Below are 246,945 nucleotides of genomic sequence, written 5' to 3' on the forward strand. Positions count from 1 at the left end.
ACAACAGAATTCCTAAGTGCCAAGTGTGCTCAATGCTTTACCCACTGTCAGTCCAAGGCTTTTCTAAACCTCTAATTGCTGTAAACACAGATTTCCCCATTCATAAACACAGGACAAATTAGGACATTATTTTAGGACTGATATATATTAGTTAATCTTCCTAATGGATTCATACCTAAACATGTATTACACATTGTTGGTTATAATTAATAATGAATGATATAGCTTCATTTTATAATTAAAAATTTATTTATTCAATCTCTTAAAACACACTTATATGCTCAGATTAGGTAGAAAAGAAAATTAAATGAATTAGAAACCATGCTAGCAGTAATTACAGCAAATGTCTCTAAAAATCTCCAGTGAATTTTGTAGAGGAAGCATTTTAACAGGGTAGTGCAATTCAACAATGTATTAATGTGCGTGCCTATGGTTATGTAATAACAGGTTATGCCTATTGTTCATTAGTTATAGGAAAGGGCTCCTTAAGTGTAATTAGCCTAGATGGGAATTGACTGCACACTTCCAGAGGAGAATTACACCGTGGATAGTCAGTAACTCCTTTGCTTGGTTTTCATTTGTAAGATTACTGCAAGTACCAGAATATTTTCACCTATTCTAGTGGAAACAGGCATCTCCACCTGTGCACAAAAGATTACAAAATGACAGTATCTACCCTGGTTTTGCTTTCAAACTCCCTCTCTTTTCTGATGGCAGGCCTGATTAATAAAAAGGAAATACATATCGCACATTACACATGTGACAACAAAAGCATGTAAATTCAGCTGCCTGAGGGTGCAGAATGCACATATTAAACACAGAGGAAAATATAGAGTTGCTTACTGACATTAGATATTTATAGACTAACACCAAAGTCAGTGTTTGCTTAGTATAGACACTAAAACTTCTCCCCAAAACCCCACTGATTTCAGTGCAGAAGTGCCTGGGGAATCCCAGACAGGGATTGTGGACGAGATGCCGGGAAATTCAGCATTACTGAAATCATTGAAGCCACTTATTTAATTACCTGAATTTCAAATCTGTAGTCCTGACGCACATTTAATGGAAACAAAAATTCGTGTGAATTTCCTTTTTTTTCCCCCCTGCTTCTGGAAAATTCATGTTTTCAAAAAATCAGAAAGTAAGAAGTAGGTAGAACTGCTAATGATCTTTATACAGGTACCTTACGAAGTTTAGTGACCTAAGGACAAGAAACCTTAGAAATGCAGTCGGCAGCCCAGTGCATTTTGTTTGTGTGCTCCTTCCAGGACATCAGTGGGAAGTGGAATAGGTTTGCTTATTTTAATTGCAATGTCACACTGTCAACTGTAGCCGCCTAAAGGAACAAAGTCATTAGCTCTTAACAGCCAGACCTGCACTAGCCTGCCAGGTGGGTCTGGACCTAAACCTGAAAATCACTAACCACTGCCATGTGGGAGGCACTGGTTTTGCACAGCAGGGGCATTTTAATGCTCCAGTTTACACCCTCCCACAGATTTTTGATCTTAAACCTCCCAATATTGAGACACAATTAAACTCTCAGTGCAACATAGAGGCTTGGATCATTCCGCTTTCTATTATCGCTTGTCCTTGATGACGTAGCAAGTGGGGCTGTATGAATAAAGACACTGACACAAAGCATTTAATAGTCAGAAAAGGAGAAATCTTGCCCCACATGCCATTTCTTAGAGAAATAACAATTGAGATGTGTGTTGTCAGTCCTTGCTCTTGATGCTGCCATCCAAAAGGAGAGATTTCATGTGTAACAGCTGGAAGTAGCCCAACAGAAGAAACCAGAGGGTGGCATAGCCCAAAATGCTGGCAGTGAGGGACCCAAAGGTGTATAATTCATCTTGCAAGCCGGGATGCTTTCTCCCAGCTCTAAGCCTGTAAGGTAATAAAAATTGACCGTACTGGGATCACCCACGGCAAGTGAGGTCTCCATGCATGAGATGTAGAGCTGAATTAAGGACTACTGGTACTTTTTTTTGTTTTGTTTTGTTTCTTTTCCTAGGAATCATCATTCAGAAGAGCTTTTTTTTCATGCTGCAACCCAGAGGTTGTCAAACTGAGGTCATGTCTACTCTAAGGCATGAGTAAGGTCAAAGACAGACTTACAATGGTCATGACCGTAGCCATGGCTAGACAGGATGTCCCAACAATATGAATTGAATCACTCTGTGGAATATACTGAGAGCTGCTGTTGCTGTGAATGGTAATATTTTAAATAAAGCAGCAATAACTCCTTACCTAAACTGTACACATTGCTCAGTTTCCTGTTTTAGGAAGTAGATTTTTAGAAGCTTTCTGTATTAGCAATGAAACCTTGAAAAACATCTTAGTTCATACAATGCAGTAGAAGCAGCAGCTTATGATGACTTTGTTTTCTGCTACAAAATTGTTAATTGTAGTATTGTATTTTTCATGACACACAGGAACCATTTAATACATTGACACCAGAGTAAGTCAGTCAGACTTTTCCATTAACTATTCCAAAAACTAGGTTTCCTCTTTGGAGAGCCATCCTATTCCCACACTAAACTGTCTTCCTAGGCCAGAAAAATACGTATTTATCAGATTTGAACATGGGTAGACATTCCAGTGAAACAGAAATATTTGGAACTATTCAAGGGTGTTTCTGCATTTTCTGTTTACTGGGAAAGAAGGTCTGAGCACTTGAGTAGGAGGCATTTGGGTGGATGGCTGTTCTGAACATGTTGGACTCAGCTGTGCTCCCAGAGAGATGTCAGCTCCGCGGTGTGTGAAACCAGCTCCTCAGAACAACAAATAGAAGTTATGATTTTGCAAACGGGAACATCGTTCTGACACGACGCCTCTCCCCAGCACCATAAATGCACTGACAGATTGGCTGGGGGAAGAGAGAGACGGAGGTAATAAAGAGCTATACTGCTACCTTCTACAGGAAGGTACCATGGGATGCTCTCTAAGGATCTCCTCTTGGAAATGACCCAGCAGTCTCATCCTTAAGAAGAAAATGTCTTTTCACCTCCTTTCTCTCTGTTCTCAGGACACAATACAGATTAGGACATAAATCCTTTACAGCAGAAATTGTCATTTGCTAAATATTGTACTGCGCTCTGCACACAGAGGACCAAATGTAAAAGGCCTCGGGGTGCTTCTGAAAGGTGATCTCAAAGGAAATTAAATTCCCTGGCTACAGATGAACTTTTCTATAATGTTGTTCTGGTGCCTTACTCTCCATACATACTGTAAGTCCCTTTCGATATGGGGCTAGCAAAAATTACCCCACGTACAGCCCCAAATACAGGGATGGAGCATGTTATATTACCTCCTTTGACTTTCCCCTGCTTCCTAGAGCATTCTGATCATTCACACTCCTAAGGAATCACAAGCAGATCTTCCAAAACTCAAGACAACACAAAAGTCTGCCTTAATTCCAGTGCTGCTGTGGTATTCAGATGGAGTACTACAGCTGGGCTCTAGAAGACTTTGGTTCTCAGGAAGAAAGGAAAATATGGGAACAACTAAAATGTCCACAATTGTTTTTCTCCTATTGTGATGCTTACGCAGTATCAAAAAACATTCAATAGTGTTGGACTAAGAATGTATGTATCTATTAAATTTTTCTTTTAATTACATGAACTGGGAAGTTCCATTACTTTAATCTTCATCTACCTATATTTCAGGCCTCTTAAATGCAAGGTAAGTTTCCTGTTATGCAAGAAAGTAAGTTTACCAAACAGACTGGGATTTCCAGGCACTGCTCCACACTATAATTCACAGTGACTGAGTATTAATCATGATCAATAATCTATCATCCCTGTGGTTTAAGAAAAAAAAAAAAAACAAACTAGGGAATTATTGAGAAACTGCACTTTTTCTTAGCACACTTCATGTCATTGCACAACGGAACAATTGTATGGAATTCATTATTCTGCTGGTAACAATCTAGATTTCTTTAACATTGCACACAAACAGAAATCACTGCCATGTGATTCATGTGCCATGGCCTGTGCAAAATGAGTAGGTGGGTATAAGCCAATTCATAATGGATGTGTGCCCATATCACAAAAAACACCATTATAATTGGTACCCTTAGGAAAAATGCCAAGATCTGAGTGTAAACAGAACATTTTCTGTCCCAAGAGCTGCCTCTTCCATGGTCAGAGTTGAAGTAAAATAGAAAGAGCAATGCTGAACTGCATCTGTTGCCTCTGTAAAGGGCTTCAACCTCCTGAGGTATCAGCTGGAGTCTCAGATCCCCTCTAAAATTAAATAAAAATCACTGTTAAGTCACAAACATATTGTGCCTCTTTCCCCTCCTCCACTTCAATGACAACCCATTAAAGTAATTATGGAGGTTACATGAGTATAAAATGAGAGACTGCCATTGTCACTAATTTGTCCTCTTCCTGGGTGTAACCAGAAGGGAGCTGAGAAAAATCTATTGTCACTAAATAAAAAATGTCTATTCATCAATTCTCATCTGAAAACTAAGAAATCTACAAATCAGAAAATGCTGAAAGTCATGGACTTATCTCCTAGTGCTTTCCAGGGATGAGCCACTATTCTCCTTGCATTGAAGAAGGACTGTGGACTTCCAACAGGCAATTTCACAGGCTGCTAGAGTATCCTACTTACGAAATAAAAAGAAAAAAAGATATCTCACGGACTTTCTGTTGATGGCCTCCATGAGCATAGCAGTTTAAGTGACAAAGTAATATTGGAAAAGTCTGCTTCCTTATTAGAGAACCTTGTAACTGAAGTAGTCATTCACATGCTCATGCCACAGTATATTAAAATGACCATGGCACAAAGAAAGGAAAAAACCCACCTTATATAAGCACACAAGAAAATCAGCATCGATATCATTAAAATGCAGACTCAATTTCTATTGCCAGATTTGCCATGATTTCTACAAAATAAAAAATAATGCCAGAGAACAGTGAAGAAAACATTATTAGATCCACTGTATAAAAAGCATGAGTGATTCCATTAGCAAGCACAGCTGAGAAAAGACAGGATTTAAATCAAATCTAAATATGATAAGATTATACAGCCAAAGTGACATGTCCATTTTAGAAAACATACAGGACAGGGACAGAAGAAGGAAAATAAGTGCAGAATTTTGGTTTCATGCTGTAAAACATGTTTTATCATACACAGCATTTAAAAATCTGATGCAAGCATCCTGTTAGCTCTTCAATTTTGTACTGTAATTGTTCTAGCTAAGATGTGCAGTTAATTTACAGGGACACCCTTTGTTCATCTTTATTGCAGTATATTTGCATCATTCATTGTTTCAGAGTGTCAATGTGCCTTATCACCGTATATAGTCATCATACATACAAACTCTTCTGCTCAGAAAACAGCAAAGCTGCCCACAGAACCACAGTTCAGCTCCTAAAATTTTTGGAGTGTTGTAATGTGTCTTTGCACCACATGCAGGGTGAAGAAAAATGTGCTGATGGCTGATGTTAAATGGGACAGTCAATTGTTTAAAATAAGATGATCAGTTTTTCTAATTTGTTCTCTTTTGGAACAGGAGAGCTCACCTTGCATTTCATGAGATTTTTCATCAAAAATGTAGCTGGAAAAATCTTCTTCCAAGAAACTTCTTTTTGATAGTACAGCGTCGCACAAAGCCTAGTCTTTATAAATAGAGAGACAGGTAAAGGACTATGAAGCAGGAGACAGAGTAGCTTTGGATAATGTAACTGATCACAGTTGTTACTGGCTTGTGATCTCTGATTGTTCCCTGAAACAGCTTTCTCCTGTCAAGGTAATCTTTGTGATTTCTGCTGCACCAGAGGCAAATGAGCTGTGGTATGAAAGCAGGATGAGCACCAGCGGGTCTTTGCCCCAGCCGCTGTAGCTTTCTGCTTCCTCACGTGCTGCCCACTCCCGTCCTTATTTACATCCAGATGATCTCTCTGAAATGAGTTCCATTTGTAAGGCATTTCAACATAGTTCAAAATCAGGAGTGGGGAGGACATGCATGAACATTCCTCTTCTGAAGGATATAATCGAACATTAAACCATTTGAAACCCCTTGATTTTACTATGCATTTCAATTTTCCTATAACCTATAACCCATACACACCATAAAGTCAATGCTGAGAGAGGAAGCTGGAAAAATCCAGCTACCTTTCCAAATAGAAAGCAGAAGATATATTTTTAGCTACATTAAACCAACTGCATGCAGCTCTGCACACTTATGTAATTCCAACATAAAAATAATCCATAATATTCTAGAGGAACAAACCCCATTCTTAGTCATATAAATTTTCATATAAGTCCATCAAAACCCATTCCAAAAATGTCTCAGTCTCTCTGAGCACCAGAGTTGGAACAAAAGAGTGAGTCCTTTAAAGTGCTTTTGGAGCTTCCAGGGATGTTAAATCTAATTGCCCTTAGCATAACACCTATCCACAAAGGTTGAAGTAATGGAAAATGTATTTTACCTTTGTACAAGATATATTACACAAAGTTTATCATGGCACCGTAAAGTCAGATCTAACTTAGTTCCTGCAAATTTCAGGCAGAAAGAAATTAACCTTTGATGCTTCACTTTGACTAACCAGTCCAGAAAAATGTGTCTTCTCATTGCAAACATGCAATATATGACACAGAATGGTATGATATTATAAAATACCAATTTGTGCACTCGAGTATATATGTGTATTCATATTTATACTCATGGATATTTATAGCAATGCCTCTGTGTTCCAAGAAACAAGACATTATGGAGAGTGGGCAAAGATTAATTGTGATAGAAATCTTCTTAAGACAAAGCCAGAACCAGCATTATTTGTTAATACCTTTAGAAGCTGTATAATTATCAGTGATAAAGCTGAGCAGAAATTTTCCAGTAAAACGGCTGTTCATGACAGACTGATCATTTGCTAAAGCAGACCTTGCAGCATCACAGGCAAAGTAGCATCGGGAACTTCTTGTTTCCCTGGTGGGGTCCGCAGGGCTTTGGCAGCCCACAGAAAGATCAGCCTGGGTGCTTTCCTGGGACCAAGGAAGTCCTTGAGATTTAGGTCAACCATCTGTTCCATTTCATTAAAATATAAAATAAGAACTAGAACAGAAACTTTCATTATTTTCCAGAATGAGCTGTCTTTCACTATCCTTCTACATGAGTTCTTTCATATTCTTATGTCTATCCGAATCAGTATTTTTCCCCAAACTCCAGAATCTCTGGTGGAATAACAACCCCCGGCTTTGTTTGTAATGGCTCTGTCACAACCAGTGTTTTAGAGGTGTAGGAAGAGACTATGTCTGACCCAGAGAGCTCCTGATTTTAAAGATGAAAGAGGGAGAAGTATACGACCGTACAGTCTGTGAACAGGAAATCGGGACAAAGGAACCAAGAGTGGATTTTTTTCCTCTGAGAACTTTATTTCTCAGCTAGAAATCTGATCTGCAGTGAGGCAGCCAAGGGACAAGCCGTGTTTATAATGCAGCCAAGGACGCTGTTCCCTCGGTTCAGTCCCCTGACACACTCAACACTCCTAAGCTGCGTCTACTCTATAAAGGCCCAAGAAAACTTAAGCAGCCTAAAAAAAAAAAAAAAAGGAGAATTTGCAATGGAACGTCTTCTTAACCAGCATCATGGAAAAGTCACGCTGTTCTGCATATAGCCTTCAGGGTTGTGTCTCTAACACTTGAAATCCTGCCCAAGCCTGGCTTCGCTCGCACTAACAGGTACTCTGTGTGCTTCTGCATCTTTTCCTACAAGCAAATGTTGCAACTTTCCTATTGCGACAGCTGTAATAGGCATTCACTTTACTCTGTTTTTCCTTAACACTCCCGATTCCTTTTATATCTAGTTGGGAATGCACTCAAGCGCTAATGGCACTTGTTCAGCCATCCAGAGAAGGAACAGCGTCACCTTTCTAGCTATTTGTATTTCTTCATTTTGGAAATCTGAACTTTGCCAAGATCCAAATGCCTGATATTTAACTTAGATTCATTCTTCTGAAGGTCAGAAGGCACCATTTAAATTACCTGGCAAGACAAGATCGACATCTACTTGGAGAAAGGAGGTTTTAAATCAGTCATTCCTTCTTCTTATTTCTGTTTTGGGTAGTAAGAGGGTTCCAGGTGCCAGATAATTAAGTCATCACTGACAGATGACACAGGTGATAGACTTGCATCCATATGCTATCACTTCAAGTTTGGTAACCTCAAGGGATGTGGCTCCCGCTGCATGATAGTGATCTACAGCTGCTGGTGTTTGCTAATGGGTCAGCAAAGGCTCCTCCTGCCACCACCTGATGGAAAAGCCCTATGGGGCTGAGAAGTGTAGCTTTAAAGGCTTCAAATACACCATTTAATGGAAAAGAACCTGCCCTGGGGTTCCAGGCCACGAGCACTTTCTGCAGGTGGTCCTATGGGGTGGTTCAAAGCTTTGGGAACAGCATCAGTGCAGTCCTGCACAACGGCAAATAGTCTGAACCACCTTACAAGCCACTTCCAAATCTTTGAATCTCCATGTGAAAAATGGCTTGAATGTTATAGGAAGAAATGGCACTAATAAGCCCTATGAACCCCATTGTAAGGCAAAGCAAGGAGAGCTGCAGGGGAGCTAAGGGAGCGTGGTGACAGCCAAAAAATTCAGAAACTCCTTCGGCAAACAGGGAGAGAGACATACCACCACCCAGGCAGGTCTGACATGAGAGTTTTGAACAGGAGCCTTCAAAGTTTCATTACTAGGCTCCTTTTTGTAAGGCAGGGCACAGCAAATACTCCATTTAAGGCTTCTGTGGAGTAGAACCAGAAATATCCAGCCTTGCAAACATCCTCACCAGCCAAGCGCAGAGCCGAGACATGCAAAATGAGCGCCCGTCAGCTCAGTGCCAGCACAACAGAAGGCAGAAGTGCTTCAAGGAACTTGTGACAGGTTCTCTGGATGCACCAATTCAAGACGGGCCAATCCCTGCTCGAAATGTGCAAACTCTCACACTCCTTGGCATGACCGCGCAGCCAAAATGCACATTTTTTAAAAGATTCAGAGAAAACACAACCAAAGGGACAGGAACGCAGAAGAATTTGGCAATGGGAAGCAGATGCTTCCTAGGGAGGAGACAGGACTTAGTTCAAAAAAGGTTTAAGGGAAAACTTTATATATAGCAATGAAGTTGCTGAAGTCTATTTTATTGCAGAATATCTAACTTACAGGGAGGACTGTACTTTAAACAGTCGCACTTAAGGAAGCAACTCTGTGGAGATTCACTCAGAGGAGTGAGGCAACTTAAGTGGTACAAATATCAGAGCTCCGGCTGACCTACAGCAGCTGCTGCTGGCAGCCACTGCAGCCATCCATCACAACCCAGGTTACCCTGTTTTTGTCATTCACTGCTCTCTAGTCCCTCTGAAACCCAGAGGTGATGTACCAGGGATGACCAAAGTGAGAGGGTGAGCTGGTGGGAAGGGCTGAATGCGACAGAGAAGAGAAAGGATCAAAATGCATATAAGGCAAAGAAGCAAAAGTACAAAGACTCAATACAAACTCCAAAGTTGCTAGCAGGAAAGAGAAACATGATAATTAGTTTTGAGGAGGAAGGTGGTACAGTCCAGGCTTGTTCCTGGCTAGTGGGATACAGGATTTTTGTTGAACTTTGCCTGACAACTGTAATGAAGCTAAGCACTGAAACAGGAAAAAATGAAGGACAGGCTGACCTGTGAGGGATGAAGTTATCTCCAGAAAGAAAAATGGCAGGTTTTAAGGGAAAGGACACAGGAAAGGGTAGAAAGTCCTACAGGAGAAAGAAGAGAAAATACATCAATGTTCTCCTTAATTGCACTAAAAATGCAAAATTCAAAGCAATCTTACATTTGTTTCTTCTCATAGACAAGTATAAAATACATTATTCCAAATGGACCACAGTTACATCCTGAGTTGAGCCTTTGCTTCCTTCAGTTAAAAAAAAATAAGACACTTGTGGTTCTCTGGGCTTCAGTCCTTTTCATACTGGTGTTAATTTTATTTTTCAAGTTGAACAAAATCACTCCTCATTCACATCTTAGAGACTCCTCATAAAATTAGCCTGGGAAAGCAAGAAAATTGGACTAAAATTTTTGGACTTGCCTTGGCTTTTGAACACTCCTAAATAACCCATGTTTCCTTGGAAATACTCCTCCTTTGACCAAAGTAAACCTGCTCTATTTCCACTAAGTGTCATAAGATCGTACCTCCCTCCAGTGGGACCAGAGAGTTTCCTTCCTATAAAGCTGGGTTTAAAGGCCAGCTGCACTCCTGAGGCTTCAGTAACAGCCTGCAGTCTCCAGAACACTACATGCCAGAAACCAGCATCTATATGGGCTCACAAAGGCTGTAAAACTTCTTGTGCAGAGTGGAAAAAATAAAAAAAAAAAAGGCAGGGAGCTTTGCCAGACACTTTCTGCTTATTTGCACCTATGCCCAATGCTTTGCAGTCTTTTGCAGGGGGCATCAGAAAGTCACCCCACAGCAGCCCCGTGACGCAGGGACAGCTCTCGGACCAGGGCTGGGGCACAGCCCATGCTCCCAAGGAGCTGCAGTAGTTTTGAGATGTCTGCATAGAGATTAGTCTGCCTGATGTCCCTGGAGAGAAAACTTTCCTTTGAGGCACAACTTAGTTCCAGTCCTGCCACAGAAATCCATTTGCAACCCTGCTGACACACACGAGACGCCTGCCTCAGCTTCCCCCGCCAGAAAAAATGTTAGTATGTCTTGGGCACTGAAGGGGCATCCATTTCTGAATCACATACTTGGAAAAGTAAGAAGCGAAGAAACATGAAATAAAAGGACACAGGTCCTCTTTTTGAAGAGGACTTGAGCTTCTGCAGTGGTTTAGTGTTGCAGGGACTGATGAGACAGGCTCTTCTCTGCACCTACCAAGAATCTTTGGCTTCAGGAGAAGCAGCTTTTCCCAATCTGGCAAGTAGGAGGAGGGTGTAACAGGTAAGAAGAGAAATATTGACCAGGTAAATATTTTTCCTCCTTGCCCAAAAGCAACAAAGTTCAGAGAGAAAGTGAACCAAGGGGAGAGCTGACTTAGGCTGTGCCATTTGCTGCTTTGAAAGGAGCTGAGAGGAGCTGCATTCACCTGTTGCAAAGACACAAGAGGCAGTTTCAAGTGCAGTAGAGAAAAACCAGTGTTCTGATTGGGGTGGGTGATCAGGAGCATCCTGCACTGCATGTGGAGCAAGAGAGACAGTAAGGCACCAGCCAGGCACTGGTCAGAGGAAGAGCAATGAAGATAAACACTTTGCAGATTAATAGACTTTACCCCAGTTAGCCTTCCTCCTCTGTATTTTGTTTTCTTTGCAAGTGGTCTTTCCCCATGAGTTGGTCCTGGCAGCCTGGGGTGAAGCATAGAGTGCTTTTGCCTCAGGAGCCTTTCTCCTAGCAACAGGACAGTCCCAGCTCCTGGTGCTGTTGGAAGCTGTGGTGAAGTCTTTCATCATGAAAGAGAAATTTCTTCTATTGAGGGAGCATTCAAAAGCCACAAGGGGCCACACAGATATCCAAGAAGGCATAAGCCTGTTTGAGGAGCTTACAACATAGGAAGGAAGCAGCAGCACAAAAGGAACACCAAGAGAAGACACAGACAGAGGGATACTGGATGCTTTGGTGTTCAGGTAGCCAGTTGTTAACTCCTTACTTCAGTGTGGTTTTATTATTTCTCTATATAACCATTTGCTTAATCAGCTTCAAGTCTCCAACTGTTAGCTCCCCTTCCAACACAACAGAAATACTCAGTTCTGAATGGGAAACACAAAGCACAAAGGTACCTTCATATCTCTGATCAGCCACAACCTCCCCTCAGAAATCAGGCAAAAGCAGCTCCCAGACTGCTGCCCTCACAGGTCAACCTAAATCTCTCCTTTGCAGAGGACAGCTGATTTTGACTTGAACACTGCTGTGCCTCATCCTGCAAGCTGGCATCCCCGTGCTGAAGTGGGAGTCCCTGCTAACGGCTGCCAGGGGAGTACCTGGTCCTCTGCACCTGCAGGTGTTGCAGAGAATGCACGAGCATCCTGATGGCACAGGACTGATGCTCCAGCCACATGGTGACCAAAGGCAGATCCCTCCTCAGGCGCCTGCACTCATCCTTCCCACCACCTCCCTCTCGCTGTGCAGACACCACCACAGAATCTGCCCCAACAATAGAGATCTGGGACCGTCACTTCTGACATGAGGCTGACTTTTGTCAAAACCTATCATTAGGACTCTGTTTCCCCACTGTTTTGAACCTTCTTGCGCACAACATTGAAGCCTCAGATTTGTCAAAACATGCAAAGGTGCTGCCAGAGGCTGAGCAACTCATTTTAGTCCCTTTACAAAACCATTTTAAGGAAAGAAACAACATGTCAGGGCGATGCCAACAACTGACTGTACCAACAAGGAAAGATTTGACGTACTTTTCTATGCTGCAGTGACTGTTATAATAAAAGACAGCAGTGCATTAGTGAAAGATTTATGCTAGTATTTCAACAATGGAAAACATGAGCTTTGCTGTATTCTCATTCACACCGAGACAGGCAGTGAGGGCATGTCATGTAACACTATTTCCAGGAATGATGTTACAACTGAAGAAATGCTGATCTGCTGGTATGGTAAGACAATTCCTGGAAGCAGGACAGACCCTTGTATTATTACCATTGCAGAGGGAGGATTTGACTGTACAACCTCTTATCCCGAGCTGTTTGGGAGGGATGGCTTGCCTGCTTACGAAGGGTAGGAAGAAAAGGTGAGCCAGAAAGCCTGGGAGAGCTGCTGCGCCGCCACGGCCCCCTCTGAGCAGCAGCAGCTCCCTGGCACCGTCATAGGAGCCCTCCATGCCAGCAAGCACAAGTGCCAGCTAATTGAATTTGCTAATGATACATTCTCTCAAAACCCTTCGCCCTGCACCCACCATTTTGTGCTTGCAATTAAATTACAAGCAAAAACACATAAAAAGGGGGGGAAAAAAAAAAAAAGCCATGTGGTGTCATTTGACATTTAGATGTCAAAGTAACTGATTGACAGGGAAAAAATCAACAGTGAAAGGCCTGTTCCTGCCAAAGCCAGCGGGGAGGTTGCCAGCGGCATTGGGAAGAGCAGGATCGGGGCCCTTATGGGCCAACTGGATGAGACAACGTGGTGGGAGAGAGGACGTGCAAGCCCCGTGCCAGGTTATCCTGGCCCTGAGAGATGCGGGAAGAGGCAATCAGCCACCTCCGGGAGCATCTCGCTTCATCCCACATCCTCCAGCATGGGGGTTTGGGACCCATGGAGGGAGGAAAGGAGGAGACCCAGACACCTTTGTGGGAGGGTTGTTCTGTGCAGGGCCTGGGAAGATGCAGTTTTCCCACCTTGTCTGAGGTTTTGACATTTTGATGATTTTTTCCTGCCCCTTTTTAGGATAAAAAAAGGAGGGATTTAAAAATAAAATTAATTTCTGAGCTGAACATTGGGGGAAAAAAAGCAGAGTTAAAGCAAATCACTCATTTCGATAATTGTGAAATATTTTCTTAAATTTTTTACCTTACAGATTTTTTTATTGTTTTTAGCCTAAAGAATAAAGTAACGAAAATCTCCAAGCAAAAAATAAAAATTTTAAAATGTCAAAACCTGGACAGTTTTCATAATTTAAAAAAGATTTTTTACCCAAATCCTTTTCAAACCGAAGAGATTCACCACAACAAGCCCCATCCTGCAAAAAGCCTCAGCAACGGTAAATATGATGTTTTTCCAATGGGATTAGATGTTCACTCCCAGATTCCTGGCGAGCCGAAGAAGGGAGACCTGCCTTGGGGTCAGTGAGGTGGGAAGGAGCCGGGGCTCTGCACACGCGTGCACATCTGCACGCTCACACCCGCAGCCTCCATCAGCATCTGCGTGTGGTCCGGGAGTGCAAAGCACAGCTATGGCCACAAACCTCTGGTTTGAGCGAGGGAAAAGAGAGAAGAGAAGAAAAAAAGAAAAGGAAGGGACTTACGGTTTCATCTTTTCTCTTTCACGGACCTCACGTGGAGGTTGGGTAAATAAGGGAGGTTTTGGGTCACTGCAAGCAGCCTGGATCCACCCACATGGTGCTCGACTGCTGAAGAGGTGAGAAGGCACAAATTCCTATAAGAGGGGAAGAATATTAATAATAGAAAATTAAAAGCTTTCTCTCCCTCAAGCTCACTTACCCACTATATATCTATAACAAACAAGGTACATCAGTGAGCTTCCTTGCCTGCCTCCATCCCTGCCTGCAGCAGCATCTCCTGCAGATCCCACAGACCACCAGTGGCGTGGGTTTTGGTGGGCTTCAGCTCAGCCCCCCACAGACCAGCAGTGAGCAGACAGTGGGCACTGGGACCTGTGTGTGTTTTAATGGAATGGACAAGGTACGCACATGGAGTTAAAATAAAGCTTTGGGGCTTTTTTTCCTTCTCTCAGATGCAGGTGGGGCTATAAAACCCTGTTAGCATGAGTCAGAGAGCCAGACTTGGCAAAGCTTGGCTTGCCATTTTAAAAACAGAGCACTAATTAAATCAAGTAACAACAAGGAAAAAAAATATATCTTTTTTTCCAATAACTAATCCAGCCTGAAATGAATTAAAAATATTTTACCTGGACTGTATTCATGTACAGAATAAAGCAAAAAAACATGCCTTAAAAAAAAAAGGCTTGGCAAAAACCTAATGCAAATTGCTCTAGCATGAAAGTGCAGACTTTTTAAAGCAGTTTAGGTAGATTTAATCATGAAGCTGAAAGCCTCCTTCTTTGAGGAGAAGCCAAGTGAATAGTCCTCACTTGGGCATTCTTTGTAGGGGAGAGAGGGTGGGACTGTCAGAGTCATTCGGAATATCCCATTACAAACTGTTACTAACAGGTAAAAAGTGTATCCTTTATCTTCCAATCTATATTTTACATCCTGTTGTCGCTATAAGAGAAGCAGCAAGTAGGTTCATTAAGGCAATGCTATGGCAGATGTTCAGGCTTTGGGCTGGTCCTGTATCCCCTACAGAAAAATCTGCCCTTGCTCATAAGCCCTAGCTGGCCGATGCTCCTCTCTGCCCCAATACTGTCCCTGACACAGAGATGCTGAACCGGTCCTTGCAGCACATCTCATGGGCACAACCAACCTGAAAGAGTTTAATAGCCATTACAGGGATTTCATTCCCCCATGCTCCTGCTTCATGCAAACATTTCAGGAAAATGAGATCTATTTTGAACGTGCATCAATGCGGAAAAATGTTCATACTTCCAGTACTCTGCAGTTCCTTGGCACTATCCTTACAGATTTCCTTCCAGTTTTTTTTTTTCTTTTCTTAATCGTATGTTGTTTATTAAAAAAAAAAAAATGTATCTTAAGAAACGTTAGTATGAGTGAGACACAGAAAATTAGTGTGAAAAACACTCAGTAAAAATACTGGAATGTGATGGGAAGTAATCTATTTTTAAAAAGCAGCTAATTCCTTCTGAGCACGCCACACTTGCAGAATTAGTTAGCAACAGTCAAGCTTCACACAGGAGTCATGGGATAAACTTATACAGCTTGCATTGTGCAGGACATCTGATTGGCTTGTCATGGGATTCTCTTGCCTATAAAATTACTTGGGGCAAAACGATGCACAAATCCAGCTCACTGTACATGATAGTCATGCCATTAACTCCAACAGAAATCTGCTCGCCTGAATAAAACAAGAAAGACTTGTCGGGCAATTTCTATCAGCACAGTGAGCAGTAATAGATACAAAGCACACAGCCTGCAGTTATTCATTCTGTAGATTTATTTTTATTGGGAGCTATTTACAGAAGTATCTGCAGCTGCACATTTGCGGATGCTCAGGCCAGGCTGGACCACAGAGAATATACCCCAGGCGTGATCCCCAGTGCAGCAGAAACACACTGGCTCCCCCCGCATCTTCATCTGCTGCAGCCGGTGCGTGTGGTGTGCAGGTTTATACCTGCACCCAAATCTGCCATTAACTTCAGGGACAAATTTGGCTGCCAAATAAAAGTGATGTCTGATCCAGTCCCCTCGGTGGGTGGAGTACAGACCCTGTGCCATGGTGGGGTCTCTATAACCCTTCAAGCCTATGCATAAATCTCATTAATGGTCATTAAAATTCCCGGCTGGTGTTGGAAGGAAAATAGACATTGATTGGTATCCGGGGGAGTTCCAGGGGAGGGAGGAGGCAGCGGAACAGTGCAGCTCCTGATGTGGCTCCTGCTCCTCTCAGGAGCTCTTCTGTGGGTTTGGGTGCAGCTCACCAAAGCACAGGACCAACAACCACCACAGCTCCAATGCCAAGCTGCCAAGCTTGTCCCCATGCTGTGCCAAGCACCTCGCCTGTGTGAAGGTGGCTCCGTGATATTTCTGCAAGGAACAGGAAAGTCAAGGGTCAATGACTGAAAAAAACATGGGAAAAGCAGTGCCACCTGAGACTTTCCAAGTCTCCCTTGCATCTTTTCACTGAAGGCATCTTTGTTTTGGTTGTTTTATTCTTTTTTTTTTTTTTTTTTTTGAGAGTATACATTTAAATTACATGTAATAAGATAGTCATGTCAGATTTTGTTTACAGAAGTTTACTGTTCAAGTCAGTAGGGAAAATAAAAATCTATCGTCTGTGGCTTTTAAACAATAAGAACACAGATTTTTTTATTAGCACTTTATTTCCGTGCAGACAGGAACATCATTGACTATCACTGTTGTTTGCTGTTAAAGGCACAGATTCTACTACCTTTCCACACATAGAATATTCCCATGGCAATCAGTGGAAGTTTAGCATAAAGAGCAAAATATACTCCATCATGTTGTCTCTCTATATAGTAAATGCAAATTTCTTACCAACTATAAACTTGAAAATTTCTTGCAGTGCATTGCAACAGAAACCTATTCTCAGTGTGTAATTTGAATGTTCAGGATGTGTACATTCCCAGTGGAGAGCCATTTGTGTGTGTGTGTGTATGTATAGAAGAAATGAAATGTTAATGACTTCTCCATCTACATTTCTATACCTGTTAGCTTTTCCTACTAGTTTTCTTCTGCCCTTCAGAGTGCTAATTGTGCCTGTAAAAGTCCAGGAAATTTGTGTCATAAATAGTTTCTACCTATTATAGCCAATGAAACACATACTGAGACAAATATATGGGACTAAATCACAAGTTATTTCACTAAAGTCAATGGGGTTACTCTGCATTTTGATTTCGATTTGGCAAAGCATGTGGTCTAAAGCTGGTCTTGGAGCCAGGAATAAAATTAGGCGCATGCATACATACTTGTCTGGGGCTTTTTTTTTTTTTTAATTTATTCCATACAGGAAGCAGAATTTAGCTAAACCTATTTCATACAATTTCCTTGGGTTTGTCACTATAGATAATAGCTAGGAAAATAGCAGAAGTGTACCATAAATATGACACATTTGCCAGAGAATGGGCAAAGAGGAAATACTGATGCTGCACTTGAATCAGTAATAGTGCTGATTTTGATGGCCAGGTTATTGCCAACTGGTCATTAATTTTGCTCATAGGTTGGAAAATAATATGCTTTCCTATGTTAACTAATTAATTTTGTATATAGGAGAAAAAAAAATGCTTTGGGTGTGTTACCCTCTTTGGTGGATATATTCAATCCTTAAAGCTAAGTTGCTCTTTTTTTTCATGTGGAACAGAATTGTATGCATGTCTGTTTTTAAACAAGGGCACCTGCATTAAAAATGTCTATCCTCATTAGATCCATTTTCTCAATTAAATTCAAGTTTCTATGTCCAAAAGGCATAAATCTGGGTATCGATTTAGTCATAAAATAATGAAACTCCCAGCAGTCTTCTAAACCCATTTTACTTGGATGAGCGTATAAGCTTTTAAAATATCAAGTTATTCCAGTATTTAATACACATAACTGCTTCCAGAGGTCTGAAGGCAATAAGGCATATCTTCCCCACTCCATTTGAAGCGCTAAACTTAGAGCTAGCCAGTCCCTCACTACTGGTTTTAAGGCTTTTGACAATTTTATTCAGTGTGAGTTTGATACTTTCTCAACAGGGGCCTTATCCCCCGAAGCCAAAATCAATAACCTATCAAATCAAAGCTCTATAAAATACCAATGGGCTCTTGGTGTTTTGCTCCCATAAATACAATTCAGCTTAACTCTACACTTCAAAAACAAGCTGATTCTACATTTACTGGCCCGTTCCAACAAGTTAACTGTATTGTCAACATGTACTTCAAAAAATTCTCTTTTTAGGCAACAAACAATGATCTAATCCTTGTAAAGAATCAAAACCATTTCCACTTACTTGTATTCAAGGGACAACTCTGAGTATTTGTTTGTGGGGGTTTTTTGTTGTGTTTTGTTTGTGGTTTTTTGTTGTTTTTTTGTTTGTTTGTTTGGGGGGGTTGTTTGTTTTTGTTTGGGGGGTTTTTTGTTTGGTGGGGTTTTTTTCCAAACAGAACCATATTTTGCTGCACCAGTGCATGTGTTATCTTGTTCAAAGGAACGCTCAGATGATCAAGTATAACCTGCATGGAGATAGCAGGAATCTGGGTAAAGCATTTAAGTTTCCTGTGGTCCTATTTTTATGTTAAATTTGATTTCACAGTGCATAGATCAATGCTGGTAGACAAGCTTTAAGGTGCATTGGCCTCTTATTCGTCTGTCTACTCTCAGGGCAGTCTGAAAATACAAAAAGAATAGTAAATTGAAGCAATTTTTTTAAAGGCCGGTGTGTTTTATTTTAACCTTTTCCACTCCTCAAACACATGCTGAAGTTGCTGCTTGAAAAAACAAAATCTCACAGATGAGCATTTTATGAGTGAAGAAACCTCCCCTTCTGCTGCAAAGTTAAGTGTAACAGTGAGAGGAGTAACTTACCTTGTTAAATTAGAGAAAATTCCACATACGTTTTACCCCAGCTGGCAGAGTTTAGCAAACCAACCTGCCCTGTATAATATAACAAACATTCTTCTGATAACTGGGAGCAATGTTTCAAATGCAGTGGGTTTGGGAGGTGTTTGATCTGCTGATGCAAGCTGTGGTTCCTTTCCTTCCTTTCTTGTTTTTAGCACCAGAAAGCACAGTTCACTACTGTGTTATTCCAGGATTTGCACTGCTACATAACTAAAGCAAAGGACCCTTATTGCTCACTGTTTTCAAATTATTTTAGAAGAACTGAACCCTCAGGTTTCACTGAAATTGCACACACAGAAAACTCAAGTAACACCATGATGAGTTATCCTCCAAACACAAGTATTTTGATTATCAATCAATATGAAATACAATTGCTCCTAGCAGTTTCTTATATACAATCTTGAGTCTTGTTCAGCAGCAAGACTACTTTCTAAATATAGTCTTGAGGTCACTGTGTAAAAAATGTAAAGTGTGGGCACATTTCAAGTGCAGTTTTATATCATAAATCAAAATTAATGCCAAAAACTTTAATTCAAATTAGTGTGCTTTGGTTCTGCCGCTCTTCTCTCTGATTAATTTATCTCTAATAAATATTGAGAGGTACTTGTTGGGTTTTGTTTTGTTTTTTTCTGGATGGTCTTTATGTAGCTCCCCCAGAGTAAACATCACAGGAACTTATTTATGTATTGATCTCCCTGGCGTCCTCCAAAAAACCAGTTTTTTAGTACTACATTATTCCAGATGGGTCCTTATATTCTTGACTCTGTTCTACAAAATTAGTAAACACATTTTCTTTTATGTTAATAGAAAGGAAATGTTAGAGTGATTGTTTAGACCCAGTAATATCATCTGGAATAATCTCCTTCCACTGTTCATTTTGTCTCTGTAGCTAGCAAGGACGATGTCCAGATTTGGAGGGCTGAACAGCTGCCGAGCAAGACCACAACCTTTGTTTCATGACATCTCTTGTTTTGACCTCTGCTTTCTGGTCACTGGAGAGATGATTGACTAAGTGCACAGGGAAGTCCATTTTTAGTAGGGTGGACCGGAGCACGGCATGACAAACTGTGATGTCTGAGTTTTGCGTTACACCATCTGGCCTGCCATTTCCAGAGCCTCACATCAGAGTCCTGATGATGTATGTTTAAGCTTGGCACTATAATTTATCTCGTATCTTGTGTTTAAACAGATGCAAGCTGAATATAACAGAAAAGGAGACCTTGATGCAGGAGTCGCTGCACAAAGCGATGCTCCTGAGCTGTCTACAGACTCCAAGATTAAGTGTAAAATCTGACAGGGAGGATATGTATTAAAAATATGTGTTGACAGAATGATTTAACTAATATTTTAAAGGCAAAACATCAACTGAATTTCCATATCATTTATAATGTTAGTGAACAAGGTACTACAAAGCAGGCTATCCCCTTCTGTCACCATCATCTTATTCAGAACTTTATTTTACAGATCAAGAATGTTTTAATAAAAGGAAGCTCTGAGGCCTGATTTTCAGCTGCCATAAATCAACCCAGCTACATCGATAGCACTGGGGTATGCCACGTTAATGAAGCAACGCTGATTTACATCAGCTGAGGATCCGGTTCCTAATTCTAATATAAGTTCTTTTATACAGAGATAACTTGCTGTATTGCAAGGAATAGAAGACCTCGATGATTAAAATGAGCCCTTGAAATGCTGTGGGTGGGAACGCATGACTGCATGGTCTGAACATGATGTGTTTATCAGCTCAGGAAGAGGAGAGGAAAGGGACTTGCCCTGTGCCACGAGGCCGTGTGGTGGTGCTGGGTATAGGGTCCCCGCTGCCCCAGTCATGCTCAGCTCTTTTTTCCTTCATCTCACATTAAAATACGTCTCCTTCTGGATCTAGCTCACATAAATCAGTAAATCCAATGGATGAATTTTTCACACCAGCTTTGAATTCAGCCCCTGAAGCCTAATTAAGTTCACCAAACTGTAGAAATTCAACTAATTGCAATTCTTAAATTAGCAGTCGAGGTTTGCACTCCTAATCCACAGAAAGGAGACACAACCAGAAAGGAATACAGCCTTTTTCAGATACAAAACATCTTAAATAAGGAGTGAAAACTTCATTTCACTCAGAGCAAAGGGAGTCCTGAGCAACTGCATTGTATCTTGGACACCTGTGTCCCAACATCCAAAATAGAAAATATCCCAGGGCAAACAAGCTAATTCATGCAAGTCAACAGTAACTTCTGGGGGAGACACTGGAGGTGGGAAGGGGAAGAAAACACGATGAACTGAATAAAATAAGTAGATATGTGAACAGTTTGGGAAGATTGAACTGTACAAACCTAGATATTCAACCTTCTTAGTCCCTCAACATTGCTGTAAGTGACATCAGTGCTTCCAAAACATCCATGGGACAACCCGGTGCTGAAACTGGACTAGAAGCAGCCACAGTGCTGAGGGGTGCTGAGTGACATATACCCTGCAGCAGCTCCTGAGCAGACAACTTTCAACCCTTATTAAAATGTCAGCACTTTATTTTGTGAATGGAGAGATACTTTTATTGCATGCACAATTAGCCTTTCGTATTAGCAACTTCCTAGCAACTCTGTTTCTTAAAATAGGGACTTACAGTGCAAGCTTTTATCTTATATAATCCCTTAGAAAAAGATAACTCAGACACCTTTTGGGGGTTTTAAACATCAAACCTTCAGCTTGAGACCTGTCTTTATCAAAAGAACTAGCAGCTCTATCTAGGGTTTATGTTCTTTAGAGGAATTCCAAATTGCCTGTTTTTTATAGACTACCTACATAACAACCTCCTACAGTATTTAAATTTTTGTAATTTTCTACTCCTAATGTGATCTTCACATTTAAATGCACACAGAGTATTTTACATTTATCTATTTAATATCATAGTTATGTCTTTCTTTAAATGCCTGTTATTCAACAACTTATTAATAGTGAACTGTTTTTTTCTAACAGAAGCCATTTAAATTTAGTTAGTTTATGGTGATTTCTTGTAGCTTTTCAGCCAGCAGAAAAGCCTTAATAGCCTAGAAGACTGTGTTTATAAAATCTGTTTGGCTACTTAACCTCAGATGTATCATCATTATGGGAGGACTAAAGCATTTTTCCTGACTTTTCAGAGGTATTTCACTGTTATGTAGTAATAAATGTGACTCTTCTGAACAGTCTTGCTGTTTATTACCAATCCTTAAAAATCATTTTGGCATTAAAAAACAAATAAGTTATCCGCCAGAGTGTGTTTGAAGTCTTCTCAGGAAGCTGTCCCAAAGACAAAGGTTATGGCAGAGCTGTGCTTACCTTGGCTGTCATACTGCTATGCTGTCCCAATGCAACAGTGTCTCAGCCATCAGCTGCCGGACATCCCATCCATGGTGGCACAGAGCATCTCGACACCTGGGCTACACACGTGGGGTGAGCAGAATGAATGTGGCTCAAAGAAGTGTCATCTTGTTAGTGAAGAGCATCTGCCATCATCTGGGCAGGAAAAGACAAAGGAGGAGGAACCAAGTGTAGTGTCATTTAGCATCACACTCACCCCTGCAAACTTCTTACTGTGGACTTACATTTTGGTGCACAGGTAGGCCATAATCCAGAGTGAAGCCTTTGCACGTGCTTTAATTGAGGAGCAGAGATGTTCACAGGGTTTCAAGGATGTCCTTGGATGTTGCTCTGCATGGGGCCTCCAGAAGCACATGGCAATGAAATATATGGTTTCCTGCCAGGTTCTGGTATGCATGGAGAGGAAGAGATGAGGCCTGAGAGACAAAGGATCACCTGAAGTGTTGTTCATAATAACCTGCACAGGATCATCTATGGTAGCTTCAGTCAATGGTGTCATTGACTTCACCAGCATTGTTGACTCCAGAGGATCTCCTAGGCAGGAGGGAAGTGACCCATTCACTTTTGATGGGTACCTGAACATCATTACTCTGAAACAGGGTGAGCAGGAGGAAACAGAGAGTTCCACAAGGACAGGAATGACCCAGCTCCCCACATTCCTGTCGGGCCCACAAGATCAAGTGACGTATGAGAAATATTTGTTCATGGAGGCAGCCCTGAGTGCAGTGAGGGCCTCAAACCCAGAGCATCTCACCTACCTGCAGTCATCCTCCTTCCTGCAGGACCTGAGCCATTCCCGGGTTGTGCAGCTCCTAGCCTTCTCATTTGCCATGGGTACCTAACAGTGAAACTTCAAGGAGTCCTTTTCTTCCTTTTTATTTATCTACCAAGCGTGCTTTGCAAGGGCTAATTTATATTTGAGCAGCAGTGTGTATGAAGGTCTACACAAGGCAGCTCAGCCACCAGAAAAGTTAATATGTGCTTTGCATTTGCTGTCTCTAATTACAGAAGGAAAGAAGTGGAGGTACAGCTATGCCTGCCTCTGCATGAGCCACTTTGACTATTCCAAAGCTAATTAAATATGTCTCCTGTATATAAAATATATCATCTCCAGATAACAGCATACTGTTAAATTCTTCATCTTATTAAAAGCTTGCATTAATGCTTTTCCAACATAAATTTTAACTGTGGACAGGTACTATTTGAGGAGCCTGACAATAGGACTGACCTAGATTAGGCTGACAGTGCCAAAAGATATATCACCTCTAGCTGTCTGGGGGAGAAGAAGGATGAGGAATACATTCTCCGTTATTGCCTAATGCTGATGTGCCGGCATTATCTCCAGAAACCCGGTGTTGCTTCGCCTTCTGCTTTCTTGGTACGGTAGGCGGCTATACTGTGCCGAGGAACAATATTCTCTGCTTGCCGTCTCTTATTTCCCATCTTATAACTCAGCTGTAGGGAGATTTAATGGGGCATTGGATAATGATTTTAAAGCCATTGATAAGTCTCCCTATAGCTTATGAAGTTATGGGAAAAGTCACATAATTCCAGGTGGTTGGGTTTATGCAGTAAATTCTTCCAGGCATTTAGGCCAGGGCTGTCATCTGTATAGGACCAGAGAGAAGTCTGCCTGTACCAACACTCAAGCCTTTGAAAATTAAATGTTCTCTAAGGTTGCTTGGACTCTTCTGCTAGGCTTGAGCAAGCAAGGGGTGCCGATGACAGGTTTAGAAACCACAGGGAGTTTCACCACATAGGGAACATTTTGTTCTTTCAGTATATGTGCACAGAGCTGATAGAGATCTTTTCAAGGCATCCTTGTACAAAAGGGAGACAGCAAGTGGGTTCATAAAAACCCTTTACTGTCACACAACTACTAATGCAGAAAACAAAAAAGACTACTGAAGAGCAGCAATATTTCTTACATGCATTACTGAATATTCAAAAGATATGAAAATAGCCTTAAGAGTCTGAGAAAATAGAAAATTCCAAATATTAATAGGAACTTTGCCATTGATTTTAGCACAGAGCATGCGTTGACATTGTGAGATTGCTCAGTCTTAGACACTTGATTGACACAGTGATGGCTCATTCAGAGTGTATGCAAAGTCACTGCAAGTGTATTAGGCTTTTCTCTTGACTTCAGGTTTTTTATCTTTTTCCACTGACATCCCAAGGGCCATTGTATTGACAGAATAATACTTCTGTTGCAATGTTGGTGTATGAGAGACTTTCCTTTTTGGGAAGGGAGAAGGGATGACTCTTCCACTGTTGTCCTCCTGGGTGAGGAGCTCAAGACAGTGAATGAGGTGCAGCCACAGAAACTCCAGCCCATGAAAACCCTTTTGGAATAATTAGTGAGCTGCACATTCAAAAAATCTGTGAAAACCACTGGGAGCTCTCTCTACAAACCAACACCTCAGAAAATGGGACTTTATATGTATTCTGTTAGTGGGACGATAGGGCAAGAATCAATTTTGGAGCCACACCTATTTAAGAGTCGACTGAGGTGTTTCCCAGAGCTGACTCAAACCTCTTCAACAGGACAGAAAAAAAAACAACATTGCAGTCTCCCAAAACAGGACAAATCTATTTCCCAGGAGAAAGGTGCCTTTCGGCACGTTTCCACCTCACATACCCAGCGAGTCATCTGCTGTAGCACAGACCCATTCCTTCCCAGGCAGTGAGTTCATGGGCTCTGGCAGGGACTCCTGGAGTAAGATACCAATGCAGGAAAAGGTGGTCTATTCCAGAGAGAAAATAAACCTCCATAGCCACCTACTTGTGCTATAGAACTGGGTGAAAGGTAGAGAAAAAGAAGAAAAACTGATGGAGGGAAGGCCTCTCTAGGGGAAAAGTTATCCACTGAGCATTAGGACAATAAAGTAAAACTTACTGATCTAGAGATCCTATCTGATAAAAAGAAAATTTCATGCCGAAGCAAAATTGAGGACCGGAAATAAAATCAGCAAGAACTGATGGGTCTCAGGATCACTTCCTCAGCAGAAGTAAATGGCTATAACTGCACTGGATTTACTACCATACAAGAATATGTCAGGGATCTATCAAAAATGTTCTATAGAAACAGAAGTTTCCACCTCCTCAGAGATATGGACAAGAATCTCAGTTATCCTAAATCCCTCTCATGCTCTTCTAAATATATACCCATGATATGCCCTTTAAAGCATAAGAATGATCCAAGACAGATTTCATGTGAATGGAAATCTTATCCTGGATTTTTACAGGGAAAAGCATAATTTATCATCAAACTTTTTCCCAGCAGTTGCACTCACTGTGGAAATTCACTTCTTCATTTTGGAAGGTACATACAGAAATGTATCAAACTCAAGGAAGAAAAATGAAAACTGACAATAACCATCATAATCTGCTTGATCAGCTGGAACACAGAAATAAAAAATGCTACCTCTTAAAAGAGCAGTCTGAATTATCTTGATTTCTACATAGAAATAAGTGACAACAACTTCTAGATAGCATCACTTTCTATCCACATATTTAAACTTAAAAGTCAAGGTTGAGTGAAAAAATATTGCTGCCTTGAAAGATAAATACATTACTTATATTAGCTATAACAGGAATATGTGCTACTGCATAAATATTTAAATTCAGATTTGGAAACTATATATTTTGAAGAAACCAAGGCAAATAAATATTGGATTACAAATTCTTATTTACAATTTCCTTTAAAAAAAACTTTATGATTTCTTTTTCACTGAATGGGGTGGTATTAATTTGTCTATGGTGTATGAATGCTTCATTTGCACTCTGTTCTGCAAGCTAACGTTTCCTATTTCCTTTTAACTACATGAAAAGTGAAATCATTGCCCTTAAATATTTCCATTCAAATTTCCTAGATTAAATCACATACTTTTAAACCCGCTCAATGACCCAGACACTTTTCCTGCAGCATTCCAACCCAGCTAGTTGAGTGGGATGAAAAGCAATAGAGTTGCACTAATAGAGCAATGCTAGTTTGGAACAGATAACACAGAGATGCTGCACAGTAGGCAACTGAGAAAGCCTATTGCCAAAAGACACACCTGAAAGAAGGATCTTAGCAAACATTCAGAAAACAGTGTGGGAGAGACCATTGAACATAATTAGAGCAGAAAGGGCTTGAAATGTCTTGTATTTTAAGACATGCCAGGCTGCAAAGGACTTGAGCAAGGAGGAGTCATATCATTTGGCCTGCTCTTTCATTTTGACCTACTGTAAAGACTACTGCGTTTAGCTCCAGGACAGCTCTTACAGGTCATTCTTACCTACAAAATTAGGTCTCCATAGCTTAGGGTCTCAAGTGATCTGATGGTTTCTACACAAATTACCAAAGACCAGGTTCTTCACTTCTTGCTCAAGTAAGCTGCTCTTGGTCTCTGATGGTGCAGACTTTGAATCAGAAGATTTATGGCTATGTCAGGGCAAGAGTTGAGAAATGGTAAACCAGGATTAATAAAGGCAAGACTGAAAATTAACCTGGCAAGTGCCATGGTACCGAAACTTTAAAGTATGCCAATAATGTTTTTCTAAAGTTTAGATAGAATGTGTAGTCCAGACACACAGATTGCATGGAACAAAATGCTTAAGCAGGACTAATAGTAAAACAGTCAAGGAAGAAAATAATCTGGTCTTCCTATCCTGGAAATCTGTATCTGCAATTTTGTAGACAGGGTAATATCCCAGAGGTGGGAAAATCATATCAGTGAACTTGTAGAGTCTTGTCCACTACACTGGAACCCAGTTCATGGGGGATCCAAGACCTCCACGCAGGCACCTCAGAGACAGAGAGGAATGGTAAAATCCACCCTAGCACAGCTGATGGTACAAACTGCTCATTGCTCTAAATTTCAGAAAATGATCGCTGGTTTTAGTTCCTCTTTTTGGGTGGCTGCCCATGAGAATTGATTGCCAGAGAGCAAAGGCTCGGGCTCACTGTGAATCAGGAGCTAATAAAACATCCCAAGGGACAGGTGAAGACATGCCAATCGTTTTGGAAAGCACAGGCTTTTAGACACGACATGACTAGGAAAAAAAAACAACAAACTTTTGTTCACAACCAGTACAATGAAAATACATTATTTCAGGGGGACTGGAAGAAAATATGAATTTTTTGCAAAATCCCACTAGAAAATTATCTAATTTTTTAACACCTATAATGATGTCTCAGATATATCAGAACTGATGTTTTATTTTTCCCCTGGGAAAACCTAGTTATCCTTTATGTTCCTCTCCTTTTCATTCTACAATTGACTGTTGTGACAATGTAGTATAACTCTCGCCCATTACTGGACCGTCAAAGAAAAAGCCGTGTACAGTCAGCGCCTCAATCCAAAGGGAAACATAAATGACAAAGAAGTTTTAAGAAATCTTGGTATAAATTCAATTTTCACTAGTTTAAGCTACTTCACCACTCTTTGCAGCAAGCTTACCTCCACACTGACAACCCACTGCAATCACATGAAGCGTTGACATCGTGTCCATAACTGTAAAATGAATTTTGACAACACATCTGGCTCTCTGGGATGCACCACCCTGACCACGGGGTTTCCAAATCCTCCCCTTCTCAGGAAGTTTTTACACTAGTTCATTAACACTTAGCTTGAAGGGCAATTTGCTGCCCACCACTGTGGACAGCATTCTTAATAAATAATGCATACTGTGTAATGAGGACAATAAAGGTCAAGGTAAAAAATGTAAAACATTTTAATGGGATGTCTTGATGAAAGCTTCCCATCACCTTCTCTGAATACTTTACTAATGATCTTCTAGCTTGGAGAGGTTTTTTTTTTTTTCTTAGAAACAAGTTCATAATGCACTAATAATATGCTGCTAATTGTTGAAGTAGCAAAGTTCAGATGTGTTATTCCAGCTGTCCTCACAGAGTAAATGTGCTTACACCCCACACTGAAAGCTTCAGTAGGGTCTTCTTCAGGTCTGCTCTGCCTGGGACAACTTCATCCTCTCAGCACAAGTGTGAATTCCAGCTTTCAGGGGTGGAATATGGAATAATGAAGTGAAATAATAGCATTAACCAATACCTAATTAACACACAATCTATTTAATTTCTAGCTCCACCATTAGGTTACTATTAAAGTATATTTAGTTGGCCTGTATAAAACTGCATTATGGCAGATTTTCAGATTCAGGCTATTCACAGGCCATTTGCAATTTTCATTTCTCTTCTCTCTTTAATGTCATAGGCTTAACTCCATGAAGGTCTAGAGCAGGTTAGTGCAGAAGATTGACTATTACAGCCTAATAGATTTTTTTTCTTGGCCCTTCCGTAGCATGTATTAGAAACCTGCACAGATTCAGAGCAGCAATGTGTCTGTCTCCTCCTGACCTCCAAGAGAAAGGGAGAATCATTTTAGGCAAGAACAACTGGGATTTCAGACAGAGTGATATGTTTCTCTGTGAGGTACCAAAGTTTTTATTATATTTGGATACCCAGGCAGGTAAACAGGGCCAGTGTCTTAAACCCAGTGCCCATGGAAATACCAGAGTTCCATCCACTGTGGGAGGACTTTACATCAAGTGCAGCCCATTGATGCATGTTCCCTGTCAGTAAGGTTTGTGTCATGTGCATTCACAACTAAGCTATCCTGTCTGCACCAAGCCTGACTGTGGTCACAGATGTTATGGTCAGCAGCTGAGATCCTAGCGGGTCACAGTGCCCTGTTCTTCCCTGCCAGAGACCCTGCAGCAATGGTCCATATACTTCATTGCTAACTTTAGTAAATCATTCAAAATGCTGACTAGCCCATAATGTAAAGGACAGCTGTGATTTACTAAGTCTCTCAGGCTGGGCAGAGCAGAGCTTTCTGTGTTACCTCAAGCTAGAAAAGGATGAATTTTCAACAGACCTCCTCAGGATATCTTAATTTGTAGAAGTGTATTCAAAGCATGAAAGCAGATGGACAATATGTGAATTATGAACTAATTGGGGGAAGATGGAAATGAGAAGGTAAATTTCATTTACATTATCTCCCTTTTTACGCTTGCTAAGGTCTAAGGTAAAGGCTTGGTCTCTTTCTGGTCCATAAAATATGGATTGCTATTTTCAAACTACATCAACACTGCTAATAGCCATTCCCATTAGTCAGCCGTATAATAGCATTATGATGCTATGAAATATTGACACGATAAAACAATGTAAGCCAGAGGTTACTGACAGTGCACACTGATATTGACAAATAAATGCAGATTTTTTAATGCACTGCTTTTGCCGCCTTTCTACCTGGCTGACAGTATATAAAAAACATTTTTCAGATCCTTCACTCACTATGGCTAATGTCAGTTGACGGCAGAGGACCACTGAAGCTAATAGGATTATTCCCGCTGATGATTTCCAGTGTGGAAAAAAAATTTGGGAATTTGGCTAAAATGGGGCCAGCACTGAAGATTGTGTATCTCAGCCAGTGAAGTGTGAGGGAGTCAGATGGGGGTGGAGGTGCAAGAAATCAATCAAGGAGATGCAAACTTGCTGGACAATGCCCAGCTTTTTGGAAATGTGAGCACACAGAAATAATCAGGGGAGGACAAAGTGATAGACCTGGTTGTTTCAGCATCTTTCTTCCACCCACACACCTTCTCTGGAAGGGAGCTGCCCCATAGTGTATCTCCTTCACCAGCTAGTTGCAAAGTCATCTTTCTGCAGAACAAATATACATAAACATATAACCACCTGTCCCAAAGGAGTATTCTATTGGGCATTCTTAAATATTAAAATCATTTATAACTCCTGCTTAGTGCTTATTTTCCACCCTAAATCTTACTTGCAATACTTTTTATTTTGTTAGGTTTGGGCAAATTTAACGTAACATTTGATGATACCGAGAGGGAGAAGCCTATTTTTCCAGAAAAAAATGATTGGTCACCTACTAGAATATATTCCAGCAGCATTAAGTGAGAAATTATCTCTTTAACAGAAAACATATCCTCTCTACTAGAGGCTCCTATTCACTCATGTTTTCTTTACTTCTCATTTTTAATTATATTCATTTTCACTGTGTTACTCTTCTTCCCTAGCCAAAATGTATCCACACAAAATTTCAGACGTGGCCATCTCTATTTTCCAATGACTCCGGTGATGCCTCCTCTTTCGCAGCTCTATGTCCCACCAGAAACTGGGATAAAGACTCCTGCCAGGCAATGGTGCTTTGTTCACTGGTGTTTGCAGAGCAATTGGACATTTTCAGGTTCTAAGGTCCAGAGTCCCTGTCCTGCATGTGGTTCAGGCTTCCTCTGTACCCAAGAGGATACTAGCACAGTTCTGTGTTTCTCCTGGAGAACATGTCTGCTGAACTACTCTCCACCTCCCAGGAGTCCACCCTAGGACTGAGCTCTCCTTTTTATTCCTCCAACCCATCTGTTTTAATGATGACTCATTTCCACCGCACATAAATCACCAGCTCCCGCTCATTTTCTTGGAAGAATCTTTATTCTGTGGTACATACCTCCTTATCCATTCCTGTAACCAGCTGTCCTTCCTTTGATGGTTTCTAACAAGACTGCTACACAAAATCCCAAGACTGGACAAATCCCATTCTGTGGAAATGTGGTGATTTTGGCACCAGGGTATCCATCCCACTCCTGAGATGACAGGACCTGAGGAAGAGTCCAGAACAAGCATTGGCTTTGATGTTGTCTTCCCACACGCTCTGTCACCTCATGTTTGAGGCTGTACGTACCGCAGGAGGGTACAACAAGGGCAAACTGAGGAGAAATTGTCTGGTGAGGCTTGTTCCAGGAAGATGCATGTTTCTGTTCTCCATTATCTGCAGGAGTCAAGCAGAGGACGTGTCAGTGTGAGCTGATGGGTAGTGCTGAGCTAAGGGGAACACAGCCGTGCCTGAACAGCTCCTGTGTGCCTTTAACATCTCACACTTCACAGGCAAGGTCTGGGTAACACAGGAGATTTCACCACCAGATGCTGTAGCCGCTACCTGCAGACACAGACAAGGGAGTGGAGTAGCACTGGGTGAAGAACAAAAAGAGGGAAGGATGGGGTCACTGCTCACCTCCTGCATCCTGGCACTGCTGGGACAGTGAGGTCTCCCCTTGCTTCCCACCAATGTGAGATACATTATCTTGCTTAGGATATGAAGCATAGATTTTGGTTACGGAGGTGCACAGGTGTTCTGAACTGCTGTGCAATTAAACCAAAAACAAAACAGAGAAATAGGATCAATGAAGGAAACAATAAAAAATGAAAGGAGAAGACTGAGCTGAGGCAGACGGGAGATACACCTGCTCCCCAGCTATGACAATGAAGCTGTGAAGTGGGTCCCTTGGCTGTGCCCATATCACTGCCAACCCCACCTGCCAGATGGGAATCTCCCTCCAAACTGCAGAGTGTTGTTAATGGTTGGACTCGATCTTAAAGGTCTTTTCTAACCAAAATGATTCTATGATTCTATTATATTAATATGTTCTCCTGAGTTAGAAATTTACTCTGCTGATCTGACTCCTTACCAGAGCAATGTTTAACAGCTGTAGCAGAAAGCATTACAAGTTGTGCGCTACGTTGGTGAGCTGATAGGTGAAGCATGGGCAGTTAAAAATATAGTCAGAAATAAATTTTCAGCCACAATAGATAAGTGATATGCAAAGCAGTTCCTTGTTCTTACTATTTACCTTGGTTTAGAAGCTGATGGCAACCCTCCAAAGAAATTAGTTTAAACTGAACACTGAACTCAATTTAATTAGTTTTAAGGTATTGACACCATAGTAAGAACCATCAGACAAAACTTCAGTGCTTGATCAAACATACAGCTTTATCTGTGTCCGATGCGAGGCTTTACTGCCTAAACCTGAAAACTTCTTATCACTTAATGGCTTGGCTCGAAAGCAAGCTAATTTGGGATGGTAAGTGGATTGACTGACCAATTTGTGTTTTAAGACTAATCCACATGTGCTGTACTTCACAGTGCTCCTTGGTGAACTCCTCACCTTGTTCTGAAGCTTTCTGTATGAGCTATCTTCTGTGACAAGTGCAGGGAGATGCAGTGAAGAGTTAAAAGTGAATCTCCTGCCTCTTTGAACTGTTTTCTCAGTACTGCGTGTACACAGATACACTTTTGATGTGTTAACTAGAAAATCTGACTGAAAAAGAACAAAGCAGCTGTCACTGAAAGGAAGACACTGACGAAGAACCACACAGCCTTTTATTGAAGAACTGTCAAGATTGATCCTACAGCACTCAGTTTGTCTGTAGTATTTATCAAAGACCTAGATCAGATGAAGGAAATTAAAAAAAAAAAAATTCTATCCACTGGACATTTATAAATGGTATCTGAAAATGCATTACATTTAATACACCTATGAGAATGGGTTTTTAACAGTTCAGGGACTGGAATATAAGCTCACCAGTATTTTTCACAGGGCTTGGAAAATAATAATTTGTCATTGTTGAGCAAACCCATTTAATTGCCTGCAAAGTTTTAAGTAGCAAACTTGATTAAAAAACGTTCTGTGCAAATAAATAAATGAACTCACAGAAAGCTCAAAATCTCTTTCCTTTAAAGGAGAAGCAAAGCATGCAATTCATCCTTGTAAGTTCTGACTTTCATGTTAGAGTTGCACCATGCAAGGTCAAAACAAGATCAGGAGACAAGTGTGCCAGAACCTCCCCAAACATCTGGGTAGGATGCATATGTCCACATGAGCAGAGGGATTAAGGCATTTGCCGCAGGTCACACAAAGGAGGCCTTTGGACAGTCAAATCTGCAGCCCTAAGGGTTTCAATCCAATACTCTACCACAAGGCCAGCTGCTAATTGAACATCCTTGCTGGCCTAGGATGAAGCATGTGGTATGACAATGTGAACTAGGGTGATAAGTATTTCACAGGACTGGCAGTGACTGCCATTGAAATGATATTAAACGCCAAAAGCCACTCTGGATTAATGTCACAGGTCCTGGTCCTGTGCCGGGCTCTTCGAGGGGACACGGCAAAACCTGTGGTTACTGTGTGGTATCTCTTGCCAAATGCTGACAGTTTAATGATGAAGACTCTGGAGCTATCTCCGACACAGAGCCAACAAGACAAATTCTTCTCCATCAGCCTGTCTTCAAAAGTAATAAAAACACTGTTCTTTCTTCCAAAGAGGCAATTGTTGCACAAATAGCTCCGAAGTACTATGCAAGTGTTGATTAACATTCAAATCCTACTCACCTACACACACACACACATATGTCCTTTGGGACCGCAGGACGGTTTAGACTTTCTGTCAGCGATGGAAATGGAAGTTGCACTAAGCAGTTGTGGAAACCCATGTAAAAATATGTTTTGTGGCATTTCCCTTTCTGTAAAAGTACCAGTAAATCCTGGAAATGCTGGTGCACTATTCTGTACTCTGAGCCATTTCAGGCACTGCTTCTCATAGGCTATCAAAGTGGACGCCAACCTTTCTTTAGCCAAGGCTCACCTGAGAAAATCAGGAAGAACCCGTAACCTCACAGGATCCAGCTCTTTACACAACACTCACAAATTTTCACTCATGATGGTTAATACGTCCGAGCTATCAAGGCAGCCAATGTTTCCATCTCTCCTTCCAGTAGAGTAAAACCACATCCCTGAACAGGAACGGGCGTGTGACCAAGAAAGGCATATATATGGTACATCAAAGAACTGTCCATAGAGGGTTCATGCTCACTCTCTTTGCGCTGGCAAACAAGATGCTTGCTAGTAAGGTAGTCAGGCTTTCATAATTAATTCATGTGCTTACCGAAGAGCACAGCATGGGCCTGCCTTTCCCACAAGAAAAGGCCCTGGGAGATGTGGCGGTGGGTTAGGCAAAGCAGGGGTTAAGGAGTTGGATTGGGAATAGACGTGTGTCTCAGTTTGACAGTCATTCGCTAACTGGGGATGGGTGAACAGATGCTCTCCGAATGCTAATGTCACTCATGGTGTTCTACTTTGGGCAGACTTTCTCCACCAGCACAAGTCATCTGGGAAATGGCAGAGCTTGGAGGAGCTGGTGACCGTTCTCCTTGGGCATCGGGGCTCTGCCCAGCAAGAGCTCACTCCAGTGCACATGGCCAGGCTAAAATCCTTTGCTCAAATGTTATTTAAGTGCCTTAAAATAGCATTGCCCCTTTGTGATGGCCCTCACCAAGGGGTGGATTTCTACAAATCACCTGGGGATGGGGCCTTAGCCATTCAGCTAACCACGTACACTGTAAAAGACATTTAGCAAGTCCTTAGCCAGCATACCTTAGTCAATTTAGATACCAGTTCTGTATTCAGACCGGCTCCTACTCAAACTCCTACTTCTGAAGCACCTTTTGAAGCTGAAGGGTCTGTGCTATCAAAGCCAATGCATGATCCGGACCTCAAATAACAGGCTGCTTGGATTGAGGATGTATGCAAAGCCATGGGGATCTGTGACATTGTGTAACAATCATTAACAACAGTTGCTTAAATTGCACTTGGAAAAAATACATTTATATAAACTTTGAACAGAAGACCCATAACATTTAAATAACCTTGGAGCTGTCCATTACAAACAAAAGAGCAGAGCTCTTCCTTAGCTCTGCCCATGTAAACTTTCCCTGAAACTGATCAGTAATTTGCCTGGGCAATTCCAGAGATATGGGACTCTGGGTGTACAGGCAGAAGCTTCCTCACATAGGATGCTCTCAGTGGAGTAACACTGATTTACACCACTGAGAATCTGTCCCAGAGATTCTACTTTTTCTGAAAAACACTTCCCGCTGTGGCAGACATAACGCCATATCAAAGGCATGTGCTGTAATACACAATAAAGATATAGCTTTCATAATTTTCAATTACACTTCCTCTGCAATGATGTTAGTGAATCTCACCCAAAAGTAAATTATTCAGTGCAGATGATATAGAAATCGTTTGATGAGTGTCACTTTTCCATTTAAAGTTTTACCAAGATCTTCTTGGATAAGGAGTTCTTTTTTCACATGACACACTTCATATTTTGTTTCTGTCCCTCACCTTCATTCAGCAGCCTATTTCAACTTTTTAATATTTCTTTTTTAACTAAACATTGACTAGCCATTCAGATGGGTCTATTCAGGGGAAGTGCTCATTCTTCAGTCAGAATTACTGTTATATATGTTTTATTTAGTTTTAAGGACACTTTTTTTAAAAAAAAAATTTTGAGAACACTGAAATCTAGAGCCAAATACGAAACAGCAACCTTCTTTCAAGGCAGGCTTGGAGGGAGAAGTATCGTGGGCTGCACTGGGAATCCTTTTCTTTCATGTAAATAAGTAGTTCGTTTACAAGAGCTTTTTAAATGGAAAAACATATCCAATACACCAATACATTTCAACTCAATCATATGGTAAAATATAGAAAACTGAAAAGCTGAATTCCAGAATGTTTTTATCTTTCTTTTCATGAAGTTACAGACACATTGGAATCTAATTCAAAAAAAAAAATAAATAAATGTCCCCTTAACTTCACAGTTATTTTCTTCTTGCTGCATTTCAGATATGTGTGACAATTAATCATTTCATTTTCCATATACTTTTTCTCTTCTACCAAGCTATTCAGAATCCTGCCAGCATATGAAATCCTAGGTTTATTTTTATGTCACACAAGCTCCTACCTTTATGTCTGGATCACTGATACATTCCTTATCACCTCAGCCATACTGGTCAAGAAGCACCAGGTAACAGCACTGTAAGTGTTCTGTCAATTCTTCCTGTTTGGAAATGGGTGGGTAGCACCCAACTCCAGCCATAACTATTTTTGCAAGCACAGAAGCAAGGGAAGGAGCTGGAGGAAGAAAATGAGGTTTGCACATTTACAGAGTGTTTGACCAATACACAATGAAGCCTTTATACCATTATAGTAAGTCAGCAAAAAAAGCCCCATCTGTGTCTACTGGAGAGAGGATGGTGAAATTTCACTGACGAACACATATACCAAGACAGACCAAGAAGAGCTTTGAATAGGATAATCAGCAGTTTGTGTCCGAGACTAAAAGATGTAGCAGCAAAGGAGATAAAAAATGATGGAAGCCTGGATGAGAGAGATTTAACATGTGTTGATGTACAGGAAAGGCTGCATCAGCCACAAGGGGAGGCGAGATGACATTCTTCACTGTTTTCCTCCTTCTGCCTTAGAGTACTGCACCTGCCCACATTTCCCTAATTCTTAAAAAAGGCCTGGATCTATCTGCAGCTCCTGACAAGTGACACATACCTGTGCAAAACCCCAAGTTTGAGCATCTGTCACTGAACACATCAAAAGCATAGCAAAGTATACGAGTTTGTCCTGGCCTTTATCCTGCATTTGCCTTTTTTTTGGCACCTGTTAGGCAGCGTGACTCTGGTTCCAGCTTGTTGTAAATCAGCCCACAAGCAAAGGTCAAAGACAGTCTTTATCTCTTGCATCTTACATACTAGCAGTGTTTTTCTTGACACTCTAGAAAACATTCCTGAAAATAAAGGCTTCCCACCCATGCACAAACATGCAAATTTTTGCCCTCCGCTAGCAACAGAGACATGCAAACTCCATCAGAGAATAGGAAGTTTTCCAGTGGGAAGATACACCACTGCGTTACACTGCTGAGGACTGTAAGTCCCCATGGAGTTCGGCACCTGCAATTAATACAGTCTTCAGGAGAAGAAACCACAAAACTCAGTGAATTATAGTTCCAGTGTATAGACCAGAACCATTGTGTTATAGGCTAGTACACCGGTATTACTCAGAAGTGGCTCATAGGTGAGTGATAGAATAACCAAATCTATGGAAAACCCCTTATATGAAGACCTGGAAATGATTTTGGATTGTTTATGTTAAAGAAAAGGGTGTACAAGAGAAGCAGGTAACAGAGATCGACTAGGACCTTCTGGTCTCCCCAACTCAAAACATAAGAGGAACATTAAAAGATGAAAAATTTAAGCCTGAGAGTTACGATTTTTACAATTTGCTCAAGAAAGTCTTTAAAGCCTACAACACTGCAAGATTAAATAAGGGACTGGACATTTGTATAAATTTCACTATCCAGAGAAGTTCTAGCTCTGCTTAACAGCCGTCTGGTAAATACAATATATCATGATTTTAGACGTTCTTAGATTTTGAAGTGACAGACCAGTGTGGAAAGCAAAAAGCTCATATATCCTTACTGTTGGGTTTTACTTTAGAAATGTTAGAGTTGCCAGAATTTTGGGGCTCATGTGCCACCAAAAATCCATTGATGTTCCTACAGATTCCTATTCTAGCAATGGAGAACTGATAGACTTAACTAGTGTTGTCATCTAACACAGATCCATACATCAGCTACAGATCATATACCCTTGCCATATAACCAGATTGACAGCCCATGCTGGGAAAGCTGGTACAAACTTTGACTACTGCTGGCATGTTCCTTGTACAGACTTCAACTCAAATCTGCACAATACTCAAGGAAACAAGACCATGGCTCAAAAGACAACAGGACACCCCTTTTTTGCAAGCCGGCTTACCTCTCTAAGCCAGTGATCTATCAGGAACGTGATTCCTTCCTACCACAACCACTCATATCCGAAAGAAAATTTGTAATTCCTGTTCTTGATTTCCTTTCAACCTGTTTCTCTAAAACAATCTTCCCCTCAGGCAACGTGAGTCTCCAGCCTTTGTTTGGCTGAAGATGTAAATATTTGGGCACTCACAGATTTGATATATATATACATATTTGTTGGAACATTTACCACCTGCTATTCAAAGTTAAATCCATAGATTACAGAAAACAAGTTCCTTATCGCTTTTTGTCTAATGCAAAATTAAAGACAGCTGAAAGCCTACAAGCTTTCTCTTGCTTGTGAGTCAGTTGTAGCATAATTACCCCTCTAAGGCTTGAATAGCAGCAAGGAGACAGATCTTTGCAAAGGCCCATCATCCCAGCAAGAGCTCCAGGAGCTTCTCTGCTCCTGAGGACATTAAATCAGAGGTCATTATAGCAGAGGCCACTGACTAATGAAAACTCCTTGGCTGTACTGTGCATAAGCACTCATCTGCCAGTGATAAAGGCTCACTTGGCTCCTGAAGTGTTGAGACCCAGGGTCTCCACAGAATACGATGTGCCTCCTTCCAAGACCAAAGCAAGCAACACCGTCGTGATGTATTGTGCAGGGTTTTCCCAGCCCCATTCCCAAAACTGAAAGGGGATTTTAGAGGTCTGTGAGATCTTTACACAGCCAAACCCTTCATCTGTGTGAGGTCAGGTCTACCAAACCTGCATTGCTTTCCCAGCATGGCTTTTCTTCCGTAAGGTAATGAAGCAATACTAGGAACAAGGTCCACCACCTGACTATGGGCAGGTCTCTCCTTTCTCCAGGCATCTCAGAAACTTCTTCAGACTCAAAACCAGATGAAGCATCTGAATGCCTGGTTACTGTCATTTAAGTGAGGTTCTGCCAGGACTCAAAACCAACCAACCAACCAACCAAACAAGGAGATGAGTTTGCCAGGAGAATTGCCTTGTGTTCTCATGCTAATTGTTTTCACTAGGTTTTCAGATGGTGACCTGGGGTGGTATAAGCAGAGCACAGCAGACCATGCAGGAGCAAGATGTGTGTGGAGCATATACACTGGTACAGCAGAGCTGGTGCAGATAGTCGTGCAAACTGCAGCAATGCTTGGACCTCCATTATCAAACTGGGCTTGATTCTCAGTACTACATACAGGCCTCTTTAGGTTTATTTTTCTCTGTGAGCTTTAAAAATATGCTTGAATAAAAACTTCCATTCCTAAAAGAGAACAGGCATTTCAGAATTTCCCAGTCCCTTGTGACCACTCTCAGTAAACAGGTACCAGTGCAGTTTCAACTCCAAGCACAGGTTTCAGTCTCCAAGCACAAAACCAAACTGTTCATCTGGTAACTGCTTTTTGCACTTAATTGTCTATGTGCAAATATTTTTGAATAGCCAGCCATGACGTAGATGTAATGGTACACACAACGGCATAAGAAATATCCTCCAGTGAAGAAGGTTTGGAAATCTGAGAAGCAGATCCACTGGTGGCTGGTCATTACACTGACTGTTTGGATCTGACTGTTATAGGAAAGGTATGTCTCTGCTTCCTAATGAAAAGGATAGACAGATATTGAAGAAGAGCAAGTTGGACTTTAATTACTGTTTTTGATGTCTGATCTATAAGTCCCTAAGTTTTGTACAGGAGTAATATGGAAGCATCAGAAAATTCCACTGGGATATAGAGGAGGTCCAGTTTGCAAAAATATCCTCTTCATAAAGAAGCTCAATGCCCTCTTTTGCTTGGCAAACCATCATGAATTTATGATGCATTGCATTTGGAAGGCAACACGGTGCACAGCTGAGGCAAGTTACTGAAATGCAGGGAGAGTAAAAGCAAAATGTTCTGAGAGTGAGGGTGCATATGGGGATGTATTTGAAAAAAGTTATATATGTATAAATATACACACACATTTGCTAGAGAAAATGTATATGAATTTATAAAAAATCTAAACTTCTCACCAGTCAAAAGTTAGAAATGATGCAAAACGCATCTGCTTTGATAAGCCTGTTATAAATCTCACAGCTTGAAGCTTTTAACTGACCCTTTCCAGTTCATGAATATTTTAAGCGAGCCCAGTTTAATTTAAAACAACCTTGGATCAATATATGCATTTATTTTGGCATTGTCCAAATTTCAGGTCCTTGTATTATCAAAAATTGTATCATACATCTCCAGTTTCACTCCAAATCTAGGGTTCATTCAAGTCTCAAGCTCAAATTAGGGGTAAACCTACACGGACTGAAACCTAAAAAAGTCTGTATGGAACTTGGCCAAGCAAAACAATTTGGCTAACTATATTTAGAGCAATCCTGTGACATAAAGTCTCTCCTATTGCATGAAGCTGATGCTCAGAGAAGCACACAAATGCCCTGGAGAATAAATGGTTTCCAATATTACTTTGTGATGGTGTTCAGCACAGGATATCAGTAAGGAGACATTTCTCCATACCAAGGAAGTCCACGCTACCTAGCTTCAGAAAACCCACCTGCTTGTTCCCCAGAGTACTGGTGGAGAGAAGAGATGCCCACCCCACCAAGAACTGACACCTAGAGGGGGGCACCTTCCATGCAAAAATAGTTTCAACAACCCAAAATCGCTATTGTCCTGAACACATTTTTGAAGTCCTCTTGCCTCTTCTTCACCTGGGTGTGTAGAGAGACTTGTAGGCTGAGAACTGCAAGGCTGACAGATTATTATTTGAAGATTCTTGGGATCTTGGGGCACTTGTATGACTTTGCGAGACTTGCAAAAAGAAGGTATTTATAAGAATAACTCTGAACCTACTGTCCAGTTTAAATATTAATGGAATTAACAACTGTTCACTGTCCCACACATCAGTGTTCTCCACCTCTCATCTTCATGTCACTGAGAGGAATTTCTTAATAACTACGGTGAGAATTAAATCCTGCCTTCCTCTAAAAGTCGATGAGAGTTTTGCTTTGAGTCATAATTTATTATGTACTTATGTTTTTCCTTCCTGGTACTGTTCATTTTTTTAAAAAAAGTTCTCTTGAAAGACATTAGCATATATTCTACTGCACTAAATATGTTTTTAATTTATAAACCTTTCTTTCCATACATCTCCATCCACAGCAAAATACATTTGGTGCCACTAACATAACACACATCCTGTATTAATCCAAGCATCATGCTTCTATCACTGTTGAATTTTGTAGCAGCGACAGCCACCTGGCCATCATCCTCTCACCCGGTGTTGGGGCAGCAACCAGCGCCCTGCCTGCGGTCCCTTGGGTGCTCTGGGACACCCTTGCAAGCAGAACACCCTTCAGAGACTTCTCAACATTAATTTCTGTAAGAAGGACAACCTAAATCAGCTTCCAGGTTCTTTGGTAAAGAAAAAAAGCTATTGGTGATTTTAAATGCAACAAGTAACAGATACTAAGCTAAGACCGCATCACAGCTCCAACCTTTCTACCTAATCACACATGCTAGTGGTGATAAAAAGACAGAAACAAGGACAGGTTTTACACTTCAGATGCATTTGTGGGAGCTTATTCCGTGAATAGTTTGTCTGTACAAGCAATCTCTAAGGAAATACCTACATAAACATCCAGCCTGTGACTTCATTAAGATGCTCACTGACTCTATGGGAAGTCCATAATAATCTCTATAGAAAGAATGCGATCAATATGTTATTGAGAAGATAAGTCAGTGTCAATGTTAATGTTTAAATATTCATCTACTTATACCAACATCTTGTCTTTTACTGAAACAACAGGAATATTCAAAGATTAACTCTACATAAAAGACTCGGTAATTTTTTTCTCCAATTCCTTGTTTTTCTCTCGTCAGTGCTACGAACAGTTGTTAAGTAGAACAGGTTGGCATTTTTTCATCAAAACGTTACTTATTTGAAAAATGGGTCTTGGAACAAACTAAGACTTTTGCAGAAAATTTTCATTTGGGGAAATTTTTCAGCTTGTTGTCAAGAAAAGTGAAAACTGAAAAGAACTCATTTTCCAGGATACACAATAGTTCTGAATATATAATCAAAAGAGCTAAAAGAACCAGACGGTATTTGTTTTAATCCAAAGAATTTGAAGGGAGAGAATATAAAAGGACTCATATTAACTGCAAGCACATTTATGAGGAGCTTCAGAAGAGAGAAGATTTGCTTCTTCCTTTAAGACCACAAGACTAACTCAGGAAAGTACCAGAGGAGAGAAGGAGGGAGGACGACTTCCTAGGATAGCATTTGTGACCCACTCAAGCCATTTCTACCACTCAGAAGAGACTTCCCGACATTTCTGCATTTATTTCTGTTTAAAATCAGAAATAAAGAAAAAAAACAAACACCTTTTTGAAGAAGATTAAGGAGCATGTGAAGTCCTTAGGGAAAAGGACGCTGAAGTTCATTGAAGCTGTTTTTCTGCGTGGTACTAAGGGAGGCTCTAAACACAACCAAAATTTCTGCCACCAGAGGCAACAATTCCCTGCAAAAGGGGATAAAACTGATCTCCCAGACAATCGCACTGCCCTGAGAAATCCTGCTGAAGAGGATTAACATGGTTTCATGCAAGATGGTGAGTACAACTACCTGAGTGAGATATGGAAAATAATATATGGTAATGAACTCAGTCCCACAACTAATTCATCTCTTACAAGCACAGGCGTTGTGCACCATAGCAAAAGTAAAACAACACTTCCAACACCTTATTCATAGGTTAGCATTGAAGTAAAGCCTGCTACCATTTCTTAGGTGAGATTTGAACATCAGAATTGGATGAGTGGTATGACAATAAAAGAAGCAATGGAGACAAACCACACTGTCATTCAGAGAGGTGTGTAATGGAATAGCATAGTATTTGCCATTTTGCTATTTACCAAAAGCCTTGTTTTAATCGGGGCTGTAATTAAAGCCCTTAATCATTCTGAACAGTTTTAAATGAATGGCTTCTTTCATGCATTAGCATATCATTTATGCAACAAGTGTATATGTCAGGTAGAGTCCGTAGTCTGTCCGGACACAGTAAGTAGCCTATGGAAACACAAATCTATTTGTTGGTATATTAATACAAATCTGAAAATACTAGTTTACTCATTTAAGAAGCTGTTACAAACTGTCAAGCAAAAAAAAATATGTATCTCATGAATTAATGAGGCTTCCTAAAGACACAAACTGTGTCTGTACACAGCATGTTATGCTGGTGAAAGGGGAGCAAATAGAGCATGGCAGAAAGTGGTTGCAGCTGCAGTGTGGGGCTATGTCCCAAAGGACATCTTCCAGGGGAGGGCATATTGTCCTCATGTCCAAGCCAGTAAGGGCTGAATTAATTATCATTGAGCCCCAGTTTGGGAAAGGACTTAAACAAGAGAGGGAATGGGCTCTAAAGCCTTCCCTTATACCCGGATACATTTTTAGGCCATCCCAGGATTCAAGAACATATTCACCTATTCAAATGGGAAGGGACTGAGATGTGAGTTACTTGTACTCACCTGTGAACAAAAGTCCTCCTGTGCTTGCTACCACTGACAAAGTCCTGGTACCAGAAGCTTCATGGGTTGCAATGGAGTCATCTCCGGTGCAAGTAAATGAAGGCTGAACCCAGGCCTTGGCATTGAGAGGCATTTCTGGGCAACCTGTGTGTACTGGCAACGTACTCTGCTTGGTCCCTCTCCACTCTTCTCTATTTGCTTTGGTACAATGAGGTGACAGCAGCAGCACCGGCAGCAGAGCAGGTGAAAAGGGTCAGATAGGACAGGTGAGGAAGGGAGAGCTCTGGAGAAATAGGAAAGAGGTACTGAATGGAGAAAAGACATAGAATAGCTGAAAATCTAGCAGCAAACATTCACTATGATTTAGGAGTTTTGAAAAATGTCAACCTGTTCTTGTGAGAAGGCATATGCTGTGACTGCTTTGGGGTTCTCTGAGGAAGAGTAAGTATTTCCCTTTGCTGCTTTAAATAATTAAACAGTATGAAAATTAATATATAATCAGATTTATAATCACAATGTAAAACACATATGGTATTAGGCAAGGCTGGGAAAGATATCCAGTTTTCAATCCTCAGCTCCTTGCATTTTCCTTCCCAAAAACTGTTTAACTCCCTCTCTTGAAGATCATAAACCTCCTGTTACCAGGTGCTACTGCTCTCTTCTGCTCCTCCGTTAGCTGACCAGAAAGGTATCAAGAGCCTCCAAAGCTTCTTGCTCCCTAAGGGACTGAGAAATGCAAACTCTTTCAGCTGCCAATCCTTTCTACTACCTTGCTAGCCAAAGATGCAGTAATTTGCCACAAAAACTTTTACTCTAAGGAACTGCTGACTTCTTTAAGAAAATGTTCCAGAATGGGTTTTGCTGAACTTCCAGCAAAACAGACATGTTTCTGAGGAAGAACTGGTGGATTCACAGTGCTGTGGTGGACTCCACAGGGAAGCTCTAGCAGAGGGATGGCAGTCCTCAGCAGAGCACATCAGTGTCTGGGCCTCCCAAAGAGCCGAAAACTGTGAGGACTTGTGTCCTCATGGCACCTGGTAGGCCCAGTTTCCTCCACATACAGCAGAGAGCACCAAGAGCCACACGCCACAGTGCACAGTTTCTTCTCCTGCTTCCCATGGGAAATTTGACTGGTACCCACTGCATTTGCTCCAATTACATGCTGAAACAGGTAAGTAAAATGCACCTGTATGAAACACTTTACTGACCTGCTACCCTTGACTTTGCATACCTGCATACTTGAGACACCCATCTCCCAGATGCCATCCAGCATGAGGAATGTTATGTGTACACTTCAGGGTTGCAGCAAGTGCAATCAGCAGGTATTCCAGGTCACTGGTCTCAGGTCACTAGATGTCACCTGCAGCACCTATGACTTCGGAGGTATCACCTTAATGTGCTGGTCTTTCAGAGTGACCAATGATGGATGGATGAGATAAAGGTATAAAATCCCTCTTTTACTCTCAGAGGCCACAATAACATTCAGTCCTACTGCCATGTCAAGCTAAGTCTGCATTTTAATATATACATCGAGGAGACTGTGTTAAAAAAAAAAAAAATCTAATATTATGCTTTTGAATAGAGAATTTACCTAAGTAAATAATTATTTTTAAACCCAAGATTTAGGCAGCTTTAGTATTCCACATTATGCTAATGTTTGACAATTACTAAGTGTGGGTATCAGCCAGCATTTTTTTTTTAAGTTTAATTTAAAGCAATTTGACATGGAAAGGTTATTACTTTAGTTGCCAATAAAAGCTGTACTTTTAACATAAGTGTACACCAAGCCCTAGGGTATGTGACTATTATCTTTTCTGCAATTATGTGGTGTTCTACATAAATGTAAAAAAAAAAAAAAAAAAAAATCTTAGAAATATCAAAAGTACTAACTTAGCTACAATATAAAAGTTGAAGAGCAGAGCCGGGAAGCCCAGCTCCCGCAGACACAACACAGGTTGAGGTTTCCTCCTAGAGGTACCGCCGGGAACGGCGCCTCCGCCCGCGCCTCCGCCCGCCCTGCCCGCCGCCCCGCACCGCCGGGCTGGGGCTGGGCTGTCCCGAACGGCCTCAGCAAATACAGATGCTGCCATTTCGCAGCTTCACCCACACCGGTCCTCAGAAAGATGCCTCTTTTCTATTTTTCTTTTCCCCTCCAGGTCTTCCGTGCTAAGAAAGGAAAAAAGGTTTTCTTGCCATCCCCCTCGAGCTTCTGCTTTTCTCTTATAAGCGGAAATTGCAGCTTCCACTTGCTTCAGGGCTATTTTGCCAGAAGATACCCCATAGATGTGTTATCTGTGGCAGGGTGCAATCCTGCACCCGGTGAGGAGCCTCATGCCCAGGTAGCAGCCATGAGGCAGCAAGGCACAGATGTGTTTTGAGCAGAAATCAGCCTTTTCCCCCAGGAAATTACAAGTGAAACCATCAAGAGCCACAGTGATGTTGCTGTAGTCCCTGAACAGCTTAAGTCTTGGGTATAGGCATGTGGAAGAGAGAGGTGAAGGTCTGTCCTTAGGAGGACACAGGCCCGCTCACACATGCATGGGGAGAGGCATTTCGCCCCTGACCCCTCCTCTCCTTCAGGATTCCTTTCTTTGGCCACAGTGAGGATACCACACAAACCAAATGTTCTGTGAGGCTGTCTGCCCATGCAGGGGCTTGGTCCCAAGTGCTGTACTCCCTTGGGCTGCTTCATCCTGAGACCCTCCTGTATCATGGAGCGAGTACCAGTGACAACAGCCTCTTCTACCAGCCTCTCTGGGCCATCAAGGGGCAGAGCCAGATCTGCATGGGCACATGGCGGTGTCTCCAAAGAGGGTCCAAGCCCCACATCAGCCTGTGTGCAGGTAAACTGACTCTCTGCTCTGCCCGCTCAGCCCTTCAAAGGCAGAGCCTGGGGGCAAACAGATCAGAGCAAGACAAGCACTAGTCCAGACACTGAAGGCTGCTTGGTTAAGAAATAATTCTGATTTATTTTTTTTTAAGTCTGGGTTATTTTTTTTTTACTGTCTGGGTTTTGTTTTTAAAGTTAATTTGAAGCTTGTGAAAGTCAAGCATGACCCTTGCCGGCTGAAAATCTTCCCAAGAACGTTGGGCACCAGGGCAATGAACTTCAGCTTCCTGCAATGCTCTGCTAGCGCCTTTTGGAGCTAACCTGCAGCCATCTCCAGACAGGGAAAGGGTGTTCAGCCTTAACAACTTGCGCAGCTCTTTGTCTTTCTACTGAGAAAGCAAGAACATTGGTCATGGTTCCAGTGCCAACCACAGTTCATGTTTCAAATTAGCTGAAGTTTGTTATTTTACACTTTAGGTAGGAGCTGCAACAAACTGTTAACCAGCAGTCCAAGCGATCGTATACAAGCCCCTCTAGGATCCCTTGGAAGAGCTCCTGATGAGTTCACCAATGTTTGCACATTAACCTCTGGGTGAAAAGCCAGCCAGAGGGATGTGAGAACTCCACCGAGCCCTCCAGAGCATGACACAAAATGATGCAAGTGTGGGAGCTAGGAGAGAAAAGGTTTTGTGAGCCCAGAAAAATAATAAAATGTTTAAATCCTTAATTGTTTTTCTTGAAGATTTATCAAAAATTGAGCTCTCCTTAAGTCTGTGAGTTTGCAGCGCATTGTCAATAAATTAGATCATGCACACAAGGTAGGGATTTCAAGCCAAAAAGCTCTAGCCCTGAGTCGCTTAACAGCAACACTCCCCAGAAAAACGGCTAGAGATGAAACATGAGATATGTATTAATTATCAATGGTCTAATAGAAAATTTAATGAAGACAAGTATCTTCTTGCACTTTATCCACAATAATGATGATAGTACGTCAGCGGGATGCATACCTTACAATGTGGCAGCGAATGTCAAGTCTGAAACCATTATAGCAATTCACCACAATAATGGCTAGCCAATGTATGGACTTGTAGCACTTAATCAAAGTAATGACATTCATCCAAAATTATTTATGTTATGGTAACAAAGAGCTGCCAAATGCAAAACAAATGACATGAGGATTTGCAAGTGAATTCCTTCCCGTAAATTCTCCTTAGGTTATGCTTAAAGGCCCTCAGGATGGAAGTCTGTATAAATTCAGAGTGTTATCAAAACGGTGGTGTTATTGTGCCACGTTTTACTGCCTATAAGCAACGAACGCAGCAGTATTGCTGAAATTGCCTCTTCAGCCAACAGAACTGTACTGATACCATTTGAGCTGGCCCTGATTTACACCTGAGAGCTGTCTTTAGAATTTTACAGATGGAGAAAAAACTTTGGAAGGAGACCTTTGCTCATATCCACCTATCAAGGAAAACAAAGACCCAGTTGTATCAACACGTATACACGCATTTAACTTAAAGTATATGAGCAGTCCCCACTTACCTCAATGGGCTCTGGATTAGAGCCATTATAATTACCAAGCATGATTCTCTATTAAGTATAGTACTTTTCTTTCAGGGGCATTTATGTGGGTGTTTGTATAAAAACACTGTCAAAACCCAAGAACACCAGTAAATATAAAATGGCAACATTCAGGTTCAAATGCAATGAACTAATTTATTTTTTTAACACTACATCCAACTGTTTTTCACCACTCACAGATGTCACTGGAACAACTTGAATACAAAAATTCCTAAGAACAATACGCTACACAGACCAGCTAATATTGATAGCTTTAAAAATGCCCCCGTTAAACTAAATAATAGCCAAATCTCACTGCAGTAAATATGCCTTTATATCGTTAAATGCCAATTTAACAGAAATATGAATGCATAGTGAAAAACTTGAAAATGTTGAAAATGAAAGATTTCTTTTTTTTTTTTTTCTCTTTTTGCATTATACAAGTCTCCAAAGCAACAACCCAAAGAAGAAAACAATCATTTCATATTAGCTGGCCACTCAGCCACACAGGCCAAAACTGGGACTAAGCTAAACATTAATACACATTTTCCAAAGCAAACTACACCCGAGAGGGGAGGCTGCAGGATATCCTTTACCACAGGCTCTGGCCACCCTCAATGACCAGATTATGGCCTGTCATGTAGTCTGAGGCTTCAGAGGCCAAGTAGACGACTGCAGCCTGCAGGTCAGTGACCCGGGCCAGCCTCCCGGCGGGGATGTCCTCCAGCCAGCGCCCCACCAGCGGCTGCAGCTCCTTGGAGCGGATGAGCGGCGTGTCAACGATGCCCCTGCAATGAGCACATGCACCAAGAGTTTAGGATCGGGTTTTCCCCAAAAGGAAAGGCAGCACTTATAGGTTTTGTTGATGTTAATTCAGAAGGAAAAACCATGGAATAGCACAAAAGAGAGGCAGAAGTCAGACCTGTTCTGTCTCTCATTGACCTCATTAATGTTTATAAATATGTAAAGGGTGAGTGTCACAAGGATGGAGCCAGGCTCTTCTCAACAATCAATGACAGGACAAGGGGCAATGGATACAAACTGGAACACGGGAGGTTCCACTTAAATATGAGAAGAACCTTCTTCTCAGTGAGGGTGACAGACACTGGAACAGGCTGCCCAGGGAGGTTGTGGAGTCTCCTACTCTGGAGACATTTAAACCCACCTGGACACCTTCCTGTGTAACTTCATCTGGGTGTTCCTGCTCCAGCAGGGGGATTGGACTGGATGAACTTTTGAGGTCCCTTCCAATCCCTAACATTCTATGATTCTATGATCCTATGAAAACTTCAATAGCGCTTCTTCTGTACTGCCCTTTGCTGCCAATGGGCAGGCTTGGAGGTTTTCAGATTTTCTTTAAAATGAGTATGCAGATCACAATATCTTCTTAGCTAATAGCAATACGCCCTTACTTTAGGTTACTCATTGTAATAACTAGTTTAACTAGTTTGTTTTGTTTTGTTTTGTTTTGTTTTCTAAGAGAAAACAAGCATGGCTTTAGAACCAAAAGCTCCTTGGGTCTGGGTCTGTTGTAGCTCTTGGGAACTGTCATCCTTCTACTGATTTCTCATCACTTCGCAGCATAATGTCACACGTTTGTGTACAGCCCACCTTCGCAGATATCAAAAACCAGGAAAATCAAAAGTCAGTGCCCTTCCAGGCACCAGACCCTTTACACACAAAACAGGAGAGGCAAAGATAAGCACAGCACACTCCATGCGACTCTCCTTAAACCAGTAACCCAACAAAACACGCCGCATTTACCTGTCTTGCCTCTTTTACATTAATAAGTGACTACGCCATTATTTAAAACTCTGCTAAGTTCACTTTCTTCAGGTGCCCTAAAAATGAGTGACGATCCAGAAAGCACAATGCAGGGCAAACATTTGGCTGGCTTTTATGACTTTAGCTGCGACTGATTTGTCATACTCCTCCTTAACAACATATTTGTATTTTGTGAAATGTATAATTTTTTCAGCCCCTGAACAAATATATTTACATAACTGTGTCTAACGAGAAATTACATTTAACTTCTCAGAAATGACAATAACTAAAACCTGAACTGCCAATTCCACTTCATTAGTGTGGTAGAAATGCATTCCAAATGTTAATAAAAATTCCAACATGCTGATAAATTAGCGCTTCTAAGGAGCATGTGACACCTTGGTTAACATATTCAACCTCAATTATATTTCTCTTCAGCACCCTGTTATCTGGAACCTTTGCTGGCAATCAGAGGTGCTGTTTTTCAGCGGCCAATTTTCTAGATAATGTAGCTTATCAACACTGTGGGTAAACTTGCCAATGAAATCAGGCTGCACTGAACCACACACACGCTAATTGCATCTCTTTTTTATGCATATTTACAGACTGTCACTTCAAAGAAATCAGTGGCCCATTGAGGCAGCCAGTTAGCTGGAAGAATTGCCTCTTGCAAATGAAAATTAGCAAACAAGCTAGTGATAAATATGAAATGAACAAAGTATAAAAATACCCGTTTTGTTCTGAAACTTCATCGGCATCCCAATTTATACTTCCAAGGAAATAATTTTTTGAGACACATTGGATTCTGGGTATGAGACTTACCTTTTGTTTTAAATGAAGGCTGAAATTTGCTATTTACTCTGTTATGAAGTAGAACTAATTCAGACTTTCCCCCAAACATTTCTGTTTTCACTAATCGGTCAGGATTTAAATATCAGCTTTCTTTTTTATTGTATTTGTCAATAAACACCAGAGCAGTTCAGAAACACTGAGTGATGCACCTCGCTTAAAATCTGGCAACATAATAAAATCAAACACATTCCAGTATAGGACTGCGGATGGTTCACTTCTTTCCCCCAAGCACAACCCCTTTCTCTCCCCCCTCATTCTCCCAAACTCCTTGAGAACTGGTTTTCTTCAGAGAGAAACGTGCTTTGAGCAGCAGATGTGAAATATGTCAGACTCCTCTCCCTTACGTGCCTCTCACCGTGCTTACAAAACCATCAGCGTAATCATACTGGCTTTACACTATTAGAGACCAGAATAAGATCCATATGATTTTTAATTTTTTTTTCACTTACATATATGTTTTAACCCCAAGGTAATTCAGCTCAGGGAATACAACACATAGTCCTCCAGCACAAGAGTTTTTGCTAAAAAGAGGACATTTTTCAATGTGTTCTTAAAAGTGACCTTTGGTCTGACCACTGCAACCTGTAAATCACAGTGCTTTGCCTCTTGCTGGACTTTTCTTTAGGTTCACTTCAAGTAGCAAAAATTTAGATGTATAAAAAAACTTCATTAAAAATTTTTGTTATATAAATGAGAAAAAATATAGCGCAAAATTTAAAAGTTGCAAACACACATACTGATGGCACTATAAATATTAGGCATGTCATTGATACTACACATCTTCTGGGAAAGCTTTGATGCCAAGTTGGGCAATTTAATGTTGTCGAACCCTTTTAGGCAGATTTTAGTTGGCTTCTAACCAGTTCCAGGAAAGACAACTGCCAATGCATTAATTCCCTACCTCATCTCATATGCAGTGCTGAGCCTATCAGTACTTTCTGTTGCATGTCAATGTAATATCAAACTGCTGGTTCCTTAACATTAGACATGAGCATCAATATTTCATTATTGATACACAGGACAATTGAGACATTAAGGGGGAAAAAAAACAGCACACACACAACAAAAACACACAAAAACCCCCAACAATTGCTTAAAACAATTGCTTGAAACATTTCCACTTCAAGAGACACATTAGGAAAAATATCACTTACCAGATACTTAACTGGAATTGTTACGTGTGTTCAATCCCCAAATGAGAGCAAAAAAAAAAGATTCCATCTGTGTGTAACTTGATTTCTTTCAGATGAGTTATTAATTTGAATGAGTTAAGTACACTCCACTTAATCAGGAAGTGTTTAATCAAGAGATCCACTTAATTGGGACATCTCCCAAGGAATTAGATTTAAGTCCAAAGATACTTACTAGCAACAACTACTGCTTAATGGGGATAGTAATGCTGCTTAATTGGGACACCTTCAGGTGATGCTGGGGTGCTCCTTCTCCCGCCAGCTCTACTTCTCCTTCCTCCATGATGAGGTACACTCAAAAACTGCCGTGATCCTGCCATACCTGTTTTCTGTCTCCTCATACCCACTGGGCTAAAAACCTGGTATGGCACCTTACAGCTGCCTCCATACCATCCCAGGAGGCAAGGTAGACACATGGGATGAAGCCTCTGCCCATCACAGCCCAAACCTCCCTGATAAGCTGACACAGCTGTGGCTGTGGGTTGAGCTGAAGATCAACTTCTATCTGCCCATCCCAAAGGTCATCACATTATGGCATTTTATGCCTTGCAAATCAAGAAGGGAGATGCAATTAGCCCCCAAAATGGACGTTGATTCAGTGCAATGGCTGCAAAAATGAAGTGTTCCAATGCTGCACACGCCAAAAAACAGAGACCATCAAAAGTTGCCCGCTCCATCACACCCAACACACGTCACATGTGTGGGGACTAGGAAAGGGACTAAAACACGTTATGGGCAGCCAGGCATCAGCTTCCAGTCAGTGCTCTGTAAAGGTTCCTATTTGAAACCAGGTTCCCTCTGCAGCCTGACCCCACATCCTTTTCAGGAAGAGTCCAGCACCTTCTTAAATTTGCACAGCATCATCTGTGCAGCAGGGTACCAGGCAATTGCAGTAGATGGTGGCAGGAGGGGTGAGCACAGTTATCATGATACATAGAGACACTTGTTTCTGAATGAAGCAACAGGCAAAGTCAGCCAAAGCATCCAGGGAGTCTTGGCCACCTTTCCCTACAGGCATGAGGCTTGTCTGCCAGCAAGAGAAGCTTGAATCTTCAACTTTATAAATGCAATAAATTATCCTAAGGACTCTGCCATAACATTTTATGCATTGATAGCTTTTATGCATTGCTCTGCATAAGTTTTATGCACTCATTAAGAAATTAAGTTGGTAAAAAGTGACCAGATAGGAAGAGGGGAAAAAAGGCCAAAAGGCTTGCATGGTGAAATAATACTTAAGGCCAGACTGGAATGTTTAGAGCTTCAGCCAGAGGTATGCTGAGAGTGCCTTAAAGTAGAGTGGGAAGGGCAAAGGACCTACCGGCACACTTACGTATTTTATTTATGCAGAGACTATCTGGGGTACCATCCTGCCCTATATCTACCTCTGTGTTCCTCACACTTCTCAAAATCCTCTCATTGTTGGAGATGGCTACATGCTAGGTTGGACATCCATGCTCAGAAAGACTTGTGCATTTACTGTCCAGTGTTGGGTACTGAGCTCAAGTGGGTTGAAGATGCCCCTGTGCTTCAGTGAGTGACATCAAGAGACATGACAATGAGACCAGTGAGGTCCACGGATCCAAGCATGAGTCCGAACCTGCACTGAAACGCAGGTTCATATCTTCTAGACACTTAGGGATGATCAAAATACAGCCCTGTTTTGGCTTCATAAGTAAAAAATTCAAGTGTGTCTATTTTTTCCTCCATGCTCTGACGTTTCCAGAAACATAATTTCTTCAAATATGAGTGTATGTTTCCAACTTATACAAAACAATGAGTTTCGATCATTCAGTGGATATTTGTTAGATTTATGTAAACCCATACAAATGGGCAATCCCTCATCTAAGAGATTCCTCATCCATGATCACTGTGAAAGTGGCACTACTATCTCACCTCTGTTGGTACCAATTACCTGTGTGTTTTCAGATACAGATCCTGCTGAGCTTCCCTAATTCCCTTCATCTCCCCTGGCTCTCAAAAGCCAGTGTAAGTGCACTAGCACTAGTTGTGACAACATTATTGCAGAGCTGTTACCATTGGCATGGGGAAAATCCCACTACAAAGTAAAATGCTGTTTAAAGAATCTGTGGATCCCATAGAGCAAAGGCTGGAGTCACTGGTATAATTAGTAATAATCATAAGGAAGAGAGCTAGTGCAAGGAAGTGGAGAGCAGACCGACAGTAAAAACAGAGGCACTTGCCTCTCTGTGATTATTTTTTTTTTCACTCTACTTTGTGGATTAAAATATGTAATTTGTTTTTCCTAATTTGATGTACATTATATCTTCATTATTACAATTTAACTCCTGGGTTAAAATCCTGCCCTTCTTACTTACTCTGATTGACTTCAATGGTCTATGGAATTTGACCACTTCCAATTAATGCTGTCCACTTGGGTTTCTGCTTAGTACTATCATGCACTGTTAATTGTTTAATAAAATGACTGTGTTGGGCATGTGTGTGAGAAACAGGGAAAGAAAAAGTCTATGTGGCAAGAAGACTTTTCTTTGTGAATAAATACCATAAAATGAACCATACAGCTTTAAGTCTCTGAAAATAAGGAAAATATAATTTGTTATATATATATATATCCAAAAAATTACACCTGGCCTCCTGTGATTGTCAGACCTGAACAGTATCTCAATTACAGCAGTACAATGTGGCTTTTAAAGTGCCTATATATTTGTCTCAAGTAAAAAGGGGAAAGAAGTATTGTCTATTAAGTGTCAAAAGCCTTTTCTTTAACCACAGAAGGCTTGGACAGACTAAGGATATATTTCATCTGGAAGAGAAATGCTAAGAACTACCCTTCATGTTGTTGGAAAACCTATTATCAAATGCTAAAACCTCTTCTTAAATCCTTGAGTACATGCAGCAACAGAGCAGGCTTGGTTCTAAGTATTTAAACCTTTGTTAAGGAAAAGACAACATAAAAAGGGATGCAATCCACCTGCTAATTAGAAACTTTATTTGCTGAGATACTGTTCATTTGAGCTTTTTAGAACATTTCATTCTTTATACTTTCAAAATTAGACTACATTTTACTTACGGGGAAATGCAGTTGACTTTTACTCCTCTGTCAATCCACTCGGTTCCTAATGTCTGTGTTAATTTTACGACCCCAGCTTTCGAGACATTGTATGCCAACTGCTTCTGTGGGTGCGGGACTAGAAGGGATTCAGAAATAGAAAATCATTCATTCTTCACGTATTGAGATAGCTTAAACACAACATGGACAATTCCCTGTATTGAGATGAACTATTTGCCATTTGCCCTGGTACTAGGCAGGGAGAAACAGGAATTCAGCCAGCCACAGCACAAAAGAAAATCTGAATTTTGCCTTCTAATGTTTTTGCCTCAGCAGCTGGGCTACTGGAAAAAATAGAGAAAAAAATAAAGACCTTTTAAAGGTTCTATATTTGGACAAAACGAAAACCAATGTATTAAACATACATATGCAATGTTTGACTACTCTCGAGAAAGAGAAATAAACTTATACACACATGCACATTCATATATTATACACATATGTATGCTTATATACAAAATATTTGTACACTGTAATACTAATTAAAAACATTATAGCATTAGTATAATAATATAATATAATATAATATAATATAATATAATATAATATAATATAATATAATATAATATAATATAATATAATATAATATAATATAATATAATATAATATAATATAATATAATATAATATAATATAATATAATATAATATAATATAATATAATATAATATAGATAACATATTCTATCTAGCTTCTTGGAACAAATTATTCTCCTTAATTTTTAAATTATCCATAGTCTGAAGCAAGCACATCATATTATCTAATCAGTGTTTGTGCGGATGTGAGCACAGGTGCGTCCCAAAAATTCAGAACACCCACCACTTTCAAAATCTGAAGCTTTTGAAAATGTTTCAGAGATGTCATATGTCAATCAAAGAGGGAAAATGATCGGCTTGCTAATTACAATGTTCAAGTTTGTTAGTGCTATGTGCTTGAGTGGCTCTGCCCCTCCACCAGCTCTCACATTTGCAGTATTCCCTGGAAAGCTACTTAAGGACAAATCCCCAGTGAGTGTAAAGTGCTTTAAACCCACGGGAGTCACAGCAAGTCAGTCCAGCTGTTGGGATTTACACCCACAAAATGTCTTTCCTTGGGCTTTTCTGGCCATCACCATGACTTCATTAAATAAATCCAGTGCAAAGCACTGATCCATAATCAGCACCGTATCTGCACTGAGCATCACTGAGTTGCTGACTCTTCTGTGGAGGGAGAGTGGGGAGAATTGGTGCTAAATATCAGTAATCACAAAGGCAAGCATTTGTAGACTGTGGGGTTAGTTAAGGCTGAACTGCCGCTTTTGTGTAAGGTACGGCAGACAAACCCCACAGCATTTTGATAAAAGCACATAAGCAAAACTGGCACTTGGGATTAAATTGTTCTTAGTTTAGTTTAGTTTAGGTGCATCTCTTCTAGTTCACTATCATACATGGTATCCCAACATATGCACAATTCCTTCTATTGACTATTTGGTTTAAGTATGTCAATTTAAAGGGTGAAAAGAAGATGGTAACTAACTGAGTTATCTAAAGTCTGAAAGAGATTAAAACCCTGCTGCAAATTCCTGAGCATGTGAATAAGGACTTTTGCCTAGATCATAGATGTTTGTGAATAGATTTAAAGCACGGACATGATGGGATCAACAATCAGTGCTTCTTTGTTTCTGCATGTGCTGAAGGTTTGCTCAGAATTCAGAGGCTTTTTGCTTGCTATAAAGAGCATTTCGCACCATGGCCCCCCTCTGCCAGCACTTATTCTGCACTGATTTATTGTTTAATATGAAATAATTCGCATTTTGACCAGTAGAACTTCTTTGCCCTCTGCGTGTGCCTGTTGCCCCCCAGACGCAGTGTGCCATGTGGGCTCTTGAAAAGAGGTGGAACGTAATTTCTTGATTAATTGCCATGCATCAGCTCCAAGTTACATACAGCTTCGGTAGTTAACCTTGTAACCTCCCAAAAGCAGTTCTCTGCTAAACTTTCCAAACATGTCTGTTTGTGATAAATCATTTGGCATTGGCTAAGAGCAGAAGTTTTGGCACCAGCTCTGCACCTCTAGCACACGTGGATGAGAACAGCAAGTTGCTGCGATCCATCTGAAGCAGCTTTCTGATTTGGGGTGGGTGCTCAGGGTTTTCAAGAGTCCTTCCATGCAAATCCTTTTGTCTTCATAAGATTATCTGAGGAAGGTAATTCACAAGATGAAATTTATCCCTTCTGAGACACTCAGCTCCTTCCAATCAGAAGAGCTCAAGAAGAAGCCAACGGGTAATGCAAAGCTCTGGTACTGGGTGGGCTTTCTGCAGCTGAACACCCACATCCCTTCCCTTACCTCAGGTGGTCTCTTACAGGCAAAAGAGCAAATCTGCAGCCCTCTAAACTCACACAAAACAGGGTTAGGGCTTGTGAATAAAGCTATGCCTCCAGCAGTGTCACCAACAAAATCTGAATTTGTAAGGCTTCTGGGAAGCAGGCATACTCCCTCCTGTTTTGGATGAAGAAGATGGGAGGAAAGCAGATAAAAATGCTGCCAACCTCAGCTGCATTATATTTTAAATACCTGACACTATGTTTTTGCAACCTTGTTCGGTGCATAAGGCTTCCAGACTGACCTTGAAGCAGCTGTGTAATGTTAATGAGAGGTGCACAGAGATAGAGACAACCAGACCACTTACCACTAGGATATTCACTGTAAAAATACAGATCTGAGTTACACCTGTGCAAATCGCTGAGCCACAGCAGCCTTGTCTCCGCTGTTGAAGCATACGTCTGGAATAATTCCAGTGAAATACCAGAATCAAAATGCACATATGCAAAATGTATGCAGCTTATCTTCAATTAATTAAAACTGATTCTGAGCAGTATAACTGGAAAATCACAAACAAAAACCTCCCTATCCTGCTAAGAGTCTTCTCATTTTCCTGTATCTCCAAGGAAGGACTCAACCTACAACAACAACAAAAAAATATCCCCTAACTATTTCTAGAAACATTTCATACTATGCCAGTTGGCCAACATACTTAAATAACCAACCAACCAACATATTTATTTAACATTCAGCAGATGGACATGATATGAACATCGTGGTTTTCAGTCGTAGTTTTATAACTACTAGATTTTTTCAATGCCAAGATTCAAACAGGTTCAGAAGGTAAACACATCTCTTTGTCTCTTAACTTATGGCCTAGCATGCGTTAACTTTCACTGACATTTAAACCTATCTTGCAATGACCCTTCCAGGCTGCTCTTAGGGTTGCTTTCCAACACTCATTCCAGCTCCAGGAGCGATGCTGCCCTCAAACGTGATCCCCATGAGGGTCTCAGTGGACTTGCCATGCCAGCCAAGGAGGTACGACCCTGAGTTGGGGCTGGGCTGGATGCTGTGGTGGAATGGCATCAGGGGCCAGGGCCCGATGGAGAAGAAGGGAAATGCATCTTCTTAAGCAGGGGAGAGCACTTGTGGGCTGCAAGAGCGAGGCCAGGAGCAGTGTTCCAAACCAGCAGACCCCCAGCTGGTGCCAGTTTCCAGAGCTTCATGGCTTTCTCTTGGGTGGAATAGTTCTCAGTAAATCATGCTTTGCAACGATGATGTGGACAGTGACAGCCCAAGCCCAGAGCAGAGCCCCACCATGCAAAGCAGAGCACAAAACTCAGGGAGATTTGAAATTTGAATTTGAGATTTGAAAGCTTTACATTCTTTTCAAAACTATTTTTCTTTGGGAGATTTTGTAACTACAAAACCGGGGCAGAGGGATGATGTTGGTGTTTAAGCCTAAGTAAAACATCTGGTAAAGACACTCGAAAAAAAAAGTATTAACAACAACATTATAAATGCACTTTTGAAGAAACATTTAAAGTTACCGTGCAATAAACAGAGCAGAATGTCACCGAATGTCAAACTGGGCGCAGTAAAAATAAATGTTATTCCCAGGAAAATAAAAAGACTGCATATTTATGTAACATTCAGCAGATGGACATGACATTAATACAGGGGGTTTCAGTTGTACTTTTATAGCTACTAGATTTTCTTGCCTAACTTGGCAACCCAAGGCACCGTTTGATTTTTGGATTTGGACAATACTGCAACAGATGTCCAGACCAATAAAATAAATTCCTAAAGGGCTATGCTTAATTTGTGTAATTGATCAATTTTTGTTACATGGGCCTCAGTTCACCAGCATGTAACTGCCTTCCAGATTAGCTCAGCAGTAGGGATTTCATTCCATATGTTACAATGGTTTATTGGCGCTTTTGACGACACTGCTGATTCAGCAGCGTTGGTGGAGACACCTGTTGGCAACGATAACGAAATAAAACCACAGGTACTGGGGCAAAGACCGACACAAAAGCCTTTGTGTGGCTTGTAAACATCAGATGGGCACCACGGCTTCCCGCACTCAACCACATTTTCCTGAAATGAATGGGGGGTGCACCAGCCCCTCTCCCATGCCATCAGTGCATCGGAGTCAGAGAAGGTGACTCCACCTCTTCTATAAAAGGTAATAAGTGCTCTAAAACATAGAGGACAGATAAATGTTGAAAAATGATATCAATAAAAATTTTGTAGTACATTTCCTCTAATACAAAATGTCAGTGATTTACTCCTTCCCAATACAGGTTTAATTGATTCAAATAGCATTGGTAGTAATTAAAATATGGATTCTGAAGCACAACTGTTAGCTCTCATCACTCACCTATTAAACTTGCCATAGATGCTGTGTTAATTATCTTCCCATATCCTTGATTCAGCATAATGCGGCCTGCAGCCTGTGACAGAAATTAAAGGAAAGACCAGTGACCCTTTTTGTGATTGTGCTAATAATGACATGATAATAAATTAGTCTTCACTTTTCAGAAGAGTTTATGTGCTAACACATTTTTTTTAAGCACTTGATATAAAAACTTGGTATAAAAATGGCTGATGCAGGAAAAATCCCATTACCATTTCAGACCCTCTTCACTGTTGGCCATATTTTTTCAAAATAATCACTAATGTTGGGATTTGCCCCCAAAATCTTTTTTGCTTTTCAGGAAGTATTGAATAACCACCTTCTTAAATGCCTGGGCTTGAGCAGCCGGTAAGTACCACCTGCTTTTGAAAATATTGACCAAAAGCTGTAATTGATATAAAAAAAAAAAATCTCTCCTTAACTCCACCAAAACTAGGACCCATTTTTATTGTGATAATTACTAATAAAGTGTTATTAAATCTTGGTGAAGTAAATGCTTAGAAAAATCAGTACCTGTTTGCAGAACAAACCAGTACAGCATTTCTCACTTACTTGGCAGCACATAAATAATCCTCGTAAATTAACATTAAAAGTTTTGTCCCATTCTTCTAGGGAAGTATCTTCACTTGCAGAGTTCATATTGATTCCTGCATTGTTGCATGCAATGTGAACCGTGCCCCAGCGAGCTACGATTGTATCCACAATCCTTTGCACATCCTCAGGTTTGCTTACATCTGCTGCAAGGGCAATGCTTTTAATCCCTGCATTAAAATAAGAGTGATGAAGTCGGTGCAGGAATTCACAAAGAAAAAGATATATATATATATTTGTTAATTATTATTTATTAATTCATACATATATGGGGTTTTATATATATACATATATATGTGCCACCTTAACTCATTGCTCCACAAATTTTAACAAAATGGCTGTTTGTTATAGTAATACTCCTTTTAAAGTTGCCAACTGGTGCGAGGTTTGGTTTTTTGGAGGCAAACATAAACCCGAGCTATGAGAGTGGAGTTGGCCGCTCCAGCAGGACGAAGCTTTGAACACTGCACCATCTTCTGTCCAAACCTCCAACTGCAGCTTCCCTGGCCGGGACCAGCTCCACAGAGCTGGTGGCAGCAGCGCAGGAACAAGAGAAAGCAAAGGACTCTTTCATTTGATCACATGTAGATTTTTATTATTATTATTATTATTTTTAATCCCAGTTTCCCACAAGATACTGCAGAACTCAAAACAATTTGTCCAAAAATGCTCTCTGGATGAACTGCAGCATCCACATGGCTGAGAGCCTCAGAAAAAAACAAACCAGTTCGAGGTGCGAGCTAACTGGGAATACCTGTAGATTCCCAGGTATGATAGTCACAGTCCCTAGCCTTATTTATTGCAACTAACACTACCAGAATAATATAAACATTCAGAAGTTAAGAGATTTACCAGTTTCAAAGAGTGCAAAAGTTAGGTATTTTTTTCTGAGAAAAAGCCAGGCATTGATTTTTGCACCAGTGCTGATATAGCTTCATTTAAGTTACTGTCTCAATCAGCTTTAAATACCCTTATTATTAAACAAAATGAGCAGCCTACTGAGGTGTCTCGTGACAATGGGATTATACCCGTCCTGAAAATCAAACAAGGCTACACCAGTAGGCTGTGGTAAAATGGCTCTTATCTCACAAGGAGGGAGGCAGCCCCTGGGTTTGGACCATAGATCCACAGTCTGTAAGCAAAAAGTGCACAGGTAGGAAGCTACAGCTGTTAAAGCAATACGTTTTTGCTTCTATTTAAATGGAAAAATTATTCCCTATTGGTCCCTTTTTTAGATAATTCTAATAAAAAAATTAAAATGAAGCTTTGAGATGGAGGCTTCCATGAAAGCAAGGAAAAGCAATATCTGCCCACGATATTTGAAGAAAATGATAAGAAAGAGGCTTTTGGATCAAAAAGCTCCTCTTGATCTCCAGTGTCTCCAGGAGCCTGCCAGTGTCCATGCCACAAAGTGATGCTGGTCTATCTGTGGTGCCCCCCATGCAGCACCGTGGGACTTAATGTCCCCTCTGCCCTTCAGCTATGCCACGGTCTCCTTGCTTTCCACAGCAGAGAAAAGGTCAGACTCGCAATGCAGCCACCCACAAAAATGAACACAGGTTCTACCACAAAACAAGACCTCTTATTTTATCACAGGTTTTATGATAAATACGCTGAAAAAATAAGAATAACCAGACAGCCCCTCCTAATTGCTATCAAGACATGTATTGTACAGGGAGCTGCTGCAATCTTTCTTATTCAATTTACAGACAAAATGGGTGCATGTTACTAATGGTAACATAATGAGGCTCTTCACCTGCCCTCCAACTCTCACCCCATTTATGGCTTCACCTTATACAATAGTTCATAAAAACAAAGCAAAAGGTGCCAGTGCGAGGGTCTGTAAAGAAGCAGTGAAGGCACGCTTGCTTCTAACCAGAGTCCCACACTTGACCTTAATCAATTCAGCTGATATCCCTGCAGTCAGGGAAAAAAAAACACACTCTCTCTCCACTGTCTCTCCAAACCATCTGCTGTAAATAAATAAATAAAATAAACTATGGAAAAATAGCTTAAAAATCAGTGGTCCTAACCGAAGGTAAGAAACCAAAGACATGACCGCGCTGCTATATGCACAACAGTACCAATGCAGATCTACGGCCCTCAGTTCAGTTTTGTGATGCTCGTGGAGGCAGTTTTGTCATGAGATGGGCAGCAGAGGGGTCCAGTAGCTCTGTGTTGGAGGGGCATTGATGTGCCGAATCTGTCCGAGGTGTCCTTCTGCAGGGAACATGTACACAGCCCCCCTGCCACGGGGCTTCATCTCTGCTCTCTTGGTATGAATGGGAGTAAAACATTGCATATAGACAAGAAGATCAGAAGTGACATTGTGGGGAAGGCATTTGCATAGTTTACAGTGAAAAAGCACATTTTAAAAATCCCATCAGACTAATTCTTCCCTTAAGGTACAGGCAGTAATTCACCCTGAAGACAGATGTGTATGTAGTGGAAGGTAACCCTTAGGATTTTTTGGTTATGTTTCATCATTTTTGGTTCTTCTGTCAGGATCCATTAGCAACTGTTGAAAAAGGTATTCACGTAGGATCTAAAAACAAAGACCCCTGTAGCCAAGGGAGATACACTCGAGCTGTCTAACAAAGCTAAAATTGAGATCACAGAGGTTCTGATGTTTAAAACTCATCATGAAATGATAGCACCATCCCAAAAGACAGTAAAGGGCTCCTTGGTATAAGAAGCAAAGCGAGTTTAAGAAAGCTAAGCAAAATGTTTTGAAAAAATATCAGTATAGGAATGACTTGGGGCACTGCGTTTCCAGCTTTGAATTAGAGATCCACGACCAAAGAGCGGGGGGGGTGGGAGTGGAAATCACAGCTTCTTTGTGCTTGTTATAGCAGGAAAAATATATATTAATACCATGGTTGTTTCAGTTTATTCATATGAATATTTTGAGAGTAAAGCTAGCTGAACTTTTTTGTCGAAATTAATTTTCAACAGAGTATGTTACTTCTTTGAAGCCAAAATGTTTCTTGGAAACATTGATTTCAACAAAAGTTTTCAAGGGAAAGCTTCTGAGGTCCAGGCTAGACTCTTCAGTTACCTCTGGAGAGAAAGAGATTGAAACCTGACCTTTTCAGATCCTTTCCAAAAACTGACATTTGGATATAATTCCCTTTCACAAAAGCATTACAAAGTTTGGGTTTTGTTCCAACAAGGAATGACAATAAATTTGAAACCTCAGAAACCATCATGAGATGGAATAGATGTGCCCCAACCAGCTGCACTGGTCAAGTTGATAGAGGATGTTTGACCTCAAAGGATAAAGATGTGTAAAGACTGAGAAGTGAGATTTTCTTTACTTCAGACTGCAATGATATTTGCTATGCTTCATGACCCCTCGGACTGCATTTTGTAACAACCCTCCCCCCACCTCTTCTGGGCTTGCAGCCCATCAGTGAAGGAGAAGAGATATAGGACAGCCATTGAAGGAGGGAAGATCAAACTCCTACTGCAAATGCCCTGGAGAAAAGTTAAGTTGGTTTTCAAACAGGCTGTTGGCATCCAAAGTGTCATGGCTCCATCAAGTAGCCCATTTCTATCTGAATAACTCTACTTGGTATGCAGAATCTCACTGTGAAAAAATGTCCAAAAGGCAAGTTAACTTGTAGGGCACAGCTACTTTGTGCCAAGCCATATGGCTTCAGTGCATAAGAAAATGAAAAGGCTTCAGGGAAGGAGAGACTGGATGAGTCAAGAATTTGTAATAGGAGATGGACACTTTCTCTTCTAGGTCATTACTTAGGATCAGACCAGCAATCAAGGTTTTATCCATTACACTAATACTTAAAGTGTCTCCTGCTTATTACAGCTGGGATTATACAGACCGGGACTCTTTGTTTAAGATGTTCTCTGTGGAGGCTCAGAATGGCATCAAACCCAGAACTGAACCATTCCCCACCGCTGCCTGAGGAAGCTGAATGAGACTGAGTGATAGAAATACATCTGCAGGGGGTGGTTTTGCTGGAGAATATGGTTTCCAATGGTACAATCCCTTTCTGAAGCAAGACTGGGAATAAATATTGGTGACTGCATCCAAACAGGAATATGAAAATTTCCTGTGTTAAGCTCCATCTTTAGAGGCAATAAAGTATTGAACTTTGACGAAGGCTTGGTTGTAATCTTACAAAAGGAATTATCAAATGAGTAACACTTCCTCTCTTTTCTCATTAAATTATATTTCCAGTTTTCTTTTTCCCCTTCACAATTGCAGTTTAGCATGACTCCAGGGGAAAATCCAATTTTATGTCACATTTTCTGTTTTTACTGCTAAGATATAAGTGGCTTGTAGAGGATTTTACCTCTTTTTTTGGATTTTAGTTATTACGTCTATTAGTATTTTGTTCCTGCATCTGACCCTGCATGCATATTTGAAAGAACTATAGTGGATTTGTTTCAATTTGGGGACACAATGAGAGATTTAGGCTGACATTACCTCTACCTTGTTTTGGTATTTTCACTCATGGTCCAGACATTAGATACAGAAGAGGTGCCAGGGAATGGATGTGTGCTAATGAGTTCATAGGAAATCTCTGTCATCCACCCTTAGTGAAGCCTGAAGTGCCTCGGCTGCTGTATGATTTACTCTGAGGAACACCATCTCTGTTCAACACAGTTTATACAGACCCCATGTGCAAGAGGTGGCCCTTTGTCCCTGTCATTTGTGGGTCACTGTTATGTTACCTTTGGGCACTCTTGGTAAGGAATTTCGTTTGGATCGCTTTACCCCTCTGGTTGAGTTTATATTGATAAATAACTCTAGCAGATAATGTGATATTAATGACTGTTTCCTGAGACGGGAGAAGCTTTGTGACCATGGTATGTATTTGCTGTTTGAAAATCCTCTGCTCTAAATGTGTTCCCTATCCAGGCTGGATGGAAGATAACCACACTGCAGAGAAAGGATCAGGTTAGAACAAGCAAAGCAGCCCATTACAACACTCATCACTGGGTTGTGTACAGCAGGACCTGCAGGTCAGCCCCGTGCTTACCTTTGAGGTTGAGCTCACACACCACCGCTTCTGCCTTTGCAAGGACCAGATCCACAACGGCTACTTTAGCACCAGCTTCCCCCAATGCATGAGCAAAGGCTCTTCCAATTCCTTGCCCTCCACCTGTGACATAGGCCACCTTGTCATCCAAACGCAGCCGGTCAAGGATGCTGCGCCTGTTATAACCCCAGAAGACGTCATCCCACACCACTTCTTTCTAAAACAAAAACATATATACATCGCACAATAAGGTGTAAAGCTCAGTAACGTGACAGCTATGAAGGACTCTGCCTGTGAGAGTGAAGTGGGAACACACATGGGGATCCATGTCTTCTTGACCCATTATTTAACGCAAAAGATATGACTAATTCAAGCTGAAAAGCACCCTTATCTCCACAGATATTAGTCTCAACAGATGCACTAAGGTGCAAGGCAACGGGGAACAAGAGCTGGGGTGTGGGGAGATGCACTGATCACTCCACTTATGTGAGAGTAGGGTATGATGTTTCTTGACTCATCTTCCCATGAGAGAAGAAGATGACCAATTAAGTCCTCTAGCTTTTTCACCCCACAGGGCCAAATCCTGCCCTCAAGGATCAGCTGGCTCCAGGAAGACAAGGAAGCTAAGAACAAGTTCTCAAAGGCAGGATATGGTTCAAGTGAAGTGCAATCAAAATATCTTCACAAGGCTGGTGCGCAAATAAAGATATCAGCCAATAACTTAAACCAAGCTGTCATCTGATCAGCTGCCATACATCATTTCCCCCGACTGGAATCAAAATGGAAAATACAAGATGTTTAAAATATTGAGCTTGAAATGTCAGGAATTACCAGTGGGTGAAGCTTTGAGAGCACTCAGAAACTGCAAAACAATCAGGATGTTTGGATCTGGATTTACCGAGTTAGGTCATTATGATTCCAGATGTGAATTTAATTACAGCTGGAGGATGCCCACTACATAAAATGAAAAAAGAAAAAAGCACCATCTTTTCCACATGACAAGCAAAATCTAAGGCCATTAAAATATTCAGCTCAGAGAGAGCAGGAAGGCATCATGTGCTGCCTTTGTGGAAAAATAAACAAAAACTCCATGTTACTTCAGAAATATTGCATTGGTGCATCACAGCTGGGCCCCAGCTCTGTCTGCCCATGCTCCCCTGCACGGGAAGGACCAGAGAGCACCTGGCAGATACCCAGCCAGCAGCAAGCCAGCTGCTCTGGAGATTTATCACAGAACCAGCATAGCTGATCCAAAACACTTTGCAGGGAATAAGCATTTAATAGCTTCAGTGTAGCCCTGGACTAGCAAGGCTAATATGTGCCAAGCCCTGAGCTGGTAACTCCAGGCTGCAGAGCACCATGGCACAACAGAATGCGAGTTGGAGCTCTCACCACAAAACCTCTGGAAATTATTTTGTCACAGTCCTCAGTAGAGTCAAAATTTTCCAAGAAGTGTTCACAGAGAGGAAATACACACCTTGGATTGAATTACTGCATCTGGAGGTGCAAGGCTCCTTCGAATGATGCTCAGTCCACTCTGCACTGGTAAAATGATCTGCAAATATAACACATACACACAGTTCTCAGCTGGTTTGTACCTGGCTTTCCATCGCTGCTGTGAAGGGTAATCTTTCCTTCCTTCCTTAGGCCATGGCAGTTTTTATCCCACTCCTACCCTTTAGCTGAAATTACTTCCAACATAAACATGTCAGACATTTGTATTTTTCAAATTCCTCTTCCAAACTCATGGCTTCCACAAATGCCAGGAAAAAATGCAACTTTGTATCTCTGTTTTCTAAATCATTGCCAGCTGCTGAGGTTTCTGGGTTCCCACTGCCTGGATAGTGCTGTCATTAGGCTTTCCTGTTGTATTCTTGGAGCTCACCAAACAGTAATAGCAACAGTTTGCTGTTCTTCAGCACTTGCTAGAACATCTGTCCTGCACCCATAGCTTAATGTCAGTGGATTTTGCCACCTATCTTCTCTGATACTATTACCACACTTCAGTGAAAGCTGCACTCAGTGTTGGAGATCCAACATCAACATCAAACTATTAGAACATTAGACATGGAAACAGCATGCTATTTACATGAATTGAACAGCTAAAAGTAAGATCATGACATGGAAAATTATCACTATTTTTTCCTCTTCTACAAATAAAAGCTGTTGCTACTGGTATGTTGATGACAGAAAAAAAAATACAGAATCATTGGAGGCATCTCCAGAGGCCATCAGACCTGCAGATAGACAAGAACCTTAAGCCTATGGGGCAGGTACCAAAACCTCCTGGGCAGGAGCAGCAAGGGAGGGGTGCCTGGGAGTGAGGTGGCAGATCTCACCTGTCCCACCATGGCTCTGACCTGCCAGGGCAGAAGGACAGGGAGGGTCCAGCCATCCTCAGTGGCACCCCAGTGCAGCCATGGCTTGAGGGCACCCTTTGCAGGCTGGTGGCGACTGCCCTAGGGTAGCATAATTTACACCTATTTTTAAAGTCCTGGAGGATATTTGTCTAATTTTGCCTCTAAAACCACAGCATATTGTTTATGCATCCTATTACGATTTTTTTTTCTCCCGCTGGAGTAGGAGTTTGTTGACTCTTGTTGTGCTGGTGATGCCCTGCAGCCTCCAGAACCTTTAAAGCAGAGCAGCTGTTCCTTGGTTGTACTGTAGAGCTGATTATTCACTCTTAAGTGTTCCACTTTTATCTTGTCTTTAACACCGTATATGATGTAGACAGCAAGTAGAGACCGTTTCTGAATATAGAAACTCATACATAGAGCTCAAGTGAGGTGAATTATAATAAAATTTGAGTTCATTTTAGGTCCCACAGATAATGACACCAACAAAAGAAACTTTTTAAACAGTACTTTGCAAAATCCATAGATACAGTACCATGGGCACCTTAACCAATTGCATTGCACTAACCTGCTGAACACGAGGATCTGAATTAATCACTGTATTTAATTTTCTGACAGCTAGTACATTTTCATCAGATATGTTCTCCAGGTAGACTTGTCCTTTCATGAGTGTATTCTCTACACAGATCACTCCATCCATTCTCAGCAAGTGGTTATCCATGACAAAGCTGTAGTAGTTAACAGCATTCCTTTGATCAGCATCAATAAAGACTATATCAAAGTGCTCATCCTCAGCATGTAATGCCTGGAAAAAAATTATGTTGGAGAAAACACTAATTATTTACCTGAACATGTAAAGTTTTGCCATTAAAATTTCCTTTCTATAAAATCCAAACCAGAGGGAACCCTGTTCTTTTAAGCTAACGTTGCTAGAAATACTTCTGGAGATCTTGTGAGTTTTCCATGCTTTGCAAAGAACTCTTCAGCTATGTTCGTGCTGAAAACTCTGAACCTCTCAAAGAAAATCAGGCTATAAAAGAGGATGGTTCATCCCAGCTTGTGGTGATGAGAGTCACAGCAGAAACCTCTGCATATCTACAAAGGGAATTGATCCATCAGGATAAGGGAGAGGACTGGCATCAAATCCTGTAGCTGAGGTGCTACAATAAGTTCTCTCTTCTCAAAAGATAAACTATCAACAAATTGAAAAGTGGCAATTATATCAGTCTTTGGGAAGAAGAGGCATAAGGCTGATCCTGGGAACTGCAAACGAGGGAGTCCCACTTCAGTAGCAGGCAAATAGTTGAAATCCCAATTAATAACAGAATTATAAAACACATAGAAGAACAGGTCATGATAGAGAAAAAGCAGTACAGCTCCTATGAAGGAAAATGGTGTTTCTTTAATCTAAAAAAATACTTTGGATGGATCAGCAACAGAGAGGATAAAAGAGAACTGGCTGCTATAATCTAATTGGATTTTCAGAAATGTGGCACACCTTCCCTCCAAGCAGGCTGCTGATGATAATGTATAAAAGTGTTGATGGATGACCAGATGGGAGCCTTTACAGCCTTCTCCTGTGGCAGTTAATGCACTTGCTGCCCAAGAGGCTGCTATGGAATATTTCAGATTCCATCTGGGACTATTTAACTGCATCTGTGTGCGTTACAATGAGACAACGGCTCATCCACCTATCTCGACAAGCAGAAATGCTTTCAAGTCTTGGCATTTTGAGTGAAAAGAGAAACAATTATGTTTTCCAGAACTCACTGTTTCTACCACAACTTTTAACAGCAGTTCTTGCGTCCAGATTTCCCTTTTGTGTTTGGAGACATTGTGCACAATGAGTGATGAGCGATCCCCTGAGATGCATGAGAGAAAGCATCAATAACAAATGGCAACAGAATGTGAAAAACTAATTTGTTTTCGGGAGTGAGTTTGATGGCTCCCAAAGAGAGACTTCAGGAGCCTTTCTTAAGCAGGGAGTGTGTCATTCAGACAAGGAAATAGTGGGAAGTGGATCACTCAGGCTCTGAATTACGCTATTGTGCAAACTGCTGTAATTGTGAACTTGTTAGTGGTTAAGAAATTAAGTCTGCGTGAGAGCCTGGGTAGTCACACTTAACAACACTCTTATCAACAAGCAGATGCTTGATAGCACAGAAGCTCTGCCAAAAGCACTCATGACACCTTTTGATACTACACTATAATGAAAGAAGACCTTAAGGCCAAATAGATGCTGATTTATAATAAATATAGTAGAAACTAGGACATCTGGTTTTCTGGGATTCATGTTTTCATTTCACGACCAGTAAGACAATTTTACCCTGTTACCCTCTTGGACTGTATTAGGGGAAAGCAGCAGGAACGTTTTTGCTGCTGTGGAAGAGCATCTTATATTAGGCTGCAACTCAGACAGCTTATCCAAGGTAGATACTTCAGGAAAGGTCAGAAGATGAAAGCTGGGAGGAGTAGTCCATCAGGAACAGAGAGTAGAGGTCTCATTCCCCGGAGAGAAAAGCCAAAGCCAAATTCAAGTAATTATCATGACTTATCACTACTTTCTGACTTGTAACCTTCCCGGGAGGAGGAGGTGGGGGGCAAACATTCAGAAGCAGATGTGTCCATCTCTGAACATATGTTACTACTGCTCCATGGTATGGCTCCCTAATGAAAAAGAATCTCACTTCTATGCATTGACTTCATTAGGTCCATATGGAGTTGCATAGTCCTTCGGATATTAGCAGGACTTCTCATTTCAGCTCTCTTTCTGTACTACCTACCTGCTGACAGCTTATCTCCTTCTTATCTATCTTCTGATACAGAGAAACCACCTTTTAACTTTATAGCTTTCATCCCAGGAGGGACGTGTTGTATGTGTATTCACCACATGCCTTTTTTGTCCTTGCACTGTCTGTGTGTGCAAGGCCACCATTTGGAAGGCATTTCTCTTCTGCCAGTTCATCAAGTCCTAGATGGCCAGCCATGAAGGTGAGTCAGGCACCCTTCATTTCTTCTAGATACCTAGAACTAGGCATCTATATGAAAATACCTGAATAACTGACTTAGAGTTCATACTGCAACCCTGCCATCACTTGAGCTTCTAATTTCCACAGCTTCAAGACTGCCGTTGCATTTTCCATGTTTAGTTGGAAACAGCTCCAGACCTATAAAGAGAATCCAAGAAATTCCTTGAACCAGCTCTGCTGCTGGGGCAGCCTCTACATGACAGGGTAACAGCTATGGGAACAGTGAAGTGTTCTGTTTCCTGGAGCTCCTTGCCTAGCTGAGCATGGCTCATCTCAACAGGTGGTCTCCATGGCCAGGGTGCCACACTGTGGAGGGTTTCCTCACAGCCAGCACCTGCTGCCAAACCAAGGGAGCCAGAAAGAAAAAACTGCTCTACTCATAGCTCTGACTGGGAAGCTAAGCACTGGAAATATCAGCGCGGTGATGGAGAGGATAAAAGAGCTTGCTGCTGGCCCTCTCAGAATGGATGAGGGGTTTGGGAGGAGGGATTTGACCACCCTTACTCTCTCTGTACAGACTGGGCCTGGCACTGCTTGGGACCTCACAGCATGTTGGAGATGCCTTTGTCCTCTGTTAGGAGAGAGGCAGAGCCCAAACATCTCCAACTGTGAGGAAAACTGAGATCCAGAAGGAAATAATCTGCCTGCAAAATATCCCACTGAAACTAATTTCCTACATGTTTACAATGCAATCCCTGCTCTTTGCTACAGAGACATCGTAGACAGTAACAGATGGCAACAAGAAGTGTCTTAATGCAGAGCAAATTTGGCTAAAATCAATGCTTTTGCTTACAGTGAGTCACTGACTTCCTTTGGGATTAAAGAAGAAAAAAACCAAAGAACAAACCAACTTGTAGCACTGCATTGCATGGAGGAGATGCACCAAAAGTGAGGACGAGAAAGGGCACAGCAGCACTGCTGATAGATATGGCAAAAATTGAGGAGAGGACACCCCAAATAAAAACAGGAATGAATCTTCTGCCAAAGCTGGGAGAAAACCTGATTGGAGTCCTGATCAGAGACAACATTCTCTCTTAAAGTACATACAAACTCACTCAGAAAAAAAAATGACTGCCCAGTTCCTTTGATATGGATCATACAGTCAGCATATTTGTAATAAAGATGTACTCAAAACTTATTACCTTCCCTATGCCTTGTTCTTGATCTAAATGTAATAGCAATCCATCCTTAGGGTACACAGAATACACGAAAAAGTACAGCTTCCTTTTAAAACACCATTAGAATATTTTACTGTATGTGGACATACACTCTTGTTACTCCTAAATGCTATTCTAGTGAGTACAGTTTATATTCACCGGCAAAGCTAAATCTCTAGGGATGCTAGAGAGGGAATGCAATTTCTAGTAATAACAGCTCACAACAGTGAATACTATCCACTTATCCCCACAATTTCCAGCTATTTTGGACTCCTTTCTGAATTAACCTTTCATATCAAAAGGAGCAATTCTGCACACTAGAGACTCCGACACAATTTCATGCATAATTTATTCACTCAGTTCAACATTAAACGCAGAGTCCTTGACTTTGTCAAGGTGGATTCTGTTGGCAGACTTCACAAGCAGCAAAACAGGAGAAATGAGATCTGCAGCTCAACCTCTTCACCTATTCTGTCTGGTAAAAGGAAGGAAAAAAAGAAAAAAGAAAACCCTGACATGCTTATACAATGCCCTGCAATCAGCAGAATCTGCTGCAGACACCGTTGTTTTGTGTGTTGTGTTTTTGATTTTAAAATGGAAGTATCAAAATCATGGATAGGAATAATTTCCTCGTACTCTGCATTCCCTCTAGACTCAATCCTGAATCCATTGTTCAACCCAAAGTCCACTGGGAATTAAAGGAAGCTCTTTGTGAAGGATCAGGCCTTTTCCTCACAGTTGATGCATGGCAAGGCATGTTATTCAGGCACAGCATGACAGAGTTTAGGCTTAAGGAGCTTGTTGGGAAAGGTTTTTAAATGGTGGCCCAGCACACATTGAAAAGGTCGCTAATTTCCACTGAAAGCACCTGTATCAAACACCGAACCTAAGGAAAGGCTTCCCCTCAGTCCACATTTCAAAATATTATATAAAAATTACTGATGTCACTGGGCACAGAGGCTTATGCCATGCTCTGTGTGATCTGCATGCTCTGGTGGGGACCCAACCTGGCTTGGCAGCCTGTCCCACATGTGTGGGAATGGTGGATTTTTTTCCATCGTGCCCTCAGGTGCCAAGTGAACCCCACTATATACCTGAGCTCTGCAGTTCCTGCCTGCATACTTTGACAGCTCAGTATTCCAGATGTTTTGCAGCTGGCTCTGATGGGACAAGATACAGGGAACCTGGGCATCCCTGCCAATACTGTGTATTAATGTAAAAGAGCAGTAAGAGGCTTCAGAAACCCTGGTCAAGGTGGCACTGTGGACTGATGTGCTGCCATTGCACTTCTCTCTGCTTGCTCACAGCCTTGATGAGCCACGGTTGTAGGTGAAAAAGCCAGAGCTACATGGGCCCCACAAAGGCCCCACTGTTTGAGATACACAGGCACAGATGTGTCACGTCCTTGGGGCAACTTCTGCAACATCTGGCAACTTTTCTTGTAAAGGGCATCAACAGCAGATGTGGATGCAGCACAGGACACATTCTGCAGCACTTGGATGGTATCCTCTATCTGAGGCTAGGATGTAACTCTCGAGCAGACTAGTTTTACACCAGAAACAAGAGTACATCATATACCTTCTGAGAGTTTGGACTAACTGAATCACAGCTTCAGGCAGCTGAAAAGGACTTCCCTGCCTGGTAGTGTTATTTATATATATCGTATGGACATTTTTGTGCTCGGAAAGAGCCAGTGTAGTGAGGCAAATCCTCTGCTTCCAGGAGCCTGCACTGCTGCAGAGATTTGAGGAGCAGCAGATAAGCATTAATCCTGCCCTATTGCACTCAGCTTGAGAGCAAAATTCAGCCATAGTCACCACAGCAAGAAAGCTACAGCAGCCATCTCCAAAGAGCAAGCATTGCGCCACTGTCAGTGGGTGACTGTCTCTGCCCTCTAACTTCTGCAGGGGCAGAGGAATGAAACCTCGTGCTGCAGACACCTTAGACAGCAAACACAATCCTTGCCAGAGCTTATTCCAGCTCTCCTGAATCTCACCACACTTTTCAGCATCTCTTAACCAGCTCTGCTCTAGACTGGCCTCCCTGCAGACAATGGGGGACAGAAACACCATTCTCCATCTCTGCCACGAAGCTGAGCTGTGAAAGCTGGCTGTGCTAGCCCTTCCCCATCTCCTGCCCATAACTGCGTCATCCTCCTGCCTTTCAGCATGCCCATGGGGCAGTAGAAGAAGGCTGTTTGTTCTCCAGCCTAAGCTGGTCTTCTCTATGATAGAAAAGCCGGAGCCCCTTCCATGCATCCAGGTATGTTTGTCCCACTCCAGCCAGGCAAACCCCAACAACCCCGACATGCCAGGGCACCAGAGAGGCCACCACACTTGCCACTTTGTCATTTAGACCTGTAAGACAATCCTATTTGTCCTTATACCAATGACAAAATATCTGCCAGGTTGAGTGGCTAAAGTTCAGAGCTCAGTGGAGAAATCCTGTACAAAGAGGTGTCTGTAGAGTTGGGATCCCTCCCGCTGAACATGAGCATATCCACTCCCATCAGCTCCAAGAGTATTCAAAGACCTGAGTACCTGCAGAACAGGGGTCAGGATGTGCCTTCGTGTTGCAACTGGAGGATATAAAATCAATTGCAACGTTCTGTTTTAAGGATTTAATTTTCATGTCTTTACTCCTTTCTTTAATCTCTGCGCAGCATGTACTCTGCCTGCCTCTAGATATTTTAATTCAGTCACAGTAAGTCAGTTGCACAGAATGGGCACTAGAGAGCAACAGCAATTCAATTAATTTCACAGTCACTGCAGGGAGCTGGGATTTTAAATGCTGCACATTGCAGGTGATCTGTAACATTTCGTTTATTCATATACTTGGTAAAGGTCTTTGTTTCTTTCTTATCAAACTTGGAGGTCATGAAAACCAGAGGTCAGAAAGCTCCTGGTCATTTCATTTTAGAAACAAATATGGTACCTGTTAATGCAAATAACGTTACAGTCAAGCTCACACTGACACATCCAGATTGAAAAGGGAATAAGATCAAATTGGTTTGCATTAATAACAGAAGGGCTATACATTTAATGAACTTAGCATGGGCATCATCTGTTAGCATGCTGGACCTGCCACAACATCCTGGAGATTCATAAACTAGAATTAAAGGTGAGACTCCTCTAGCTGCCAGCAAACATAAGCTTTTCTCTTTCTTGGGACAAAGTCACTAATCAGAACGAAACAAACACAGCTATTTCATTTGCATGTCTGAAGCTTACCACATTTCTCTGGAACTGAGAAACTTGGGGTCTAATTGCCTGCAGTGTTTTCAGTAGAGGAAAATAAGCGAGAGGTTGTGGTTGAATTACAAACTACTTCAGGGCTTTCCCAATTCCTGTGAATACTGGGAGCGAGCTGTCCTTTTCAAGAGCTGTCTCAGCAGGGCACAGATACACTCTTCCAGCTTGTTATATTTGGAATTAGAGACCCTGAAACAAAGGCCACCCACATCAAGTAAAACTCTGCTATTGAAGCTTATCAACCTGCATTTAGAGCTTGTGATTCCTCTGATCAAAAAGTTGCAGTATTTTAGATAAAAAGGTAAAAAGATATATTGTGTGATGGAGCTGTCTCATCATACATTGTCATGAACAAGAAATAACTTCAGCGCAAGAGTGTGTTCACATCTTTGCAAACAATCTAGGATCACCATCCAGCATGTTGTGGGCAGGAAACAGGACCTGCCTGGTACTCTTTAATCTGCTCTGCACAAGAGCTCCCAAACATCCTTTCCAATGGACTTTACCTCCAAAGTGTCTGCCACTGGTCCCACTCGCATGCTTATCTTTTCACCATCTGAAGAATAATCAAATGCTTCTTGGCTGTTCACTCCAAGATATGGCGCTTCTGCACATGCAAAGATTTTGCCATCATCTGGCAATTCTTCTGCGATAGCGAGGATACTGTAACCTTTAAGCTTGCCAATTAGTAAAATCTTCCTGGCTCTGATCATATGAACAAACATCTTAAAAATTTGCCCTGTTGAAAGACAAGAATGAAAATTTGAAAATAAAACCATAGGAAAGAGCGTACCCTGTTCACAATGGAAAATAGATGTACCTTTCAAGCAATCATGAAAAAAAAATCTTAAAATGCTTTCAAATAAGGGTTTAACAACAGAATCTGACAAAATTTCATCTAAAATGCAGCTAAAAGACAACAGAATAAAGGGACTGGTTTTAAATGTAGAACCTTTATCGTCAATGCTGCTATTGTTCAAGTGCTTGTTAAATAGTGCTTGAAATATTGCATATTTAAACATTCCCCCCATATGAAAATGGCTTTAAGATGTCTCCATATTCCTTCCTGAAGCCAGTAAAAAAAAAAAAAAAAAAAACCACTACATTACCTTGCATTTGCTCTTAGAGTCATTATCCCTAGACAGCACCATCATTTAAGAAATTTATCATCAGTGGTGTCCTTCGAACAATGTATTAGTGTAATACATTATAAGAGTACTTCACTGTGATGATATATTGCTCAAAAGATGGGAACATCTGGGAAGAATGAATCTGGGAATAGATTTAGTGTAATAGGCTTTATATGGGGATACAAGCCTGGGTATTGCTACATGAAAAGGTACAGTGCTTGGCCACAGGCCACCTCCACTGCAAAAGCATGTAAATCCCTATCAGATACTAATAAACCCAAACCAACAGGATTTTTCCCTTCCTTCCCCTTGTAGTGAGGACAATGATCTCTGCTGCCCGCTAATGGATGAGGCTGGAACTGTGAATTAAAGGACGTGTGTGTGAGCATGTGTGCCTGGACACAAGGTGAAAGACAGGGAAAACTCATGCAAAAGGAAGATGAAGGCCTTCAGGAAGTTCTTATTTTCCATTTTAAGCAATTTTCCACATTTTCTGAGCATTTCTATGGCATTCATCCTTTCCCCACTCAAGATGGAGTAGAGGATGATGAATTTCAGTGATAACCTTTATACCAATCTGGTGAAATTTTATCCTCTTGATTGATCAACTTGCCATTCAAAGAGCCAGAGGTGCACTCTTGCTGCAGCCTAACTTTGGGTTCAGTTCCTCCAGTGTCCCCTGGACCATGGTCAGGTGAAGATTTTCTGGAAAAAGAAATTTCAACATTACAGTAACAACCAAAATCTGAGTACCTTGCATAAAACAACAGCAACCAAGAGGGAACTCCTGGAAAAGGTTCATTTGTGCATTAGCATGAAAAATTAGCCCAGAAGCATTACAAATATCCCTAAATTACAGTCCTAAGAGAATCTGTCTTGGCAATAAGCCCGTCCTGGTGCTGGCAGCCACTCCAGTCACAGGGGCGTGGAACAAAGGGGTTGTGGAACCGAAGGAAAGCATTCCCCACTGTTCGGTCCCACATCTTTCTCTTGTTTGTCTCTCTGCTGGTTTGGTGTAAACGGGTCCAGCTACCCTGGTCAGGTTTTGTTCAGTCAAAAAAAAGGTTCCATTGCAGAACAAGGGAAAAGATGTAAAATCAAAAATTTTTCTCAAGACAGGGAAAAAAGGTTTTCCTAACAAACAGCTGAGAAAAGCAGGGTGTCTCCAGGTGCTATTTCACAGAAGCCAGACCTGTAGCGATGTCTCTGGATGAAGTGAGATGCTACCTATTACAGAGAGAAGGGAAGAGATGACTGGAAGAGATCTGTAGCCCCCAGACAGATTAGATTATCTGAAGAAAGTAACCACCAGAAACGGCTGGTTACTGCGGGGCAGAATTTAGAGCCATTTCAGCTTTTTTTTTTTTCCCCAGCTTCCTCCCACACTCCTCAGTAAGATGACAAAGAATTCATAACCCGTGTCAGCCACACTCAGATAATCCAAGACTTAAAGAGTAGAACATTTCATATAACCTCTTTTCTGCCCCTCACAAATGCTTTAACAACTTTAATAAGATAATGTATAGCTATTATCGTACAGTAAGCGTAAGTCAAACAACTATCAGCTATTATTTCAGCAACAGAATGAACGCTCAGCGTTCCTGTAATCCACAGCCTGGAACAGTTTACACATTGTCAATTTTAGACAGAACTGGCTTTTTCCACATATCAAAATGTACACTGATAAATGGGAATTGTTTAGCAGACCCCACATGGCTGAGTAATATACTGTAGCTCGAAAAAGAATAATGGGAGTATCAGTTGGACTTCTGAATTAATGATACCTTAAATTACTTTAATTAATTAGCTTAGTTACTAGAGTAATTTAGTTAGCAGATTAATTAATGTTTGTCGAGCACTTGGAGATAAAAGCTGCATATAAAGGCTGTTATTATAGGGTGGATCCAGAGGCGCAGATTTTCTTCATTCTTTATTTATCCCAGCACCAGTTTGATCCAGGGGCTCACTTCAGCAGGCACTGTGTGGATGTTGGCTTGCTGATTTTTCACAGGATATTGCCATAGTCAAAAGTCAACTGGCAAAATATAATCCAAAATTTAGAGTCAGGACATTTTGTTCTCACTTCCTCTGCTCGAGGCCATAGGTGCACACAGACACACACGTCCATGCACACTTTGCCATATACTTAAGTGCAGTTATCTCTCCTTCTTCTTCCACTGTCCTCCACATTTCTGGCATATTCTAAACAGAAAATCTAAGAATATATTCCTACAATCACAGAAAGAAGCACAAGGCTACAAAGGAGTATCCCTACCTCTTTGAAGTTGCCATTGCATCCAGGTAAGGGTCTAGTCCAAGAGCAACATCAAGAGCTTTTTGTAAGTAATTCTTGAGCTGTTCAGGAACACGAGAGTCATTGATGGCTATTTCTTTGGCTTTGAGAAGGTTCTCAGCAATGAGTCCAGCTGGGGTTTCTGAAATGGAAAATGAAAGGAAGAACATGATTTTGTAACTGCTTAAATCAACAGAAGAGGAATTAAGACTGCAAAAAACAAGTGCCATTTTTTTTCTTAAAAACCCACATTTTTGAAGGACTGTGAAAACAATTATGGCAACCTTCTCACACTGAAAAAATACTATAGTTCTAATTAATTTTTATTGAATGCATTGTCCCTCTTTCCTCCTCACAGCGAATCCCTTTCTGAGAGGAAAGGACAAAAATATTTCAAAATCATGAATTTTCACTTTTGAAGCTCTGAGACAAATGCTGAACATCAAACAGTCTAATTTGAAACCCATCCCTTCAAGTAGCTTTTTCCTTGGAGAAAACGCAGTGCTTCTCAAACAGTTCTTGCAAAAACAGGCAGATCCTCTCAGGCCAGGACATGTAGGCACTGGGTCTAGCATTGTGAAAAGGAAGATCATCACTATCTGCATGCCAATGGGGTGCATGAGTGCCCCCGACACGTGTATGTGACACGGAGGCTCCTGTGCCCAGGGTCTGCAGAGCAACCTGTAATGTTTATGCCTAAAATACAACTACACCTGTTCTAATGCAGATGAAGGGACAAACGCTTAAAAAAATCGTTGTGCTAACTCCATGATGGCATAAAATCAAAGATACTCTCCAACTACTGATTTTAATTCCTGGCAGGAATGCAACCTCCTAAACCTTCTTCTGGTGCACCATCCTGAACCCTTCGCTCCTCAGGTCACAAAAACTAACTATACTTGAACCCATCAGAACCACATGGCACATGTCTCAGCATCTTTCCACAAGCCAAACCCTGCCAAAAGCTGATTATTGAGGTAAAGAGAAACAGTTAAGCACAACACATCAGTGTTTCAAAGGCTGCAGGATCTACATCACCCTGCCATGGGGGAACAAGCAATGCTGCCCATGGCACTGTACTCACCCTGAGACCCCAGAAAACCCATATGACAGTAATGCAACAATGGACCTCAGTGAGCTATGGCCCCACAGAGCGAGATATGGTGCAGAAAAACTGCCCCACTCCTCAAGTGTAAGAGCATGTGCTGGGTTATGAAAGCACCAGCGAGACCAGGTTCAGAGACACAGTGCAGGATGCAGTGAATATAACTGGGGTGGAGCAGATTGCCCCTGGCAGGATTTTATTCCCTGTGAGAGAAAAGCTGCAGACAACTAAGTGAAGCAGGTGAAATGAGGACATGCTTCCTCTGGAGGACCAGCCCAGGCCAGCCCAGCAACTGTGGGGCAAACTCTTGACCATGTAGAACTGCTGTTGCTGCAGGTACCGTGTCCCCATCCCAGGATGAGTTTCTGGTGGGGTCACGGATGCCGCAGAAGGCATCCAGCCACCCCATGGTCTGCTGGCAGAGTTTTGGTATAAAGTCACCAAGGACATCAGAATATCATATCATATCATATCATATAGTTAACGCCCGCATAGCCCACTGTTCAGAAAGACTGTATGAAGGCAAATGCAACAGCTTATTTTAGGAATAGCTTTTAATTGGAAGACCATTAAAGGATCAGACTGCAAAGTAGAGGTATATATATGTGCCTCTAACTTCTCTGTTCACCATTTCTTTCCTGTCTACTTGAAATGCTACCTTGGATATATTCCCCAAACACTGGGTCTTATGGGTGTTCTAACCCAGCCTTGGTGCTGGCCTTCTGTCAGCTTCTAGCCAAGTGGTAGCATGACAGGAGAGTGTAGCTACTAAGAACACAATTCTGATGTTTTTTTGAGACAACTTCATCAATTTTCATTATCCAAATTACTAAAAAATATGAAAGTGGACAAGGAACATAAAATCTATGTGCATTTTACATGAGAATTGTCAGCCTGGACCAGACTTAGGGGTCATCTAAACAGCATCAGGCAATAACCCAACCTGATGTACAATGAAGGCAGATTTAGATTAGCTATAGCAGCCCCTGATTTACATCTCATGCTGCTCTCTTGCCATAGGGATGACTTATATCTATTTTAGCATTTTTATAATTAACTGCAAGCGCATGAATAATCACCCCCTTCCCAGATCGTGTTAGTTTGCTGACTTCAGCTAAACCCTCAGCCCAGCTACAAGTTATATGAAGACACACTGTCTTTGTGCAGCATTTTCACGACCACACAAGCAAGCATCTCTGGGCTCCCACCGTACAGCTGCAGGATGCGGGAGGTCAGGATCTGCTCATCCTCCCTGCCAAGCACTCTCAGGCTTTTTGTTAATTTAGGGGGGGAAAAAGCATGTTTATAATCCTGTTGGATTTTAGTAATCATCATGTTATTCTTCTGGATAAGCAACAGACAAGAATCCCTTGTCAGTCAAGGAGGGGGAAAACAAGATTTACCTCCAGCTGTTTTGTAATCTGTGTTATAACATAAACCGCAAGTGCCAAGAAGTGCTATCTGGGAGAGGGAGCATGCAGTACATGCCAAGATCAACCCTGTATCTTACATTGTATAATCTCTTCAGGAAATGCTGCATTTTTTACAGCCTGATGATGCTTTGGGCCAACAGCAGAGGTCAGGATTCCCTTCATTTATGCAAGCACCAAACAAGTCAGGGCAGAGCTCAGGCCTGGCTGCCGGGCTCAGCTGGGCTCTGCTCAAGACTCTGAGCACTAAGACGAATGGAAATCTATGTAACTTTTTTTTTTAAATGTTACTCAAAGAAAAGTGCTTCATTATAGTGCATAGTTTTGTACAACCCCAGCAAAGCTACTGAACTACATTAAGCACTAAACTAGATTGCCTGGTTGGCTCCCCACAGCTCTGTCTATGCACAGACACGTCTTTCCCTTTTCTATCTAGTTTTACATTATCTTTTTCATGCATACAAAGCGGGCGGTGGAAAGGGGATGGGGGGGTGGAGAAAAAAAAATAAAAAGAGTTTACTCAGAGGAGAAAAACGCTGCCAGGTGCAAAGCAGAGAGGCTGAAGTCCTACCATGAAAGAGCAGGAAACGGTTGCTTTAAGCCTCCAGCGGCTTCATTAAAAAGATAAGGTAGCAGTTTTTAAAATGGACCACAGCTGCCAGGAGGATGACTCCCAGAATCTTCCTCAGTAGAAGCTGAGCACACAGTCAGCCTGTTTTATTAATACAACTAAGCTGAATAATAGACTGCAGCTTCTCCTTTTTCCAAAATAAGACAGTTTTGGTTCATGCTAAGGTCAGGAGTTGGGATTGCAGGTGGGGGCAAGGCTATGTGTGGGGGACATTAGTGTCCCCTGAGCAGGCAGGTGATACGGCACCACGGAGGGACACGCTGCTCCAGAAGCAAAATTAAACTCTGCAGCTTTGTCTCAGATTATACTTTCTGGGTGGGGAGAGCTCAGCCAGGAAACGGGAGGACACAAGAGGGTTTGCAGGGGGCTGCCCAGGTGTAGGCACGGAGTCAAGCACAAGAGAAAGCAGTCTGGATTTGGCAAAAACAAAGCAAAGATGCCACATCCAGAGTTGTGGGACCATATCATTGGTTTCTTGTTTTGGACTATTCTCATTTCACTTTCCAGCCTCTAGGTCTATTTTGCAGCCCCAGCAATGACTTCCAGAAGAGCATTCCCTTCCCAGCCAGGGCAAAGCATTGAACCTGATACACCCAAATACCGTGTTGCCAGACAGTTTGGTTCTCCCGGTGCCAAGCAATTTGGCAGGAGCTGCTCAGTGCTAAACACTTGGAAATCAAGTCTGATAACACCATCCCAAACAATTCCAGCCATCATATTCACCAAGACACCTCAGGCATTGACAGCAGCATATCACAACACTCACTACTTCATCTTAGCACGTAAATACACCTCAGCCATTACTTTTGATCAGGCAATCCTCTTTATGGACACTACAATGCAATGCTCGAGCTATTTCTTTACCCCACCAGAACCCTGCACACAAAACTGCACCCCCTAGGAGACCCTATGCTACTGCTTGATCGAAATATATTAACCCCAGCTGTGATGTATGCCTGCCATATGGACGGAGCTGTAGCAGAGGGAAGCAGGAGTGTGTTTATGGCACACCTGCAGCTGCGTGGTGACTCCAAACCCACCACCCATGAGCCCAGGCAGGGCCAAGTGCCAGGACAGAGACATGTCATAGCCCATGGGGGGCCAAGAGTGGGCTGGCAGCGCGGGCCAAACCCAACTGCCTGGTAAATAAACATTTCAGGGGGCCCTGAGCAGAGCTTAGCCAATGCTTAGCTTCAGCATTGGTAGTGCTAGAGCCTGCAGCAAAGTCAGCAGTGATGGCATGGGGAAAGGTGGTGGCTTAGGAGTGGAGCAGGAGCATGAGGAGAGAGAGAAGGAGGAAGAAGCCAAAGCTGTTGCTCACAGCAGGAATCAGGGTGCTAAACTCTGCCTGAACTTCAGGGAAAGGTGAGGAAAACATGCTGACTGGCATGTTTTCTATAGTCTCTACTGCTGAAAAAGAAGTAGAAAAGTTGGATGCTCCCCAGTGTTCCTCTGATTGAGTGAGGGAGGCTATGGAATCACCGACAGAGAGTATGCAAACCATATGTTTATTTTCATGCATAATAAAGGACACTGCATGTGGCAGGTCTAAGCGGTACACACTGACAGTGGGATCCAAAGCCCAAGGCAGTCAATGAGGGTCTTTCGTCAGCTTCAATGGGCTTTAGATCAGGCTGCGAGAGAACAAAGTCTCTCTGTTCAGAGCAGCCTGCATTCCCACGCTCAGCTGTTGACTTTAGAAAACGACCAAAAAAGGCAGCAAACATCTCGCCATGTGTGCCACACTAGGCACACGTGGCTATCACAGAAAGCGCCGAGGCAAGGTTAAAGCTACAGAAAAAATATTTATGAAACAAGCATCCCAATCAATCAGAAACGAGTCTCAGCCAAAGCTCTCTTGGCACTGCAAGTGTTCACCTCCCACCCATCCCCTTCTCCTGGTAGTGTCCTCCTCCTTCCACCTCAGCTTCCTGCAGACCCACCTCCCCTGCTCAGCCTCAAACTCCCTTCTCCAATAAACCCTTCCTCTTCTCCTTTCTGTCAAGCCACAGAGCCTGTAGGTCACGTCTCTGTGGGGCAGTGAGGGATCCAGGACCGGGACATCACACAGCATCCCCTCCTGTCACACCATCTCTCCTGGAGCTCCCCACCCCACATAGGGAGTTTACCTGCAGGATTATGCATGTTGATTCTTGTCCCCCAGCCTCACAGGATGCTGCTGTGTGTTTGTTGCCTCTGCAGAGCAGCACGTTGGTTCTCAGGTGTCTGTCGAGGGGATGGGCAGAGCAGCACGTTGGTGCTCAGGTGTCTGTCGAGGGGGTGGGCAGAGCAGCACGTTGGTGCTCAGGTGTCTGTCGAGGGGGTGGGCAGAGCAGCACGTTGGTGCTCAGGTGTCTGTCGAGGGGGTGGGCAGAGCAGCACGTTGGTGCTCAGGTGTCTGTCAGGGGGACGGGCTTCTCCACCTGTGATCACCTGGGCAGAGCACCAGCCCTTGGGAGAGGCTGTGCAGGAAGGATGGCCCAGGGCTGGGGCTGCACCCGCTCCAGCTGCACCCACCTGCCCCCACCCAGTGTACAGGCAGTGGGTGAGATCCAACAGCAAATGATATGAAAGAGGAAGGAAAAAAAAAAGCTGACTTCCAATTCCTTCATGTTACGTAAGAGCAATGCTCATGTCCTGACCGCGGGAAGCTGCTGGCTCTCAAAGAGGTGATAATCGACAATTTCATAACCTTCTGGTTACATAGCACAGACATGTGTCCCACCTCAACCAGCAGGCCTGAGGCCAAAAAAGTCCCTGGACTTTGAACCTTGGGTTATCTACAATTGGTCCATAGCTGGGAGGTCACCCACTGCCTCACACAGGCAAACATCAGAGCACCTGGTGCTCTGGGGTCTATCTCAGAGGCCAGGTCTCTGCATGGGCTGGAGAAGGTTGTGTCACACGGGCACCAGTTGTCCTGCACCCCTAGAAAGGGTCCCAGGAATGCACTGGCTGAAGGATGTATCAGGAGAAACCACTGGGAACATCCAAGGTATCAAAAAACCTAAGCTGGCCTGCAGCAGGGTTTAAGCAGAAACGGCTGGCAAGAAATTAAAGCAAAGTAATTAAAGAGCATGTGATTAAGCTGAGGTCGGCTGGCCGTCTCCACACAAATGAAGCACAAACTGAAGTTAATGAGGAAACATGGACAACCCCATAACCAGAACAGCATCTTTCACTTTCTGGGATGTATCACCCTGGGCTTGTTCAGTCAAGGACCAACTCAATGTACCTGCAAACGTGCTGAGAGAGCCCAGCGCTGGGCAGAGGAGCTGAAGAGGCTGGAGGAGGGAGTCAGGTCTTCACTGTAAGGCTCTTGGCAGCCCATCTGCAAGACAGATGATACGAGAACATGGCAGCCATTGGCTATGGCAAGCAGGCAGAGGTTGGAAAGTCAATTTGTCAGCCTCTAAAATGAAACAGAAGACATTCAAATGCCCCCAGAATAGAATAGGGAAATATAAATGGAAAATAAGTAAATGCACAGGAGAAAAGAGTAAAAGAAAAGCAAATAAAATAAGTCCCAATGCTCAGTGGATTGCTATTAATCTAAACAAATAAACAAGATGAAGAGGACAGACCTCCTTGCATACCTAAGATTATTCCATCTTGTGATTTAGTAAACAACAAACTGCCTTAGACCTGCAGTTCCTGTAGAAAGCAATCCAAATTGTGTTTGGATTGGGAGTTAAAATTTCAGATGAGTATTTGGTAAACAGGCTAAGAGCTTTAGTATGCCATTTAATCCACCCCCCCCATTAGCTTTGGAGGTGACTTTGGGCAAGTTGTTTCTCTTCTGGTCACTCTATTTTGCTCTTCTGTAAAATGTGGGTAACAGTCCATCCTCTTTGCAAAGTGCTTTGCCATCTGGAGATTTAGCCAGCAGTGAGATCTGTATGTTAGGACTTTCCTATTACCCTCCGTGGAGCAGGGCTACACAGCTTTAGAGTTTATTCTTGTAGCTTTTTCACAAATTTGAGATATATGCAGGTTCCTAAGTGAGTTTGCCTGCAATTAACCTTTCAGTACAATGACAACTCGCTCTTGCCTGATGGGCTCTGGAAGAACTGTGTTTTCCAGCTTCTGCTTTTACGCCTGGTTTTGGTTTTCTTGATCTTTGTTTCTGAACAAAGACGGCTTTCAGAAACACAGCCTAGAGAAAGGCAAAGATGGGTTCACACCTTCAGGCACTGCTGGTGAAATCAAAGGAAGACCTTCCCCTGTGCTCAGTGCACAGAGCTGTACACCAAGGGAGCTTTTGGTGTGGCAAGGTGCACCCGAGCCCTCTGACTGCCTCAGCTGGAACCTCCTATGGAAAGGTTAATCCTGCATCCCTCAGTCTTATGGGGAACAGGGTGCTGGCCACCAGCACCAGCACAGGTCCCCATCAGCCCCCATCACACCGCTGCTTCCTAGAGAAGGGGAATTCCTCCCCAGAGGATGGACGTGCCTTTGAGTCACGGAAAGGGTGTCTTCGTGAGTACATGGAAGGGATCTGGCATAGTCTTAGTAAGACAAATAGGTGACTGTGGCAGATACACTTCCACCTTCTCTGAGAACTGCTGTAGCAGTTGTACATCCCCCTCTCCTTCAATAGGGCAGTTAATGGCTCTTTTGCGGGACCCAGAGTCGGTTAGCCAGGGTCGTTAGCAGAGGAGGAGCAGCCCAGAGAAGCAGAGAAGCTCCTGGAATGCCCACAGCCAGATCTGATCAGACTATAAAACTGGGTTCCCGATGAGGATTCCCTTTGTGGTCTTCTCGGAGCAGTGGGTCTGTACCAGAGCCCTCCCCTTAGGTGAGAATGCCATCTAAGGAAACTTCCCGGGACTGGGAGCGCCTCACCTCCTCGTTTGGGTGAGTGATAATTTAAGTCCTCGCCGAGTAGGCAAGTGTAGCCCCTGCCTAGGCAGGCAAGTGTAGTCCTTGCCTGATTCAGGCGAGTGTAGTGTCCTGGAGTCAGAGGGCTCTGGTTTTGTTTCTTGTGAGTGCATGCATGCATGCTGTGGATCCTCATTATTCTCATTTGCTGCACCCCAATAATCTCAACTGATATCCGAACCTTTATCTTATGTTATAGGAGGGCTAACTAATTGTATAAACCGTGTTTCGGTCGGTTCATTGGCTGTACTTTTTCGGGCAGAATGAAGTCTGTTTTGGAACTTGCTTTGCCGCCTAAAACTGACTTCGGGGTCCCTCCGTGACAGTGACAATTGCAGGCAAGTACAGAACCCAAAAGACAGGGTCACCAAGGCTGAGATACCACTGTCTGGACCACACTGCTGATCCTGAAATTACCCCACCACACAAAAACGTCAGCATCTCAGAGTCCCACAGGCAGTTGGGCAAATGAATCAAACTCAGCTCATCCCCCAAATTGCCCTTCAGGGGACAAACTGTCTCTGATGTTTTATTTAAACCCACCATAAGAGCTAAAAACAACCGAAAAAAAATAATTCTGTTCCTCAACACAAAAGAATCCCTGGAATGTGAGTTCAAAAGAGCTTTAACCAGCTGGTATCGATCCCATCCTGTTGCTCCTCATGCTGTCTCACCCCACAAACGCGTGTTAGAGCCGCAGCCAGATCAGAGGCTCCACACAGCAAAGCAGGTTCCTGAATGTCGCACAAAATCACACAAATTGCCTTTCATAACTTTAAATTTGCTGTAGGGCATCGTGTTGGAAGTTAACATATGCATTCCTATTGTACTTAAGCATTATAAAACTAGCCGATTATGAAACCCCATCCTGGTACCTGCACGTGTCTTCAAGCGCTCCTACCACCCCTAACATGCATCCCAGATTAGATAATCTTAGTTTTGTAATTGTTTTCCCTCGTGTAGACAAGACCTCCCCTTCCAATGCCTGGTCACCTGGAGCCTTTAAAAAGCACCTCAAAGGCACCCAGTTACAGGAGATCTCTTAACTGGGAGATTTTACCCTCTGGAACCATGCCGGTGTCAGACGAGACCTTTGCTCTGGTGGCCCCGGCCACGATGCCCCAGAAGCCCTGTCAGACAGACTTCCAGCTGGTGCGAGTCAAGAACACGTGGTTCCGCATCAAGAAAGGAGAAGCTCTTTCTGACTGCAAGGATGAGATAACTCTCTCTGAAGCAAAAATGTAAGTACAAGAGTCCTCATTGCTCAATGATAGCTGTGTTGGATGGCTCTGGCTAGCCAAACTGCACGGTCTCCCTGGTGGGATGCATCTCCGATGGTAAAACTATCTCGTATGTGGCTTAAACTCACCATTTTGTGTACAACCCTGTGAAAGTGGGCTTCAAAATGTGTGAAATATGGCAGCACGGGTATTTGCTGTTCTCCTTGGCATAACCCGGCTAAGGTACAGAGGGAGTTTTATCAACAGCTTCAATTTTTATGGATGGAAAGTTTATTTAAACTTCTAAAAAGCTTATGCAGGGACTTCTCAATGCTGCACTTGGAGTTTTTTTTCCCTGTATGTACATGAAATCTTTGTGTGTGAAAGCTCATGCACAGGCACGGGAGAAGGATGCATGTATAGAGACGGCTGCAGATAAATGAAATGCCTAGATAGGAAAAATAAACACAGTAGGTCATTGACAGGAGCAAAAGCCATACTACATCTCTCAGACTGTAGAAGTCACCTAATGCTGCTTCAGACAGAGGGAACAGACAAATTTCCCCTAGAAATACATACAGCTCTTTTCTGATATTATATCTCTCCAGTTAATAATCCTTTAATTACAGGATATTCCTTTTCATGAGCGCATGGAGCCGTGTTTGTAATGCTGGTCTTTCTTACTACAGCTACGTTTTGCATGTCAGAAGTTTTCTAGCATTTGTCATACTCAGACTTTAACGTCTAAAGTCTCACCCTCTTCTCAGTCAGGTCAGAGGGATCTTCACCAGCACTGGCCATGGGCAGCAGCTGCACGTGAGCGTTGCCCAGGCAGAGCTGCAGGAGATAGAACAGGACTTTAGCAGACCCAAAGGTGATCTGCTGGACTTCAGTCAATTGTGGGATGAATCTAGGGCCCAGAGCACACCCAGACAAATCCTCCGCTAACACATGCCTCAACAAGGCTATGTTCAGCCTCAGATTCACTACTATCTTCATTGCAATGGGTGCCAGTTGTGCCATCCAGCATCTATAGCTGATTCCAACAACTAACATGCAAAGTCATCCTGTCTCTTAGAAGGGTCACATACCAGAGACGGGTGCACATCCACACAAAGTACAGCTATAAGGTATATATTTTGTGCATTAAAATGTAACATGATGGTGGTTTTTGTAATACTGCATTTTAAAAGCTCAGAAGAAATTTTATGGAAGATATAAATCCTCACTGTTTAACACTTAAAAAGGTTAGGGCCAGAAAGCAGAGAAGCATCTATTTAGAGCTGTAAAAGAAAGTGGAAAGAAACTGGGCACGTACAGAAAGCTGATTATCCAATAAACCATCTGCTCATTCAAAAACAAAAAATAAAACAAAGATTCATGGAAACTTTCAATTTTTACCCAACTGCAGCTCAAGAAGAGGTCTCATATAAAATATATTTTGTGGCTTTGCTCTTAAAAAAAAAAAAATCATTCACTTCCCAACAGGAGTTGGGAATTAATAAATTGGAAGGAAAAAATTATTTGCTTCTCCATCCCTTCTTGCTCTCTGTTTTATCATTATCATGCAGAAGTTCAGCCATTTGACTGTTCTCTAAGATGGTGGAGGGTTTCTCCAGTGCCAATGCAATAGGGCCCTGGCACCCAGGAAATGTGTCCCACCCTCGCAGCCCCACACTTTTGTAATGCACAGGCAGGTGACTCCACATTCCCCACCCCCAGTTACATATTTAAACTAGTTCAGACACGCAAAGTAAAAAAGAGGAATATTATGATTTCAAACCATGTTTTCTGATCTTTGCCAGTGGTGAATGTGTCTCTGAAGGTGGAATTTCTTGGACAATTGAAGCTCCCATCTATTTTTGCTACAAAGTGGTAGAAACATACAATATTCTGGATCCTTCTAACACCACTCTGCTCTGGGGTCACATCACTGACCCCCAGCAACTAGAGCTAGCCACTAGTGGCAAAAGGAAGTTGAGGCGCTTTATTGTCATAGATGAAGTCGTTGATGAACTTTATGGCTCCAAAGTCAGAGAGTACTTTGAAGAGAATAACGTTCAGCACAAAATCCTCGCCCTGCCTACCACTGAGGAAACGAAATCCATGGACCTGGTCTTGAACATCCTACAAGAAGTCCAGAGCTTCAGCATCGACAGGCGAACTGAGCCCATCATCGCCATCGGAGGCGGCGTCTGCCTGGACATCGTAGGACTAGCTGCGTCACTCTACAGAAGACGTACCCCTTACATTCGGATCCCAACAACCCTCCTCTCTTATGTTGATGCCAGTGTGGGGGCAAAGAATGGGGTGAACTTCCTGCAGTGTAAGAACAAGCTTGGGGGCTACACGCCCCCAGTAGCTAGTTTCCTGGATAGATCCTTCATTCAGAGCATCCCTCGGCGACACATCTCCAATGGCCTTGGTGAAATTTTAAAGGTATGAACTTTTGCAACTGCTGTTTTCAAAACTGAAATAATAGAATCATAGAATAGTTTGGTTTGAATAGACCCTCAAAGCTCATCTAGCCCAACCCCCTGCAGTGAGCAGGGACATCTTAAACTAGATCAGGTTGCTCAGAACCCCATCCAGCCTGGCCTGGAATGTTACCAAGGAAGCAGCATCTACCGCCTCTCTAGGCAGCCTATGCCAGTGTTTCACCACCCTCATTGTTTAATATTTTTCCTTATATTTAGTCTGAACCTATCACTTTTAGTTTGAACCATCACCCCTTGTCCTGTCGCAACAGGCCCTGCTAAAAAGTCTGTCTCCATCTTTCTTGTATGTCCCCTTTAAGAACTAAAAGGTCGCAATGCTGGTAAGATATCAATCAGCATCTATGGCATTGTACAAACTGCCTTACAGTAGCAAGGCTGGCCCATCAAGGCTGCATGAGGACTTTTAACTCTCATTAAACCCATATATATTTTTACAGCTGCTAAATTCGTTAGAATATCCCTTATATGCAGTGCATAGTGCTAACTCCACAGAGTGAACTCCAAAACTCAAGCCCAGATGTAGACACAGCACAGCCAGGGAAGAAAACATCTTCCCATTAAGGCTGATCCATGGCATTCTAAAATGAACTGCTGGCAGAGAATTTGAGGTTCATTATACTGGGGATTAATAATCTGCAAGATCATTTGTACCTACCTCGCGGGCTATGTTGAGTGCAGTCAATCAATCTCCTGCGAGACAAATTTTACTTCTAAAATTACCTGGGAAGTGCACAGAAAATGGTTTTATGCCTGAAGAGCTTTGAAAACTTTTGATAAAGCAAAGTTCAAGCTATTAAAGTGTATTAGAGATGAGTTCATCAGTAGCATCTTTCAGTGCTTACATAGTGGGAACTCCCCAGGATACCTGGAGGTTTCTGGCAGGCACTTGGAAACCCACAGGTCATCATTCCCCCCTACAGGAAGGGCTAATCCCTCAATCAGAGGGTGAAAAAACACATAATTGTAACAATTAAATCACTCTGAAGCCTCATATTGCCATGCTTTCCCATATTCTGTTGCCCAAAGAGAAATTCCAAGGATTAGATGAGAGTTACCTTGGGGATGTCCACCATCCAGTCCCTGTCCTGGGGATGGTCACCATTCAGCTCAGACAGTCTCGAGTTTCCTGACAGGCACAAAAATAGCTAAAGCTCATTATGAACCACCTGCTGGGGTACTGGAGCATGTAGCAAGCTCCCAGCATGGTCAGAGTTGGCTAGTAGCAAGAGAACTTGCCCATCAGTGCTCCCATCATCTCTGCCATTTTACCAGACCCTCACTGGGCATTTACACACTGCTTTTTGCATATGATGTCTTCTTTTACCATAGCTGACAAAGTGTCACAGCACAAGGTCACATTTCCTAGAGACCTGAAGATACACCAGACTGGTGTATCCTCCCTACTCCCACAGTCCCATATACATGCTAACCAGGAACTGTCTCTACAGAAACACTTTTGCATGTTGCAGAGGAAGAAATTGCCCATGTACCAAGCGTGTAGGTATTTCTTTGCTACTGGATAACATGATATTGTAGTCCAGCGTATTGAAACACTCAAGTTTTCAACAGCACATACAAGGATCACATAATGATCTCTAATTACCTCTTATTTTCTACCCTAGATGGCACTCATGAAACACAAAGGGCTGTTTGACCTGCTCAAGAGTCATGGGAAATATCTGCTGGACACCAAGTTCCAGTCCTATAGTGGCTCTGCTGACCATGGGGACGCTGCACTGCAGACTACCAGGATTGCCATTGAAACCATGTTGGAAGAGCTGGCTCCCAACCTCTGGGAGGATGACCTGGACAGACTGGTTGATTTTGGTCACCTTATAAGCCCAGAGCTGGAAATGGTGAGTGACAGACTTTGTATTTCAGCATATCTTTTAAAAAAGAAACAAAGAAACAAAATGTTTTCAATGAGCAGCATGAAAACTTTGTGCAAGTGAGCCAAGCTAAACTCCAGATTCGCACATTACCTCAGATCACCCAACACACCCAGTCTGGTCCTGTTGGACAGAGACACCCTTCCCTGCCCGGTTTCCCCCACACATCTGCCCATGTTTCTTATTCAGATCATGGGCCCGTTTTGCTTCTTACCAGACAGTTACCAAAGCAGAAAGATGACCAGATTACAGTGAAGCCATTAGAAATAACCAACATGAGCTACAACAGTGCAAAGGCATGGAGAGCATAGGCTGTATTACCTGGGAGAAATTGCCACTGAGGAATAAGGTGGGGGGGATTAGACCTTGTACAAAATTCAGAGCTCTTCTCTCCAGCCCATGGTTTTCTTCATCTGTGATTTGAATAGGGAGATAATTAGATCCTGGATCCCTATGAGAGATTTTACATGCGATTAATCACCTGTAAAAGAGTCACATTCTTCAACCCATAAATCACAAGATGCTAACATCCAGCTAATCTGTACTTCTGCTGTGAGCCAAATGTCAGTTTTCACAAGTACTTTTAGAAAAAGCCTACTTATTTACTATTTGTCAACCCAAACCTTTATCCCACCCACCCTTGCTCTGCTTCAGAGGGTTTTGCCATCACTGATGCACGGAGAAGCAGTGAACATTGACATGGCATTCATGACATACGTGGCCTATGCACGGGGGCTCATCACTGCCGAGGAGAAAGAGCAGATCATCCAGTGCATGAGGGGTCTGGAGCTGCCGGTCTGGCACAGGGGCTGCAGCTGGGCCCTCATCAAAAGAGCCCTGATGGAACGCCTGAAACACAGCGGGGGACAGACCCGGATGCCGCTCCCCACCGGCCTCGGCGTTGCAGGTACTGGGGGAGAGGGACACCAGGGACCCCTGGGAGTGGGCGCTTGGGGGACAGTGATAACCCAACACACTGACCTGCTGGAAAACCTGCTCTGCGATTCTGCAGTTACATGTTTTTGGTGTTGCTTGTGCTTTTCTTAACATCCCAATAAACCTGTCAAGACACAGGATCCTACTGATTAGACTGAGGTCTAATTAATTGCATTATGATTGACCAATTCACTTTGCAAATGTGTTTGCAAACCGACAGTCTAAACACAGTTCTCTGACAGACAAACCGATAATGTCAAAAGGAAAAATGATTCCTTTGTTATACTTGAAAATATTTGTTAAATAATCCTTGGCAAAAAGAGTTTTAATGTGTTACTGTGCCTGGAACAAATACTTGAAAACTAAACAGTATCTGTTCAATAACTGGGGTGAAACACTCATAAGACTTTAAAAACAAAACAAAAAAAACAACCGAACAAAAAAACCTCAACCCCTAACACAGAAGTGATGCATGGAACCAGGTTGTGATCTCTTGCATCAGGATCCATCCAGACTACATGGTGTTTCAAAAAGATGGACCCAATTTGCAATCACTACATCTCTGAAATTGTGTCCGTCTTTATGAAACACCCTCTATTTCCATGAAGCTCAGTCACTACACAGTCACAAGAAAACAGACTCTCATAAACTGGAGGAGCTACTCTCCCCCCTAGTGAGGTAATGCATGCAGGCAGGAAAAGCTTCTTGGGATGTCAAATTAACTGCAAGTCTCATTTTACAGAGATATTCAATGACACTAAGGAAGAGACTCTGGAAAGAGCATACAAGCTGTGGGTCAGGGACTGCAGGACGGTGCTGGAAGAAGAACCAGCTGCCTTCTGAGAGCTGCAACCCTGGCTGAAGGTCCTGCCCCAGGTGTGGAGCTGTTTGACATTGTGAGTGGGCAGGACTGAGTTTTAAATGAGATAACTGTAGCATCCGTGAAACCATGTACAGCCCAGAGCTGTGAGGAACAAGAACAATATTGGTATCTGACCTGATTTACCTCTTTTGATTGCTCTTGAATTTGTTAGTGCTCAGGAAGCGATTGCTCAGAAGTAAAGCCACCAAGTGTCCATAGTGTAGTTTGTAGCAAGCTGTCTCCTTTGGGGGAAAGTGGGTGGCATTTATTAATTAATTTGATTAAGCCCAACGGGGGGACAGCCATGGCCTTGCATAGCGCTATCCCTCAACTGCTTGTAGCTGGACCGCTGAAATCAATAGGTGTATCTGGCTCACAGACCATGTAAAAGAAGTGGAGCATCTTGATGGCACCATGCAAAACCTCCATGCTATATAAAATATTTGAAGTGGGTTATCTCCGTCACTGGTTTTCGCATTCTGAGTTGTTCTTGTTTTTCAAGCTCATTCAAACTAGCAAAAAAAGAACCTCAGCGCCAGCCTTTGCTCCCAATGTAAGGGAACAACACACCCCGATTATGGACACTGCTGTACGGCCACAGAGCAGCGGATACCACTGCTGTGAAGCACGATGGGAGCTGTATCTTGACAGCATGGCAGTCCTATGTTTTGGGACTCTTAGATATTGAGGATATATTGAGATATATTTTGTTGCCAAAATGTATAGTGGTGGTTTTACTGTGTAATCCCTGCAAGCCACCAGTGTGACAAACACGATACTATCTGCATCAGTGTGTTCTATGAACAAAGCTGAGCTCCAGGCAGCTCCTGGGTAACCCCATGGAGCATCTACCAGGGGCTTCCTGTCAGATGCTGACCACAAAAAAACGTAAAGACAATGTCAACCTTCCCCATGGAGGATGAATCAAAGGAATCACAATCAACAAACAGCTTTTGAATTATTTACAGCATTATTATATTTTATTTTTTTTTATGTCATACCAGTTTGTGCTGATGTGCTGGCTTCTGTTTTGCTGAAGTAATAAAAGCTATTAAAACCAGAAAACTTGTAAAATAATTATTCTATTGCTGCACACAGTGCATGTCTGTGTACGTTTGCATGTGCTTGAGAGACAGAAAGACACTGAAAGGATGAAGAATAGAACTGACACAAAAAGTCCCTTTTCCTCTTGAGCCTGGAGAAGGTGTGCTTGAAAGCACACAAAAACCCTCCCCTGGCCCTTCTCCAGAGCCAGGCATTTCTGCAGCTTCAGGATGGGGTTTCACACAGATGGTACCACCTTTCCAAGCAGACCATTCATACGCCCCTCACAGAAAATAGCAGAACACCACATCCTCAGAGCCACGACTTCCCATAGAAACAATGTCCTAAACCCCCAAGTTAAATAAGCCCAAGGATATCAATGAAATTTTGCCTTTTTTCCAGACAGTCAAACATAGGTTCATTTAGCTGGATTCTGACAGCAGCCAGTAGGGAAAGCATCACTCCCGCTCACAGGGAAGCCATCTGCACCATCAGCCTTTTGCTAGAGCAGAAAGGGACAGTGCAACTTAGGACTAGATGAGGACTTGAACTTTTTAGGAGCACAAGAGAGCCCCAGGACAGCAGAACTGATGAGCAACATGCTGAGAGTCTCCAGGAGGGGAGCCCCATGTTGTCTGCCCTCTCAGAGCTGACCTGGGACTGCAGACCTGCAGCTCTGCTGCTCCTCTCCCAGAGTCCACAGCGATCCCCTGGGTGCACTCAGGAGTGGTTTACCTCCTCTCCAGGAGCTGGATGGGCCATTTTTTCACATCAGATAATCTGGAAATTAATGAAATGCAGGATTATCAGCTGCCAAACAATCATGGTCCTTCAGTGCAGCAATCCTACCTGGGGGAGGTACAAGACAAACATCAGCTCGAGTTGCTTATTTTAAATGTCCAGGGAGAGACCCTCAGGGCCCAAAGGCATCTCTCACTGCAGCCCCATGGAAAGCCAAGCAACAGCTTGACAGGGTCCAGCAGAACTGAACCCAGAGGAGTCACAAAACCAGACATACCCATTAAAAGCCCAACAGCTCAGACTGATGTGCTGTTGGTGACAGTGGGTCACTTGCCAGCCATTTCTACATGTTGGCTTTGCCTCCATCTTCAGGAGCCTGTGTGTGTGTAACAACATATCAAAGGAGCTGGAGCACAATTAAGACTGAAAAGTGAACACATGATTATTATTTTTTACTCTCCCTTTTGCCATGGGTGACAGAATACAATCAATGCCTGACATGCTTGATTGCTTAGTAGCAGACAGCCACATTTTTAATTACATACTAAAATATGCTAAAGAAATAAAACGGCTGTGCGACTAATATGTGTATATCAAGAAAGGCATATGACAGCACCTAAATTGCTTCAGTGTCTGATAAAGAGTGCCTCTGCCAGGCTTGTCATCGAAAGATCAAGGGAAGGAGGTAGAAAGCATTATTACTAAAACAACAACTTTTAAAAATACACCTCATTGTTTGCAGTGCATTTTTTTAATGTCTAGCATGAACTTAATTCTTTTCTGTTTGTTCAGTTTTAATTCCTGCTTTCTCAAATGGAACTATTATCACTAGAACTAAAATTTCTGTTTATTCTCTTATTACATCCAATGACATATTACTCCAAAGAGAAAAGTGGAAAGCTGTACAGGACCCAGCTGGGTTCACCACAGAGCGCATTATTAATGGATTTGTTTGAATGAAATTATAATAATACTTTAGTCATCAGAAAGATGTTAAAATGTTTTACTATTTACATGTTCTGAAGTAATTTGTTTTGCAACAACCTGCTCCAGGAACCGCTTTTTAGTGTGTGTGTGGGGAAAGAGGGTAAGATTCTGAGCTCTAATCTTTTTAATAAAGGAGTATCTAAGCAGTTATTACTCATGTCCAGTCAACAGCAGCATTCAATGTACCCAATGCAAAAAGAGAATCGGGTCAGTGATACTGAAGAGACCAAAACATTTTGACTAAATACAAACAGTGACTAAACAAACAGTGCTGAACATGACAGCAATCGCCCTGTTCCTTGTACCATGCAACATGTGCTCAACGGTGCTGCGCTTGTCTGTCTGGAGCCGTCACTGCTGGCACAAGTTACATGCTGCATTCAGACAAAATGTCTTGCAAATGACAGAGTTAAATCAGTTCGCTCTAGAGAAAGGTGAGTTCCCTGCTCGTACTGGGATGGATTTACTGGGCTGGAGCTCATGTGGAACCGCAGGGAGATGCCACCTCTGCCCCACCAGCACCGGGATGCAGCCAAAATCATCACTGCAGTGGGATGGGTGCCCAACCAGGGAAGCCTGTTGTCATTGAAGCTTCACAGCCTGCTGGAAAAGACACAGCCCCACAAGAGTGTGCTGTTCCCCACTTTTTAAATTCATGTCTAGCTCTTGCTGCCATCAAAGGTGGAAAGCGGGGAAGCCAGTGGGAGCAGGGAGCTCTGGAGAGGCACCGCGGAATGGCAAGAGAGCAGGCAAAGTGCTCAGGCAAGACCAGAGCCCCCAGAGCCATGTGCCCCATAGCCGAACCCAGCTCAGAGCCCAGAGCGCATCCCTGGGCCCTGCACATCCCTGACCCTGCTCCCGTGGGAGAAGCCCCATGTGTGGGCACTGGGTCTGACACTGGACACCCATGCTTGTCCGCCCTCCCAAATAATTGTGGCTGCCCTACTGATGGCTATAGCGAGGTGACCGCTGATGGGCTGTGCCCAGCTCCCAAAGCCTCTGATGACCTCCCACAGCCCCCCCAGACCCCAGTGCAGCTCCCCTGCCCACAGCAGACTCATCGGGCATTGAGGATTTCTCCCATAGCTCCTGTAAGACAGTACCCATAATATGCAACCATGTACATCAACCCCATGGTGATTTTTGTAAATACATTCAAAGAGCAACCAATGTTTGGATGATTTGCATACCCTGGTTGATCCTGCAGACCGTATCAGCCTTCTCATTGGCTTGCACAGCTCTTGGACAGCATTTAACAGAGATCTATTGTAGGAACTGTTGTTTCCCTCTATGAACACAGAGTACAATGGTGCCGCAGCCCCAGGAAGCGCAGGTGTGGGGTAAAAGTGGCAGCTCAAAGGGCTAGGAGCTGCCTTCGCTCCAAGGAATCACAAACAAGAGCATCCATCCATGTTCAGTACTGCTGGAGTTCAACAGCAGCTTTCCCACTTCTTCATAATCTGGGTAAGAAAGTCATTAAAAGGAAAAAACTGCAGCTTCAGGCTTCAGTGGAGACATGAGCCTCAACACACGCCCGTTAAGTGAGTTGCTCTCAAAAATGAAGCAGTTTCAAGTAAAGGTGCACTTTGGATCACAGGTAAAAACAGCGATGGTCAGTGCACATGCATTTAACCTGTGAGCCACCATTCTATTAAGCCTTATTGATTTTAATGTCAGGAACACTTTTTCATGGCATTCCCCTGCAATTTTAAGCAAGTGCATTTCAAAGGAGCTGGAAAAAACAGGAGTATGACCACCATTCAGTGCCGGGACTACCCTCAGATGCAATCACAAAAGGAGCAGCAGCTGCTGAACCTGCAGAGGAGGCACAATCACCATCCCCCTCCCGGCATGGGGACCTGCTGAGCTCCCAGCTGTGTCTCCCTGGAAGGAAAGCGCGATGCGGTGACATGGTAGCAGGGTCCTGCCGTGCCACCGCGCTGTGCGGCCGAGCCCCACAACGTCCCACAGCCTGGTCACAGGGATTTTCAGCAAACCAGACCCCACCAGGCACTGGCAGCTTAATTTTTAACATCCACTTTCTTACCCTGCACAGAAATTTTCAGGCTTGTCCAAAGGAACTAAAAGGCTTCTAAAGCAGACCTGCTACCACCTCTTTGCTGACGCACACAGAGCAAATACTTACAGCCATTACCCTGCAACAGGTTTTGTTCCCCCTCCTCCAGCAACATCAAGAAACTCACTCCCAAAATTCAGCACTGGCACAACTGACCACCAAAAGGAAAGCAAAAATACATCTAAAAACTTGAACTTCAAATAGAAACTATATCCTAGGCTGCTAACAGATTTTCTATTGCAGTACTACAATGCTACATTCTAATACTGTGCTGAATTTTAAGCAAATGGCATTATAAAGCCTGTTGGAAACGCTCACAAGCCTTAAACATCATCTACAACGAGAGAGCAGGGCTTTTCTATTGTAATCCTAGCAAAGACAGGTATAATAGTTTTGACCAGCATTTTTTGTTTGGTTGCTTTTTAAATTGAGTGATGCAGGACAGCTAGTAATTTTTAAGTGCAATTGAGTTAAGTGTTTTCTAGTCCTAATAGGTATCAGATTTTCAAGGCACAGGCCAAATTCGTAACTTCTGTTGTTCATATTCAGGGCTTAAAACCCAGGAGATAATACACTTTAACCACCAGCGCCGCTGCTGCAATGTCCAGAGACGGCGAGGATTCCACGCTGTGCGCAGTGAGCAACAACCTGTCAAAGAACAAGAGCAGAAGCAATGAAAGAAACAGAGAGACAGGGAAAAATGATGAAGATGGGAAGACAAAACAAGACCCCAGCTGGTTCCTCACCAGCACTGGCTGCAGCTCCCAGCACAACCCAGAAGCAGCTCTGTGGGCAAGTGGAGGTTTAGGGGAATGAGCTGGGGGGAGCAGAGAGAACCGGGATCTCTCCCTGCACAGGGCAGTAAGGTGGCTCCTGTGTAGGACGGCTGGGGGTAGGTGACCTCGCAGGAGTGACAGCAGAGCAAAGAGGTGTCAGTAGCTCCCGGCCACGCTGAGCCCAGGCCTGACACAGGGCAGCTGGCAAGAGGTGAAGGGCAACCCAGCTGGGGGTGGTTTGGGCAGACGCCCTTTTGAGAAGGGAAGGAGGCAAAAGGCAAGAGCCCACGGGAGGGGACAGAGGCAATGGCATTTTTCCATGTCCAGCTGTTTCAGTCCATAGGCTTTGGGTCTGTACACTTTGGTGTGTATTTGCAAAGCCCAAGCGGGGCCTGACCCACAGTTCCATCCCCCCTGTGCTACTGCAATACAAACACAACCAGACAGCTCAGATACAACCAGCATTGCTGACTGACAGCACGTCAGGAACACGGACACTTCCGCTGCCAAGTCACAAACACCAGAGCAGTGCTGGGACTTTGGATGCACAGAAACACAAGATTCACTTACATGGGAAAACGAGTGGCTTACACAGATGTATGTGAAAAACCAAATGCTTTAATCCATCTATCAAGAACAACAGTTCAAATTATTTCATTGGATACATTAATATTGATCCATAATTTACAGTGCTATGGACCATACACGAATTATTGCTGCAGTCAACAGCAGATGAATATCAACATTACAGTACCAAGCATCATAGCAAGAGGCAGTAATTAACGTCACTTTTTCAAGAAATATAGGTATTTATACTAGTATCAACATCAGCTTCCCCCCCAGTGCATTTTATGTCAAACAACATAAATGTAAGTGCATTATTTTGTGCTTTGTGCTTTCCTTATGTACCTTCTTTTTGCTTTTATAGGTTGTAAAGAGTTAAATATTGCTTCGTAGGCCAAAAGCAGTAAGGAAGAACTTCATGGTACTCTGCATGTTCCTGCTTGTTGCATGGCTTTGGCAAAGTGAGAACTGGTAGGCATCCCACCCACCCACTCAGGGAACCCACCTCTGGTCCAGTGTCACACAAGACATGACCATCAGACTGAGTGACAACTTCTGTCCATCTCACTCCACCCAGTTCATGCTAAACCCTGTCTCTAATTGCTGTCTCTGTCCTCTGTCATCAATCCTCTGTAAAACAGCACGGCCACGCGTCCCATGATGCGCAAACAGGCAAAGACATCTCCAGTTCGCACCCACCTGGAGGTCTGTGTCTCCCAGAGACGTTCCCCCCTGCAGTGCCCACTCCAAGGGTGGGCAAACTCCAAGGTGGCTGTAGCCTGAGGAAACACGGGGTGAAGAGCGAGAAGCCTGCGTGTTACCCCAGAGCAACGCAACGTACGAGGAACACACGACGTGGTTGCTGGGGCCACAGGGACTTTTATCAAGAAATCCAGCTCTTGATACAACGGTGTCCTTGAATCCTAACTCATCTCTGCACAGTATGAAGCCAAAAAAATCACAAGTCGTGGCTGTCAGCGAGTACCAGTGGTTTCATGTAAGCTTGAAAAATATTTATATACCACAGCCTAGACTCCAATTCCTGAATGCCCAGCATGGGCATCAAACCAAAAGCCTTATTCAAGATATTCAGTGGTTTTCAGTTACTACACTCAAGGGTGCACACGCTGATTTTGTACAACACTGCAGAGCTGTCCCATTTTACTGGGGAAGGGTAATGCAATCCTGTGTTACAGCTACAAGCATTTTACAGCCCTGATTTTCTTTACCTGTCACCAAGCGGCAGCACCAGAAGCCTGTACTCGCATACTCAGAGCTAAGTACAGCACGGCTGCCTCGCAGGGAACTTCCCTGCCTGAGAACCACGATGGCTGCGGAGCATCCTGCAGGCTCCCGGGTCCTGCCCTGGGCCAGAGCTTCACTGCCCGAGGAAAGACACATTCCCAAAAGCTGTCTGGGGTGGGGGGGAGAGGCATCATTATAATCAAACTCCAGCTCCTCCTTCAAAAAATTAAAAAAAACAAAAAAAAAAAGAGAGAGAAAAGCCACAACCTGATGGTTGCATCAATGCTAACACACAGCTCGCCGCTCAAGCAGAAATGGAGATGGCTGGATGCAGCCAGCAACAGCCACAGAAGAGCGACAGGAACACAGATCCCCAGCACCGCGACAGTGAAGCCGTGTCCCGCCGAGCCCCTCGCCATCGGTGCTGGGAGGAGCGGTGCCACCCAGGGGACACGGCCAGAACCTGCCACGGGGAAACGTCTGGGTGAAAGCTCAGCGAGCCGCATCACAGGGAACTCCCGACCTTGTCCCCAGCTGTCCCGTCGCTACCCAATTCACATTTGATTTCTGAACACTAACCGCTGCAACCAAGGTTTCCTTATAAATCCTGCCAAATTGGCACTCAAGTCACTAACCGTTTCACGCATCCTATGTCATTTCTAGTGTAGCACAAAGGAGAACGGGAAGCTCTTGTTTTCTATACGTAGGCACCATGCTACACTTCAGCGTCCTATAGAACATCACCCTCGAGCTCTCTCCTATGCCACACTTCAGTCAGTGCTAGTCGAGGAAGACTACAACTAGAGTTTAAGGCACTTCATTCTGAACGAGAACCGCTCGCGAGCCAGCTGTGGGCTGCTAGTGAGAAACCCAGGCAATCCGTCCAGCTCCAAACACCACATCTCACCTCCATAAAACACCTCGGCTTGATATAATACATGTATAACTACCGTTATTGCATAGGACTACACTTGAGTAGATAATGCACCCGACTACTTTTACAACATTGTTGCATGTTAAAAATTAATAACATTGTTATCAAGTAACAGTTATTTGCAGATACAGTAATTTACTCTTTTTTTTGTTTGTTTGTTTTTCTTACGTCAGCCCCAGTGCTGAAATAAAACACAAATTACTATAACGGGTATATTAACTACATAGTTATGTTTCCAAGCATATTACTACTTTTTTCTGTATCACTAAAAATAAATATGTAAGTTCATTTTCTCTACACAGTTGTTTTATTACCTAATCTAAATTTTTACTCTACCTTAAATGTGTTTAAAAACATCTTCAAAGTGAGACTGTAATATACAAAATATTCTCAAAATCTCTCTTAAAACACAGAACCCTGCATAAAAGCTTCCTTTCAAGTGTTTACAAAGAATGCAGAAAACTTCCAATGAGTTTTAAAAATGTCAAAAAATTGTTGCAATATTAAGAGGCAAAAATCTTACAAATGAAATACAAATACATTTAAAACAAAAAGTTGAGGCTAACTAAGGAATCCATGCAAATCAAAATAAACTGTACAATGCAATTTAAAAAAAATAAAGCCAATTAGTTATGTACAACATAATGTGCCCAGCTGATAAAATGTATCTGTTTTTTTTTTTTGTCCAAAAAGCATATACCAACTTACAGTGCTCCTGCTTGGTTTACTGTTGGCAAGCCATCAATGCGTGCTACAGCACAAAATAAAGATCCAAGAGAAAAACTCAACCCATGATCAAAAGGAAAACTCAAATCAGCTCAGAGTAAAATTAAACGGCACTCTGAGAAAGAGACTCACGTCTTGCTGCAATTTTCAGCAACAGAATTTATGTCACTAGAAACACAATCAGGATGTCTTAATACTTTTTGTTGTTGTTATTGTTTGTACTCTGAGTGGAGTAGGGCAGGTTGCTTTTCCCTAAACACTTGTTGTGTAAAGACCAGCTTTTGAGGGACACTGTATCTTTAAGGCAGCACTATTCAATTAATGCAATTACAAATTGGACTTTTTTTTTTTTTTTTTTGGTTTCTTTACATTCTTTAACTTTACATTTTGTTTCCGAGTAAATAGGTTGCATTTACAATTCTACGATTCCCCCCTGCCTCCCCCCCATAGAAATAGACTCTTCATTTGTAATTCTATTGCTTTGAGTAGATTTGACCAGTTGAAAATTCTTGGCGAATCCAGTTCACAGATACTGTACATATGCTGTACAATATTTTGGAGGCATTGGTAGTTTTAAAATAGAATATACAAGTTTCTTCACAAAAAATTCTAAAAAAAATTCCTATATATATAATATATACACATACACACACACACTGGGCTACTGATGAAGCACAAGGAAAAAAAAAAATCAGAAAATTCTACAAAAGGTAAATTATTTAATCTACTGATCAAGAAACAAAGCAGTTTATGAAAGGTGGGCCAAGTATATGCTAACAAGCATGATCGGTGTCCTCCATGCTCACGCTGCTCCGCCTGCTACTTGTCTTCGATGCTCCAGGAGACACAGAGGAAAGTAGCGGGTCAGTTACTCCAATGGGGGAGAGGGTATCGTCCATCAAGATATCTTCCAGTTTGGATCCCATTTTTGGAGGAACACTGTAAGTGCCAGTCGGTTCAGTCACGTTCCCGAGGTTGTCACTGAAAGTGATGGTACCGTCGGTGAGATCAAGCGTGGTTGTGCAGGACAGGTCTGTGTGGTGCGGCATGATGTCTGGGTTGCAGTTCTCCAGCACAGGTTCTTGTTTGATGACCCTGTTGACCATATCAGGGGAGCAAAGGCCTGTAGATGGAACAAGGGACAGTCCGTGTGCCCGAGCTTGCATCTCAAGTTCCTGGAAAGGAGGAAAAGAGACATTAAAAAAATCTGAAAGCAAACTCTGTCATCTTGTGCTCTTGTGTACTGCGAGTTACAGTTTCCTTCTGCTGGACACAAATTGTTTCCTCCCTTTCCAACTGTGACAGGAGCTTGCACCTTGTGTATTTCTGCCTTGCAGATTTTCACCTAAACATCAGCCTCTTGAAGAGATGGGCAAACCCCACCACACACAGGTCCTCACACTTCTCCTCAGAACCCACACCAGAGCCAAAACCCAGCGCCCTGTAGAACTGACATGTTTCCCCTCCGGCCTCTTCTCAAACCATGGTAAGCTTGTTTGGCACCAGGTCAGGTGAAGAAAGCATTTGAAAGTCGGGAAAAAAAGTAAAACAGCAGAAGCGTATGCTTAGTACTTTTTAAAAAGTCATTTATGAAGGCATAGCATGTCTATAGGATGCTTGTCATTTCCTGCTGAGACGCTGGAAGGGGCATTTCTCATTCTACAAATTTGGTAGAGCTGTAAGTAAAGAGATCATCCAAAACTAAGCAACACTATTCCTGCACTGAAAAATTACAGGCAAGTCACAGGAAGGCTTTAAACTCCGCACACAGCCAGGGTTCTTCGAATCTTCATGAAAAGTTTAAATCCCACTTCACATTTAATCATACAGATGTACCTGACTGAAGACAGATAACAGAAGAATTCACTTAAATTCCCTTTCTCAAATGCATCAGTCAGAGAGATGTTTTGCTTCTACTTACACATTATATTAGGCAATCACAATCACTCTTGTGATTGTACTGTTTCTGGATATTCCTATCACTGAGACTGATTAATAGCCTTTTTTACATTTTCAAGCTAAGACAACAAGTCTGTAATGGCATACTGCAAGAGCAGAGGAGGTGGAACAAGGAAGCACTAATGTGCCAAAATCAGGAGTTCCTTATTCTGTGCTTGATCAGAATCAACACAAAAAGGGAAAAGACAGACTTTAGGTTATTTGCTGCCAGATATATTTCTCCACTATTCAAGGGTCTGGTTTTTATGTTATTTTGATCAAAGAAAGAGCCAGAGTAGATGGATACTGCAAAGGATGGTGAAAGTTGTTTAAAAAGTGATCTGACTTAGCTTTGAAACACCACTGCCTGATGTTGCTCTGCAGAAGGGTTGCGCGTCTTTACCGTCTCACTCCAGTGAACATGTTGCTCAACAAAGTACAAAAACTGCACTGAAGCTCAACCCAGCCTGTTCTATTTTGAAGTTGTTTACTTCCACACTTGATTCTTGAGTATTTCTAGCTTCATTATCTACATTGTGGACAAGCTGTGCTGTGGTTCAGAGGCCTCCTGACACAGCAACCTGCCCGGCACACGGCAGTCTGCATGCAAAGTTCGGCTCTTTCCACAGCAGGTGAGTAGCAACAGGAGAATATCTGGGACATCACTGTCTCTGTATCATGTGTTCTTATACCCAGTTCTAAATACACTTCTTTAATTACCCTTTTATGGACAGGGGTGGACATCCAGCTGCCTTTGCCCAACTGGAGAACAGAGTTGAGTTGACAACAAAAAGCTGTGGAGGCTGCAAGGCTCAGGTTTTTTCTCCAGCTTGAGGTGAAAGCAAAGGAATTAATCAAGCAGAGTTCTCATCCCTAAATCTCTGCATAATACAGACTATTGGGAAGCTGAGTGAATCTAACAAGGCAACAACGATGGAGAAAGCATATTCATGCCACCTACTGCTTTTCAGTGTTGGAAAGGAGAACTGTTTTACAGTCCTAGAGATGTCAAGAAGCAAGGAAGACAATCAGCTATAGCTCCTCAGACAAAAAAAAAAAGCAGCTTATCATCCATAGCTCTTGGTTATCTTCTTGTGAAAACTCTCGGAGCCCTCACACACACATTCGATGTGCAACTGTTCTCAGATGAGCCAGAGCAGCCTCAACATTAAATACAGCTGCCAGTAAGGGGGAACTCAAGGGACAGTGCTGCAGTGTCTGTCACCAATACAGTCCTCGACACCCATTTCGTCCTGCGAGCAGTATTTACCCTCCACCAGAAAGCAGATGACAGATTCCTACAGAGCATAGGGAGAGGCTGATCGAGAGAAGAAATAAGAGATCAGATGTAGAAGGTGGCAATCTGCAGAGTTTCTCTGACAGATATGGCCTAGATAAGTCCCCAAACAATTTAGAAAACCCACAAACAAAACAAAAATCTTTTGTTTATTGCCATTCATCTGAAACTGTTTCAGAAGAACACAAGCATTAAAGCTACAGGTCAGAAAAACTCTACAAACAAGACAACTAAAGTGAACATACTCCCAAACAGCTGAGCTGAATTTCATCAGAATCAACAAACAGATTATAAATTAAGTTCCAATTCCTTAGGTCTGGCACCCAGAAAAAAAATATTATCATATAAATCTTTTTTATCGTATTGTTTGGAACTTGTGTTGGCCACGGTAGAACAAAAATAGACCAGCCATAAGTGCTTTACCAGAGTGTTGGGATTTTATTTTACTTCTTTTTTTTTTTTTTTTTTTTAATTAATGTATCCTGTTTTTTTTTTTCCTGGAAAAATCTCTGCAGACATCTCAGCACTGGTCATGATTAGTTTGAAAAGTGGCTCCTTCTAACCCGTATTCCTACAAACAAGCTTCAGTTGCCATTAACTGCAGTCACACTCTGCAACATCAAGAGCATTGCCAGGTTATTTATCAGCAAACCTGTATTCTGAGCAGCAGGTGCCTGTTGGCATGTTCCAACTTCTTCTGTCTGTTCTCAAGCTCCTTCGTGCGTTGCTGTTCTCTCTGCAGCTTACGGATATAGTCCACTGATGCTTTCAGAATAGTTCCCTTATTCCAGCGCATGTCCCTTTGAAATCAACACAAAAGGAGAAGTTAAGACTCTTGGGGAGGCTTGATTTTGTAGTCATTAACTTCACATCAACAGCTATGATTACACCTCATACATACACAACACCTGGCTAATATTTATTCCAAGTTTGTGAATACAGGTGTTTGCAGTGCACTGAAGGGGGGCAGAACACAGTGACTGAAGCAGAATGCAGCCAGCCTGGCCCCGCCAAGGGCACAGCGCCCGGGCACTGCCCTGCAGCCCCCCCAGGCACTGCTCTGCAGCCCCTCGGGCTCCCCACAGCACCCTAGGGCCAAGCCCCCCACCTTCTGCCCAGTTTGGGACCAGCACTGAGCAGAGTGACTGGAGACCAGGGGCTCCTTTCATGGCCTCACAGCAAGGCTGCAAGACGACAACAAAACCTCGCAAGACTCCTCTCAAACACAGAATCACAGTATGGTTTGGGTTGGAAAAGACCTTAAAGATCATCTAGTTCCAACCCCCCTGCCATGGGCAGGGACACCATCGGGCTTGTTGTCTGGTTGATGTCTGATTTCAGCTGGGAAGGACCATGTATGACCTGGTGCTTCTGTGGGAGAAAGACCTGAGGCTTCTAGCTCCCAAGAAGCAGCAAGCAGCCACCTCCTGGTGGCACTGTGTCACAGCTGTGTCACAGGAGGAAGAGAAGAGCCCAATATAGCAGCACATTCAGGTGATTTAAACTTCAGCTCTGGCTAAAATACAAATGCCATGTTACAGCCTTGCTGTGATTGTTCTTCAGTCAAGGGGTATGTGGCTCCTGTATTCCCTCTTGCACCTCATTCCTCCTACACTCACTTTAGAGAGAGGCTGCCTGCATCGTCTTCTCCCCCATACCATCTTGCTTTCTTTGAATTAAAAAAAAGTTTACTGCAGACTATCAGAACAAAGATCTACCTGTTCCATAGGGTGATGCTGTGCAATACTGCCTTGCTTACCTTAGAGACAGTTAAAGAGCCTCTCTGAAGAGTAACTGAGCTGCTTCATGAGCAACTGCCTTAAAATAACATTGGCTCTCCTCAAAAGCAACACAGGGCATTGAATCAGATTTAAGGGAGACTTTCAAGCTCCAGAGCAGGCACTTTCCTTGCTATTGAATCAGTATTCAGTAAAGTTTAGACAAGTTAGTAACAGTAAAATTACTTAAAATAAATACTGGGAAACTACCACAAGCAATGGTCTATTTGTGTGTGTGTCTGTTTTTTTTTTCCTTTGAGTTAAGAGGAATATATGATGGCTTCCCAGAGAACTACCCTAAATTTCACAGAAAAGAGGAATTAGTTCTATCTTGCTGAGCAATGACTAACTCTGCCTCTGGTAAGGTCATCATTCCCGGCATCAGCCCCAGCACAGGGTCCTGCTGGATGCTGAGCTGCTGCACAACAGTTTTGTGACTATTTTGTGACAAAAATCATCAAATGAATACAAACTAAGACAAGTTCCAAAAAGAAAAAATAAACCTCAAAACAATATTCCAAAATTGTAATTGACTCTTCAGGCATTTCTACAGTTGTGGAGTGCCAAATCATGCAAGAAAACTCAGATATTTTTGTTGTTGTTTAAATTATTTTTCTCCCCTAAGATATTTATTTTTCTTTTAACACCTCCTTCCCACAGTCTCTTTGGGCACATTATACTTACGGGTCATTTGACTTGGGTATCAAAGTGCCTAGTTCTTTTATACGATCATTAATATTAAATCTTCTTCTTCGTTCAACTTTAGGGAAAACAGCAGAAACGTTACAAGTAATATTCACACTTAATTGCAACATATAAAATCATTTTATCGAAGATTTGAAATGTTTGAAATGTTCATCTGAAGCTTAAAACCCAGTGACAGAGTAATTGATTCTGCTCTCCTACACATGGACACACTAAGACAGAAGTTCTGTCTACACTGTATAAATGTGGGACTGCTGAATTGGCTGAGCTAAAGTGAGACTCTGAAAACCAGGATGGCTGTGGTAGCTTAGGACTCAAGTGAGAAGCTGATGTTTTCCTAGGGAAAAGCATCACAAGTTCAGAGACAAAAATTTAGATGCTCAAGGAAATCCAAAAGTAGGAAAAAGGACAAAACGCATAGTCTCTTCTTTTGAAGTACTCTTTACAATGTAACATTCTGAGGATCCAAAAGCCAAACTTAAATACAAATTTTCCTGCATCAGTTTTTCATACGATGGGAAAGGCTTCTGAACAGCATAAGGCATGAAGCAGTTCCTTTTTGTCTAGCAATATAAAGCATAAAAGGGCAACTTAAAGATCCTTTCAGTCATAAGATGCTCATTATTTTAAAATGGTTGCAGTTTGTTTAGTTTCCCCCCACCCCCAACTTGGAAATATGAGTTCCCTTCAAAAGTGGAATTTATGAAAATGCCACACAAAGGAAATGCACTGATGCTTAAAGTCACAAACTGACTACGTATCTACGATTTTAGATTAAGTTAAAAAAAGGCAAAATTGTGCAAGGTGGATTTGTTAAAAGCAACTCAATCAAATATTGTTCTCAGTAATTCCATTAATAACAACCACCTGTTCCTTTGGTTTACTGAAGAAAATAAAACCAGCATTTAAAATTCAATAGTGCACGTTTCACAAGAATTTGAGGAATTTGATCTATGGGCATAACATAATGAATTAGTACTATATACCACATGCAGCTTATCATTCAGATTTAAAACATCAACATTTAAACACTTAACCCCTAAAATCATTACTAGAATTTGTGCAAAACGCAAAGAACCAAAACTTACTCAAGTTGTGATTGTCTTTCTTTTGCCTCTCCTTAGCCAGTGCCCTCGCTTCTGACTCTGTGGGAAAAACACACACTGTACATGTGAATCAAGTTATTAGAATTACAGTAATTCACACACAAGGTTTCAGTCCGTGAAACATTTGTGCAGGAAGCCTGATTGGTATTTGTCAAACTGACTGTTACACCCATTCCAAGGGCGAGGAGGGTCTGTACTGTAAGCTGTGACTGCCAAAACACGAGTGTTCAATGTCCTCCCCGCACCTGCCGAGCATCCGCTCCCACACTTCCCACGCTGACTCCTGGCATGAGAATGTTTCCCACGGAGGTCCTGATTCAGCAAGGCATTTGAGGACAACAAATTGCTGAAGCCCAACATACCTTCTCCTACGTTTGCGCAGGGCACAGGAGCTGACCCAGAGGAACAGCGTGTTTCCTGCGCTGCCGCCGGCACAGGGTGTGCAGCAGCCAGAGGCTCCACTCACTGCAATTATAGGTACAGCCTTTTGTGGCACGTGTACACACATCACCACAAGACTCAAGGTATAACTTCAGCGACCTATTAAATATGTTCTATTTTCCAGCTACACTAACTGTTGTTAATATATGATAAAAAAAAAAAAATAATGAAAAATTCAATACCTGTATTAGCGATATTGTTAGAAAACAATGGTCCTTGTTCAAGAAAAGTAAAAAGGAAAATAATGACAACCATGCTGCACATCGATTGTCTCCTCAACTCAGAACTGTTTTTAACCACGCTCCACACGTGGAGCATGCAATAGTTCAGGCAAAACACAGCTAAATTTGTTATTAATGTTGCTAAATTCAGTTCTGATTTCATCTTACATTTCTCAAGTAATTTTAAGCATTTTCATATTTGCTCTATCCCTTTTGATTTTTGACAAAAGGTGAGGTTGTTAATCCTCGCCCTGTTGCATTTAAATCTCAAAACCAGCAAACATTATTTAGTTTCACAGTAAGTCAATGAAGGGAAATGAGTGTATGATCTATTATCACAGGTTCCATTACAGAAACAAAACCCCTCACTCACTCAACAAGTCTCCCTGTATTATTTTGGTTTTAAGGATTATATACCATCTGATTCAAAATAACAGGCGATCCAGGTTTCCCTTGGAGTATTGGAAGTTTACTACTTCACTACTTAGGATACAGAGCTACCCCAATATTGTACAGAGTACAACGAGACACATCCTTTTCTATGCTGGGGTCCCAAAGTATCCCCCAAAAAGCTTTGAAAGGTTATTGCATGTCTCAATGAAATTTTGGCTTAATCTGACATTGCCTTATGAAACAGATGTGAGGTTTGTAAGGCCAAAACTGATGGAAACTGCACTCCTGGGTGAGCAGAATTCCCATTAAATGCCTCAGTAACTACAGCTTAGAACTCGCAGCCATCATTACTTTGCTTGGTTCTTCATAATTTCAATATTTAGACAGTAGGACGCAGAAAGGTTTCTGACAAATGCTAGAGTTAAACATTGCAAGCTCTCTTCAGCCCAGTTCCAACAGCAAAATCTGGAAATGGAGAACCAAAAGACTCCTGTCTGCAATAATAAGCTGATTTTTAAAATCACTGGCTGTCAGCACCATCAGTAGTGCTTTCTGTACAAAGGCTTGGCCAGATCGACGTCAAAGTGACTACTGTTAAATTTTAGTTTAATTCCTAAACCTTTCCTACCTTAAATGCAATCAGCTAGTACATGTTTTGAACAGAAAAGGCACTCACACAAGTTGTTGCTGTGAACAGGCGAGTGTAGCATACAAACATTTAACTTAGTCAGGTCTCTTTTGAGACCTGATTTCTCCTCTCTTTCTCCCTTCTTTGCCTGGCATCTTACACAACTATCTGCAGTGAAGCCACCAGCTCGGACATCCAACAAGTTGAATGTTTAGTTTGCAGTCTACAGCCACCTTTAACTTTCTATAATTGGGGCAATGAAACTGTGTATAATGCAGGACTTTGAGTAGTTCTCATCCCCTCTCACCCTTCTCATAACATAGTTCCAATTGCTGTGTAAGTATTTCTTTTTCTAGCAACCACAAATCATTGTGCAGTTTGTGTGTCTTCATTTGGTGCTGAACTCAAATTTTGTGCCAGCTCAGAGATGTGGCATTTCCTCCTGAGAAGTTGACTCCTGGGTTATTAAAACTGCTCTACTTAAACTAATTCCTGCCTAGAACCTGCTTTGCAAGTGAGTCAGCCTCTGAGTTTTCACAACAGAAGCCCAGAAACATGACAGACAAGAAAAACTATGCCGGTACCATACTGCATACAGTATGACTCCCTGCTTGCTTTAAGAACAGTCATTTCTGGGTATTAAGTTGATTTTTTTTTTCCCCAAACATTTCTAGAATAGATCTCCATTTGTTCATCCTGTGGACAAGCTTGTCTTGTATACTGTACCCTACATGTGGTTATATCCTTTCAAGTGAATCGGAACAGCAAAAATAAAACATGCTTAAAAATATTAAACTTTTTATTTCCTCCTTCAAGCTATTTAGCTTCTGTACAAATATGTGCTTGAGAGAAGGAGGCTTTTAATGTCCTCCTTCCCCTGCCTCCCACGGCTTATCCAGAGCACTGCTGGAGATATCGACATGACAACGAGTTTATAGGATACTTCATTTTCATCTTAATTTAAAAGATGCGTATTCTCTCTCTTGAGTGCTTCATTTTACATTTCATAGGATCTTGGTGTCTAGATTTCACATTACAACAGGTTATTTGCTCATCACTGCCCTCTCTACTAAAGTAAAACCTCAACATGTAGAATCCCTTGAGCTGAACCCCATAGATGTGAAGTTGTGAAAGTTTTGTGTTGATAGAGCAAACAATAAGCCCAAACTAGAAAAAAGGTCTGGAAGAGAAGCTTCCTGGACACAATATTTTCAATGTGGAGATTTGACTACAACAACTAGGGATTTTGTCTTAATTTGTCCCAGTGAACACACACACATGCCCAAACATGAACTCAACTGCATTGCAGGCTCATAAGTCTGCTAAAAAATGGTCTGCAAAGCAAAAAGCAACTATTCATCCCTATTTTCTTCCTCATAACAGACATTATGTCCAATATCACCTGAATTCAAAACAATTACACTATTGCTCCAAGGTGGTATTATAGACGTATTTACCTGTGAGCTCCCTTTTTATATTAGGAAGATTTGCTGGACACGAGTTGCTGATGTTTAGTCCTGGAGGAGGCATGCTTTGGTTGCCATACAAGTCAATCAAATTGCCAGACACAGGCAACTGGAAAAGATAAACAAGGAAAAGGATCATTTGGTTGCCCTTATGCAAAAGAACAGAGTTAGGATCTGCTAAGAAATCTGTGCTCTTTTCCATGTTCATACTGAGTGTGCTGTAAAGTCAGCAAAAGTCACAGAGACGCACAGATATGAGGAATGAAACACCTACATGGGGAAAATTCTGCTTTCTCTCCTCAAGAACATGCAGACAAATACTCAGAAGAGGTAACATGCTGACAATATTGTGGTATTGTTGCTTCTTATTTTTCAGTGAAACTATTTCATCTGTACCTCCATCACTCCTCTTACCCCCAAAAATCTGAAAGAGTTCACAGAACGCTCTTGGAAGAAGCCCCCATTTTTCCAGGAATATGTGAATGAAAGTACTTAGCAAGTTGCCACATGCTTGAGAGAGAACACTGTATTAATCAATTACAATTCTAATATGATTTGAAAGCTACTTACACAGAAAACATTTAAGCTTACTTTAACTTGTTTTCCACCTTACATAAGAAGAACACACACCAAGAGAGGAAAGATTATTTTGACATTAAGTTTTCTCAGTTGTTCATTCTGCTGTTCTTATTTAGGTATGCTTAAGCAAGGATATTTATACAGAAATAGGATAGTATTCCAACAAGGCTTATCAAAGCTATCTCTTTAAAGTGAAATGTATTTAAATAAGTTTATCCTGAGTGGATTATTCTACCCATCTCTTTTGTTTTCAAACTGGGTTTTGAAAAGACAGGTATAAAGCATTTTGATATCTTATCTGAGTAGCAATACTACTTATCATTGTTGTTGAAAAAAACCCCATCCCTTCAAGATACTGATCCCTTCAAGATACAGATTGGAGCATTAACTTTACACCCATGTAAATAATGCCGTTCAATACAATGGAGTGAGTCACAGCCTGGACTATTAAACTGCTACTGATGGTCCTTGCCAGACTAAGACCTAACAAAATATCTCTACCCTCCGGAGCTACCATGAGAAACAAAGTTGGTATGCACCCATTAAAGTGCCACCAGCTAGAAGCCATGCTGAGATGTGTCTTGAACAGACTGTGGCCAGCAACAAAAACAAAGTCCCCTGACTCAGTCTGTAGTTGACAGAGAAAAAATGTAACTCAGTTCTCACCAAGATTCAGCCTTACAATTCCTCACTCTTCTCCTAGCTTTTGAATGCAATATTTAAAAAAAAAAAAAAAAAAAGAAGGAACATCTATAAATCTATGATAAATCTAATGTCATCACTGTCCATCACAGACTATGGTCCAAGTTGTGATTTGCCCACATTAATGTCAGGGTGACCACTCACTCCCCCACTGCTCTACAAGGCCGACTCTTGTATCTTTTGGCTCCTCAAATGCATCCATGACACGGGCACAGCAACAGCGTCATAAACCCTTCTGACTTGGATGTGTTTTTTCTATTCATGCTCCTAAACATGGGGAGAGCACAAAGACCTTGTTTGTAGCCCAGGAACTTGAAGTTCAACACCAGACATGTGAAATCTAATCAGGAATTTCAGGGAATAAAAGATTTTTTTTTTTCAGAAATCTAGAAACGAGCATCTCAAAGACTGGGTAACACAGTGAGGTTATAGGAAACATGGAGAACAGTTAAGGTCAACAAGCTGCTTTCCTTACTGTGAGAGGGACCATGCTTGTTACCACAAGTTTGTGATTTATTTATTTTCCTCCCAAAGTGTCCACACTGTGCCAGATTTCCATGTAAATAAACAGGACCTGTGTAAGCAATTACCACAAAAGCGAATGGTAACACAGGCAGCAGCTGCTGAATGTCCGCACCGAAGTCCTGCAGAAGTTGCAAGCACCAGGGGAACCCAACTCGGAGCTGTGCTACAACCACAGTGCAAGTTCTGCTGCTGCAGCACTAACCAAATAAAGGAAGATGAAAGGCAAAATTTGCACAGCTGATAAATGTTGCAGGTTTGTATGTACACATGAATGCTTATCGCGGAAATTCACATGAGAGGTAAATGCCAATCTCAATTAAATCAGGTCAAAGCTTCAGTTTTAACTTTTTAATACAAGTGCGACTACATGTATGGTCCACACTCAGTAGGAGCCTCAGAGGCCTCTTCTCCAGGATGGCTGCAAGTCACATCTTTGGGACCAATTTTATACAATCCCTTTCAACTGAAAAATATAAAGTGCACACAACAGTACAGCTCATTGCACGTGCCTAAAATACCTGCACTTAAAACTGAGGCACATCTTTTGTTCCCAATTATATTCCAGGTCCCAAAGCAATAAAATTAGTTGAGTTGTAAGGTAAGACCAGTAATCATTAGTGCAGAGTTTAGGGAACTGGAAAGGGGAGAGGATTCCTATGCTGAGGGCGTTGGTTTGAGATGGACAGGTCGGTGGTGCTGTGTGCACACACAAGCAGCCACTAGGCTGAATTGGGGAAAAAAAACCCAAAACCAAACACAGAAGAGGCTTATAATGTGCACAATGCAGCAACACCCAGGCATCGGAAGAAATTGGAAAAAATTAAACATTGTTTGCAAACTATTTCAGTTCTAACCTATTAAGACAGTCGAGACTTTCATCCTTTTCCCTACCTGCAAAAGCAACAGGGAAGTGTTCAAAACTCCCACAGCCATTTCATTGGGAAGATGAGTTTCAAAACTGAGAAAGGCACAGAATTTGATGTCTTTTTTCTAGTGCTAAGAAGGCTCCTTCCCTACCTTCACCAAACTCTAGCATCTCTCCAACTTAAATACGCTTTTCTTAAGGCTTTGTTAGCCACCTCTGGCAAAGAAGAAATTTAAATACAGCGTCATTCAGAACACCCACCCTTACCCTCCCAAAAAATAAATGAAGAGTAGCTCATACCAGGCTTAGCTTATTATGTTAATTTAAACAGGATAGTCTAAAGGCCTTCATTTGTGAGATTTCATACTTCTAGGCCTTGGCTTTACAAGGTGTACAAATTACTGCTTTTATATAACAGAAATTTCAAATACAGTAGTTATTCCTGCAGACTCGTTATAGCGTACAATCGGGGGAGTCTGAGGTTTTCTCTTCTCCTCCACCACTCCAACAAAACAAGCACCCACATTCAGGTCATTTGGGCTCTATACAGATCACTGAGACATGAGCTGTCTGATCAACAAGGCTGTTTCTGAGGTATCAGTACACGCTGGGAGGGGTTTCTGTTCCCCATCTCAGGCAGCCTATAACATATTGTGTTGTTGCCTTGCCTACGAGCACACGCTCAGCAACAGTCCCTGAAATAAGATTCTTCTCTGTTTCTGGAGTTTAACTTCCACAAAAAAGTCACATTTAGACATGAAGCTCCACGTACTCACACAGCTTTCCGTGCCAGACTCTTGCTAAAAATTGATTAGTTGGATAAAGTAGTTGTCATCTCAACCTGAGACACAGGAGCACTTAACATAGTACCTACCAACTCCATTACTACGTCGTATCTACACAAATCTTGGCAAACTAGTGACCATTTTATGATGCCTTTCACCACAGAAGCAAAGCGAGTTAACTTGTGACCCAATACCAAAGTTTACAAACACTTCCACAAGCAGTATATTGCAATAAGCCCTTTTCCATTAAGAGGTACTTGGAAACTTCCCTTTGCTTGCTCTAGACAGAAATATCTGATTTTTCTTATCAATTAAGTATTGTTACCAAATGCAACAAACTGGTCCTTTTGTTCTTTGTTGGTTATGGAACAATAGCAGCCTTTGTTGTAGTCTCAGCACAGCTATTTATAGGTTGTGTCTCTTTAGAGACTATTTCCTCTCTTAATTTCTTCCACCTCTACTTAGCTCAGTCTGCAGACATTAATTCCTTATTAGTAAAATGTTGGGTGATTTAAGACCTAAATACTGTTCCAAAAGAAAAGTGTCTGTTATGTCAGGTTCATTTTTTTCCCAACCAATTGCTGGGAATCTTGGTTCCAATTTCTTCAGGATTGGTACCAGGTTAATTCAGGGACTGAAATACGCTTTTTGTCTCCAGCAATTTAAATGTAATAGTAAAGAAGTCTCAATTCTATTATTCCATATCTTTATTTTTACGGGCTTTACTACATATAGTGGGCAATTTATGAAATTTCACAGCAAACATGGATCAGGCAGTCTTCACAAGGCTTGTTGTCACACAGCAAGCAGGAGGGATGCAACTACCCTAAAGATTGACTACATGGACTCCTTGCACCAAAAGAACGCAGAGTACCATTATGTGCTTGTCTGGAAGCAAAGAGCCACTGCTGGGGTCCCTGTGAAATGAGACAGGAAGAAAAGCACAGAGAAATCCAAGTTCCCTCCAATTTAATAGGTCCCAATTCAATTAAACTTCAGAGCAAGGACTCCAGAAGAAGCTGAACCCTCAATTAAAACAAACAAACTAAAAAAGGTAATTAAGTTGAAAACTAACTTTTCACAGGTTATAAAGTTTTCCTCTCAAATTCCAGGACAGATGCACTTTTCAAGATTAAAGGCAAATTCATTCTTTCTGGTGGGGCTCGCTCCACTGCTATTTCCCCGTCTGCTCCAAGGGCGCTATTTAGCAAGAGATGCTGATGGGCCGTTTCCTGCGGCTTCCACCACATCTCCGAAAGGGCTGTGGGAATCTGTGGGAGCGCAGGACTAGGTTAACATGACATCAGATGAGTACTGTCAGCAAATGTAAATCTATGCCACAAAAATCGATGCTATGTGGTAAGCTGTAAATTTTGGCACTAGATAAAAAAGAAACAGATGCCAGCCCTGGCAGACATCGACTCAGCCAGATCTAACAGCACTTAAGCCTAAGGCAAAAAATTCACTGGAGCTACCCTCCACAAAAGATCAAAATCAGATTATGCCAGAAGTATAATTACATTAATGCTCACAGCAATGTGAACCAGCAAAGAAAAAGAGCAACTCAGAGCCAACCTGCACCTCCCCTCACTCAACGACTTTTCCACCCCTGTGTTCTTGTCTTTTCTCACAGGCTTCCTATGTCTCCTTCCATTGTTCAGTTTTAAAGCCTCTTTATTCCTCCCCCTTTTGTTTGTTTGGAAGGTGTGGTGGGTTTTTTGTCCTTTTGTTGTTGTTTGTTTCATTTGGTTTTGTTTTGTTTGTGTTTTTGTTTGTTTGGTGGTTGCCTCTCTCTAAATTTTGTACATCTTTGCTGTCATCTAGCTATGGACTTCTCTGCATTTGAAATCAGGTTAAGCTAAAACCTATGATATTAGAGGCAGCAGCTAAAGTAGAGCATTTCTGAACAGGGATGTTAACACATGCTTAAGCATGGTGTACAATTTCTTACTTGAATATGAGAAGATACAGGGACCTGGGGTCCCAGAGGTTCCTTCTAGGCTTTCTGAAGCCAAGTATAATGTTCATGGCGATCTTTAATGTCGATGGTTCTGAGTTCACCCCTGTTAGCCCAGTTCACCCTGTTACAAGAACTAACTTTGAAATAAGAAAAGCAAAATTGTCCTTCGCATTCTCTCAAGCTGATTCCAGCTTGTGTTCTTAGTTCATGTTTTTCATTGCAAATGTATACCTTGAGCTCTTCAAAGAAAAGCTAATTACAGTCTATGGGACAGTACAATAACTACTTAATTGTTTGGAAAAAAAGTCATGCTGCAGTTTTGTGTTCTCTCAAGGAAAGACAATTAAACTTAACAGGGAAACAAGAAGGAAAGGACCATTGTACCGTATTTGCCATTTGCAGGGCTGGGTCCATCAAGCCAAGGATTTCTTCATTGTAACTTGACTCCAGACTAATTATGTCATCGATCACATCATCCATCTGCAGCAGAAAAGGCAGACAAAGAAAAACAAACCAGTTATCAAAACCACAAGGATACAAAGGCCTGACACCAGGCTTGAACCACACATCGGTTCTGCAGCACAGATGCCTCTACAGCTCCACCACGCTCCAAACCCAACCCCTCAGCCCTGACCCCCGCGATCCAGCCAGGTCATGACAATGCTGAGGTTTCACAGTCTAACCCACTCCTCCCACCAGCAGCACCTGCCCACGGACACACTGTTCCCCCAGGAACAGCAGAGGAGAGAGATATCTACCCAGAGAACAAGCTGCGCTAAAGACATGAATCCCCCTTCCCCAAGCAGCACTGTCTGCATCGCCCCCACCTCTGCCCCCTAGTTTTGGGGTCAAAACCCACGTACAGACAGTACTGCCCGAGCCCCGGGCACTCGCCGGGGAAGGAGAGGGAACAAAGGTTCGCTGCTGGGTGACAGGCTGCCTGCCCTCGACAACAGAATCCCTTGGATTCACATATGCGATACGCCCTCGCAGGATGCACCACCCAAGAGCAGCTCGGAGATGATTTTAGGTGGTGCAAGCCATCTTGCTGAGGCTGGGAGATGCCTCCATAATATCCTGCACTGTCACGAGAAATAGAGCCCTAAAAACAACCATTGCAGGTGCTCCGAACTGTCCTGCAGGACTGACTATTTCCTTTGCCTTCACTATAAAAAAGGAGCTTAAATGACAGCCATCTACAAAATCAATGCATAAAGTTGATGGTAGAAATAGTTTTATATTGTATATTTTGTATCAGCTCAAGAAAGTGTCATCAGAATGAATTACACTGACTGGAAACAAGGGCAAGAAAGGAACTAAAAGTTACAGCTCATATCCAAAGTTTTGTTAGATATAAAAAACCTTTAGTAGTTTAAAAAAAAAAAATAGAAAGATGACTACTGAGGACAAATTACCACCGATTGATTAAAGTCTTTGCACACCATTTTTTTTAAATGCAAGTGCGATCTGCATAGAAATGTCTTGGAAACTATCAGGACAGGAAAACATCAGCGCAATCTTGGGAAAACTGCATTAGAACAGATTTCCTGATATGAGACCTAATGCATGGTTGATATGTTGTTCTGCTGCAGTGCTACAGAGCTAAGAAAGCATGAGCCCTCTTCAGATGTCTTAATGCCCTTTTGATACCAATGCTAATAAACAACTTTGTTGTTTTGTTCCTTAAATATATCTTAGGTTCAGCTTCTTAAAGATACTAAGGGGGAAGTTTATTCTTCGACATAACTTCAAAGAAACATGCTCAATAGAAAGGGGACCTGTGCTCCACCTCCTGTGTCATCCAGTACCTGCATGCATGATGCTCGTGAGTGTGTATTCAGAGCCGGGCACTCACTCTCAACCCTGCTTTGCTCTTCAAATTTATAAAATCCCTGCAGAAATAAAAAGGAAATAAAAGAAGAAAAAAAAAAAAAAAAAAAAAAAAGAAAAAGCAAAGCATGGATCTGAGTTCATGGCACAGTCTCAGTCCCAAAAGGAGCACAATTGAAACAGTGTCATGCACACGTGTGCCTGGTGACACAGCAAAGTGAAGCTGTAAATATTCTTGGGGGACAAAAAATATTTGGGTACAACTGGGACGGAAACAACTTTAATTTCTTTTGAACCTATGGAGCACAAGTAATTTCTCTTGTATGTGCAAAACACATTCTGTAATAACTTTCTCAAAGTTGCATAGCATTTTGCTCACAGAGTGCTTGTGTATTAAAAATCTGGCACAAAGGCTTGTGGAGGGAGGATGGGGGAACATGAGGAGCTCTACAATTGTCTCCCATTTGTCATGTAAAAAAAACCAAAAACATCAACATGATTCTTACACTTGTTAACACCTTTCAAATCATCTTCCTCTGGCACCTGAGCACACATGTAACATCCAACTAAGATTTTTGCCAGGAAAGATTAAGACAAGGTTGCTAAGGACTTCTAGGTATAGGCTAATGAAGTCTTATATTTGCAGCACTGAGCTCATCACGAAGCAGCAATCAGTAACATTTTAGGGTATATTATCTGGGAAAATTTGCCTTCCAGCTAAGCAAGAGACTTGCTCAAATTTAACTGTAAAAATACCTAAAATATCTCAAAAAGCTTTGCGTTTTTCAGTTATTTTTGCTATGCTCTTTGCTCTTTCTGAAAAAATGAGCCATAAATAACATTATTCCAGAAAGCTACAGCTTACAAAACAGCTTTGTGTTCTCCAAAGGTCAATTATTCACTGTATGCATGAAGCAAGGCACGGGAAAAAAAAGTAGTAGTTTTTAATAAGCATAAACCAGCTAAAATAGTTCCAAAAAGTGGAAGTTAGAGGGACACAGGTTTTTTTTGCCAAAATGTTTTATGCAAACCTATATTAATCAGGCAGACACAGAGGCAGCAGTTGCATTTTCAAAGTGAACAGCCCAGAAAAGTGGATAAAAATAACATCTTAACAATAAGCAAATACGGTTTAAACCAGAAAGTAAGCCGACTGCAATTCCTCTTTACTGAAGAATAAGTACAGCGAGAGCATATTACCTCCTTCTCGCAGTTGGAGTTAAGGGTGAGCATCGCCATCGGACTGTTGGGCGCGCTGCTGCCAGTTCCAGGTGGCATGACGTGGTCACCGGGCTGGTTGGGACACGGCAAGCTCAGGGCTTGGTTGGCATGTTTGTTTGCGAGGGTGGTGGAGAGGTACTGCTTCACCTGCTGCCGCTGGGCTTGCTGGATGTGGTACTTGGTTGGGTTCTCAAGGTGAGTCTGCACCTGTATGACACAAATGTTAAAAATGCCTTATTGTTTTACAACATCATTATATGCGCTATCAATTTGAGCTATACATTTGGGACATACACACCAGCTATGCATTTGACTTGGAGTACAAACCTATGCAGCTCCAAGGAAGTCAGCAGCGCTTCACTAATCCACGTTTGGTAACAAGAAATCAGTTTATGAGCTAACATTTCAGTAACTGAATTATTAACAGTAAACCAAGAAATTCCACTTATTTTTCTACAACACGAGATTTCACATGTAAGACCAACGCTCAGGTTTTTCAGTTTATACAGACACCCCAGAACAGTCTGTTCTCCCTTCGGACCTTCAGCTACGCCACATTTCGTTTTCACGAAAAATATGGAGAAACAAGTTGCACTGCAGGACTCATTTTACTTGTTAGTAGCTACCACTTAAAACCAAAGAGCCTGGACTGCTATCCTTTATCAGGTGTCAAGTAGCAGAGAGATCAAAAGGGTTTTTGTTGTTATTTTCAGGTGTTTTCTTTGTTTTTTTTCAGTGTTTTGTTAGTTTGGTTTGTTTTTTGCAAATAACACATTGGTTAAAAAAAGGAATATGCAACTTTTTAACTACGAATTATTTATATTTCAGATATATGCCCTAAAACATATACAAAAAAAGACAACTTGTTTATAAACACATCATGCAAATAAGATGCAAGATAAGAAGTGTTTCGGCTCAGATCAATCACTGTCCTCAGCACCAGCTATTTTTGTATTTAAGATGAGCTTTTCAGTACTTAGAATTTCTTTACATACAAAGTACGAAAAACCTCATATCTAACTACTCTCACACACTCTAAAGAAGAAAGAAAGGCAGGTTTTTTCCTTGCAAAATTTTCACCATATCGTAGAAAATCTTTGTCACCTTTATTTGATCATTATTGTTTTTATCCGAAAGTAGAAAAAAAACAAAATATAGTAATACTCTGAGAAGCCTTTTGGTTTAAAACAGTTCCATTAAAGTGACTTTTGCCACTACAAGCAACCGTGTATGTTCCCCACTTATTTTTTGTGGAAGAAATTAAATAAGGCATACTAGACAGCAGAGGAAATGGGTTTCCTCTATACTATAAGCCTTCTTAGCAACAGGTTTTAAAATAAGTCTGCAATAGCAACTCACCTGATAATGATTATACTCAAGCATTTCCAGCATACTAATAGGTTGTGAGAGAAGCAACTGCAATATCCTTTGGTCTACGCTACTCCGGTTTGAGGGATTCACATATGGCAGCACCATAAACAAGCTACCCCAAAACAGCAGAAGCAACTTGAATGCCACTGCTCAGACTTATAGTAACCTACGCTAATTAGCCACGCATGTAGAGAACCAAACAGTTCACACAGGGGCTCTTCTTGGAAGCTATGCAAGTTTAGCCCTAAGTATTGGTATTAATTTTTTTTCCCTGGCTTTGACGTCATGCTTTTTCATAAACATAAAAGGACCTTTTAAAGTGATGGGCTATCAAAGTCAGATTGACAGTTCGCTCAAGGCTAATTCGCTATTCATCTTTCGTTCCAGTCGTACTAATAGACAATGGTATTTTTCTTTAGCAGTAAGGTTAAAAGTTTTTAAGTACAGAGTAAGAAATAACTGAACAAATACCCTACGAGCCTAACACGTATCCCCTGGCAGTGGGGGCCACTGAGCAAACCCACAGGTTTATATGGCCCTGTCTTCAGCTCCCAGGGCAGCATCCCCACTGCCCAGGGTTTGGAAAAGCTCCATCACATCCTCAGCCTCCCTTGTGCTTCAGAGCCCATTAATTCTGTCCCAATCTACAGCTGGAAGAGGTTTTCCAGTTCAGGAAGGGTTGAAAATGGGCTAAAGTGTGTCCCAAATGCACGTAGCTGCAGTTCTACCCAGCCATGGTACTTCACGCCGTCCCTACACCTCCCGGAACTTTTTCTTTCTAACCAACTCCTTGACAAAAGCTCATACTTGAGCACAAGCACCAAAAGCTGCTCAACTTGCATTATTTTCTAACAAGTCTGCTGAACATGGAGGCACACTTAAGATAGTGTTTCTAGAGAGTTTAATCTGATTTGTTGCACTAAATCTCTAGACAACAAAATACAGAAGTCTGGAGTGACAAGTACAGCACTTGCTTTGTCAGTCCCAAACTGTGTTAGCAATTTTCCCATCACTAGCGGCAAGAGTTATGTTACCCAGATAAGTCTATTTTTCACTAACATTTTCATCTTCTGAGCAGATAAAGTTATGAGTAAACTTGTTATTTTCATAACACTTATCTTTGAATATGTTATTTTAAAGCCAAGCCCTGCTTGTCTGACAGAATTTGCACATTCCAGGCCCAGATACCACGGCTGTTCTCCCTCGATGCTGCCATGGAGCAAAGCTGCTCCTCCCTGCACACATCTCCTACTGCCCCTCATTGCTCCCAGAAGAAGAACCTGCAAAACTCCAAGATCCACATCACAACTGTGCATCATCAAATATCACATTATTTATAATATATACTATTACACTGAGCTGACTCCACGACAACTTTTGAAACACATACTGCCCAACTGACATAGGATTTTTGTTGGCAAAGTACATACTTACACTTCATGAAAGCATACTTTCCCCAAAATTTTGTTGTATTATTCTACATTAGAATAGTTTGTGTCATTTTGCTAGTCCTTTTTTTTTTTTTTTTTTTTTAATGGGCTGTGCTGCCCTCAGTATGCCAGGGAAGGCAAGAGAAAACAACTTGTGAACCTTAAACAAAGGAGCTCCATTCTTTATCAAACTTTTAAGTTGTAGATTTCTACTTAATACAGAAGTGTAATTATTCTCTGAGAATTTTAATCTTGCTGAGAAGTACGTCCTCTTCGGTACAGGGCAACAGATTGCAGCTGCATTTCAGAAGCTATCCAGTAAACCACATTTAGTCATCTCTTACTACACTGGCAACAAGTGACTCTGAGGAAATTAATTTACTGTGAGGCAGGTGTCTGGGCTTCACATCAGCGGCAGCAGAGAAAATGCTCTATTGCCTTTACAGAAAAAATACCTACCAGAAGAACCGTAGTCATTATATACTAGATACACAGAGTTCTCCAAGGACGTGTCACCTTCTCATGCAAGTCCAGTACTGAACCAAAGAAAACAGAGAACTGCCCTTTCTGTCATTAAATTGCTCCAAAATGATGCAAAGGAGAGATACAGGGACTGAACATTTCCTTCTAATCCACAGCTGGTAAAACACACTTTCGCATTTGAACACAAGAACATACGATTTTTCTCCAAACAGAGGAGAATGAGACATAACTATTCTCAGCCCGCATGTCAGTGCAACAAGGACAGGAGCTCCCACGGGACAGAAACAGCTTCACACATGTTCCTTCTTGGACAGACATTCCAGGTTCAACTCTCTCGCCCTGGCCAGTGCGAGGCCTGACAGGTGACAACAGAGGGCATCTGAGAAACTTCAGTTTGAATCTCTGTTGTGTTACTCACTCTCCCCTTGACCTGCCTTATCAGCTCCATCATCAAAATCTGGTGACAACAACCTTCCTTAGCTCAGTGCTTTTTGTTGAAACTGTCTTTGGCCTAGAGAACCCCTGTCTTCAGTCTCTGCATCAAAGAGAGACAAACTGTGCCTACTTGAACAAATGTCCCAAGATGTACCAGTCATGGTCAGCCTGTAGATAAGCCATAAAGCAGTCTTACTTTTTAACAAGCTATCTCACAAGCACAGAGCAAAACAAACCCTAAAATGAAAATCCACTACCCCAAATTTAAACCATAAATAAAAGGTTTGACCTAATTAAAATCTATTTTTGGTCTTCAGCCCCCTTCTTGTCTTTGAAGTGAAGAATAGTTCTTGTTGTTCTTCCAAATTCATGAGACACGAAGTGCAAGAATACGACAATTTATTGGTTTGGATACACTCCCTAAGAAATATGTTTGCATGGGGACATGCAATAAAAATGGAACAACTTGAAACTGAATCCTTTAGATCTCAAATCATCTATCTCCAGGAATCTCAACCCAAGCTTTGCTGTAACATTACTGAGTGGAACATTGTTTTTTGGACATGTTGGTATTGGCGAGCAAGAAGTAATGGAAAGAAGTAATAGACGTATCATCTGCAGAACTTTGGAAATTATTTGAGACAAAGTGGCAAAACCAGCTAAATTTATCACACTACAGTAAAATAATTTGGCTACAAGAAACTACAGATCAAGGATAGCCAAGTGGCAGCCTACAGCCTGGCTTCAGCCCAGAAACACCTGAAAGAAGGCTGTACTTTCAATGTGCATTCAGGTGCATTTTCAATTTGCATGGTTATAAAAGTACTGCTTACAGGGGCAGCAGAATAACATCACCTTAGAAGCAGAGGCCCAGAAGGGGCTTTGTGCTAAAACGGCCTGCAACGCCAGCCCAGCAGCATCTCCATTCACCTTCATCAGGGCCTTGCTCCAGGCACTGTTAGAACTGTCACTGCACCACAAGCCAGCGATTCACGCTCTATCCATTCTCGCCATGCTGAACCTGAGCTGGTCGCTTTTTTCTTGGGCTGAAACACTGAGAAAAGCAGTATAAAGAAATCAGCTCGACTACACCCATATGTAACCCAGTTTAGGTCCCACAAGGCTGAGCCAGGCTGAATCAATTCTGGATGGAGCCACATTAATCACTCAGCACTTGTCCCTCACTCTGCGTTATACTGGAGAACAATGTTATCTCAAGCAGGGGAAAGTCCTTCTCATGCCTTCACTAATCTCAACATCTGACTGCTATTTCCAGTGCATACATTCAGTTCAAGTATTTGAGTAGGGGAAAATCAGTTCCTAGGAAACTGTCTGTTAACTTCCACATCAAAAAAAACACAGTAATAACCCATATATGTAGAGGAGTTTTTTCCCAGCCCTTGCAACTAGCTTTAAGCATACATACAATATCAGTGGGAATTTTAGGTATACTTCAGAGTACATTCTTCAAAATTCTTGTATTATATTACACAGTTACAGGACTCCTGAGTAGGCCCACATAATTCCTTCAGTTTGAAAACCTAAAAATATTTCCCACTAAGGTGATCAGGAGCTCAGGAACTTAAACACAAAGCGCTGCTGCATGCTGAAGCACAGAGCATACATCTCAAATGATTCCTCTATACAAAGCTAACAAAAGCAACCAAAACAATAATTCTGATACTTGCTCCTCCTGTCAAGTTTTGCTGGGAATCACTCAGAGACTTAATTTACTAATAACTTGCTAGTGATGGCAAGATGTTGGAACAGTGCTACATTTACGCCTAGGCAGGAAAGCCTATTGGCTTGGCCAGTGTGTTTTGCATAGTATAATCCAGAAATTAAATGGCTAATGATTAAAATGATGGAGAATTTATACCAGTATAAAAATCAGTAGTTAGCTGTGGCTTTACTACCAATCATCCTCTAGGAACACTTCAAGTTCATTAATTACTGCAGGATCAAGATTTGACCCATCATTACTTCTGGATGAAGGTAACTAGGCTAGGTTAGCTGGCCTGCACAGGTCTCCTCACCCCCAGCCTTCCTCAACAGCATCTTGGTCTTCCCCACTTTTCATCTCCCATGGAGTTAAGCAATGGAGACCTCAAGCCTGTGCACACAAAGCTGAACATGTCCCAAACCCTCCACTGGTGCAACACAAGTGACAAAAGGCCACCATGATGCCAGTAGCTCTGGGCTGGCCCCCACCAGCTAGGAAAAAGCATATTCCCATTCCCCAAAGCACACAGGAGATTCTTCTCACCAAAAACACTAAAGCTCCCTGTGAAAGTAAAGCCACACCACTTAATGCTTTATTTGAGCAGAGATAGGTTGAGCACAGGGACATACCAGGGGTTTACAGATGACAGCTAACCAAGGGGAAGACATCTCCCACTTTTTGGTTTTTTTTGTTGTTTAAATTGAAAGACCGTTTGTCTCAAGTATATTGCCTTAGGATTTACACTTTACAATTACACATAAAATGCTTTCTGGTCAGTTTTCTCAGTTCAATAAAACTTTTTGTTGCTTAGACAGCTAAATGTCATGGGATTCTTAAGAAAGGTTAAAATTCTGTGTCATTTCACAATTTTACCCAATGAAAAAGCATACAAAACCACATCCATGGAAGCATTTTGCAAGGAGTACAGGCTTCAGCTGGGTCTGCTGCACCAGAAAGCCTGTGCAACACACTAGCACAGGGCTGCAAAGCTGCTTTTTAAAGATGCTTTGACCCATCACTTTCAAGGATAAAAATCCAACAGTAGCAACAAATTGTTTTCTAGGAGTTTGACTAAAAACAGAAAGCTGTATAAACAGGTGCCTGTCCTTTTGGGCTAGGGAAAACAAAAGATCTGAGGAGAATCACATGAGAAAGAAAATCAACTAGTGCCTCTTGCATTAGGAGTATTTTAAGCTCCTGAAGTTTTCTAATCCAGGTTCAGATTCTGCAAGTCATATTCACCACAGCTTGATCCACTACGCCTAAAAATCCTAAAGATTATATAAAATTTCAATTATTTCATTAAAATATTGATCATGGGTTACACTGCAACGCCAGGAAGGACCCTTCTACCACCCAACTTGGAACAATCCAAATAACTATCCAGACAGCAGTTTAACTCATCCTCAAGACATCTTCCCACGTGAAGCATTCAAACATTAAGAAATGGCATCACCCGTCCCTCCTTTTCTAGATCATATTTCCTGCTCTTTTAGTCCATAACCCAGGAAGAATGGCCATAAGAACCCTGACCAGAAAGCCCAAGAGCAGGAAAAGGTGAAGGATTAATTGTATTAACTGGGGAATGACAGGCAGGATGAGTTGATTCCAGCATTCTACCTTAGGGACATTGCCAAGGCAAGGAAACCTCAGTTAGCACAATAAAACTCCCTGGTTACTTAGCTCACCCAAAAACCCCTCTGAACTTGAAAACCAAGGGAGGTTTGAGATAGTTATTTAAGATCTGGCATTATGATTGCAGTCTAAGTTGATCCAACAGTCATCTTCAAGCACAAATAATTATGAAAAAGAAAAGGCGCATTGTACAGAATGAACATCATTTATACAACTGGCGGTTGTTTTGCCCATCACCAAAAATTCCTCTGTGTAACATGACTTTTTATCCAAGGGAAAGGCATGAAGCAGACAAAAAGAACAAAGTTTTTGTGGATTAGTATTTAAAAACTGTGCTTTGGCTATAGAAGCACATGACAACAGAAATTAAAGAAAGGTTAGCCAAATTTGCCTAAGGCAACAGGAACTGATGTAATTTGCAGGTTAGTGGCATGCTAGCTGCCGTTCCACAAGTGTGGCTTTCAAACAGGATTCAGTTCTTTCAACTCCAGCATTTTATTTTGTTTTTGTTAGGAAACCAGCATTTCAGCTGTTTATTTCCTAACACACATGCCATAAATTTTTAATTTTATACAGTTACTGAGAGGATACCAAAAGCATTGCAACATTTTAGGACAGACAAGTAATTGACTCCGTAAAATGTGAGACACAAATCTTGTGCTATGATTTCACCTACCCCAGGTGCTTTAGAGCATAAGTATTTTATGACTAACAGGCATTGATATCAGCCACACAACTGCACCTGCCAGGCAAGTTTGAATTATGGAACTGCCACAGTAAAAAGCTTAATTGAAGCACCTCATATTTATGTCCAGCTCTGCCATCCTTCTCTCTCATAAGGGAGCTGGGCAGCACTCGATAAGCACTGGAGGGTTTGAGATTGTTCCCAGTGGGACGTGAATGACTCCTCCTTACGGGAACTGTCAAAGATTGACATAAAGTTGCTTCCAAAAGCTTTCTTGCAAGACCTGGCATAGAGATGTGAACTCAAGAGGGAGCAGAGTCATAGAACCACAGACATTTCAGCTGCCCCAGAGCCCAAAGCCAGGACAGGCAGCCTGAAGCTATCTCCACTCCCAGCTTGCCCTTGCCAAGCCTCTCGTAGCTCAAGCACAACTATCCCCCTTCAGTGCAGCCCAAGCAACATCAACACAAGATTTACCAGACCACTCTAACACAGTTTGCTATCTACATGAAAAAGTCACTGAGAGGTAAAACCATTTGTCTGACTTTATCCTCCTCCTAAGGTTGCCAAGCAGAGTGTCGGCCAGTGCCACCTTTGACTTGCTGTCACATATTTAGAGCCTGAGCAAGACTATCGGTTACATTTCACAGGGGTTACTAATCCAGCTACCGTTCCATCCCTCAGTAACCCCTGCTAGACCTGCACTAAGGGGTATTTCACTTCCAGGTCTCTGGTTTCCTACAAAACTGCTGGGAAAACCAGTGTCTTAATGACTTCACTCTACTGCAGGGAAGAGGTGCAGAATACCAACCCTTCAAAGGAGGGTCATGACAGGTCAGACTACTACTTAAATCACATCAGCCTTCACATGTGTAAAGCATTTAGGCACTCTGGGTGTATTTCTAGACCCCACGCCTGAGACAGCACACACTTTGATATACAAAAGGAGAAATATGAGTTTTTCCTCAAGTCCTGCAATGCCTTGATGGGACAGTTTCCACATGTGAGAAGAAGCATCCTTCTCCACACCTGGTTCTGCTCAGGTGCACATCATTGTGATGAGCACATCATTGCTCATTTGTCAAATGTGAAGAATACAAATGGGACTGGGTAAAAATACTGGCATCTTTCATAGAAAAGGGACAAAGGAGAAAACAGTAATCAGTTTTATACAGGATGTTGAGTAAAATGTAACCAGAGCTAACCTTAAAACAGAGGAGAGGTAGCACCCACTGACTTTAAAATTAAAAATAAAAAACCAAAAAAATAAAAAACCTTATTACCAACTTCCTGGAGACATGGAATTACCCACACAGAATGGGGCCAGCTGTTTGCTTGTCCAGACTTTAATAAATAAAATTCAAGAAGCTTCAAGACTCCACGCCAAAAGCAGATTTAATGCAGTAAGTCTGCTTTGTCCCTGCATGGTCTTGTCTCAATGAGTGTCCTGCAACACCGACTTTTCACAGTTGAACTTTAAGCTAAAATAGGCTATTTTGCCTAAACTATAAATAAAAAGTATAAGAAAGGGAAAAAGCCCAAACTGTTACTTTCATAAATTTTAAAAACCTTTACCCTCAAACATTGGTCTCATTTGTCACTACGAGGTTTGTGAACGATTGCCCAAATTTATAGTATATGAGACAGTTTTGAACCAAGATAACTTCAAATGTTGATGAATATGATCTTCAGCACTTTGGGGCTAAGCAAGAAGTGAGTTTAAGTCTTTCAGATTCACACTAGCTTGTGAGAAACAATTGACGCTCAGAATATTGCCTGTGGGCTACTGAAGTATTTATTTACAAAAGTCCACATTACAAAATTTCAATATTCAGCATTGAAAGACGAGCTAGGGACAGAGATGTAAAGATGGCACTAGATCAAAATACATCAAACACCAAAAGCCACAAACAGTTGTGTCCTTCTCTTTTTTAAATAAAAGCTATTTGTAAGCTGAAATGCAGCTCTTGTATTACAATAAAGGGAATAAACTTCCCCACTTTGGAGGCACAGCACACATCAGAAGGACATCACAGCATAATTTTGGTTGGAAGGGACCTTTAAAGGTCATCTAGTCCACCCTCTACATCTTGTTGCATACTTGCATAGAGACATCTACACTTGTTGCATACTTGTCTAAAAACGATCTAGGTGAAAGACTGCTACACTCATTGTTCACATAATTGCATGGGGACCGCGAGGCTGGCAGCGTGCTCTCCGGTTCACTTACAAAGCACATATCAAGGGCATGCCACTAATCACAAACCCAAAGGCAAAACCAGAAAACAACTGCACCAAACCCAACCAGTGCCATGCAGTGTGTGCTGGAGCAGTTTGGCCTGTGCATCTACTAGAAAAGCCTTCTGCCTGAAACTTGTAAGGAAGCATCCAAAAATAAGAGTGAAAATAATTTTGAAAGCACCATTTATTTTAACAAGCCACTTGGCAACACAGTGGCTCCAGCACAAAGGACACTTGTTCTGGAACACTCCTGTTTTGAGGCTATCTGCTTTCTGACAAATACACAGTGACATGAGAAGAAGTTAGCAAGAGAATGAAGATTTTGTTAATTCAAAACAGTTTTATGCTGTTAACATGCCCTGAGCTTCTACATGTCACAGTTAATAACAAATTAGAAAGACTTAGTGGGCTCTATAGCACTTTGCCTACAGTCAGTGATGTTTCATGTCAGCCCCAATATGGAAGACTTGAATAAGCAGAAGAATAAAGCAGTCTAGATACATCCATTTTATTCATGCTCATAATATGAGCATTAGACACAGTTTAAAATAATAATAAATCACTGACTTCATTTAAGTAAAGGAAATACAAGCTGGCTTACCACCGAACTCCTTGATTTTTATCCTTCTGCTCAACGAGCTGTGATGTTATTTATGACTGTATTAAAACCTACTGAGTTGTAATAAAACAGTTTCAGTACCCCAGAGTGCTTCATCATCATGTTCTCTAATGTAAGATAATCCAAGTCACCTTCATGCAAACTCAGCTGGCTACGATCTGGAGCATTCTGCTAAATACCAGAAATGGGATTTTTGGGGGGAACTTTGGCAAGCCACAAAAGTGGGTATACTCCTTGTATAGGAGAAGACTCTGCAGGAGAAGTGACCCAGAGGGCCAAGCTAATGTCATAGAGCTTCAAAATTGAAAGCCAACACTGTCAGGCTTACTCTTGAATGGTGGTGGCTCTTCCTAGGGAGCAGAGGGCTAGCATCCAACACTTCCATTTAGCAACATTACATTTTCACCTCCTGACATCTCACTCACAAAGTAGGTACTGGAGCAGGCATCACAGCCAGAAAAGGTTAAAAGTAACAACAGTAAGAAATTAAGTATGTTTATTCCACTCTAATTTTATACCCAGAAACCACAATGAAACTTAGTGTTTCAGTTATTTCTTAGCTAAAGGAGGGCTTCCATAAAACTTTTGTAACACAGACGTATTTAAGGCAAATAGCCATTAGGTTGCATGATCTCACCTCTATACCCCATGATCTTATTCCCACAACAGACAGTAGCTATCGTCTGGCTCCCAGAAAAAACAAGGCTACCGTCAGCTCATTTATTAAACAAGGATGCCAACATCTCAGCCCTTTTAAGATCTCAGGCCTTACATACATAGAAACATAGCATCACCATCTATTTTATACTTACAAAAACAACATCCAGCCGCCCAGCCATTTTTGTAATGTTCCCTACACCTGCCCCTCCATGTCTTCCAAAGACGAGCTGTTGAAAACCTTTCTCCTCCTGTTATTTCACATGCAGTAGGCAAATAATTAGTTACACTGTGAAACAGGAAGCTCCTTGTCCACATAAATGACCCCTGATCAGGCAAGAGGATGGGGCCCTTGCAGGACCACCACCTGAACAGGTGAAATCTTTGACAAAAACCAATTTAAGCTGTCAGTAAACCTGTTTATACTGCAGTTGTAACAAAAGCCAGCAGTCAGGATTGTTACTTCAGTAGACGTCACACAAGCATGTTCCTTATCATGAAAGCTTAAAGACTGAAAAATAGGTTGTATAAAATGATGGTCTAAATTGCGGCCGTGATGCTCTTCCAGCACATACACATACCCTGGCACAGCTGCATTTTCAGCATTTGAGCTGAAAATATAAAACCTCCAGCCTGCAAGGGACTACGAGCTATTGATTCTCTACTGTGTGGATGGGGGTAGGGCTCTTTCTGCAGGACTGGAATCACTTCTTGTTATATGACAGCAGACAAATTCCACCTTCCCAAACAGCTTAAAGAAAACTCTTTTCAACGGTTTATTCTGAACTTCAAAAAAGTACAGGCCAACAACTCACCAGGAGAAGCACATTGACAAAACACAAAGAGGAGTGTGTGCCACCATTCCAGTTCTCCAAAGGTTAGTTGCAAATATGAATCAACAAGAAATTCAGAAGTAATAGTTTTGTCAGAAGATCAAAACATCTTTTGAGAAAGAAATTCAGGGCCTCCAGGCTTGGTCTCAGAAGAATCCTATTTTAAACCGCACTTGACCCACACTACTGTAACCCTTCAAATGCTATTACAAGAACAGAACTATGTTCACAAGGGGAAACTGGCATAGTATCTCCCACTAAAGCCATGTTTATTTATGTAAAAAAATCATGCACCTCCTTTTAACACTGAAAAAATACAAACAACATGACATGTATTTTACAACATACCTCTCATCGCTGATTGATAATATACACAAAGTTTTAGCTACCCAAGAAACAGTATGGGAACAGAACACAGTTCAAGGCAACCAGATGCTAGCATTAGAAAGATGTAATTAGAGATTAGACATGAATTAGCTAGATCCTAACTCAGCCTTCCCCACTTTCCTCATCCTTTTTAAACCTCAAATATAAACCCATTTTAGCATGTCACTACTTCACAGAAAGGAATAAATATTTTTTAGAGATCTTAATGCTTAAAAAAATGCAAATGAGCTCACACTAAACAGAGTTTATTTTAAATGAAGTTTAAACAGAGGAAAAGTAGAAGCGCGTTTTGTTTTGTTTGTAACATCTGCTAGGAGCCAGAGGAGAAGCCAGTACATCCATGATCGCAACAGTTGGGTTTGGCAATGGCAGATGTAGTCGCAGCCAGTCCCAAGGACACCACAGGTAGCTGTGCACCCTCAAACAGTGCAGTGTGAGACGCGGGACCCCGCAGGGGAACAGTTCAGGACACCATCTGCATTTCGAGCCACCGATGTCAGATGGGCTCTAGTCTGACTGAACTCCCAGTAGCGACGGGATAACACAAGGTCTTCTCATTTAATTTCATCTGACGAGAATCTAATTATCACTCATCAACAGCACTGGGCGAAAATAAGCTAATGTGTAACGAGTAGGGGCAACTGGGAACTGGCTTCAAAACCGCATTGCCACTCCACACTAGAGGCAGAGCTGGCCTGAGGAGGTGTGGGCGCTGGTGTCCGCTGCCCGGGCCTGCCCGGCCACACCGGCTGCTGCTCCCACCCTCAGTGCTGCAGGTGCAGCCATCCGCAGGCCTACATGGACCCAGGCAATCAGAACCATGAAGCTGATTAAAAAAAAGCACCACCTTTCCAAAATCAGGCCTTTTTTAAACTTCAAACTGCCTGAGCAGTCCCACATCATTTTTAGTGTGCCCCCCCCAACACACATATTGGCACAGCCACGGGGGCAGCAACTACCAGGCTGCAAGAGACGTTATCAGTCACCTTTGCTGCCACAGTCAACGTACCTGCACCCAAGAAACAGAATTGGGCACAAATGGACACCTCAAATACTGTGTTCAGTTTTGGGCCCCTCACTACAAGACACTGAGGTGCTGGAGTGAGTTCGGAGAAGGGCATGAAGCTGATGAAGGGTCTAGAGATCAGCTCTTATGAGGACTGGCTGAGGGACCTGAGGCTGTTCAGCCTGGATAAGAGGAGGCTGAGGGGAGACCGTATCACTCTCTACAACTACCTAAAAGGAGACTGTAGCAAACAGGGTGTTGGTATCTTCTCGCAAGTAGCAAGTGATAGGATGAGAGGAAATGGCCTCAAGTTGTGACAGGGGAGGTTTAAATTGGATATTACAAAAAATTTCTTCAACGAAAGGGTTGCCAGGCACTAGAACAAGCTGTCCAGGGAAGTGGTTGAGTCACCATCCCTGGAAGCATTTAAAAGGTGTGTAGATGTGGTTCTTAGGGACATGGTTTAGTGGTGGACTTCACAGCATTACATTAATGGTTGGACTTGAGCTTCAAGTCCTTTTCCAACCAAAATGATTCTGTGATTGGATAACAGACAAAGTTCTTTCTGCCTTACCCCATCTGGTGGCCTATTCCTTACAACAGCTGGTAGCAACAGCTATTTAGGCATGGTATCTGGAATTGCAGTTACTAGAGAAGAAAATGCAAAGTTGGATTAACTATGGTCCTCTAACAGTCCATTCCTCACTCTGCATCCAAAGCAAGGTGTCCAGACATGGTGTGCTCAGATCATGCACAGCCATCAAGACCTGACCCAGTCCTCACAGGCTACCACCTTTAACCAAGCCGATAAATTGAATTAATAAATTTTCTTGGGGAAGGTGCAAGTACAGCAATAAGGGATTTCTACGGATAAGTCCTGTGAACAGGCAGAAGCCATGGCTGGAAGCTTTTTTCTCATTATTTAGATCAAACACTACAGGGAAAGGCAGAAGGGAGTTCTGAACAGTGATCCATGTAGGAAACTTTGCATAGAGCAACCGATTATTCAATAAGCTCCACTCTAGAGCAGAAGGCACCACTTTTCTTCCCTCAGAAAGCCAGTATACATTAGAAAAGGATAAACTCTTTTGGAATGCCACAGTACTATGAGATTAAATACTATTTTTTCTTTTACACAGCGAACCATACATGGCTGAACCCTTAAGGAATATATGAACTTTCATGTGAATGAAGCCCATTAACTATCACGCAATGAATGCAGCCTGTGGTCCAGAATTCATTTCCTTTTAGAAACCAAAGAGAAAAAAGAAAGCTTACGATTGCTACACACAAGTGCTGACTCATTCAAGGTCATTCTACTCCTTCCCTGAACAAATTGTTTCTTTGAGACCCAGACTATCGTAATATTTCAGAAGACTATAGTTTTGGTGGGAGTCAGGAAGCAGAATTTTAAAATAGCCATGTAAATAGCATAGTAAAACAGTATCAGATTGCTCAAAGCAAGACTTTTCAATTAGTAAGTTATGAGAATACAGATGATTGCCCTATTTTTTTAAACATAAGTCTCACTTCTCATAATTTTCTCTTTAACAAGACAAGAATTAACTTTAAAGTGCTGTTGAACAAGGCAGGAATTAACTTCAAAGCAGTTCCTGACATGGTAGCAGAGCACCCCACTGCTTCTGCAGAACAGCTCTACTTTGCAAGAGGCTGTTATCAGGACAAAGAGCAGCTCTGTCCCCGTCCTTCCTGAGAATATCACGTCTTCTAGACAGGACTCCCAAAACCAAGAAGGAACAAAAACCCTGCACGCCTAAATAAAAAACACAAGCAGAGAGAACTCGCAGCCTTAGATAGCTAACAGAAATCTTCAAGACAAGGCTTAGCGTGCTGCCGGCAGGTCCCTGACAGGACCTTCATCAAGACCTGGGATAGGCAGACAGGCTATTTTCTATACCTCATTCTTGAAATGGGTTTCTTTGAAAGGAGGGAGTACTTTTAAAAAAAGAGAATCTCCCTTAGTTGCCTGTTTATATTTTCATCTGAAAAGAACAAAAAGTTTTAGCTATATCCAACCTTTAATTTCATAAAGAGAATTTTGATGGTTTCAACCAGGCGGCTCCTGCTGATTTTTAGGAAGGAAGACTGAAATATAAGCTTTGATTCACCTTCCCTTAACATGCAAAGTTCCTCTCAAATTCATAAAATATTTCTGATTCCAAGTCAGAATAAGTTCTGGTTTGATACCACTACCAGTATATTTTAATATAGCAATTTAGTGGCAAGGCCTTTCATAGTAACTAGAAAGAAAAAGAAACAGCAGAGTTAAATAGGGAGAGAAAGATACTCTGAAACTCACTCTGGAGCTTGCAGCAATGAACGCTTAGACCTTCTAAAGATGCTGAGGTGCCCGACTGCTGCCCAGACTCCATGCTCAGCCCCAGCAACAGCTCCCGGCACTGCCGGACATACAGCACCCGGGGCCTGAGAGGGTTTCGGCACGTGGATCTCCTGCTCTGCATGTTCAAAAGGAGGGGAGCGATGGATGGATAGACAGATAGAAGTATTATACATTGCTCTGAGACAGAAAAACAGCTCTTTCTAACACTGGTTTCTTTAAACACACAAGACACATTCCTGCTGATGTCAATGTGTTCATTCAGAGATACGACACAGATTTCAGCCAAGTCAGTAAAAAAATGCTGTTGTCAGAAGCCAGAGCTTCAAGTAGTTTGGTTGCCTGAAAACAGCTAATAGCTTCTGGGTTGTGTAAGACACATTAATTTAGAATTACAGTAATATTTTTTTTTTGTGGAAAGCCATCACACATTTCAAATGATTTTTATTTCACTAGTTCACACTGCCTACAAAAATCAGGATTTGTAGCACACAAAGCTAGAAGGGGGATATAATTTAACACAATACAGTTGTGTCTTATATTGCTTTGAAGACAGGGAATGTTCAATGGCAAACACACTCCAGTTTTATCACTTAAGCTTTTTCAGCAGTCTAGTTGTACTTGCTGAACAAGTTTATCACTTCTACTGGATGCCAGTAACAGATTTACTTAAAAGAGGCAGGCTGCCTTTCACAGACTTTCTAGCAGTAACTGTTTTTTGTGTGTATTAACTATTACATACAGCATTTAACTGGTTAATGGCTTCAGGGCACCTCTGGGACATTAGTTGGTAAAAATAAAATACAACAACACAAGCAAACAACACAATTAGATTAACGTGTCAAAACAGTTTTTAGCACCTGTGTATTAAGCCTTCATCAGAGAAAGGAATAGTCTAGAAAGACGACCTTCCCAGCAGCTGGGAGCTTTCCCAGTACATGCACACACTCTTGGAAACCCTCATGCCATCTGCTGAGAGACTAGGAAAGTGCAGCGCAATGAATGACAGACCCGAACGAGTTCTCAGTGCTGCCGAGCATTTCGTATACTAGTTTAATTACTGTAATATTGATGTTGAAACGCCTGCTGCTCCTGATGAAGTTCAAAAGGGAAAAAAAAAAAATCTACTTGAATTGTATAAGTTACCCAAGAATTTTCAAAGAGCTATCTGGAACTTCCAGCTGCTGATATTCAGCAAGTCGAGGGCACTAAGTCACAAAGGTCTATAACCAAATATTGTTCCAGTATGTTAAAAAGATAACAATATGATGTTGGAAACTTAAGCTATTGATTTAGTGGGGACATTCTAACTTTGCAAAAAACACTGGTATTAAACAGAATTGTTTTTGTTGGGTTTTTTTGTTTGATTGTTTGGTTTGGGTTTTTGTTTGTCTGGTTTGGGTTATGTTTGTCCTAAAGATAACTATATTTTCTGTTCCACATCATTACGAGTTGGAAAAAATGCACCTAGTTCTAAGTCAATGTAAACCCGAGAAGTTTATTAACAAGTCTCAACACAATAAACAAGTGGGTAACTGGCACCCAGTGCAAGTGCTTCTTGCCTGCAGGGTTGAGCTGTTACCCCAATACTCCAGCGCTCTCTACAGGTGCTTGAAGGCAACAAGATACTTTTGTAGTTGGTAACAAAAGAATTGTTGAGAACTGAAGACTAGCAGAGTACTATTTCCACAAAAGCAATCTTTTTCTTGTTTTAAAATTACCAATCTGCCAAGCATATAACTGCCTATCTGCTTTTTTGCTGGGTCACAGCAGCAGGTGACAAACACAGCCTCCCCCAGGGGACTTAAAGGGGGTGTATGGAAGACTAGAGAGGAACACCTTTGTTGTTCTTTGCACTGCAACACTATATTCAGTTTGGCCCCAAACAGCACTAATAAGTTAGAAGAGGTTCAGAAAAAGTCTTCTAAAGGACTCAGGATCTGGCAAGTGTACCCTGAGCGGAAGGCCAGCACAGTCAGCTTTTCCTCTAGCCCACAACAGTTTCAGAAGTGTTGCAATCTCAGTCTGACATTAATTATTAAAGGAAGATTTACAGTAACAGTAACTTAATTCTTAAAGTCAGACAGACCAACCTACCCAGATCTGCTGGCCAGCAACTATTGATGTAACAAATTCAAACTGGATGATGCCATACAGAGATATTCTCCCAGAAAAATGCAAAGGCAGCAGCATATTAATCCAGTTCTAGCCTGATCCTCTCATTTAGTTTCTGAGTAATGCTATTCCTGTGTTTGAAGAAAAATAAACAATGCTGCATGAGTATTTTCATAAACATATACAAGCCAAAAGAGCTCTGTCCTCAATTCAGGGACAATTTCCATTACAAGCACTAAAGAGATGTGTTACTAAAATGGATCATTTTGCTCAAAGAACAAGACGTGAAGCTGGTACTCATTTCCAAGAGATAAAGGGTTAAAGCAGTTACCCATTTCCTCAACTGGACAACTACTACTATTGTAAAGTCTGTATTCAGTTGAATTCCATCAGGCCATGCTTTCTTAACACAATCTGACATGTACCTCTTCAAGATCTTGGATCTTTTTTCCTCCTCTCTGACACTTAGTAGTAGGCACTAGAAATAAATAAACCCCAAAAGTCTAATAGTAATCCAAATGTGAAGTAATATGTAACTATCAAGTTGGGGAGACTCATGATGGGACTGAATAATTTCTCTTTTTAAAAAATAAAACCAAAACACACTTGCCAGGTCCTTTACAGACAACACAATACTGTTTTTTGTTTCAAGTTCATAACTTGGCTCTTAAAGTAGTTGATAATGAACCAGCAGGCATTATTTTAAATCAACCAGTTTTATTAAATGAGCCAGAAAGGAAAGAGGCAGGGCTAATTACCAACATTCCTTGATGAATTACCTAGCGGTGTGTGGTAAATCTCCAGGCGTCTTTGTCTTTATCCCCAAATTTATCCCTTACTTATTTCTCAAGAGGTTAAAGGACATGGGGCTAATTAAGGAACCAGTCCAATGACAGACAGAATCATTCAAGGTAAGGCTGGTTTTTATTCTTTCAAGCTTTTGCATCTCTGCCTGGTACTTCTTAATCTAATTTAAAACAAAAAAAAAAAAAATTACTGCTGGGGAGGGGGAGGAAAAGTGCTAATCTTGTCACGGTCAGGCAGGTTGAAATTGCCATGCAGTGCTGGGCAAAATGCTACATATTTGTAATTTAGCCAATAAGAAATTCCTTAAGCCTCTCTTGAATGGCAGGAATGTCTCCAGCTTGTCACTTTGAATTCATTCATTACACAGGTTCAGTGTCTCAGAGAATAATGCTGCCAAACTAGCTGAAGAACTGAAATATTTGCGAGTATACATAATACCAAAAGATTAATTTAAGCAGATCTGAATTTTCACATTTTAAATTTAACATCGATCAAAGGTGTCAGCAGAGGCCTCCCTCGACCTCCACCCGACTCCCCGGCTCTCCAGCACCACGTGTGGCTCCGGGCACTGTTGTATTCCAAATTAAGCCACAGACTTGACAAACACAACTGCAATGACCAGCACTCACCCTCTTCATCCGTCCTTGGCTCAACCAGGAAAGTGGAATAAGGTGGTTTTTAAATTAACATTCACCAAAAAAGGACTTAATACAAGCTGTTGAAACCTGTTAGCTGGTGGGCTGCAGAGCCTCATCAATGCTTTTAATACTCACAACTATGGGCACCTAGAAGTCTTTAGGAAGATTAACTCATCTTCTGCAGGTCTGAAACAGTCACTGACACGTGGTGAACCACCATTTTCCCAAGGTCTAGTAACTCAGCCATCGGATAATACGTCTAGACCGCGAAGGAAAAAAAAAGTGCTTTGAAGCTATAACAGCACAAACTTCGCAAGCTCTCCTTAACTTTGTGGATGGTATCATGCCAGCGGAAAGACAGCAAATCCTCAAGACCACCAACCAGGGTATAAACCACCAAGAACCTTCTAAGAGGCGATCAGACCTTGGACCTCCAGATACCTATATCGTTTTGTGTGAATATATCCTTAATTTCCTCCATGTCGACAATATTATTTCAAACTGCCAGGTAACTACTGTGAACTTGCAGGGCAAGAGTTCTGTGATAAGCAGCAGTTTTTCAGCTATCTTCCCACTCTGCTCAGGTACCTACCTGGGCATTATGCTCAGAAAATGTCCTGGCCTTCCAGCAGCACAATCCAGCAGCAGCACAGACCTCAAGAGCTAAGCAACACACATATTTGCATCCATAGGAAAGGACAGTTGGGATGAAGGCTGGAAGCAGTGTTTTGCACTAGCAGTAAAGCAGTCAGATACTTGTACACAGAACTATGTTGCCCCCTTGAATTCCATGCATTTTTAATGTCTAATAACCTAAGTGTTAAGCAAGAGTTTACATTTTACCTCTATTACTAACCACAGACATCAAGCACCAGTGCTTGGTTTGGAATAGCTTTCAACCCACTAAGCAAGCAAAAGATTTAAAGCCTGAGAAATACTGTTATACTTACGTGAAGGCTCAGGAGACAAAGCAGGCTTTAGTGGTTCTGTAGTTAAATGCAAGATTTTCTTTATGAAGAAATTACTGTAGGGTTAAGTTGTGTATACCAGAGTCACTGAGTGTTAAGTAACCTTAGTTTAAATGTTCTATTTGTAGTTCACCACGACTTGGTCTGGCAAAGCACTTGTCTAAGTTCTCAATTGCAAATATATGCCATACTTAACATACTGGCACACACTACTATCTACTATTGTCAAGTTAGATTAAATTAACTTTTAATCAGATAAGCATGTCCACAAACACACATTCCCTGTAGCAGATGCTACCGCATGTTTATCTTGACATCCCATTGTTCCTGTTCTTCAGAACCATGAGATAAGTCCCCTATACAATGAAGTTTCATGGTAATCATTACACCAAGAACACTATTGCTAACTGCACAGCCTTCCCTGCTAGGCAGGTCTGCATTCTCACCTCAGGTCATGCTCTGCAATAAGCATACTAGAAAAGGACTAGGAGGAGGTGTTTTTTTTTAATATATATGTCCATAATCATTAACATCACTCAGAAGGCATGCTTAGCATTTCAGGGCTGAAGAAACAAAGGGTATCTGATGCAAACAGCTTGTTGTGGTGGTGCATTTAAAATCTGAATGAACAATGACAGGAGGGTGAAGGCGAGAGGCCAAGCTTTCAGCTTGCTTAGGACCCCAGGTGAAATTAGAAAAGCCACAATGACAAGACAAAGCCACAAAGAGCTGTATTTCTAGCACCAGAAAAGCAGTTAATATCTACTATGAAGATACCAACCTAGGCAGTGTGACAGGGTGAATCCTAAGTGGGATAATTAGTGGCACAGAAATTTTTAAATGTCCAGCATATTATAAACATTATTCTATGCAAACACACTATTAACAATTTGTTAATAACTAATATTAAAACTGTTTTTCTAGCCTGTATTTCCATATATATGTTTTTCTATATATGTCACATTTTGGGGTGAACTGCCCTGTTAGCAAGAGCAGGCACTATGCAGGAGCACAGAGAAGAGAGATCTCAAGCTGCAGATCAACAAAGCAGGACCCACCTTGTCCAGATCCCCTGGAGCATTGGAGCGGTTTGCTCACTCTCCAGAAACAAGGATGAAGGGGATGTTAGCATCCTGAAAGCAACCTCTTATACCATCTGCTGGTCAGACCACCTGTTTATATCTCATTACCCGCAAGGCACTTGCGCAGTGTCCAAAAGACTTGTGCACCACTGCAGGAACACGCTGGTCCATGCTGCAGACACCTGCTGCAGGTTCCCACCTCAGCCCTCGAGGCTGTACTTTGCAGTGGCATCCAATGTGGCTCTCCCATCTCAGTGCCTGTGTCAAATGCAGGTTACATTCTTAAATCCTCAAGGACAGTGAAACAGGGAGGAAGAGAGACACCAGATGCCCAGTAGATTCCTTAATGTGGTATTCATTTGGTGTGACAACACTCTGGAGGGAAAGGGAAGTGAACCAACTGCATCCTGGGGAGCGTTTGCATGCTGCATCAGGGACAGACTGGGACAGGGACCACATCACTTCACCACAACACATCCAGTTGAGGCTTCCATCAACTTTTGTGTCCTGGCCCACCGCATCACATTAAAAACAAGACAGAACAAGCATCACATCCACATGCCAAGGAACACCAACAGATAACATGGGTGGATAGAAGGAAGAAGCGTTCACCCTCATTTTTCCACCTTCCATCTACTTAGTGAGACATGCAGAGGGCTAGATGTCAGCTGCCCACCAGTAATGTTTTAAACCCTGCAAGAACTGGTAATGTTTCCAAAGGAGCTGATTTGCAGCTCTATGGCCAATGCAGGCCCTGAGCCTCCTTTCCTGACTCCTGAGGATGCTCCAGTGCATCTCCCTCCATGGAGGACACAAGACTGCTCATGCCAGTTGCAGTTTCTGCAATGCCACATTGTGTTTTGGGCAGCCAGGTCCAAAGTACTTAGGGACTGTGTGATGATTGTTCTGAACAGTAAACCTTATCCAGAACTCAGGCCAAGCAATACAAACCACACAGCATAGCTTCAATTCAAGTTCTGCAGTGTCTCTCAATGAGCAAATAGGTGAGTCTCCACCACTCCCCAAGCCCAATTCTCTGAATTTCTGCAATATGTTTTCTTTCTGGACTACTGCAAATTCTGTAAATAAGACTACTTCGAGACAAATGCACTTATAAAAAAAAAATAGAAGTGAGCAACCTTCAAAGGCAAGCCTTAATCAACATATCAGGTCTGACTACTTATATCAGCAGAACTTCTCAAAGACTAACCCAAAAAACAAGCAGAGGATCTCGCAAGCCTTGCTTGCATGAATAAGGCACTATGGCTGGTAATTTCAGCCTTTAAAGTTGCTCTTTGTTTGTTTTTTTCTTTTAGATGTTTTAGATGAAGGAAAACCTTTTTCCTGCTGTGTCTCTCAAAAGCACATAAAGAGTGGTGAGCCCCATACCCGTCCTGCCTCAGTGCAGCTCTGGCGAAAATGCCAGAGGGACCTTACATAAAACTCTGGTCATATAAGTCAGCATTTCTGCCTGCTGAACAACAAAAAAAAAAATCCTAAAATCAGCGGCCCAGACTGAGGTAGAAGACTTAAAACTATCCTAAAGATGAGGATAGGGTGTCACTGCCTGTCAGAAAGGCAGGGAGTTGTCCTGCGCTGCCAGGGGAGAGATCACTCACTTGCAAGAGTCCTGCAAGTGGCTTGGTAGGAAAAGAGGCTGGGAGCGGGCAAGGGGGTGCACAAAAGACATGAAAAGCAGAACCCAGCAACTGTATCACATCATCAGGAGATACTCCCTAAGTAACTGCCAACAGACAGCTGCTAGGACTACAGCAGAAAAGCTAATTCCGTGATATCAAGCAGGAAGACTGTAAGATAGGAAGCCAGAGACAGCTATGGGGAAGCTGATTGATGAACCAGCTTCACTACAAACAGAGAGTGTATTCTCTCGATTTCTGTTCATAATAGCAAAGGATTTCACCACCTTTAACACATTATCTCCACAAGGTACGGAATTAATAGCAGTAATATTTTGCAAACGGATGACTGAGGAGCAAAAGCACTAACCTGTCATCAGGTCGCAGTGACGACAGGCAGGGCCCCGAGGCACGACCTCCTCAGGCCCTGAGCTAACCCTGCTTACAGAAACCAACCAGTTCCAAGATCAGCTCTGGAATACTAAAGCTGAGATCTGCAGCAGTGCTTCTGCTCCAGCACATAAGAACTCCTACCAGACAAGAGAATCACTGCCATCAACAACAGCAAAAAGAACAGTTTCTTAATATCTAGAAGTATATAAAACTAAAATACACCTGTATGGAAGAAGCTACTCCGTAAAACAACCCACTGCCACTGAAGCCATCTTAAGACAAATTCTTTACAAAGAAGTTAACTCTCTTAAGTGAAAATATAAACTTACTTTGTATCTCAGGAACAGATACTGATCCAACATTAATAGGGCTTGAAACTACTCCAACGATCAACATTTTAAGTTACATGTTCCTGTCTCCAGTGCAGAGCAAGAAGTTGAAGTGCAGCAGAAGCAAAGAAAGTTTTGTGACACATCTCAGTAGTTGAGGACCAATGTAACAAACAGGAGACGGAGAAGGTGCTTAAAGATAAACCAGCCTGTACCTCTGTGAAGCTCATATCAGCTCTGCAGAAGGAATACTGAAAGCTGTAAGAAATCTTCCCTTTGCTACTATACTCAAAGAGATACCATTTCAAATGTGTTAGACCTACTCCAAGTCCATATCATAATTAGGTTGTACAAAGCAACACAAAATTTGAATTCCTACAGGTCATTTCCTACCTTGCCAAGCTACATTACTTAGCAGAGAAGTGATGCAAGAAGTCATTACTCAAGAAAATGAAATCCTATTTATTCATATAGCCTTGAGCACACCACATTATGTAATTTGGAGATTCCTATGCAATGTGACATAAATTCGTTATGTATTTCTCTTTCTTTCCGTATTGTTTCTAAATTAACATCTTGAAAACAAATATTATAAAATCCAAGCTCATTAACACCTTTGGCTTCTTTTTAAACCAGTCATTCCAAATTACCATCCTCAGGCACAGAATCATAGAATCATTTCAGTTGGAAAAGACCCTCAAGATCATTGAGTCCAACCTTTAACCTAACTCTGGCACTAAACCATGTCCCCAAGAACCTTGTCTAAAGGCCTTTAAACCTCTCCAGGGATGGTGACTCCATCACTGCCCTGGGCAGCCTGTTCCAATACCTGACAACCCTTTCCATGAAGAAATTTTTCCCAATATCCAATCCGAACCTTCCCTGGCGCAACTTGAGGCCATTTCCTTTTGTCCTGTCACTTGTTACTTGGGAGAAGAGACCAGGCCCTCCATGCTACAACCTCCTTTCAAGTAGTTGTAGAGTGAGATAAGGCCTCCAGGCCCCTCACCAGCATCACTGCCCTTCTCTGAACTCTCTCCAGCAAGTAGTATTCTCCTTCTCACATTGTAAGATACTGGAGAAAGGGCAAGTCACACAACGTAATTAAAAACACAAAACACTGTCAAGTCCAAGAAGGCTGGAGTACTTTTTTTTTGATGCTAAGTTCCAAACCAATCAACCAAAACCAGCTGCTACATTTGGTGGTATTTGTTTGTGAAGTAGTACTCAAAAAGATCTCTTTTAAAGAAAGTTGCCTTGCAGATCAACATTTCTGAAAGTGTAAAAATCCCCTGTTTGTCTCTCTCATTCTTAAAGGTCACTAAATCCAGACCATCTGGATAATAAAGTTACCAACTTAGTTCCCTATTTATCTAATTAAAACTTCAGTACAGCTCATATGGAAAATTTGTCTACAGCTAAAAACAACTGAAGTGTAAAAAGCGGCTGCAGGGAAATGATGTCACTGGTTCAGTGTTACTGCAGGCAGAGCTGGCTGGCAGCGTATTGGCACCAGGAAGATCCCGATTTATTGTAAATCTCATCCTTTGAGCCAAATGATCTACTAAAAAAACAACTACAAACAAAACAAAACAAGCAAAAAAGCAACACCAAAATTATATGGACCTTTCAGCCAAATCCTACACTTACTGAAGCATCACTGGTAAATTTTCAGCAAGACCATGACTTCGAGCCTGGTATTTTGTACTGATTTTTGTTTTAAAGAACTGGTGCACTTTTAGAAGTAAAGATAAAAGGCTGAATCTGCTTTCCCCCATCAAACACACAAGCAGCAAAACTATACAAAGCAATCTCTCTTCTCTCATGGGCAGAGACCAAAAGGACTTGTTCTTGCTAATTTTTACTGTTACTTATATAAATGCAGGTGATGAGAAGTCAGGCATCATTTTGTTCCAGCAAGTAGCTCAAGTTTCCACAACCATCACCTTCAACGCATAATTCTCTTGTCATCAAAAGGTTGTTGTTGCCAGTTATTACTTTCAATTTACAAGCCAGTTAAAGATACATTGTCTTAAATTTTTCTCTACAAGGTCATGCGCGCTGCCATTTGAGCCAAAGACAAGTGCAGGGGAGGCATCCTCCCTCTTTCCAGAAGACCCTCCTCCATTAGGAGGGAATGGGGGACAGATAATTATTTTTCAGTCCTGAAGGACTAGGATTCAAGTTCAAGTTCTTTGTGTGAAGCTCCCTAGCAGTGCTCCAGCAGGTTACAGATTTCCATACAAATCCATTGGCAAGCCAGCTCCTAGTAACCCCGCTTGTAATAACTGAGCATCACCTTTTGGCTGCAGTATCTTCTGTAGTTTGTCTTTCCAAAATAAAGGGCTGCCTCCTCTCCTCTCTCATATAAAGAGGTAATTGTAAAATGAACAATACAGACAACTGCTAATGCTTCTTCAAGACATTACACTCATTCCTTAATAATATAATAGGAAAATAAACATTTTCCCACAAGTTTTCAGAGAGGTTTAAAAAAACTCCTAAAATTCCCATTGTAACATGTTAGGATGAAAGGATATAAAAATGTTACGTAGTTAACTAAATGCATTACAAACAAACAACTGTTTCATAACACCTACACATCTGCTGGATCTGAATTATAACTATGGTGCCATAACCTGGAAACAAGTTTAAGGAATTGTTAAACACAAACATTATGTGTAATGCACAAATGTGGTGTGTAATATGCAAACATTAGACAAAATAGCTCCTCCTAGTCAATTTCGGACTCCTTCCTATATGTACATGAATACATGCTCAATGTGTATCATATTTAATTTTTAATAAAAATGTGTATGTGTATATACAAATTCAAAATTTCAAATTCAAAATTCAACTGTCTCCTTTCTGCTCCCAGATTACAGACACTAAAGTATGACTCAAGTGTCCGCATTAAGTATTAGTTTTGGCACTGTCAGCACAATACCATAATGCAGATTCAATAAATAAAAGCACCCTACATTTCCTCCATAAACCCATCACATGGACCGCTTGAAAATCCTGAGCCCGTAAGTCTATTTTAAAACTACATCTTTGAATACGTATCATCGGCATATAACAGCGATGAGCAAACTACAAGCGGATTGTAACCAAGCTCAATTAATTTATCTGGTAAGAATACGCTTACCGACTGCAGGCGGTTACTAAACATCAGCTGTAATAAAAAGATTCAGCAGTAATGCAGAGGATATAGATAACTCTTCAAAACTCAAGAAAATTTTATTTTAATGAAATATGTCAGCAAATTTCTCAAAAATATTTTGTATTCTTTCACTCACACATTTCATGCTGCTTTACTCTACTTGGACTTAGCCAGTGCCTGAATTATCTCTTCTCTAGCTGTTCACGTTCTTCCCCAGTAATTAGCAAGCTACGTCCCTTTGACAGAGGGGTACTAACAAGCTCCTACAGTTTCCAGTAGGACAAGGAGTCCAAAGCTACTAATGGCAAACAAGTCATTTAAGCAAAAAAGGATTACGAAGGCTTGTTGCAAGAGGCTGGAAACTGACCTGTATTTCAGATTAAGGCTTTCTGAGGAGCTCTTTTGTAATGAGTGTCGACACCATTTTACAAAAATATTTCATTGTTTGCTTTTAAAAGCCAAAATATTGATTTAAATATCTATTAATAATTTCTTCTTTTTGAAAATAACTAAGTACTAGAAAGGCGGAGAAGCGTTTTCCAAAGGGAAAATGACAGAAACATCAGCTTTGTAACAAACCTCCCTCCCAAGATCTCAAAGTTTAAAGAAAATGAAAGTCACACAAACTTTTCAAAACAAACACGTTTTCCATTCTTCACTACTAGGACACCAAAACAAGCTGCAAATAAAGCCAGAGCGCAGCTTATTTGCAAAATTTCACTGCCGAAAATCCCTATAACCATGTCCCTATTAAAAAAATAAAAGGTATGTTTAGATGAGTGAGAGCTCCTGAACAGAAAGGCGGAGAGACCGGCGTACCTTGAGGACCTCCATGGGCACCTGGGTGGCGGGGGGCAGGCTGGTGGGGACGCTGACGTTGATGGCAGGTGTCTGGCTGACGGGCACTCGCTGCTGCATGAACTGGGCTGCTTGCTGCTTCTGCTGCTGCTCCCGACGCTCCTGCTCCTGCATCTGCTCACGCATGAGCTGCTGCCGTAGCAGGATTCGTGAGGTCATGCTGGAGGAGCTTAAGGGAGGCTTGGAAGCGCCAGGATGCTCGGAATTGCTGTGGGAAGACCAGAGAGAGACAGGATCAGCTTCCACAAGCGGGATCACGGCTTCAGCGGTTGGAATTTGCAGAATTGTACCCGAACGTGGGGTGGGACGGGTGAGGATACGCCGCACCACGCGAGGGGGAATTCGGAGCCGACCTACTTCAGGTACTTAGCAGCCACATTAGGCTGCTTTAACTCGACTGCAGCTCACCATTTCCAAATGCCAGTATCCAACTGCAAAGAGTATTTGCTGTTTCAATTTTGCAGCAAACAACCATAGCAGCAGGTACTTGTATTCCTTTTTTAAAAGGTAAAGGGCTGCACCAAGTCTAGTAACAGGTATAGATAATACTCCAGGTCTAATGAAAAAAATAAACAAACATAAAATAAATCTACCTCTCCTGTGAAAGCACAACTTAAAGTTCAGTTATTTTCTGCAAAATACTACCTTGGGGTTGGATTTGCTGGTGGTGACACTCTTCATAGCTAGAAAGCAGGTCCAAAAAAAGCAACCCAGTTCCCACTTCAGGACTATCAGTATCTTCTGAGTGCAGCAACATACAAGATCAGGCAGAAGAAACAACCCTAACAGCTTTATTTCAGCCACACGTTATAAAGCGTATTGATCTGGCACTGCACTGCTTCACCACCCAAGTCTCATTGCTAAGCTATGGGTGACAGAGCCTCCTTCCAGACAGTGTGGGGCAAACCACAGGACTTTGCCACAGACTGCAGGGACACCTCCTGAAGCAACTCATCATTCTGTTAGCCCTCAGAAGCAAAATCCATTCATAAGACATTTCTGTAGCATAAGGCACAACAATTAGGGTATGCAAATACCAAGCTGCCCATCTTTTGAGGGAAGCATGTTGGAAGTGGGTATGAATACATAAGTCCATATAAGAGCGAGCTACAGTGTGTGTAATTCAGGATATTTGGTTTCCGACTCCGCTGTAGCTGATGTCAGCCCATGGCAGAAAGGGCTCGTTAGGCTATACTGGTGCAGGGCCATACTGGAGAAGGCAGCAGTGACCCTCCCGCTCTAGGAGGAGGCTGCTCTTGTGAAACCCACCTCTGGCTCCAGCATTTCAGTCCTACCTGAACGATGGTGACTGGACCACTGGCACAGGGGCCAGCATCCCTTCTGGGGCTCACACGGGCAGCTACTTGTGCTTGGGCAACCAGAGCCAGAGCTGCTGGAAGCTTGCTGGCTTTGTTTAGGACCAATGTTGACAAAACCAGTTCAGAGTAGAAACAAAAAAGGAGAACCCACACTTAACTCCCTCAAGAGATCAAACTCTGCTTTTCCGGAGCACACATGTTGGAGGCAGGGAGGGAATCATCTTGCTATTTAAGACCTGTCAGGTTGAAACATTCGGAGAGACACTGATCCTTTTGATAAAACAAGAGAAAACCTTTGTGGTGAAACTAATGCAGCTGTGGAATAATCGCACTAATTAGCTGCTCAAGACAAGTCATTGACTGTGATACTTGTAAAAAACACCACCCTTTCAATTAAGGGTGAAGCATTCTCACATCTAAACCCAGCAGCGTTTTTCCTGGCTGCACATCTGAACCACTTGCACATTTCAAAATCAAGGACATGCCTTATTTCCATGATCAAGATAGTTATAAATCAGCGGTCTCCCAATTTTTGTGATCACATACTGTTACCAGGAAAAAAAATGTTTGAGTATGCACCCCCAATATATGTTTATTTATTATTTATACACATGTGTTACTGAAGTGCTAATATTTTCTTCCTGCCCACTAAAAATATTGCTCATCCCACTTCGGAGACCACTGTAACAGATGAGAAAAAAATTGCACTGAAGCATGGCTTTTAAGGAAGGCTTCATTTTCCCCATGTTGAGGAAAAGCTTATTTTGTATCGCACTAACTAGGATTCTCACTTGCATGATACTGACATTTTTTTATAGATACCTAATGCTGCAAAATTGGTAACCCAGCAGTTCCTCCCACCTTCTTCCATTTTCAACTGTTTCTCTGCCTACCAAAGCCAACTGAGCTGAAAACCATCTCAGGAGAACCTTCCCATATACTAAAATACTGGGGAATGCAAAGGAGAAGGAAGGAAAAATTATTTCCATGGCATTTCAAACAGCCCCTGCCAGGAACCTCATCTCGCCCATGCAATTACTGTACCTACTCACACCAACACCACAACTGTCCTTGCAGCTGCCTGCAGGTGGTTCAGGGCTCTACCGTCAATTCAAATATTTTGTCTCTGAAATAAACAATAATCCCAGAAAGTGCTCTTCTGCCAAATTCTTTCCCAAAGGGCAGAGAATCTTCCAACTTTTATTTCTTTTGTAATTCTGCTCAATATTCTAGTTACTCACTGGAAAAACGGCTTAGATACAATTAGGTGCGCACTGCAAGGTCAGGCAATGTACTTTTTAAACAAGTATCAAAAAAAGACCAGAATCTGCGAGGGCAAGAAGAGTCTGATCTCATTCACATCCAGAACACAAGATTTTGGTGGCCAGACGAGGGGGAAGAAAAAGCCTGAGACAAGATTATGGAATGTCTAGTTCATCCCTGTTTCAAAGGAGAAGCCAGAAACCAGTGCAGCTACAGAGCCACAAGCTCAGCAGACACATCGTTCTTACTCGCAAACGTTATAATTTTACACAATATAGAGGCAGACGGACACTGGACACAGGCAGCACCAAGCTGCCAGACTGCAGTTACTGCCATCAATGCATTGGAGTTCAAATAACATTTTTATCTGGAACAAAAGCTGCTGCACAGCACCTGTCTGAGCAGAACCTCAGCCACAAGCACTGAGAAGGAACTGCACAAACATAAGCCAGCTCCAGCCATCCCCAGTACTTATCCCCGAGGGGCTGTAAAGCTTCTCCCGTGGGCAGGGTGGTCTCACCACACCAGCGCTCCTTCCACTCACCGCAAGTGTCACTGATCGAACATGGAAAACTGGTACAAACGCTGGTGGCTCATCCTCTAAGCTTGTCCCACACGCAAAACAGAGCGTTCTCACACCCAGCTTTCCATCCCCACCGTGTCCGCTCCTCCTCTCAACTGCAGGACGCTCCATACAAAGCTCCAAGGTGGAATGGAAGATGGTTTGGGTTTCATCACCACAAACCCTCCAGAAAGCAAACAGGAGTAGCTTTGTCAGAAACTCCGTTTTCCAATAAAAAAAGCAATTAAAAACTTGTTGCGTCAAAGGCTTCATCAAAAGAGTTTTGATAATTCATCTTTTTAAAGCTTCTTGACCTTTACACACTGCTGCTCAGGCAGATCTTCTCCCATGATCAAGCACGGTGCCGTGTGCCGCAGTACGACCCAGAACCTGGACACGTGCACTCAAAACTCTCATACATGAACTGATTCACCCCTGGATTATGTAGAGCTGGTAACAGAGCCCACACACACAACTGATACATGATGTGATTTAGATACTTCCTGCAAACAGGGTTTATGGGTACCATTTAATTGCAATAAATGAAACCAACTCATCCTTTTAATTGACATATGATTAAACCAGTTATCCATTAGCAGTCTAATAAGCATAGCGTAATGCAGAGTTATTAGTTGCGAGTGTCATATGCCAATCAAATTAATCACGAAGTGATAATGTTTTATTAAAGAAGTTTAAATTACATATCCTTTGCACAGATGCCTGGGAAATGTTACTGTATACATAAATTATAATGCACATAGTTGTTGCATAATAAAAGGCAACTGATCAGATTAAAAACAAGTTTGAATTTGTTGCCATCAACTCAAGAGATTACAAAGACCATACCTTTTAAAGCACAATCTACCTTCCCAGACGTGTACTGATTATTTTACCTTTGTCTCCTTGGGCAAAAAGACAAACTGGTCCTTTGTTGGTTAGTTTTGTTTTCAGAGTCTTACAAATTGATCAAACTAGTTCTCTAGTTCACATGCATTATTTACATTAGTTGTCTGGTATACAAACTTTTTTTTTTGCATTAGCTATGCATTTGTTAAGAAACTTCTCTGGAGATTTTGAGTTGGAAAACATTAACTCAGCTTTGCTTTTTAATTACTGTTTTAATAGTTATGATTTTTTTTTTTTTTAAAGAAAAAAGAAAAGCCTCTAATGTTAACATTTTTTAGACAAATTACAATAACTAAAAATACAGACCAACTCCTCAAACCCAAAGTTTCCTCAAGCAGAGATGAACAAGAATCAAATAAAATGCATTTTAAAAAAAAGCTTTCAAAACCACTTGCTCTGGGCAGGATCAACCACCCTGCTCTAAACAGAGAAATGGCACACAAGGGGGAGGCTGTTGGTCTCTTTCGTTCATGCCAACTGTTTGTTAATGGGTTAGTCCACAGAGAAATCAGCCAAGAAAAGCGTATTTAGCACCTTAAGAAATCCACTGAGTTGCACCAGATCTCAGAGGTAAGAAATAACACGGGATTTAAATGCTTGTGTTTCATGTCTTACCCTTATCCCATTCATAATTATTTATAGAGAAAAGGCATGCACGTTTAAGTATCTGACATTAGCATAAAACTATCTTGATCTTTAAAGCAAGCAGACGAGAAGTTGCCAACATTACAACTCAAATACTTGGCTTGACCTCTGGAAGGCCTTATCAAAAGAGACCACCACAGGGCTCCCCTTCCAACACCCCTCCTGTTCAATGACCGCTAGTTTATTTGTACAGATTCTGTTTTCAGTCTGTCTACCAAGCAGTGAAACCTCAAGAAGCTTTGTTGCCAGTATTACATATGTGGCTGATATAACAAGATTTCCAGCAGCATCTAACCTGCCGGCCAGCATTGCTGCTTGCCACAGAGAGGGGTGACAGAAAAAGAAGAATACCAAAAGGAAAAAAAAAGGCAAGGAGGTGTTAGATTGCCCCCTCAAAAAAATAAAATCAAGTCCACAAATCCACAAACAACAAAAAAACCCTTCACAATCTCTTCTCTCCCATCTTCAGCCAAGGTAAGGGGTTCTAACTACTGCAGCACTTTGTATTTCATTCCTAAAATTTAGCAATTGATCGTGGGTTACAGTGACTCTCTGCTCACCATGCCAACTGCCTGGTGCTGCTTAAAGTATCAATGTAAAAAAACATGCCCCAACAGTTGGCACCCTCGTACATCCCCACTTGCCAAGGACAGAGCAATTACATAAACGGTGTGGAGACCTTTATTGGCCTTTACAATCAAGCAAGGACTAGGTTTCAGGCTTCTATATGAAAGAAGGTTTCCATGTTTGAAGGTTATATATTTAAGGAGACACGCTGGCTGCTGCTGCATCTGCTCCATCATCAAGATTAACATTTTTCTGTCCCTCCAGTGTTTTCTTATCCTCAGCTGCTCCAGCTCGGAGCTGCTGTCCCCCAGCAGAACCGCTTACCCAACACAAGGGCTGCAACCACAGAACAACCTTCAGCCCAGTGGGCATCCATCCATCTACCTGAATGCATTGAGGGCACCTGGTCAGCAGGGGAAAGAAGAAAAAACCCTGAAACATCCACCATGCATATCTACCACCCAGGAAAGGCTGAATTACAAATCAAGTTAACTCACTTGTCCTTGATGAAAAAAAAAAAAAAATCCACCACCACCACACACACCAACAAAAAAATTCAATCACAGAAGGAAAAACATTCAGTCCTCAGCTAAGATTTTTTTAAATAGCTGTACACCATTTAGTAGTTTTCCATTTTTCTTTCTGTCTTTAAAACACACCTTCACAAGCTGCTGAACATAACGCTTTCTGAACTTAATGAAAGCCTCTCTCATGACCCAGAAGCACTCAGTAAATAATTATTAAGCTCTGGAGGTGGCTTTTGCATGAGTGTTGACTTAATAAAATGCCTTAAGTTGATCTGCTTGAATGCCCATTTACTTGGGGACACAGCTTGCAGTATAGCTTGGAAAGCTTGATCACCACCAGATTAAGGAACAAGGTAAAACTAAAGAGGTTCAATCTAAAAGCCGCAAAGGTCACATTTTACAATCCTTCTTGTTAAGGGGGAGATGAATAATTGCAAATGTAGGATATCCTCAAAGACTTCTATATAATAATCACTATAATGCACCTAAACTGAACCTCCCTTAGCCCAAAAGTGTGTGTTTGCCGTGAAGTTTCAGAAGGCTATAAATATATCTGTATGCATATAGATTTATAGTTTTCTTTAAACGTGGAGTATTTTATAAGTCTTCCCCTCCTGAAAGCCACCAGCATTCTCTCAGCCGGTCAGCCACAGCTCCTCTGGCCCTGCAGAAGACAGTGGCCAGCTCCCAAGCACAGTATTTTTAACTCCCAGAACACAACCTCCATCACAACACACCAATCACACAATCCGCTCACAGTGCCGTGGCTCCAGGAAAGCGCCACTTACAGACAGACGCTGTCAAAGGAGCAGGGCATGAACATCTCAAATCTAACAGCTTCCATCTTCCCCCCCACCTTGTGTCCAAGGGCTTTTGCAGAGCACCCTCGGGTGAAAGTCAAGCGGCGTCCAGGCCGGCCGTGTCTCTAGGGGTGGCTCCAGATAAGGACCTGGCAACTCCAATCCCCAGAGAGCAGAATGCGGGCAGCGGTGCCCGGCGCCTGCCGGCACTGCAGACCTGTGCAATCCAGCACCTACCGAGGAGAAAAGAAGGAGGAGGGTTGAGGGAGCCATGCACAAGGTCTTCAGATATCACAAAAAGGACTCCAAAACTGCCTAAGAGTTTGGACTCAGCATCTCGCTCCATCTTGCCTCGCCCCGCTCACCATCCCGCAGAGGGACACCCCGCTGCAGGACTGGGAAGAATGGGAAACACAGGTTGCCTATGAAAGCACTTCTCCCATTCATTAATTAAAAGGGGTGTGATCAGGCCATTAACACCATCAGAGGAGTGGATAAGGACTGTCTGTAACGGCACAGTTTTCTCACGATCTTTATCGCCAAAAAGACGAAGGGAAAGGGTGAGTGCAAGACAAATTTGTTTTCTGAGACATAACTCCTTCACATCCAAGGTTCACCGGGGTGAATCCCCACCTAGGAACCACTGGAGCTGCATCTCTCAAGAGCCAGACGTGCATCTGTAATGGTACAGAAACTTGATGTGACAGTGTACAGCTGTGTCCCCAGTCCCACCCCTGCTCCAACAGGCCAAATCTCCCAGGCAGAAAAGGAGCAGATACCTACACACACAAATACCTCAAGATGCCAAAAAGCTTCCATAAAGGGTTAATGGAATTTAAAAGGTAGCTGACTGCACTACCCAATACTGGTTTGGTGCTCTTACTCAAATTTTCAAAACCATCACAAGCTTAGAGAAGATACTACTCCTACACACACTGCTCCAACCCCATCCCCCTGCCCACCCCCCCCACCCCCCACCCCCCACCCCGCCCAAAAAAAAAGGCACAAGGCAGATTTGTCTTTCATTTGAAAGTCTGACCAGTCACCTTGTCAAAGGCGTTTTGAGCCATTTTTCAGACACCACATCTATGGGTACTTCCCTCTCTGAAGAGCTCTATACACATTTGCAAAACAAAAAGCCAGATAGCTAAAACAAGCAAGGGGTGATAAAAGAAAAAGCAAGAAGATAAGAGTCCACTAACAACTTATGTAGTTCTTGATTTTGTAATATAGAATTTACCTTCTTTTATCTGGGTAAATAGAGAAGATAACACTGTCGCCGAGGGTGAAGATGACGTGTGATCACCACACTTTTTGTTACTTTGCAACTACACAGTGCCCAGATCTGCCTCCACAACACCTTTCCACCCTGTCTCGGTTTAGAAATTATCCATCACTTACACAGTCAGACAGCAAGTTCATTCACAGAGGCAGCCCTGCAGAAAACAAGACCCAACCATGTTGTGTTCACAGCTTGTACCTGTCATTCACACGCTCAGATTCCCTCCCAGCCAAAAAGCCACCACGCTCCTCGAGGCTCACAGTGACCCAGCAATTCCCAGCCTAAACCCTTTGCTCATCTGAGGTTTTCTGCTCACTGACTCCACTGTTACAGAGGTATTCAGCGCTTTCCAAAGACGAGCAGGCAGCTCGAAGCCTCATCTCACGCAGATGACATCCTTGCTCTGGTATGCTGAGCAAACAGGATCTTAAGAAGCAAAAGGGAAAGTGTTTATGGAAGATTTGCTTTAAATGATTAAGAACCCCAAACAGTCATAATGAAAACCACAAAGTGAATTCAGTGCTCAGTATGTGATAGGTTGGTGTTACCAATGTGTAGGACTTGCAAATACTACATGCAAGGGAACCAACAATCCCTAAAACATTATTGCAACAACTCTAGCATTAATATAATCTTGGACAGATAATTTGCAAACTCTCAGTTCAATCTCTAGCCACAACACTAGCTGTTGACTACAAGATCTGATCAGATCAGGGAGTGTCTTCAGCAACATTTCTTTCTAACAAAGCAACTCTCCAGACTGCAGAAAACAATTCCTCAGCGTCCCCACATTTTAAACAAACTTCAGTTTTAGAGTCCTTAAGCATTGCTCATAGTTCTCCTACATTTTTGGCTATTTATGGAAGAGTTATTGGGGCAAAGAGGATTGTTTTACTGTGCAGGCTGAATGACTGGCATGAGGTGGGGAGGAAACATTTATTCAGCAACAAGTTACTTTACCAACCATTGGGATATTTACACTGCAATTGTGATTTGCAATTGCAGGAGAGATGTACCAGTCCTGCTGCCTTGGGTACTCATGGCAGAGACAGGAGGGTGCGATAAGCTGCAGCTGTGCATGTCACAAAGCATCAGTGATGTTTACAAACTTGCTAACTGAGGCCAAGCAAAATGACAGTCATCACTGGAAGAACTGCCCAACCACAAACAACTACAGAAGACACGGTCTTCCATTCCCTCGCTTGGGCTATTATTCGATGTGACCTACAGCACCTCTGACATGAGGTAATCCCAAACCAAGGCTCCTAGAAAAAACAAACCACAGCAGTCCATCAGGATGCTTTGCTATGCTACCACGGGATCCAGCAGCATCCTCAGCAGAGCCACATCCAGCAATAAGGTCCCTCTGTCCCCAAGTACCTCTCTGAAATCCCAGCCACTCCTAGGTTAGGGATTTCCCAAGGTGGGTACATGGTTTTTCTGTGCTTACAACCTTTGGGTGTTCACTGTGGGTCACGTCCGAACACCTCAGGGTCTGCAGCTGCACAGCATGGCTGGGGTAGGTCAGTGCAACTGCTGATCAGAGGATCTCTTCACCCACCATCCAACAGCTGTAAATTCTATTCTAAGTTCATGTCATCTGTATGAACTGCAGTCTCTCAAAGAAATATTTCGTATTGATTTAAAGGCCAGAGTATGGGGGAACTGGCACCTCCCAGGACTGTTTTAGCGAGCCCCCCTCCACTCACCTAAAAATATTCTGTACCTTATTTCTAGCCAGAAACTCTTCATGAACACCAGGGAGAGGGAAAGAGGAAAATAATTAAACTTGGGGTCACATGTAAATAAAAGAAAAAACAAATCAAACACATGATACAGAATGAAGCCTCATTCAAAATAAGAATATGCAAGCAACATTATAATTATACTTTCTGATTTCAAAGTGTCTAAATATATACTAAAAGATCCTCCTCAGTTTATTTATATTTTCTTAACAACAAAAATACAGGCCTGCTTTATTGCATTTTGCAATCACTCTGTTGTTTTACATCTGTCTCATGTTGTATCCGAAAAGCATAAGCTCTTCTTTAAGAAGACACATGAGTAAAAATCCTCAGAAACAACTTTGTGCAACCAACTAAATTTTTAGAAATTAATACAGCTGCTGCAGTTCTAGGAAAAAACCCCACTATTTTAAAGTAAAACTATTCGGCATGCACCATGTTTTGCACTGTTTCATGACAACTGAGACATGCTGTCCATGTAACTTGCTGCAGGAATACCACCCCTTTTCAAAATACATCACAACTATTGGTTTATTTGGGAAAAAAAAAAAAAAGGGGGCAGTCAACTCAAAACTATTTACAAGCCTTTTTGTTAGACCCTCTTAATCTTCTCTGCACTGCCAGAAGCATAGCACTTGAATGGCTATTTCTGTTCAAAGCTATATTTGTTATGGAACTACTGCAAACTCCTGAATCATGTAAACAGAGACAAGAGCCAAAAAATGTTTCCCTGGACTTGAAGTTCACATCTGCCTTAGTTACTAGGACAAAAAAAATAAAGGCAGGAGCTTAGTTTATAACCAATAAATCCTGCAAAGACTACAGTTAATAATGAATTCTTGCAACTGGGTTTTGTTTAATCTGGTTTATTTAGCATTTGTGACCTTGGCAAAGTACCTGTGGGAGCACCCACCATTACTGTGAAGCAGCAATTCGCACCTCCTGTTATTTTAGGCTACAGCAGCCGATTATACAGCGCTAAATTAGTCAACCAGGTTTATAAACTTGCAGCAAAGTCACCTGGAAATGATGTACAGTTCCAGACTCACTGGAGCCCAGCAGCCAACAGTACGGCTGACCCTAAAAAGCCGTTTTGTAAAAGCTCTCAGCCTGGACTTGGTAGCAGCTGCACATTTCTGCAAAACAGACGCTTGGGAAACACGCTGCTGTGAGCAAAATGACCCTCCCATTTCTTTAGCTCCCAGGCTGAGAAAGGTCAGCACTAGAAACCATCCCCTCACCTTCACCCACCACTTTGGATGCAAACTTCACCTTCTCATCACTCACCTCCTATTCCTCGGGCAGGAAGAATCCACAATATGCTGGCAACTATGAAAAGCCCCAAAACGACAACAAAAGCCCACGCAAGTCCTTGATCCCAACTTCCCACGTATTTCAAAGAGCCAGCACTGCAGGCAGGGACAAGTTCTACCCAGTGGTCTTTGGCACTGAACTGCAGAATAGGTACTACAGGTACGATGACAACCAGCATATTTTTGGATAAGAATGAACCATCATAGGCGGATTAAGGAAAAATAAAAAATGTTTCCCTCGTCATCCACAGAAAAAATCTGCATTAAACTGTAGTATCCTGTTTGTGCCATACAACTACTGCTGAGTTCAGAAACTTAGTGGCTGCCTCATATTGAGTTGCCAATATGGGTCTCATACACTGAAAGTGTTTTTTACATCCTTTGAGGGAGGCTGCTGCAAAGCCACATTCAGGAACTGCACTTGGTTTTCTAAGTACTCGGGACAGTGGGGGGGGAGAAACTATTTTTAGCAGCCTCCAGAACAAACATGATGATTTGTTATTCTTGTTTTGTTTTTAAAAGTAGATAATAAAATGCCGTTTCCATTTATACTTGTATTAACCATCACTTACTGTAAGTTTAAGACTGTACAAATCAGTCAGGAATACTCAAAAGATACTTTACCTTAAAAGAGTTAACCTTACACATCTCTAAACTTTTTTGTCCCTTCTCTTCACAGAGCTATAACCTGCCTATACAATTCCTAATCTGAATAGAAGGACATATATTTGTTTTTGCCTAGAACTGATATTATAGACTACTTAAAATTGTATTAAAGCCAGTATTAACCTCTACACGCTCCTCAATACTGAAAATTAGCATCACCTGTCAGAATGCCGTTATTCAATTAACACTTGCACAGCCAAAGCGTTTACCATCGTATTTACAAGTTACAAAACAAAAAAATCCCCAAACACCCATGTGTGGACTAGGAAAAGCCATCTTCTGCAGGATTTCTTCTTTTGCAGCTCCCAGACATCTCCCTTTCTACACTAGATGGAGCTTCGTCCCTGCTTCCCCAGGCTGCGGGGAGGAAAAGGGGCAAGAGGCGAAGGGTGAAAGGACACCCAGGGTGCAGGCAGGGGGGTCTTGTGACACCACGAGTATCTGGGCTCTCGCCATGCCCTCCCTGTTCCTGCTCCCCTCCCACCCCCGTTCATCTCTCGTTCAAGCACTGTTTTGTCAAAGAATCGGAGATTTCAACAACACCGAATCCCATCCTGCAATTTCTACCAGCCTCTCCCATGGCCATGAGGCACTGCCTCGAGTTCCCACCACATTACAGTTACATTGCTTTTTCTCCCCTTATTAAGAGACAGCATTTACAATTATTACCAGATTACAGACCTGAATTGCTTGTTTGCTTACCTGGATCCCTCTTTACATTCCCACTTATTTCCAATCTTCAGTCTCCTCTGTAGTAACCTGAAACGTGTACCTAATGCCTGTGCTAAGACTCCAGACTGGAATCCATTGACACTTCTGGGAAACAACTCATTGATTAGAGTAAAATTCCCCTTGGCTTGTATCTGATGGATTCGGTCTGTATTATTTCAGAACATAGTCCAAGAGAAACAGCTCATCCTTTCTGGTGAGCTGCCACAACCCCATTAGGATCTTTCAAAGCACAACAGGATATGGTCCATCATCAGTATTTCTATGATGAATTTAAACTCAATGGGACAGAGAAGAGCCCAGGGGAATGAGTCACTCCTAATGTCATAAATGGCCAGCACTGCAACACAAGCATGAAAAGCAGCAGCCTCAGGCTGCATCAGGCAAGGTAATCCCAGTGAGGATGGAGAAGCACTAATGTCTGTATTATAAGACATCCGTGTAAGACCTTGTGGGCAAGGGCTTCTGCCTGGTCACCTCTGCCCAAGAACAAGGATCTGAAACTGAAGTGATGAGAGAAACAAGAGCCCACATTATAGTGGGAAGTTAAAGTAAAGTTTGGCATTTTAATCTCACAAAATGGAGGTTGACAGGGATGAGTGTTGCTGTCTATAAATACAGCAGAGAAACAAACACCCAGGAGAGAACGCTGGCATTTCACCGAGCAATATGAACCAGCTATGAGCAAGATTAAATTGGTACCAACAGTCTCATTCTGAGAAGTCCAGTTCCGAAACTGCTTCCAACTGGAGGACTGGCAAAGGAACAACTTGCTTCTTTTCAGATAACCACTCATTGCCTAATCAAAGTAGGTCACTGTGGAACAAAGCAGCCAGTAATGAATTATGGGCCACAGAAGATGCCCTCCAGCCAAAAGCTCCAAGAGGACAGATGCAGCACAAGGCAAACTCTTCAGCAGAGCACACAGATCTGAAGTAGCGCTGGAATGCAGTACTGCACACAACAGGAGCTGCTGCCTTCACAGAACTCAGCATGGCCAAATGCAATCCTTGTGGAAGGTGAGCAGGCTGGCTTGAACAGGCTTCTCAGCAGGTCCCACTAAAACAAAGATGCTCTTCTAGAGCTACCAGCCCATCTGGACCCTAACAAAACATTCCTCATCATCTGGCATGCTGGGTCAACTAGAATGCGAGTGTCAGCAGTCACCGTGCTGCAATTTCTTGGAAGTCCTCTCCTCCCCCATACCCCCACCTTCGAGGACGCCCTTGCCCGCGTCCTCTCCCACGTCAGCCCAGCTGAGTGAGCCAGAGTTCAGAAGTGTTGAACTGAAGTAGTAAATAATAGCTCAAAAATGCAACCCCTCCTTTCTAACTAATTCAGAAATAACTTGAATGCCTATGTCACCACTTTGCAAGTAAGTGACTACAGTTTAGCCAATTCCACCTTTTATGTCTGGCTACTACACTATTCCCCAGATTTGTGCACTGAACCATGCAGAGACCAGAGGGGTCCAGTGTTTCCTTAATTTGGGGAAGTCACATGTTCAAATGGAATAAGTCAAAAGATAAAACTAACTTCCAAGCACTAATATTAGGAAGAGGTCTGAAAAATAGGCTCCAAATAAAGGTCATTTTTGTCATGCAAAAGTTCTTCCAAGTCACTGTTTCTTAAATAGGCCAAAACTCCCATCAAGCAGTACAAATAACTGACATAATAGCGCAAAAGAAAGCTAGAGTTAGAAAAACGTGGGAGCAGGTGATGAAAAGGAGAAGCTGTTATTTGTTCACATTGGAACGATCAGCCTCCCCCTTTTCTTTCTGTTGACCACACCAAGTAATTCAGTTTAACTGGCCCACCGTGAGCATCAAGACATTTTCCCTATATGTTCAAGTAGGTCACCAGTTTTCAGAAAAAAAAAGTCTTCTTTATTTAGTGGAGGAACTAAATAAAAATAGGAAAATAAAAGGCACACCTACTATACATTCTTCTCCTGGTTTCCAGGCAATGGCTTCCTGACCAGCCTGGGGGCATGTCCAGCAGTCCAGACCAGGCAGCCAAAACTGGTCAGTTGATTTAAGTGTTTTTTTCAGGTCAAGGTGTTTATAACATGCATATAACCTACAGCAGACTTTGACAGAGCAAGAAAACTCACACTCCCTTCCAGAGAGTTTGCTTTGCAAGGAGAACTAAGCCAAGTTACTTTCAAAAGTCTTAACACCACATCTTCATTTGCCCACCACTTTCTGCCATCCTGGAAAGCTGGAGCTCTCATGCTTTAAACTACCAGGTCATATGGGCTAATCTATAGAAGTTCACCTGACCATCCTCTCCCAGTCGAAAACAAACGACCCAAAGATTAGGGGTCCTCCACAATACAAACATAAAACCAATAAATACTTACTACAAAAAGAGACAACTTAAAGTAGACGGAAGGCATGCAGAGAAAGAGATTTAATCCAAAGCAGATTTAAGAGGGACACCTTTCTAAAACATGACAGCAGCTGAAGGGTCCAACAGCCACACATCATCTAACAAAGTTGCCATCACCTGTCATGATTTTCAACAGAAGGATTTTGAGCAGAAGCTCTGAGGGGACTTACTTGGGGGCACACAGCCTGGGCAGTAAAGACAGGTCTTGAAGCCACATCTCTAAATCACAGCATCGTCCATCCTCTGCAGCCAACAGTCATTTGTCTTTGATTATCCTACCAAGTATTGACAAACAGCACAAGACACAACTGAAGGTGAAATTGCCAGGCTCTTGCAACACCTACTCACAAGTTTAGCAGAGAAGAATGCAGCGTAAAAAACCTCAAACCGTTGGCATCCCATCACCATTCAACACCCTGGACTTGCCATCTAAAATAGCCAGCCTGGAAACAAAGTACTTCATCTTCCAGTGCTCTTTGAATACAGTCTAATCTATACTGAAAAAAGGAATAATTAAGAAGTACATGAACCCAAAGTATGCAACCTGAAAAACTTCCTCTTGTCTGGCAGCGCAAGCACTTTCTAAAGACACTTATATTAGTTCATGCTGCTAAAATTGTTTTTTAAAAGTAATTGAAGGAAAGCAGAGGCTACCTACAAAACACATAACAATGTGAAGCTGAAAATGTTAACGTTGAAAAAAAAATAGCGCCCACCAAATGCATTAGGTAATATGTTCCAATGTTTAAGTCCATATACAAGTTGTTTGAAACGGAAGTCTTTAATATCTTAATGCTTAAATATGAGTTTTTAAAAATGCAACAAGTGTTTAGTACTACTAAAAAGCCAGCATATTAAATCTTTCCAGCCTGGGATTCAAAAACTCCCTGAAATTAGAGTAAAAAAGCCCTAGGAAAAAAAATCAAATTTCACCACCCATCCTACCACACACCTACACAGAACCAGCACCAGGTCAATTAGGGATTGCAAAGTCAGCCAGAATAATGCAGTTCCCAGGCCAAAGGTGTTTGGTTTTCAAACAGATCCAAGACCTTGGTACTGTAATGGCCTGGAAAAGGATTGCAGAAGAAACACAAGTGCCAGCAAGGGAGGCATTTTGACACCAGTGGTCTTACAAGCAATAAAAATGTATTACTATTACTACTTCAGTTGAGTTCTATCTTTCCTTATTTAAGGAAAATGTCAACATACTGCCATTAAAAAAAAAAAGCAATAAAACAGCAGTTCCAGTGAATGCAGAAGACCATAGTTTGAGAGGGTGAAAAGCCCTCTCCATGTCCACAGGCAAAGAACAGGCTGAAGTTGGTAGGAACGGTCTGAGTCACCTCTAGGAGACCACGGCACTTCCAACACAGCTTAAGGAAATTAAGATAAGAGTAGCGTCCTCAAAACAAAACCATGCCACAAAATTCCCCAAACCGCTCATGGAATCATGACGACTCCTAACGTGTCACTGAAGGACAGACTACTACAGGGATAACTCATGTATAAGACCTATTTTGCAACACGATTCTCCTGTGCTGATTCTCTCCCACCCTGAACAAGACAACACAACCCACAATCTTGCTTCCCTGGGGTAACATGCTCCAGAAAACCTGAAGTAGCAGGATTTGTTAGAAATTGCCCAGAATGTTCTAGATTTAGCTGCAACAACTTAAAAACCCAGTTTCTAACTGATTTACCATTTTCTCACTGCATTATTCAACAGCGGCATCATTTTATCAACAGTCCAAGTATTACCCTCTAAGAAGCAACATCCAAGCATTTTTCTGTAATAATGTTTTCCATCATACGAGAGCAGGAAAACGAAAATTTATATTGGCAGGAAAATGCTGAAGTTTTCAATACCAAAGCTCATTTTTGTAATTTTTCATTTGAGATTAAATGCTGTGTAGCTCTTTGGAACTAATAAATCAAATATGCAAATACAAGGTGGGACCCACCCTGCCTGCATTTTTGTATTGGTTAACATTTCACATGCTTAAAGATATGAACAATGAACATCAAGCCAGAATTGTCAAATCACATACTTTCCTCATTCCAATTAAAAAGGTGCATATAACAATTTCCAATGTGGTCGCGAACCTACAGATGCATGGAAAGAAGACAAGGACATAAAATAACCGAAGTACTTACAGAAAATAGATTTAAAACTGCATTTCCGCATAGCAATAAAACAACATGCCACTTGGAAACATCCTTCCAATCCTATTTAACATAATGGTGGTGTGAATTACTGCCAAAGTAAACTTCAAAAATTTGTTTGCCATGGAGGAAAACCAAGCGAACTTAAGTTGTATGCGCAGAATCCTGTTTCAAGAATGTGAAGGTTTCTTTGTTCCCTTTAGTGCCAGGTCATTCCAAACTTTTACGTCTACGTATTTTATTGTGCTTGCAAAACTTTTAGTAAAAAGACCCTGCAAGATTACAAATTAAAAAAAAAACAACCACACACACACACCAACAATAAAATAAAACAAAAACAAGCAAAACACCAAACACCACACTCCTAAAAGTCAAAAAAGCCCTGCCAAACGTCCTGTATAAATATATCACCAAGTGCATCATTCTTCCTATTCTATCAGTGTACTCCCAAAAGCTTGGCATCTGAAAACAAAATATTATTTCATGTAGTGAAGAGAGAAGGTATGTTTTTTTGGAAAAATGTTTGTATAATATCCAAGAAAAAAATATATTTACAATTTTAATAAAACACAACTTAATCTATACTCTTAAATGGCAGCTTCTGACCATTAACAGCCATAAATACAGATAAGAATTTTTATTCAACTATCATGCTAAATTTCAAGTTTCTGTAAGCAACCTGATAAAGTAGCCCAATTATTCCTCCTTTGCTTATCTGTTATCTAAAAACCACAGACAATATCATATCAGACACCAGAAAAATACTTGGAACTTTCTGCATAGCGGTTTATCTGCCCCAGCAGATCTCTATATACAAATAAGAGTTTTCCTCCATCCTTGCTATCCATTTAGGTCTTTCCATGGTTTTATGTTCCCACCTTCAGCACACAGACATCTAAGCATACAACAAATTCTGAAAACACTTCAGAAAGCTTATGTTACCCATTCAAGACATTCCTCGTGGTATTGGTCCCAGTAGCCTTAAGTTTAAACTCAAATTGTAAGGTCAGACTCTTAACTGCTATAGCACTGGGGAGAAAAAGAGGCTGATTTTAATGACATTATTAGATAGAAAACTTTCACTAAGCATTTAATTACAACATTAAATTCAAGTATATCTTCAGCACATCATAACCAAACTTAGCTGGGACATGGTCCCAAACTCAAGGAAATTGATAGGGATGTTTCATTCTCCCCATGGACCCAAGCTCTTCAGGCACACTGTATTTCACTACAGTATTTTCAGCTAAAAACTCATCTGCCCGTACTGCATCTGAGGAAGTTGCAGAACAGCAATCTCAAGGCAGCATCGACCCCACCACGTACAGCATCAGTTCTGCAGTCCGAGGTGTTTGCAACAGAGCGAACCATGAACCAGCTGGCTGGACATTAAAGCAAATACAAAGGTCTTGTGCATGCTTGTTAGGCTGCTTCGTAGAAGAAGAAAAGAGCAAAGAGATATTTACCACCCTGTGTGGGTCTGGGTTTTTTGTTGTTGTAAATCAGATAATTCCTTAATTTTATTCCTACCTGAACCAGGAGGTGAAGGCGCAGGGAAAAAAATAATAATCCTACAGCACTGCTTGTTCTCCAGCCCCTGCAAGGCAGCTGCAGCAGCTGACGTGCGAACACAACCCCATGCTGGCACCAGGACGGACGATTGCTCTGTACAGCTCTGCTGCAGCTTAGAGAAAAAGGAGCGACAACTTACCCAGGGAACCCATTCTTTCAGGTTTCAATCCAGCAATGCAGCAGCTCACAGAGAACCGCACTCCTAATGGCCACAAAGCCAAGACTAGACAGAAAGGTCTTAGTAAGCACCGGCTTCCAGAAACTGCACTTCCACTCCTACCATCCACCTCCTAACCCTGCCGCTGCATTTGTGGCTGCCTTTGTTAGAATACTTCTGCAAATGAAAACAGATGAGTAACTATTGCTGCTTTAGCAAACTCCCAAGCCCATGGTCACTAATAATAGACTTTGTTCCTTTTATTACTAAACAAAACCAAAAAAAAAGTTTAAATGCTTGTATAAAATGCTCATTGTTGAATGTTTTCTTTCATTGATTTAGAGCCATTTCCCATACAAGCTTAGGCCCAGGTCTCTCGAACAATTCATGTGGATCAAAACAACGTGGAGCAATCTCAGGGTTGCTGAAGGGGTATCCCTTGCAAAAAAAAAAAAAAAAGTATTCAGGTTTTGTGCTCCTTCACTTTAGCTATTAAGAGTTCAATTAAAAAAAGTCTAAACAGAGACATTCCCACTTTTTGCACAAACTTAAACCCAAATGTAGCTCTGAGCTCTCTGGCACATCCCCACCAGCCCCGGCTCCGCTCCAGGGGCAAACAGGCGGGACACGAGGGAAAGAACAGCGTGTGGGGAGGAAAAAGTGGACAAGGGCAACACAGAAGAAAACGAAGAGGGTATGAGGCCATTGGTGTGAAATGACAGTAGAAGAACAACGAGAAGAAAGCCTTCCCTTGCACAAACCCTGATCTGGTTCACCGCTGGTAAGAAAAAGAAAAATAGAAAAACCACTACAAATAGTAATTTTGTTAAAAAAAAAAAAAAAAAAAAAAATCTGATTTTTCTCCCTAGAAATAAATAAATTGCAGGAACTCCTAAAAGCAACAAAAATAACTAGCTTGCAAATCACTCGTTTTTATCAGAGTCTGCTATGCTTCTCCCTGATGGAGCCTGACACCACGTACCCCTTTGGCCCAGGATCCGCTGTAGCCTCCCACTCCTCCTGCCTGTGGCCTCTCAGCTGCTCTGGTCTGGCCTGTGGGTTTTCACACTGACCATGGACTTAAGCACAGCACTAGCAAGGCCAGGCCCTCCATTAGCCTGCACCATGCTCATGGGAAAGAACTTGGAGCCGCTGGGCTTTGGCCACCCATGCTGGAAGGTGAGCAGACATCAAAAAAAAAGATTAAAAATTTAACATTTAAAAGTCAGGCCACAGCATTTTCATATGGTTAACACCCTGAAGGTTCCAGCAGGCTTTAAGTTATTAATTTGTATTATTGGGTTGACTGTTGCTGAATAATCCCAAGCACTGCATGGTGAGTGGTGTTTTTTATTCAGGAAGTAACCAAGCCAGAAGCGGGGAAAGCATCCTCTTGTTCTTGTGTGAGCCCTTTTTTTTTTGAGTTTATTTGAACAATGGCACCATGAAACAGCTTACAATAATGACTGTTACAAAATAGGAAGCTGAATTATTAGGCAAGCTTCATCTGCGTAACTCAATCAGGCTAGGGAGGATATGACAGGCACAACGAAGACAAAGGACTGGACTTGGTGACCCCAGGCATCGCTTTCAGAACTCTGTTTCTGCAACTGAGTTACTTAAGAGTTGAAATTTGCTTTTGCCCCTTCATTACATGTGCTATTCCTATAACTGCAGCAGCAAAGCACATGCACTTCACAAGAAAACAGATAACCAAGACAGTAAGCGTTTTGGAGAGGCTGGGATGAGGACTTTACCTGAAAATAAGTTTCAAAATTGAAAAGCAAAGTTTAGTATTTAATCTTTTTAGTGTACAAGAGGTACACACAGTGGGATGGGTAAATCATGTGTTACGGCTTTAAGCAAACCGGCAAGCATAGCTTTTGCAAACCAAGAAAAAAATAACTGTTCAAAGTGGTCTTTAAGTAGCACCAACATTATTTTGACTGCAAGGGTCAAAGGCACAGAATTTCCACCAGCCTGCCGAAAGCATCACTGGGACGAGCTCTGGAGTGATATACTTTGAACCAGATCATCAGTAACCAAAGGCAGAAGACACCCACCATCCTGTCATTAACATAACCCTACTGAAACTATGAAAATCAGGCCTAAGTGCTCATCTGAGCAATCCTGCCGGCAACAAGAGCAACACAAGTGACTGAGCAACAGCAATACAGGAACCTGTATGTGAATCATTAACGAGCAATGATTTCTCCATTACTCACCGTGGATATAGAGTTACCGCGGGTAAGATTTATTTCTAAAAAAAGGGAACAGCCAACAACATGAGTACTAACACATTCATCAGAGCTCAACACAACGTAGAAAGGGAAGAGGAAGGCACGGCTATGGGTCAGTCTTTGTGGTTCATAGAGTAAGGCTCCATGGAGCAGAGCAGCAGCGTTGGGAACACCATCCAACACCCACTCCTTCCACGGGGGTTGTGCTCAGGGGCTCACGTCAACGGGGTGTTGATTTTGTGTTACACCAAGAAATTATTAACTCATTCTACAAAAGCTATACATCTGTCAGACTAGTGATACAGATCAATAGCCAACAACCTAATGTCAACAGTTTGACCTCTAGGCAAGGGTCTCCATATGCCTTTACCTACATTCTATGTTAAATGCTCCTAGTACGTTTTTCCAAGCATTTGCTGTCTATGCTACTGAAAATAATCAACAGGAGAACCAAGCTGACATTCTCAGCAATCTTTAGGCAAGATTAGCAAGCAATTAAAGCTGTTGTATGAGGAATTTTAAGTGCTCTATGACTTCATGCCAAACAAGAGCTAGTCAAGCACTGGAATTTACTTTATACAATTCTGTTCTACACAGATACAAAAGACAAATTTAAAGAAAAAATTTTCAAAGCAAAGATTAAACTACTTACCAACACATCTGTTATAGTTTAAACACTAATAGATGCTGAAAGAAATTCTGCGTCAAAAGATGACACACAAAGCACTGTGACTGCTTCCTATAAAAAAATGTCAAAGTTGACATATTCATATAAAACACTTCAATTTTAATCAACCGGGGAGGGGAATTAATAATTATTATTTTCTTGGCAAAACATAATTAACAGTTATGTTAACTGCACCCCAGCCTGTTTGGGTGCAGGAAACCCTGGGAGCACTTTTAAAGTCCAGAAGCAAATCTCAGCCCCAAAGCAAACAAGTGCTTGCCACCAATTGCCTATGACCAGATCCACCAGGACAGGCAGCAGAGAACACGGCTTTTGTCCCAAGAGTTGATCATTTAGTCCCAGCTACACCTCACCATTAAGCTGCGAGGAAAACAAGATAATAAGAGAGAAAGCCATGTATTTCATAAGGCTAAAAGTTGCAAAACGAGGAGAAGCTTGTTTTTAAGTACATCAGAAAATAAAGTAGATTTTGTAAACTGTCAGCCACAGCAACAATTGCACAGCTTGCATGGGTTTGATAATATGGGTTGAAATTAATTATTTTCATAAATACACCAACTGGAGCAGAAAAAACATCACAATGAACAAAGCAAGTAAAAGAAGTTAAATAAGGCAACTGAAGCCTGAGCTACAGCTTCAGACTGATCTGCTGTTTGAATAAAGAATGCTCTACTTGGAGATTAGGGGTAAGAAATAAGAACTCATTAGCTCTTCTTCAGGGTTCATGATTCAAATCTGACAAAACACACACTTCAGTGTTTCCAAGCTTAAAGAAAATTCCAGCAGGGTCACGGAAGATGCTATTTATAGCTGGCTTAATCTCTGTGCACTCAAACACAGCTTTTCCACATACACATGTTTTGTTAGCATGTAAAGAAAAAAAAGATCTGTTATTGAAAACTTAAATCATACAAAAGTGCTGAAAATGAAAATGAGTTTTTCCTCTTAATATTAGATGCTTCTGACTGAACTCCACCAAAAAACAGCCTACAGTTTTTCCACTCAAAACTGTTACCAGAAAAAACAACAGCTCCTGGAAAATATTCAGTGATAAAACTGAGAAAGAATAATGTGGAAAGTTACCAGCAATTGATTTGTGCGATAGGAAACAAACTCTTCCCACCCTCAATGTACATCTCAGTACATTGTTCTGAAACCTAGAACATTCAGGCAGTGAAAGGCATTGGGAAGAGCCCGGCACTGGCAGCTGGAAGGAAAGAGAACAGCCCTGCAACCCTGGTAAAGCTCATTCTGCAAACACAGACATAGCTGAGCCCTCTGACCTAAAGAAAATAGATTAGAAATTAACAGTCCTCTGCTTTGCCTTGGTTCTTGACTGGCTGTTCTCTGCAAAGACCATTTTATGTCTGTGGCTGGTAGTAAGAGGGCAAAGCAAAGGGGTCAGACACTTGTGTCACCTACACCAGGATTGGGGAGAGGCGACAGGATGGCTCCTGTGCCAGGGAAACGGTGCATCGCCAAACCAACTGCCCCCTGCGGTAAGATGGCCAGCCTGGAGGACAGAACCTGCCAGCAGCGATCGCTGTTTGCCTGACAAGGTGGGAGGAAATCTGGACAGACCGCCCGGCTCTACAGGCAGCGCTCGGCAGGTCAGCCCACACGTGGAGGGTGGTTAACAGCAGCAATTCCCAGGGGGCTCAATATTGGTATCAACATTGTTCAACATTTTCATCAGTGATCCTTGGGAGACAAGCAAAGCTTGTGCAACTTGGACACTGAGCCATGGGGCTGGACCGGACGACCTGCAGGGATCCCCTCCAACCCAAATTATTTTTGGTCCAGAAACATTTAGTCTTTGTCTTTTAAATTGCTGATCATATACTTAAAAGCACGGAAAAATACAAGTTACAAAGGTTTCAGTCATGGCAGATGGTATCAAGAAGCTGATGTTGTCCAGTCACTGCATCACCCATTGGAAAGATATACAAGGATATTTATAGTTGCAACAAGACCCTTGTAATTCTTCAATAACTACTCTGTGCATGTATTGCTACACAGGCTCTATGCAAGTCATTTACTCACAGGGCGTTTCCTATTAAATTCTTTATTAATCCATAGAAGTAAGTTTGTTGAACTACTGTAGTTTTCAGACATTTAGGGGTTGAATGTTCCTACCAGCCAAACCCTTTTAATAGAATTAAAGAGATTCCATGTAAGGTTGTTAATAATGTTGAGAACTACTAAAATGCAGTTAGCTGAGCCAACAAGAAGCCATTGAACCCTTACATATGCTCTCCTTCCCCAGCAAGCATGTCCAGTGCAGAACTCCATGTGAAGATGGCAAATTTCCCCATGTGCCTCCTTAAAATATTAACATATCAAATCTGACTTAAAGGGAATGGTGAGCAGCTGAACCCACCTCTCACCCCCTCAGCACCATTCACACACAGAGGTTGTTTAGCACACGGTTCTGCAACAGTGCCAAGATCAGTTTTATCACCTTTAAGAAAGTTTAGGAGAAGATGATAGGTTGGAGGAGCATGGCAGAGCTTCTTTACCAAACACTACTGTCAGTGACACCTCCACCTTATGGACACGCTGCATTTGAGGCTTTGAGTTAAAAGCTACTTAGCACTGAAAACAGAAGTACTTTAACAACGTACATGCACTTGAAAAAATTAAGCAGAATCAATCAGAATCTCTCCTCATTAGTTTAAGTTATAGAAATCTTCCAGCAGTCATAATTCTTAACCAGCTGTCATTTCTCTTCAGGTACGCCCCAAGGAAACTTGATGTACATCCAAACTCCTGCAAGCTTGCTGCTTTCTGTTGGATGCACCTTTCATTTTCCCTAAGAGTGTAAATCATGTTCTGGAAAGGCTACAGCATGCCGGGGATACTTAAAATAGAAAGGCCTGTAGCTGGTGATACTGCAAATATAAATACAGCTACTGGTATAGCAATGGGAGTAATAGCAGTGACATGGAACCAGAGCAGCCCTGTGGTCAAACTCTGCTGGGAGCTCCCGACATCTCCCTAAACCCAAGCAGCAGAAAGGGAACAGCTGTTAAATAGTCTGAATGGGCATAATGCAAACAAAATGAGCTGTGGCAAATTCACAGCACAATTCCAACCCTTGGGCTTCAGAGTTACTAAATTTAGGATTTTCAGTGCAGAAAGAGAGGTAAGAGAGCTACAAAAGTGCTTTAGTAAGGTAACAGAGAACAAGCTGATTGCAAATCTGTGTAATTTTGACCTTGATGTACAAAAAAAAAAGGCATTTGCAGTTGGCAGCTCAGTCATCGTGTCCAACTGCCACTTCTGTATGACCAGGGAAGAAACACAACCATGGCTTTCTGTAATATCCTTTAGAGAAGGATACAAACACCAAACTGGAGCGAGAAAGGCTCAGGCACTAAAGTAGCAAAGCCTACAAACCTTAACGTCTGATTAAAAATATTAGATGTCAAAGTTATCAAAGCACAACACCAGTTAGAACTGTGTCCAAGTCTAATATAATAATGCCAGGTTTATTTTTGTCCGTGACTCTAGACGAGATGCTCCAGCTATATTTGTGCTTCTTGCAGCATTTTAAAGGTAGCAAACACACTGACTGAGCAGGGTCAAGGGTGCATTAGATTATCTATGTCAGACAGCAGCCCTGGTGCATCACCCAGTTAATAAGCAATTTCAGGTCAACAGACAGATCAAAGCATACACTGAGAAATGCTTTTTCCAAGTATTTTTAAGTAAATTCCTATTGGACTAAGAACAAACCACATTTCATAGATTTTAGAATAATTTAGTGAGCCTTCTTTGATAAACTTAAAGAAAAAAAGTATTTCAAAAACTTCATCTAAAAGATGACTAAGCCTTCAGACACGCGATGACCCAGGCAGTGGTCAGAGCCACTTGAGCGCAGGGTCCATCTGGCAGTGTCATTCACGCCATGGGGCACTGCAGCACACACATCTTGACAGCCAGTCTTCCCAGTGCTTCTGGAGGAAACACTCCGGTGGGGAGAGCACGGACACCAGTGTCCCAGCATTTGCCTCTGATTTCACTTGCATTGCTACTGACTGAAATGCAAGTATCAATTCCTATGTAAAAAGCAGATACAAGACAGCAAGGCTTAGGACAGAGATAATAATAAGCTCTAAATGTTGGAAAAATGAAGAATGGATTACTTCAGTTTAACTGCTTGAGCTCTACTGAGGGTGCACGGTCACACACAATACTTCCAGCATCCTTCCTGCAACCAACATACAGTTAAAAAGAGGTTCATGATGTTATTACTCAGGAAGGCTAAGTCAGACCTGGGGTAAACCTGCTAATTATTTTATAACAAATAAGAGCACCATGTTACCAAAGCTTGTTCAAAGTCATTTCAAATAGACCAAAAACTGGTGAAGAAATACAGCCTATGCAAATAATTTGGTTTTTATTCTAAGTTTCACCAGGAAAAAATAAGCCCATCACAAGGCCACGAGGCCAAAATTATAAAATTCAAAGTATTCCGAAAAATAGCTTCACATTTGGGGAAATAACACTGTATCTGAGAGATGTGAGAGAAGAGGGCTGCCCCTGGCAGGAGCCACCAGAAGTTGCTGAAGGAGAGGTCCCACTGCACTTGTTTTCAAAGATGCCGGAAACACAGAAACCGTCCCTTTCTAGTTTCTGTGTCCACCCTGTCCTCAAATGTAAGACAGGACGTGCCTTTCCAGGTCCAGCATTCTCTCCGGTGCTCAACCTAGATGCCACAAACCCTTCGTGCTTCTAGAGGCCTTCAAAAAAGCCACCACCAGCACACACAGACAGCAGGCTGGCTACATCTACAGGTTGAGCAAACACATCTTAGTCACCATCTTCCTCTGCTTTGGGAAGGTCAGCAGGACCGGTCTCTGAAAATCAAACAGAAGCCCCCACTTCTCTCACCACCCCATTAAGCCAGGTTATGAGTTTCAAGACAAAAAGTTGCCTGCCCTTCTCTCTCCTTCCCATTTCTTCTTCCAGCTTGGTCTTTCTTACACCTCACCCCAAGCTTAGGATGACAGGCTGTAGATAACATGAGCTGGAATCAGGTGTCCACATAGTAAAGCCATTGTTTAAAGGTCTTGGGCCAGAACTCACTGAGTCCAAGTCGATGGCCCAGACCACCCTTGGTCAATGTTAACAGTACTCAGTACAGCTCCTTTGCCTTCCTTAAGTATAAAAGAAACCAGGACAGATGACTGCGGGATGCATCCACAAAGTACTTCCTCAGAGCAGCTGCTGAACAAATCCATTCTCCTAAAACATCAGAAGTTATATTCTTGTAATAACAAAAAGTGATGTTCTTATACCCATGATGATGACAGGATATAAGCAATTCAAGAATTTAGATGGAGTCTACTTCGTTAGGTCAGCAGAAACACTTGAGGTAGAAAACAAACTCTTAGTACATACATTTTCCATTCGGCTCCCAGGTGTTCACACCTAACATGGCTCTGACCACCACCAAGCTCCAAAATAAACCCTTTTTGTTTTGGTATTTCTCGCACTAGACAGAAGTAGGGCAAGAAGAAAACCAAGACACTGGACAAAGTCATTTCTCTCCTTTAAGGTCAGCACAGTTATATTACAGGTCTTCCAGTTCTGGCATCTGCTTTCTCACACAGTTAAATACCAAACTGTAAGAAAACGCTTGCTCAATGGTTGACCAAGTCTAAAATACCATTAATTGCTCTACTGTCCAATAGCACGTCAACAGATGGATCATCATTAGCAACACAGAGATTTTTCACATGCCATTGGTCGCATAAACCAAGAAAAAACACTGCTGTTGTGGAACAACTGAGATTTCTTATGAACTAATAATTTAACTATACAAACTAATTGATTCCTGTTTGCTACATGTTGCAGAAGCCCGGTTCGTAAGTACAAAGCCAACTCCACTTGTATTTTATTCATTTTCAGGAGGAGGCGGTTGCAGAGACAGGAAATAATTAATCATTTATGAACAGAAAAATAAAACCCTAACACAATCAAGCCATCACTTCCAATTCAGTTGGCAAGTTTTCCTTTATTGCATGATGGGAACATGCTAGATCAAGTCACCGCATCTCAATTCCTCCCCCTTTATGACAGAGGCATAGTGAGGCTTCATGCTAAATCCTAGTTATCCCACTACTAGCCACAGAAACAAACAACTCTGAGTAAACGGGTAAAAAATAAATCACAATAAAGCACACATTATGGCTAGCTTGGGTCATGGACACAGGGATTAATGGATAGTCAAACAGAGAAGGATGGGAAAAAGGTGGCAGAGAGGTCAGACCCACTCCTCACCCCCTCCTGAATGCAAAGCAAACTCACATCCTGCCCCAAGTACATGCTCTCCCATCCTAGACTGGTCTCAGAAATTGTCCGTTAGCAAAATCCTTATACTTTCCACTTGGGATATCAATGAAAAGTCCTCAATACAGAAAGTACCCTCTCCTTGACCTGCAATCCGAATTTGTAACTATTACTGCCATTCTTTATTTCTGTATGACCTGTAATATTTTCCTACTTGTTGCACTCCAAATTAAGTAAGTTCACAAAACAAGAGTTCTGGGGATCATCTTTTCAGTTTGTGCTATACAAAACACTATGAAACAAAAGGGTATAGATGGGATTCCTTTACACTGTGAAAATCAGACAAAAAAATATCAAGATCTGGCTATTAGGCATGAAGCTAAAGAAATTTCATTTAGTCCTCGATAGTAGAGGGAGAAGACAGAGGGGAGAATAAAGTGGAAGATTTCACATCAAAAGAAAGGATGTAAAAGAAAGGCCTTCTCCTTTAGGAGACAGGGGCACAGGAAAATGCAAGAAGAAACACAGAGATGCAGAGAAGCTTCCAGGACAACAGTCAGTGTGCAGGGAACAGCCCTGAGGGATACAGCACAGGTGGATAGCACAGCGTGAAGGTAGGAGCCAGATATTCAGGCCAGGTAAAGTCAGTGACAAGGAAAGACAGGGCCAGAAAACAGAGTGCAGTGTAAGACTGAGTATCATCCTAGTAGGAATGGAGGAACACTTGATCTGGTTGTATGTAGAGAAAGACAGGTAGGGCAAGAGATGCATATTTATGGGTCCAAGAAGAACTGCATCAGCTCTTAAAAAAAGAAAATTAAAAAAAATGGAAAAATTGAAGAAATAAGAACAAGAAACCCCAAAGGCTTTTGGTTTTATTCTCTCTAAGGAAAGGTCACAGCTACAAGTGCTGTGTAACAAAAACTAGGTGACACCTTTCAAGAAGTGAGCTGGTCAGAGCTCATTCCCAGTACATGGGACCTCAAGGGACAACACTGCCTGGACTCAGCCATGAGCAGACCCTCCTTTTCCAGTAACCTGAAGGATGAGAAGTTGCCTGTTGTGTGTCTTATCATTGTCTGCCATGTACCTCCCACCCTACCACTCTACAGCTCCAACACTGACTATTCCTACCCAGAAAATAATTTCATTGCCAGTAGCACAAGGCCACAATCCCTGGTAACTGCAACCAAGCTAGCTCTGTCTGCACAGAGGGAGTGGTCGTTTATGTTCCACAATATTTTGTAATTAATTCTTATTTTCATAAGCTCACAGGAGAGCTTTGCTTGGTGGCATTAGCATCAGGCGAAATAACCATAGGAATTGGCAAGGACAAGGGCTCTGGTTCCTGACTACTGCTCGTCTACATCACCTGAGAGGAAGTTGCTCCGTTTTCTGTTTCTATTTCCATATTTGCAAGGCACGAATGAAGATAAAGGCCTCCTCTATAAGGCACTTTTTGAATTAGAAAACACAGCTACTGTTGTCCAGGCACAAACAATGGTCCCTCTTCTAAAGAAAATGGAGAGAGGCCAAATACTCAGATGTACAACCCAAGCAGAGCTGCACTGAGGGTTTGAAGTCTGGTAGAAGGTCCGTGGCAGGCTTAGAGATCTCCAGCAGCACTGGCTTTCAGATGATAGGGGAAAGCGCACACACACCCCCCCCCCAATTTCTCTCTCTCTCCCTCCCAGCACCACCCACCACACTCCATATATTAATACTTAACATTTCACTGCACAAGCAGCTAAGCTTTGACTGTGCTTAAGTTCAGACAACAAGGAAAAATAATTATGAAAAGTATCTGGAATGCTGGAAGATCTGCTTTTTTATTCAGTGTGTTGAATTTGCCTCTGCAGTTTTTCCTTACGTCTCAGCCCACATGCGAACCGAAACTAGTTAAGTAACAATAGAGTTCACCCTTGATGATGCAGAGTTTCTAATGAGGGACTTCCCAAGAAAATAATACTCAGACTTTGAGTAATAATTATTCATACATGCTATAAATAAACACAGATCCTAATACTTTTAATTAGACAGTTTCCACCAAGAAGTTATGTTCCCCTTAAGTATTTACATTGTAAAAAGAAACCATACAACATTTCTCCTAGTGATAGAAGAGTTGAAGAATGACCTAAGTCAAAATGGACTTACTGGAGACCTCTCTTAGTACCTTAGTTACATTTTCTTTCAGACTAGGTAAAAAAAGTAATGAAGATCAAAAGCATTCATTTAATCTACTACACACATTTGAAAAAAATCATTTAAGTGGGTGAAGCTTTTGCCCATTCTGCATTAGAAGTAAAAATTACATTTGAAAGTATTAAACAGACCAGCTGTTGAATGACTTGCTTCTGCAACTCCAACACAGTAACAAACACTTGGAGGCTTCTATTTAGCTACATTCCCTTGAGCATATTGAGTATTTTACCTACTGTGGGTGGGATTGCTCTGTCCCCCCACCTGTAAACAGCTTACTTATCCATGTCATAAAACTGAAGCTTTTTATACATCTCCCCGTGTATATTAGCATCTCCCGGGTTTTGTGCACGTTCAGTCATACATACACCAAGTCTCTACCTGCCCCATATAAGCTACTTAATTATTTGTTTGTACTGCCACAGCACACAGGAGCAGTTAACATCAATCAGCATCTTGCACAAACAGCGCTACACAAATAGCAAACATGACCATTCATGTCCCGAAGAACTTATTATAGAAGATGGACAACATAAGTAACATGGGGGAAGACGAAAGCATGCCATGAGACAGCAACAGTCCTTACAATAGATGCCAGCCAAAGGGTATTGTCTTTTTTTAAATAATTAAAAAAAAAAAAAAAGCAACCAACTGCTATCATGGATCTCTTCTTCCATTTGAAGGAGTAAAAAAATACTTAGGAATACTTCTTTTTCCATACTTAAGTTAATGGTCAACTTGTTCTGATGTGACAAGGCCAACAGGCAGCAGCTTTTGCTTACGACAGCCTTGTTCAGCTCTGCTGAACCTTCCCCTTCATTTTCTATGAGCAAAGTTGATTTTATGTAATGCTGCCATACGAAGTCTTGCAGCAAAAAGCATCTCAAGATCATCTTTAACTCCCAATTTACCCCCTGCAGTAGCAAGCTGAAGATCTCAAGGGCAAGAATGGAAGACAGAGACAGATGGAAAAAAAATAGCTAACAAGACCATTTCTATTAAGAGCATCTCGTCAAAGAACAACTGAAGAGATGGGGCAGAAAAAGACCCAGAAGAGAGAAGGAAGCAAGGTAAGAAGGTTCAGCCAGACACCTGCTGTAAAAGCTTTGTGAGATGACTCACCCAGTTCTCTGTTCCTCTCTCCAGCTTTGCTCGACACTGGATCAGAGGGACGTTCTAGACATCAGGAAAAAAGGGTGGAGCTGACAGAACACTTCCTGGGCAATCACAGGAGCAATAAGCAGCCTGTTTGTCCACCCAGTGCAAATTACAGGAACATCGACACTGCTGAAACACATACAGCATGCAAGAGCGCCCTCAAAACTGCTCCATCAGCCCTACACTGCCAGGACACAAGAGGCTGGTTATACTCTGTCCCTGTGAGAGCAAGGACCAGTGTCAACGTCATCCACTGGGAGCACTGCAGAGGTTCCTGTGTGACAGCCCTAAAAACATGACACCAACTCACTGCCAGTCTCACAACCTACAGCACAGCTCGTTAATAAGACCATTTTAAAAGGCTCACGAGGATGATGATCACGAAACAGTGCTCTGTTGGACAAGGTGGATGAGCATACAGCAAAAGCTTTCAGAAGAAGCAGCAGATGTGGTGTAACACAAAACAAGTCTACAACAGTGACTTCCAATGTGGAAAGTGGAGAAGGTGAAGGACATATACGATATTATATGGCAGCCGGTTAACCAACAGACAGAAGCCTCTTCGCAATGGAAAGGCAAGTACAGGAAGCAAGGGATCGGGAATCTGGTGGAACTGCTGGATTCTGGGGGACAGAAGATGGATGTGAAACAATCAGGCAAGGTCTCATGGCTAAGGATATATTTGACATACTTAATTCCAAGCAAGAAAGAATGTCTCTTGACAGAGCCTGAGGGCTCCAGGTTCCCCTTTGTGCTACATAAAAGGCCAAAGTGACTTCTAGAGACGCAGTCTCACTTGCTCTATAAGAAAGGCCAAAGGCACACATACAATAAAGAGAGGGACTGAAGATAGAACAAGGAGATTAAGCAGAAACTCACCTTGCTATCAGCTCCCAGGCAGGTCCTAACACCTATCCCAGAAACTCTCTGGACAAAGCTCCTGCCAGGCCAGACTGTCCCACACTTCCCTGCTGGCTCCTTCCCCTTGGAACAAGACTCCCAATGCCCCATCGCCTTCCCTTGCGTATCCAGCCAATACCTTCATATCCTGTGCTATTCATCTTTCTCATCATCTTTTCATCCTCATAGCAGAGCTATTACCTACAACACTCCTAATCACATTTAATTGGTGTACGTTATATGGAAGATATCCATAATCTTCAAAGCGTCCTCCAAACAAACTAGAGAAGGGATTCCCCTCTGCTCAAGGCATTTGGCAAGAGCATCGCAGCAGACATTACACCAAGTGGCCTTTTTGTTTCCACTCCCTGAGTCACAACGCTATGCATCAGAGATTGATTTCACACCTATCTGGGATAAATGAGCCTTCCCAAACGTTTATGACATGCTGAAGAAAAAAAAAAAAAAAGCAAGGGCAAGTTATGACTCACCAAATATTTGCTAATCTATAGCTGATCTTCAGCAATTACATTTGTATCATGTTTCAGAAATAAACATGCAGATTTCCAACACTTATCTCAGACCTACAGCACACAGCACTCTATTCTTAACAGGCTACCGCAGCTGCTGGAAGGACAAAACCACACAGAAGTAACAGAAAAGCCATCCTTAAACAATAACATACTCATTGATTAAAGGCCTTTTTCCCCAATGATCATCCCTACTTTCTTCTGCTGGGTATAAACAGCAGCACAGGCTCAGCAGACACAAAATCTACAATAATTTTTTTTTTCTTTTTAACCACCAAAATTTTTCTCAGGTTTCCAGAAGGACCACGTTGTCTCTTCCCATCCTCAAAGGTATTTGGCACAAGAAGAGGCAACGCCTATATCATCACTGAACAGATAAACCATCTCTCTTGGCTGTCTGAGTCACTGTTTTAAATTGAGCAGAAGAACACGGAAAATCCCAAGCTTTCCTCTACCTCGGTATATTCCTACTCCCTGTTTCAAGGGGGACATTCTACAGAACTGCAGGGATCGCTTTTGCTCCCAGGTACAGACAAAGTACACAACAGTGCATTCCAGGCTCTGTCCTGGCTACGTTTCCTTCTCCTAAGACCAGTTTGTAAAATGACTTGAGGAGACAAAGCCAGGCTAGAGATGTGGATGTGCACATCGGCAGTGGTTCGGTGGGGAAAGGGGCTGTAAGTAACACTTAGAGCTGGACTTAGAGTGGTAGCTCCAATTTCAGGGAATCTTGTAAATACTCCAGCAGGTTTGTTTGTTTGTTTTCCCCTGCCTCTTTTTTTAAGAAAGGCTGTTTGCACTACAAATGTTGTTGCAGCCTGTAAGCTGAGTAAGAGAAATCCCACCTCTGGGAAAAGTTTTAAACTGCTGAAAAATCAAGATCACAGTGAAACCACTGGGGTGGGGAGGGGTGACACCTAGGGAGGTTGGACTTACCACAGCTGGCGATGTCAAGAAACTGAATGCCAGACTGAGAAGATGAGAACCACCACTACAGACCACACCATCAATGCCACCACCCTTCACAACAGCTCTTATCAAGTACATTGAAAGAAATTACAAGAGCCGGTTAGTAGGGAAGCTTATTCCTGCTATTCCCAAAGCACGGAGAGCTGCATCACTCTAGCAGATGCTCTCCTGCCACAGTTATCCGAGCCCATCCAAATCTGTCAATCCCAGAGCATCAATGCAACAGCAGTGATGTTTACAGGAGAATTACATCACATACAAAGGGTTCTGAGCAAAGCAATACATATTATTCCATTTACTTTCAGAGAAACTTTTACTTTTTTTTTAATCATGCAAATATTTAAGACTGTGTTGTCCCATGCACAAGAAACACTGCAATCAAACAATGTAACTTAAAAGATGCACAAAAATAACACTAGCATTTATTTAAAATTATATTGATAATTTACTGGACACCAAAGCAGGCAGAAGACAAGTAATTCTGCAGTGCTCACACCTGATACAGAACCGTCACGCTGCACTGTCACCTGCCAGATGTGATGGGACCCAAGAAGGACATGAGGGCAAATCAAGTTACCTCCCCTAACCTCCAACAAAATCAGTTATTTTTGATTTTTCTTTCTTTTTCCCCTCATTTTTACCCCTTTCTGTCTTTAGCGGATACAAATTCTTTTTGCTAGTTTTCATCCTTTCGTATCTCCAGGCCATATTTTTATTGCATGTGGACACTCAACTTCTGTTTGAGAACAAAAAAAAACAGTGTTTCTTTTCAGTATGTCATTCCTATTGTATTTCTTTTATGTTCACTTTCAATGACTACTAACATGTCAAGCCCAGGTCTTTGTTGTTTTTTTGTTGGTGTTTTTTTTGTTTGTTTGTTGTGGGGAGGGTTTGGTTGGTTGGTTGGGCTTTTTTTAACGAAGCAAATCTGACATCACTGGCAACAGAAGCATTACTTGAACAGAGAACAACCAACGGTTACTTTTAACAGCTAATGATAATGAATGAAACAATCCCCATTAACTATGGTTAATAATGAGTTTCACACCCTATAAAATTCTGCTGCTTAGCAAATGAGGAACAGGCAACCTTTAATTAACTCTTCTTTAAATACAATTTCATGTGCTTACTGGTGACCAAATTTTGTCTGCCTAACCCATGAGAGCATTTTGTTTCTTTTAGTTGAAAAATGCTGAGAATTCAGCTTTCATTCAAACAAATAAAATCTAGATTTGACTTCAGGTGGTCTTATGGCCTTAAATGTCATGAGGAAGGAGGCTGCCTTTTGTGCCAAGACATTATATCTTCCTCCTCACTAGGTAAATTCTCCACAGAGTAACAGCTGGAAGAGAGCTGGATGACTAACAAACATGAATCTAACAACTGAAAATAAGCAGATTGATCTGTTATTTCCCATTCTTGCCAGCAAGTGTTGCTGTTTAGCAAGGGAAAGCATGAACGAAAAATGTTTAAAAGATATTGCTAAATTTCCTTATTGTGTTTGTACCCAAATCCTTCCATGCAGAATCCTGATTCATCAGTTGAAACTCAGTGTGGCTTCAGAAGAGCAAGCTCTCAATAACTTCTGAAAGCAGAAAGCTTGCAGACTATTTTATGCAAAAAAACCTGAACATGCATATGATCTTCTGCAGTGCTGATAAGCACATTGCAAATGCCCAAGGAGAAAAATTGTGTGGGGAGATAAATACAGAAACTATTCTTAGTAACAGAGTTCTGCATCTGTTAAACTAACTCTGCTGGCACTGCGCTGAAAATTCATATTCACAAACATGTGCCCCAAATGAGATACTATTTTAAATTCTGTTTTATGTAACCTGGAACATCTCTGTGAGCTCATGGAGGTACTTTCAGCGTGTATTGAGAAGGAGCAGAGCCTGGAGCAGTGGTCCCCTGCACAGGGCTCACAAACAATTGTCAGTGTGGGCATCAGAAAGCTGCAAGTTAAAAGCACAGCAAAAGGCAAAGCAAAGCTGGCTCGCTGTCACTCGGCATGGGGAACTGATCTTTAGCAAAACATTTAACCAAATCCTTAATGTTCAGTGTAGCATGGAGTTTCACTTTCTGATCCCCTCATGCAGGCAACAGGAGACTCACAGATGAGCAGTAAAACCCTTAAGAGACCTGCAGATGAAAATAATTTGGTGCAAACCTCATGTATGTGGCAACAAATGAGATGGAAAACTTGGTCATGAAGACAGAATGAAGCACCAGAGCCACAGTTTCCCATTTTAACAAACAATTTCACTGATTTAACTTGCAATGCACTTCTTTTAACTGTCTTATTTCAATCTGAAAACTAACTTTTGGTAGGGGAAAAGTTCAATACAGACTTTTTTTTACTTTCTAGCATCAGCTATTTTAAGTTTGCTCATAGCATTTTATTTTTGCACACTATGAGAAGCTGGGCAGAAATTTACTCTCTGATAGATCTCCAGTGCCCCTGAAGTCCAGCCAAGCAGAAATCACGGCAAAGCGCACTCTTTCTAATCTAATTTCTTTAGGGCTATGCCCCTATGTACCAAACAGAATTGGGCCCCTAGATGCACATATAAATAATTGCTACAAATAAAAGCACCGGCACAGGCAATAAGACCATCCACACAGTACTAGGCTGAGTCCTAGTGAACAAACTGAAACAGCAAGCAGGGAAAACTTTATTTCTAAATCTGTTGCTGAATCCTCACTTCGCCAAATGGCTGAGAGTAGTCTCTGTGTTTGACATCACCTGAAGACCACTACAGCACCTTCCTGCAACACTTACTTTATAAGTGACCACATGAAGAAGTCATTATCCCACCTGGGAATAACTGGGACTTTTGCTTGTATAGTGGCTGTAGAGAGGTCAAAGCCTGAAAGGATTTTGGAGAAAGGGGGAAGAATTTAAGAAAAAAAAAATAAGCCTGCAAGTTGCAGGGACTCCATCGTAACAGTTTTCTAGTCGGTTAAACAGCTAAGAGCAGTATTAGTCTGTACCACTCACAACAAACTCAGCCTCTTCCTCTTGGCTCTCAGGGGCCATACTCTGGTACTTATTTTGAAAGACAGCCCCTTTCTTTAATCACCTTTTATTAAAATGCTCTTTTTAAAAGCTGATGGTACAGACAGGGCCCTACAGTAGTTGCAAAGAACATGTTTTTTTCCTGCTAATGCATCCTCATGGCAACAGCCAGAAATACCCTTCAATAACCCGTACATGTCAACAAGCTCCATTACAGCCCAGGATGTTTGCTATAGCAGTTATTTCACAAGCCTCTGGTGGGACTGTAAATTCTGGCAGTGTCAAATACATTTCCTTTTATTACAAAACCCATTTTAAAGTCATCAGAAAGATTTCTCATTTGTAAACTAGCACTTCTATATTTAGAATATTACTTGGATTACAAATTTATTTTTTCTTCCTGACATTGCAGAAAAGGAGAAAAAGAAAAGGCAGGAGCACTAACACAGGCAAGCAGGGGACTTTTCAAATACCGGAAAAGGTTTTAAGTTTTTGGAGAAGAGGACTGTTGCACTGGATTTGAAGGAAAGGCCTGATTCATGACTTCCAGCTAACACACTGTCCCTGACTTCACCCCTCCGTAAAATGGAAACTCTTTCTCTGGCCAGGCTCCCCTACAATACAATTTGTGGTCTGCTTCAGAAAGCAAAGCATCAAGGTGCTGCAGGGATGTGGGGTGAAAAACCAAAGGTCCATCAGGTTCCCAGCCAGGAGAGGACCACTCACTTCCATAACTCCCCATTTCTTCTCTGCTGAATGTACAGATACAGCCAAACGGAGGGGAGCGGAACAGTCTCACAAGGCATCTCATCTGCGCCCCAAGGACAGGCAGCCTTTTAGAAGTACTGAACTAAGTTGTTTACACATGTACACTGAAGTACATCATGACATGGACTTTGTGAGTCAAAAAAATATGACAAATAGTTGATGGAAGTACAGATTTCAGTTAATCTAACTGATCTGCTACATTAGGAGAATAAACGAGTCTCCTGTACATGCAAAGATGAACTCAACACTAAATCAAACTAATATTTATGACTGACAGGATAATTACTATACCCCATTTAAAACAAGGCACCATATAGCCCTTTCTTATAGATGTGGAGATTTTGATTTCTTTGCTAGAGTTCTCCAAACTCAGATGAGCTTTTTTCATTAATTCTGGATTAACTGGATCATTTATCTACTCAGTAAATGATATCCAAACTTTTGATTTCTTGATTAAACCTGATCTGCAGTTAAAACTTATATTAAGGCCTGCCCAAACAGCTTGGTACAAATAAACTGGGGGAGGGTTGCATATATTAGTTCACAGATCTTTGGATACACATTTTTTGGGGGGGAAGAGCCCTGTTCCAATCGTTTCTTAAAATTATGGCAGCAGAACACAGTGTGAAGCTGGGTGGCATGTAACTGCCAACACAACAAGCATTTGCAATGATTCATTAGCCCAGGATTTGATGAGTTGTTCCTGGCTTTGAAATAATTAGAGAAAGAAAGAATTAGACATCCAACCTGCCAGAGTGGTACTCAAATTCCTGAGGCAAACTTGTAGTATTGCATTGCATATTGTTTAATTTTATTTTAATACAGGGAGCTATCTTGTCAAACGATGGACAGGCGGTCTGCATCTTGAAGTAGGGAACAGAATTGGCCAAGAGAACAGCCATTGGCTAGGTACCACTTAATGTTTCAGCATCTACATTTAATCATAATCAAAATTCTGTGTGTTTTTCTCTGAATAAAACCAGAATCATAATTTTGTATTTGACCCCTAATCTCTTTGTCTGCTTTTGCTATTAAAACTTTTTTCCAGGCCTCCATCCTCCCTTTCCCTAGAGAAACGATCTTTTCAAAGTTTTAAATCAGATACAAGGTGTAATTTAGCCTGCTATAGCTATTTCCAGATAGCCTCCAATGTGACAAATTTATTCACTTGCCACGAATTTTCCAATAGTGAAGAAATAAATTGAAGTGAGACAGGGTTCCTGAAGCAAAAACCTTGCTAGTACCGCAGGAATTGTGATACTTCATTTCTTCTAATAAAATCACACACAATTGGATCCAATCCACAGAGATACCAAACACTCCCAATGATTTCACCCTTGTCTCCAACCCAAACAGCTTTTTCATGGAAAGAGAGGCCACATCACAAGCAGGTACTCAGACTGCTGGCACACCTTCCTGGAATCTCTTGCCTGAAAATCCAGCCATTAACATATGGAGAAGTTGGAGCAAGCGCTTCTATTTTTATTATACACCATCTTTTCTGAATTATTGTTTTCCCTACATTACAAGGTATTTGGCAAAAGAGACAGAAAATCACGAATTAGGATCAAGAATTACAAAACAGACCTTAGCCTTCCCATCAGTGTGATAGAACTTTTTTCTTTACAGAATCGTCACTCAAGTTGTGTGTTGCACAGTATAAATAATTCATTTGATTACATTTGAGCCTTTTCTCTTATTTGGAAAAAGGAGCTCCTGTATAGCACTATCAGACAGCTTTTATATGAAGGTAGTCTAGAAGGTCAGGAGACAGAACTCCAGATTCCTATGACCAGAAGTATCTGTAAAAACAATATTATTCTGGTTTGGCTACAACAGGTCTTGTCACTTCTCCACAGATGCTACTTCCTTGGCACATCATGTCTTATATAAGACCCTACAGCTCTCCAGGGCTCTGCTACCACAAGTCTCTGGGCCATAGTGAACCACCACCAACTGCCCAAGCAGACAACTACCCAGAATCACAAGCTTGATTAGAAATGCTGCAAGTTGGCCATCAACAATGCCACATTTCTCCAACCATGTCTGCTGAGCACTTTCTCCCATTTACAAAGTAAGGTCCTCAGAGGTACCTCCAAGTGTACCCACCCTACCATTCTCCATCAAGTCTCACTCGAGAGCTCTTTCCTGGGCAGGACACCAACCAGGGTTTTGACAGCACCAAGGTAGTGGGTACACTGGGACTCCTTCCCATCATGCTGACAGCTCTGCCTCATTGTTTTCTCCTGTAGCCATCTGCTTCTCCTGTCTTGTTCTCAGATGGCAGATCTGCTGTGAAGCATCCCACCACCTCCCTCCATGCTCACATCGCACCTACCAGCAGCAAGGGATGCTGGATCCCAAGCAGAGATTCTAAGTGTTGTAGTAGAATAAGTCATAACATGCAGAACAAAAGCTGTTTACAGAGGACTTTGTTGTTGGAGCTCCCCAGATATACTGCTAGAAAAATAACATCACATTTCATAATAATTTCCCCGATGCATGCCAACTACAGAGGAGCCCTCTTGAATCAGCACAGCTCCAAAGTACCTTGTATCAAAGTTCTAGGTCTATGTACAACGCTGCCGAGCAGAAACAAGGTTTATATTCTGATTAATTGCTCAGGATGAAAATACGGGCTCTGACATAACCTAATAGCTATTTTGGCACAACTTTTGAGGAGCGTGAGTAAGCAGCCTCTCCTAATTGATGTGCAGATCCTGGAGTGGGTAATAACTGTAAAATAGTCTCATGTTGTCTTCTGAAAGTTAACACAGATGTGTACCCCGTCAAACTAGTCCACAGTCACCAGCAGTGGCTACACACTTGAAGAATGTAATGCTGCTTCATCCCTTATCTACATTTTCTGTCTCCCATGGAAAACAGATTAACACAGGACGACTTGGATGTTACAGCTGCAGTCAACACAAGCGATTCCAGGTCTCAATGGTGGCAGGAGGACTCAAGCAGTCGATCAAAATACCTTGGCTTAACAGCAGCCACGTGTGCTGTTAGACCTCGGCCAACGTGTACTGAGACAGCTGAGCTCAGTCTACGGTCAAAGAGGTTTGTGTTAACCTACATTACATCATATTTGCAAACAACCAGGACTTCGCACACAGATAACTACTGCTCTATAGCTGACATCAGTAAATTATTACACAGAATTAACTAAACCATGCTTGAGCCTAAGACCATTAGCTCAGCGAGCCACTATATTTGGGACGTGGTTTCTACAGAGTAAGCATAAAGCTCGAGAAAGGAGTCCTGGCAGGTTACCAGATCACTGGCATTACTGCTCATTCATTTAAGAGATTCAGAATGTTAGGAATCAGTCATATAAACTCAAGCTGGACTCAGTGGCAAAGATGTCACTGAATGTAAGCATGGTACTTGTCACACTTTCTACTGGAATGCTGGTTTTAAGACAGGAAAACTCAGTTGCGTACAGAAAACCAACCACACGCCAGCCACCGCACAACTCACACATCATTTTAGCTTTTTTTTTTTTTTCCTAAGGTCAGCAGTAAGATTTTATGTTCCATTTAACCCAACATAACTGCAAGCTGCTATGGAAGGAGGAGTCCTGCCTTCCCACATTCCTCATTCCCAACCCTCCTCTGGGTTGGGTCTTGTAACTGTGTGGCCACAGCACAAGTCAGTTCTGTAAATGGATGGAAAACTTTTTTTTTCTGAGCATGTGTGGTCCTTTCACATTGAATCAGCAACATCAACCAACTCTCCCTGCAGCCATTCAGCAGCCGGCTCCTGCACAGGGTGCAGGACTGCGACTCGAGGCACAGATGACCCATGTGTCCCAGCCTGGAGCAGGAGATCAGGCACAGTTCAAACCACACCCTGCACAGTGCAGAGTCCTCCTCCTGGTGTTCATAAGGTGAACTTTTACCCCACATCACTGCCTTGGAATTTAAGTAGTTAAGTAACTGATAAGAGACTACTACTTTTTCCCTTAAATCACTCGAATAATAGAAAAAACAAAGCCTCTGATTCCACACCTCTAAGCTACAGAGGAGGTGGCTGGGCAAACACCAAGCCTCCTGTATCTTCACTTCTGAAGTCTGGAGTGGACAATAGCAAAGAATTGGTAGAAACGCACTTTAACAGGAGAACGCACGTCACGGGGTGAAGGCACAACAGGCAGTATCGCTCTGCAAATGCCTTTGTGTTCACGTTCTGAATTGACGCTCTTATGTAGTCCCCAACACACAGACCAAAAAAGATGCGTAAACATTTTGTGCATGCAACATTCAGCAGAGGAAAGCTACCTCATACCCCAAAACCTCTGGGCAGCAGAAACTGGTGCAGTTTGAAGGCCTGTACCTTATATCCAAAGGCAAATCAGCCCACATGAATTGGTGTTACGCCAGCAGTCTAGTCCTGAAAGCACGGGACTCACCAGCTGGCACATACTCATGCATACGTGCAATAAGCCTGACAATTTCTGGGGAAAATTAAACCTGTTTCCCCTTGCACAGCAGCTCTGCTCTTGCATAGGGGAGCAGCAGCACACAGCTATACTCCAATGCTGCGAGCAGCTAAACAGTCCTCTTGCCAGAAAACCTGGGGATCACTTCTCTTTGTATTATAAGAGTAATGGCTCTATAGGATGTAAAATACAGGCAAAATAGTATGATTTCAACTAAGTCTGTATCACCCAGCTGAACTCAGTGCACCTCCATCTTCATACACTTTTCTCCCAGTCTCTGTGTCTTACACCATCTGACACTTGAACTGTCACAGCCATCCAGTGTCCAAATCTCAGAAGAAGCTGTACCATAAACCCAAGTGCAATAACAAGCCAGTGCACGACAGAAATCCCAAATTCATTACTAATTTCCCATGTAATCCAGGACGTTCCATAACCATGCAAATGCAGATGTAAGGCAGTGCTTTCAAAAATGTTTATTTTTGTTGTTGTTGGAGGTTTTTTTTGTTTGTTTGGGTTTTTTCATTGATTTGGGTTTGGGCTTTTTTGTTTGTTTGTTTTTAAGAACTCAGCATCTAGCACAGCTCCCTGTAAATTGCATATAACCTAATTTCTGCACTACCTTGTTTCAGTTTCTCATTACTGAATATCTTTCATGTTTTAATCCACATGACATTTGATTTGCTGCATGGAATGAGCACCTTCTGAACTCCAGAATAAAGTGGAGGTTAATTACTAAACCAGATTTCTAAGTGAGAGTAAAACTCTATTAATGCCTAAAGCAATGCTAAACTTGACAACTTAATTGAAGTTAAGCATTGCAGAGTTAAACTGCCCCAACAGCTTTATTCAAGCAGCAGCTTGAGACCTCTCAGGATCCCACATTTTACCCAGATGATGGAGGACAAGACTTCTCCTGCTCCAGAATTCTGCATTTGCAGCAAGATATTCAAGTGGCATTTGGAGATGCCTTTGCAAGCAGATGTCCAGACCTCTACCCCCACGTTCTCCTCATCTCTCTCGTACACACCACTGAGCCTTCGAATAAACGACAGGAGACAAACAGAAGCGATGAGGTAAAAAGAACTCTCATTGGAGATACAGGTAGAGGCAAAAACTAGAGTAAAAGTCTGTCAACAACCACCATTCAACATGGTATTAATTTTGTCACAGAGGCACTTAACAGCTACCTAAGCCTTACAGCACCCCAGGAGTGCAGCTATTGCTGCAGCTTCTTACCATCCAAAGTCATTCCTTTGCATGAGAAAAGCGCAACAGGACTGCAGAAATGCAGATATCATCCTCATCTAGAAATTTAAAATAAGAAGGACCATTGACACTGTTGGTTCTCAGGTTTGCTTGCAGCTTCTAGATGGCAATAAGTCGTCAAGTCTCTTCCCTATAAAGTGCTGCTCTGTGAAAGCACCCTTAACATTTTGCTCATTTCTTAGTAGTTACTGGAAATGCAAAGGAACAAAGTTTGAAACAGTAAACATGGTTCATTTTCTATACTTCATGTTTTGGTATTGCCAGTGAACTCCAGTTACCCAAACATGTCAAAGCTTGACAGTACAGAGAAATTAATGCAGCCTCAGAAAATAAAAACTGGAGACTGTACAGTCAGCACGTGTTTGTTTCTACATCTGATAAAAAGTGAATCAACTAAGACTGCTATGGCACGGCATAGCACTGGACTCCCAATTCCTACCAACAGCGTCATTAAAGATTTGCATTTAGCAGCTACACTTTATTTTACCCTGGAAGGCACTCTGAAGTAAACTTCTCCAGTAATTCCAGTAAACCTTTCCATGCTAAAGAATAAATTCTGTGAGATCTCCAGTTTGTTGGTCCTTGAAGCTGCCAAAAGCAATCTGCAGAAAACTGCAGCCCTAGATAACTGCATGATGCAGGACAGCCAAGGCAAGACCAGTCCCAACTGAAGATACTCAGTTCCAGGTGAGATTTATTTAATATCACTTGGCAGAAGCTGCAGGTTACAGAAAGGTATTCTGTGCACAGAACACTGAGGAACCAATTCTAGAATCATCCCAGAACATGAAAGGGCCAAAGTTCATGTTTACTATTTCAGATGTAATTTCGACTTCAGTCTTCATAGAAGACAAGTTAGTGCTGGTGCATCAAAGAACTGGAATATTTTAGTCAGCCTCGTGGAATTACTATACACATTAAACAGCCCAGATAACATCACAAGCGATGAGCATCTGTCAAGTGCTTTGCACAAACAACACCAAGGTGCAGTTTTGCAGCACTGGACAGAACCTTCGCACTGAAGCTGAAGTGCTTATTAAATGTAACGTTATGTTTTAAGGTGCTTTGCATCTCTCTGCAATGGAGAATGACAGAGCAAACAACTAGTTTGTCTCAAAGACAATTGAATCAAGACAAGGAAGAAAACCTGGCGGCTTTTGAGCCAAGACCGAAAAAGACGCAGAAGTTTTGCTCACCATGTCTTTAACTATGCCTGTACCATCACTCGCTTTTAGGACAGATTGCAAAAGTTTAGAGGAGCAATAATTCCCCTTGTCCTACTTAGAAAAGCAAAGCTGAAGGAGTGTAATGTGGTGGGGGGACATGTGGAGGTGTGCAGCTTCCTGCATCCTTCAACTTGTGCATACTGTGATATGCAAGTCAAAAACCAGTTTATGTATCAGTTATGTACAACTGGGAAAAGAAAAAAAAAAAAAAACACAAAACAAAACCAAAAAATGCCACACGAAACAAACCACCACCATGAAACCCCAAACAAAAAAAACACATACTTTTTTTTTTTTACTGTAATGGTCATCAATACTAGAACAGGTCACCCAGGAGTTGTGGAGTGTCTGTCTTTGGAGATACTCAAAGCCCAATGAGACATGTCTCTGAGCAACCTACTCAACATGACAAGCAACAGAGTTGGACCAGATGATCTCTAGAGGTGTCACTTCAATGACTGTGATTCTGCACAGCCACTGCAAAAAAAAACAGACTGCTCAAAATAACCCTATTCCAAATTTTCAGAACCTGTCCACACAACACTTGATATTAGACTAACAACACTGTGGTTGGCTTTGAGAACAACCTGGTTTGGATCCAGAAAGCTGCAGTCATACACAGCTCCTCTTTCAGAGGAGCCACACAAGCACTGGCTCCCACACCAAACCCACCCCCCCAAAAAAAACAAACACACACCACCAAAACAAAACACACTACCCAAATAAATGAACCCACAGGCCAACACTATCATCAGGACATCAGAAACTAAATGGACAGTTACATCTTGAGGAGTGAGGAAAGAAAAATCTGATAATGGCCTTCCCGTGTTAAACAGCCTATACTGAAATTCGGTTAATTAATCTGCATCTCATGTTGAAAGGATTATGCATTTATCTTTTTCTAGTGGGATTTTTTTTTTTACTTTTCTAAGTAGTATTTCAACTAAAGTGGAATATATGAAAACGACAGTTACAGGCTAAAAAAGTACATCCAATTTAACAGCCTGCCATATGGTGAACACTTATCTCCCTATCCAACAACGTATTCAAACCATGAGCTGAAACTTAAGCACAAATAGTCTTGAGCAGCACGGTTCACACGCTTAATGTTTGCTGGATCAAGGCAGAGCTCACCTGTGTTTGCTGCAGCCCAAGGGCTGCAACAAGTTTAAACCTAGAAGTACAAAAGCAATTGAATTATTTAGGATTCTGAAACAGAGCATACAAGGAAGCGTTTTGCTGAACTGGGGTTTGATCAAGGGAAGTCTTTAAACATATGCTTAAGTCTGATCTCTTTCAAAAGAAGCCTCGGCATGAACGCTGGGTGCTTGCAGCTCCCACTATGCCAAGGATTCAAAGTACACTGGGGAGAAAAAAGTCTATGGCAGGCATTTGCTCAGGAAGAATGTTTTTGGGAGAGACTTTATATCATTTTAATATTTTGATTACTTTTACAACTTCAAACAAGCCCAAGTTGTTTCTAAAATTCCAGATCATAAACCAGCACATTGTTTCCTCCCTACATTTTAACTCGAATTCTCATCTTCATCTAACAAGATGCCAGGAAACAGAAAAGAGCCTGTTGCCAAAAACTTCGATAAAATTCAGTTAAATTATCCAGATGGTTTTCATTCCACAGAAAATACTAAACCAGCAGTTTGCAGAGCAGAGCGTTTTCTAAATACACAAAATAAAGAGAAAACAATACACAAGTGGAAAGTGCAAATGCTGAGCCAGTTATATTTTTGTTCCAGCAGAAATGCAACACAATCAATACAATCTTACAGTTCTAGAGCACCCATCTTTCTGCTGCCAGGTGTGCTCTGCAACTGTAAGTGCCACCAAATAGAGTGCACACAGTTCCTAGTTCTACCATGTATTTCTCCCCATGCTACCGGAGAAGGAGGAATTGCATTTCTACCACACAGCTCCCAAAGCCAGGCATCCCCTACAGCACTACAAGAAGCGAAACAGCACCTACTGAACAAGCTATGTACTGCGGATGACTCTGCAACCAGCCAAATTTAGCATTTCTCCAAAGCACAGCCTGATTCTATAGCTCTTAAATATAGAGAACACTGTCTTAGATTATTAAATAGTGATTACAGAAGTGGAATTTTAAGAGCTGTGAAAGTCTTTGCCACAAAAAATAAAATCACTGAAAAGAGACAAGGACAGATACTACGATTTTCTGCATGGTGTTATTCAACAAGCCTCAGTGCTAAGGTATTAAGTTACTTATGGGAAATACACATCAGATGGTTGTACGACAACACCAAAAATCATTCAAATCCACCAACAGCAGAATTAGAAAACTCATCAGAAAGATCAGGAAGAGATGAGCCATGGAAAAATATCTCAGCGGTTACAGATGGATATTCATCCCTTCTACAGAGCATCTCACTAAAACGTTTCATAGCAACAGGGCAGGAGTTATCAGATAGCAGGGGATGAGACTGGTAACCATACAAACCAGTACCATCATCCAGCTCATAGCACGCTCGAAAAATGATATGAGAAAACAGGCAAATGAGCAAACAGGAGGAGCTGTAGGAAATAATTTATTTTTTAGATCATTAATATGTGTCTTGCTGGGGTAACCGCTGGTTTCCCACATTAGCCAGCCAGGATGGCACAAAGAAGAGCATCACCGTGACTTGCTGAACATTGTGCCGATGCTCTCGCCATCCTTTGAGGGAGCAGGACCTGCCACCTTCCATGTGCCCCTGTCTCTGTGACCACCTGAAACAGCTGCAAAACCCCAGCTGCCCAGAAGCAGCTCTGGGTGTGAAACAGTGGGGCTGCCAGGTGAGGCTGCAGCCCCCCTAGAGGTGCCCCAAGTCCCAGCTGCCTGCAAGAGCCACGTCTTCTCATGAGCCTCCTTTGATGTGGGATGCAGCACGACACCCAGCCCAGCAAAACGGAACATGAGCTCACTGGACCTGTTCCTCTGCAGCTCTATTTATAGTCTCAGGTGGTGCTGCAAGGCAAAAGGCCACACGGTCAACAGTTTCAAAGAGCAAGTCCCTAAGATCCCACCTGAGACCCAAGAGGACACACACCCCCCAGCTGGGTGCAAGAGATCAGTGCGCACACTGCAGACCCAGAGGAGGGAAATTTTGAGCTACAGAGATCACAGTACGCCAGCAAAGCTCTTACAAGCACCTTCATTAGAAAGGCTGAGGGATAATTAGCAGTCTCGTCCACAAACGAGGACTCCTTTGGAAAGACAGCAATTACTGCCTACTCAGAGGGATCTCTCCCTCACCCAGAAAGCTGTAAAGGCAGGGTGACCCATTCCTCTATGAAATACCAAAAAGAAAGACCCTCCCCAGCTCTGCAAACCTGCAGCAGCACCAGGCCTCTTCCAGCCAGCCCTGTTTTCTTTGCAGGGGCAGCTCCAGTGCCTCCAAAATCCTCATAACAAGCAGATCCATTTCATGCTTTTCAACATTACTCACCACACTTGAAAAACAGAAAAAGTCCTTGCCGGCCCACAGCATCTTGAGCGTGAGCAGCTCCTACAGTACATCTTTGTACAGTAAGTATCAAAAGCTGTATTAGCTGGAAACCAAATTATCACTTGCAGAATAGTTTTGCAATTTGATTGAAACTATAAATTGTGCAACAAGCTAAATAAAAAAAATGTGATTTTATCTCCCGCCTTACTTTACTCCTTTGAAATAACCTACTTCTACACAGATGCAAGCTTCTCTTGCTGCAGCATGAAAGATTTCACATTCCTAAAAAATCAAGCATTCTCGAGAATTGATGTATACTTGTCTTCACTGTTAATATCCAACCTATGCCTGGCTGCCTCCTCATCAATATATAGCAGTCGGAGAGTCCCTTTGGCCACCAGTACCAGAGTTCACACCACCCTTCAACTTCCTTGTCCTCCCGCAGCAGTTCAGGAATCTCTGGTTCCCACAACCTTAAAGACATTTTCCCTTAATCCAACTACCTGTGCCCCAAATATCACCACTCCTATTTCAAACACGTCCCCATACTTCATGCTGTGACCCCAATTACAGAGATTTGGACAACTGCCTGTTAGAAACAGATGGAGCTGAAAACTGTCTAATTTCTGAGCACATCTTCCCTGTTTCCTGGTAGAGCTGCTCCACTTTGTACAAACAACTATTTTCTGGAGCAAGGTGGGAACAATCCCAGGCAAATGCTCACTCTCTGGTGTTACACCAAGACATTCCTGCCCCTACCAGTTCAATTAATACTATAAAAGGCAAAATGGACCAGCTTCTGCAAAAGAGACATTTCAAAAAGCCCATGGTTTATTGGTTTGGGCACTCCAATGGGTGGTGGACATGTTCAATCCCATGTTTTGAGTCACAGACAGGACTGGAACTCAAAACTTGTGTCTCAAGTAGATAAAGCTGGAATAGGGTGGTGATGTACTACCTGTTCTTCCTTGCCTCTGAAAGAGCAGACCTCTCTTTGGCACACCGCTCCAAGAAAAGTTTAGCAACAGCTCACCTAGACCAGATAACCAAGTCTTCAAAGGACAGCATTCAACACCAACACCAGCCTCGTACACCCTTTGCTGGCTGGCTCAGGCAATCCCCCACTCCACATGCCAGTTTTCACAAGCCTTCTTTGAAGCCACCTTTCCTTTCCCCCATGCGTTCTATGAGGGACCTAGACACCTACCCTTTTTTTTCTTTTAAGTTCCACTAGGCAGCAGAACACATAAAAATGAGATGATGCAACACTAAACCCAAGTTCTCCTTGTGAATATAGCCCTAGGTGCCCAACAGGATGTGACAGGTGGACAGGCAGGCAAGCCGAGGAGGAGGATGAGGTCACAAAATGAGCAGTTGCACAGCATACTACTAATCTTAAATTCCAAACTCATTATGCACAAGCCTAACAAACAAAGGAGCAGCTTAACAGATTTACAATGTGCCTTCTCCAAGGGTGGAATAATTATTTATCAGATAGCAACCTTCGTGTTACAACAGCAATAAATAAATAAATGGTCCCAGCAACTCCTCTGAACTATGCCACTAGACAGACTGACATCTGGGATGTGGCTTTAGCACGGCTGAGCTTGGGCATAATTGTAAATATTTGGTACAAATAAAATAAAACTCGCTAGACTGAGCAGAAACCCAAACATGGTAGTTAATGGCACCCCAGGCGACCCACTGCAAGAGCCACACACCCTCCTCAAACTCCATTTTCCAGCTTCCAATGAACAGCCCAAAAGAGGTTTTTCCCTTTGCTTTTCTGTAAAATTATCCCCTCCTGCATGTGTACACATCTCAATATCATTCTTATTTCATTCTCTCAAGTTGCAACTGTTATTAATTCAGGCTGAAGTCCACAAACATTATAAAAAGGGTTTGGTTTGTTCCCTCTGCCTCTGTATTCCCAGTTTGGCTTTACAGCTGCATATGGTATTACCATGCAGTCACACATTCAGAAAAAGCATTTCCAAAGTCAGTCGTATTTTATACAAACTCTCTCCTCCCTTATTTAGATAAAACCCAAAGAATCCTTAAAGGAAACAGTAAATATGCACATATTCAGCCAGGCTCTCCGACTTCGGTATCTCAATGATCCTTTTCCATCTCTATGATATTATTCTGACTTCCCAGCTCGACGTTCCGTTCCAGGATCACAACCCACACTTGTCCATATTCCTCATCTCTTGCCATCTGACAGCTTCCAAAGTCTGCTCCCATCTTCTCACCCCAAAAGAGTTCCCAGACGATTCAGCTCCATCCCACGTTTCCTAGCTAGCTGCTTCTCCAGAAAGTATCACTGTAATTCCTATAAAGAAATGTGTTTACACGTTGCAACAGGATGGCTGGGAATAAGATTAGTAACAAGCATTCATCATTCCTGTCTCCATTCTCTGAAGAGTCCTTGTTGGGGACATTCCAGCTGTTCCCACTTCTTCTTGTTACTTTTCTCCAGTCTCCAGATCCCAACACCTCTCCCTACTAGGCTTCTACCATTCATACAGCAGTTTGTGTTGTCACCAACTGCAAAGACAAGAAATGGTGTCTCAGGACCCTAGGGCTACAGTAAAGCTTTGACAATACAGTATCTGCTACTGGCGTAACACTTTAAACACATTAAACTTGGCAAACTTCCAGCACCTACATGTCTCAAAGCTGGTCAACATCTTTCTAGATACCAAAAACACTAATTTTCACCATATAAAGTCAGTTTCTCACAGTATTCATCATAAATAAATTCTTTAATGTAACTGTAGGCCAAACCAGGCATGAAATCCTTGCCCACAGACAAATCTTGGCTTTGTAGGTCTGAACGGACACGAACCTCCTCCTCCTGCTCCTCACAACTTCAGTGGTCTCTTCACAAACTATCTCAGAAGATGCTCTGAGAAAAACAGCACCCCCCCGCCCCCACCTCCATCCAGCCACTCCAGCCCAAGCAGCCAGTTCAGGTGGGTTTATGCCCGTTTTGTGTCAAAAGAGCAGCGCAAACAGAGACAGAACGTACCTGTGAAACTAGATCACCGTCTTTTGAGGAACATTTAAGAAGGATGAATCCAGTTCTTCCGAGAAAAGGGAACTGCTGCATTGTCGCAAATGCGACTGTTTCCCTTGGCTGAAATGTCCCTGTGAAATACCGACTGCAGGACTGATCTCCAGCCACCTGACACCGTACATGTGGTATTCTAAATTAAGAGAAAAAGGGTCCGAAAAAGAGGTATTTTTTTGTTCGTGATGCTCATTTCTAGAAGTAATACAGAATTCATAAACTCCACATCTGCAAATGTATGTCCGCCTACATCGTAAAGGAATAATCTTCATGGGAACTGATTTAAAAAAAACTTGTTTACGGTTAGAAGCTGTTAATTACAACATTAAAATACTAGCCCAAACCCTACATTAAACTTGCATTCTGTTTTACATAGCAGCACACGTAACAATCATCACAGCAAGCAGCTCTGTTGGCTCATGCTAGAAGTAGTAATTATATATCACAGCAACACATTTTTGCCCTTCAACCTGCCAGTCTAGTCCACATAGCAGCTGTGAGCAGCAGGTCAGGGCACAGGGAGCCTGCAGAGCCTTTCTACATAATCACTTACCACGGAAGAAGAAAAAGCTATAAACCACCAGACCCTGGCTTGCATGCTTGGCAGAAAGCTGCTAACACAAACAGTACAGCAGCCCTTGCAGCAGAGATGTTACCAGAAAAAATGAGCTCGATCCAAAGGCACTATTAGTGGTTAAAGTATTAGCTAGCAGTTGTACTGCAAGCCTTCCGTATTAATTCTCACCATTTTTGTACTTGTACAGTGATGCCCACACCGTCCTCTTCCACTTGGACATTCCTTTGTCCTCTTTGAAATGCTCATTTTCAGGTGAAGCCCACAGACAGCAACAATTGAAAAGCTTATGCAAATAGCAAGATGAAATTCTGGCCAAAGATATTGAGCCAGAGGAGAGCCCTTTCAAAAGGCATCCCAAAATTGCTAGTGGCCATCCACAGCATCCACCTAAAGCACCAAGGGCCCTTGGCCTGTCTAACACTGACAACTGCATGTAACTCCAAACTCTGAGGTGGGCTGGAGGACAGGCTGACCTGCTTCAGACTGCATTAAAGCCTACGGTTCCTGTGAACCTAGATATTTCAATCTTGACTTTCAAAGCAGCATCAGCTTTTTTACAGCTGTTGCAACTAAACCAGCAGCACTGTTATATTATGAATATGCAACAACATTCCTTTTCCTGTGCTGTTTTTCCTCAGCATGAAATGAAATGCAAAACTACATGCAAGCCAAAAATTGTGCTGTCCCTGCTCAGCTGCTGGGATTATTACAAAAAAATAAATAAAATTATTATAGTTCTAGTGCACTAAGATAGCAATGCGAGAGTTAACTGTCCAGCAAAATCTGCCATGCCATGATGCTTAATCATGTTGTTGTTGTTACAGCAAAAATGATATTAAAGAACAGTGAATTTTACCAAACAAAAAATGCTAAAACAAATGTATTTCAAAAACTGTTTGAATCCAAAATAGAACGAGACAGACAATAATGGCCAAGAGCCTAACCAGCTTAATGAACTTGGACTTTCATTTTGTTCTCAACACTGCAACAGCAGATAGTTCTCGGAAGACAATTAACAGCCAACACACAATTTGAATTTTTAGCAGAAAAGTAAACAGAAAATTATTCCTTCTGTTTAATTTTCAAAATCTTAGAGCATGTTGCTTTGGAAAGCAAACCTAGAAACAGAAGGACAGCATAGTAAGTGTCAGAACAGGTTTCTCCTGTACGCTTATTTTTAAGCAGCTGTACAGATTTCTTCCCATTAAACTTTTAATCATAGAATGTGGTGAGAGGCTGAATTTGTTTATAAAATAATGCATTTGCAAGTCTCTTCTGCTTCTGTTTCCCAGTTTTCTTCTAGATACTGACCAAACCATACAGCAGGAATTAGTCACGCTGCCACCCGACCATGCCAGAAAGGACCTCTGATGCATCACCCTAAGTGCAAAATAAAAGCATACACAGCGCAGAATGAGCTCTGCAATGACTTGTTACTGACAACTGACAGATCCACAGCAGCCCCAAAAATTCAGGTCCAGAAGCTTGTGAAATTATCTCCCCTACACACAGTACCAGGGCACCCCAGCTATCCATCAGTAGGGCTGCCTCGGTTTATTAGCAGCCATTTAAAAGGCAAAAGAATACATTGATTCAAATTATCACCTGGATTCCATAAATCAATAGTAGCCAGCTAGGGAAGCTTCCTGCTCACCAGAAAGGTATGGATTGATTTCATTCAGAGTGCATATGTGCTTACACACAACTAATACAGCCAGCAGTCCAAATAAACAAAAAGAAAACACATATGCATGCTAAAAGGTGCACAGTCAGTGCAGTCAGCTCAGCCTCCAAATATCTGTGCACGCTCTGATCAGCCTGGCAGCTGAACAAAACCCTCTCAAGGAAACAGGCTGGGGAAGCAAAAAGGTGATGTTCAATAGCTCGTATCAAAGCAAGTGCTGAACTGAATTTCATGGGCTATTTCTGTTTCCTCGCTAAATAGCAAAGACCTACTGCAAATAACAGAGCGAGAGTTCTGCAGAAGAGAAAAGGTCAAGCAGGATCTCTCACCATCGAGAATGCTCTGCTACAGACAGGGAGCAGCGCCGGCTCCCAGTATAAAGAAATACAAAGAAATATCGCTTATTGTCTCCACATGTTTGTACAACAGACACTCCAATTGCAGCCTTTCCTTTTAAGACTGTTTTCAAAAATAAAAGAGTACAAAAAGATGTGGCGAGGATTTCCTTCCCAGTAAAGCAAATTTGAGGTGCACAAAAAGCATGGGATTATTGACTCACTCACTTAAACATTACCGGGGAGATTTCAAAGATGTACTTTTGGCTTAGCTCTACTCCCACTGACACCGGTTCAGACTTTTACCATGGACTTCAGTCAGTGCTTGCCTACGTATCACTTTAAACTCGGCTATTACTACCTGCTAGTTTGAAATATGTAATGTTCCTCTGTAACAGACGGAAAAATATTTCAGGAACTTTTAAATTAAATCTGTTCTTCCAAAATACTTTTTTTTTTTTTTTTTTTCAAACGCACAGACATGGTTCCTGGACGCAAGCACACGTGGCCTGTTCTAAATAAAGGATATTTTCCACTTCTTGCACAACTGGAACAGATATAAGCAGTAGCTTGGACAAACTGCATTGCAGAACCCAACCAGAATATAAAACACTTGAATAAGATCCATAAATAGCAGTAATACGAAAAGACTACCTCCAATAAGGAACAAACTCCATGTTGAGAAGCCTAATGTAATCAAGTTCAAATTTAATCACACTGCAAAGTTCATTTACAAAATTAAATGTGATCATCTGCAGACTAAGGCACTTTCAAGAAGTCCTCTTTGGCTCCAGAGTAGGTACGCAGTTCAAAAATGTGTGTCTATCTGATGAGATTCATATTTCCTCAACAAACACTGTGTATTAAAAGGGAAGTTTTTACTAAATTGAGACTTCAATGTTCAGCACAGCACCCGAAGAGAAAAAAGGGAGAACTTTACAGAGGATCCTAATTGGATAGAGAAGTACTACCTGATAAAAGTAAAATATTGAAGGCTTACATAAAAAAAAGCATTTGCACACCAGGAATGATGAGAATTTTACAAAAACACCACTGCTTTAGTAATGACAAACTCTACATCTCAATGTTATTGCTCATAAAGTAAGAATAAGCTTCCTAAAAAACTAACATGCAACCTAAAAGCATTTCTAAATATTTTTTTCCACTAAAAATACTTCAGTAACTGAATCATTCAGGTGCTGAAAATAAGTAAGCTGGGAAAGGGCAACAGAAAACAGAGGTAAATTGCTGCTATTTATGCTAAGTACATGGTTTTATTAAGAACAAGGCAGCAAAATTACAACTGACAATAATTTGCTGGCATTTGCTAGGTTGCGTGTGCCATCCAAATGGACATACATTACAAAGAACCAAAACACAGAGAAAAGCAATTGAATACAGAAATTTTTGCTGCATTTGGCACATCTGGTTCAGTTCTGATCACCCTGTACAAAGGCAGACTGGAAAGTCTTTACTTCCAGATAACAGTTTGATATCCAAAATATCACTTTAGTAAGTCAAATGATTTAAATAATCTACATCAGTAGTACAATAAATCTAACTTAAACCTGCAGTGCCCTGATGACAGCATGCAGGCACGTCAGGATCTGTGATTACTTTTGGTAATAACTGATTATTTTCTTCGAATGATTGCCTAAAAATAAAACCCCATGGATTTCATTGTGCACTGCTTCTACCCGAAAACTTATTTACTTGCTCATTACACAAACACATACATATTTAAGCACAAGTATTTATAAATTAAAACTATTATCCTTTGGGAATATGGCAGGAGAGGACTAAAGTATGAATGTGAAGAAAAAAACACCAATCTCGTCTTACTGGCTACTCACACAGCCCAGTTTCCTCCCACAGTGAAAAGTGACTCTGGAGAAACCAAAGCAACTGAAACATCTTCTCAGTTTTCAAAGACACTCAACCACAGCAAATTCCAGAGAACCATGAAATGCGTCTAGCACTTAACACAAGAAGCAAACTTCTCATGAGTACGAGGGGTTTAGAAAATACGATTGGAACTGATGTATCTCAGCCCCATGTGTTCTCTCCATCCCTTGTGATTAAAGCTTTTTGCTGGGCTCACATTTTTCCTTGGCCTCTAGCATTCAATTGTGGCTTGGCCTAAGTCAGTACAGTATTTACAGCAAAAGCTTTTATTATTGGACCCCTTGCGGCTTTGGATTGCAGACTTGAATTATGAAATATGGATGGAGTAACTGTGAGGGCACACTGAAGAGGAGAAATCTTTATCTGGATGTCATATATTTTGGAAACAAGCAATGTGGGAGGAAGTAGGACAGCAATATCAGCAGGGCTCAGTTAAACTGGGCAACAAAAAAAAAGTTTCTTCTTGGTTCAGAACACTGGCATTCTTATATATTTCTGAGCTGGATGGCTTTTTCTATGTACTTATAATTTCAGCTGCTCTGAGTAAGCCGAGGATGCTTCTCACCTCTTACCATTAGAAAAGGTGAGAGAAAGCCCTGAACGTTGCTAGGAAATCAGCAGTTCTCACCAGGGAAAAGAGCAGATTGCTATTTAGACTCATCTTCTAACATCAGCTTATTGCCTCTGGTTTGTCTGCTTCCCGGCACCTTTTCAGAGCAAGGCTATGGAGACAAGAAAGCAATTCCCATGGCCACAGTCCCATCACTACACCACGCTGACCAGGTGCTTTTGCACTGACTGCTCTGCAATTACTCCTGATTTACATCCACAAGAGAAAGCAGCATGGTGATGTCTGATTCCCTCGCTAATCATCAGTCAGACTGGTTTCAGGCCTGAGCAAAGCTGAGGGACTACAGAAGTCCTCTGAGATTACGATCTGCACATCATGAAATAAACAGGTTCGTGAGCAACTTCTGCCTCCCGTTATCATTAATTTTTATCAGCCTGTCTCCAGGGACAGGTTTATACGGACCTGGCAGGGGCTCCTGGCTTCTCTGCTTCTTCACCTCCCACAAGGCCAGGAAGACAAGTGAGACTCTACCTAGAGGTAAAAGCTGTACACGAGCTGGGCAGGACCCACACTGAGGTTAACATGTCTGTTTTGCTATCTGTCAGAAAAACCATGGGTTGTTATTCCACCCTCAGGGCTCCACCTTCTCGTATGCATGCGTACGTGTGGAGGGACAGGGAGGCAGACTGAGGCAAACTGGTCACTTCTCCTCCCAACAAGCCCTCCTGGAAACACCAGAACAGATGTTGGCCTGAGGCACCACCAGGATCTCTGGATGACTTGCACAAGGGTGCCCTTAGACCCAAAGTGTTGGCTCTACAGGAGTATCAGGCGAGAACATCCTGGGGCAAATCAGTCTAGGAAAGATTGAAGTGATATTTAGAAGATAGCCAAATACTCCAGTGCTTCATTACTGAGTATCTTTATTCACTTCCCCCTGAGAGAAATGAACAACACAGAGATGCATTTCAGTCCCAAAGTATCAAGTCACAGGAATTAAAAGCAGTTGGAACATCTATGTAAGGTCAAATGCAGACCTAGTATCTAAGTTCCATGTCCACACCATCTGAAGAAACAGGCAAACTGCTGACTACAAAGGGAACAACACCATAAAGGGACAACTGCACACCAGTTAGAACCCATGGCTGGTGCAAACAGAGCTACCTGACAGCACGAGGCCTGAGAGCTCCACGATCTACCTCTTGACTGCTGCACTCCACTAGTGACGTAGGCACTGAAGCCAAAGCCCTGTGGGTCTCGCTGATGCCTCCATCACAGCTGAAACCCACCACTGCTGCTGAATCCATCTTCTCTGCACTGTCCTCTCCCCACACATTAGCCTGGCTCCCAGCTAATTACCTGGATAATGGCAACTTCCCTGCACAAAGGTGGAGGGCAGGGGAGTTCTGGCAGCTTTGGTTTGGTTGGCTGGCCTGTCAGGCTGTCAAATGCTGCACATCACCACCACCACTCTGCTCACCACCTCTTGGCAATACCAAGGGCTCAGTGTGAGGTAAGGCTGCTGTGAAGACAAGGTGCAGGAGGCAGCCCCAGCTTTGCCAGTCCTTGCAACAGTGACAGAATTTTTAACATGTTTTACAAGATCTTCTATGTTTCTTGAATATTCAGAGCATGATCAAAAATTCATTTCTCTACTTTGAAGTCTGTCTGATAAGCAGTAAAACCTAAGCTCATTCTAACACTTTTTTTTTTTTTAATATTTACCTTCCCATTCCTTTTTCATTTTCAAAGGCACGCACAGACATACGAAGAGCATTGTTCAAAACTAAAACCCATGTATATAAGGACAGGCTAACAACAGACTTGCTTACAAATAAGATGCCCTCTCAGCAATGACCTTACGTTCAACTGAGCAAGGCTTAGCAGAATGTTGTGATGAAATGGAGGGTCGTTACCAACAGAGCACTTTGAATGAAAACGCAGAGGAAGAAACATGCCACGGCTGACAAGGTAGACACTCCAGGCGCGGGAGAGCATTTGCTTTCTTCTGGCGGTGCTAGGACAGAAAGCAGGTACCTAACACCCCGCAAGGGCGAGAAACACACACCGCCTTATTTCCCTTTAAAGACCATATCTACACGGTGCAGCCGCTCCAGATAAGAATAAAGCGTGTATCTCGGGGAAAAAAATACTTTAGGGAGAAAGTGACGTACCTAGGCAAAAGTTTCCACTCCCCAGGCAATTACAAGTAACAAACCTGCTCTCAATTCAAACGAAAAAAACCACCACCAAACGACCTTGCATGCTGCTAGACCTTGCAACAACTTCGCAGGTCCGCGCTGACCCCACCCGAGGCCGCCGCACCTGCCGGGGGGAACGAGGGGAGTGAGCAGCGGCGGAACCACCGCGGGGCCGGGGACGCCGGTGCCTTGTCCCCCCCCGGCCGAGCCCGCGGGGGCTCCCCCGGCGTGACAGCGAGGCCCCGCGGTGCCAACAATGCCCTTTACATAAGGCCGGCCCGGCCCGCCCTCCCGCCCAACAACGCCGCTATTATGGCAGGAAGCACTAAATGGCCGCCCCGCTGCGCAGGAGGCCTCCCCTGGGCGCGGGGGGGTGTTTCAGCCTTTCCAAACCGGCTGACTCAGCGCCGGGACCCGCCGCGCCGCCCCGGCCCCGCAGCGCGGGGGCACCGCGTCCTCCACCCGGCCGTGCGGGCCGCCGCCGGTCCCACCTGCTCTTGAGGGGCTGGCTCTTCAGCTCGTAGTAGGTCTTGGGCTCCTCGTGGAACTCCTCGCCCACCTCGAAGTCCGGCACGATCCCCGACTCCGCCTGCATCGTCGCCGCCGCCGCTGCGAGAGGGAGAGACGGGAGGTGACCGCCGCGCCGAGCCCAGCCGTGCCGCCCGCTCCGCACACACACAGCGCCGCCGCCCGCCCCGCCTGGGACTTGTAGTCCGCCCCGGGGCCGGCCCGGCCGCCTCCGCCCGCTGCGCACTACAACTCCCGCCGGGCCGCGCCGGGCCCACCGCTGTCAGGCGGGGGCGCCGAGCGCAGCCCAGCCCAGCCCAGCCGTGCCCCCACCTGCCGCCCCCTCCCTGCCCCCGAGTCTGACGTCACACGGCCCTGACGACACGGTGTTGTCAGCGGTGCCGCGCGTGATGTCACGCCTGCCCTCGGCTGCACAGGAGCGGAGGGCGGGATCGCACCGTCCGATGCTCCCGCTCTGCAAAGTGTTTCTCCGCGACGGCGCGGGGGGCTCGGCTGAGCCCTACCCACAGCTGACCCCTGCCACACGGGCGAGGGAAGGTAGAAACACAAAGGGCTTTTCATCATCACAGCCTTGCAAGTGTCTGGCCAAGGGTCTGGTTAAATGTAGCAGCAGGCGTCCAGAAGAACAGCACCCCCGTGCAGCTTCAGACTCGGGCATTGGCCTTGTTAGGAGCCGGCTTAGAGATGGAGGTGGGGGTCAGGTTAAGTAGAGGAGGGTGTGATGGGTCTGAACGCAAACAAGGAAGATATAGGGGCAACGAATGGTGAGACATTTAGAGTAGTTTATTTTGCCAGGTACAAAAGTGATGGGCATTCACATCCCAGGATTGTTTGCACTTTTCAGAATTAATTCTCAACATGAGAATTTATAGCTCTAAGAGGCTTCCTTCAAACTTTATGTGCATTTATAAATAGGCAAAAGCTTATAAACATTGCAAAGAAAGATACGATAAAATTAAACATTTGAGAGCCAGCTGGGCTTCAATTATTTGCAGCAGAAAATTGTTAATGACACCTTGTCTTTGAGCTTGGCTCCTGCAGGATTAGAAAACTAAGAACACATAGTCTTTGAACACAGAGTTAGGAAGCACCTCTGCCAGATTCCATCATAACCACAATAGGCACCAGGTCCCAGAAAGAACAGAATCAGGGGAACACAGATGCTCATGCTGGGACAGCAACGACCTCAGCTCCTATATGACTATGCGAGATTTGATGAAATAAACCCCAGAATTTTAGTTTGGTTTAGAAATTCATGTCCCAGATAATTATGCAGCTGCCAAACGCCAAGCAATGACTTAATAGCAAGAGTAATTGCTTTAATGAATCAGATACAACAAATTGGATAAGGCCCTGAAGAATGTTCTTTTGAGCCCACATTGGCAGATGGCTGGGAGAGCTTGACAAGGGAGTAGGCTTGCTAACAGTGCTTGGGGGGGGGAAGCAACCAACAAACAAACAAAAACAACTTAGAAAAAACCCACTGCTAAGCTGCATTTACAGCCTGAGCTTCTGTGGGTTAGGGAGTGTTTTTGACAAACTGTGTTATCATGAGTAAAGAAACACTCCATGATTTGATGCAAGGAAAGAACAGGACTAATCTATTTCTAGGGACTTTGCTTCTGTTTTTCCAGGTGTAAAAATGAGATATTCTTCTCTGCCCTTTGAAATGTTCAGCTTATGAGCTTTCAGCTCTGTTTTAATTATAGCGCTAGTTCTAAAGAGCAAAGATCTAGTATGCAAATATCTGTCCTAGGCAATGCTGCTTCACTTGAGATACCGCAGCTTCTCGCAGGGAGAGGAGTAGCTGGCTTTCTTTTCATCAGGCCATGAAGCTTTTACTTCTCTCTTTCATCCCCCCTCTCTGCAATACAAAGTTTGTATTTGGTGCTCAGATGGGGGCAATTTGTCATTGCTCCTGGGCTAATTGGGACCTTCACACTGTTTTGCTGTGTCATACAAAGCTTTCTTCTATTCATGATAGATGTCATTTGCATTTATATATTTTATCTTTCACAATGAAGGAACAATATTTGCACTGTACCAAAGCAGCATACTAATGCATAAGCACGCCCCAAAACAAACATGTTGCTTAAAGTTGAATCCTATCATTCCAAGATTGCAGTTTGCCACAAAGAAATTAAATTAAACCCAAAATATATATTAGGTGAAAATAGAGATGCAGTGACTATCATTTTGATGCAGGGTTTTGGATTCTTTATAGCTCTTCTACATAGCTAGATTTTTGTATAGCTCTGTTGAGTGTTTTTCAGTCATGGATGTGAAGCTGCTTTAGGGAGGAGAGCAAGAACAATTATCCCATTTAGCAAAGCAAAAAGCAAAACACAGAAAGGTCATTTGTCAAACACCAAATCAATAGCAGAACATGAACTTTAGTGTTTGTGTTGTGGGCATAGCCCTACTAAGACTATTACCAGGTAGGATTTCTGTAGCATTGTCATTCCACTGAGGGCAATGGCCTATGGGCAAGTCCCAAACACTCTTTAGGAGGTAGAGTCAGGTTTCATTGGAGGTACAGCCACATAATCAGATTTAAGAATCACTGGGAATTCACAGCTTGGTTTTCTATTGCCTGAAAGTGGCTTTGCCTTCAAGAATCATTTAATACAAATTATAGCCAGAATAAAACAAACAACATCTATATTGACAACTGCACATTAGTCTACTCTCTTGAAAATAATACTCCACTTGCCCACATTTGTTTTTTTATTGTTCTCCCCTTTTTCAAATTGAATGAAATTTTCATGCCTTGTTAAGTCCTTCCTAGAGTCACAGATTAACATTTAGCAACATACCTTAGACAGTGCCTATATGACAATTCCATCTTGTTCTTCACCCAAACATAACCCCCTGCAGAAGCCAAGAGCTACTTTGGGCTCTGCGGCTCTGCTTAGCTTCCCAGTGCTGTGCAGACATCCCCTCTCCAGTCAGTATTATTCAACTGATGTGTCTGATATTGCTCAAGCTGTTAAAATATGCATCCTGCTTATTAGATGAATTCTCCTTTTCAGACTGGATTCTCATCAAGTCTGAGAAAGAAGCTCAGAGGTTCAGGAGACTGAAGGGCTTTGGCCATGCAGCTCCAGAGAAGAAGTACTTATCAGAAGACACAGCTCTTCCTCATTCTGCACCAACATTTCCTGTGATTTCAGCAATGATTTTCAAGATACTTTGGGGTGTACAATTTAACGTGCAGCAAGCATGTTGGGCACAGCTGCTATTTCTACCCCAGCCATGATTAATCTTTGCAATTCCTTCATTTGTAGTATCTTCACTTATAATTCTCATCATTTGTATGTTTTTCTTCTGGCCTACAAGTATCATTTAAAATGTTTTTCTCCTCATTAATGTTACTCAAACCACAGTCTGGGGATCTTTAGTTGACAGCAGGGAACAGCAACATAGATTGATATCTCTATAAGCAGGCAAAAAATTGACATCTGACTCAGTAGAGTTCCCAGTTTGGAAAAATTCTTCATCCCAACTATTTGTACATTCATTTGAAGGGGAAAGGAAGCAGTCAATGCCGTTATTGAAAAAAAAAAAAAAAGTCACATGATTTGACTTTGAAGAAAGTTCCCAGACTTTTGCATTCGTATTCTGTATCATACCCTGTGCAACTCAAGAAGAGAATGGAATTCAGCCCTGCAGACTTAAATACAAGAAGTTATCTCTCTTTATCTCCCTACAAGGCAGAAGACTTGTTTATAAGCTTTCAGTACTGAATACAAAAAGAAAAGTGGCATTTCAGTGAGGACTTCCAGTACCCATGGAGAGATTATGTACAGTCTCATAGGAACATCCCTGTCCCATTTCTCTGCCCTGTCAGCTGCATATATTGCAAGTTAAAATCCCTTATCCCCAATATCTCATCTAAATTGTTTCACTCTCACAGGTCAGATGTAGCAGACAGTCCCTCTCTGCCCATGCTCTTTGTCATTTTGCCTCATTCCTTGTCCCACTTTCTTATTTCCTGCCACATTTGTTTCTTTGCAGATCCCCAATCTGTCACCCATTCTCCTTCCCTCCCCAGCTGCCACCCCGTCTCCTTGCCCACCCAAGGCACATTCCCGCTATTTCAAACCGCAGCCGCCTCCACCTCCAGTGATACCCTCACACATTTATTCAGGATTTAATCACAGTTTCTGCCTACTCTGAGCACTGTTTGAGCTTTGTCTCTCATAAGGTGCAGTTTTCATCCTTTCAGCTATCAAATCAATGTGTTCCCTTCTCCCTATTCTCTGTACTCAGGAAAATAAACCAAACAAGCATCTCTCAGCATAAGCTCCCTAGACACAACAGCTCAGAAGAGTAACAGCAAGGCAATCCTGCTCCCATTTAGGATGGAAAATGTCCAAGAGGGATGAAACATATGAAAACTTAACTGCTGCTCTACTGTGCGTGTACTAGTTATGGTTTTTCAAAGAATCACCGTTTAGCCTGATTGCCACAAGAACCACACATGGCACATCTCTGACATACATGAAAACCAGCAGCCACATACAGCAAGATAATTCCTCCAAGCTCTGTCTGTTTGCATGCAGGGCTTTGCTAGACAGCCAGCAGCAACCAGATGTTTTGAGAGGCAATCCAAAATCCTTTTCTGACGGGGAACAACAAGCCAACCACACCACATCTCAGCAAGACAGCCTTGCTCTCCGCAGCCTGCCCCACACAAGATGTTGTTGCCAAGTCTAATAATTTCTCTGAAAGGTTTATGGCTGATTCTCTTAGAAGTTTCTGGTTCTCAGGTTGAAAATGGGCCCCATCATTACATGAACACCTAGAAGAAAGCAGCAGAATTCATATTTTAAAATATGTTTCTAAGACTGTGTCATCAGTTTGGAACAAATTCTGAAACCCTGTCAGTCCCAGAGTGGTTTTATCAGCAGAACTGAAGGTGATTAATTCTGCAGCTGGGGCTCCTGAATGAATTCTGTTGCTCTGATGAATCATCCACTGATTCCTAGTCCTCCCTTTCTTCATCTCTGCCCTATTTGGATAGGTAACAGAAGAATTCAAGGGGGAACTGGACAATCTCTGTTGTTCAATATCCTTGTTTTGATTTTTGTATGTTCCTCTTTCCAGACACTAACTCATGACACTGGTTAGCAACAGCAGCAGTGGCGCAAACAGAAGCTGCAAGAGCAATGTCATTCTGACTTGGCTTTAGGAAAAAAAAAATAAGCCTAGACTGGGGATTAAGTAATTTCCTCTGGTTCTTCATCAAAAGAAAAGCCTTCATGATTTCCACATTAGAGCCTGAGCTTGGTGCTCAAGGCAGATGTTCTCAGGTCCAAACACAGGGTGTTGGGGGTCCCAACTGTCTCTTCAGGAACAAATGGTTCATCTTCTTTGGTCTGGGGAGGTACTGAGAGATGGGGATTTGCAGGATGGAGAAGAGACGCCCGAGGAGTCTTACCTTCAGTCTATGGCCTGGAGAGGAGGATCTGACAGGCTCTGAACTGGGCTCCCAGCCAGTGACACCCAGTCACCCTTGGACAGGGTGGTGTGATACAAGCAGAGAGGCAGGCAATTGGCTTTAAGTGAAAGCTGAGGTTCTCCTGAGCTAATATGACTCAAGGAAGTACCACCTTGAGAAAGACAAATCCAAGGTCAAGAACAAGGTCAGAATAGTTGGCAGTGGGGTATGTGTGATCAGATCCTCCTAAGGACCAGAGGATTATTCTCCCAATGGGAAATAATTTGGGTCTTGTTTCTCAAAGACCACTACAGGAAGACAAGCAAAGTCACCCTGAGCTCAGCTGGGCTTTTGAGCTTGCAGGGAGAGGAAAAGGCAGACGCAGCCAAAGCTGGACCCCAGCCGGTATCGCTGACAGACACTCGGACACAGCCACAGACAGGCTGGGAACAACTGCTTGTAACTCATTAAAAGTCCACAGAATAAAGTTTGTGAAGGCAACCTTATTTGGCTAGCACGGCATTGCAAATCCAGTTAATTAAACTGGTGCAGGGGCCAAAGCAGACGTAGATAAACCAGGTTAAACTCTCACTGCTGATTGAATGTAATTCAGTGCAACATCACTGCTCGTTATAATGATTATAGAGTTAACTGGTTTAAATACATTTGCCCCAAGTACTGGCACTGGTTTAACTAAACTGCTTAAAATCAAAAGCGAACTGTACACCCCTGCCAATTTTTCCCTGTTGTGTTTAAACCAATACAACCTGTAGAGACATGTAAGTAACTGCTTTTAATGAGGAACAAAGTACATCGAGAAAAGAGGACTTGGCCCTACAGCACTGGTCTCCAGTGCCTCATTCTCAGCTTTCCTGAGAAACTGTGTCACCTTCACATCAACAACACTTAGATCTAAATTTGTTTCCCGAAAATCCTATTATAAAAGGTGAGACCATAATCACAGCCCATCTTCAAAAATACACATAGTCTCATCAATTTAGCAGGAAGGTGTTTGTTTTCTTTCCCACTGTCCAATAATAGTTTTGAATTAGAAAAAGCATAGATTTTTTTTCAGTGAAAACTTTCTCAAGCTTTCTATTTTGATACAGTCCTGTGAATGCTTCCTGTGCTTCATCTGTCTTTCAAGAAGGATTTCATTACAAGTGCTATATGAAGAGAACAAGACTTTTTTTTTTTTTAACATTAAAAATATGAACATTTCTAATAAGTACTCACAACAAGCTCAGGTACTAAGACCCTCATATTTCTGCTCTGCATCAGGCATCATGAAACAGAAGTAATCACAAAATGTCTTAAAATATGCACTCACCTGAAATCAGAATATTAAATATTATTGCATTTAATATTAAAACATTCCCCACCTGTAGTCAGAATCCCTTTGTTTTTTCTCATCTGCAGTATTTCTACTGCAATTCATTTCTGAGTCACCACCTCAAGAGTTTGTCTTCAAATGGAAACTAAGCAGAGAGAAAATCAGAAATCCAAAGAAAAAAATAAGAAGTCTTTAGTACATAAAGCCTGCTGAGGCTTGTGGGATTTTTAAAGCAGATGAATTAAAGGATAAGGGCCAATTTACTGACGTTTTGTGTTACCTTTCACACTTTTGGATGTGCAAAAAGGATGCCCTCAGCTAGCAAAACAGTGTGGTAAGTATTTTAAATCCATATTATACAGAGATAATTGGTAGCATCAAGGGCTAAAACTACGTATAGTTGAGATCAAAACTGCTCATACAAAAAAAGAAAAAGATTGCCCAAACTCTTCTTGAGTGATCATTAAATGCTTTACTCATAATGTGTGCCTACATAATGTGTGCCTACTTCAGAAACTCCACAGGCATTTAATACCTTATTTTATTCCCGCTTTTCTCTCAGCAGGCTGCCATTTGATCTGAACGGGCAATGTAAGATTGTGTCATTGCTTCCATCTCCCTGGAAAGGATAATTTGCCATAAGGTTTTTTTTCTTTAAAGACAAGAGGCTTTGTTAAAAAAAAAAAAAAAAAAAAAAAAAGAAAAGCCTGGTAACAGCCTGGTATCCTAAATGTGGATCCATTGGACCTGTTGCCTCCTAGTGAAGGAAGGTGCCTGATTCATCACCTGTGATGAATGCCCCTTTCCTCAGCATAAATCCAGGGACAAGTTTGAATTTTTCCTTCAGATATGTGCGTGCAAGCAGCAGAAAATGAGGCAATTTGCACAGTAATATACTTCTGTATTTTTGCCCCTCTATTTGTGTCCTTCCATCAGCTCTTACCCCACACTTCTTTCTGTGGGACACCCAAATGTGGGAGCAGTGTTTAACTGCTCAATTGCCCTATGTGCTCTTTGGCAAAGGTCCCTTTGACTGTGAGACCACAAAACTAACGACTGACATTAGCTTTGAAACCTTGGGGGTACATCAGTGTACACAAAACACATAGCCATGGCCCAACCGTGCACAGTGCAATAACCCCAACAGTATAGCTTGGCCCACTACTGCTTGTTTTGGAAAGCTCATTTTAGCTTCATTGAAAGCATCAATACCAACACAACTTTTGTATCAGACTTGATAAAGAATAGCACAGCTTGGACCCAGTTTTACAGAGCTAAGTGACTGAAATACATGAACAGACACATGGCTTAACCTTCCACACCCTGCTAGATGATGATGTGCATGAGAATGGGGTATTCAAACTGCTTCAGATGGCCTCAATTATTTGGCACAGCGGCTTTCATGGATATGGCTAAAGCGAGCTGTTTTCTCTCCAAGGAGCTAGTCAATAAGAAAGCCAGACCTGGAGCTCATGTTGTCTGCTTTCCCAGAAGTTAATGCCATTACTATGGTAAAATGGAATAAAAAGCACAGTCTGTACCGTTGTGGGAGAATGGGGAATATACCCTCTAGTGATTTTTCATAAAAGTCATTGCACAGCAAGCTTTCACAGAATCACAGAATGTCAGGGATTGGAAGGGACCTTGAAAGATCATCCAGTCCAATCCCCCTGCCGGAGCAGGAACACTTAGATGAGGTTACACCCAAAGTTATTTGCAGCACAAAGGCCTTGCTCAGCAGGACTCCTAAGTCTACTTGGTAGGCATTAGTCTGGAGCAGCCAAAGTTACCTAGTTGTGTTACCTGCCCACACTCACCTGGGCTGTTCTTAAAAGAAACGGAGGATATTTCTGGCACTCTACAAACCTCTGTTCACCTATGGATGTCCAAGCAGTGCAGACAAGCTACTGCTTCTTTGGCCTAAAACTATAAATAAACACCAAGGAACCCAGTACTTGCCTCACTACCCATGACCGCATCTAGCTAATTAGCTCTGATCATCACCAGAACCCCCATAAGTCTTTCAAATTTCAATAAAGGTAAAGAGGAGGTTACATGTTGTCATTCACAGAGATGTTCAGATACATGCCGGCAGGAGTTCCTCCAGTGGTTATACCTAATCCTTATCAGGTGATAGATATTTCTGAAGTAGATTGATCTTCATGAGATGATAAAGCCCATCTTAATTTTCCCTGTCAGTGTCTGGATTTACTGGAACCAGAGATGTATTGGGGGCTACAAATACTGTAGGATCAGAACTCGAGATGTGTAGAAAGCCTGAAGAAGGTGCTATCCAACCCAAGGAACCCAAGTTTCACTTCTTAAAAAGAAGTTAGATCCTGCCCCATTCATGACAGGTGATCACAAGGCATCTTAAGGCCTTATACCTTCATGGAAAATCATCTTCTTTCCCACGAAGCAGGGTTACTAACCAGGTGCCACCTTCCTCATCCACTGCAAGCACAGAAGGGGCTACTTCAAGCTGCTGAGGTCTCCCGAGATATAATGAAATATGTAGTTGATGCCAACTCTCAGGGCAATGCACAGGAGGTCAGTTAGCACCTCTGGGACAAGGGCAGTCATTTGCTCTCAAGGCATGAAAGCCTCTTATGTCTCTGCTCCCAGGGCTGTTCTGGTGCACACCTGCAGTTTTCACCATTGCTTGCAAACCAGCCCAAGGCTGTGTGCCCCTTTGCCACCTCTTCCTCTTGCAAGGCACCAGGTTCAACTTCTTCCAAACTGCTAACGAAGAAGCACACTGTCACTGTCCCTTCTCTGGTGTATGCATCAGATGTCAAGACTGCTGGATGCTGCTTTGAAAGGCCAAGGAAAGCTAAGTTGCCTCAGATAGAAAATAAAACTGTGTTATTTATAATTTCTACATGTTATTAGCAGAAGTAGCAAAAGGTGCAGTCACTGGCACTTCCCTGTATCCAAAGTGTTCATAAAGCTTTCCTTGATGTTAGCAAGTCTATTAATAAAGTGTTGCAAGCAATCAGAACTGCTCCACCGGCCTGGTAGGGGGAGTGTTGGTGACATTGTGTTCCAGCTGAAAGTCATCTAAAATCCTCTATACCTTCTTCTGAAAGACATCAGCATCATCAGCAAATGTAAATATGCAATCACAGCACCTTGTAATTAATGGGAAGTCTCAGGCCCAGCACTGCAGATCCTGTTCCACTAGCAGTGGGTAAACAGCATTCTTGTCCAGCTCAGGCATTACCAGTAAAATTCAGCAGCACAACCAAATGCAAAGAAAAAACTTAACCGTATGCTGACCTTCACAGGTCTGCTGTATCCTCTTTGTTTCAGTTGCATGGCTGACCATAGACTGAAGCCCCCATGGCCCTTGACTCCCTTTTTGACTGGAAAGGACTTTGCCGTGGCTTTCAGCAGGAAGGTTTTGCCTTTGCTGACTACAGACACATATAAAACCCTACATCAGCACTCTGGGGAGATGTCTGAGCTCACTGCAGAGTGTTAATACTGGAAAGATCCTGTAGGCCTCATTAAGAAATAGTTTTGTTCCTGAGTCTGTCTTATTTTTTAAAGCACTCAGGAGACAACAGAACCACCACATTTCCTCTTTATACTCAATTTTCTGATCAGGGCCTGAAGTGCTCACTCCCAGATGTTGCCCTGTTTTCATACAATCCATGTGACACAGGCATCAATGCCAGCAGCTATGTTTCCCCATGATGTCAATGCACACAGCAGCCAGGAAGAAGTTCCATGGGTAGCTAACTGGGGCATACATGCAAGATCATATATTTTAGATACAGCGTTTTGGTGGGATTTCTAAACATCTCGAACCTTATGTCTTGCTTAAACCACCAAATATCAAGCTGTTCCTGCTCAGCATCACATCACCCCCATGCTTATTCTTTGTCATCATTCTTGCACACACATCATGCTGTTGATGAGACTGAGATAAAATATTTTAAGTGAAGAAATAAATGTGGGAAAAAACAAACAGCTACTTATTTTATCCAAATTTTGGTCTGGATTTCTAGAAGATTTTCTAGAAAATTGAATTATTATGGTGAAGAGAGATGAATGTCAAAACTGTGCTAGTGCATATATTTACAGTCTCTCCCACACTCAGTGTGAAGAAATAATTCACCGCAAATGATGACGTTCTGTTCCCATTGCAGTGTTGCCCACTTCCTCAGGTCTCCATGCAGCTGCAACACAAGAAGTCAGAAACGAGAGACATCCAGACCAGAGAAGGGCAGGGGGTGCTTGCCGCAAGGTATGGGATGGCACATGTGGAGACCTTGCCATGCAGGAGGTTTTACATCTGCAGGGGGGTACCATGCTCTCTGTCCACCCACGGCTTACAATCCAGGCTGTCCCCTGACAGTGCTCCTGACCTATTTGATTTTCCCTTCTTTTGCTGTTTAAGTAAAGCCAAATGAAAAACCCACTTGAAAAATTCTCAGTCCAGCAGCCTTACGGGCTGCTGTCAGGTTTTAGACCCATCAGAGGCTTGAGGAGAGCCCTCCAGTACCGAATCAAAATAGACCAAGCTAAAGAACCAAAGACTCATGTAGGAGACAAAAAGACACTCTGGTGCACTGTAAATTGATCAAAGGTTCTAAGCAAGGAACTGGTCCTAGAACCTCACAGAGTATGTTTACTTGGTCACAGAAAACTCTGGACCTCTTCTCCTTTGCTGGAAAAGGAACATAAAAAAAATGAGAAAGCAGCAGAGGGGAATTCCAGAGAACTGAGCCGGGAAGCAAAGAAAAAGCTCTGTTGCATGTCTGGCATGCACTTGACTGACATTTCACTCTTAAAAATGTTCCCAGTAGTTAAATTCAGATAAAGGGGTAGAAGTCTTATGATTCAAACACGTGTTGAATAAGAAACCACATAAATGAAAATATCAAGGATACACTGACTGATGAGGCAATGAGCTCTGTTCTGTAAACATTCTTTCAAAGGAAAATCATGTGCTTTGTATAAAAAAAGTTGCTTTATTTTGGCAAAACTCTGCTAAAATTTAGTAAGCCACATGCAGTTACTCACAGTGAGACCTGAAGCTTGTATTAGTCTGCTTCATATCCTAGTATTTATATTCTTTTAGCAATATTGTCATGTTCTGTCCATTAAGTGTCACCTTGTCTGAGCACACCAGCGCCAAGGGGGCTCCCAGGCAGGACTCGCAGGGCTGCTGAACCATGTGCCACCAGGGAAGATCTGAACATGGACTTCCACCCCTGCTGGCTCCAAGCTACAGGCGGAAAGTCAGGAAAGTCCTTCCAAATGGTTGCTCGCTTACCAAAATTAGGTCACTAAGGGGGAAGAAATGTCCCTGCCAACTGTAATGGTGAGAAACTTCCTACACGGATTACGCGGTACTGGCAGCCTCTACGAATGCCACTCAAAGCACCCTCCTGCCTCCAGGATCCTTTGGAGAAGGCATAGGCAATGGGATTTTTCCATTCTCTTAACAAGGTTTTTCCTTTTGCCTGTTCCCAGCTTCTCTGGAACACCTCAGAGTGGGATTTATTGAAGTACCTGTGAAGTGGGTGTTGGAGAACTCCAAAACCTGTGGTGTGGGGGTTCACCTGCAGATGAGAGTTGCCATATTTGGCTGCCCAACATCTCTGCCCTGGAGCCCACCGGAGTACATGGACCTTCCTGCTGAATGGGCCCAGGATATCAAGCAGCTCTTCTGCAATGTCTTTGACTACACAGTCATCACAGGAAACCACAAATATACTCACAAGAATCATCCTCAAAGTGGCAAAACTAACTATAGCAACATGCTTGACTATTTTTCCAGTCCTCGTGCACTGCAGGTAAATCTCTTTTGCTCAGTACTACTGTGGCTTTCATTTGTGCTGATGCACATTTTAGATTATCTAAACAGTCTTGCTCTGATTTGCCTCCGCATTTTGTTTTCTTTGCTTCTTTTAAGGTATCTGTGCAACTCTCACTACCAACAGGGCTTTACTTTTGGCTATCCCAAAGTTAGCTGCCCAGTGCCATTGTGGAGGTTTCCACCAGTGATGCCAATCTCTCTCACCAACTGCACAAGAAACCTTCAGGACCCATTTTAACTTCACATGTAACTTGCAGAGTAGCTAAGATTGAAATGGGTTTTACCATATCTCATCAAAGCTCATTGTGAAGTTTATATCAGACGTGTGACATCAGACCACCATGAAGCTAATTCTGTACTACTAAGGTGCTGCTTGCCATGCTCAGAGCTGCAACCTGGATACTTGCTAGCATGAACTCAGGTACCATGAGATCTACAAAAACTATTTCTTGCACACATTGCTTCTAATCCTAACTTTCTAATCTCAGCCAGAGACTCACACAACAGCGGGAAGGGAATTAGTTTAGAACAGAGGCAAAGAAATCTCTCCAACTAGAATTACTGAAAGGTACTCTGCTGAAAGGTCACCATGACCTTGAAGATATTTATCTGGGATTTTGCACTAATATGCATGCATCCTTAGCATTGCCCACAGGCTTGCAAACCACAGGACTCTGAACAACCTTGTACGCACCATCACACACGTATAGCTGTTTACTCACGTTGAATATTAGCATCTGCCATGAGTAGTCCTGCTGTAACCACTGGGACTACTTCCTCAGAGAGGTACTATGCAACATGAGTAAGAACATTACAGCTTGAGAGAGGGCAAAGATGTGCAATGAGACCAAATACCAGTATATCTCCAAAATGCCTCTCCAATGCTTTTGAAATCTGCTTGACCTCACTGTGTCAGCAGCTCTCTCTTTGGTTGTGGGGTCAGATAGACACAATTTTATTCATTTTCAAAAGTCCCCTGTCTCATTGCCAGACAGTTCCCTTCCACCACCCTCCTTGAAGGGCCACAAACAGAAAGCTGTCTCTTACCAAAACAGCAGCTCATTAAAGCCAGTGGAAGTCTTCCTGCAGCAAGATAACCATAACTCCCCAATCTGCATCCACAGCCATTTTAAGCTTCTGTTCCCTACAGGTGTGCTCTCGAGCACTCAGTCCAAAACACAGAGGCACCCAAGCACAGCAGCTGACTGAAATCAAAAGTGATATCTCAACCATCTGTTTAAAAAATGTGAGACCACTGACTCATTAGTTTCATCTAACTCTACCAGCACAATAAAAAAACCGCACGCCTTCTGGAGAACAATATCAACATGTGTGGGAGGGTATCATCTCTGCAAGATGAGGGGGGGCGTTGCAGTTAAGAGCATCTCTCTGGGGATTTGCACTGAGTTTTGTCAGGTCAGAGCTTCTGTAGATTGGCACTTGCCATGGTTGTACGGGGTGTTCCCTTCCCTGGAAATGGGCAGTTTTGTTTGAGTCCTCTCCTTTGACTGGGCTTTTGGGGATGTAAACCTGGGTGTGAATTTGCCTTTTTACCACTCTGCTTTTGAGCACTTTTTAAGCAATTAGTTTTTGAGCTGAAATTAAACAAAATGACCAAAAAGAAAATCTAAACAACAATCTCTGCCGCCCCTGCTTTCAGCTGTCCCAGTCTCCTCCGGTGAGTCCCGATTATATGGGATTGTAGTAATTCTGGAGATTACTCACAGGCTGACCAGAGCTGCTCACAGCAACTTTTCCAGACAAGAAGGAGTGAAAGCTGCTGAAGACTAGTTTAACAGAACATGCCTCAGTTCATGGAAGCTGCTGAAGAAAACATAAATAAAGAGGGAAATCAGACCTTGGCAGAGTTCAACATTTGAAAGTTGAAGTCTCCTGCTTATGAGCTCACCATGCTCTGCTGAGCAAGTGGAAGGAAAACATTTTCTCTCCACAATGTGACTTCAAGAAAGGAAGTTGCGTGGGTAGAAGCACCAGGGTGACTCTAAATACAGTGATGTCTCTTTCCCCGGCATGCAACCTTGGGAGCACTTGCTCTCTTCCAGTTGGGGAAATTTCAATGGCCAGATGTAGGGACGAAAGTATTCAATACCTCCTGCTTTAAAGACATGTATGTCGACAGCCAATTATTACTCCAGCCATAAAGTTTTTATTGCTGCTTCTCATGCAGTTTATTTATTGTAACTTCCTTTTTTGAGTGGGCTGTTTATTTTCAAGCAAGTGTTGTTACATTTTTCACTAGATTACTAATAGCCACGTGCTCTGGCTGCTGAAGCTGAATAAGCTGATGTAACTGTAGGTCAGGATCTTAGATCCTTCCTTAGCTTGTCCTCAGAGTAAATACACAAAGGATGAACTCAGGGTTTTCTCAAAGAGCCCTATATACTTTCCACTTGGAGGATGAAGCAGAATCCCACTTCCAGCCTGGCCACCAGGCCTTTGGGCTGTAGCAGGTGGGTTCCAGACTTCACTAAGTGAAATCTTCACCCATCATCAATAGGGCTTTGCAAAGTGCAGGGTTAAAGCAGCATTTAAAATTACTTTTTCAACAACCTCTTATCCATGATGCATCTCTTTCAGCTAACAGTCATTTAGAAACTCCTCATCTAAACAGCATTGGAAACTTCTTTCCAAAGGTCTACTGCACTCTCTGGCTCAGCTAGCAGCATGATATTGCAGTGTACACCCAAATACCCTCTTGGCATTGGAAGGGCTTTGGGCCTTCCAGCAAGCCATTGCCTGTGTGAACTGGACCATCTCAAAAAACCTCTTCCCAATATCCTCTACCCACCAGGCATATTTTACTCTGCTGAGAGTTTATGACAAGGTTTTTTTGTTGTTGGGGTTTTTTTTGGTGGTTTTGTTTTTGTTTTTTTTTGTTTTTTTTTGTCTGTGGATTTTTTGTTTTGTTTTTGTGGGTTTTTTGGGGAGGTGTGCGTAAATGAGGAAATAAAATTGCTCTGGGTTTTCTAAACTTGCCTTCCTGTCATGAGAGGAGCTTACTGGAAGCACGCATTCCTGGATATGCCAAACAGCCCTGGGCTGCCCTGGCTGGGTGCAGAGCAAGCCTTGCTCAAAAACAGTTGCAACAAGACAGATGCTTTGGGTGTCTCCTTGCACTCATCTGCGCTTTGCTCTCAGGCATTGTGCAAGATGGATCAGGGCCAAGGTCCTCCAAGCATCACCAGCTTTGGAGACTGAATATTTCCCCTGTGCCCAGGGGACCTCACCAAAAATACTTCATCTACTCATAAGGCCACCAAGGACCTGGGTATTAAACCCCCGCACTCTCACCAGAGAAAAGATTTTAAGGAGACAATATTCACTTACTATAAATTTTTAGGTCACGTTTGCAGTTCTCATTGAGTACAAATGCCTCTGTCCTACCAAGGACATAATTTCCCCAGTATTTTCAGTTGCTGAGATTAGTCCAAAATGTGGTACCCACATTTTCAGATGATTGGTGCATCTGTCTGGCACCTCCTATATGTTTACTGAAAAATGAATTTGTTTTATTTTGTTCCAAGTAAAGATTATTGGGATGAGTATACTCCAAATTCCTCTGAAGCTGAAGTTTTAGGATGGGCTTTGAAGCCAATATGCTTTGGATCAAGCCTTCAGCACATTGCTCAATTTTCCATTCTTTTGCAGGAAAACAGTTTACCAGTTGCAGGGTGGAAAAGGGCAGCAGAGATGTTTCCAAACAGCTCTCAGCTCAGCACAGCAGTGTCAGTCCTCTCATTTGATGCACTCACTAGGTGCCATTAGAGTCACCACCAAAAATCTGGTCTGTCCGACAGCTTTCAGATGCAGAGGTCACATCTCAACTTCCTCCTTTTAGAAGACAAATCAGAGGTTTTGACCAACTTCTATAATTAAGGCAGATGTATTTCCCCTTACCACTTTCCACTCAAAATGGCACAAAGGCTCTGTGGAAACTTGACATTTCCTGTTTTAGTAAGACAGATTAATATTCAAGTTCATATTTCACTCAGAGCACCATCTTAGTCCATTTCTGTTCACTAAGGAGCACACAAGCTGTACCACTGAGCAACTTGACTGAATATTTGTATGATTTATAGCTCAGTCTGTAGTCAGTGTCTAAAGCCCTTATGTCCATATTTAACTCAAAATCCTAGCAGGAGCTGAGACAAAGACTTTAAATTTATTTTTTTTCTGCGTTCAGTTGCAAGAAAATAATTCACACACAAGTATTAACAAAGCTTTCTTTTCAAATGAAGGGTGTAAACCATTTCTTAGCTGCCCTCTCATTAGCTTTGAAGACATTTTCCCATCTCTAACAACCTGGGGAGCCTGTGGAAACCCGGTTCTCCTCCTCACCCGCCGGTACAGCAGCATCACAGCAGCAGTGGCCACCGCTGCCATTCGGCACTATCTGCAGCAGGTGGTGCTGCCGGCTCGCCAGGACCCGCCAGGACGTCACCCGTGCGAGGAGGTGATGGTGGGGAAAGGGCCCGGAGCACGATGCCTCCCACCCATCTCTGTACTGGTCACCTATCAACGGACCCTCCGGCGCTAACTGCATCCCTGCAGGTCTTCAGCTAGGCAGCTGGCTGGGCACGGGGAGTTTAGGGTCAGCCAAAGGTGTCAAAAAATGTGCAAGCCATTTATTTGCTAATTTGTGTATGATATTTTTTGGAATTAAAAAAATTGTCTTATGCAGATGTAAAAAAAAAAAAACCACACAAAACCAAAATCAAACAAAACCACCAAACAAAAACCAAAACCAACCAACAACAAAAACCAACCCACACCAACAACAAACCAAAAATCTTAGGATCTCATCCTAAAAAAATAATTACTTTTGGCCTGACATTTTCCAGTTTCCAATCAGAGGTGCAGCCATGCGCTCATTTCTGATTTAAATAGGGCACCACTTTTTCCCCCCCTGGTGAAAGCAGGGATTTAGGTCTCTCAGAAAAGCTAGATGAGAAGTTCACTTTCTGTATGAGACTGACTCCCTGCCCCCTTGAGCTGCTCCATCACCCTCAGCTCAGACCACATCCTGGAGCAGTTGCAGCCTCCATACAGCTCACAGTGGCTTATTTTCCAGAGCTTGAGTGGAAATAGTCAAAATGCCCCTATGAGTCTCCCCAAGTCAATATCTGAGAGCATAAATTCCTCACCACATAAAGCAACATTTCAGTTCTAAATAATAAATGAGGTAGAAATGTACGGCTGGTTTAAAAAGGCCAAAGAGACAAAGCATTACGACATCTACTTCAAAATACTAGCTGTTGCTGAATTCATAAAAAGCCTTACCTTTCGATCAATCAGCAAGTTGCATTTTTCCGTAACACAACTCCAAGCCCAGGATGGCTGTCTCCTGTCCTCAGAGGGACCTGCACTAACCATTTAATACACAGTCCTTTAAATTAGCCAGCTTTAGCACTGCTGCAACTGAGTCCCACCCTGGGCTGGACCCCTCTACCAAACTATCTGGCTCAAAGTTAATTTGGGCAAGTCCCTGTGTCTGACTGCAATGATATACACACCTACCATCACATATGATGACATAGCACAGAGTCTAGCAGAGGTATTGCTGCCACCCCACTTCATCTTCCACTCCTGGGAGAAAGGACTGGCTTATGGGTGGCTTTAGGCAAAATCCCCCACTGCCAGGGCAGCAGCTTGGGTCCACTGAATTGTTTTACCCTTGACTTTTTCTGGCAGGCTGCTGGGAAGCCCTGCAGGCCTTGCCAAACCTCTATTGGCTGGACAAGGCACGGGGTTCCTGCCATCCACCACCCATCCTATCCAGCTTGTTTGGGGTAATACAGCCCAAGCAGAGAGGCAGGATTTTAGAAATCAGGTTCCTAAAGCATTTAGATTCCCAAGGAGTAACCATAGCTTTTAACATGCAGTTTGGAGCTCCCAGGGAGTGAATGCACACTACAGAGCAGTGACTGAAAATGCCTGTTGCAGGTTACTGTTTAGCAAGCGGATGACTTCCACATTATTTTCTGAATTTTTTAAAGCTGTCAGGTGCGGTGTCAATGGTATTTACTCTTACCATAAGCCTCATTCCCTAGCATGAACTGTAAAATAGACCAGTTTACATTTGCACAACTATGACATAACTCCACAGAGCATGAAAATTCTTGTTTGGGGTGAAGACTTGTTGAATTCCCTTCCAGCCCAGCAAACCCATCTGCGATCTGATCTGTGCAACGAAGCAGGACCTCACTGAAGCACAGCAAAGCCTTTTTGCCTGTGCAAAGCACCTTTCAGCATAGGGAATTCAATCAGCATTGATTGATGAACAGGTAGTTGCTGGCCCATAACAGGATTTAGGAAGAATATTTCCCATACCAAGTATTATTTTGATCTATGTTACTAAATCAAATTCACCTCTCACTCTCTCTACTCAGATTATGAACTCCAGTGTAATACCAGCATGCACAAAGTAGATGTGGCACTTTTGCTCATGCTTGTGACATTTCTTCTGCAGATAAGTGACTCCCCTGGATTTACAGCCATGCCCTCTCCTTCCCTAAGCAAGAAGAGAGGATTTGCTACTTCATCAAAATATGCCTGTGCTCTCTTGCATAATTCCTTGTGGCTTAGAGAGTGTAAAGGGTAAATGATTAGCCCCATCTTTCACTGATACCTGTCAGAGCTCATTCTGCATTAACACAATCCTTATCCTGGCAGCAGGCAGGTGATGGCAGACAAAGAGAGGTACAGCTGCAGCAACTGAGCTCAAGTCTTTAACCAGGTCACTGGATTTGGGGCCTGGGGAAACAAAACCAGCTCCAGCAATGGGTGCATCAGCTCTGCCAGGGACAGCCAGGCACAACAGGGAAGGAAGGTCTTCAAGTCCCCAGCAGAGATGCTGGCTGCATGTGTTTGGACACATCCATTCTGAAATACAGAGCCACACATGAGGAAAATAGGTGTGATCTCTGTGCAAGTATTATTTGAGAATGGGAACTTTAAAGCATCTCTGGCTGCAGGTGCAGCACACTGAAGTTATCATTTCCTATGGCACACAGCAAGCTGATGTTGACCCTAAGGCTTAATTTAGTAACAGGATTACTCAGAGAAAAATAATGTACTGAAAACCTTTATGGGACAAGGAAATATGCCAGAAGTAAACTTGGCCAGTGTACTTAATAGATAGAAAGCCATTTGTTTCTTTTTGAGAACTTAATTAAATTTCCCATGAATTCATTTGTAATAACAGTAATAAGCACCATATATGGAAATCTTCAATGAGCTGTTAGCAAGGTAATTTCCTGGATTTGGCTTATATCTTAATAATGTCTAAAGCCAGCTAGATTTTAAAATACAGCTGGTATGCATTATTCCATTCTGAGTATGAGGGTGTGTATAGACTTATTTGCAAGCTTGGGTGTGTAAAATAAATTACTTTTTTGTTGCTTGCAAAGAGTTCTATTGCCCGTAGAATGATGCTTGATCATATTCTGAAAAGCAGTAAGGAGAGAGTTAAAATGACTCATTCTGTTCAATAAAGAAGCCTTCAGGAGGGCAGTCCACATACCTTACACACTCCTACATGCTCCTTCAGTGCACCTTGGATCACTGTCAGTAACCAGGAGGGGAAGACTTTGAACCAAGCCACCTGGAATCAAACAAGGCAAGCTGTAAGCTCTTCCCTGCTCTATAGTCTTTGTGGTGAAATGCAAAAGAAAAGGAAGTTAGAAAGGAAATAATCACCTCATCACTAGAGAAGCATACACCCAATTTGCAACCCTACCAGCTTCCCAGGCATTTTTCCGTACTTCACATGCATAAACATAGTAAAAATATAGTAAGCAGCTAAATGGAAAAGAAGAAATGGTCATTGCTGACCAAGACTGATGACCTCATGGAGAAAGGAGTCTCACTTTCAGGGCATGAGCTCCATCAGGGGTTGGAAGGAACTTTCTCCTGCAGCTGCATGTTGTGTGCACTCAGACACTCAGAGCCCAAGTGCTAGTATGGGCCAAAAACTTCTAAAACTTTAACCTCCCTGCCATTAATTTTGAATGGGATTAAATAAGTATTTGAGTCCTGACAGGGGTAGGGTAAGTCACAGTATAAACAGACACCAGGATTATCTTGGGGCATGAAACTGAAATGAAGAGGGTGACAACAGTTGTGGCATAAAAAGTATGTGATGGCTCTTTGGAAGTACCACAGGAATGCTGGGGAAGAGCTGGAGGAGAGCTCAGCAAGGAAAAACACAGAACAGACATCTGTTGCAGAGGGTGCTAAGTTCCCCCTATGCCCCAGGCAGGAAAACATTATCTAAATAATACAGAAACAAAGAATGCAGCAGGTCAAGGGATAAATTAAAGCCCATTTAAATCTCTGAAATCCTCCTCATGTATTTCAGGGGTATCCAGACCCAAGTGGGAAAGGTGTCAAGAAATCCCACAGGGATAAAACCTGTGCTCAGCAGCACCAGCCACCAAACACTTCACATACCTCAGAATGAGGTAATATTATATTTTTCGTTATGAACATATAATAACAAACCTTCTGCTTCCTAAGCTCATACACTGACTTGGTTCAAAAGCTAAAGACCTGGCAGCATAAACACTTCATCCATAACCTCCTTTTTTTACAGTTAAACCGACACTCCTTATGCTGTAACACACCTACATCAAGAACAGGATTACAGGTTGATGCCTCCTTAGAAGCAGAGATGGGGATCCCAGCTAGATCTTCCTGACTCACCTGCTCCTCCTGAGAAAATGCAGGATATGAAAACATCATGTGCTGCCTATGCTATAAGAAACTAGCTCTGTAGAACACCTCTCTCAGGTACTTTCAGCTCTACACTTTAGCAGGTAGTCTGATAGAAACTCTGCCCTCCCCCTGCCTGCTTAAATACTCTGCCCTCAGCACTTGCCAATGAGAAGGCACAGCTTGTTCTCATTAACTATATAATCACTCCATTAGATTTGATGTGCCTCCAGCTTTCCAGGGATGTCATAGCATTGATTATCCCACCTGCCCAAGCAGTATTATTCTTCTCTGACAACCCAGAGAGAACCCCTCTGATGATGGATGTGGATCTGCTGTACCCCAGCATCCTTTTCACCCTGCTGGGGGGTCTTGCTCTCAGTATGAGATTCGTGATTGGTTTATAAGTTTTATTGCTGCCCTGCATTTTTATGGACATCTACTCAAGAACTGTGAAAGCTTCCTTTACCTAAAGGCAACATTCCTGCAGGAGTCACCTCTGATTTTGCCATGACTTCTGTATCGAGGCCAGAGCAATCAGCAGTCTCACCAGTGATAGCATCTAAGCAGAGTGTGAGACCTGGCATGGAATGAGGATCTCTACTACATGTTAATGACTTGAAAAATTAATATAAAGGATTCCCTAATGAAAGTAGAAGCTTGAGCCTGCACTTGTTCTTGGGGAAATGCCCCACCAGTATTTTCTCCATCCTTCTCCTTTGCAGCTCCCCACTGCCCTGCCTGTCCCTGTCTCGCTGCCCTGCATGGGTGTGCTGTGCCTCAGATGTCTGGTGTCTCCTCTGGGCAATCCCTTGACCCTTAGCAGTGCTGGGGAGCTGAGCTGGTGGTGTAGAGCCACTGCCAGTCCTCAGCTTTCTGTTGTTCAGCTGAGCTCCCTATCAAATTTCCCAAACTGCTTTGGCGAGCCCTTCTTGTAACACAAACTTCATCTCAAGACCTCTTTGGTGAATCACTATGCTGTATAGGTCATCTAGGTGAAACTGGGAGAGACGTCCACCCTGGGAAGCTCTGCTCTGGCCTGGTTTACTTCACCTGTCCCTGCAGGTTGTCCTCCCTGCCCATTCGGAAGGAACAGCGGCTGCAAAGGGCTGGCCTTGAGAGAGATGCCCTTGCTCCAGCCAAAGCATTCTGTTACACTGAGTACATCTGGGCTCCAAAGATAAATAATTAATGCATTATCACTTTGTTTTTATGAGCAAGAGACAACCAATAAACCTACATTTAACGGTCAAGAAAATTATCTAAATAAAATTGCCATAGGGTATCACAGAAACCCGACCTGCTCCTGTTAATTTGTTCTTAGAAAGCAGCACATGTAACTGATGCAATCACAAAATGAACAGGAGCTTAGCAAAAGGAACCCTTTGCATTTGACATGCTCTGTCACATTGAATTTTAACTACAACTCCCCTCTTGTGCTGGCGCGGGAGGGGAATGCTAATGCTATGCGGGAGAGGCAGAGCGATGGCAATCGCCAGCCCAGCACTTGCACAAAGGACGAGGCCCCCAACCTGATGGCAAGGAACAGCTAACATATTTTAAGTGAAAACTAGTAAAAAAAAAAAAAAAAAAAGGTAAAAATATGTAGGTAAAGTCCAAATCTGGCCGGTTTAGTCTTCCTTTAGCTCCTACTTCTCTAATAAATAGCAAGCCATGGCTTTGATTTATTACAATGTAATGATGCTAGTTGCTCAGTTTTATGTAACTCAGAATCTTGCGTGTTGAATTTTATAAAAATGCCTTTGGTAAGCACCACTCAAAAAAATGTTGTGTCACCATGGTGGGTCCATAGCTCAAGTAATTCTGGGAGTGGTCACATGTGGGCTTCTTACAAGACATAAGTGTTGTATACACGTAATGCTCTAAAACAATTACAGGCAGCATCAGTAACATCCCTGCTGCTCTCTACCTAAAAATACAGAAAACGTCTTAATCAGATGGTGATCATTAAATATGTGCCAAGTATTACTGCAGCAAAATCTTCCAGATATATGCGGTGATGATATATATCTCAACACAAGGTATTTGGGACATTAGGGGTCCATGTAAAGATTCAAGAAAGCACAGATTGGATTTGAAATACAAAAGCCAGTTTTACAACCTGTGCAGATATTTAGAGGCTTCTCAGAGTATTACATCTCCTCTAGGTCTAGCTGAAACCAAAGACATTTACAGTATTCAGGTGGGTACCCTGTGCATTGTGAAGATATTTCAGACCTCTTTTTGTTCCCCCCTTCCCCCTCCCCCCCAAAAAAAAAGAAGACATATAAAATTTATGTTTCTCAAAATGATCAAAAGCACCTCTTAATTTATTTTTTTATTATGCTATTCAAACATCAGCCAGTTTCCACAGAAATGCAAAGTCTGCTTATCAGGATGAACAGCTGATCTACATAGATTGTGTGACAGTTCATGAAACCCTTAGGGATCAGAACAAAGACTTTCACAATGCTTTTGTTGTAAGAGTGCGATCTGTTCCTGGGGGGAAACTCTGTGTTGTATTGCTGTCTGCTTGCACAATAGAAAAATGTTTTTCCTGCATTAGTGGGGTTAGTAATGCAATGTTTGCTATTTCATCACTATATACTCCTGTCAAAAGAATTTGTTTTACCTCACACACTATTGATAAAATGGAGTTGCTTGGGAAAAAAAAATATTTTACCCAGAGAAGTAAATTGCACAGGAGTGCAAAATGAAAATACCATTTAATGCTGTAAGTTACCTATAAACAGCAACACATGTTGTTGTACTCTGTTCTTTTTTTTTCTATAGCATCTTCTTTTTTTCCTCCTGTCTTTCCATTCTACTCTGTAAGTAATAATTAGCTCATTTAAAATTTCCCAGTGGATAAATATGACTGGTTTATGCAACTCAACAGCAGCATAAAGCAAGGTAAGATCTCTACCTTCTGTATTGCAGCAACACTTCTTTTAACCACAGTAAGGGCTTCCTTGACTTTAATGTTGAAGTTGTGTACTCATTTTCTTCAGCAACATTTATTTCTGTCTTTTGCAAGAACAGGACACTATCAATAAAGCAGCAACACAAGAGAGAATTAGTAGTCTTATTCATGTAGGATCTAGAAATTCAGGGTGGACAACTAAATTACTTAACTGAAAACTGTATATTCTTTACATTTCTTTTGCTGGGTATAAAACATGCCCAGTCATTTTAAGTATTGCAAGATTTGGGGCTTTAAATTTTGCATGAAAAGTCTAATAGAATATGGAGGGTTGATAATGTTCTTAAAAAAGGCTGACAAATTTCACAGAGCAAGAGGATGCTAAACTTTAAAAAGAATCATGAATCATTTATTCCTCCCTCACGTAAATTTTTGAGGGTGGTTTTCAACACCTTCATATGAAAGCAGAAGAGCTCCTGGCATAGTTCAGGGTGTGACTGCATTGAAGTAAGGGCATAAAGACCAGATAGGAATACGTCTTGATTACCGGAGTATTTTTGAAAGAGATTTTAAGTAAAAAATACTCATCCTTCTACATATATATATATATATATGCTATATTAATGGATATTTACTTTCCCCAAGCTGTGTGCGAAGCCCATATGACTCCAGGCAGGCTGAGATGCTCTGGCTCACACGTGTAGCTTTCGTGTGAACCCTGCCACTCCCAGGTTACACAGTGAGTAAGAAAGCTGAGCCCTAATGAGTGGAACTGCTGCCCCTCAGTACAGCAAAATAAGAAACCTCTAATTCTGCAGCTGTGTTTGATGCTATTTTCTCCTCTAGTATTTCATGTGTTCCATGTTTATAGCCTGTCTGACCAAGACGTGCTCTGAGCATCCACCAGCCACCACTGCAAGGGGGAAACTGGATCTTTAAATTAACACAAATTCCCATCAGGCAAAGCTCTAACTCTTCCCTAATTAAACTTGGCAGACGAAGCTGGATGAAAACCATGCTGTGCTCCATCCTGCTTTTCAAGGGGTCTTTGCTAAATCAGAAATAAGTACTTTAATCTGTGTAAGGAGATATTTTAAGCACAAAACTGTGTCTGGAAAGTCAACTCCTTTATGCATCCCTCAGGCACATGAAAAGATCCCCCCTGGCAGAGCAGGAGAGCACTGAAATCTCCTATAGCAACTGGCCATTAGCAACGGTAACAAACACTCTGTTGTCCGATTGTTTCAACTTTCTGAATTATTCTGTGAGAGGCAGAGAGAGCAGGAGGCTGACTATGCGCGGGGTTCAAAATTTGCACCCTGAAGGGCTCAAGACTTAGCTTGGCCAGGGACAGAGACGATCATGGAACTGATAGGTTTGTGCCTCCGTTTCCCATCCCCAAAACAGGAATAGTGCTTTGTTTCCTTTCTCCCATATAGGATGCAGAAGTCCAGGGAGGTGGATAAGCCAGAGGCCCCACATGAGTCGAAATTATTGCTTGTACATATTTGTGCTGCACTTGCAAGAAATCCTATTGGCTTAGGTAGGAAGAAACATTTGGACAGATATTTCCTGGCAGCTTGAGCCAATGGACTTCATATTTCAGTTGGTTTTATGTTTTGAAATTAAAAAGTGAGTTTATTTCCACTAAAAGGGGCTCAGAAAGCTAGGCAGCTCCATGAGATATGGGATTTGGGCCACTACGTTAGAGACAACATAGCTTACATCTCTGCTTTTGCTCTGCAACTGCTGGAACACCCTCCTGTCCTGGAGACCCATGTGAAAATGAGGCAGAACCAAGCGTTTCTGCATCTTGCGAATGGCCAGTTCTCTTTAGTGTGCACCTTTCTGAGGGTTATTAGTGTGGGGAATTTTTGCCATTTGAGGGGAAAACCTCCTACCACCCTCAAACTTACTTTCCCTGTTTACTGCATTTCTCCTTCTATTTGGATGCTCTGCTTGGGTTTCCCCCTGGTGCTGCCTAAAAGCAAAGAAGACCCATCTCACCATGCTCCTCAGGGAACTCCCTCTTTTCCTCCCTCTGGCCAAGGAGGAGGCTTGAAAATCCCCACAAAGTGCTCAAGGATCTGCTTTTGTGCAGTAAAAAGATTAGAGCCGAAGCAGATAACCTTTTTACTTGATACCTGTGATGCACATTACACACCACCTCTGGCAACATCATGAGCTGCTGCTTGTAATGGAGGCTTACTCTACAAAAAAAATAATGGATTTCAACCACTCTGATGCCCAGAGGGGAGCAGACCATCCGCCTTAATAGAAATTGGATCTATACAGCTCTTGAAACACCTGGCTTCGTTTACCCTCAAATGCCACCAAAATATTCACATTTAATTGGGGAACTGTCAACACAAATGTCAAGATGCCTTAACATAAGAAACAAGGGCAATTTACTTAAAAATTAACTACTCAATTGGTTTTCATATAAAAAGCAATGCACTGAGTCCATCATGACAAGCTCGCTCATTTTTCATCTGTGTTGTCTTATTATGCAGGATTCCAACAAATAATACCATTTTCTCTCCCCACAGCAAACCCCAGAAAAAAAAATGCTTTTCTGTGCTAGCATTTTACATGTAGGACTTGCCCAAAAGCCAGAAAACCAGAATAATATAGTAGCGATGAATAATACATGGACAAAATGGATTGGTCATACATAATCTGTTAGGTTATGAATCTCAGCTTTACAGCTCTTCTTCATAATCCTTTTTATTTTGTTCATTTCATCTGACAAGTTTAAAAATGATCTTGTAACCCCAAAATAGCACTTTCTTCCCATCAGTTACTCCTTTGCTCTCAGTGGGTGCTGAGCGGTGCCGCTGGTGGGGTTTGCTGCCTGTGCGGATGCCTTTAGTCTGCTTCTCAAGAAAAGCGCAAAATGCTGATGGCTCTGGTCCTGCTGAAAGCCATGAGATGCACAGTCAGGTTATTTGATTGCTGTAACCACTTTCTCCAGCTCAGATCACAGAATCACAGATGACGCGTTTGATCTTGTACCAAACACACTTCAAATCCGACACTCTGCCATGTACAGGCAGCTTGTGTTTTGACCCCAGGGCAGACTTTATAAAACAGAGAATAAAATATCGTGCTAAATGCATCCTTTTGAGGCCAAAGGATGAGGGATGCAATGTTTGGATATCTGGATTAATGGTATCCCACTGTCAAGAAAGAGAAAGCATGGGGAAGGAGACCACAGGCTTTCCTTGGAGAAAGTGGAGGTCAGTGGGAAATGGTATTTTGAAACAGAAAGTGAAAACAGCTTTAACTAAAACAAGATGGAGCTGATGTAAAACTCCAGCTGCGGGAAACTGGGTGAGGAAACCCAGTTCACAGGAGAGTGAAGCCATGAAGTGCTTGGGCTACATCAGGCATATCACTGTGTTTTGGAATGAAATACTTTTACATTTGGCATAAATGTTGTGGAGGAGGGTCTGGGTTTTTTCTGCCAAAAGAAGAAGTTCTCTTGTTTTTAATAAAACATCCAATTCTGACAAAACACTTCTACCAATTTAGATTCTGCTTCTGAACCAGAGTGTTCTGAGAAAGCAAAGCTGGTCCCTGGAAAACACGCGACTGTCAGAGGTTTCTGTCACCACCTCTGCCACGTCTGCACCATCTGATGGGGCCTGAGAGAGGCTTGTTTGTGGTGAAGGAATGCAAGGCAATAGGCTGACACATGCCATTTTCCTACTGTGCTATTAAAAACAGAGTGACAAGTATACCAACAGCAACCTCCCCTGCCCCAGGAGCCTTGTCATTCTCATAAAACAATTTAAGCACATTATAGCAATGCCAGTGCCTTCTGAGATGGCCAATGTCTCAGTATATGTAATATGTCAGAGCAGAAAACAATTATGGTATAGCACATGCTGTCACAGCTGGAGGTCAACCTGTGTATCACATGCAAGGCTTGCTGCTAAACTTCCTTACAATGCATAATCTGATAAGTAAAAAAAAAAAAAAGTAACATATTGGGAAAAAAAAAAGCCAGTGCCCTGTGTTGGCCTCTTCCTCGAGGATGAAAAGAAAAATACACAAAGTGCTGAAGAAAATTATTTCAGGCGAGTGACCTGATCTCAGAAGAATTCAGGTGCTTGTATTCTCCATCACCTTTAAAAACACAAGAAGAAATCTGATAAGAAGAAGAATAGGATTATTGTAATTTGATGGTAACTTGACAGCTGGCCCCAGCCCAACGCTCTTTGAAGTCAATGGAGAGACAGCAATTTCATTAAGCCAGTGACAGTTTCATGAAGGCCAAGTGAAAGACTAATACACATTGCTTGTTCACCCCTGGTTTAAGCCATGGGATGGATCACAGTTCTGTCCATGATTCACAGAATGTGGAAGGAGACAGGTACAGAGCTATCGCCTAACTCAGAGAGACATAGCACTTTCTTGATGAGCTGCTACTTCGACTTTTTTTCACTATTAAATCACTGTAGCAGAATATGGCTGTTATAGGCATATATAATCTAAATGAGCCATTATTGCAGTGAAGGCTGCTCTGGGAAGTTAAGAGACCTTTCTACTGGCTGCCTAACGGAGTGCTTCTGGAAGTTCGGTTCATCCAGCACTGAGCAAAGCTTTCAAATTCACTATGAAAACTGAACCAAGCTAATTTTACCACACATCCATTTCATACAAGGTTAAATGCTCCTGATGACTGCAATTGCATGTGTATCTCATAATATTTTTATCTGGAGGGAAGATGTGGAGTAACAGGTTTTGGGTGACAACACATCAAGGCACCTGCAGCCTGTAACTGTGTTGTCTTCATTATTTTGTGAAGTCTGCTCTTGGTGGCTTCTCAACATGACCAGAAGGAGATCACACCAGGACAGTACACTATTATATTTGAAGGGAAAAAAAAGGAAAAAAAAAAAGCTCTTCATCACACAAAACCCTTTGATTACATTGATTTTTTACCCTTATGTAATAAGGCTCCTAATCTGCAGTGTGATTAAAAAAAGCAGGAGCTAAAATAAAGAGATAGGCAAGAAAAAGGTGAAGAAGACAGAGAAACTATTTTTTTGAGTTTTATCTCTGATGTGAAGAAAGTAGGATTTGTGAAAACATTCCTGAATTAGTGCTGGGAGGGGAGGAAACATTCTATTGCTTTGATATGAAGTATCCTTGAAAGCAGAAGGGCCATTTGCATTTTATATTTGGGATTTAGACATGTTTTTAGGGCCACTTTTTTCAAATTAGCCCATTGATTTGAGATATTGAAGAAACAAAGAGCTAAAACCTGAATTTCAGGTAAGATTCTACAGTCCTAAAACAATGAAATCCAAAAGCAGTTACCAAGTTGGACAATGCTAATCCCTGTCTCTGCTCTCATTACCTGCCCTGAGAAATAGCTCTAATGCCCAAACAGACCCCAGTGGTGCTCTCAGAATTAACACCTGGAAAGGATTTGAAAGATTATTTGAAGTTAGTGTCATATAGAAACTGAAGCCAGGAAATGTAGATAAATCATTAGGAAAATAATGAGGCTCTTTCAGGAGTATTTATATCACTAGGTCTTAGGTTTAATTATTTGTCCAGTTGCAGAATACAACCCAGAAACCACTTCTGATGCAAGCTATTCAGTAAGCAGAAGGAATCATGCACAATTTTGATGTATTGATTAAACTGCCACTGAACGATTTGAGATGAAGATTCAATACTCTGAAAGTAATAAGATATGATTGAAGCTGAGACCTTCTGTGAATTAGAATGGATGGCTTTTTCTGCTACACTGCTGTCATTTATCAGAGCACTAATAATGTTTATTACTTTAAGCCTTACGGCTTGCTGGTTAGATTTAGACAAAACTAAAGCTAAATGGGCCAAGCAAGCCCATTCACTCTTAGATGTTTAAAGCTGGGCAAGGCAAAGCGTATGAAAAATGCAATAGAGCAAATCAGTGCTACTGACATAACTCTGAAACTGAAGAGGCCAGTGGAGAGGCAGCAGGCCCTTTCTGGACCAGCTAATCCCAAACTGGGTTATGTGTCCTTCAGCCCCACCTGCTACTCCATCTGCCGTACACCAGCCTTTACACACGTTGGACATGGAGCATCTTCATAGAGCCCAGCTGAGAGCCAAGAGTCCACGACTCTCCTCTAGGTATTTCTAGAAAACCATGAACAGATTAGCCAGAATGGAGGAATACGGTAGCCATTACAATTTAAACTAAAGGTCCACTCTGTCTTTTGCTGGCCATGATCCCAGCTGTACCTCGGTGGCAGAGGAAGGCCCAGTTCCCTCTCAAATCTTGTGTTTCCCGCACAGGGCAGACAGAGATGACGGTTTGTGTCCTTAAAGCATCTGACAGCTAAAATCCACCGAAAGAGTTATGAACTGCAACCATTCAAGACTCATTTTTTATCTGAAAATATGCTGGGTTTAAATTTTCTTGCTGTGGAGTTTTCCTGACAACTTTCCCTCTTTGATTTTGGCAGATTACAACAACCCTGATTCCGAGCACCCTTTCAAACAATTACACAGCTCCTCTGTCAATAATGTAATCTCTGTTAATAATTTATTAAATATGTTTGAGTCATCGGACCAAGAAGGTCATACAAAGATAGTGACTATGAGATGGAAAATGTGTTGGTCATGTTGCTTAATGAATTCCAGATGTATGCTCATAACTTGAAAAAACTGAAGCACATCACATTTTGGTGGACAATAGAGCCTTGGAGTGCATTATGGATTTATGACCACAAGCAAACTACAGCATAAAAAAAAATACTGTCATTACCTAAATATGCAAATATTCCAAGTATTCAGTGTGCAAGAGAAAAACATGTCTATTTGTCTAATCTTATAAGCTATTTGAAAAATAATGAAAATGAACTTTTCTGCATTATATGATCATGGAGCATGCAAAGAACAAGTTGTACTTGAATAGTGTTACTGTGTAGTTATGATTTAGGAGTCTTATTCACCAACCTTGCTGGCTCTGACAGGGTTCAGCGGCCCAGATTGTGTGTTTTGCATTTTGCATGTCTAGTCACAGCCTGAGCTGTGATCAATGAGTATGTGAAGGTAAAATGCTTCTGGGGTAAGACTGTGCATTTTTAGTGAATCCCCAGAAAATTTTAAAAGCAGCATTCCCTTCCATAGCTGAAGTGTCTGCGTTGAGAAGCTGTCCCTGTTTCTTAGCAAGTGTAAGTTTGCAAGGCAAAGCTGTGGATTTGAAGGTGTTGGGCTTTGAGGAGGCTCCACACTGAGCGTGTTGTGTCTCCCCAGCACCGCTCTGCCAGCCCAGGAGGGGCACTTGCCATGAGAAGGATCTCAGCTTGTTCAGCTCTGGGTAAACTGCTCCAACGATAGATCCTTGTTAGTCGTGCCAGGGGTGATTGGGCAGCAAATGCGATATCATCGCAATCCTGTTCTGCTGACTGGAGAGTGAGGGGAAAAACAGCCCCCCACACTCAGATTTTAGGATGACCAGTTTGATGGAGTGCTGAATCCACATCTCTGACCTTTTGTGTCTGCCAGGTGCCCTCCCAGTGACAGAGCGTGCACCCATTTTGATGAATAAAGCTTTAAGGACATAACTTCACATTATCTAACATCAAAACTAAACATTCTCTGTGTTACAGGGCTGTAATTTATTTAAATTTCTTGCTGAAGCATCACACCATAAAAATTGTAAGCACTGAAGGGCCCATCTGCTGAGGCAGTCGGGCGTGTGGAAGGGAGAGGTCACCAATATGCTGAGGTGGCCACTGGTAAACCATGCCTGGCTTTTGGGGAGCAATCACAGCTTTCGCCCCAGTTACTCTTTGCCATGAGCAAAACCCACTCGATGTTTGCAGTGGGGAAGGGATTTCTGCCACCTAAACCCCATAAAGTGACCTAACAGAAGGAAATGAAGAGGACGTCACTGATTTGAGCCATCTATAACGGCTCTGGTGTCTATAAATCCATGCTAAAAAAATGATGCTGGCATTTGCTGGTGATGCCCACCACAGGCACCCTGGTAGGAGCAACTCTGCTCTCTAAGACAGTTCAATCATTTGAAATAAGCATTTGTCACACACCCACAGACCACGCTGCTGGGTTTGCTTCTCAGAGGTCCCCAGGCAAAACTGTCTGGGTTCACAGATGTTAATTATTTGTGTCTACTGTTAATTAGCTGTCTGCAGTCGGTCATGCTGGAGCAGGGACAGCCTGGGAACCTCTCTCCAGTGGCACAGCTCGTGGGCTTTGTTCTCCGTCCCCCCCTCCCCAGCTCCCAGCCAGAACATTTCATTTTAGTCACGGTGCCAGAGGCCAGACCCTGGAGGACCTTTGAAATTAAACACGTATGAAGTACAGTGGTGAGGGAGGGTGGAGAGTAAAGGGGGGAGAAAGGGGCAATTTCAGCTCCTCAAGCATGCAAGCCAAGAGCTTTCGTGATGCCTCTCAATTATTTTTTTCAGCCAACCACAAATCATGTTCTCGGTTGTCCAAAGGAACCTGTCTCTATGATGGAAATTTCCACACTTGCCTCTATTGGTGTCCTGCTCTTTGTTGTTTCATAGTTGTCTTCAAGACATTGCAAATAATCGAATTTTTACACAAAGAAGGGTTTTTTTTGTTTCAGAAAAGGAAATTCATCCCTTGTTTGCCAAGCTCAAAAATACAACATCCAGGGTAAACTCCCCTCCTGACTTTTGCAGTTACAGAGAAGTAATAGTTCCTCATTCACCAAAGACTCTGTAAGTGAAAACACATCACATAATTTTCAATAAAAGAAGTTCATCAAGGGACATATTTCCTAGCTGCGTTAAGTCTGATTCATCTTTCTTTTGTTAGGATGTTAAACAAAAATAAGTGGTGTGGAATTTCATCTAAACAGCTATGAAATAGCCTGGGGAAAAAAAAAAAAAAATTACAGGGAATAATTTATTCATCCCTTTCCACCTGGAAATTGCCTGAGAACAGGTTGAGTTCTTACCAATTGTTATAGCGATTGTTAAAACATTACCAAATGATTTTCACAAACGTTTCTTGCTTGGCAATTTCCTGGTGACCGAGTCACTGCAAATATTTCACATTTGAAATTCAAATTTTGAGCCCTTCTGATGGGATGTACAGATTGCAGGAACAGCCCTGTGCGCCGCTGGCTGAACACATGGCTGGTGGCTGGTACAAGTGCTCAGATGGCGCAGCCCCAGCTGCTGCCTCTCATTCCACATCGCAAAGTCCACACAAGCTCCGTCAGCTCTGAAAACAGCCATCATCACCCACTTTGCTTCTCCAGCCTGCATCTTTGGGCTTTCTCCCAAGCTGCACAGTCATCTGCCCAGTCCCTCCTTCCCTGCGGAAACTCAGGATGATCGGATCAGCAGTGTGGTAGGAACACGTTGGTCTCTCTGACTACCACTGCCAGGACAAAGTCTTCCCTTTTCCTGGGGTTCTCCGGCAGCTTCTCCTCTCTTGAATTAGCAAGCAAGCTCCTTGGGGCAGAGGTTGTGTCTATAGCGCCCAGCTCATTTGGGTCATGGATGTAACTCCTAAATGCAATGGTGACACAAGCAATAAATAATAACAATTTTGAAGTTCCCATTAGAGAGTACACTTTCTCCTGTTTTCCTCAGAAACTCATTTGCTGGTGCATTCAACCAGAAGCGGACACAAAGGACGTGCAAACACACACCAAGCATGCTTAAAAATCCACATGAATATTCATGGCAATGGGATTTTTTTGCATTGCTCAGCCCCCTCTCCTTCTGTCATTCATACAGAAATGCCACCGTGAGCGGGGGGTTGTGGCCATTTAAGCATTTGCTGCTTTGACCAACAGCGGATGCTCTGACACTTGCATATGGTGGGCTGGCTGGTGCTGGCTGGAGAGGACCAGCACTGACACAGCTGTCACCGCAGCCCCAGCACCTCTGCTGCCTGTGGCACTTACCAAGTTGGCAGAGTTTGGCCATTGTAATCCTAAGGAGAAAAGCTGAAATGAGATAGGCAAAAGAAGATTTTCAGTGAATTAAAATAAGTGTTTTGCATAAAAACACCCAAGATTCAATGGCTAATAATGTCCTTGCTGGAAAAGCCCAAACAAATGCCACTGGGGGTAACATTGCTGGAGGGTCTTGGGTAGGAAACCAATGTGATGCGGTAGTTGTGTACACTCCTGCCCTTCTCCATATTAGGCATTTCTGGTCTTAAATGGTTCTTTCTTTTATGAATAAGACTTCTGTTTCTGTTGGGCTTAAAATTTTTCCTTTTACAGCAGCTTTTCCTTTGCTTTCTCCCCAGGACTCCCTTTGCTGCTTTGTTTTTGGAAGCAGGGAAGCTTCCTAAACTAAAGCAGCTAAACCGTGTTTCTGGCACAAGGGCTCCCTGCAGCCTGCAGCTCCGTGTGCTGTGTTGTTTAATGCATCTGTGTCCTCATGTGTGTAGGCTGGAGTGTTTAGCTGTCATTTACAGACAGCGCGATGTTTAGAAACTTGATGATCCAAACGTGTGATGTTTGGAGTGCTGGGAATTGCAGGAGCATGCCCTGCTCTGTGGAAATAGCACAGGTAAGATTTCAGGGCTCCCTGAGGTGAGGAAGGACAGCACACCCCAGCACCCCACTTCTCTGTTGCAGTGCAAGGAGCAGACCTGCTTCTTGTCAGCTCCTAAATCACCACTTTTGAGACAACCCAAATGATGCTGACTTACCCCAAAGTGCTGTGTGTGACTAGGGCCTCTCAGGAGCTCACAAGCAGCCTAAGCAGGTCTGCAGCAGGACAATGCGGGGGCTGCAGGAGATAACCTGGCAGTGAAGTGGAGATGTTCCCTGACAACAAATGTGAGGATGTAAAAACATCTTTACTATCTGCAGGGCGAACCAAGAAGGGAGAGCAGGGAACCATCTCACTGCAGCTTTACGCTAAATGAATTACAGAAGGAAAGAGTGAGGGAATAACATTGGAATTAAAAGGCTTTAAGATAAGATGGAAAGCGGTATTTGAGCCAGGAAAGCAGGCTGGACGTGAAATGGTGTTTAAATGACGTTAAAGCCAGAGGGACAGTGAGGGGAGGGGGGCTGCTAAATCACCTAGAGAAACTGCTGTGTGGAGGAAAGACAGCAGCACAACTGTGGCCATACCTGGGATTCCTGCAGGAGTTATTTCCAAGGAGATGTGGGAGGAACAGGGAGATGCATCTTTGCTCTAAGGCAGCATAGCTCTGACATTTTAGTGGAGCTGTGCCGTTAGATCCAGCCTACTGCCACCAGGCTGGTGTCAATGCCTGTACAGGGTGGTGGGTGGGAGATGCTGCAGCTCAGTGACAGCAGGTTCCCACTGCAAACAGGGACATCAGCGGCTCTGGTCTAACTAGTTCAGATCAAATTGTGGAAAGCATGGAAATTCTAACCAGCCTCAGTCTGGTTAGTCACCAAAAAAATCTTAGCATAGCTGAGAAGAGAGTTTAGATGGCACAACTGTCTCGGTAGTTGTCTTGGCAGGTATTGAGGGTGCCTGGCCAGCCCAGCAGCAGTATCAAAGGTGATTTAAATAAGTTAATGGATTGGACTGGATTGTGCTGATCTCTTTACGTTGTCATTGTGGACCATCAGCTGTCAACAAAGGAAAATGTTACTCAACAATATATTGAGGTGGTTTGTGGGTGAAGCTGTCAACATCAACGAAAAAAAAGCTTTTGTCACAGAATTAGAAAGTTGTGCCCCAGGAAACAAAATGCTTGAAGGCCAAAATAACCGTTATGAACTGTCCACTTTGGGCCTAGTACTTTTTCATTTTGGGGAGAGGAAAGAGGGCAAAACTAATGAAGAAAGGGCACTGCATGTGCTAATCTTGCATGATGGGGTATGTGGGTGGCAGAAGAGAAGCCTGGTCCTGGAAGGAATCAGGACTGAGCATCCCCTGGGAGTGTGGGGGTTAAGGCCAGGCGGGCGCAGGTGCAGGAGACCTGCGCTGACATCTGAACACAAAGTGAAAAATCACCTTTTGCAGAATCCGGTGAGCGTCTGGGGAAGCTCAACTGTGCAAGCCAATTTAGGCTCAATAAGTCTGTAAGAAATTGAGAGATAAATCAATGCAATAAAATAGGATGCAGCAAAACTGGGTGGGTGTTGTGGCACTTGATTGTTTTACATGTTGGGTTCTGCTGGCATTCGTGGGGCTGCGAAGCAGTCCCAGGAATAGAAAATGCTGAACGACCAGCAGAACGTCTTCCATATTAAACATTTTCATAATCTCTGAAACCTTTTCCCTGTGTGGAATTATTTACAGCACCATTGTGTGATTTGGCAGCATTGTTTTTACATGGCTGGCCCCTATCAGAATGCCTCAGAAGCACCTGAAATAGAAAAACAAGGAGCACCCTCACCTTGTAGCAAATACATCACTGACCTGTAGCAAGACAGGAAATTTTTAAAAATCACTTGTCATCTTCCAAGTATGACATGACCACTGCATCACAGGAAGAAATCTACCCCATAAGGCTAAATCACTACTTATCTGCTTAATGTCAATCAGACATTAAGCAGATTGACTGGGAGATTTGATTTATTTATTTTTAAATGGGAACTCAAACAACTTAATACTCCTTCTTGACTTAATCTGCCGGCAGGCTGGGTATCCAGTTTATTGTGTTTGTTTATTTATTTCTTTATGCCTCTTTTTTCTCCCTGAGGCCTCTGGGTTCCTATGGGAGTGGATGCTCTGTAACCGGGCTGTAGTAGCACTGGATGAAACCCACACAGAGATTATCCTTGCTGTATAGCCATCTGCATTGGCTACACTGACTTCAACAGCAATTTTTAAGCATAGGCTCTTGTGGATTATCCGTATGCTTCAGTGAATACAAATCAACTTGCAGTTAAGATTAAGATACAATGATTTCCATATCTGGAAAGTGGACGATTATTGATGGAAAAAAAGTAGTAAAGTGACATACATGTTGCAAGGTATAGTCTGCAATTTGAACAAATGGCTACGTGTGAAGAACACTGAATTGGGAACATTTTACAGTTTAAGAAAGCAGAAAATGTATATCTAAGAGGGCATGCCTTAAACACAACCCAAACTGGTGTAATCCTTTCCCATGAAATCGTCATCTTCTAAGCTGTAACATGTTAAGTATACCTAAGCAATAAAGCTGATTTAATACCCTTTTGTACAGCTATGCCCCTGAAATAAGGGGCAATGTGTTTCCACCTCACTTTTATTATTTTGATCTAGATTCCCTACCCGTTTTGCACAGATAAAGGAACGTAGATAGAAACTAGCAAGGACCTGATGACAATTTAATCACTGTGGCAATTACCATGTGGTAATTAGAGGCTTGCTGCTGTGAGATGCTGTGCACTTTCAGTGTCTTCACAGATGAGTTTTTCTACTGGAAGCAGACAGTCTTCTCTATGAGCAGGGTGGGATTTCCAAAAGCATGTGTAGGAGCGCAGGTAACTTGAGTTTTAATGAGGCAGGCACTTATGAGTAATTTCTGGAAGCCCTATCATAGTGTGATCTAATCAGAGATTTTGTTTGTTTGTTTATACAGTATAAACAGATGTAAATGCTGTCCTTTTCTAGACATAAAAATCTATGGAATCCAGCCTTCTATGCTAATCTGCATAGGCCAGAAAAAAATCAAACCAAAACACCACCTTTCTTCTGGTTTTAAATTCTATTCTCAATTGCAAGAAGAGAAGAAAATGAGGCAAACTCTAGTTCAAGCAGTCTTGTTTCAATGCCTCTGGTCTCTCTGAAGCAGTTACCCTGCCCTGAAGTCAGGTGTTAAAAATCATAGCTGGCTTTAAGGTATTTTCCTAATGCAGCTTACTGTCCCCCTGTCTTCCTTATACACAGACGCCTTCTGTATTACCTAAATCCTCCCTGCCAAAAACTTTTCTGACCTCTTCTTTAAACCTTCTGGAAGTGGAGATGGCTACACTTTCATGTCATGGACATAACTATTTGCAGAAAGAGCAGAGTATATTCTGATTGTGGAACAAGCTTTAAAATCACTGTATGAAAGTGTCCAGAATTATTTGAAAGGGTCTCTGATAGAGCTCTGAGGGCCTTAGTGGCCTTGACTAGCCTCACCTGTTGCCTCCACCCAAGAACCCATTTAAACTCAGCTGGGGGCATCTACTCCCTTACCTGAACCATGCTGGAGTAGTGCTGGTTCTTAGCTCAGCTATGCTTGGCTGTGGATCCTACCACATGGACTGAATTCTCTGCTTGAATATGGTTATGCCTCATTTGGGAATTTACTTAATGGTCTGGACTCCTACCTGAAGCTGGTCACCAGCTCTGGGCTGGTCTTGCTCACCTACCAAGAGGCTGAGCCCTGGCTGGCAAGGTCCCTGCATTGCTCAGTGTCCCTTAGGGATCTCATGGCCCTTTCTGGTGTACCTTTTGCCAAAGGTAAGAGCAACTATACGAGCTTCTTCAACAATAAACATTTTCCTAACCTGTTTTTTAAACCTTGAGGTCTACTGCATTGTAGAGAAGACATTTTTGGGTGTGTTGCTGGTGCAATGTCTGAGGGTATCTTGGAGTTCAACTTACCTTGTGACTTTGACAAGCTTTGTAGTATGTGTTTGTTTGTTTTTAATTGATGTTGTGTGGATTATGCACACATAATCTTAAGGTAAACATGTTGCTAAAATGTGGCTTAGATAATGAGCTTTGCCATGGTCATTCTTAATGGGTTCTTTTGGGAGAGTATTTAATGTATGACTTTATCTTTGCAGAGCTACATGACTTGCTGCTTTGAATCACAGCTGAGTTTCATGAAGGATGTTCTTGTAGGCTCTGTCCCTTGACATAGGCCAAGACTCTCTCTGAGTGTAACTGCATAGTTGACTTATTCACCAGAAGTCATTTCAGAGTGTCCGTGAAGAGCATTCTGAAGGCTGAGAGCACTAATGGAAGGTCAACAAGTTCATTTTAGGTTGTCAGGTTCTGATCTAGGTTGCATTACTGTAGAGACAGAGCAAATGTCATGGGCCAAATGTCATTATTCCTCCTTGACACTAGCATAACAAAACCCTTTGGAGCAGTTTTAGCTATTATGATCAAATAAACAGGATCCAACAAGCAGGACCCTCTTTGTTAGAATATGTCCATTAACCCTTTCATAGTATTTTTAGCTGCTTAAATGTCTCTAGTATTATGCTATTTTCCATATTAATGTGTCGT

At 42.2% G+C, this 246,945-nt stretch overlaps 3 protein-coding genes across 9 annotated transcripts; 1 reads left to right on the top strand and 2 right to left on the bottom strand.

Annotated features, from left to right (window-relative positions):
* Nucleotides 1–47,992: 47,992 nt before the first annotated feature.
* LOC309443243 (uncharacterized protein) lies at nucleotides 47,993–83,334 on the bottom strand. The gene is made up of 11 exons (XM_082060008.1): nucleotides 83,314–83,334; nucleotides 78,001–78,160; nucleotides 76,339–76,430; nucleotides 75,102–75,334; nucleotides 67,727–67,963; nucleotides 66,279–66,356; nucleotides 64,802–65,018; nucleotides 59,757–59,965; nucleotides 59,169–59,241; nucleotides 54,442–54,559; nucleotides 47,993–48,374 (listed from the first exon to the last, which is right to left on the bottom strand). Exons 1-11 carry the CDS (start codon nucleotides 83,327–83,329, stop codon nucleotides 48,179–48,181), a joined length of 1,629 nt encoding a protein of 542 aa, XP_081916134.1. The 5' UTR covers nucleotides 83,330–83,334; the 3' UTR covers nucleotides 47,993–48,178.
* A 6,026-nt stretch (nucleotides 83,335–89,360) lies between these two features.
* LOC309443301 (2-epi-5-epi-valiolone synthase-like) lies at nucleotides 89,361–93,575 on the top strand. Its single transcript, XM_082060085.1, has 4 exons — nucleotides 89,361–89,724; nucleotides 91,406–91,639; nucleotides 92,327–92,579; nucleotides 93,351–93,575. Exons 1-4 carry the CDS (start codon nucleotides 89,392–89,394, stop codon nucleotides 93,449–93,451), a joined length of 921 nt encoding a protein of 306 aa, XP_081916211.1. The 5' UTR covers nucleotides 89,361–89,391; the 3' UTR covers nucleotides 93,452–93,575.
* A 6,118-nt stretch (nucleotides 93,576–99,693) lies between these two features.
* On the bottom strand, nucleotides 99,694–207,811 carry MITF (melanocyte inducing transcription factor). Of its 7 annotated transcripts, none has more exons than XM_082060065.1 (10): nucleotides 207,477–207,811; nucleotides 148,820–149,066; nucleotides 120,984–121,211; nucleotides 119,762–119,845; nucleotides 118,338–118,433; nucleotides 112,529–112,646; nucleotides 109,371–109,427; nucleotides 108,262–108,337; nucleotides 106,452–106,599; nucleotides 99,694–103,739 (listed from the first exon to the last, which is right to left on the bottom strand). In XM_082060065.1, the coding sequence occupies exons 1-10, from the start codon at nucleotides 207,578–207,580 to the stop codon at nucleotides 103,338–103,340; spliced, it is 1,560 nt and encodes a 519-aa protein (XP_081916191.1). In that variant the 5' UTR covers nucleotides 207,581–207,811; the 3' UTR covers nucleotides 99,694–103,337. The 7 variants fall into 7 exon arrangements, with proteins under 7 accessions (XP_081916191.1, XP_081916197.1, XP_081916195.1 ...); XM_082060071.1 differs by lacking the exon at nucleotides 207,477–207,811 and adding an exon at nucleotides 198,721–198,958; XM_082060069.1 differs by lacking the exon at nucleotides 207,477–207,811 and adding an exon at nucleotides 188,575–188,598.
* Nucleotides 207,812–246,945: the final 39,134 nt, after the last annotated feature.

The sequence above is a fragment of the Streptopelia decaocto genome (assembly GCF_964273445.1).
Source record: "Streptopelia decaocto genome assembly, chromosome: 8".
NCBI classification, from domain to species: domain Eukaryota; kingdom Metazoa; phylum Chordata; class Aves; order Columbiformes; family Columbidae; genus Streptopelia; species Streptopelia decaocto.

Excerpts from the sequence above, each read along its gene's own strand:
- MITF (XM_082060065.1), bottom strand. The coding sequence starts at position 207,580 with ATGCAGGCGGAGTCGGGGATCGTGCCGGACTTCGAGGTGGGCGAGGAG. Across the intron at positions 118,434-119,761 it reads CACGAGCATCATGCATGCAG|ATGGATGATGTGATCGATGA; the intron begins GTACTGGATGAC and ends TTTCTGCTGCAG. Across the intron at positions 103,740-106,451 it reads ACCTGCTGCTCAGAATACAG|GAACTTGAGATGCAAGCTCG; the intron begins GTTTGCTGATAA and ends CCTCCTTTCCAG.
- LOC309443301 (XM_082060085.1), top strand. The coding sequence starts at position 89,392 with ATGGACCTGGTCTTGAACATCCTACAAGAAGTCCAGAGCTTCAGCATC. Across the intron at positions 89,725-91,405 it reads GCCTTGGTGAAATTTTAAAG|ATGGCACTCATGAAACACAA; the intron begins GTATGAACTTTT and ends TTTCTACCCTAG. Across the intron at positions 91,640-92,326 it reads TAAGCCCAGAGCTGGAAATG|AGGGTTTTGCCATCACTGAT; the intron begins GTGAGTGACAGA and ends GCTCTGCTTCAG.
- LOC309443243 (XM_082060008.1), bottom strand. Across the intron at positions 76,431-78,000 it reads GCAATGGCAACTTCAAAGAG|AAAATCTTCACCTGACCATG; the intron begins GTAGGGATACTC and ends TTCTTTTTCCAG. Across the intron at positions 65,019-66,278 it reads ATGCAGTAATTCAATCCAAG|AAAGAAGTGGTGTGGGATGA; the intron begins GTGTGTATTTCC and ends TTTTTGTTTTAG.